At 54.7% G+C, this 216,299-nt stretch overlaps 1 protein-coding gene and 1 pseudogene across 3 annotated transcripts; one reads left to right on the top strand and one right to left on the bottom strand.

Annotated features, from left to right (window-relative positions):
* Positions 1–6,270: 6,270 nt before the first annotated feature.
* Positions 6,271–194,903, bottom strand: TSPAN9 (tetraspanin 9). Of its 3 annotated transcripts, XM_055568705.1 has the most exons (9): positions 194,813–194,903; positions 187,072–187,140; positions 79,992–80,071; positions 11,431–11,622; positions 11,036–11,110; positions 9,135–9,236; positions 8,352–8,483; positions 7,951–8,034; positions 6,271–6,565 (listed from the first exon to the last, which is right to left on the bottom strand). In XM_055568705.1, exons 3-9 carry the CDS (start codon positions 80,052–80,054, stop codon positions 6,494–6,496), a joined length of 720 nt encoding a protein of 239 aa, XP_055424680.1. In that variant the 5' UTR covers positions 80,055–80,071; positions 187,072–187,140; positions 194,813–194,903; the 3' UTR covers positions 6,271–6,493. The 3 variants fall into 3 exon arrangements, with proteins under 3 accessions (XP_055424680.1, XP_055424663.1, XP_055424673.1); XM_055568688.1 differs by lacking the exons at positions 187,072–187,140; positions 194,813–194,903 and having other exon boundaries at positions 79,992–80,914; XM_055568698.1 differs by lacking the exons at positions 187,072–187,140; positions 194,813–194,903 and having other exon boundaries at positions 6,271–6,529; positions 79,992–80,914.
* LOC129642432 (uncharacterized) lies at positions 52,835–52,990 on the top strand (annotated as a pseudogene).
* Positions 194,904–216,299: the final 21,396 nt, after the last annotated feature.

Raw genomic sequence — 216,299 nt, 5'->3', positions numbered from 1 at the left:
GCCGCTGGGCTGCCTTGGGCTGGACCCTATTCCCTCCCTCCCCTGGCTTGAGGATGGGTGGGCTGTGGGTGGTGGTACAGGGTGCTTCCCCTTTCCTCCTGCATCCAGCAGTGACTCAGCAGAAAGGTGAGGCTGCAGTGAAGGGGGTGGGGATGGGGTCCAGGGTTGCAGAGGATGGGCAGCAAAGCGTGAGCCCGGCCCTGCCCATCAGCAAGGTCCACACTGTCCACGTCTCTGCCCTCTGTCATCAGCCAGGCCAGCCAGAGCCAAGAGGGCTCCTGTTCCCACTGGCTGGGCACTGCTTCTAGAGAAGGGGACAGTTTCCAGCAGACTTGGTAAATGTTGCAGTAATTATCTCCAAACCCCTAATTGGGGGTTAGGGATTACGGGTCGGGGATCAGGTCTAATTTCACATGCTGCTCCTGAATTGCCAACCAGTGAGCAAGAAGGCTGAGTCTTCTGAGGATCCAGGGTCTCTGCAGAGAGTGGGCATCTACTGAGACACTAAGGCTGCAGGAGTCCAGTGGGGGGAGTGGGGTGGGGGGAGGGAGGCAAAAGGCAAGGAGCTTCTTGATGTCGCCGACCAGTGGGATGGCTCCACCTTTCCACGTGTCGGATCAGCCCTGCTCTGGACACTGGCCAAGTCTGGACCCTGAACTCACCAGCCACTGGAAGAAACCTCTCTGGCAGCAAAAGGCTCTACCAGTAGACCCGCAGAGCACGGTGTGGCTTGGCCACACTGTTCCCCCTCTGCTCAGCATCCAGGGGCACTCCCCTGGTGGCTCAGATGGTAAAGAACCTGGCTGCGATGCAGGAGACACAGGTTTGAACCCTGGGTTCGGAAGATCCCCTGGAGAAGGAAATGGCAACTCACTCCAGTATTCTTGCCTGGAGGCAGCCAGACAGCCTGGCCCAGGCACACCCATGGACTTATTCTTTTTGTTAGTTTGAGGAGATGCACTAGTCCACCACGGCTATCATTACATCAGCAGAAACAAGATGGCTAAATCAATAGCCTCCTAGTCTTTGCCGGACACTGCAAGACAGAACACTTGCAAAGCCGATACTCTGGTGTCCAAAATGACATCCCCTTAATCTGACTTTCGTGGATTATTGACTGCTGCTACTGGGCCAGCAGAGCAGAGCAGGCTCAGGGAGGGGGAGGAACCACTCATGTCCGTGTCCACAGGTCTCCTCCTGAGCTCTCTCCCTGCTCCACACCCCAGCTCCCCCTCCAGATCACACTCTTGCATCCCCTGTTTTCAGCCAGGGGATGCTCTTCCTTGGGGTTCCACCTCTTGTCTGAGGACTCTTGAGGTCCCAGACTTGGCCAGTTTCTTGCCCAAGTGCCTACTCTGGTCCGGGAACAAGCTAGATGTCTTTACATACACACTTTTATTTAATCCTCATGAATTAAATCCTGAGGATTTAATTCTGCAAAATAGTATTATCTTCATTTTGCAGATGACGAAACCAAGACATTTTCAGTGAGAACCCAGTGCTCACGTGGACACCAGCCACGTGCAGAGTGGGAGCCGAACCCAGGCTCCAGCCCTGCAACCGGAGCTCTTCCCACCCAGACCACCCAGACGTGGTGCCTCGCTAAGGCTGAAAGCTCAGGCTCAGTGACAGCCAATAAAACAGCTGTGGTCAGGAGGGATCTACAGAGCACACAAAGGCATTTCAGGAGCTGTGAATCAGCATCAACCAAACGAGATTTAGTTACAGCCCGCAGCCCTCTCCTCCCTGTACATGAGACCCATGAAGCCTCCGTCAGCTTCCAGGAGCCCTCTCCTGTTGAGAGAGGCACTCAGGATGGCCAGGAGGGAAGGCAGGAAGGTTCCTTCTCCCCCCAGACTCCAGTCCATCACCACGGCTTGTCAGTCCTCCCGTGGGTCCCTCTCACTTTGCCTGCACCCTGCTGGTATACCTCCCTTGGTTGTCACGCTGCAGCCAGCAGGCTGGCACTTATCACACCAGGCTTCAAACCTCTCAGGGGCTCCCTCTGCTCTTTAAGAGCAGAGTTCAAGCTCTCCCACCAGCTCACAGGCTGTGGTCCCTGCCCGGCCAGGGCACGGTGCACTCACGTTGCTTAGCTCAGTTGACAGATGCCCAGCACTCACACTGCAGCCAGGATGCTCCGGGGCCCAGGGAGCCAGCCAGCTGCACTCTGCTCCCAGGAGCAGATAGCACAGGGGCTGGGTGGGCATCCCCTTGGGGCATCCATGGGTTGGGGGCAGGAGTGAGAGCAGGACAGGAAGGGGGAGCAGCCCCACCACGCTCTTATGACTTGGCTGGTCCTCAGTGGATGACTAGGGGTCACTGGCCCTTCAGCCTTAAGGCCCTCTGGTAAACATCCTTGGGGAGGCTCTCAGGGGCTCCCACTCTGGCTGGACCTTTGAGGGGGTCACCTCAGACCCCCCAATCCTCAGCAAAGCCTCAGGGGCTTCGGAACATGGCAGCCACAGGAAGGGTCCCCAAGGTGGGTGCTCAGGACAAGTCCTGCCAGCCTGGCCTCCCCCCAAGGAGGGATTCGAGGAGACCCCAAGCTGCACCCACCTTTCCTTCCCTCCCAGCCCATCAACCCGCCTCTCTTCTGCGCCTTGTCACCATGACAGTGACGGCAGAGGAAAACCACAAACCAGAGCCCCAGCCGGGGAGCCGGCAAGCATCCCACTGCAGCCAGCAGATCAGGGCTCTCAAGGTTCCAGGGTCCCCCTCTCCCCACCACCGATGAGCATCTCACGCTGATGGGTGTGTCCCAGGGCCAGGTCACAGTGTGAGGTCCCCTCAGTCCCGGGCGAGACATCAGGCCCACAAGAACCCCAGGAACATCACAAGTGCTTAACCCTGACAGCCCTGCCCCATGGGGCCATGGATGACTTGCTCCGGGACTGCTCCCACACACAGGTATGAACCCAGCCCACAGGACAGGCCATCAGTGGTGGGTGACAGACACTGAGCTGGGAGCTGGTCTCTCATGCGGCTGCTCAGACCACTCAAGCTGGCCCCTGATGGAGCCTGCATCCACTGACCAGGCCGAGGCAGGCATGAGGACTGTTCGGTCCCCAGAGAGGCAAGCCACCACCTACAGATCTGTAGCCAGGGCCCGAGGAGGGGAGGAGAGCCCCCTGCCCTGGGCTCAGCGTGGACAAGGCAGGCTGGTCCCTCATACCAACCGCCTCGTGCAAGAGGCCACAGTCACGGCTCAGGGGACTCAGGAACACCACAAAGAGACAGCCTGAGTGTGCTTTTGACACGTTACCAGCTTTTATTTAAAAACATGCTAAAAACATGGCGTTCCACAGCCAGGACCAGGATGAAGGAAGCGTACAGATGCGGCATCGCAAGCAGAAAAGTGCGCTGAAACCAGCCCGTGGGACCCCGCTCGGCCATGTCGCCTCAGTGGACGGGGTGCAGGCAGGATCCCCGGCCTCGCCCTCAATGGGAGGCCCGGTCAGGAGGGAGGCGGGGACGTACCCTGGACCCGGCCGCACGGCGGCGGAGGGGAGGATGGGAGGACGGGCACACCAGAGGCCGGCCCTGCAGGGCACCTCCCTGCTCTATCTGTCCAGGTCCCTGCTGTTAGCACCTCCACCAGTGGTGGGCAGGGGCCGGAGAGGCGGGGACCTCCTTTCCATCCACCTGGACCACGCTTTGGCCACCAGAGCAAGGAGGGACAGCCAACGGGTGCAAGTCAAACCAGAACACCTGTTTGAGGGTCTCGGAGGGGTGGGGGGGGTGGTCAGCAGCCTTGTCAGAGTGAGAGGCTCACACTGGTGGCAGGCGGGGAGCTGGGGGGTGGGGGATCGCACCAGCTGCTGCCCCTAGGGGCGGTGCTCAGCCCTGCTCGCCCACCTGCCCTGCACCCACCTGCCTGCAGAGAAAGGCCGGGTGGAGGCAGGCATGCCCCTAAAGGCTGAAGAACCTTGGCCTTCAGAGTCCACTCTAACCTGCCTGCATCAGACCCCCTGGAACTGACTCTGACCCGGGCAGGGAGCTGCCAGGGAGGGGACTCACTCAGGTAGCTCTGGCGTGAGCCCAGAGTCGGGAGACACCGAGAAGATGCCGAGCCCCGTCACTGACAGCACGCAGCATGCCTTCTGTGCAGCAGGGGAACCGCTCTGCACAACGGGAAAAGGGTCACAGAAGGGCTCTCCCCCAGTACACAGAGCCTGCTGCCCTGAGTGGATGCGGCCAAGTGACCGATCAGCCAAGCACAGGGCCAGGCAAGAAGGCAGTTTGGGGAACTGTGGATAAGGCTCTGCAGACAGATGGACGAGGCGGGGTGGCTGGCAGGAGGAGGGAAACTGAGGCAAGGGCCCCAGGGCCAGAGAGCATCCCCGAAGCTCCAGAAACAGGAGATTCCAGGGAGACCCAATCACCCCCAAGGTGCTAGGCTTTTGCTGTTGATTTTAACACAACTTTAAAATTGCATTGATAGGCATAAACAACCCCCCCAAAACAAACTCATTATGCAACAGTCCCAATGTGCCACTCAAATGCTTGTTTGCTGAGGGTGCCTCGAGGGGGCAGGGTGTACGTCTATTCTGGGCTCCGCAGACCTGGGTTCCCAGGGGAGCCACTGAAGCTCCTTTCCAAGAAGTCAGGCCCAGAGGGTGGGGAGGGCCAGTCATGTGTGCACTGGCCTATCCTCCACCCAAACCCCGCCCACAAGCTTGCCCACAGGCACCCCCACTCCTATGCCAGGAGGTGGTCTCTGCTCCACCCAGCTCACCGGGACCACCCTTTTTCCGCTCCCCACCACCCAGAAGCACGACCCTTGAACACACAAAGTTCTGCACTGCTGGTCCCAACCATCTTATGCTTAAGGGGAGAAGGGGGTGCTGGCTGGGTGTCAGCTCTTGGATACACAGGCTAGGAGGAGACAAAGCGGGGGGCACCCCTTGGGAGATTGGGGCGCCCAGCCAAACGGTGCAGGACAAAGGCAGCACCCAGGTGAGGCCCGTCTGGGGAAGTGCTAGCTGGTGAGGAACCTTTCCAAGCTCAGCCCTACGGATTCTTATATTTCAACTGCACAACTTGCTTAGGCCAGCATGAGCCCTGGTGTGGGCACCTGGTTGTGGCCAGACGCCCCCCAGCTGTCCACCTCCAGTCCCTAACTCAGGTTGCTTTGTCCTGGGGCCACTGTAATAGGATCCCTCTGGGTTTCCTCAAGTTTTCTCTGCTTTCCCTTGGGGTCACAGAGGACATGACTGCAAGCCACCACCGCATCAGTGAACCCCGAGCAAGGAGCTGAGGGTCCTGGCAGCCGGGTGGACATCCCCCCCTCCCTCCCTCCCTCCCGGCAGTGACTCCGGCCGGACCATCACGGCTCCCCACTCCCTCCCCTCTGGAGGTCGCAGGTCCTCTGTCACGTCTGAGCAGCTCCACGGAAGGACTGCTTCCCCTTCCAGAAGCAATGTGAGAGAGTGAGCAGCATCTGAACTAGAGAGGTATTTGTCCGAGAGTTTCTAGCAGGAATGTCTGTGAAATAACGGGTTTGCAGAACCTGTCGCGGGAATCCCCCGCAAGGGGTGGAAGGGGAGCCTCCCAGCCTGCAGAGGGCAGGCAGGAGGAAGAAGGAAAAAGAACTGCTCATCAGAAACGTGTAAGGACCCATGCCTGCTCCGCCTCATTCCTGGCAAAGCACCCCCAGCTCCCAGAAGACCCCTGCCCTGCGTCTCGCTTCCATCCCGTGCCTCCCGCCCCGCTATCTCCCCTGCCGCCTTCCCCCAGGCTCCCCCCTCCCTCAGTGCATCCTGGCCGCAGCCTCCTGAGTGTGCCCAGCGGTCTGTCCTGATAGAAACCAGACGAACGGACGTGCCCTGTCCCTTCCCGTCCCCCACCCGCAGAAAGAAAACCAAACCGTTACAGAAATCAACGCAGTACAAAGTTATAAATCAGAAAGCTAACCCTAAACTTATCTGAGAGATAGTATTCCTGAATAATCATAATCAGAGTAAAATAAAATAAAAAAAAAAGTTACACTGTAAGGTATAAAATGCCTGGGTGAGACGCTCCCACAGCCCAGCCCGGCCTGGAGACGTTCAGCCGGCCCCCTGCCAGTGCGCCCCCTCTTCTGGGTGGCTGGGGGGCACCGGGGCCGCTACTGGGCAGTCTCTCCACCAGAAGGCAGCCCTGAGCGCCCCCACCCCAACCCCATGCCATGCAGGGGACAAAGTGTCAGCTGAGGAAAAAAGACAGGGCAGGAACACATCAGTGCTGGGGGCTCCTGGAGCACGCCCCCCACCCACCCACCCTGTCTTCTTTGGCAAATACACAGGAATCTGGGCGCCCCAGCACCCCAAGGTCTCTGCATTTCCTCCCCCGCCCCCGGCCTCCGCCCACTGACAAGGCTTCGGCAGGTGGCCAGGAAGGCAGGCCAGGGCGGGGATGCAGGGGTCAGCAGTCTGGAGGTGCAGGCGACACAGAGCTGAAGGCCTCTTCCCTCGCACAGTGTCTGCGGGGGCCGGGGCGCTCGGCCAGCCGCTCAGGCGTCGTACTTCTTCCCAGTCCGGTGGATGTGCTGGAAGAGGGTCATGGAGAAGGCCATGCCCAGAATCTGAAAGACATGGGGCCAAAGGGCCTGAGACGGGGGCCCAGGGGGAGCCCCTCCCATCATGCAGACGCCAGGGGGCGCGAGGGTGAAGCAGAGCTAAGGCGGGCCGCACGTGGGGAGCTTGGCCCCTCGGACTGTCCAGGCTGGATGTCACCTAGCTGTGAGGCCCAGAAATCTGCTGTTTCAGAGCACGGTGGGGACAGGGGCCTGACCCTAAACGGCAGGGAGCTGAGGAGCTGGGGAGCCAGTGGGGAGGCGGCAGTAACACTGAGCGGAGTCCCAGGGCCCACGGCACGGCGACTCACGGCTGCTGCCTCGGGAGGATGTTGATGGCCATCTGTGTCCCCGCACCCCCTGGGTCCTGACGCACTGGAGGAGCAGGGGAGCAGCCTGCCCACCCCTCGGGCAGCAGCACACAGCACGGACCCGCTGGCTAGGGACACTCACTGCCTCTGTGGCTCTCACACTCAAGGTCTGCGGTGGCCCTGGAGGCCGGGGGCTGGACCCAGCCCAGCCCCAGCGCCCTGCTCCAGGCCTTGCCGCGGGCCACCCTGACCTGAGCCCCACTCGGAACCACACAGCCTTCTTCCACAGGCCTGTCTCCCCTCAGAGCCCCAAGCGGGCACAGTGGCTCATCCTCCAAGCTCGAAGGCTCTTCGACGAGCAGACTCAGTCTAAACCACAGGCCCCAGGGTTTAGGGAAGAAAAGGGACTTCGAGCAGGACGTCTGTCTCTCTGTGGACCCACCGGTCAGGGGTCGGGGCTCATCAGGGGTAGCAGTTACACACAATTGGGCGAGGAGGGAGCCCCCAATCCCCAGAAAGATGGGGGGGGGGTCTCCTGTTCCCACCACGTCAGCCTCCTCGTCCAGGAGGGAGCTGAGGGTCTCCTTGGCATCCTTCTCCGTCACCCACGCTGGGCCGTGCAGCACAACCACCCACAAAACGCAGACCAAGGAGGGCAGCAGCCCTTCCTGAGCGCCCTCCCGGCCTGACGTTCCGGGTATCAGACTCATGTGGTGCTAAGAAGTGACCCGTGATCAAGCCCACTACACAGACATGGAGGCAAAGGCACAGAAACCAAGCTGCACGCCAGGCGACGGGACGCACTCTCACAGGCGCCGGGGCAGGACGGACCCCGAGGAGGCCGCCCCTGGGCCTTGCTCACACTGATGCCACGCGGTTGGTTCACAAAGTAAAAAAGGTCCCTGTGCCTGGGGGGGACAGCCCTGTCCCAGCCAGCCCTTCCTGCAAGGCCAGCACAGGCCCAGGGCTCAGGGGGACGTGAGGAGGTTCGGGCAGGCCCTGGCGGCGGGGGGCGCAGGCCCTGCAGGGAGGGGTCTCCCTCGGGCTGTCCCCTCCACCCCGCTGGCAGGACAGCCCCCTTACCTGCGTGATTAGAAGGCACATCCCCACCGTGCCGAGCACGTGCTTATTGTCAGCAAACCACTGTTTGACCTTCTCATAGCAGCCCTGGGGAGTGAGGACCACAGCTTCAGGTGCTGGGGTGAACCGTGGACCCTCCTGTCCAGCCCCCAGCTCACTTCCCTTTGGACCCCGCCCCCACCCCGGTTCGGTCCACAAGGCCCCATTGCACAGCCCCAGAGCCCATTCCTATCCGACTCTGACTCCCCGAGACGTGGGCCCAGACGCTCACTTGCCACTGCCTTTCGGCTTCAGGCCTGTGTGCCCTCCCCCACCCCACAGTAAGCCACCTCCTTGGTGTCCTGGGCCACCCCCGCCCCCACCCAGACTGTCCACCCAGGGGCCCCCGGGGTGCCCAGCCTCACCGTTCTCCACACGAGGGTGGTGTTGTTTTGTCCGCAGCCCTGGGAGTTCTCCATGCAGCAGCGGTCGGGGACCGTGTTCTCCCCCAGCACCAAGAACCAGTCTCTGTAGTCGGTGACACCGCAGCAGTGCATCTGCGGGGAGGGGCGGGGAGGGGCGGGGCGGGGAGGGGCGGTTAGACGGTCCAGCTCGGGCCTTTCCCTGCTGCCCAGCCCCACGGGTGCTGGCACCCAGAGTCCAGCTTGCTTGTCCCTTCTCTGGGCCCCAGCTAGGCCCAGGGGACGGAATGATATCTCCTTCCTGGAGGCCGGCTGCCTGCTCTCTGAGCGGGACGCTGGGCACTGGGCACTGGGCACTGGGCAGAGCACTCAGCCCTCTGCTGGTCTGCCCCAGCTCTTGGCTTCGCGATGGCAGCCCCTCCCCAGGCTCCACATGGAGCTACACGGACATGTTTCCTCTTAGAACACGGTTTCCTGAGTCACAACCAGGGAGGCAGACCTGTTGCTAAAACACTGTCATTCGTGCCGAAGCTTCAGAACGGATGGGACGGAGGAGGTGCCCTCCTGATTGCCCATCTTGATTCCCAGCTCCCAGCCCCTCGGATGGCTGCCGGCCACATCCAGGCCCCTGCGCAGCCCACCACCCACCCCGCCACCCCGCTGCAGCTGCCGCCCAGAGCACCATGTCTGACCCAGAAAGCTGGTGGCCCAGCCCAGGCTGGGATGTGGAGTGTGAGGCCCAGGCCCCGCCTTCCACCCACACCTGTCCCCGCCCCCAGCCCTCACCTCTGCCTGGATGATGTTCCAGGCGTTCTTCAGCCCCACGTTGTTCTCTGAGTTGTACAGCAGCAGGCCCTCCTTCAAGTCCTTCTTGGCATTCTCATTCACCTGTCGGGCGAGGGCAGACTCAGGTTGGGGTGGTGGGGGGACCAGGAGGCTGCCCCTCTCCCCAGGTCGCCCAGGTCAGCCGTGAGTGCCGGCCCCGCAGACTCATGGGGGAGGCCTGCTGGGGGCCGGAGGTGACCCCTGTGAGAGCCAAGCATTTCAGGAGGGAGCAGGGACCCTCAGAGGTGGAGACAGCACAAGGCCCCCCACAGCTCCCCTGTTCCCAGGACATGCCCCCCACAGGACATGTTGCTCCCTGGCCCATGACATCCCACCCTACACGCTGGTCCTGTGGGAACACACCCTGGGAACTGCAGGGCGCAGAGCTGCTGTCCAAAGTGTGGGGCCACCCCTCGCCAGCAAGTTGCTTACCCTCTCCCACCTCTGCCTTGTCTGTAACACTGGGACATAACATCCACCTCGGAGACAGTTGTGAGAATTAAAGGAATGATTCCCATGAAGACCAAGAACAGGGCTGGCCCGCAGGCATCTCTCAGTATTATTAGTGCCTCCTTTATACAGATGCAAAGGAATCACTGCTTCTAACCCTCATAGTGACTCTCCCTCTCGGTGTGGCCTGGGAGACTCCTTCAGGACCCAAGGGGCAGATGGTTACATGGTTCTGGTTACCATGAACCAGAAGAGCCCCTGAGCTCTAAGTCTGCACGCTTGGCCAGTCATTCTTGGTGGTCCCAGAGGAAGTTCCCCAACTGGGTGGAGAACTGTCCAGCCTGGTCAGGGGTTAGTCCTTCTTAACCTCCTGAACCCCCAGTGCAGCCTGAGATCAGCTGAAGTGAGTGAGTGAAAGTGGTTTTTGCTCAGTCATGTACAACTCTTTGTGACCCCATGGACTATACAGTCCATAGAGTTCTCTAGGCCAGAATACTGGAGTGGGTACCCTTTCCTTCTCCAGGGGATGTTCCCAACCCAGGGATCGAACTCAAGTCTCCCACTCTGCAGGCCGACTCTTTACCAGCTGAGCCACAAGGGAAGCCCATGAGATCAGCTGCCTATCCCCAAAGGCCTCTGGAAAAGGAAGCACAGCTCCCTTGATGCTGAGCCCTATGCATATCCCCTGGAAAATTTCACCATGTTACCTCTGAGTTACCCTCCCTAGCGCCCAGCCCAGCCACCCAGTGAGTTCTGTATAGGGTTTCCAGCCTGAAATATGAACTTTTCCATATTTCAGCCTGGGAACTTGGGGCGCAGGGTTTCTGGCCTAAAATGTGAACTTTTCAAGTTCTTGGAGAAAAACTTCAAGTTCGTGCAGAAGTTCTTCTTGGAGAAGAACTTCAATAAGTTGGACAACTTCAAGAATTTGGGGCTTCTCAAGTTCTTGGAGAACTTGACCCTTCTCCAAGTGGTCAGCACAGCTATGCTTGAATGCTCCCAGTGATGGGGAGCTCAGTGGTGCTCCCCAGTCAGGGCTAGGGTTAGGGCATCCCTGGGTGACTAGAGGGTCTACATCCTAAGACATGCAAGTTAATCCCTGAGTCAGGAAGATCCCCTGGAGTAGCAAATGGCAACCCACTCCAGTCGTCTTGCCTGGGAAATCCTATGGACAGAGGAGCCTGACACGTTACAGTCCATGGGGTCGCAAAGTGTCAGACACGACTGAGCAACACACACACACACACACACACTTCCTAAGACAACACAAGCAGATGAGCCCCCTGCTGCCCCCACCAAAAGCTCTCCTCTCCTCAGAGATACAACTTGTCAGTGCTTTTCCTCCAGATTCCCTGACCCAACCCCAAGGGCAATGATACTCCATACACTCCCTCCCCTCCTGGAAGACTTACCTTGTCCATGTAGACAAAGAAGAGGATAATTAAGATCAGCTCCGCCAGGAGGATGATCAACAGGACGATGAAGAACTGGAATGAGAAGGTTCAGGCATGGGCACGTGGTCATGGACTGGGACGGGGCGCAAACAGGATGGCAGGGGGCAGGCTTCCCAGGTAGGGAGGGGCCACCACTCCTGAGGATCCCATGTGGGCAGGGGAGGGAGATAAAGCCTGACAGTCAATCAAGGAGTGGGAGGGGCACCTAGGCCAGGGGTATCCAATCATGAGGAAGAGGGGCGTGGTCATTCTAGAAGCTCAGGCTATACACCCAGTGAGCTCAGCGGCCCCAGTGTTCAGAGGGCTGGGGTGCTGGGGGACTGGGGGCCTAGAGGGCTGGGGGTCCAACTTACACTGAGGAGGAGGCACCTGTTCTCCTTGATGGCCCCCAGGCAGCCAAGGAAGCCCGTCACCATGACGATGGTGCCTATGGCGATGACCAGGTTGGCTGCTGACAGCGAGGGGAAGCTGGGGGAGAAGGTGGCAAAGTTGCCTTGCGACACGGACAGCCAAATGCCCACTCCAAGCAGCCCACAGCCACAGAGCTGGAGAGAAAGGAAAGCCCGTTAGCCCGAATCCAACTCCATGGGACTCAGAAGACTGCTGGTCCCGCCCCCACCATCCCCACCCCCACCCCACCCCATCCTCGGCCCCAACCTTGAGACACCGAGCAGGTACCACATGGCCCGAACTACACTGGGGGTGTGACCTGCACAAAGCCCCCAGCCTCTCCGTGTCTCAGTCTCCTCATCTGGCAAATGGGATGACACCAGCCTCATGACCCCTGTAGGTCACTTCAATGAAGACAGATTAAACAGGGCACAGGGAAAGCACGTGACAAACGCGGGAGGTCCCAGCTGCACACGCAGGGCTGCCGGAGTCCCACTGGGCGGAGGAGGGCCTGGAGCTCAGGAAGGATAGGGGCCGGGGTGGGGCCACGGTGGCCATGGAAGCAAGTGAGGGCTTTGGGAGAGAACCTCAGAACCCCGTTCCTCTGAGCCAGACTCTGCGGCGACTGTATCCCGCCGCCCTGATGGGAAGGGGCACTTGCCCACAGTCCTCAGGAGCGGGAAGAAAAATTCCACAGAGCTGGAAGTAGGAAGGCGCTCCCTGGCCTGGCTGAGGGGCTGGCCGGTACCCGCTGTGCCGGTACCCGCTGTGCAGGAGCCCACCACTCCCCACACACCCCCAGGGAGCTGGCAGCTGCACCCAGCTCTGCTGCACAGCTCCCCTGGGGCTGCACTGCCTGCGAAGATGCAGTCTCCACAGCGGCCTGTCTTCCGCTCCATAAACTGACACTCCCTCCTCCACCCCCGCGGAGCCTCAGTCCATCAGTCACCAGGTATTTCCTGAGGACCTACAGCCACAGGCTTCCCTGGTGGCTCTGGCGTAAAGAATCCACCTGCCAAAGCAGGAGACATAGGAGATGCGGGTTCTGTCCCTGGGTTGGAAAGATCCCCTTGCAGGAGGGCATGGCAACCCACTCCAGTATTCTTGGCTGAAGAAACCCATGGACAGAGGAGCCTGGTGAGCTACAGAGGCTCCTACAGAGATTGCAGAGTCAGACACGACTGAGCGATTAAACAAGAGCACAGTTGTTAGCACAGTGGTGCTGGTGTTCGGGAACTGTCTTCCCGGGGCCTCTACTGGGGCCAGATGGGAGCCAGGGAAGCACAGCTTCCCAGACTGTACGCTCGGGGAACAGGTGAAGGGCTCAGAGCCCAGGTGCCAGGTGGAGGGGCAGCCCCGCAGACATGTGGACCGGGCAGGTGGAAAATGCGATGCTGCCTGCCTCTTCAGGACCACTGTGAGAATTTAAAAGAAAGAAGCCCTGTGGAGAGGGTGACAGGGCCAGGTGCTGGCCTCTGGGTGACATTTCATGAGCCAGGTGCCAGGCTGTGACATTCAGAACCCAAGCCTCCAGGGAGCAAACACGTGGCTGTGAAGGCCGGGCAGCCACGTGCAGGCGGAGAGCGGGAAGCCAGGCAGGGCCAGAGGCTCCTGGAGGAGACACACTTCCTCTCTAATCTGTTCCACAAACTGGAATGGCGCCACCACTCAGGAAAGCCAGGCCCTGCCCTGAGCTCAGGGAGACACCCTGGGGAAGGGGGGACGCAGACATCACACAAGCAAACAGAAGACAAAAGTCCAGGTGCCGTGAAGAAAAAGAAGTCAGGATGAGAAAGAGTCAGAAAGTAACGGGGGTCGGGGCGGGGCGGGGGGCGGTCAGGGAGGCCTCTCGAAAAGTGTCATTTGAGGAGGGACCCACAAAAGGAGGGACTTTCCAGTGATAAAGAACTCATCTGCCAATGTAGGAGATGCAGGAGATGGGAGTCCGATCCCTGGGTTGGGAAGATCCCCTGGAGGAGGGCATGGCAACCCATTCCAGTATTCTTGCCCGGAGAATCCCATGGACAGACGAGCCTGGCGGGCTGCAGTCCACTGGGTCGCAAAGGGGTTGGACACGACTGAGCGACTAGGCACCAGAAGAGGAGAAGTCAACCACATGAATAATGGGGAGGGAAGTTCCAGAGGAGACAGCAGGTGAAAAGTCCTGACTGGGGGTGAGCCTGGCCAGCTGGGGGCAGGGGAGGGGGGAGCGAGGTGACAGTGGTGGGGGCCAATGGGCGGGCCCTCACAGCATCTGTTCTCGGTGAGATGGCGAGCTGGGAGCAGGTCAGGGATGTGATCTGGGATTTCAGTAGGTCACTCTGGCTGTTGTGCGGAGAACAGGCCATCGGAGGGCAAAGGGGGCAGGCGAGCAGTCAGGCCATTGCAGTGACCAGGTGACGGGGCAGGGCGCTGTGCAGGAGTGCGGAGAGATGCTCCCACTCAAGATGCAGCTGGAAGGGCTTGCTGGGCTTTGACGAATGAGCAGGATTTTGATAAATGGGGAGACAGGAAGGTGGTCCAGACGGGGCACGACAAAGGAAGTGGGGCTTTTCCCACCGTCACTAAACCAGTGTGCTTCTGCTCAGTCGTGTCCGACTCATTGAGACCCCATGGACTGCAGCCCGCCAGGCTCCTCTGCCCATAGGATTCTCCAGGCAAGAATACTGGAGTGGGTTGCCCTGCCCTCCTCCAGGGGATTTTCCCGACCCAGGGATTGAACCTGCTTTTCCTGTGTCTCCTGCACTGCAGATGGATCTTTACCCACTGAGCCACTTGGGAAGCGCCCCTAAACCAGATGCCCCACCCAGAGCTGCAGCAATGGAGTCGGGTGACCAGAGCGGCTGCTGGGTCCCCGCGCCGTGGAGAGCCACCCTGGCCCCATGTCCCTCAGCAGCCCCAGAGGGACAGGGCCAAGGCTCCGAGGGGTGGGCACACCAGGCCCAGAGCCCCCACCTTTAACGGGGTGCGTCCACTCCGCTCAGCCGGGGACTGGGTGCCACCACCCTTGCAACCACCAGGTGGCGCCCCCAGCCGGGTCAGAGCTCTGGATTGGCAGGGAGGCAGGGAGACCATCCAACTTGTCACTGACTCTCTTCAACCCGGTCACTTTCTGTGCTGCCAGCTCAATTTTTCTTTCATTAATCACCCCATGGAAATTCATGCTCTCCACGCTCAAGATTTAAGGCTCTACAAGCCAGACCCTGGAATGAATAACAGGAGACCTCGCAGCTGCCAGCTCACTACTGGTAAGGAGGTAGGCTTTGGGACCCCCAGAGCCACCAGACACTCTGTGCTGGAGACGCCCCCCCCCACCAGCCTCAGGCCTGGGAAGGTCCTCAGGGTACTAGGCCGTGCACTTGATGCAAGAAACGCCAGCATCCGAGGTAGCAAGGGATGACACTGCAGCTCCCCCCACCCCACTGATGCTGAGAGTGGGCCCCGGGGCATCCTCATGCCCCTCCTGGGGGAAGGGCCCCCATGTGGGAAAGAAACCTCAGAAGCTCAAAAGCTCTAGGCACTGGTCATCATCTCTGGCTTCAGGTGTCCAGCCTCTGACGTGCCGTGCCAGCTCCCCAGATCCTGCCTGGGAGGGGGAGCTGCTCCCCGACTCCCACCCCCGCTTCCCTTTCACTTCCTTCCCTAGATCACCTTGCCCCAGGGAAGATGTGGGTAGGGCCTGCAGCCAACAGCAGGGCAGCCCCCACCCCAAGCTGCCAGTAGCTGGGACCCAAGCCCTGCATCTTCCCCTCAAACCCACATCCCCACCCCTGCCCCCCAAAGGCCACTGCTGACGGCATTTGGGGGCATTTCCTCCCCAAAGCAACATGTTGTCTCAGACCCCCACCAGCTAGAGGCAAGCCCACAGCTGGAAGAACCTCCAGAAGAAGGCCGGGTGACTCGGAAACCAGGACCCAGCCAAACTCCCAACCCAAAGACACCAGGCACCTCACTATACCAGCCAAGCCTGGCAGGCATCCAGGGGCCACCCTGACCACTGAGCATCCCTGCCTCCTGCCCCACCCCCAACCAAGGGCACTTCCAGATATTTTCCACTTGAGCTCCAAATGAACCCACTTCCAGCTGTGGGCAAACCCTTGCATTTGCTGGTGACTTCAGCGTAGAGCAGTGCCTCCCCTTGGCAGGGCCCACGGATCTCCCTCCAGGCTCACCCTTCAGAGACCCTTCAGAGCCAGCATCTTCCTCACCACCCTGGGCCCATCCAACAGATGCGTAACAGGCAGACTGAGACCAGCAGGCTATGGCCTCATTGATCAAGTCTACTGTAATTAGCCAATACCCCCATGGCATTTTCCCGTCTTCAGTTGAAACCACGTTGATTTGTAGTTTTAATATATGTTTCTGCCTCATGTCCTAATGTATTTTTCACGTAGCATCCCAGTTCTCTGGGGGTGAAGCCATAACCTCCCCTGAACCAACCTCCCTCTTGAGCTCCATGTCCCCAACTTGCTTAGAGCCCAGGGACAGCCACTGCCTGTGTCCCCCACAGCGGCCACCATTTCCCCCACATGCGGGACAGCCTTCCCTGGGGTGACCTTTTGCACCAGGGCTGAACATCCCTGCCCAGCCCTCTGTGTAGACGCGCTGCCCACCCCCATGAAAACACCAGCACCTCCAGGCCAGGCTCACAGCTCAGCCGTTTCACTCCCATCGTGAGGCCCAGAACATGCCTGGATACTACAGACACATTCCATGAATGAATGGATGGGTGGGTAGATGGTTGGAGGGAGTGAGGGATGGATAGATAGGTGGATGGATGGATGAATAGATGTATGGATGGATGGATAGATGGATGGATGAATGAATGGATGGATGGATGGATGCATGTATATATGTATAGATGGATGGATGAATGGATGCATGTGTGGATGGATAAATGGATGGATGGATAGATGGACGGATGGGTAGATGGGTGGGTGGATGGACGTATGAATAGATGTATGCATGTATATATATATAGATGGATGGATGAATGGATGCATGTGTGGGTGGATAGATGGATAGATGAATGAATAGATGGATGGATGGATGGATGCATGTGTGGATGGATAGATGGATGGATGGGTAGATGGGTGGGTGGATGGACGTATGAATAGATGTATGCATGTATATATGTATAGATGGATGGATGAATGGATGCATGTGTGGATGTATCTAAGTATGGATGGATGGATAGATGGATGGATGGATGGACAGATGGGTGTGTGGGTGGATGGATGGATGGAGGGTTGGGAGGGCTTGGGAACAGGGCCTGACACAAACACACAAACCCACGTGAAAAAGAAGCCCCCCATGTACCTGCTTCCCCATCTAGCACCAAGGCCCCCAGCTCACCGGAAGCCCACACTTCGCCTGTGTAAGTCGCCTGCTCTTCCTGCCCGACTCTCAGATCCACACACCCTCTGACTACCTTCATCCCTGTGGCCTCTGTGGCTCTGCAGGGGCCCCCACGCCCTCTTTGCTTTGAAGGAAGCCCTCAAACCCTCAGCCTCAGCATGTCCCCATGCTCTCTACAAGCCAGGGCCCAGTGGGATGTTTAACAACATTTAATAAATTAGTGGATGTGGAGAATAAGAGAGCAAACAGAAACGAGTTTAATTTCACAGCCAATGTGCCGGCTGGTAACAATCCCACCCTGCCCTGGGAGAAGCCGACTGCCAGGAACTTCACCGCAAGGAGAAGAGGCAGCATCAGGGCTGTGAAGGCGGGCTGCGTGGGCTTCAGCCCTCCTTGCCTCTGGGGGCTCTGCAGCTCACGCACTGTCACGGCGATAAAAGGAGGAGGGGCCAACGGATAGTGCTTCCAATTCCGTAAGGAAGGGACAAAGCCCCCAAGCCACCCAGGAGACAAGAGGATGAGGGCACGGATGGCATGGGCCCCTCCGCTGAGAGGGCTCCTCCATGCCTGTCCCCGGCCCTAGGGGTCAAGCTTCTGTCTGAGCCCCCCAGGGTCACCAGCCAATAACACACTCCGTTCTTTTTAGCACAACTCTAATTGGTCAAGAATTCACGCTTATTAACTCAGGAATCCGCTTCCCGGCGGCTAACATGTGTCAGTCCTAGTTTTGCCCAGGAAGCCCACCAAGCTCAAGTGTGGCAGGACTTGAAGTTGTCTAAGTCCCGTACCTAACAACATCCTTTCCCAGCCTTCTCCCGGCCCACGAAGAGGCTTTTAGGGCTCTCACCTCCGAGTCACCAGCAACTACAGAAAGTTAGGTTCCAGCGCTGGAGGGGCTGGCACAGAGAGCAAGACCCCACCCTCCCCTCCTGCACTCTGAGCTCTGTACCTCTAGTAATCCAGCCTGCGCCGGCCCTGGCCTGGCTGGCAGCCGCGACACAGGTGTGGTTCACACTGAGCTTGTGCGTGACTCAATCAGTGTGATTCCTCGGCCGTTCTTTTTTGGACCCCGCACTTTGTCTCAAAGCCCCCGATTTCTTCACAACTTCACAGCCCCCAGTGGCACCAGCTGGCAGAGGTGACAGGGAGATCACACCCATATTTCTGAGCCAAATTTTCCTCCAAATAAACAGGACATAAGGCATTTGCATATCTCAAACCCAGTTACATGCTGATTATTGGAAAATGAGGTTATTTTCTATCTAAGATGGTTCTAGGGGCATTTAGACGCAGCCAGACTTCGGGGTTGTTGTATTTGGGAGCTGTGTATCTCTGAGGTTAATAAAGCTCTTAAATTAAATGTTTCCTGAGCCCCTTTCTCTCCAGAGAACTTTGCAGGGATGTTGGGAATGTGGGAGCCCCCAACCCGATCCCCTGGCACACCCTGTCAGCCCTGCTACAATACCTCTTGCTGTGTAAGGCTCTGAAAAGCGCTGGGGGCAGGGGGGCTTCCCTGGTGGTCCAGTGGTTAAGAATCCACCTCCTAATGCAGGAGACACAGGTTCGATCCCTGGTCTGGGAAGATCGCACATGCCGTGGAGCAGCTAAGCCCGTGCTCCACGACCTCCAAGCCAGCACTGGAGCCCGTGCTCGGCAGTGAGAAGCTCGCACACTGCAGTGAAGGGCAGTCCTGCTCACTACAACTAGAGAAAGCCCGTGTGCCACAGTGAAGACCCGCCACGGCCCCCCCAAAATGTGCCGGGGATGAAAGAGCTGAGATGGGGAAGACGTGAAGACAGCCCTTCCTCCCGCCAGGGCGTGAGGGCTCCGGATGTGGGTAAACGCCCAGGCACCACAGCCTGGCCCCCAGCTGGTGTCCTCTGATCCTGACGGGGACAGGAGGGGCTGGTTTTGCTGAAGTGCTGCCCATCTGTTTGGGCTTCCTGGCCTGACCTCAGGGCATTGGGCTCACCTCAACCAGGCGTCTGTGGGACCCCAGGGTGATGACCAGTCCTGTGGCTGTCTCTGGGCTTCAAAGGCCAGGGTAGGGGTGCCAAGAGCAGGCCCAGATCCCAGGACAGCTGATGCCCAGGGAGCAAGAGGCAAGGACTAAACCCGGGAGGTGTGGGGGGTCTGCCACGCACTCTCCCAACACAGCCCCTTTACAACTCAGGTCCTCCAAACTGTCCCTCCATTTGGGAGAAAGGCCTGAAGGGCACCAGGGCTCCCCTCCCCCACCTTCACCTGCACCCCCATTCCCAGGCCATCTGGGCTCATCAAATCTGACAGCAGGGCCCAAATCAAACTTCTCAGGTGCCAGCATCTTTCCATCTTCTCAGAGTGACCACAGGCCTGCTCACTCGGTAGTGAGATGGAAAAGGAGGTAGGGACCAGCTCAGAACCCCCAAGGGGGCCCGAGGGAATGGAGCCCGAGGATTGGGCCCAGAAGGACCATAGAATGGTGTGTGCTTGAGATGCCAAAGAGCAGCGGGTGACACAAAGCCCCCACTGGCCTTGCAAACGGGGCGTGATCATCCACCGGTGCGTCCACACTGACCCAGGCCACCAGACTGGCAGATCCACACTATCTTCCCGCTCAAGCAGGGGTGGGGTGGGGTGGGATGAGTGCAGGGGAGAAGGGTCACACGGGGAGCACTACAATGCAGCGTTCCCCAGCCCACTCCCCAAGGATGGAGCCCCCAGACATGGGGTCCCCCTCCCCTTGGGAGAGCTCACAGTTATTCTCCATCCTGCTCGGAACATGCCAAGGAAGCGGGCTGAAATGGCAGGGAACAGGCTCAGGAGAAGACAGGCAGCCGTCCTGGCTCTGGGGGAGGTTTCTGCTCCCCGAGCCAGTGAGAGGGCTGCCCCCGCATCGCTGGGAGCATGGAGGGAGGGTGACCCCAACTCCAGGACTTGTCAGCACCCAACAGGACACAACTCGCAGCCTCAGGCCACCACGCCCAGGAGCACTCTCAGGAGAGTGTGAGTGCACACGGGTGCCTAGAGCTGGGGCAGGGTGGGTGTGCACAGTGCCCCAAGCACCATGGCTGCCTGAGTTCTGGACCTGGGAAGGAGCTATGCGGAGACAGCCTGGACCTGTCAGACAGGGAGGTGCTGTCTGAGCTCCCAAGGTCACTGGAAGTTGGAGGGGAAGAGCGCCAAGGACGCGGGATACTTGTCAGAGGAGTCTGGAGAGAGGATTTCTCATCACCAGCATATTCCTTCCCTCCTGCATCTGTTTTATTCGATGCATCTGGGGAGAAAGGCACCGCGGACAGCATCAAAGCATGGAATGGAAGGTGGAACCGGGGCTGCCGTGGGAGGCAGGGGTGGCTTTCAAGGTGCACGTTGAAGCCAGGGCCACACGGGCTTCCTGAGAAAGTACAACCATCCGCGGCCCGCATCTACAGATGTGAAGCCCCGGGGGAAGGCAATGGTCCAGCATTTCCAGCCGCTTGGCCTTTCTGGGATGTCACTCCACTAAAGACTGAGGGAGGAGGAAAAAAAAACACCTCCCCAGCACTCGGGGACACTGGAGAATGAACGGGATTACGCCCGCCACGCACTCTGTGTTCCTGGGAATATAAATGATACAAGGTACCCTGCTATTATTCAAGCTCCCTGGAAGATGCAGGGATACCTTGAATTCACATCATATCTTTTGGCAGAGAGCAAACGGTCTGGGAGACTCTAGTTCACCCTACAGAATGAGGAGGGGTGGGGGCCATTCTCCGTGTTTGAGGAAAGCTGCCCCCAGCTCCCCCCGCTCCCCCGGAGAGGAAGAAAAGCCACACCGTGAAAGTACCATCCATTTCTGGGTGCCTCTCATTCAGCAAGGCTGCCTCCTCCATTCAGTATCTCATGCAACGAAGGCCCTTTAATAATGTAATGAGGACGGTCTTCCCTGGCTCCAGTTCAGCAAATAACACTCTCTAATTACACGTATAGATATCGGGAAGGATCGGACTGACAACCAGGTCCATCTCTGGCCCCAGGACAGCCCGCCCACACCCACATCTGCTCTAAGCCCTGGACGTGGCCAACGCGATTGGTCCTCTCTCCAGGGATGCCCGCAGCCAGATTATTTATACTGCCAGCCGGGAGCTGTGTCCACCCACGCCAGGACTTGGCATTTCTGACACACTTTGTGGGGGGTGCATGGGCTGGTTAAGTTCAAGCCCCCCTGACAGTGATGGTCTCTGCACTGAGTTACATGACAGTCTGAGAGCCCTTCTCACCCACCCCTGAGCCGACTCTGTGATCTCTTCGTCCGCCTAGTAGAACTGGAGACCCTGGCCCACTCTATTCCTCAAGGTGCTCACTGCGATCAGGTCACTCGCTGAAAGCAGCCAGGCTAGGGTTTGGCAGGCTAGTGTGCCCAAGGTCACAGAGCTGGTTCAGGGAGGACCATGCCTCGCTCCACCCTATCCCCGACTTCACTCTCCCCCAAAGCTGTGCTGCCAGGGACACTGACCACGTGCCCCACACGCCTCACTTAATCCCCCGACCCAATGGCAGGGACCGGGGTGGTCACTTTTGTCCTTCCAGTTCCACAGCCTGGGAGGACAAAGACACTGGGAGGTTAGGTGGTGAAACAACGCAGGAAATCTGACTCCAGAAACCACGTTCTGACCCACCAGGGCCCACGGCTTAGATCTAGGGTGTCCCAAAGGCATCAGAAAAGGTTCCCTGGACATGTCCACGCTGGGAGAGAGGAAGGCCAGCCACAACATATAGGGCGCACCTGGGACCCACCTGCAGACGAGGAGGGCGGGGAGGGCAGGGAGGGCGACCATGATGGTGGTGACGATGGCAACAGAGACACTGAGAACGCTGATGAGGAAACTGGCAGCCACTGACACGAATCCACGCCAAGAACGGTGCCAACCCCACCTTGCCACAAAGACCAGACAAGGGGGTTCCTATGGTTTCCCGCGCCTCCACTTCGCAAAGGAGAAAACCAAGGATCAGGGGTTTACAATCTCGTCTGAGTTGGATTTTAATCCAGTTCGAAGTGACTCCAAATGCTATGACTGATGAATCTCTGGGCCTCCACTGCTATATTTGAAATAGATAACCAACGAGGACCTACAGTAGATAACCAGCACAGGTAACGCTGCTCAGTGCTGTGTGGCAGCCTGGATGGGAGGGGAGTTTGGCAGAGAATGGATTCATGTCTATGAACGGCTGAGTCCCTTTGCTGTCCACCCGAAAAAATCACAACATCGTTAATCAGCTATACTCCAATATAAAAGTTAAAAAAAAAAAAAAAGAATCTCTGTGCCTCAAACAGACAAAAAACAAGCAAATTAAAAAATCTTCATTTTATTAAACATTCTCGACAACTCTGCAGCCCAGTCTGAGTCAAAGGAGGCAGGGAGAAGTGTGGGGGAGAAGAGGGCCCAGACACAGTCCAGGGAGGGAGCACAGGGGCAGGAACAGCAGACAGTCGTCCTGGGCGCAGGCTGGGTGGGTGCAGGAGAGGACCCATCGCTAGGGGTGCCCCCATAGGGAGAGGGGTGCACAGGGGGCGGGGGGCGGGGAGCGGAAGTCGCGCCAACCAGGGCTGCCCACTTCGCTGATTTCACCAGAGTTGTGAAAACTGTTGGCTATCCCGCTGCACGAGAAAGCAAGAGGGAATGAAATACACAGGCCTGGAGCTCAGTAGACCTTCTTTCTGTGCCTCTAGTGCTACAACCAGAGCAGCTCGTGGAACCGATCCCCTCCCCGCCCCCCAGTTTTCTGGGGGAAGGGGGCTTCCACATGCTTCCCACAGTCTCCCGGGGTTTGCTGCTACCCGCATCAAGGACGAGGCCCCTGAAGCTCGCAAGAGCCACAGCCTCGTCTCCTAAAGGCCCATCACCACCCCCCGCACGGCCCACAGGCTCCTGGGGACACTGCTTCTGACCCACCAGGAGGCTGAGTTCAGAGGAACTCCCAGAAGGGGACACGAGACTTTCCTTTCTTTAGGAAGGGGCATCAGGGAGGCCTGACCACTGCCCCGACGCCCTTCAGCCCGGTCCCTCTGCAGGGGCCCCAGTACCTCCCCTGAGCCAGGCACAGAGCTGGCCGTGGCCACACAGGAGCAGGAGACCTGGCTGGACCGGCAAGACCTGGCCGGAAAGGCATCCATGAGGCGCAGAAGAGCACAGGACCAGGCTGAGGTCCAGGTCGGGGCGGGCACGGCTCTGGCCTCGGTTCAAGTTCATGGTGCTCTCAGGTACAGGCCAGGGAAGCTCAGAAAACCACTTTGCAGGGCTTGTTCTTTCAAATGGGGTAATTCACGGTTCCTACCACACAGAGTTGCAGTTGGAATTGAATGAGATTCACGAAAAAATAACTTCCCAGCGTGGCACCTTCACAGAGCTATCAACGAGGGTCGTTATGAGTATTTATGGCCCATGGCCTTCATTCAACCAAACTGCTGAGACCCGGCACAGTGGCTGTAAGCCAGGGGCCAGTAGTGGACAGGGGTCCTCAGCCCCCAGCCCCCAGGGGTGCCCACCGGGTCTCATCCAGGCCACACACCCGTCAGCCCACACGCGCCCTCCCTACTCTGCTGCCCGCCCAGTCCCCAGCCGCCCATCTCCGGGAGGCAGCTGGCTTTCCCGCTCTGCGAGCCTGCTTTCTTTTGGCAGGGAGCTGCTGCCGTCTGTGCTCTGGACCGTAAAACAAGTTTTCATCAATAAATTAAGATAAGCAGAAAGCCAGCGCCAGAGGGGGTGGGCTGAGGCGGGTGGGCTGAGGCGGACGGGCGGCGAGCGGGAAGTGGCTCTGTGACCCAGAAGGGGTCTGAGTGGATCCACAGCAGGACTGGGCTCCCCGCTTCCTCTCCCTGGATCCCAAGGGCCCCTGCCCCGGGGGGTTCTCAAGATGGGAGGCTCACTAGGGAAGTCCCTGGCCTCCCTCGGGTCCGTTCCATCCCCCCGGCGAGTGAGCAAGCGGCAGCGACAGGTAGAGAGTGAGGTTCCCAGCAACGCTCTGAGCCAAAATAACAATCGTGATCGCTGCATCAGACATGAGCTAAATCTAATCAGACACGTGCCCGCCCCACTGCTGACACCAAGAACTGCCTCTAAAAATAAGGCGTGTTGGGCCAGAGCCTCCCCACTCCTCAGCGTGAACTCTCAGGTCCCTTCCACATCCCTGCCTGGCTCACGGCACCCTGCTCACCCAAGAGCCTTCCCCCTCCCCTCTGCACCCTTCTCAGTCCCACCCAGGGCCCTCGAGTGCCCGCTGGCGCGCCCACCTGCTCCCCCAGGCTGGCCAGCCCCGCCCTGACCACCACCTAACACCTGCAGCAGCTCCGACCACTCGTCGGCCGTGGACCTTTCTCTGCCTCCCAGCGCTGACCTGGCCGGTGATGCCCCAGCCCAGTGGCCGCCCTGCTGCCCTCACCCCTCTCTGTGCGTGTCCCTGGCACCCAGCTGATCTCTGGGCCAGGTGTGGACAGAGCCACGGAGGGACAGAGGGGTGAGGGGATGGGGAAAGCCAGCCCAGTGTCCAGCTCGGCAACAGGAGCGGCTCCCTAGCCCTGGCAAGAGGGCACAGAGGCACCTTCCGGCCCTGATACTTAAACAGGCCAGAGCATATGGCAGGAGAAGGGCCATCTGTCCGTCCAGCGCCACACGCGGGGAGGCGCGGCCCCGCATATGTTCCAAGTTAATGGACAGGTGAGGCTTTAGGCAGAGTGGGGAGGTGGGGGCGTGAACCCTGAAAGGTACAGCCCACGGCCACAGGCTGCCAGCAGCCAGAACCCCAGGCAGCTCCCTCCTCCTTGAGCCCCGGCGCCCACCTTTCCAACAGAAGGTTGAACCTCACAATATCCCCACCTCCCACCCCAGCCCCAAGAGCCTAGGTTTTCTACTCAGCTCCCCGCCCACCCTGGCCGAGAGGCAAGGAAAATAGCTGTGTCCACTTTGGGGTGTGGAGGCGAGGTCTCTGAGGCTGAATGGTTTGTCCCCGAGCTGGGAGCCCACCTCTCTGCCTCCCCAGAGTGAGCTGGGGCATCACCAGCCAGGTCAGCACTGCGGCTGGGAGAAGGGTCCATGGCCGACACCCAACGACTGGTCTGATGGTCAGAGACCCCACTTCCCTTGGGGAAGGCAGTAGGAGGGGACAGTAGCAGAGCTGGGTCCCCCACCACCATGGCTCAAATCCCCCAGTTAAGGAAACAGGTGCCCCAAGATGAGACAGGGTCTCACGGTCAAGGGGGCAGGCAGAGACCAAGGCAGGAACCGACCACTGAAACACACATACAGAGCGGAAGGGGACGGCAGGGCTTCAGGCCATGATGACATGAAATCAAGACTGCTAATTATACCCCAACGAGGATATAAAGTCAGAATCGATCACGTCTGAGTTCAGGCACTTCCCCAAAGAGGAAGGAGCAGAGGGGTGTGAGTTCTTTGATCAAGTCCAGGGCTGGGGGAGGCTGACCTCCAAGCAGATCTGAAATGGCTCTCCCCCTCTCCTCTGGGCCCCCTCTTCTGCAGCGTGCACATGAGCACGCACACACACACACACACGGATAAGTGCTCCCCACACCGAGACCTGGCGGGGAAAGGAGGCCACTTCATAAAGGGCAAACGGAAAAATAACCTCGATGTGACGCGTGGGTTGGCAGGAGCTCGGCAGAGTTCAATGATCGGAACAGAAACATATTGACAATAGCAAAAAGAAACAATTACCACGCATTTTCATATGAGATCCCATCCCCAGGAATAAATTTGCTCTGGCTTTTGCTTATTCGACAGAAAAACACGAAGCAGGAGACGGAGAGGGATGAGGACCGGCAGAATGCAGACGCTGGCACTTTGTGGCTCCACGTTTCCCCAAAGCTCTCTAAAGAGTGTTTTTTGGAGATACAGGCTGACACGGCAGTCAGGAGGAAATAGAAAGAAGAACATTGTAAGTGGAGAGGTTTCAGGGTGCTGCCTCCAGGGCAGCCACAACATAGACACTCAAATTAACAAGGAGAGGAGCCACTCCCATCCACTCGGCAGAGTTTTGCATCTCGGGAAGTAGAAGTTATGGGGAAAAAAAAAAAAAAAAGATTTTAGGTCCATGGTACCAGCATGGTGGGCTTCCCTTGTGGCTCAGCTGGTAAAGAATGTGCCTGAAATGCGGGAGACCTGGGTTCGATCCCTGGGTTGGGAAGATCCCCTGGAGAAGGGAAAGGCTACCCACTCCAGGATTCTGGCCTGTCCATGGGGTCATAAAGAGTCGGATGCAACTTTCACTTTCATTGGGCTTCCCTTGTAGCTCAGTTGGTAAAGAATCTGCCTGCAGTGCAGGAAACCCGGGTTTGATCCCTGGGTTGGGAAGATCCCCTGGAGAAGGAAATGGCATCCCACTCCAGTATCCCTGCCTGGAAAATCTCATGGACAGAGAAGCCTGGTGGGTTGCAGTCCATGGGGTCGCGAAGAGTCGGGCACGACTGAGGAACTAACACTAACACCAGCATGGTACTCATGCTCCGGGGGAGCCAGAGTCTGGCTTCATCTCAGGAAAACTCTGACCTCTTTTGCACAAGTGAACCTCTAAGGGAGTCCTACAGATTCTGTCCCTTCTCTTCAAAGCGGGTCACCAAGGGCCAGAAAGGTGGGGACCAGTGCTGGGGCGGGGTGGGGGGAGCACGGCAGCGCTGCAGAGCAGTGTGTCCTGCGCCGGTGGAGCTGATGCCGTGGGTGCTTCGTCTTCTGTGGAGGGCCCTGCGCCTGCACCAGGATGGGGGTCATGCTGACCACACAGGCGCTGCCCTGCCTCTTGGGTCGCCAAAGGCCCAGGGTCCTTCGGTCGGACTGGCCATCAGTGCCTCCTCTCCATGGTGTCACATGCTCTCTGAGTGACATCCTCTGAATCAGGGTGTCTGTCTCAGCCTCCTGAAAACGTGCCTCTCCCTCCATGTCCCCTATTTGAGGACACGTCCCTCCAGCTAGTCCTCCATCCAGGAATCAAAACTTGGATCTGCAGCCAGCGGTTCAGCCTGGCTTCTGAACCCCAGCTCTGTACCCCCCGCAATGAGCCTCGTGCCAGCCGACCTCTGTGACTTTGACTGGTTTTGGTTGGTTTAGCCACTCAGTCCTGTCTGACTCTTTGCGACTCCCTGGACTGTAGCCCGCCAGGCCCCTCTGTCCATGGGATTCTCCAGGCAAGAACACTGGAGTGGGTTGCCATCCCCTTCTCCAGGTGATCTTCCCGACCCAGGGATCAAACCTGGGTCTCCTGCATTAGCAGGCAGATGATTTACCCACTGAGCCACCAGGGAAGCCCATGACTCTGATTCTTCATCTTGGAAAATGAAGGCTTTAGAAGTTTTCTCCTACTTAATAATAATGCTAACTCCCCCAAAACTGCATGTGGTATCTTCAAGGTTTGTTGTGAAGATTAAGTAGGAGAAAACTTCTAAAGCCTTCAGAACAACAGCATGGCCTAGCATCATACAAGACTGTCATCACATCATTAATTACCCTCCCGTATCTCACCATCTCAAATCTTCCAGCCGCCTCCCTGCAACTCCCCGCCATCCACTCTAATGGCCCATCCTTTTGGCCAGAACCCCGGGAAGCACCCCTGTTGGTCACCCCACCTCCCCGTCAACAGTGCCCTCTGCACACCCCACCTGGGGCACATCCACAGATACGGCTGGAACTCCTGAGCACAGCGTCCACCCCAGACCTCCTGCAGGCTCATCTTTTCATTATCACGGTGCTCTCTCCCCACAGTCCAGGGCACAGATCCCTCTGTGAGGTACCCCAAGTCCTTTCCTGTGCGCCTCTGCACCAGCTCTTCCCCAGCCACGCCCCTCTGCCACCCCCCACCTGGCAGTGCCCATCCTTCCTGCAAAGCGCTCATGAGCTCTGAGCTCTGTCACTAGAAACATCTCACACCACCTAACACGTGTCACCCCACAAGAGCCATTCCTTTTTGGTTTTGCCTAAGCTGACTCTTTTCTGCATCTCCGCCAGCACCTTGCATATAGTAGACTCCCAAGGGGTAATTTTTTGTTTTGTTTTCATGAAGGCAAACTCCCATGGCAGCATGGGACTAAGATGGTACAGCTTTTTCTATGAAGCCCCCAGCTGGTCCCCTGGGTGAAAGGGCAACTCCCCTTACACTGCCACGGCCTGTAAGGGTCACGCCTTTGCATGAATAAGTCGACGCCAACTCTTAAGCAGCACAGAATGCTGTCATATCAAATGCAGCTGTGTCCTCACTCTCATCCCACCCCACCCCACCCCACCCCACCCAAGGCTTGTGACCACGGGGATCACCAACTTGCATCCTCTGTGTGACTCAGTCATGCCATCATCTTTCTTCCCTTCCAAAGGCCATTATTAGGCAGAAACGATGCCAGGAACCACGTTCAGCAGAGCTGGCCACCTCACAGGCCCTCCGAGTGTCCCAAGGGAGCGCTCCATCTGACTGCCACCAGGTGGACGAGGGATGCCCCTCCCTGGGCTCAGAATCCTGCACCCACTTGCCCGCCATGACTTCCACACAGATGCCTTACAGACACCTCACTAATGGGGCCAGCTAGTGAGCCCGATACTCAAGGCAAGGGGAGCCCGAGTCACCCACGACTCTCTGCTCTCCCACCCATCACCCAGCAGCAGGTCCTCACGACTATACCTCCGAGTTGTGTCCCCAGCAGACAGAACCCTCCCGTCTCCTCTGCCACCCCCATGACTTCCTTGAGCCTCTGCAGTCCTTTCCTGGTTTCCCAGCTGCCCTTCCATTACCCTCTCCGCAGAGCAGTGTGATGGTCCTTGTTCAAATTTCCAGAGGCTCCCCTGGTGCGTGGAACAAATCCTAGACCACCTCCCGTGGCCTCCAAGACCCTCCACAATCCGGCCTCTGCCTTTCAGCCTCCTCCACGCCCTGGGCCTTCACCGGCCTCTGCCAGCTCCCACACTCTACGCTACCTGTATTCAGTGTATCCCTGATCCAGAATGTTCTTGGGGACAAGACCCTGGGAGTAGGTTCAGTGAGGGGGGAGGGACATGGTGCAACGTCGTTCAGTACCTCTTGGTTCATTCAATACCACCCCCAGCTCCTCACAGCCTTGACGGGAGCAGGACAAGGATAAGAACCAACTCGCCTGACATCTCGGTCTCAAATGCCAAGCAGCAGCTCCAAGCCCAGGGAGGGGTGGAGGCTCCCTCCGCTCTTAGCCACTTCCTGAAGGGGAAGAGCCTGACGGCCTAGGCCAGGGATGCTCAGAGTCCTCGCTCCTCAGGAGTCGGGGGCCTGCGTTCTCCTTCCCTGTCCCAGTGAACAGGACACCTGAGAGATTTCGAGATGTCCTTGGGTGGGAGGGCATGTCCCGGGCCCACTCGGACCCCCAGTGAATCTTGCCCAGGCTCTCCCTTCCTGAGCCCCCCAGCCCCTGAGGTGGTCCTGGGCTGGACCACTGGGGTGTAGATGCAGCCCTGGATGGAGGCAAGCTGTGCCCAAGGGGCTGGACCCTCAGGGGCCCAACACTACAGCAGCGCCCCCACCTCTCTGCCCCTCTCAATTCTTCTTCCTAAAACTGCTTCTGCCATGCCACTCCCATGCCCAGAGCTTCACGGGCTCTCCATGCCCTGTGAGGAGCCCATGCCCTCTGGCCCGACAGTTAAGGTCTTGGAGAGGCAAGCAGCCACGCTCCCTGCCCAGCTCACCCACTGGGAACCATCTCACTCCTGCCAAACGGAGAAGTCAGCTTCGTTATCACCAAACTGTCCCCCTTTTCATAGAAAGAGGACCTCCCTTCTCCTTGCTCACCCCCACAAAGCTGGCCAAATGTCCTCCTGCAGGGCCATCAGTCTGCGGCAAACAGCATGAAGAAACTGAAGGATAAAGTCCAATCCTTGGGATCTCCCTGGTGGGCCAAGGGCTAAGACTCCAAGCTATCAGTGCAGGGGTCCTGGGTTTGATTCGTGGTCAGGTAACTAGATCCCACAGGCCGCAACAAAGGTTCACATGCCACAGCTACAGATCTCGCATGCTGCAACTAAGACCCAGCACAGCCAAAATATATAAGTACTTAAATATTGAGAAAAAAAAAAAGGCCCAGTCCTGCCCATGTCTGGGCCTCCGCAGCATCAGTGCCCTGCCTGAAGCTCCTGACTCAGTGCAGAGCGACTGATTAAAGAGATGATGTCCCAGAAGGTGCAAGGGACACGTGGAGGGGAACAGAAGGCCAAGGGGGACGGATGGCAGGAGGCTCCAGAACCCTGGCTAAGATGCTGGCGAGAGGGGGGCCGGGGGCTCAGCAGAGGAGCCCAGAGAGCTTGTTGGAAATAAATTATTCCTGCAGCATCTCAGAGGGCTTCGGCTGGTTGAGTTGATAACCGAACAAGCAGCGCCACCAATCTTGGACGCCGCGGCCGTGACGGGAGTGAGCGTGGAGTGACAGCAGCCATAAAGCAGAGGACGGCCCCTTGGGGGGCGCGACACTTCACAGGGACTAGCTTCATGGGCCTGCAAAGAGGAGGTTCTGAGAAGCCCAAGAGTGCGGCCCGTTCACGGCAGCAGGAGATGGAGCGGGACCCCAGATCCAGAAGGAAAAGGTGAGGCTGGAGGAGAAAGCCAGGCCAGACCCCGCACTTGCCTGGGAAGCAGCAAGCACCTCCCATGAGGCTGGTGGCTGAAAATCGCCCACCCGCCGCCCCCAGGGGACCCCGAGGAGCAGGCAGGCTGCAAACCTACCCTTGCTCTGCAGAAGGCAGGGCGGTGCTCCAGTTTCAGTAGACAGGATGGGAGCAGGAAACCTGGACGCCTAGAACCATGGTGGGGGTTCTCCCTGCTCCTACTAATGGGGAGTCTCTGGGGAGTGGGTCTCAATGCATCAGACTGTGGGGGAAGGGACAGGACCCCGATCTTCAACAGTGCGACCCCAGCGCCCTGACCCTCGGCAAGGCAGACATGGACCTGAGCTACTGCCCAGGGAGAAGCACGTGGTCTCTGCCCCACACGATGACCACAGGGCTGCCCCAGAGTGTCCTTCCCCGGGACAGCCTTGTGGGAGAGGCGGTCACACAGCACAGTCTGCTCTGGACTGCAGGCCCCGGCTCTCCCCAGACGGACCCTCCTGAAGTCCAGCCCCCTGACAGCTCCTGCTCTGGCTTGGACAACATGGAGTCGTCACGACTTTGGGGGTCTTTTTGCAGTCCCCTCGAAAGAGTTAACCTGGCCTCAAAGTCAAGATCGGGGGCGCTGCTAGGGAGCTTGTCTGACCTCCTGAAGGGATTAGCACCCGGCTCAAGAAATGCCAACCAGTCATCGGGGCCAAATTTAACCCGGCCGTCCTCTCGGGCCTCGCCAGGGCACTCTCAAAATCAGCGATTACGCTAGAGGCAGCTCTCGGTGAAACCCATCATCCGCTATTTATAACACACTCGCCTTCTGGGAGGAACCAGACACCGCTCGGCACAGCGAGGCATCCAGCACCAGGCCTGTGGCCTTGGCCTAGGGGACTCAGCCACTGGGCCGCCCCTGCTCAGGACCCCGCCAGAGGCGCCTCCCCCGGGTTCAGAGCAACCCAGCCCTGTCTTCTCTGCAGCCCAGACCCTGAGCATCTCTGCCAGGGCCCAGGGTTTCCTTGTGCAGATTCTAGGCCAACCACCTGGAGGTCCCCAGGCCCCTCCGGCTGCTGGCTCCCCCACAGCCTCCTCCGTTTTCGTCATCCCTCCATCATTCTGCATCGTCCACACAGACAATGGAATGATATTCAACGCTGAACACAAATGAACCCCCACACCATGAAAAGACATGTACACGCATGCTCAGTTGCTAAGTGGTGGCCGGCTCTTGGCAACCCCATGGGTTGTAGCCCACCGGGCTCCTCTGTCCGTGGGATTCTCCAGGCAAGAATACTGAAACGGGTTGCCATTTCCTCCTCCAAGGGATCTCCCCGACCCAGGGATCAAAGCCGCGTCTCCTGCATTGGCAGATGGATTCTTTATCTCTACATGTGAAGTGAAAGTGGCTCAGTCGTGTCCGACTCTTTGCGACCCCTATATAGTCCATGGAATTCTCCAGGCCAGAATACCCGAGTGGGTAGCCGGTCCCTTCTCCAGGGGATCTTCCCAGACCAGGGATCAAACCCAGGTCGCCCGCATGGCAGGTGACTCTTTACTGACTGAGCCACCAGGGAAGCCCCATCTCTACGCGGGTGGACATTAAATGCATATGACCAAGTGAAAGAAATCCATCTGAAAAGGCTACACACTGTATGATTGCAAGTATACATTCCAAAAAAGGCAACACTATGGAGACAGAGAATTAATCAGTGGTTGCCAGGGTTTGGGGGTGGGGTGAGGGGGAAGAGGCGGAACACAGAGGACTTTAGAGAAAATACTCTGCCCGATCCTATACTGGTGGGTGCACGTCAAGTCCACAGCACATACAACACCAAGCATGAAACTTCGCGTAAACTACAGGCTTCGGTGACCACGACGTGTCCATGTACAGTCATCCTCCGTGACGAACGTTACATCTGGTGGGGGGTCTTGGTGATGGGGGAAGAGGCTGAGCTTGTAGGGGGCAGGGGGTGCAAGGGTTATCTCTGTACCATCCTCTCAATTTTGCAGTAAACCTCAAAGTGCTCTTAAAAAGAAAAAACTCTTCTAAAGAAAAAAAGAGAGGTGGGTGACAGCAACCAGCTCTATGAGGATATCACTAGCAAAAAAAAGACAGCTCTTGCACTCGAGGACACAAACAGAAGCAGGTACCCATCCCTCAGGGACACCAAGAGGGTCCAGCTTTGTTCCCACCAAAGGCAGGCCAGACCATCTCCTGAACCTCAGCTCATCTCCGGACCCGAGAGAGGCCAGCCCTTCTCAGCAATGCCCTGCCGCCAAGGGCCCATTCGCTTGCCCGCACAAGGACTTCACCTGAAAGACACTGCCTCATTCTAAGTGAAAAGTGTTAGTTGCTCACTCGTGTCCAACTCTTTGCGACTCCACGGACTGTAGCCCTCCAGGCTCCTCTGTCTATGGGATTTCCCAGGCAAGAATACTGGAGTGGGTTGCCATTCCTTTCATCAGGGGATCTTCCTGATGCAGGCAGATTCTTTACTATGTGAGTCACCAGGGAAGCCTCATTCTGAGGGTCCCCCAAAGAGAAAGGCTCGCTGGCTTCTGGGGTACGAGCAAGATGTCCCAAGAAGTTCTTTCTGAAAGCTGGCTGCTCCTCTGCCACCGAAGGAGGGGCATCCCACCAGCAACTAACACAGGCCCCCGCCCCTCCTCCCTGTATGGGCTCATGGCGGCACAGCCCCCTGGGGTGGCACAGAGGCAACCCCGTAAGCATGGTGGCGAAGGGCTGAGTGGGGAGAAAGTGCTAGAGAAAAGTTTAATAATAGCTGGGTCGGCACAGCCCGTTTCCTTTTTCAGCTCCCTGGCGGACTGCTCCCATTACGCGATGAGGCCATGGGCAGGGCCGGGCAGCTGCTACCGGGACTCAAACCCAGGTCAGCGCGGGGGCCACGTCTCCTCAGGCCACCCCAGGGTCCACATGCCGTGGTCAGATGAGGGCCATGCACAAACGCACCGGCTCACCCAATGCGGCTTCTCTATAAATAAAGCCCGGAGCTGGCGGGACAGGTGGGGCCAGGCCTCAGGGCTGACCGTCCTGCACCCACCAGGCCTGCGGCTCCGCCACCTCCCTTGCTCCTCACTGGTCCTCCTGACCATGGACCATTATCCCGGGCTCTGGGTGGGGGGAAGGGGAGCTGGTGAGCGCAGCAGGAGGCCCGCATGGGGGGCAGGCTGGTGTCAGAACTGCCCTCGCCGCGATGGGGCAGCTGCTACCCTCTGTCTGGCCTCTCCATCCCCTGGAAACCAACAAATAAATTCACCCAACAGTCAGCACACATGTGCAAAGAGCGTCCACCCTGCACGGCAGCAGAGGACCACAGAGGGAGGAGATCATGTCAAACTGTGCTGCATGCTTGTAACCGTTGATGGGCTGTAAACGGAAACTGACTCAGAATCAATACTAAAGGGCAGGACTGGGGAACAAACGGCATGCTTGAAAACACAGCCCTTAGCGACGCACAGCTCAACTGTGACTCATCTTCCAAACCTGTTAAATGGGTTTGAAGCTAAAATAAGTTTGAGTACGAAGAGCACATGAAACAGCTCCTGGTTTCAGAACCACCAGGCACTGCGTCATCTTCACCATCAAGATGGACAAGGCAGAATCCGGGGCCTTCACCAGAGTCCTCTCTCTGGTGGACAAATGAGCTGAGCACGGGTCTGGGGCCAGGAACTCAGGCCCAGGCTGGGTTAGGAGAAGCCTGCAAACCTGACCCAGGGGCAGCCCAAGCCGAGCACCGGTGTCCAGTTCTTCATGGACCTGTAGACGGTTCTCCCCTGCCTCTAAAACGAGAACTCCACATCACCACTGCATTTGGGCCTCCAATACGGGGGTGTGGGGAGGGGAGGGGAAGGGCGAGAGCAAGGAAGAGACCCTCACCTCCCGCCAAGCCCAGAAAAGGTCGGGAGAAGAAGTTTGAGCCCTGAAGGCAGCCAGTACCTGGCCTGACACAGGAGGGCCCACCCAGCTGGGGTTGCCAAGTTCACCGTCACAGCCACCATGCATGGAGCAGGGCTGCGTGCTAAGCTCTGGGCCGGCTGTTTCAGACCCACCGTCTCATCTCATTTCACACCCGTCCGAGGAGGTGGGCACTGCTGTTCGAGGCTAACCAGCGGGGCCAGGCTGAGTCCTGTCTGTCCACACAGTCTTATCCCCCTACCTGCTATGCATCAGTCTCCAGAGCTGTAACCAGCCACCTTCCCAGCCCAGAGTGGGCTCCCCTGGGCTGAGGCACAGCGGACAGAAACATCCCCAGGGGCACGCTGCCCCTTGAGATCTGCCATGCCACAGCCCCTTCCCTACTTCCCCTCGAGAATGAACACCTCTTCACCACTGCCCCGGGCATCCCGCCCCCTAAGACTGGGCTCCATCTAATCCCCACTGGGAGCTCCTGCATCTGGATGGGCAGGGACTAAGTTCCCACCGAAGCTGGTCCTAGGCCGATGGGTGCCCATCCTCTCCAGGTCAGCATCGGGGCAGGCACCCTCTGTGTATGACAAGGATCTGGGAAAGTCACGGCAGACACTAAAGCACTCAGCAGTGAGTGGCAGCAGGGACCCGCCTGCAGACCATCATCTCATCTCGTGCCCCCTGACACCTAGGAGGTCAGCAACCTTGTCATCCCCTTTTCCCGAGAAACCAAGGCTCAGAGAGGTTGGGGATCTTATCCAGCGAGAGGCTCGGCCAGCCAGACCCAGAACTCAAGCTCTGAAGTACAGGCCACGCTGGTTCTTCATGGGTGATGGTCATTCTTCCATTCACCGAGCCGGCAGCGGCCTTTTGAGTGATGGGACGGCCTCTGCTGCCTGTTTCCATCAGCTCATTATTGGGTTTTCTCAGGAACCTGGATCTACTTAGAGCAGGCTTTGCCTGGTGGGGATGGTGACTCTAGCCAATGAAGCAGGATGGCCGGGGTCGGTACATCTCAGATGAGCTCACAGGGGCGCTCTGAGAGCCAGGGCAGAGCTTCGCGGGCTCCCATTTCCCAGACGGTAAGGTAAACAGGGTGGCCAGGTCCCCTGCTCAAGCACGGCCACAGTACCACGGAGGCAACACAGATAAACCTACCTCCCGCCCCAGCCCGGCCAGCCACGTAATCCTGAAAACCCTCCTCCAGAAGGCCCTGCAAGAGCCCGGCCTTCTCCCTCTGCCCTCCCCCAAGACAGGGGTCCCACCATGGAGGGAGAAAGCAACCAGCCCCCAGCAACCAGCCCCTCCAGGGAGGGGTCCCGGCTTAGCCCGGGAGGTACCTCTCTCTGCTCCCTTCAGTTTAAAATAGGCCATGGGGACACCTGCCAAAGGCCCGGGGCTCCTGCCAAACAGGAGGGTTATATTTCTGGCCTGGCACCGTGAAACCCAGGGACAGCTTCCCGAACCAACAGCTGACTCCCGGCTGTGATGACAAGACTATCCTGAGAGTCGGCCCGGGGCCGAGCGAGTGGCAGGCTCCCTGCGTGTGTCCAGTGGGGTCGGGGGGAGCATCTCCACCCGGACTCCGGGAGCAAGGCGACAGCTATATAAGGGCACGTGCGCGGGGGGAGCCTGGGGGGCTGGGATTCCTCTGGTCCCGGCGGGAGCTCACCCTCACACGGGCCTGCGTGCACACCTGCCGCGGATGAACATTCCTGCACGCCATTCCCTGGCCCGGATCGGGCTTCCCCATCCCAGCGACATCACCGCACCCTCTCACCTGCTCCTGGAAGCCCAGCCAGAGGTTCCACCTCCCTCCTGCCACTCCAGTCCCACACACTGTGCAGCCAGGCTTTCCACGAGCAATGGGTGGGACCGCGAGAGGGCTCAGGGGAGTGGCAGGGACACAGCTGCAGGTTTTAAGGACAAGAAGCCCGGCCGTGGCTCGTGGTGTCCGGGCTTATCCCACGAGGCTCTGGAGGGCAGAGCTGAGAGACCAGAGTCAAACGATCCGTCAGCCTCACTCACCAGAGACCCGGAGCTGACCAACAGGGCAGCTGCCACTAGAAGTCTGGACACAGACCCACAGCCACCTGCCAGGAGCCTATCTATGCTTTGGGGCAGGGGCTGTCCCAGGAGCTAGTGGGGTCCCAGCCACTTGTCTCTGTGCTTCCATATCACAAAGGAACTCCCGGGAACAGAGTCTGCCTTCCAGTAGGTGCTCGAGCAGCCCACTGGGGCTGACAGTCCAAGTGGGAGGCTCCCCTGGCAGCCCAGGGTGGAGGCTGGGAACCCACTGTCCCCTGCGTCCTTCTATTCCTTTACACGTAAGTTGTCCTTGGCAACAAAACAATCTCCTCCTGCATCCACATCCACACCCAGAAACTATCAAAGGTGAGGGGAGATTAGTTCTGCAGGGCAGCGTGATGAGTCATCTTCACTTATGCTGTTTCTACCCCTCCGCTCTTCCCAGTGCTCTCCAATGACCACATATGAATTTTATTATCAGAAATAAAAGGACAAACTAACTTCCCTCTCACCTCTCAGACACCCCCATCAGTGGTGAAGATCGGCCACCTGGAGACCTCTACCCTCCCCTTGCCATCCCCTCCGACACATTCACACCCACCAGGGGAGAGTGTCACACGCAAGCGGATTCTATTTCTAGGGCCGCTCATTGCTGGGGAGGTAACAGGGCTGGACTTCACTGTTTTCAGGTGCTGGACGCCTGTGTGGCAGCAGGTGAGCCCAGCAGGTGCCCACGGAGTGCCATTTTCCTTCCTGTCATCCTTGAAGTGGTCTCTGCCATTGCCAAGGCTCCCTCACCACCTCCAGAGATGGCCTTGGATCTTTAACACGCCTGTAAATTTCTTTAAGAAACCCAGGCTGGTGGCAAGCCCCAGAGCAGAAGAGCTTCCGAACTCTATAATATCTGGCTGGGACGGTACCAGCCCACGGGCAGCCTCATGGGGACTCCCAAAACATAGGAGGGAAAGGAAAAAAAAAGAAAGCTGAGGAAGAAAGGGAGCCTGCAAGGAAGGAGAGGCTGAGGGGAGCTGAGAGGGACCCTGGACCAGAGCCTGGCACCACCGCGCCCACCTCGGTCCACCTACGACCCCTCCCAGCCCCAGCCCCTTCCACTTAGCAGGTCATGCCCATCGTAGCCATTAACCTGGCCGTCCCCGGGCCTGGCACCCGTGGTGGGCACAGGAGGCCAAGAGCCATGCTCCGCGTGCCTCCGGGGTTCCGTCACAACACCAGGAAAGGCTCTCATGTCATAGGCACGCAGCAGTGAGCCAGCAGGCCTGGGGCGGGCCGTTCCACAGCCACCGGGGAGCTGACCTCAGCATGGGCGGCTGGGCCCGGAGTGGGAGCAGAGACAGGGCTTCTCAGGGTGCATCCATGCAGCAGGAGGCGTCCCATGTGTGCGGCCGTGGGCAGATCAGGAGGGGCGCCCTGACTCTAAGGGGGAGACCGCTCTCACGTCAAACACACCAGATACACAGGCAGCGAGTGAGACGTGACGGGGGACCCCAGAAAAGCTGCAACCTCCCCATTCTGGAATTACAAGACGGGAAGGGTGGTGATTCATGAGACCAAAGTTTCCAGAATCGTGAAGGACGAGGACAGAGCCGCGCAGAAAACCTCACGGCGACAGAGCCACAGGGGGCCGCTCAGGAAGCAGGGACGCTGGGGGCGGTGGCCCTCCCCGACAGCCAGATCCCCGGCCAACACCGGTGGCCAGGCTGCCCTCCCAGCGCGGTGGCCCTGCCCACATGCAGTCACGTCTCTCTTTAACAGGTGTGGGCGAGCAGAAACCACGCTGGGTCTGCAGTCCCATGGCCGCCCCATCGCTCAATCGGAGGGAAGCGGCGAGTCAATAACACAGCGTGCTGGGCCGTTCCCTCGCTTGCCAAACACGGATTAGGACATCCATGCGGGATGTCACACACATGAACCCCAAGGACGGTGCTGGGTGTGAGGGAGGGGCACCAGGGGCCCCTTGCGAGGGTCCACATCCACCATGGGGGTGACTCAGACGTGGACCTGTCCACAGGAACGTCGGATGTACATCTGGGGAGAGAGAGGTATAGCCCAGCTGTGGCCCTCAGCCCCTCTGTGCCTGAGTCTTAGCATCGAGCACGTGGACCAACTCTCCCACTTGGCTGGCCGAGTGCTCGTAAGATGAACTGCAAACGACAAAGGCGCCAGATACACCTGGGATGCTCTGATCAGGGTTCGCAGCTGAAACCAAGAGGCAGGACAGGTTGGTCAAGGGAGAGAGAGAGATAATGACGGCCAGAGGCGGCACTTTCAGGGACATTAGGCCCATGGAGGAAGCACGGAAGCAGAAGGAAGAGCAGGAGAGCGTCCATCTCCAAAGGGAAAGCCAAAGAGCCGTGCCTCCAAAGAGGGGGCTGTGTAGGCTCCTCCTCTACCACCCACACTGGCCCCCTGCCTGCCAGCCCAGCCACCACTGCCTGGCGTCCCACCTCGGGGCCAACTCCGCTCCATCTCCCCAAAGAGGGGGATGGGGTCCAAGGGAAGGAAGGTTCTGGCAACAGGAACAGACCAGAGGGAAAGCAGAAGAGGGGGCTGGGCAGAGAGCAGCTCACACAGACGCAAGCCTTCTGGGCCAGCCCATCCTCTAAACCAGACGGCCAGCAGAGCAGGGCTAAGCGTGTGCCCCTCCTGGGGTATCTCTCTGTGGATTACTCTCAAGGGTTCTACCCCACCCTGCATGCCCTGGTTGGTGGAGGGTGCGGTCTGAGACCCAGGAAGGGTCATTCTGGCCTGACACCTCTCAGGCCTCCCTGCACCTTTCCCCCGCTCTGCAGGAAGGTTCCCCCACCCCCAGGGCATCTGTGCCATCCCTGGCCTCCATGCTAGCCACCCTCCAGCATCAGAGATGCCTGGCGGCCACCACTCTGTATTTTCCAAGCCAGCAAATTCCATCAGCCACGGCTAGAGTCAGTGAACTCCTCTCGGCTGTGCCTTTAGTACATTTCACAGGCCTCTATCAAGTCGCTTCTGCTGTGACCCTGATTGCTCCTGCCAGGCCTTGGACAGGCTCACAGGCACCCCCAAGACACTTTCCCAGCAGCCTCACAGCTTCAACACAGTATGTTTACGAGCACACAAGACACGCCTCCTCGCTGCCCTGGAGAAACCCACACCCCCTCCACCCAGTTCTTCCTTCCATCCACATCGGATGACACTCTATTCCTCAGCCCCATGATTCACAGACACACTGCAGAATGGGGGCTGCTCCCACTGCCCCCAGAGCGGGCACGCGGCCTCCTCCCTATTGTCATCAGAGCCACATTCACCACCAGCCCCCGGGGCTGAGTCTCCCCGAGGCCCGGCCAACTAGGATGGCCAGGCAACACATGGAGAAGGGGGCTGGAGGACACACCAGGGCTGCCCTGAACAGCCCCCAGCGGGGCTTTACCCTGCCCTGCCCAGAACGAGGCCATCATTAGGCCCAGAAATTGGAGGGTCACGGTCCAGAAGGGCGCAGGTGTCCTGACGATGGGTTTGGAACAACTGGGCTACCGTTGCCTTGGCGCCAAGAGGGACGCGGACTTGGAATCCCAAACTTTTCAAGTGGGAGAGGTTGCCAGCTGTCCATCTGTCTCCTTCCGTCTCCCCGCCAGGCCAGCCTCAGGGTGACCGGGGTTCATGCCCTTCTGTGAGAAGCAGCTGCAGTCCCCCTTGCCCCAAGGAACCTGGGAGGAGGGCACTGGAGCTGGGAGAAGGATGACGTGCTGTGGGGGTGCGGGTAGGCAGCCCCCATCCTCCCCTGGATTTTGAGGAGCCTGCCCAGGTCTGCCCACGGGGACCGCAGCCCGTGACTGACGACCTCCTCCACGACAGACAAGCCCAGACACAGAATCCACCGGTTCAGGCTGCGGCCCACAGCCCCACCCCCACACCTGGGCATCCCCACTCCTGCCCCCAAGGGATGACTGGGGGCTGGAGGAAGCAGGCTAGGCCTGCCTCCACGTCCCCTCTTGCCTATTTCATGAGCGCGGGCTCCACCGACACAGCAAAGAAGCCACGTGGAGAGAACGGGGGGCAGGCAGTCCTTCCTGGTTACAGGGGGTCCATGGTCACCGGGCCCCACCCCCGCACATGGCTGGGCTCCAACTCAATGGGCTTCCTCCTTAGGCTTCAAAAGGGGGTCAAGAGAAAGAAGGCTGAAAGGCGTGCCTGTCTCTTGGCAAGAGTCAACCTGCCCTTCCTATCTGCAGGAGGAACGGCTTCGAGGACATCGCCCTGTGCCTTCCCGCACCTCCAGGCCCTCCCTTTGGCCCGAGAACCAGGAACGGGCCTGGCACCTTCCGGGGCTGCCCCGCTGGCTGGCAGGTGCGAGAAACGTGCCTTGGTCCAGGCACCTGCTCGCTGGCTTGGCTGCCCCAGGACGGTCCGGTCACAACGGTGCCGAGTTCCAGAACCAGGCGCTGCCAGTGAGAGGCAGAGGAGCAGAGCCTTGCCAGGGGCCGGAAGGCGGGGGGGAGACTCAGATGGTGCCCTGGACTCGTGGAGGTCTGTTCCCCCTCCACGCCAGGACCACGGCACCCAGGTGAGCTGCCTGGCTCAGACTTGTCCTCCCCAGGAGCCAGGACACACCGGATGTCTGTGGCTGGGACACTAAGACCATGGCAGGACAGGGCAGAGATGGGAGGGTTGGCACAAGAGGGTCCGTGGAACTCCAAGAGCGCGGAACCAGATGCCGAGAGACCGGAGCTGGGTCGACTGACCTCAGGACGGGGAGAGAAGGAAGAGCCCAGCCATGCTCAGGGGGAGAAGGCTCCAGAGTCTGGCTGGGGTGGTGCGTCCCACTCCAGCACGATTTGACTGCCCTCCCCCCGCCCCCACGTTCCCCACCATTACCCGAGCTCTCACACCCGTGACTAAAGAGACCAGCAGCCAGATGGTCCCCTTCAGGGAGCGGCCAGGGGCTCACCATCTGGCAAGATCGATGCTGTGAGCCTGTCGCTCTAGAGGCCAGCAGCGCTGGGGGAGCCACAAAAGCTCAGTGGACACTGAGTGGACACTGCCAGGCTTTTACGACCGACCAGCCAGGCCTGGCCAGTAAGGTTCTCAGGAAAGCAGATCCAGAAGGCCACGTAGGAGAAGCGGGATCCCAGGACGGAGAAGGGCAAGAGTAACTCAATCACAGAGGGGTTCCTGGAGGCAGCAGCCATCAGAGGCCAGGGGGCCTGAGAGCCTGTATCAGAGGAGACAGGAAGTCAGTGGGGCCTCCGTGTCCCTCCTCAGCCAGGCCAGGGCAAGGCGGCCACGGGGAGGGAGTTGGCGGGGAGGGTGGCAGAGGCAGAGACTGAAGCCTGAGCTGCCCCCCTTCCCACCAACTCCTCCCAGGCTGGCTGTGACCCAGTGCTGCGCTAAGCGGCTTAGCCAAGGGCCCTATCTCCTCGGCTCAGGGCTGGCGTCAGGGGCTGCAGGGAGCCAGTGCGACCACTAGTAAAAGCCAAGCTGATCCCTCAGGTCCTCTGAGCCTCTTATGTGCAAAAGAAGGACAAGTGCAGCGCCCCTGCTCTGGGCCTGGTGGGGATTCGGTGGGGTCGTGGGAGTGAGCACAACTCTCAGCCTGGCACACAGGAGACCTCCACACAGGGGCCCGTGACAGTGGCGTGGAGGCACTGTGGGTCGGAGCAGCAGAAAACAAGGAACAGAGACCAGGCTCTGTGCGGTGACCTCGGCAGGAAAAAGGTGGACGAGCCTGTGGAAAGCTAGAGCATCTCCCAGACAGGCTCGAGGAATGACTCTGCACCAGGAAGGCCCATCCTTAGCCTTCATCCCCACCGCCCCCGACCCCAGCACATCAGTCCACCCACAGCCCAGCTACCCGCTGCCCTGAAGAAGAGAGAGCTTTCCTGGGTCCAGAATGGAGTGTCCCCCTGAGCACAGCCCACCGCCTGCTGCAGCCCCCGACTCTGAGCAGCTGCCTGGCGGCCACGGTGAAAACAGGGCAGGGAGCTCTGCCCTCCACGCTCCATCGGGACACAGCCTGGCCGGCAGCATTCCGTTCTATACTGAGCAAGTGACGCAGCAGAGCCGCAGGCCGGCCGTGCCGACCGCCTCCAGCCCCACTGAGCAGCGCGCTGGCCAGGCCAGCCTCTCCACCCAAGGTCAGGACCGGTCCAGGCCGGGGCCCACACCCACCACACAGAGCAGGACCAGGGTGAGAGCACCGGGGTGAAGCCAGGGCCCCTGCATCCAGCCTCTCACGTAGAGGGAAGAAACCCAGGCTCAGAAGGAAAATGCTTGTTCAAAACTCTCACAGCCTGTTTCTCTGGGACCACTTCTTTGGGTCACCTTTTCAGGAAGTCCTTCCTATCACATACAGTCATATACATACACTTTTTTTTTTTTTTTTTAGGCAATGGCAACCCACTCCAGTACTCTTGCCTGGAAAATCCCATGGACTGAGGAGCCTGGTAGGCTGCAGTCCATGGAGTCGCTAAGAGTCGGACACGACTGGGCGACTTCACTTTCACTTTTCACTTTCATGCATTGGAGAAGGAAATGGCAACCCACTCCAGTGTTCTTGCCCAGAGAATCCCAGGGACGGTGGGGCCTGGTGGACTGCTGTCTATGGGGTCGCACAGAGTCGGACACAACTGAAGTGACTTAGCAGTAGCAGCAGGTGGCTTAGATGGCAAAGAATCCACCTGTAATGCAGGAGACCAGGGTTTAGTCCCTGGGTCAGAAAGATCCCCTGGAGAAGGGAATGGCAACCCACCCCAGTATTCTTGCCTGGGAAATCCCATAGACAGAAGAGCCTGGTGGGCTACAGTCCATGGGGTCACAAGGAGTCAGACACGACAGACCTCCCCCCACCTTATATTCGGGTTCTTTCACCTTTGGTCCACCTCAAAATGTCCAAGCGTGCCCCACCCCTGTTTCCTCACCCCACTCAGCTCTCCCCCTCTTCTTCCCCAACCTCCTCCACCTCAGATGCCAGCAGCTCCTGATGACCCTCCATGAAGGCTAAGTCCAGGGCAGCAGGCTGGGAACTAGGACACCTGGGCTCCCATCCCTCCCATGAGAGGCGACCGACCTAGGCGACGGATCTCAGCAAGCAGAGGCAAGGAGGCTTGGAGCCAGGCCCGGAGTTGCAGAGACTCGACAGAGCCCACACCCCCTGCTGCTTCTAAAGGGGAACGAGAGCCCCTACCCCGTCTCTGACCTGAGCGCAGCCATCGGACTCCCTCGGGCAGCGGAGCTGGGATGAGGCAAGTCCCAGGACAGACACTCCTCACCCCTCCCATCTGGGGAAGTGAGAACACGAACCATCATGGTCCCCGTGTGAACAAGGCCACAAAACAAAAGGGGCGGGGGCTCTCCTCTGCCGAAGAGTCCGAGGCAGGGGGGCAACTTCCCAGGAAGGATGCCTGCCTCTCACTGCCCACCCCAGCTGCCCCGGGCTGGCCTTCTCCCTCTTCTCTGGCCCAGGAGGACTGGGGGGGAGGCTCAGGCCTGGATAACAAGAGGCTCCTAAGATCCAGGAATGAATCTTGAGCCCCGTCTGAACCTAGTCCTGCTCTGCCCTGTGGCAACTATGGACAGCCCCCTCTCAGGAGACAGCAGCCACCTGACCCTCCCTGGGGAGACCAGGCCTCTGGTCCCCAAGGAGAAAACCCATCAGGGACCTCCCTGGGGATGAAAGTGCCGCTGGTACAGGGCCGCCTGCAGCCCACACGCCCGCACCCCAAGTTCAAGCAGTTGAACACTAACTGGTCTGCATGCTGCCCCACCAGGGATGGGGGTCTGAAGTGGTAACAGCCTTTACCCCATCTTCTGAGTGGGCGCATGAGGGCATTCGACTTGGCTCAGAGCAGGGCGAAGGGGCAGCTGGCTGTGGGTCTAAACCCAGGTGTCCCCTCCCAGCCAGGGCTCTCCCGTGAGCCACGGCAGCATTGACACGGCTCTCTGGGGAAGAGGACTACGGCAAGTGGGCTTTGCTGCCAACTCAGGAGAGGAGCCAGCCCCGTCGTAACTCAATGACATTCACAAAGGGCACCGTGGGGACAAACAAAAGCCACAAACCACGTTCAGCACAAAGCAGGCTGGCCCCTGGCAGCTGCAGTCCCCTCTGGGGCCAGTGAGGACTCTGCACGGGGCCCCAGGGAAGGCGAGTGTCACGCCGCCAGACGAGGGAGCAAAGGACGCAGAGTCGGGACCCAGGTTCAAGGCTCAGCTCGGCAGCCTTGAACCTTCAGCCTCAGACCTGGGTCTCTCTGACCCTCACCTGTGAGGCGCGAAGAGCGCCTCTTCTCCAGAGGACAGATAGAAGGTGCTGTGTGCACTGCAAACAGCAGGGAGGGAATATTCTAGTCTTCCTCTGGAGGCTGGAGGGGGAGGGGAAGGGACGGGAGGTGGGAAGACACAGGAGGTCATAGGGAACATCCTCGGCAAGACCGAGACTCCGAAAAGCAACCTGCGGACTTGCCAGGCAAGCCCTCCATCATCACAGGAAGGCCGGCCTGCAGCCGGCGTCCGCCAAGTTCATAAACATGATGAAGAAGGCTGTTTGCAAAATTCATGCAGTGGAATGAGCTGCAGATGGTGGCGGTGCTGCCCTCCGCAGCGGGAACAGCTGGCCGCGTGGACGCAGGACCCACTCGGCCCACTTGCGGCTTTGCAAGGGGAGGGGGTGCTGACCTGCCCTCCCCGTGGTGGAGGTCGGGGAGACCCTGAGCCAGGAAACTGCCATTCATTCCAGAGAGATCAATCAATCAGGTTTTTAATTTCAGCCCCCCCAGGAGGGCAGGCCAGACCCAGACAGAGGAGCAGGCTGAGCCTGCCTGGCAGGACCCAGCCCTGGAGGGTCCTCCATGAGGGTGGAGGAAGGGGTCAGCAGACCTGAGGTCCTCCCTGGCATGAGGAGATGGGGTGGGAAACGCAGGGACCAGAGCCTTCTCTCCTGCACGGGGCCCCGCCACACGGCCTGAGGTCATGATTACCCCAGTGGCATCAGCCCTCCTGCCTTTGACAGCGAGCCCCCAGGAGGCAGGTCCAGGACTTGGTGACCCTAGCTCCCAGGAGGGCAGCCCACATACAATGCTCTTTAAAAAATGTGATGAAAGGGATGGTGCTGATCAGGACGAAATAAGGAGGCCTCGGCCGCAGTTCAAGATGCCCCCTCCCCTTCCTGGCCACACTCCACCCCCGCTTCAGCAGCAGCCCCCTGCTCCAGGAAGCCCCCCCGCTGCTGAGTCACCCCCAGCACATCACATCTGAGGGAGCCGCCCTTCCCATGGTGCCGCTCACATGGCTGGACTGCTGCTCCCCATCACCCATCTCCATTCCCATGTGTGTGTGCCTGGAGGCTGTGGGCCGGCCACATGCTCCCTCGGGGCAGGCCCACCTGAGGGGCAGGTGACCCCACAGTTCAGGGACCCAGACAGCGCTCCAAGACCAGGTCCACGACGAGCTCTCACAAACCCGCAGGACGAGCTGAGTGCTGAGCACCATTACCCACCCCTTTGCCTCCCGCTGATCTCAGAGGAGAGTCATCAGGCTGCCACCGAAAATACGTCCTGGCCTGCGTGACAGAGGTGGGGTGCACATACCTGGCTTGCCAGTCTCTTCTCTACCTCCACCCCCATTCCTTCTAGTCCCCAGAAAGCCCCGGCTAAGCTCTCAGTAATACGACAGAGACCGGGTCAGACTCAGATCCAGCCGCTGCACACCGGACACTCTTCACATGTCATCTCGTTTACGGAGAGGAGCAGTACAGCGCAGATGGACAGCACAGGTGCCCACTGGTGCCAACCCACCCTGAAACCACCAGCTGTACGACCTGGGCAAGTCACCTAACCTCTCTGAGCTGCAGCAGCAACATGGAACACTGCACCACCCCTCTCCTGGGGGTGCTGCTGAAATGAGGCCTGTAGAGTGTGTACCCTTTGGCAAGCACTCAATCAACCGTCATTAGTATCACACGATCGCATGACCCCCTCAGGGTATCACTGTCTCCTCTGCCACGGAGGAGGTGACGCTCGGAGACACCAGACAACTGGTCCAGAGACAGAGGAGACAGAAATGGGGGCTGGAGTCCAGCTCTTCGGGTCTCGGGGCCTCTATTTTTGCAACACCATGGGCGTGCAAAGGGCACAGAAGGACAGAAGCAGCAGATGTACCCTCAACCCTGGGAAAACTCAAGTCACAAGAACCAAGGAGCTGTGGGACCCTGGCTCACTAGACTGCCCCCTCCCTGACTGTGGCAGCTCCCTGGGGATTCTGGAAGATAAGGCATGTCCTCAGCAAGTCTCTGTTTGAGAGGACTGGCTAGTCTCCCCAGATTGAATGCTGCTGCAGCAGCGAGTCCAATGCCCCCCACCCCAAGCTAATCAGATTGACACCTGCTCCCCCCACGGCAAAGCAGGAAGGTGCTGCTGGCTGGGTCCGGCCGTCAGGTCTCACATGTTCCAGCGCGATGGGAAAGCAAGCGTTTGCAGTGCTCTGGCTACAGTACAAACCCAGCTTGCAGGGGGAACCAGATTCTCCACCAGCAAATAGCCAACCATCACCAGGGCTGGCGGAGAGGGTCAGGGGGCACCTCTCGAGTCATAAGCAACCCACTTGAGAGGGAAACATACCCATGCCCATCACAGCCAGTCTCCATCCGCCGAGATCCCAGTTGCGCAGACGTGACCTTGAGGGGAGCGGCCACTTTCACAAATGTGATCCCCAGTGGTCTCCTGGGCCACCCCGGGGAAGGACACACTTCTGCCCCGCTTCACATAAGAGGGAACTCAGAGGACATTAGGTGACTTTTCCAGCATCACACAAAATAATGAGGAAAATGCTCCCAGCCAGTGTTCTTGCCCGTGACATTCCTGGTTGTCTACCCTCTTCTTCAGTCACTCACTCATTCGCTCTCCACTCATCCCTTCATTCATTCACTAAATTTCTTCCCTAAACAGCTCTAGTTCACTGCCCTCTGGGTTGTATATCCCCAGATGCCCGAGAAAGCCTGGGAGACCAGGATGGCATCTTTGTTTCCTGCAGATCTGCCGGGACAGCATCTCTCCTGGCCCCTGCAGCAGAGCAACTGGGTCGGGAGGCTGAGACCAGCACAGCCCAGGCCCCGCCCCCACCCAGCATGCAGCCCTGGCCTAGAATTGCCCCTCCACTGCACAATGAAGCTAAGAGCCTCATAGAGAACACATCCGAACCACCCAGGAATACAGCTCCGGGGATGTTATTTTTGGAGGAGACATGCAGTAAGGAACAGGAGGGACCGAGCAGCCAGTCACCCAGCTCACAGGCAGGGGCGTGTGGCCAGTGAGGACCCGGCCATTTAGTCAATTAACAGCAGGATTGACTGAGTGCCCACTACAGGACCTGGGGCAGGGGAAGAGGGGTACTGTGAAGGATGAACAGAGGTCCTGCCCTCAAGGGGCTGATGGTCTGGTTGGAGGGGACATGTCTGGAAAGGGAACTGTCTGAGCAGGACACAGACCCTAAGCACCACCGAGAAATTCAGAAGGTGCAAGCACGGCTCTAGAACGCATAGTTGAGGGCCGTGTATGAGTGCCAACATCTCAAAACCAAGGAGAAAGAGGAACAAAGCACAGCCAGGATGGGGGTCCCCTCCAAAAGGAGAGGCCAGTGATGACCACAGATGTGCTAGTGAGGCTCTGGCCTTGGGGGTATGATGGGTTCGGGGTGGGGGGGTCCCTTCTATTAACCTTTATAACTTACATGTATCTTCTGTACCTTTAAAATACTACCAAATGAAATTATTTAATGTTCTTGCTAAGTTTATTATTAATAATCAATAGTGAGGCTGGGGCGGGGGGTGGCTGGAGAGCTCCATGAAGATGGCCTGCTAATAGTGACTGGGAGAGACAAAAAAGATGAGGCAAGGTGCAGTCAGGGGAAGGCCCAGCTAGCAAGCTTAGGGTTTGCCCACACCCCTCCCCTCTGTCGCCTGCTCCATGCTCCTGCAGCCAGGGGAAGGCAGCTGACAAGTCTGAGAAGGGACCGGGGTGCATAGACTGGGGAGGACCAGACTGGCTGGACAGGGCAACTGTCCTTACATGAGAAGACAACCCCATAGAAGAGGGCAGGCAATCCGTCCCTGCAGCTCTGGGGAACAGACCAGGACCAATGAGAAGGAACTTTCCAGAGTAAAACACCCCTAGACAGTAGATGGCCCCCCCGGGAAGTGGGAGTTCGGTGGCCTCAGCAGAGAAGGGAGAGGGCCAGCACTGCACTAGAGCACGTGGACCAAACACCACCCCCAGGACCAGGAAGCCAGAGGTAGACTTGTCAGGATCACCCGGGCGCTTATAAACCAAGTGTGTGTTAGTCGCTCAGTCACGTCCCACTCTTTGTGACCCCATGGACTGAAGTCCACCAGGCTCCTCTGTCCCTGGAATTCTCCAGGCAAGAATACTGGAGGGGGTTGCCATGCCCCTGGCTCTCCTGCATTGCAGGCAGATTCTTTACCAACTGAGCCGCCTTGTTAACCAAACCGAACCCCAATCCCCACTCCTGCCCAAGGGTGTGAGTTGCAAGCTTCCCAGTGACTCTTGACGCACAGCTAGGCTCAAACCACCAGACTGAATGTCCTCTGGGTGTTCTCTAGTTCAAGATTCCGGGGGGCAACAAGGGGATGGAGAGGAGGCAGGGGAGGGAACACACCAGATCTGGGTGATGGTGGCGGGGAGCAGAGAGTTTCCAGTTCCCATGGCCCTGAAGACCCAGTCCAAACAAACCACACTGCTGCTGAGTTCTCCCTCACTGTTGTTAAACAAACCTTAAACAGGTTTCATATCCGCTTCTTATCAGAAGGAATTTAAATGTAAATAAATAAGTAAAGCTCACAGTAAAAAGAGAAAGGAGCTTATCAAGGAAGCTGGAGCTCGGGACAGAAAATATCTGGGGAGGAGATTACACGGATGATCCAGGATTTGCGTGTGTGTGTGTGTGTGTGTGTGTGTGTGTGTGTGTGTGTTGGGAGCAGATACCTGGTGACACAGGACACTCTGGGAGCTGAGAGGCCTGTGCCTGCCCCACTCACCATCCTCTGGCTGTTAGAATCCTATTGAAAAGAAAGATCCAGGGGTGCACGCCAAGACCAGACAGCAAGGACCTCGGGAGAAGTAGGGGCTGAGTCCAGCAGGCTTTGGTCCCCTGCGGGGCTCGGGGGACTGCCCGTCTGCACCGGAGAGGCAGCACGATGCTTGCAGGGGGCAGGGAGACCCTAAGCTGGGCTGGCCCGGCCTTTGGAGAGCCAGCCCAGCCTCAGGGAGCTCGCAGCACGGGGCAGAGAGGAGCGACGGACTCTCTGCTGGCCGGACCCACATGCCACAGCGGGTGAAAAGGTGGAGGAAAGTGAAAGGCCCTGCCCGGAGCCAATGAGAAACCCGACCCAGGAGATCATCTGAAGGTGCCGCCCGCCCACAGCCTGGAGCGAACCCCATGCAGGCTCCGACGCCAACATCTGTTGCCCTGGCACCGAGGCGAGCCAATTCCACGTGAATTTCCACCCGCCCCGCCCTGCCAGCCCCACGCTTTGCTGACCTCTTCAGGGTGGGCCCAGCACGGGCACAGGGGGAGCCGGTAGTCATGCGTGGATCTGGAGAGCTCCCTCCAAGCCCTCTCCCCAGGGCACCTCTCGCTCGGGAAGCGGGGGCAAGGCCAGGGACCTGGTCCTGGCCAAGGCCAGAGCGAGGGCCTGACCTGGGAGCATCGTCCCCACTGACTCCCCACCCCAGAGCACGCTTGTGTCTGCCGTGGGGGCAGCAGAGCTAGATCTTCCTTCCTGACCTGGAGGGTCAGGGTACCACCAGCAGGAATCCAGAGGCACCAGACGAGGGGAGGCGCCCAGGCCTGATCAGGGAAGCCGGGGGCGGGGGGGGACCTGGGATGTCCCTGCCCTCTCCACCCCCACCCCCGCCTGCCTCTCTCATGTCTGCACCTGCTGCCTCCTGCAGGGATCACAGGCCCCATGGGGCAGAGAGAGAAAGAATGTGTGGCATTCTTGGCAAGAAGTTAAAATTACTTTTAAGAGCCCACAATCCTTACACACCCAGGCACACACTCCTGACTAAGCAGTGTCCCCAGTCTGAGGCGTCCTTCACCTCCCGGCCAGCAGGCTGATGGCAGGACATGCTGGGCCCTGATAAACAACCCCCCCACCCCAGCCCTGCCCCATCACTCCAGGCAGGGAGGGGCGCAAGAGATCCTACTGGCCGGGGGTCTCCGGATGGGGGTCAAGGAAGCCCCGTGGCGTCCTTGGGGGTCTCCTGGGTGACCTTGGGACAGGCAAGCTTCCAACAAATCAGTACTTCCTCAGGGAGCAGAGGACCAGAGCAGCAGCTGACTGGGGAGGAGAGTGGAGAGTGAGGGACACGGGTAGGGGGTGAGCTGGGAGCAGCCAGTAGGACAGGCTGGGAGGGACTCTCACCCCCTCTGGTCCCAGAGTAGCTGGGAACACCCCTAGGGCTGAGATGGTCTCCAGGAACTGAGAAACCACTGTTCTACCCTTATTTTGGGAGACTGTGGCCCCAAATGTTGAAGAGCATTCAGTAGGCATCGACTATTTGCAGAGGCAGGTGCAAAGGAAGCACTGTGTCCTCCGGAAACGTTTGGCCCCAGGGCGGGATGGGCTAGGCCCTGGTGGGCACTGTTTGCAACAGAGGAGACCATCTGGTCAGTGGAGGGACAAGGGCCGGGGGTGGGGGTGTGGGGAGATGGGGAGACAAGGTCAGGGAGAGAAAAGCTGGGACCCGGGACCAAGCACCGGGGAAGACATCTGCTTCCCCAGCTGAATCCCCGGAGGAACCGGAACTGAGCCTGCCTCCTGACCTCCATGGAGAAGGAATGACAACCCACTCCAGTATTCTTGCCTAGAGAATCCTGTGGACAGAGTATCCTGGAGGGCTGCTGTCCACAGGGTCGCACAGAGGTCAGACACGACTGAAGCGACTTAGCACGCATGCAGGCATTGGAGAAGGAAATGGCAACCCACTCCAGTATTCTTGCCTGGAGAATCCCAGGGACAGAGGAGCCTGGTGGTCTGCCATCTACAGGGTCACACAGAGTCGGACACAACTGAAGCGACTTAGCAGCAGTAGCAGCAGCCTGACGTCCAAGACCCTTCATCCCCTTGGGTGATCCAAAATGCCCCCCACTTCTGCCAGGATTCTTAGCCGCTCAGGCAGGCTCGGGCAATCTGGGGGCAGGAGGTGTGCAGGGGGGCGGCCAGGGCAGTGCTCGGACGAGCCGGAGCAGGGTGGAAGGCTGGGGAATGAGCCGAAAGGGCAGGAGGCCCTGGTCTGCTGCTCAGGGAACCACAAGAGCGCCCACACAGCAGCGGTTCCTGAAACATCTTTGCAATAGAGGCTGAGGCAGCAGCGCCTACCAGACCGAAGGCTGCCGGCTGGGCCTGTGAGGCGGCAAGGGGCTCCGTCTGCATTCAGCCCGAGTAGTACCTGGCAGGACAGCCGTGCAGCCACAAGCCCGTCCTCGCTCTCTCCAGTTCAGCAAAACGCAGAGGGGAAGCAGCCCACTGCTCCACCTCTGGGCAGTCCCACCAAGAGCCCACCCCTCATCAGGCCTCAGGGCTCTCAGCCTGGGCACAGGTTCATGGCATAGACAGGTCCTGGTGAGAGGCCCTTGCCAGCCAGCCCCAGGCAGGAACACTGCAGAGGGCAAGTGTGGTCAGAAGTCAGGAGAAAGTATTTGATCAACAGTGAGAAAGCAGAGGGCACCCGGGGATGAGTCCAGAGAAGGCAAGTCCGGAGGCCAAGAGAGGAGCCAGAAACTCGAGGGGCCTCTGGGTCCAGAGGCTGAGAGTTAGCAGACAGAGCGGGAGGGAAGTGTGAGGGCAGCTCAGCCACGGCCCTGATGCCCCCCCGCAACCATGAGGCCCCAAGTGGGGGTCACCGCCCTGGCTCTGCACACCAGCCCTTACAGGGAGGGCTCGTACACCCAGGGTCTGAACTGGGACCAGCTCCTGGCGCCTGGGTCCACAGCACCTGCGGATGCCCTCACATGTCCATCCACACCCTAATTCAGAACCCGTGGGTGACCTGATTTGGGCAAAAGGTCTTCATGTGTGTGACTGAGTTAAGGGTCTTGAGATGGGGAATCATCCTGGACCACCCCTAAGTACCATGACGAGCGTCCTTATAAGAGAGATGCAGAGGGAAAACAGGGGTTTCCCTGGGGACTCAGGCGGAAAAGAATCTGCCTGCAAGAGGGGAGACCTGGGTTCCATTCCTGGGTTGAGAACATCCCGTGGTGAAGGAAACGGCAGCCCACTGCAGTATTCTTGCCTGGGAAATCCCATGGACAGAGGAGCCTGGAGGGCTACAGTCCATGGGGTCACAAGAGTCGGACACGACTTAGAGATGAAACCACCCCTATTGTTGATTTACACTGTTGTGTTAGTTTCAGACATAGAGCCAAGAGATTTCATTACATACATACATGTATCTGTTCTTCAGAATCTTGTCCCATATCGCTTCTCGGCCTTTTGGCTAAGATCAAGTGTAGAATCTTGTCCCATAAAGGTCATTAGAGAATACTGAGTAGAGTCCCCTGTGCTATACAGTAGGTCCTTGCTGATTATCTATTTTTTATATAACAGCATGCATATGTTAATCCCAACCTCCTAATTTATCTCTGCCCTCCCCAACCTTTTCCCTCTGGTAAACAAAAGTTTGTTTTCTAAGTCTGTGAGTCTGCTCCTATTTCATAAATAGGTTCATTTGTGTCATATTTTAGATTCCACATATAAGTGTTAACCATATAAGTGTTATATGGTATTTGTCTTTCTCTGCCTGACTTACTTCACTTAGTAAGATCATCTCTAAGTCCATCCATGTTGTTGCAATGGTTTCATCTCATTCTTTTTTATGGCTGAGTAATATTCCATTGTGTATATATGTACCACATCTTTATCCACTCATCTGTCAATGATGGACATTCAGGCCGCTTCCATGCCTTGGCTATTGTAAATAGTACTGCTATTAACATTGAAGTGTGCGTGTACATTTTCAAAGTATAGTTTTCTCCACATATACGCCCAGGAGTGGGATTGCTGAATCGCCTGATAGCTCTATTTTTCGTTTTTTAAGGAACCTCCGTTCTATTCTCCAAAGTGGCTGTACCAATCTACATTCCCACCAACAATGTAGGAGGGTTCCCTTTAGGATAAAATTTTTTTCAAATGCATGTAAAACATTTAGTGCAGTGCCTGGCACTTAGTAATTGCTCAACAAATATTAGCTGTTGTTACATCCTTGAGAGGAGCCCTGAGGAGCAGATGAGAAGCGTGCATGAAGGTGTGTGTTGAACAGGTGAGCATCACACAGGTGTCAGTCATCCTTGGTCACTATCACTTTGGCGGAAGTCAAGCTTTGTCCCACCCCAGCCCACCTGGGTGGGACTCATCACCCGTGTTTATGAAGCATCCCACCTCCTGTTATCTACAGGGCCCTCCGGGATCCAGGCCCCCTGCCTAACACAGGCTCGGGCAGGGAGGACCCAGCCTGGTGGAGCAAAGGGGCAAGCAGGACAAGTCACACGAGTGGGCGAGGGGATAGAGGCAGGGGTGGTCCACCCACGAGGCAGCCTTGCACCATCTCTCATCCACACTCCTCCTCTGTGCCCACCAGAAATAGCTCTGTCCCTTCAGGCATCTGACCGTGGTGGCCCACAGAGCCCAGGGGTGTACCAGCCATGGGACCATACAGAAGATGGGCCTCCCTGAGGACAGTCCTCATCAGGAGGAGCTCTCTGAAGCCTCTGCCAGCAGCGCCAACAAGCCAGACTGCACAGTCTTGGGGGACACGTTCAGGCCCCAGAAAACCTGGCGCAAGCATGGCAGACAGTGCCTACTGCCGCCCTGGGGCTCTCAGTCTCCCTGTGTTGCTTGAAATGACTGTTGGCTTCAGCTCTTGCATTTAATTCTTCACCAGTAAGCACTCACAGGGCTTCCCAAGTGGCGCTAGTGGTAAAGAACCTGCCTGCCAGTACAGGAGACACAAGAGACGAGGGTTCGATCCCTGGTTCAGGCAGATCCCCCGGAGGAGGCATGGCAACCCACTCCAGTATTCTTAACTGGAGAATCCCATGGAGAGAGGAGCCCGGCTGGCTATAGTCCATGGGGTCGCAGAGTTGGACACAACTGAAGTGACTTAGCACGCACACACCGATTCAGATTTGCCCGCCGGGGTGCTTGTCGCTGATGCACAGACAAGATGCTACAGGGCTCGGCGTGTCCACAGACAGAGGCCTGGGAACGAGGGCTCCATCCCAGCCTCCACACCCCACCCAGACACGCCAGGTAAGCGCTAGGGTCTCCCACCTGAACCTAAGTGTCTCAGTAAGCAGTGGGCTCGGGCCCTCTCTGCTGTTAGGTCAGATGTAAGGAGACAGCCCTAAAATCTGAACCCCAGGGGAAGCCTGGACCCTCCATCCCCAGGGAGAGTCAGTGCTTCCCCTGGAGGGAGGGGAAGAGGCCAGGCGGCCCCCAAGGATATCCCAGCCAGAGGACTCGGGTTGGGCCCTCCCAAGGCTGCCAGATGTGATCCAATCTTTCTGGAGCTGAGCATCCCCCAGAAACATCCCAGCCAGTCTCCTTGAACTTGTGGGTAGAGTGGGAAAATGAGTCACCTTACCAAAGCCCCAAAACCAAGAAGGGAAGGTTCTCGCCTCTGGTCTTGAAAGAAGCACCTGCCGTTATGTGCAGTTCTGAGAATAAAAAACCACCTTCCTTTTTGGCTCTTCCTTTCTCCTCCCCCAAGGCAGACCCAGGGCAACCTCCAGGATCTCTGTCCTCCCCAGGCTCTCCTCTGCAACCCCCAAAACGGACCAGCAGGAGAGATGGCAGAACAGCAGCCCTGACCCCTCTCTTCTGCCTCACGTCAGGCCTGGGATGATGGTTTTTTGGTTTTGTTTCTTGGGTTGTTTTGTTTTGTTTTTCTGCCTGTGCTGGGGTTTCAGTGCATCATGCCAGCTCTCTAGTTGTGGCACCTGGGTTTGGTTGCCCCACAGCAGGTGGGATCTTAGTTCCCTGACCAGGGATCGAACCCACATCCCCTGCATTAGGAGGTGGTTTCTTAACCACTGGAACACCAGGGCAGTCCCAGGCCTGGGATGTCGATGGGCCCTGGGACCTTGACTGTGGTCAGAAGGAAGGAAGTGGCTCCAGCCTGGCCCAGCAGGTAGACTGAGCACAAAAGCATGGTCCCTCTGGGTCCTCCTGGCACAAGCCCCCTCTTCCAGCTGAGAAAGATCCCGCCCACCTTTCCTGGGGACCAGCCTGGAGGCTCTGGAGCTCTCGGGTGGCTGTGGTCACAGCCCTCTGATGAGCATGACCTATTTGGACAATAATCCCTTCTGTTCCCCCAGACAAGCCAATTCCTCTGCCCCCTCTTCCTGTTATTGCGGAGGGGAGGGGGCTGTTTCCCCGCTTCCAGGCTCCGGAACCGAGCTGAGTCAGGCAGCTTGCTAAGATGCATTGCTCATCTCCCCATGAGAACGCAGCAACCGGCCAGCAGCCCACAGGGAACTGCCCGCTTGCAGCTGCCTGCAGACTGCCCCTGAGCAGTGTGGGCACGCACGAGACTCCTACACTCAGACCTCCAGACCGCGGGCGTGACGGCCTCCCTACTACCCTGCCGTCTCCTGCAGAAGGTGCAGAAACCAAGCTGGTCCCGCTGCTGGACTCCTGGCAGGGTCGGGGGTGGTGGTGGGGGTGGCCTGCCGGGTGGGGCGCAGGGAGAGACACCAGGAGGCAAAGCCCGGTATGGCCTGAAGTGGTTCGCCTCCGCTCACTCCGAATGCAGACGAGAGCACGCCCCAGGCCCTGACTCAGGCCAGGTGCCCGTCCCGGCGTCCACACAGCTTCCTGTGTTTACCCACTCACAGCTCCTAGCACTCCAGGCTGACACGGAACCTGTCTCTACGCTGGAATGGAGCTCTCCAGGCTGGGGCTGAGCCCACTGAGAGCACCTCTGTACACCACATGCAGCCAGATCACAGGGGATGCTCACCCTGCAGTGACGAGTGACGGCCTGACCACCACATGGGGCCGCTTGTCCCCGACACCCTTGCTCTGCTCCCCCTCCCTAGGGCTTTGGCCCATCCAGGGCAGACCTGCATCCCCCTACCACTGCCATAGGAAGCACGTGGCTGCAGCAGTCGAGCTGGCAGAACTGGGGGATGTGTCAGGGGCCTGCACTGGCGTCAAACCAGACCCGACAGCTGTCATTCCCCCAGCCTGTCACGCGGTCCTCCTGGCACAGCACGTGTGTCTGGGAGCCGGCAGGCGCTCAGCCTCACTTGAGATGCGGGGATCCTACCCCGAGGCTCAGCCTCCCCAGAGACAGGGTCCAGGCCCACTTCTTCCCAGCAGGGTCTGCATGGGTGGGAAGTGGCTCTGATGGGATTCAGGCCTGGGGCTTCCAGGCCAGCCTGAACTGGAGGCTCACTGTGACCTGCTGGCCAAGTCCTCTCCCTCTCCGGGTCCCGTGTGAATAAGGGGTCGTTGGACTGCTTGCACCCCTCCCTCTGACACTGCAGGTCCCCGAGGGCTCCCAGCTCCACTCCAGCGGCCTGGAGCACACAGCATGGTCCTCAGGGAAGCCGCGCTGTTGTTGTTTAGTCGCTCAGTCGTGTCTGACTCTGCGACCCTGTGGACTTCAGCAAGCCACGCTTCCCTGTCCTTCACCATCTCCCTGAGTTTGCTCAAACTCATGTCCATCGAATCGGCAATATTATCTAACCATCTCATTCTCTGTCGTCCCCTTCTCCCGCCCTCAGTCTTTCCCAGCATCAGGGTCTTTTCCAATGAGTCAGCTCTTCGCATCAGGTGGCCAAAGTATTGAAGCTTCAGCTTCAGCATCAGTCCTTCTAATGAATATTCAGGACTGATTTCCTTTAGGATTCACTGGTTTGATCTCCTTGCAGTCCAAGGGACGTTCAAGAGTTTTCTCCAATACCACAGTTCGAAAGCATCAATTCTTCGGCACTCAGCCCTTTTATGGTCCAACTCTCACATCCATACATGACTACAGGAAAAACCGTAGCCTTGACTATTCAAAGCTCTGTCAGCAAAGAAACGTCTCTGCTTTTTATTATACCGTCTAGGTTTGTCACAGCTTCCCCAACAAAAGCCTCAGCGTCCAGTTTATGAGACAGCAGGGTCCCCACGCTCCCAGGGATGACCTGCCGCCTGACACCATCCATGCAGAGAGATGGAGCCAGGCACTCACATCCAGCGATGGGAGGATCCGAAGCAGCAGGAATTCTGGTTAGACGGAAGAAGGAACTTCCCGCCTATCAGTTCCCCATTTTCCTCTTTTTTTTTTTTTTTTTTTTTTTCCGGAGAGCTTTGACATTAGTTAGGATGGCTCCCTAACTGGTAGAGACCCATACTCTCCATAGGCGCCATATAGGTAGCTCAGATGGTGAAGAATCTGCCCGCAGTGCAGGAGACCTGTATCTGATCCCTGGGTTGGGAAGATCCCCTGGAGGAGGGCATGGCAACCCACTCCAGTATCCTTGCCTGGAGAATCCCCACGGACAGAGGAGCCTGGCGGGCTACAGTTATGGGGTCACAAAGAATCAGACACAAGACACAAGTGACCGACGAAGCACGGCTCAGCAGCACAGTACGGCTCCCATCTAGAGGAGCACAGACCCATCTGAAGTCAGGGAAACGGACTAGATGGCAGTTCTCAGCCTTGGTAACAGGGGCATGTGAATCCCCAGGGTGGGGGTCCCCAGGAGACGCCCCAAACCAACCAGGGCAGGATTTCTGAGGATGGAGCCCAGCATCAGGATTTTGTCTTAAATCTACTTGTGACTGCACGGGGTAGGGAAGAGTGACCACCGTCCTGCCGTCTGGCCGCCCGTCGGCCCCCGGGCGATGGCTCTGCTGCTGCTGCTGCCACCAGTTCAACGCTCCCCATCCGACGCCTGGCCGCCCCGCTCTCCCCCAGAGCCCAGCCCAGAGGGTGGGCAGTGAGGGCACGGAGGAGCTGATGATGGGAAGTGCTGGGGAGGCAGGATACCTGATGACGGCCTGGCCTCAGGGGTACTGTTTTTCACTCCAAGGCAAGACAGACACACACGCGTGCGTGTGCACACAGACTGGCACACGCAGGCACTCACACAGAGCACCACAGCAAAGCACACTGCAGAAGCTGGGGGTCTGGAGCAGGCAGTGAAACAAACTCGGCCTGGCCAGACGCCTCCACGGGACTTCAACACGGTGGTTAACCGGCCTGACTCCAGACAAATCTGTTTCGAGACACCGCTCCGTCAGGAGCTGGCCGTGCCGGGGGAGCCCTTGGGGTCGAGCTGTGTTCAAATTAGGTGGGGAAAGGGCTCGGAATCTCCCTGTAATGGGTCGTGCTTGTTCCAGGGATGACGACCACGGTGCATTTCTCATGTTAATATCGTCCGGCTACCATGTACTGCAATTATTCTGCATCGATTTTAAAGCCGACTTAGCACAATAGCAGCTTCTAATTTGTAAGCAAAACCGCGGCGGCATAAATCAAACTGTTAGAGGGAACGCCACAGAGCATGCTAATGGAGAGTTAATAGACAGCAGCGGGCAGCCTGGGCAGTGGGCCCCACAGGTCCACCCTGCCCGCGGCCCGGCTTCCCTGCCCACGCTCCACCCATCTGTCCACCCCGACCTCTTTGTGCGTTTCTGGCGGTGCCTCCCCAAATCTGGATGGATGAGCTGAGACTAAACCCAGTGTGGGACAAAACCCACAGCGAGGAGAGGAGGAGAGGTCCCAGCACGAGGCCTGGGGAGTGATTTAAGGAGAGAGCTATAAACCGTGGGAGAACAGGGGCCCGGAGGCCAGCAGTGGGGAGCCTGAGTCTCTGGTTCTCGCTGACAATTAGTATTTCCTGGGGACCCACCAGAGAAAGGCCCTGGACTTGGCATGCTCTCGGTAGGAACACGGGTGATGGAGCCAGAGCACAAAATGAGCCACCATCTCACGGGCCCCACACACGAGCATCAGGAGCATCTCTGCGTGGCACTGGGCTGGGGAGCGGCTGTCAGGAGCCAAGACCTCTGTGGCTCACCCAGACATGCCCTCACGGGTGCTGGGAGGCCTGCCAGCCTGGCAAGGGGAGGTCCAGCCGGGCAGTGCGTGCTGGACCTGCCTCCCTTCCCCCTCCCCCACTTCCTTCGGCCACCATCACCACAGGCCACGCCAGCAGGGCCTCCGCACCCACCAGCTGCAGCCGCCCCCGACTCTAGAAGTCTCCCAATTCAGCCCTAGGCCAAACAGGCCTCACTGGGGCCTCAGCCACTACCCCGAGTACAGGAAATGGGGATCCCGTTCACACCGCCTCTTCCTTGGGGCCGTGGTCCACCCCCTGCACCCCAGCAAGGCCAAGCCCAGCACTGTGTCGGGAGTAGCCGAGAAGTTCAATATGGTTCATCAGAAGAACTGCCAGGAGCAGACGGCAGAAGCCTGGGCAGATCTAAGGAAACAGAGCACCAAGCCGCTGCCCACTTCCTCTCCACACACCCTCATTGGGGTCCCTTAAATAACGCATTTTATGTCCACGTCCGACGGTAAGTTCAAATGCAGAGGGAGTATACAGAGAATTTCTCGGGCAGTGAAGTGAGTCTGTATCATACTTCCATGGCGGATACCTTTCATGATACACCTGCCGAACCCACAGAAGGTACAAGAAGGGTGAGCTCCAATGATAAGGGTGGACTTGGGTGCTAAGGGTGTGTCAATATCTGTTCACTGGTTATAACAAATGCCTGCTCTGTTGAGGGGTGCTGACTCCCAGGGGGAGACTGCCTGGGGTTGAGGGCAGAAGGTAGCTGAGAACTCTAACATTCTGCTCAGTTTTGCCATGAACCTGAAACTGCTCTGAACAAGGCATTGAATGGCCTGGTGATAGTGTTATGAAATGAAATTTTATTAAAACTAAAAAAAAAAAGCTTCGATCAGGTGCTCAGCCTGCTTCAATATTTCCTGTGGTTTTTATTTATTCTATTTTATGTGTATTTATTTATTATTTGGCAGAACCACGTCTCAGCTGCGGCAAGCAGGATTTTCAACCTTTGTTTCAGCGTGTGGGATCTTAAAAGGGCAGCATGTGGGATCTAGTTCCCTGACCAGGGATGGAACCCAGAAACCCTGCATAAGCAGCACGTAATCTTAGCCACTCGGAGAAGGCAATGGCACCCCACTCCAGTACTCTTGCCTGGAAAATCCCATGGATGGAGGAGCCTGGTAGGCTGCAGTCCATGGGGTCGCTAAGAGTCGGACATGACTGAGCGACTTCACTTTCACTTTTCACTTTCATGCATTGGAGAAGGAAATGGCAACCCACTCCAGTGTTCTTGCCTGGAGAGCTCCAGGGATGGGGGAGGCTGGTGGGCTGCCATCTCTGGGGTCGCACAGAGTCGGACACCACTGAAGTGACTTCGCACAATCTTAGCCACTGGACCACCAAAGAAGTCCCTACTATTTCCTTTTAATACAAAATAATGTCTCCATGTGTCAAGGTAGTCCAGTCGTGACAAGGCAAAGTCTGTGTCCCACCTCTGCAGAAGCAAGTGCCTCAGTGAATGAACAAATGAACGAACCAGGGGAGGAGCGAGTAATGGATGGGGTGAGAGACCCACGAGTGGTCCCGATGAGAGGCTGCCCCCTCCCCCTCGGCCTGCAGCCAGAGAGCCCAGAGAAGACCCGCCTGTGCTTGAGGTGACATAGCCCCATGACCCTGGCTGCTCTCCCCTCCCTCCTCCAACCAAAAAACCTGCAAAGAAAACCTGCAAAAGGTCAGCCCGATGCCCAGTCCAGGGCTCTCCTGTCCCAGAGCCATAGAAGGTGACTTGAACTATCTCTCTTCATCTTTGGAAGAGAGCAATGGGTGAAGGGTGGCTGCAGAGTTGGGAACTACGGGCCAAGGCTGGCGTGCTGCTTATCCAGGATCTACGGTGAGCAGGGCCTGCCCTCTGAAGGACAGAAGCTGTCCCACCTGGGCCCCTCCGCTGGCAGCCTGGCGTGCTGGTCCCCAGGGGATGGGACATGGGTCTCCCATCACAGGGAGGCAGCCACCAGAGCCAGGATGGCAGGGCTATGTCAGTCCCAGTGAAAACCTCTATCAGACTCCTCCACAGATCCCCCCCATACTCCCCACTCCCAGCAAACAGCCAGCTTTAGCCTGATCACCCTGCCCGCTCTACCCACCAGTGCCGAGCCGCTCTGTGCTGGGCATGGGCCACCAGGCCTGGCCCCTGAGTTCCCTCCATGAGGGTAACTGGCCATGGGGCTTAAGACCTGCCAGCCAGGTGCTGACTGCCCTCCCAGATGCCCCCTGCCCTCCCAGATCCCCCCAGAGGGCATCCGAGATGAGGCCCGGGGCCTGGCCAGCTCTGAGAGCTTCACACCTAGTCATGTTCCCCGGTCCGTCACCGGCCTGCAGGAGCAAAGGGAACATAGCAGTCAGGAGCAGGGATGGCTCCAGAATCAGCCAGAGGAGATTAACACAGGTGGGTGCTCAGACCAGGGTCCTGGGTGGTATGAGCTCCCAGAACGGGCAGCTGCTGTGGGTACCTTGAACTCATCCTCGACTTCTCCCCTCTAATCCTGGATCTCAGAGGAAGGAGTACAAACCAGCCTCGATCCCAGAGTGAGGAGTACAAACCAGCCTCTAGAGGCTTAAAAGGAGGCTTGGTTTAAGAGGACTGCCAACCTGGCCGCTCCTTCACTCCTGGCTAGGGAGGTCAGGATGTCTCCCCTCCAGAAGCTAGGTCCTACTCAGGGCCTGACCCTGGTCCCAGGACTGAGTAAACGGGCTGGTTTCCCAGGTGGCACTAGTGGTAAAGAACCCACCTACCAATGCAGGAGACTTAAGAGACGCTGGTTCGATCCCTGGGTTGGCAAGATCCCCTGGAGGAGGGCATGGCAACCCACTCCAGTATTCTTGCCTGGAGAATCCCATGGACAGAGGAGCCTGGCAGGCTACAGTCCATGGGGTCACAAAGAGTCAGACAGGACTGAGCGACTTAATACAACCAAGCAGCAGGTCCCTTCCTCCTGCGAGCGGGACACGCCCTGCAGACCCCCACAACAACACCCAGGTCAGCTGTGGTCACTGTCATCGTCCACAAAGGAAGACATCAGCCTGGAGAGGCCGGGCCGCCTCACTGGACCATGAAGTCTGACTCTGAGCCCATGCTCACAGCTGCCAATGGGAGAGAAAGCCCTCGTTTCTAGCATATGCCTCTTGGTTTGAGGCCTTCACTTCACAACCACACAATGCAAAGAGTCACCAGGGCGACTGCCTGGCTGGCTGAGTGGCCCTGACAGCTGGCAAGTCCACCCTGGCGCCCAGTGCCTCCAGCCCCTCCTAGGGTCCCAGCTGTAGTCCAGGGCACTACTGCCCGAGGTAAAGGAAAACGAGAAACACCAGGTTGATTTTTCTGATGACCCAGATCCAGTTAGATGCATTTATTACTGGCCGGGCAGCTGGTGATGCAGACGTGCGTTCATCACCACGGAGAGGAAGAGGCAGCGGGTATCCCTGCGATGCTACCTGGGCGCCCCTCTGCCCCACCCCGCCCCACCCCACTTCTTCCTGCCCTTCTTCCCTCTCCTCCTCCTCTTCCCTTCTCAGGCCCTGCTCTCCTCTTTCACTCGGTCTCTCCGAGACCCTCGGTGGGGCGCCCAGTCTCCGCCAGACAGGCCTCAGCCCCGCCAGCAAGGCCAGGTGGGCATGTCACAAGCCCATGCCGGCCCCTCCGCTTGCCTACCCATGTCCCGCTGGCCTGGCTGATGCAGGCCCGGGGGCCAACTCCAGGCCCTTCTCTCAAGAGCTCAGAGAAGGTTTCACTCCGGTTTAAGCACTGAGTCCCTGGAGAGCATTCTAAAAGCACAGAACCCCACCTTCCATTCCCTCAGCCTCTTAAAGCCCTGGGTGGCGGGACTCACCCCACTTCTGGCCGCCTCCTCCCGCCCTGAAGGAGCTAGGGGAGGGGCGGGAGGAGGAGGATGACTCGCCTGCCCGCCTCCTTCAGCTGGAGAAAAAGCCGACACACAGCCTAGAGGGCCGGCTGGGCGGGGCGGCCGAGAATGCAGACCAGGCCCTCCAGACTAGTTCTGAACACAGGCTCCCTATGGCTCCTGGCTGGGGAGCACGGCTACACCACTCCAGCCAGCATCACATACACACCTCACCTGGCCCCACACGCCCGTCGTGCACTGGATGATGGGCTAAACCCTCATCAGTGTTTCAGTTACTCCCTGAGCCAGAAACTGTCCCATTCTACAGAGGAGGAGGTCAGGTTTGTACAAACAGGAAGCAGTGATGCCAGGAATCAGACCCGCCTGTGTGTCTCCAAAGCCAGTGCCCTTCCTACCTTATTACCTTCACCTCCCACCAGGGCTGGGGAAGCCTGGAAGGAGGGAAGGAGGATGAGCGAATGTTGGGGAGGGGGAGAGGGGGAGGAGGAGGGGGAAGGGAGGGGGGAGGGCCACGGGGATGTGGGCAGGACACAGCGAGGCCAGAGCATCCCTGTCTCTGTGTGCTTTCTTCTCCCCATGCCCAGTTTCCTGGGAGAGAAACGTGTCTGCACCACCACAGGAGGTCTGGAGCAGCGTTCACCTCAACCCCCTCCCCGCGCCCCGAAAGGCCGGCCACCCCTCTGCCTGCTGCCTCGGTGATGCGGGAGACGCCAGAGCAGCGGGCGCTGGCCAGGGTTGGGCTGCTTCCTGCATCACCGAGAACGCAAGACCTAGGTCAGCCTCTAGCTCGACGGGGCTATCGCCATTAAGGGACCCAAGATGCCTTCCACAAGGGCCCCCGAATTCCAGGTCAGGGGGCAGCACAGGGGAGCATGGAGGCTCACCTCCCAATACCTCCTAAAATCTCCTAATATCCAGGTGGCGGGAACCCAGAGGGAGAGAAGCATGAAGAGAAGTTTGGAAACATCAAACAGGAAAAAAACAAACAAAAAACAAAACAGAAAAATAACTCTAGTAAATTCAGCAGCAGGGTGGCACTCTGCCCACCCCCTCCTCCCCAGCCTTTCTTCCAACCCTGGTTCAGAGGTCCATTCTGGCAGCCTAGTCTCCCCCAGGACAGTGGGCCCTTGGGGTAGTGGCCTGGCCTGGAATTCCACGAGGGCCCTGTGAAGCAAGGGGCCAGGCCTGTCTTGTCTAAAGGCTGGAGGTCAGGGCCTTAGCAAAGGAGGGCCACGTTCCCACGTTTCCCCAGGACGCCCGCGGCTGCCTGGAGACACGGGCCAACAGTGGGGAGCAGGCAAGGGGCTGCAGCAGACCCCTGGGGGAACCGCCCAGCCTGGAGGCCAGGCCACCTCCTGCCCCGTCTAACACACTTGGGCACCTGTGGTTCCACTGAAGCCAGGTGGGCTTGATCTAGTCCCCATGTGGCTGGACGCCCGACCACCCAGCCTCCATAAAAGCAAAATACGGTCTTGACGCTCTCCAGGGAAGACGTGCTTCAGGCTCCTCAGAGATGGTGCAGAATGGGGAGGACCAGGCTGGAGAAGCTGCCTGAAGGCTCTCGGAGGGCCCGGCCCTGCCCACAGATTCAGCTGCACTGGTCTAAGCAAGAGTGTTCGCACGTGTCTGGGGAAGGAAGGAGCCTCCTGGTCTCGAGTGGAGAGAGGAGTGGCCCACGGTGATGCAGGCGAGCATCCTCCCCCAGAAACCTACCTCCACCTGCATGGTTGAAGCACCAGCAGAGGACAGGCGCCTGATCTGGGCAGTCCCATGGGACAGTTACAGCCAAGAAGAACATGCTCCCCCAGCAGAGACCTAGGCAGGGAGCGAGGGCAGGGCGCCTCATCAGCCCCAGGTCACAGGACCTGTGCTGCGTGATCCCGAGACACCCAGGGCGTCCCATGGTCATCCCAGAACCCCGGAGCCCCAGAGCAGCCAGAAGCCTGAACCAGCCTGACAGAGCCGCTCTCTCCAGCCTCGGTAGATGCTCCCAGGCTGGCCCACTTCCCCCCAACCCAGCGCAGAGCCTCAGGTAGGCCCCCACTCAACACCCCACTTCCTGGCGGTCTTGAGCAGGCTCTGCCAAAGTGTCAGCCTCCGTGGGCACCTGGGCAGGCAGCCTGCAAGAACCAGACCCACACACAAGGCTGCCTGGAAGGAGAAATGCCTCAGGGAACAACCACTGCCAGCTTTGGGGCCACCCAGAAACAGAAACACGGACACAGAACCATAGGAAGTCACAGAAAGAACAAGACAGGCATCGTAATTTATACCAACCTCACCCTCTACAGGTTTCAAGGACTTCCCCAAACACCCCGATGTGTCCTCTGGACAATTCTCCCAGGCCAGCCAGCCGAGTGTTAAGATTTATTCCCATTCTGCAGATGAGAAGTTCAAGTCCCCACAGGGAGGCCACGGCAGGGCAGCAAGGGGAACCCGCACACCTGTTGAGGCTCTTTCCACGTGTGCCCACGGCCCTCGAGACAAAGTCGGAAGGACAGAGGGCCGAAAGGAAGAGGAGATGCAGCCAGCGGTGGTGGAGAGCCAGGAAGTAAAAATTGTGTGTCCTTTCCCGTGGGGGCGGGACAGTCCTGCATTCACAGTGGGACAGCATCACAGCCTGCAGCCGTGAGTTTGTGGTGGTGGGTGTGTGGGTGGGGGGGTGTTCGTTTGTTTTCTCCAAGGACAGGGGCTGCCAGTACAGCAGGATGGGGAGGCGCCCGGATGCAAGTGGGTGCTGGGAGAGACAGAGGTGGGAGGCGGAGGGAGGCAAGAGCAGGGGCTGGGGAAGCAGGAAGAGAAAGCTCTTCCTGGTGCTGCAGGGTGGAATTGGAACAATCGTAATTAAGGCTTCTTTCTAACAATAGGAAGGGAGCCAGGAGGCGCTGGGTGTCAAACACAGCACCGTGCTCCTCTCCTCTCCGTAGCTGGGGTGCCTAATGAAGCAGCCCGCCCCTCATTACCGCTTGGCTCGGTGGTGACAGCCCTCCCAGGAAGGGAAGGCGGTGAGGGGAGGGTTGCTGCTGCTACTGGATCCCCGGCCAGATTCCCCTCTCCTCCTGGCCTCAGTTGGGTCATGTGGCCCAGAGACCATGCACCTGGGCCCAGCCCCACAGCACAGCAGCTGCAGGTTCCCAGCCGGGAGCTCCAAGATGAAGCAGAATGCGGGGCAGTTTGGTAAGGCCTGGAGAGTGAGTTCCAGCACGTGGAGGACACACCAGGTCCTGGCCAGTGGCTCCACCCTCGCTCTGGCCTCAGTTCCCCCACTTGTGAGACGTAAATAACTCCATCCATAGTCCCCAGCTCCAACTCTGGTCCCCAGCACTATCTCTGGTCCCTAGTTCCATCTCTGGTCCCCAGCTCCATCTCTGGTCCCCAGCACTATCTCTGGTCCCCAGCTCCATCTCTGGTCCCCAGCACTACCTCCGGTCCCCAGCTCCCTCTCTGGTCCCTCATTCCACCCAGGCTACTAAGAGGAAGAGAAAGATAAAGCATCTTGAGAAAATACAAAGGGGAGCATAAGAAATGCATAAGATCACAGGATGTCAGACCCCAGAGGGATCTTAGAGACAAGCTGGTCCAAGTCCACCACTGAGCAGAGGTGATAACTTCCGCCCAGAGAGGGGAAGTAACTTGCTCAGGGTCACACAGTCAGCCAGCAACAGCCGGGCTGGAACCCGGGGCTCCGTGCCCCTCTGCCACTCTTTCCCACCCTCCCACCTGGATCCCAGGAGCGACTGAAGAGTTAACTGGTGCACATCTCCAGTGAAAAGCGGGACTCCTGCACTTCTAGAAGCGGGGAGGGAGGCAGTCTACATAGCTGGGCTCGCTGTGGGGTGTGGGGCTGCCCAGCCCGCCCCGCCCACCCCACCCTGATGAGACGCGAGGCACCTCCATCCATGCCTCCATCCAGGAGGGAGGAGAGGAAAGAAAACAGCGATGCTGAGAATCCTGTCACTCCTCCCCCCACCGCTCCTGACTCACACCCACACAGGCGCCCCATCCCCGGCAGGCGGTGGAGCTCGGGGCAGGCGGAGGGGGCTCCAGGCAGAGGGGAGATGGGAGGGGATCGCTCGCTTTGGCTGCCATAAATGGTAAGGAATCAAGCACCTTCTGCCTGCATACACGTTTCTTTCCCCCACCTCCACCAGGGTCCCCATCCCCTCCCCAGCGCACCCTCCCCCCCAGGCCTCAGGGCCCAGTCAGGACCGTGTCCTAAATGGCTCAGACATCCCAGGGCTCGTGCCCAGGGCCCAGGCTCATCGGCCTGACAGGCTGTCACTCTGATTTGGGTCCAGCGACTTCTCGCCCGCAGGTGGGAGGCCTCCCTTCAGCAGGTGGGGGGCACAGTGACTTGGAACACACCTGACCACCCCCCGCCCCCGCCTGGCCACAGAGAACCCTAGGGCTGCTGCTGCTCACCGCAGGAGCATGGAAGGCTCAGGAAGGTCCTGCCAGCAGCCACACCTTCCTTAGTTGTTCAGTCTCTCAGTCGTGTCCCACTCTTTGCGACCCCATGGACTGCAGCACGCCAGGCTTCCCTGTCCTTCACTATCTCCCGGAGTTTGCTCAGACTCGTGTCCGTTGAATCAGTGATGCCATCCAACCACCTAATCCTCTGTCTTTCCTTAGAGCCCATGGCAAAGGGCGATGGGGGTCTGCGGGCCAGGCCACCTTCACCTGTTCTCCAAACCCACCACCTGCAGGCTCCACCGACCGTGGGGGAGAAAGTCCCTGCCCACCACACTGGACGCATCAGACCTTTTCCAGGCTTCCAGTATCACCTTATTTTTCCTGCCCCCATGTCCTCCACGCTGCCCTGCCCCCTCTCACGCAGAACCTTCCACGACTGTCCCACTGCCCTGCCTTCTCCCTGGCTGTCCATGTCCCATCCTCCGGGCCCTGGAGCCCCATTCTCCAGGTCCTGGAGCCCCATCCTTGCTGGCCGTCAGATACTCCCTGAGACCTGCCTCCTCCATCAAGACTGCTCTGCTCAGAAGTCAGATGGCAAGCACTGGACACAGAGATGCAGACATCGCCTGCCAGGGTCAGGAGAGCCCCCAGCACCACCTCCGGACACGGCAGCCACTCCATGCGCGGTGTTCCCTCCACTTCCGAGCGGCAGCCACAGGCCCCCCACCCCCTCTCTCCTCCTCCAAGCTCACCTCCTTCCCGGGATCCATCCCCAGGTTCACACCCTGCTGGGCTCAGATTCCCCTTCTCACGTGCCTGCCCCTTGTCCAGGCCAGTCTGGGGATTAGTGAACCAGGGCTCATCACTGAGGACACATTTGGGGAATCAAGGGACTCAGCACTGAGGAAGGTCAGGACACCCCAAGGCAGGGCTGAAAAGAGCAACATGCCCACACCCACACCCCAGGGCATTGGCTGGCCCGGGCTCTGGCCCAGCATGGTCACAGGGGAAGCGTGTGGAAAGGGGCTGACAGGCTAGGATCCATGGGGGACACCCCAAAGGGTGTCCTGCCCCTGGGGAAGCCAGAATACCTACCCCCGAGAGACTCAGACACACCCGGATGGCACAGCCAGACGCTGGGCATGCAGAGGAGCACCCAGGCTGCCCTCCTCACCTGCGGGAGTCAGGGCAGCCACGCAAACAGAAGCAGAGCTGCTGGCTGGGCCCCTGGGTCTCATGTCCCCACCTGCTCCTGCCCTCTCTCTCCAGGAGGTGTGGAAGGTACATCTCAGTGGACGAGCAGACCCCAGGAGTGGCATCTGGCCCTGGGGGGCTGGCAGGGGGGCAAGCACTTCATCTACATTCTACCCTCCCCTTCTTTTGGCGTCAGTACCCGTTTTTTTTCTCCAGGGAATTCTCCTCCTCCCCAGTGCTGATGGCCTTGTCCTGTCAATCAGGGACAGGACACCTCTGCCCACCCCTGCCCAAGGGTGGGCTGGTGACCAGCCAGCCTCTCTCTCCCACGGACCCCAACTCCTGAGCAGTGAGCTCCAAGGGTCACAAACAGCAGGAGCTGTGGCATCCTGCAGAACCAAAGGGGCCAGGCTTGCTGTCATCTGTCACCCTCGGCTTCTACTCTATGTGTGGTGACAGGACTGAAGCAACTTAGCACGCACGCACATATAAATGCACACACACACACTTACACTATGAAAGCGTTAGTCACTCAGTCATCTACAACTCTTTGCGACCCCATGGACTGTAGCCCGCCAGGCTCCTCTGTCCATAGGATTCTCCAGGCAAGAATACTGGAGTAGGTTGCCATTCTCTTCTCCAAGGGATCTTCCTGACCCAGGGATTGAACCCAGGTCTCCTGCATCGCAACCAGATTTTTTACCTCTGAGCCACCAGGGAAGCTATTCACACATGCATACATGTTTGTGTACATACATACAACATCAGTCATATACACATGTGCACACGCATACACATACATATCTGTGTGTCCAGTGGGGAGGAAGCTCTGAGAATACACAATTTGTGTACCTCAGGGAAGATGCAAGTGCAGAACCAGACCGGTGGAAGCTGAGGATATTTTAAAAACCCTCAGCCAGGGGGGCTTCCCGGAGGTCCAGTGGTTAAGACTCCATGCTTCCACCGCAGGGGGCATGAGTTCGATCCCTGGTCGGAGAACCACATGTGGCCAAAAATAATTGTAAAGACTCTCAGGAATTTGTCCTTCCCTCTGTGCTATCACAGCAACTCCACACAAAGACAGACTCACGCTGGCTGTCCCGCACCCTTCCTTCTGCTTGTACTCTCTGTACTGTCACTGAGACATACCAAGAAAGGTTAAAAGAAAAAAACTCATCACTGAGGACTTCCCAGGTGGTCCAGAGCTAAGACTCTGCACTCTCAACACAGGGGGCCCAGGTTTGATCCCTGGCCAGGGAATTAGATCCCACATGCCATATTTAAAGATCCCACATGCCTCAAAGTAGATCTAAGATCTCGTGTGCTACAACTAAGACCCAGCACAGCCAAAGAAGTAAATAAAAATAAATATTAAATAAAAGGAGCAGCAGAAACATTCTTGAAAAGCAGAAGATGAGCAGACTTGCCCTACCACTTATGGAGACTTGTCATAAAGTGTTGGGAATTGAGACGGTGTAACACAGGGAAAGATGTACGGTACCCATCGGTGGGGAAGGGAGGCCTGGCGTGTGGGCAGGGGGGCGCTCAGACAGCTGATGTTACAAGAGGAGAGGAACAAGAGCCCTGCTCACATCACACACAAATACATTCCAGATCTACAAAGCACTCAAGTATGAAAAGTAAAGCTTTCAGAAATAAACACAGGGACTCGCCTTTGATCATTCATTCAAAAATTTATGAGTGCCTATTATCTTGTGACAAGCACTGTCCTATTACCAGGGACATAAAGATGTCCCCGAGATGTTATATATTTCCTAAATAATACATAAAACGTACAATCTCACAAAGAAAAGAGACTGAAAAGTTTGACTGCATTAATGTAAAAAATTTGTTTATCAAAAGACCTGTGAAGAAAGTGAAAAGATAAGCTGTAAATTATGTTTGTTCTACACTCAGAAGACAACAGATGATTACCCAGAACATAAATAAAAATACCTAAATATTAGTAGGAAGTAACAAACAATTCAGTAGGAAAATAAACAAAAACATCAGCAGGCATTCGCAGCACAGTGACTGATAAACCTAGGAAGAGAGGTTCACTAGTAATCAGAGAAATGCAAATTTAAAACACAACACAGCATTTTACACCCACTGTACAGGAGAATGCCGCAAATTTTCCATCTTCAGTTGCCACTCCACTGGGGGAAATGTCAACCGATGCTTCCACTTTGGAAAACAATCTGGCATTCTCTGATACAGTGGAGATGCAAGTATCCTAAATTTGAGCAATGCCAATCCTTGCTGTGTTCCCTGAAGCAGTTCTCCAAGTGGGGTCCTTGGACCTGCTCGACACTGAGGAACTTTATAGCCATTTGACATAGCCCGAACATTCCTACACACAATCAATGAGCTCAGGAATGCAGGGGGTCACCTGTGACTGCAGCTGGCTACCAGTCACACAGGACACAGCCATCCAAGCACTGGAAGGAAAAGAGCTGCTCCTTCAGAGATATTTTTGGAAGCACTGCCCTAGAGACACTCTTGCATATGTGCACCACGAGGCTTGTTTAAGAACACTCCCAGAAGCATGTTTGCAAAGAAGGAAATAACCCAATGTCATCACCAGAAGAACACACCGCCGCACACTCACACAACAGAGCCCTCCGGAGCAGCGAAAACACAGACGCTCTTATAACGCACATCAACATGGATGGATCGATAAGTGTAACACTGAACTTCTTCAAAGTTCAGAAGGCTTCCATCTCTCACAAGTTTAAAAACAAGCCAGCCAAACGACACGGCGGTGTTTAAGGATGCCTACACGTGCAGACAAACTATAAAGAGATACACTTAACACAAACTGTCAGGAGAATGGTTCTCTCCAGGGAGGGTGCTGGGTCTATGGTCCAGGGAGGACCACAGAGACTTCACGGGTGTAGATGATGATCCCTGAACTACACGGTGGGCACATGTTCGTCATATACATTTTCAAACTATATGAATTTAGATATGCTATATTACACGTTTTGAAAGTTTTAAGTGACCATTTTTTTTGGTTAGTAAACACCACCCTTATGGCAGAAAGTGAAGAGGAACTAAAAAGCCTCTTGATGAAAGTGAAAGAGGAGAGTGAAAAAGTTGGCTTAAAGCTCAACATTCAGAAAACGAAGATCATGGCATCCGGTCCCATCACTTCATAGGAAATAGATGGGGAAACAGTGGAAACAGTGTCAGACTTTATTTTTTGGGCTCCAAAATCACTGCAGATGGTGACTGCAGCCATGAAATTAAAAGACGCTTGCTCCTTGGAAGGAAAGTTATGACCAACCTAGATAGCATATTCAAAAGCAGAGACATTACTTTGTCAAGAAAGGTCTGTCTAGTCAAGGCTATGGTTTTTCCTGTGGTCATGTTTGGATGTGAGAGTTGGACTGTGAAGAAGGCTGAGCACCGAAGAATTGATGCTTTTGAACTGTGGTGTTGGAGAAGACTCTTGAGAGTCCCTTGGACTGCAAGGAGATCCAACCAGTCCATTCTGAAGGAGATCAGCCCTGAGATTTCTTTGGAAGGAATGATGCTGAAGCTGAAACTCCAGTACTTTGGCCACCTCATGCGAAGAGCTGACTCATTGGAAAAGACTCTGATGCTGGGAGGGATTGGGGGCAGGAGGAGAAGGTGACGGCAGAGGATGAGATGGCTGGATGGCATCACTGATTCGATGGACTTGAGTCTGAGTGAACTCCGGGAGTTTGTGATGGACAGGGAGGCCTGGCGTGCTGCGATTCATGGGGTCGCAAAGAGTCGGACACGGCTGAGCTACTGAACTGAACTGAACTGAACTGAAAGTGACCTGGAGGAAGCCCAAACGCCTGGCATCTCTTGTCAGCTCAGATCCCGGCCAAGCTGCCCAGCACAGTCCAACCCTGAGTACACCAGCGGCCATGACCTGCCCTTGGAGCACCCAGGGCAGAGGGCCATGAGACCCCGCTATGTGACTGCAGGCCCAGTCGACCCAATTCACAGCACCAGGGACAAAAGGAGGCAGGGAAAGGTATGGTCTGACTGGAGTCAGAGGGAAGGGTGCAGTGAGGCACGGCAGCCGCAGGCCTGAGCTCTGACATCCCTGCCCTCTACCGCTGCCTTCCACCCTATCCTCCATTCCCATTTCTACCCCATATGCCTGAGAGCAGAGGACATCCAGAACTCCGCCCAGCCTAATGAGACATCTGGGGCTGTGTCCAGGCCCCACAGCCCTGCCCAGCACTGTCACGCCAGCCCTGGACACCTGACTCACTGTGGGGCCCCTGGGGGGCCACGCTCTCACTGCAGGAGGACAGTGGCACCACCAGCACCCACCGGGCACCGAGGCCAACGTTCCCGCATCTCTCTACGAAGCGGACCTGGACAAGGCACACACTGCCGCACCTGGGCCCCGGGACAGCCCCACAGGACAGGTGATGCTGCACATGTGGGGAAACCCAGGCAGCAGGAGGGGCAGGAGACCCCAGCCACACAGGCCTTGTTCCTGGGGACTCTGAGTCAGTAGGTCACAGGTCGAAGGGCAGGGTATCTGTCTGTACAAAGCTGCCTGGGTGACTTGAACCTATAACCCTAGGGAAGAGCCCTGGAGTGGACAGGAAGGCCCCCTGAAGGCAATCACCCTAGCACGCCTCCTGCATGGTACTGAGCTGCCTGAGGATTTGAACCCCACAGCCTGCCTTTCCAGTGGCTTCCCTAATGGCTCAGACGGTAAAGAATCTGCCTACAGTGCAGGAGACCCAGGGTTGATCCTTGGGTCAGGTTTTATCCCTCAGTCAGGAAGATTCCCTGGAGAAGGGAATGGCTACCCACTCCAGTATTCTTGCCTAGAGAATCCCATGGGCAGAGGAGCCTGGTGGGCTACAGTCCATGGAGTCATTTCCAAGGCCTCCTCCAGGCTCTCAGGAGGCCTGCCAGGACCCAAAGGAGAAGACGGCAGAGCCCTCCCAAATGGAAGCACGGACTGACGCTGTTAAAGGAGATTTCAGGTCCCCTGAGGTCCCAGGGCTGGAGGAGGACAAGCTGGGGGTGACAGCCCTCACCCTCCCCACCACGTGCCATTTTTAACGTCCCAGTCCCAACCCCCCGCCGCTCCTGCCGGCAGATTAGCTTTCAAATGTGAACAGGGACAATGGCTCAGAAGACTTAACTCTGCCTGACGGGTTTACCTCCGCCTCAAAGCTTCCTAACTGGGAGCAAGTGAGCAGGCACATCGCAGCCGGAGGGGAGCGGCAGGCGGCTCCTAAGCTGGATTACCCACGGCAACAGCTTGCAGCCTGAGTGGCACAGCAAGACCTGTCATGGTGGCCACTGCCCAGAAAGCAAAACACCACTCTCCACAGAGCCCTGGCACCAAACCAAAGAACCCCAGCCACTCACCAGCCCAGGAAGCTACGCTCTGCTGGCCTCGTCCAGGCTGTTATTACCCATTGTCTCCTGTGTTAAGCCCATTTCACATGTGCTGGAGACTCTGTCTGGATCACCCTTCTCCCTGGCCTCATACTCATCTATCCAGCAAACTCCTATTCATCCTTCAAAACCCAGCTGTCACTGTCCTCTCTGTATCTTGTTGCTATTAAGCAGTATTAATTCCTGGGTCATTGTAGCTCAGATGGTAAAGAATCTGCCTACAGTGCAGGAGGCCCCAGTTCAATCCATGGGTCAGGAAGATCCCCTGGAGAAGGAAATGGCAACGCACTCCAGTATTCTTGCCTGGAGAATTCCATGGACAGAGGGAGTGTGGCAGGCTAGTCCACGGGGTCACAAAGAGTCAGACACAACTGAACGACTTTCACTTTTTTCTTTTTTAAGAAGCGCTATGGAGACTTACTGCCCAGAACTGCAACTGCCTGACTCTTCTGTCAGGCTTACAGAAGGTGCTCAATAAACGCACGCAGGGCACACTAGCCACAGAGCAAACGATCAACCCTTTCCACAGAAGAAACAGAGAAGACATAATTCACTAATGCTTTTTTCTAAACTTGGGCACTCTTTAAAAGAAACAAGAGGTTTTTCTCTCGCCTTTATCTCTGATGGACACAGACATTTTGGAGAGGGGGTCAGACAGCCACCACCCCACATGGGAGAAGGGAGACACAGGTTAAGTCAGGCTCCCAGGATGGATGCAGGGTCAGGGCCACCGCTGCCCCAGCCCAGAATGCCAGGGAGGGTGAGGGGCGCTCAGTGTCCAAGTGCCCCGGGGGAGAAGATAGGCCAGGTGACCTCTCCAGCCGCGACTTCCTGGCCGGGAAAGCTGATCCGCCCTGTACGAGCCCAGTCAGCCGGTCCCCAGTGCTGGAGGCCCCTGCGCACGCAGCGGGCATTCAGGAAATAGTTGTGGCATGAGTGCATGGGCTCGATTGAGACCCCACAGCCCAGTGAGCCTGCCGTCAAGTTCAGCCAAGGGCAGCCGGGCGCACGGAGGCAGGGCAGGGCGAGGCCCCGTCCTCCGGGGAGGGCTGTGGAGGCGCCTTTTCTGTGCTCCTTGGGGGCAGCAGCGGACAGTGGGGGACAGGCCTGGGGCCGTTCCCCACCACGGTGATGGCATTTTCCCCGTTTCAGCGGGACTCTCTCTTTCTCCACCCTCCTCCTCCCCGCCCCCTCTTGACTGACACCAATGCTGGCTCTGACATGATTTAAAAATAGATATCAAGACAAGGAAGTTTAATTTTTAATGCTTTGGAAAGGAAGCGAACACAGCCGGCATCCCCTCGTGGCCACGTGCCCGGGGCTCCGGGTGTCTGCCCCCTCCCCCGCCCGACCCACCCCGAGGATCCACGTGGAGCTGCCCTGCGGGGAGCAGGCTGGGAGCCCCAGGGTACGGGGCGGGGAGCCTTTCCATGCCTGTTGCTGCCCAGCTTGGCCTGTATGTCCTGCTCGGATTCTGTGCTGACCCCTCAGAGCCCACCCCCGCCTTCCGCGAGAGAAGGCAGCCCACAAACTCAGGACACCCAGGCCACCCCACGCGCACTGTGCACAGACCTTGTCCCGGGCGTCATGGACCACGGGGCAGCCAGGGCATCCGCTGGCAACCAAGCCAGTACCGAATACGTGCCCCCGAGGTGACTGGAGAGTTGAGATCAAGCTGCCCGCACCCAGAGGGCAAGTGGACAGCCTGAGGGGAGGCCAAGCTAGAGCCCTGCCCTCACATAGGAGAGGTTAATCAGGGCACCACCCCCACCCGACCCAGCCCTGCACCAGCCTTCCTCCTGCTCCGGCAGGCACCCTTGGGTAATTGGCCTTTATTAAGGAAGCAATCCACAAGGAACGGGCTTTCCAAAGGGGCCAGAATGTCACCACTCTGCCAGGCATGATTTAAAGCGATGGGACAGCTCTCCAGCCACATGAAAACTGACCATGATCCTGAGAAGCAATTATGATAGCACCCCCAGCTCTACCACCAGCAGCCCCTCTTCCATACAAGATAGGAACTCAGTGCGGGTTGGGGGGAACTGGGCTGGGGTCACAACGTGCCGTCCCAAGAAGGGGACAGAGGCCCCCAGCACTCGGAGCTCCCCCTGTACTCAGAGTTAAAAGCCCTGAGCCTTTTGTGCCCTCCTGGAGGGGCTTAGATACACCTGATCTCTGCCTGGAGAACTCCACCAGATGGTCCCGGGAGGCCAGTGAGATGGGGCTGACTGCCGTGGCCGGAGGACTGGTGGAAGGGCCCCTCAGGTCGGGGAAACGTCTGCCCAGCTCACTTCCTGTCCACCTTGAAGCCAGCCTTCTCTTTGGCCCCGAGGATCTGGGCAGGGTGTATGCAGGCCCAGAGGAGATGAGCTTCATTCAGGCAGGCTGACCTCTACCCCCAACATCTATATCAGGACCTCAGAAATGCAGCCCCGGGCGCCAAACTGGCTAGCACCAGCTGGCTCTAGTCCGCGGTGCCAGGGGCAGACCTGAACACTACCCCCTCCTCCGCCCAGGCAGGCGCCCAGCAGCCTGCAAGGCACCTGCCCTTTCCTGGGGAAGAGAAGGAGGCGGTGCCAGCCCCAGGGCTCCGCCTCCATCCTGCCCCCGGTGATGTCACCCCTGCCCTCACCAATACCAGCACCCCAGAAGCTCCACCCAGTGGCCAGGAACTGAGCCCACTCAGGCCTGCCAGGCGGGCTGCAGTGCAAGAAGGTTGCACCCCTCCCGGCAGTGGGACTCTTCGCCGGGGGGCTCCCCCCAGGCAGGGGGTGTAGAGACAAGAGGCAGGTCTGGAGAAGGACCAGGTAAGCTTCAGGATCTATGGGAAGATCTCTATGTATGGACCGCAGGCCTCAGGTTCAACTGTAACGCCTCCTTAGAAAGAAAAGCCTCCTTTGGGGATGTGAGCCGGGAGACTAGAGAGCGGATGCTACACAATTCCTGACAATCGCTCTGGGTCCCCGAGGGCTCGGCTCTGACCGCTTGCCTCGTGGCCCCCACCCTCTCACTCCCGGCTATGTTCTCCAGGAGGGCTCTCCAGGGGTCCTGCCTCGTCAACAACCCCACCCGCCTCGGATCTTTCTCTCCGGATTTGGCTCTTCCCTCCGTGGCTCCCCCCATCTCGGACCCCCAAGCACCTCCCGCAGGAAGCCCCTGCCACACTGGAGCACAGAGACCACCAGCCCAAATCCTGGCCGCACCTGCTCTTCCCCCTCCCAAGAAACGCAGTGCCCACAACGGTCACACACACACAAGCCTCTTTTCTCGTGTGCTGATTTTCCGTCGCTCCTAAGGTCCGGGCCTTATGTCATCGTCTCATACGCTAGCAGCATGAAAGAACTGGGTCTCTGAGACTTCAAATTTTTCCCAGCCCATAGCATGTCTTGAGAAATCTGAAAATACTAAGTAGCCAGAAAAGACTAGGAGAGAGTGACTTCTTGCCTGGTAAAAGACAGGTGGGAGGTGGTTTCTTAACAGGAGAAGTTTCCTCACTGTAACCAAAAGGGAAGGCCATTCCACCGACCGGCTTGTTCTTGGGATTGAAAGTCGCTTGTCAGCCTACAGCGAAGCAACTAGGAGAGCCTGCACCACTGACAAGTTTGAGAACTGACTTCTCCTCCCCATCAAGTGGGACGTGGGAACCCCTACCCCACGTTTGAATTTTGTGCGCTGATCCTTCGTCCATTCACCCACAAACACATAACTATTAATAGTGCCTTCTACGTGCAGGGCCAAGGTCCCTAAATTGTTGGAGAAATGAAGAGGCAGTCATACCTACTCTGGCCAGAAGGTGGCAGGGTGGGGGTGGGGAGGAGCGCAGCTGAGTGGGAGGTACTGGCCAGGGCAGGGAGCATCCCATGAGGGTCTTTCTAGCAAGAGAGGGGCATAGGCAGAAAGGCAGAAAGGGAGGTCGAGACCATGAACAAGGGCAGAGAGGGAAGCCATGCACAGTGAACGGGCCACATTCATGCAAATCCGCAGGCACCAGAGAAATACACACGGGTGCTTGACTGACACTGATGCTGGCAGATGAGCCAGAGGACCAGCAGCAGCTGCCCAAAGGCAGCCCCAGAATCATTCCTGACATTCCCATGGATCCGCCCCAGTCTCCCCTCACCACGGGGCAGGTAACATCTTACAGCCGTGGCCAGAGGACCCCAGGCCATGGAGGTGTCTGGGGAAATCCTACACAGACCGTCTCAGACCAGGTTCCTGAGAAGAGACGGGGGCTCCCTCCCCAGAGTGAAGGCAAGCAGGCGGGACGTCCCGTAACTAAGGAGGTGAGGCTGTGAGGGAGACCATCACGACTGCTCACCCCCACTGGACTGCAAAGGAAACCAGTCCTTGGGGATGAAATGACTTGCCCAAGGTCACACGAAGAGCTAATGCAGAACCAAGGCCGGAGGCCAGGCTTCTTCCTGCCCTAGCCTGAGTGCACCCTGTCTGAGAAAACTCACCCTGCCCAATCCTACACACCCACAAAAGTTTTTCAGTTCAAGTGGGTCAGTTCACACAAACTCTTGAACACCAAAGCACACTGCGCCCAGCCCACTGCACTGAATGACTCCCCTTTCCCCCCACCCCCCCCACCCCCGCCCCAGGGACTCCTCCTGGACCGTGGGCCGCTGACAGCCTCCAGGAGGCAGAAGGACAGCCCTGGGGCAGAGCCAAACATCTGTGCTGATTACATACATCTGGGCTCTGGAGGAAAAAGGCAAAGGCAGAAGTTGGGCTGAAGGAAGAACCAGATATGAATGTAAGAAGTTTTCAGATTCGCCAAACTAGTATAGATATTTCTCATGCACACAGGGAAGGAAGGAGAACAGCAGATGGAGAACAATTCCGAGCCGCCCCACCCACTGACACCTCCCCTGGAACAGCATCTCTCACCAAGGATGGGGCACGCCCTTTGTCCCTTCCAGCCTCCGGGTTCCATGGTCAGAGCACATGGTTGGCCTGCTTGCTGCCCAGTCCACTGCAATCCCTCAAAAGCAGCTGCCGCCACCCGATGGCAGCACCCCTCCCACATCCTCCTTCTCCCCGCAAGCCCCAACTCCCTGGGGGGTGGGGCGTGTTGGGCAGAGCTGCAGGCCACTCAGAGGCCCCCTTGACCTGGGACAGGGGCCCCACAGCTTTTCCTGGGATTCACTGGAAGGAGGGGGGAGGGGCATGACCTCCTCCGCTAGCCGACCTCATGCCCATAAAATGCTGCAGACTGTGTTCTACTACATGCAGGAGGAATATAAGAAGAAACTCGGAAAACCATCTGCACTTCTGCCTGAATTCAACTCAAGGTCACAGCTGTTAAAAATTCCGACCCCCACACCTATTTCTGCACAGGACCCAGTTGGAGGCACGGGTTTCTTGGGGACGGGGGTGGGGTGGAGGAGGTGGCGGCAAACTTCAGCAGCCTCCTAGGAGTAGAACAAGTCTCTCCTGGAAGAGTTGCAGTCTCCATTCAGCCACCAAGGAGAGAGAAAGATGTATGAGAGAGGGAGGGGAACTGTGTTTTAAGACCCACTTACCACTGTGCAGAGAGCAGGGCCATGCTGCTCCGAGCGGGTAGAGGATATGTGCTTAAGCAAAGAGGAGAGGCCAAGGCAGGCGAGACACTCGGAAGGACTTACCCAGAATATCAAATTGAAGAGGAACATCATGTACTTGAGGCAGCACAGGCAGCCCCTGGCCATGTTGCACTTCTTAAATTCTAGGAGGAAAACAAAGGACAGGTCCAGGTAAAACACCACGTACTTGCTGCCTTTGGGCGCATTGTACTTGTCGGTCTTCACGCCGGCCTCGGCGTGGCTCTGGCCGCGGGAGCCCGCGGTGCCGTAGAAGGCGCCGGCCGTGAAGCCGCGGCCGAACGGGCGGCCCGAGGTGGACGGCTTGGCAAAGTCCGAGTCTTTGCTGTCCAAAGATGGACTCCGGTGGATCGAAGAATCCTCGCTACTCGACTTCTCCATGCTCGCGTCGCTCCCGGCGGGCGCGGGGGGCGGGGGGCATCGCTCCCGGAGTGGCACGGAAGGGGCGCCCGAGAAGGGCGCGGGGCTGCGAGCGGGTCGGAGGAGCCTAGCACGCCCCGGCTCAGTCCCCGGGAGCGCCGCCGGCCGGACTCCGCGCTGGGGCCGGGGTGGGGGTTGTTGGGGGTGAGGGGGGGTCGGGGCCCCGCTCCCCACCGGCCGGCCCGGGAGGGCTCTGCGGCGCGGCTTGGCTGCACGCGCGCTCCCCGGGTGCCGGCTGGCCGGCGTAACTTAGCGCCTCTGAAGAGGCTGCGATTGTATTTCTCGATCCCAAACGTCAGCTCGCCTCCCAGGCGCTGCACCGCCGCTCCGCGAGAGGCACCGGGGCGCCGGGCTCGGGCACCGGGGCACACCTCTCTCAGTCTCAGCCCGGCCCGGCCACTTTGCGAGAGCCCGCCTCCTCTCGCCCCGCGACTTTGCGGAGCTACCCCGGGGCCCTGGGCTGCCGGGAGCGCGCGCGGCGGCTAGTGACGAGGGATCCGCCGCAGCTGCAACCGCCGCTGGGCTCCCCCTGTGAAATCCCGGCCCGACTCCCGACTCCCGACTCTGAAATCGCCGGAGCCCCCTCCCCGGCCCTCGGCCCCGCCCCCTGGTTTGCATTCGGCCAATGAGCGCCAGGCCTGCAGGGGGGCAGCCCCCCTCCCCGATGACACCACGGCTTTAATGGGATTAGCGTTCTGCCGGGTGCCTACACCAGTGCGCCGCGAGCCCAGCTAAATGTCAAGGGCTCCGGAGCCGGGGTGAACCAGAACCTTCATTGCAAGGCGCTGGCCTCTTCCAGGGGAGAAAAGGGGGCGGGAGGGGAGGGCAACGGCTGGAGGAACCACGATCCAAGGGAACCAGAGGAAAGGGCTGGGGAGGACTGAAGGGGACAGAAGCGCGGCCACAGTCGAGCTGTCCGCCGCCCCCTGTGTCCACGGGGCCTTTCCGAGCTGGGCACACGGTCTGCGGGCTGCACACACACACAGAGGCTGGCGCGTCTGCACACGTGGGTCTGGCTGGGGCGCGCGGGGAGAGGGGGACCGCAGGGGAGGCGCGAGGTGTGGGAAAGGCGCCGGCGACCCGCGCGGCCCGCCCCGCCCCCCTCCGCGCACGCGCGCGCGCACCCGCTGCTCCGGAGGCTCCTGCAGCTGCGCGAGCTCCCCGCACCCACCCACCCTCCCCTGCCCCGCGCTCCGGGCAAGACTTCCATCCGGCTGAGAAGAGTAGACGGCCCAGGTAGGGTCCTGCCTTGCCCCTCCGAATCCTTCCTCGCCCAGGGTGACACCGGGGTGCGCGGGGGCTACCGGATGCCCAGGGCGCAGCACCAAGAATGCTCTGGCCGAGGACTTGGGAGCATCCAGGAGCCCTGCATCCTACCACGAAACACCAGCTGCGCCCCGGGCTCGCGCGGAGGTCTGCACTGCCCAGTTGGCAAATAGAACCAGAAGACGGGGAGGAAGGGCATCTCTCTTTTCGCCACCAGCCAGAGGGTGAGAGAGCCCCAGAACACCCCAGCCCTGTATCCCACGCCCAACACCGCGCCTGGCCGCCGGGAGGCGCTGCGTAGGGTAGCTGGCTGCGGTGTGAATGTGCCATGTCCTCCCCGGATCGCATCAGACATTTACTCCACACCTGCTCTGTGCTGAGCGCCCAGGGGGAAATGCATGAGGTGTGCGGCTCCTGCCCTTCAGGTACACAAGATCCAGCCAGGAAGGCAGAAGGACCTCAATCACCAAGACGGCGGGCAGGAACAGAGCTACCATGAGGCTATGGCCGAGGGGGACATTCATTCCTACCAGACCCTCATCACAGATGTTCCGCAGGGCCCTAGGCTGCTGAGTCTGCATCTCGGGACTGGAGGCAGGCCGGCATTCCAGGGTGCAACCACTTATTCTGAAGGCACCTAAGCTTCTTTAAAGGGACCAGCAGGGGTGCTACTACTCCAAGCCCCTTCCCTACTCACATGGCAACGCAGAAACGGAACCCAGTGTGCGTCACAGCCATGGCAACTTGCCATCCCCTGGTTGGGCACTGCGGTCCCATGGGTGCTGTGCACACGTTGGGGGCAGACGTCCGGTTAACTCTGATGGACGCCACGGCCACCCGACTGGACAGCTAACGCCTCTTGTCCGCTTCAGCCTGGACTAGCTCCGGAGGGCTCTCAGCTGCACTTCATTCTCACCACATCACTTCTTTGATGCAGGAGAGATCATACCAGCTGGAGAAACCTATTTTTCACTCTGAGCTGAGACTTTAGTGTGTGATCAGGGTGAGGTAGTTCACTTCTCTGAGGTGCCATCTCCTCCTCTTTAAACTGGGGTTCGCAGAGCCCACGTCCTAGAGGAGTGGGCCAGTGTGAGAACCATCTGACGACGCTGAGTGCTGTCCAGGGGCTGTCATCGCTAGTCTTGGGATGGGCACTTGGAGTAAGTCAGGGCCCCCAGGCTGGCCCTCTCTGCCTTCTAATTTCCTTTCAACTTGCTCTTCTCCCCAACTTACACTGTCCTGGACTATTCCACACTCATTTCCGATTATACATGGATTCCTGCCAGTAACTATTTCCTCAGCAACTGACACCCTGCGGGGGAGCAGGGGGGCCAGGGGTGCAGGACCACAGGCAGGTAGGAGAGGAGGAGGGGCTGTCCAGTGTAACCAGAGCTCTGCTCTGCTCCCTCCTGGCCTTGCTCGTCAAAAGGGCACTGAAGTCCCAGTCGTCGGCTGACCCACAAAGCCTCAGTGAGGTTCCACGAGGGCACGCAACTTAGTCATGATCAGAAGAATAACTGCAACTCCGATATACAAGTCCCCAGTGTATCCCAGGCACCAAGCATCATCCCCAATCACCCACGGAATCCTCAGACAAGCCCGCAGGATCGAGATGGTTATCACTTCACTTTACAGTTAAGGAAACGGTGCTTTCAAAGCCCATGCTCTTTACTCCCTTGAGCTCTAAACCCAGCTCCTACCCTTAGGCATCTGCCAGTCTAACAGACAGAACCTAAAAGCATAACAGGGATGGGACTTCCCTGGTGGTCCCGTGGCTATGAGTCCAAGTTCCCAATGCAGAGGACCCAGGTTTGATCCTTGGTCTGGGAATTAGATCCAACTATTAATAAGAGCTGCAACTATTAATAAGAGTTCCATGCCACAACTAAGACCCGGTGTAGCCAAATAAATTTCTAAAAAAATAATAAAAGCATAACATGGAGCCTGGTGAAAGGTCATTAGCAGAAGGAGCTCAGTAAGGGGCAAAGGGGAGGGGGCTGGCAGGGCAGTGCTGCTGGACTGACGGTCAGCAAAGGAGAGCCACTGGCTGCCGTCCCCTGGTTGGGCACACCAGTCCTGTGGGTGCTGTGCACACGTAGGGGGCAGATGTCCAGTTAACTCTGATGGACCCCACGGCCACCCGACTGGACTGGCTAACACCTCTTGTCCATTTCAGCCTGGACCAGCTCCAGAAGGCTCTCAGCTGCACTTCTTTCTCACCACATCACTTCTTTGATGCAAGAGAGATCATACAGATGGAGAAACCTGTTAGATCAGCCCTGCATGATCTTATGGAGGGCTAGAAGAGAAAGGGGTGCAGGGAGAAAGCAGTCTGCAAGACAGGAAGCGAGTCCCTGAAAGGAAGCAGCTCTGGAAAAGCCGGAGAGGAGCCATGGGAAGGCAGTTTCAGCTAGCGGCTTTGTCCTCCGTCTACCACGAAAAGACCATGCATCCATAATAAACAGCTCGTCGCGGCCAGGATGCCCAGGGACACTGGGAGAGACAAAGGTGAGGGAGACGTGGCCATAGGCCCCAAGGAGTTCAAGATGCAGTGAACAGACCAGCCTTCCGCCCCGCTCCAGAGCATCCCTGGAGAAGCCCAGGCACAGCAGAGTGACTGAGTGTGCAGGAGCCACAGCGTGAAGAGTGAGCGCGGCACAGAGCTGGAGCGCAGCCCCCCTTAGAGAAGGGCCGGCCGGGACAGGCGAGGCAGGGACCAGGGAGGGCATGGTTAGGGGCCCTTCGGGGGCAGCGAGGAGACGGAGCCTGGAGGTGCATCACAGTGAGCTACCTGTGAGGCCTCACACGGCACACGGGGAGTCTGGGCTTCATCTCGGGGCTTCCCAAGCAGTGGGGCATGGCACAGACTCGGGGTCCTAGGAACCGGGCCTGGCAGCAGAGTGGGAAGGCAAGGCCAGGTGCTGTGCTGACTCGGTTTCTTGGACTTCAGGCACAGAGGGAACACCAGAGAGAGAAGGTGATGGGAGACAGCATCCCCCCCTTCCAGGTCCTCATCGACTTGCCGGGCTCAGGAGAGCCGGAAGGTACAGACTGCCCTTGAGGATCTCGGAGCGTGTGAACAAGGCAGAGCTGCCTTTTTTTTTTTTTATTAAACAACAACGACAAAAAGTAAAGCAGGTACAGGATCCCCAGAGGGAGGAAGAGACGTGAATATGTGAAATCTCTGCTACGTGAAATCCCCAGCAGCTGGGGAGGTGAGGGCTTCAGAGTGAACACCAAGTTCTTGGCCTCTCCCTGCATTTCTCGGGCCTCTGGGCTCTTCCCCCCTGCACACATCAGAGCTGACGGGCTACATAGACTCCCTCTGGGCCTGCACTGAGGTCTCTGTATCTGACAATGTGTGTGGCTTGTGAGGTATCCTGGACCTCTGAGGCTCAGATAAGGCGGCCACACCAGAATTTAGGTGAGGCAGGGAGCACTTGCCATCCAGAGGGGCTGCCCTCAGAGGAGAAGGGGGACTTATTCCCCTCACCTCAATTTTTTAAACTCCAGAATTGAGATCGTCTTCAGCGATACATTGCTAAGCAAATTGTTTATGGATAGATGGTGTCAGAAGGAAAGAAGGATGGATAGATGAACAGATAAAAAAGATGTGGGGTACATAGAATCTAAAAAGTCACGATACAAATGAACTTACAAAACAGAAAAAGATTCACAGACTTGAAGAACAAACTTCTGGTTGCCGGGCGAAGGATGAGGGGAAGAGATGATTAGGGAGTTTGGGGTGGACATGTACACACGGCTAAATTTAAAATGGATAACCAACAAGGACTTACTGTATAACACAGGGAACTCCGTTCAATGCTATGTGGCAGCCTGGATGGGAGGGGGGTTTGAGGGAGAATGGATACATATATTTGTATGGCTGAGTCCCTTTGCTGTTCACCTGAAACTATCACAACATTGTCAATCGGCTATACCTCAATTTAAAATAAAAAGTTAAAAAAAAAAAAAAGATGTGTATACAATGGGACACAACTCAGCCCTGAAACAGGCCCTGCCATTAATGACAACACAGAAGGACCTCACGGGAGACCTCAAAGGGAGAAAGACGAATACCATGTGATCTCACTCATACGTGGGATATCAAACAAATAAACAGAACAAAACAAGCCACAGACACAGAGAACAGAACAAGGCTATGGGGGTGTGGGAGGGGGTCAGCTGCGTGGTGACGCATGGAAACCACACTCTTGGTGGCGAGCAGCCGCAGAGCACACAGAAGTCAAAATACCATGTGGTACAGGTGAAACTTTCATGTTATAAACCAACCTTACCTCCACGAATGTTCAAAAGAAAGACAGAGGTCGAAGGAAGGATGGAGAGGCCCCTAGCAGGGGCTACATCCCAGGATGTTCACAGGAAGGTTCATCCAGTAGGGAGAGGGGAGGAGGGTCCAGGGTGGGGCAGAGGCAGAGAGGGAGGGGGAAGAGGCCTCCTATTTGCTGTAGAAATTAAATAGCTCCAGGGTCAAGAGTCACCAGACTTGGCTAGGATTCACGAAGGACCCTGGTGATGGTAAAGGGTTGGGGTAGAAAGGAACTAAAGGTCAATGCTGCTGCTGCTGCTAAGCCACTTCAGTCGTGTCCGACTCTGTGCGACCCCATAGACGGCAGCCCACCAGGCTCCCCCGTCCCTGGGATTCTCCAGGCAAGAACACTGAAGTGGGTTGCCATTTCCTTCTCAATGCATGAAAGTGAAAAGTGAAAGGGAAGTCGCTCCGTCGTGTCCAACTCTTTGCGACCCCATGGACTGCAGCCCACCAGGCTCCTCGTCCATGGGATTCTCCAGGCAAGAGTACTGGAGTGGTGCCATTGCCTTCTCCAAAGGTCAATGAGGCACTGTAGCTACTATAAGAATTATGCTCGTTGATCCAAATGAAAGGTCAATGAGGCACTCTCATTTGGATCAACGACCATAATTCTTACAGTAGCTATGGTCCCAGTCCCCAGTTGATCAAGAGGTGACTGAACAGAGAAAGATACAAGACAACACATAATCAATATAAAGTGTTCTTTGGCTCAGATTCTAAGGGCAGGTGCTGGTGGGTTCTCCTAAGGGTTTACCTGGCCCTCACCTGTCTTCTGAGCCCCGAGCATGCGTATCCAACCCCTGTGCTTGGCATCCCCCAGAGGCTGTCACGAGGGCAGCTCCAATCTCTCAGACTCCATGGGACTCACCTCGCCTCTGCCTGGCGCCCCTGGCAGGACTTCTCAATAAACGGCCTAAACACCCATCCCAGCGCTCACGACGGAGCCCAGGATCCATCCCAACTCCCCGCTGTCGGCGCCCCACCTCCAATCAAACACGAGTCCATCCAATGAGCCACCTTCTTCTAACTGGTTCCACTGGCACCGCCCTGGGCCAGCCCCCTCACAGCTCACGGAGGATTCTCCTTCCCACCCTTTATCCAGGGAGCAGTCACCCATCTTCTCATTCACCCTGCCCTCTTATGGCCCTTTAGTGTCTTCTGTTTTGCTGATATTGCGGTCGTGTGTGTGTGTGTGTGTGTGCGTGCGCACACACGTGCGCGCATGTATTTGTTATTCTACTTTTCTACCACAATCCACAATCCTAAAGCGACCTCAGAGGTCTGGCAAGCCTGGCCCCACCCCTCGCTCCAGCCCACTGTGCTCCAGCCAGCGAACCCTTGGAGCCCACCCTCCTCAAGAGACTTTGGCGTTGGTGGTCCCTTTGCCTGGAATGCTCTTCCTCAACCCACCGCCTGAGGACACGCCTTGCTTCTCGTCCCTGAGCTCTTGTGAGTTCTTCACAACAGTCCCTTCCGGTTTTCTGCCTCCTCCCCGCCCCTGCTGTCTGAATTAAAGCCTGAATCCTCAGAGCCCCCCTTCCCTCCCTTGCAGCACTTTGTTGGCTTGGAAGCACATGTTTACTTGGATGAGTCTGCTGTCCAGGTCTCCGACCTGACCAGAAGCCCCAGGGCAGCAGGGGCTGTATCCAGGACAATGCCTGACCAGCAGCAGGACCACTGAGCGATGATGAACAAGGAGGTGCTCAAAGCAGGGGTGCACGGGGCTGGGTGACCAGCACCACCGGGAAGGGCTTCCTGGGTCCCCACCTGAGGAGCACGGCTGCAGGATGCCGGTTACTTGCGTGACCTCTGGTTCCTCAACTGCAGGGCAGGAAGTCTGCACTGGTTGCTTCTCTAAGGCTCTTGCCGGCCCTGAAACCTCCCCACCCAGTGACATGGGACCCAACCTGCTTCTCATTCAGGACAGGTCAGGGCAGGAGGAAAAGCATCTTGGTGGGCAAAGGCTGGCGAAGCCAGAGGGAGAAGACCATCAGGACGTCCCAGCAGAAATGAGGCTTCATGGGATGTGAACTACGAAGAGCAGCGGGGGTGGAGCAGAAACAACTCCAGATGCCAGTGCTCCCCACCCCTGCCCATTCCCACTCCATCCCCCGAATCCACTTAGCTAAACTCCCACCAGGACAAACCTCCCCGGTCTTCCCCGCCCCCAGTCTTGGCACCTCCCTCCCCCGCCCACCTGCCCACGTCCACAGCCGGGCTGGGGCCCATGATCAGAGCACCAAGGTACCTAGGTCCAACCCCCCCCCCAACACTGAGCTGCCCGCTCAGTGCCATCTGGCCCCAGACCTGGAGCCCTGGAGGGCGGGGCTCGTCCATCGTCTTTGTACCCCAGAGCCAGGGCCCAGCACTCAGGAGCTGTGAAATCACCGCTGAACACACGCAGGGAGAGGGTGGGCCTCCTGGGGGCCTGGAGCAAGATGGCAGAAGGATGGGCCCTGCCTTAGCGCGGGTGGGGGATGCTGCCATGCCTCCTCTCTGAGCAGGCTTACAGGGTGGGGGCGCAGGCTGGGGGCCCACCAGGGAGCTGCCCACCCTGGGCTCTCAGGCCCTTTTCTCCAGATGAGTCCCAAACGAGTGCCCCAAGTCCAACCAAGCATCCCAGGCAGGTACCCCCGAGGAGGGCCTGCTGCGCGCGGTGGGCACTCACCATGCCAGCCCCTCCCGGACGCCCAGAGCCAGGAGCACCAGTAATGAGCACTTATCATGGAGGGCAGGCAGCTCCCGGAGATGAGATAAGACTGGGCTGCAGGCACCGGGCAGTGTGGTGAAGCCCCGAGGCTACCGCCATGCACCAGTGGAATTTCCTGACCCAGCAAATCCAATATTCCTAAACCACTCCATGGAGGGCATTGACTGGCCGGCCAGCCGGGATGATGGGCTCTCTGACCTGGGGGCAGCCTTGGCAGCGGGGGCTCACATGGCTGGGACCCTCCCCCAATTCAGGAGCTGCCGCCCCCCGCCCCCTGCACTGAACACAAAACCACTGCAGGAGGAGCAGACAGCACAGAGATGCTCTCAAGAAGATGGAGAAGGGACAGAGGCCAGGCCCCTGCCTGCTCTGAAGCCACAGGGGAGCGGAGCCTGCGCACACACACACACACACACACACATCCCCCACTCCCGGCCGAAGGGAACAAGAGGCACAGGGTCGGGGTGGATAGTGGTGGGGAAGCCCCACTAGGGCATTCCTGTCGGGGAGAACTGGGCTGTCCGAAGACTCAGAGGTCTCAGGGCCTGAAGCCACATGGTCTCTGGACCACCGGCCACTCTGTACGGTGAGGCTCCCTCCCCTATGGCTTCCCTGAGTCCAGGCAGCCGCCGTTCAGGGTGCCGCCCGCCCAGGGGGCCTCAGAGAAGCATCTGGTCCACCCCAGACCTGGAGGCATCTCTCTCATCTCAGAGTGCGTGAGGTGAAGACGGTCACAGACCACACGCTCTAGTCTGCTGTTCGGGCTACTGAAACCCTCAGGAGAGTCCTTTCGGCAATGTCTAGGGTTGCTCCGGCAGATGGTAATTCCAGTCGTAACCTAGCTGCACGCAATGCAGACCCAGACTCGTTCAACCCTCACACAATGCACGCAGCCCCCCAGCCCACCTCCCCCACTTCCCGACGTCTACTCACCTCAACCCGTGCATCAGACACCCCCCACCTCTGCCCTCAGCCTCTCCCGTGGGTGCTCATCTTGCTATCTCACCACCATGTCTCTCCCCAGAGGCCCTCTCTGGGGTCACCAGCCAGCTTTGGTCACCTCCTGAACCCTGGAGAGCTCAGATGTCCAGGCTGGAGCTCAGAGAATGTGGCTGGGCTCCGCGAGGCCTGAAGCGTCTGGGTGACTGCGTGTCACTCACCCCCAAGCTCCGGCCCCGAGGGGCGCTTCCATGTCCCTGTCGGGCCAGGCGCCAGGGCACACCTGCTTGTCCCCTCCCCCACCTGCTGCCGGAGGAAATGCCAGCCCGCGGCCCCAAGCAGAGGGCTCCTCACTCCTAACAGAGATCTCTCCTTACGCCAAGTGGTTTGCCCGGGCCCAGGGCTGGACCCTGCTCCTATGTATGGAGGCAGACATGGAGCCATCCCTCATGCACAGGGGGAGGAAAGAAATTGGGTGGGGGGGGGCCCTCAGGCTCTAGGACCACCCAGCCAGAACAAGAGCCAGCCCCCCTCCCCACCCCCAGTCGACATGGGACACATTCTGGAAATCCCGGGGAACACGCCAACACCCCCAGCTCCACTCTGTGTCAACCCCAGTCAACGTGTCCCCATGCTCTGACCTCACAGAGCAGGAACCAGGGGCAGGTGCCAATGACAGAGGCACAGGCCCCGACCCCCAGGACCCCGGCCATGGTAGAGTAGGGATGATGACCAGGGTGGGCTGTCCACGTCTAACAGCCAGCTCTCTGGGGCAAAGCCCAGATCTGTGGTGCTCACCACCTTCCCTGGTGTAAATATTCCCCCGTGGCCAGTTTCAAGCTACTCATGGTGTGACAAATAAGTGGCAATGTTCCTGCTTATTTACTACCAGGCTCTTGACCACTGGGACAGCAGGCTTTGGCCAAGCCCTGCAACAGCCCATCTCCCTCCATCCAGGGGAAACTCCAAGGCAAGAAGAAGCCAGCACCCTGCTCATCCTCCCAGGAGAAGTCACATGTCAGGGTGGGGACAGGAGTGGACACGTCATGAGGAGGGTCCTGGGATCCCCCACAGGTGGCCTAATGACCCAGAAAGACCATAGACATTGGCTCCTGGACTACGGTGACCCTCTCAGGTAAGGCAGGCTTGTGGATTCCCTAGGGGCTCAGATGGTAAAGAATCCGCCTGCAGTGCAGGAGACCCAGGTTCAATCCCTGGGTTGGGAAGATCCCTGGAGAAGGGAATGGCTACCCACCCCAGTATTCTTGCCTGGAGAATCCCACAGACAGAGGAGCCTCGCAGGCTATGGTCCATGGGGTCCTGCAGAGTCGTACGCAACTGAGCTACTTTCACTATTACTGCTAAGGTAAGTCAGGCCAGGTCCCCGCTCTGTTCCAAACCCTCTAAAGGCACCCATCTCTCCCAGAGTAAAAGACAAAGATCTCACAGTATTTTCTCAGTCGACACACACACGTCCATCTCCCTCCTCCCTCCACTCCGTCCACCATGTCCTTCCTGCTGCTTCTCATGGGAGAGCCTTTACACTGGCTGTTCTCTCCTCTGGACACTCCTCGCCCAGGTGTCTCCTGACCAGCTCCCACCTCCTTCACAGCTGCCACCTGCCCAAGGGCTGCCTGCTGAGCTCCATACCTCCCCAGAGTGCCCAGCATCACCGGGCCCTGCTCTTTCCACAGCACTCAAACCCATCATTCAGCGCAGTTTGCTTTATTAACTGATGGTTTATGATCTCTCTTCCCCACCAGAACTAAGCTTCACGAGGGCAGGGGTTTGCTGTGTTTCATGAATTGCTATTTTCCCACGGCCAAGAGCAGCTTTACACATGACAGATGCAAGTGCACACATGCTCCGTCATCCGACTCTTTGCAACCCCGTGGACTGTAGCCCACAAGGCTCCTCTGTCCATGGGATTCTCCAGGCAAGGATACTGGAGTGGGTTGCCATTTCCTCTTCCAGGGGATCTTCTGAACCTACATCTCCTGTGTCTCCTGCATTTGCAGGCAGATTCTTTTACCACTGAGCCACAAGGGAAGTCCCTTACACATGGCAGGTATCCAGTACACATTTGGAGAGTAAAGGTAAGGCCAGAGGAGGCGTCTGCCAAACCCAAGAGGAGGCAGGTGGGGAGAGAGGGGCCCAGTGGTCAGTGTCCACCTGGCTGGGACTCAAGGTGCCCTTGACCTGGCACCCCACCCCTGCATCTCCTTTTCTCATTTAGGCTGCATGGGACCCCCACGTGGCTAACTCTGAGCAGTACCGAGGGTCAGGGCCAAAGAGGACACCGAGTCTGACACCCTCTCACCCTGCAGTGGGAGGCCCTGCGGTCTGGTCCGAGGCCTTCCCTAAAACATCTCAGGAAAGACAAACTCCCTGCTTCCCTCTCTGTACCTGCCACACCTGAACCCCCAGCCTTGCGATGGATCAGGAGACGCTCCCAAAGAGCACTGTCCACCTACGGGTTAGAGCCACTGATGCCCCAAATCCAGGCAGCTGCCCCATCCTGCCTCGGCGGGTGCCCCACACGCACAGCGGCCAGCTCACCGGCTATTTTAAGCTCCACGGCCCAGCTGCAGCGCACTGCTCGGGCAGGCTGGCGGCCTGGGGAGGAGGCAGGGCTGCTAACTCACGGAGGAGCGCTGACCCGGGGAGCTCCGAGAGGGCTGGGCATCTTCTGCGACCACAATCGCTCCAGGAGGGACTGGAAACTCCTGTCCACACCCTCGAAAGCACCAGCCGTGAGAAAGTGAGTCCAGGGCTGCCCGGGCACGCCCAGATTCCACTGCTGAATGTGACCCCTGAGTCTCCACATCAGAATGAGTGCTAGCCCCACCCTGCCTGCCCCCAGAAATGCCAACACGCTGGAGCTCCCGCTGCACCCGCTCTCTGGGGCCCGGCGACGCGAGACAGACCACACTGTAGACGGAAGACCTGGGGACCATTCACCCCCGAGCCCCCAGCCCCTTCTCCACCTTGGTCTCCCCAGCGGCCGCTCAGTGTTGGCTCACAACCACGCTCAACAAACCCTTGTTGACCAAATGGTTGCTTCTAAATGTATTCTCAACCACATGGGATGGAAGCGTGAGAGACACAACCCAGTCTTGACAGCTGGTATCAGTATCAATGCTACTAAGTACATTTCTGCCAGCCCCATGGGGCACCAAGCCTGACGATAAAGACCACGGGACTGGGCTTCAACTGGTGGCTCAGTGGTAAAGAATCCGCCTGCCAATGCAGGAGACACGGGTTCGAGCCCTGATCCCCGAAGATCCCACATGCCAAGAGGCAACTAAGCCCGTGCCCCACAACTACTGAGCCTGTGCTCTAGAGTCCAGGTCCAGCAACTACGGAAGCCCAAGCGCCCTAGAGTCTGTGCTTTGCAGCAAGAGAAGCCATCACAGTGAGAAGCCCAAGCACCGCAAAGGAGAGCAGCCCCCGCTCACCACATCTAGAAAAAAGCCCATGCAGCAACAAAGACACAGTACAGCAAAGAAAATTTAAAAATAAATTAAAAAAAACAAAAAAAAAACACGGAACCAAGGAATCAAAAGAGTTCAGTGACGAGACCGGGGCGCCCCAAGCTGCAGCCCTTCCAAGGAGGGTGGTCACCACCCAACTAACTCCACGGGGACGTTCACACCTGTGTTCTCTGGGAAAAGGGTCCCCTGAAGTTGTGCAACATGGAGGCCCTGCTCTAACCCACCCTTCTCCATAGGACGTCCAGCAACCAGGAGCTGCCTTACTTGAGAAGCAGCGTACAGAACAGAAACCCCAGGGCGAGCTCTTCCCACCCCCAGCCTCCGCCGCAAGACATCGGCAAGCCCAGGGCAGGAGAGGTCACACGTCTGGGGCTCTGGCCACATCCTCCGGCTCTAATTGCTCCGTTGAAGCAACATCAGAGCCAGAGAGGAGGGAAGGAGACCCAGAAGGTGCTGTAATTAGGGAGCCCTGTGACCTAGCTCCTTGCTCCCGTCCACCTCAAGATGGATCCAGCCACCCACACCTTAAAGAAACAGACTCACCACCTGCATTGGGGGAGGAAGAGGGAAATTCCTTGAATTTCCTTGTTGGAGGAAGATTTCCAGAAGCTCTGGGTCTTCAGAGACCATTGGGTCCACTCCTCCTCCCCTCCCCTGGCAGCCCCTTCCCCTGGCCTCTGTCCTTCCAGACTCTTCCTGAATATATTTCTATTATAACTAAAAAAGCAATGGCAGCAGCCTGCATCGACAGAAGATTAAAACATTCCTTGCTGAAAGGGACTTCATACAAGTGACTCTCCCCAAAGTCAGGTCAGAGACAGCGTCATATGGAAGGCAAAGTGACCCGCACTAAGGGCCTCATACCACCCATCCAGCCCCACGTTCCCTCAGCGAGCTGTCCAGTCCCCCACTCAGAGTCCTCGGAAGTCTGGTACCAAAATCGGAATTTCTGGAGGCACTTAACGATGATAACCTCCTCTGTGACCAGCCCCTCCCCTTGAGAAGGTGGTTAACTGGACTCACTACCCAGGCAACCACTGGGGTCCCCCCCACCTCCAGGAAATCTTCCAGAACTGGAGGCTCTGGGGGGTAACGAGGCCCCCCACAGCCCGGTTCGGTGCGTCCCCTGAAGAGACATCTGCACATGATCACCAAAGTGACTGAGACATTTCAGTCCGTAATCTGAAGTCACCCCAGCTGGGGGAGGCACGCGGGCCAAACTCTCCCCTTCCGGCAGGACAGAGCTGCCAAAACCACTCTGTCAGCGGAGCCCATCCTCACAGACGCGCCTGAAGAAGGGGGATGGGGGATGCAGAATGACAGAATGAAGTCACTGCCGGCAGCCCCTCCCCCTCACGCCGTATCATCAGCCCTCGGGCAGGCCCTTGGCGACCCAGCCACACAGTACAGAGGCCTGGGGCTCCCTGCACCACCCCCCCAGAGACGGCTTTCAATCTGTCCTCCATGAGCCCTGACCCTGAATCCACTGTGATCCCCGCCTCGAGGTGGGCGGGGGGCGAGGGGGTGGGGGTGGTGCTGCGCGCCTGGCTCGGCTCTCACCAGCCTGCCCCAGTTCTAGGAGCCTAGGGGCTCCTCAAGCCGGTGGCCCAGTTACCATCCCCCTCCTCATGGTCCCCCCGTCACGTGGCCTCGCTGACTCAGCCCGGCCAGCCGCGTGGGCAGGTCGTGCCTCGGCCAGTGGACTGTCAGCCTCAGGAGAGCAGGGCACACAGATTCTCGCCGCGCCCCTCGGCTTCCTCCGTGTCCAGTCCTGAGCCAGGGACCCCCCCCACGAGTGCTTGTTGAATGAATGAACAGAGTCTGGAAATTTGGCCCAGCTGGCTCTCCTGGGGGCATCTCATGCCAACAGAAAAAAAGGGTAGGGGGGAGAAAGGAGAGGGAAGAAAAGCCCAGGGAGAGAAAAAAGGGAATAGAGGAGAGCTTGCCCACAAGGCAAGACCAAAGCCACGGGCCCGGGAAGCCTGAGCACCTGGGTGCTCCCAACCCCCTGCCCCTATCAGGAACCAGAAGTGGTCAACTAGCCGTTTCCTCCTTCCATCGATAGGGCACACCCGCCCCGCTCCAGCTGAAAGCCTGTCTGAGCTGAGTGAATTAACTGAGTAATTAATTTCTCTAAACTGCTGCCCTGGCCCACCTCTCAGAAAGGATGGGAGACCTAGAGGGAGGGGGCTAGGGTGGGGGGCGGAGTGAGGAACAAGGCAGACACCTGCCCTTCATGGTCTCACCGCCTTCTCCACCAGCCCCACAGTGCCGGCAACTCCAGCCTGCGCACCCCACATCACACACAGCCCTGAAGCCTTCACACCACCCTCAGGGCCTCCACAACACACACGCGCACAAGCACACGTGCACACAAGCACACGCACGTGCACACAAGCACACGCTCACACACGTGCACACTGGCTGTGGTGGCATGTCCCCAGCAGCCAGGACGCCAGCCCCCGGCTGGAGCTCTGGAGCCTGTCCGGTCCAGAAAGGAGCAGGGCAGAGCAGGTGGAAGGAAGCACAGACAGCCTGCTGGGGGGGCGGGAGGGAGGGGGGGATAGCAGGAAGGGCACATGGGGAAGGGGGGCGCTCAGAAGACCCAGACTGCCTGACTCCTGTCTCTCAGTGACTCTGTGACTCTGAGCAAGATATGTAGTCCCTAGAGCTGCAAGCAGTCTTCCTGTATGCAAAAAGGGGATAGAGTCCACCTTCCCCGAGGATTTTCAGAAGATCCAGAGAGCCCACGGAAGAGTTACTTGCTTATGTCCACTCTCCTGCCCTCCAAAGAAATCCCCTGAGGAGACACCCCCCAACACACACACACAAACAGCCTTCACCCTCTGCTCGAACACAGTCGCCAGGCAGCTGTCCCCTAACCTGAGCCCCACCTGCCCACCTCTCCCTGGAATCAGCCAAGCTCTGCCCCTTCCCACGTCACCCGCTGCTCCATGCCTGAGCTTCCCCACGTGAATCATAAACACAATCAGGGCTGGAGCCCAGGATCTACTGCGCAGCGCCTTGATCGGTGCCTGGCACGTGCTACACTTGATGAAGAGTAGGTAATATTTCTCTTTGTAAGTGTTATCGTCACTGTTCTGTTTAGCTGCTAAGTCGCTTCAGTCTGACTCTTTGTGACCCCATGGACTGTAGCCTGGCTACAGGCTCCTCTGTCCATGGCATTTCCCAGGCAAGAACACTGGAGTGGGTTGCCATTTCCATCATCACTACTCTGGCTAAAAGAATGAGCTCTTCCCTCTGGAGCGGTAAAGTGGAGGCCCAATTCCTCTCCCTGGTTCCAGGCTGTCACACATAGGGAGACAGTGTCACGTGGCCCAAGCTTCTCTCTCCGATCCTCACACTCCCTTCTTAGCAGATCCCTGACACCCCGCTCCCAGCTCTCCTTCCTGCCCTCCCTAAAATGCAGTGCCCTAAACTGCTACATCCACGCACCTGGCACACAGTAGGTGCACAGAAACGTTCAGTGACACGTATTTGATGAATGAGCAGGAGGCTCAGTGGAATCTGAACTTTGCAAGTGACAACAGACTGGTGGCCTGGGGATGCTCCCTCCCCACCATTGCAACCTGCTGACACCTCCATGCTGTAACATTACAGACAGACTTGAACAGTGCCAGGCCAGCCCCATCTCCCCTCCAGCACTTTAAGCCGGAGCTCCTCACTCAAAACTCCTGTCCTGCCACTGCTACATCTAAGTACAGGATTTGGGTTACAGGGGCGAGTGTGAACACCTGCTTACTGTCTTCATCTTGTTAGATTTGCTCCATCGTTACAGACAATGGGGATTTAAAGCCCCAGTTCTAATGTCCAATATATTGGTAAATCACTTCTCTCAGTGTTCAGAAGACCACAGAATTTTCAGCACTTCCCTGGTAGTCCAGTGGCTAAGACTCTGTGCTTCCAGAGCCGGGGCCCGAGTTCGATCCCTGGTAGGGGAACTAGATGCCACATGCCTCAACAAAGAGCCGTACAAATAATTAAATAATTTTAAAATTTAAAACAAAGGAGTTTTGCCCCAGCATGCATGTTAGAGATGGTCAAATTCAAGGCCTTCCATATTCAAATGACCAAACCAAGGCCCAGAGCAGTGATGTAACTTGCCCAAGGACACCTGTAATTTTGTGGCAAAACTGAGATTTGAGCCCTGGACAGCTCCTCTCAGCCCAGATAATGAACAGTAATGCTGTAAAACTTTAGAGAACTTGTCCTGTGCCAGGATGTTCACATGTATTTTCTCCAGTCCTCATACAACCTTGTAAGACAAATAACTGCTTCTCCATTTGACGGATGAATAGAGCTTAGGGTAGGTAACTGGTCCTGGACCATGTAGACCAGGAGCCGCGGCCAGAGCAGGCGGGCAGTCTGCTCCGTCTTAGCCCAGACTCCTCCCTGCCGCGCCACTTGAGGCCACTGGGCACCAGAACATCTCCAACCAGATGTCCGACATAAACGTAACCCGACAGGTAAAAAAATCTAAATTCGTTCTCTTTTCTCTCCAACACCTAGCCGTTCCTCCCGTGCTATTTTCTACTGTTAACAGCATCACCACCAACATGGTCACTTAAACTAGACACCGAGAGAGTCCTCAGACTCTGTGACTGTACCTCTTTACCCTGCAGATTCAAGCCAGCCCCCAGGACCTGCAGCTCACCCCTCTTCCTCTCCTTCATTCTCCCTGGCGAGACTCCTCATCCTACCCCCTTCCTCCAAAACCAACACGAAACTGTTACCCACACCTCTGCCTGGTTACTCTCCCAGCTCCAGCTCCTGGGCACCTTTCTAAAATAAGTCGACCTTACGTTGCTCCAACTTGAAAACTTGGTTAGTTCTACAGTAAGTCCTCTACATATGAACCCCTACATATGAACTTTCAAGTTGTAAACTTTCAAAGATGCAAACGTGCGTTCCATCAGTGTCAAGAGTGAGTGAACCGGCAGCTTGCCCTCCATCTCCTGTTGTTGACCATCCTTCAGCTCTACCACCTCCCCCCTTCTCTCCCTCCTCTAGTCAGTAACTCTTCTCGCCTGGTCACTCGATGCCAGCCCCTGTGTGCCAGCTGTTGTGCTGTCTTGTACTTTTCGAGGCACTGTACCGTAAGGTTAAAGATGTTTTCTTTATTTTTTGTGTTTGCATTTTAGGTATTATTTGTGCAAAAGTATTATAAACCTATTATAGCACAGCGCTATAGAGCTGATTGTGTTAGTTGGGTACCTAGGCTCACTTTGTTGAACTTACGAACAGATTGGACTTATAAACACACTCTTGAAATGGAACTCATTCGTATGTAGAGGACTTCCTGGATCTCAGATTTCTCTGAAGAGAAGAAAACCAGCACCTTCATCACAACCTGGCAGGCCTTTTTCTCGAACTCCTATGCATCCTGCAAGACCCACCTCAAAACCCCTCTGCTCCTGCCCTCCGGACCCCCCGAAGTCGGTGGTTCTGACTCAGCCTCTGGGAGGCCTCTGCTCCACCCCGCGTTTCGTGGGCAGGTCTCTCCCCTCTCTTTTTGAGGTGAGCTCCTTGATGGCAGGTAAGTGACACTGCTGAATCCCCAGCTCCAACTCATGGATCTGCTCATTTATTCATTTGCTAATTTACTCCACCTTGAAAATGCTCAACAGAGTGAATAAATTAGCAAATTCATAAATCAAGGCTCAGCTACCCACTCCAGTATTCCTGGGCTCCCCTGGTGGCTCAGCTGGTAAAAAATCGCCTGTAATGCAGGAGATCTGGGTTCCATCGTTGGGTTGGGAAGATCCTCTGGAGAAGGGAACGGCTACCCACTCTAGTATTCTGGTCTGGAGAATTCCATGGGGTCACAAAGAGTCGGACACGACTGAGCAACTTTCACTAAAGCAGGGCTCTGTTTCTAATTGCATTATAAAAAAATAATTTCCTGTTAACTTAAGCAAAGACCTGCGTCATGAGTTAAGATCAAATTTATTTTAGAAACACGATGTTAAAACACTGACTAAGGTCCTTGTTAAAAAAAAAAAAAAAAGGCATGAAACTCAAGCTTCCTGGTTGTCAGGCACTCACTTTGGAGGCATCAATGACAATAAAGAGGAGAAAAATTCAATTTCAAGAAATGAAGACTCTGAGCTATCATGGATATAATAGATGTGTGACTGTGACCCAGATGAATTAATTTGCTAATCATTTCCATTTGCTCTCATCTGGAGCAACTCCCAGATTAGTATTTTTTCAGACAGACGGTCATTTCTCATTAGTGGGTCATAAAATCAGTTTAGTGGGTCAGGAAGAGGATTTTTTAAAAATTAAAACAAAACACAAATTCCCAGAATGTATCTCACACTGCAGTTTCATGGAACACTTTTTCAGGGGTAGCACGCATGTACACAGCTTCCCTGGTGGCTCAGTGGTAAAGAATCTGATTGCTAATGCAGGAGACGCAGGAGATGTGGGTTCAAACTCTGGGTCGGGAAGATGCCCTAGAGAAGAGCATGGCAACCCACTCGAGTATTCCTGCCTGGAGAATCCCATGGACAGAGGAGCCTGACAGACTACAGTCCATGGGGTCACAAAGACTCGGACATGGCTGATCAAATGAGCACGCCTGAGCAAACACACACACACAAGCACATACTGAGTCATGAAGTTTGAGAAACACAGCCCTGGGCCTCTCACGGTGACATGTGTGGCCCACGACAGTCTCAGAATATGGGCTGGCCGCTCATGAGAATGTGTGCTTTCCAGACACAAGCTCATAACGAGTTGTTTTCTGCAGGCAGGCCACACCTGGACGCGATGGTTCAGCCAACTGCAGGAAATACACTTGGATTCACCCTCCACGATGGAAATGTGGCTACAAGATGCCAACGAGTTACATGTCCCATGAAGAGACAGGGCAGGAAAATGTGTCTGAGTCCCCAGATCCAGCAACAGCATCTGCCAGGCAGAACTCTGGCTGGGAAAGTGGACGCAGGGTGCTGAGCTACGAGACAGGAGATCAGTGCCCACCTCACAGTGAAGCAAAACCTCAAATGGACCGTGAATAACATGGGCTCTTTATTCATGTATTCCCCTCTTGATTGCTGAAACAAATCAAAGTTGGTTTAAAAAATGCATGAAGTTCCCTCAGCACAGAACTCTACCTTCCTAACCCATTAAACCAGAGAAAACCAATTCTGAATTGAGCCAATATTTTATCCGTTACAAATTCCACTCAGCTGTCCACCTCATGCAGCTGAAGGAGACACCACCTCCCTCTGGTCCCCCCCCAAACAAAAAGAAGACATCAACCCTCGTGTGTCCGAAGGCCCTGGGCCCAGGACGGTGGGCTGGGGTCTTGTTTCGCTTTAAGGTTGGGTGAGAGGAAGGGTCTTGAACCACAGGGGGAAGCGTCCAGAAAAGAGTGGTTAAGGACAGGGACAGGTGAGCAGAGCACGTGCTCGGCACCACCCCAGTCTGGCCGAACCCCGCCCCACCTGGAGCCCGGCGGGGCCGCACCGTGTCTTCTGTGTAATACAATGACCTTGCATGGCAGCAGCCTGGTCCTTTCCTTCCTAGATGACTTTGGGAGGTGCCTTCCTGTCTGAGGCATCTCTGGTTCCAGGATGAGGAGTGATGGTGACCATGGCGTTGCCATCAACAATGGGCCCTCCCCTCCGGGGCCCCCCGGCCTATTTCCAGCCCCCGAGAGTTCCTGTCTAAGGCCAACGTCGCCTGAGGAATTCAGGGCATCCCGGGCCCAGCATTGTTCACATCACACATTCCTCTTCTTGAAAAGCTCCTGGATAGTTCTCATTCCTCTACCTCCCGGGAGAAACCATAGTCGAGGACGGGCCACCAGATCCCCCATGTGATGGGAACAAAGCGGGGACAGCCACAGGGTACCTCTGCCCACCAGCTCCCTGGCAGGGGGTGCTCAGACCTGCCCAGAGGGCTCGTCCACCCCTGACCCGGAAACCCCTGCCCACAGGAGCCCCTGTCCTAGGAGGCCCTGCCCATGGAACCCCTGCCCACCAGTTCCCTGGAAGCAGGTACTCAGACCTGCCCAGAGGGCTCACCCCTGTCCACAGAGCCCCTGCCCACGGGTCTAGCTCATCCCCAGCCACAGCCCTTGGAGCCCCTGCCCATGGTGCCTCTGCCCACCCCCAGCCACAGCAGCCAAGAACACCTATAAGCAGCCCCACCTGCGCCCTTGGCCCTAGCACGCTGCCCTTGAAGTGTCCGTGTTTCTACACCATCTGTCCCCCTGGTTCTTTGTGAAAACTGCGGTGAAAGCCTTGGGGAAGGGAAACAGATCACTGATTGTCACCAAGAGCCTCACTCTCAGGCTTAGCAGGCGGGGTGAGAACCCTCTTGCCCCCTGTAGGTCACCAGCCAGGGTGGGAGACTGACCTGCAATTGGGGGGGGGGGGAGACCACAAGTCTTGAACACAGCAGGAGGGGAACAGGCGGAAACAGAGGATGGATGGAGGCTGCCGTGGGGAGAGGCTGGCACTGCCCCCAATCTGTCCACGAAGTGAAGACACCACCCTCTCTGTCTTGCTCGCAGAGGTCGGGCACGACGTGCCCACGAGGAGCCCACTCTCCATCAAGAGGTCAATCAGAGGGCCAGACCCGCCGCGGGGCAGAGCTCACAGGACCCCACACTCCGGGTGCCAGTCACCCCATCCTTCCCACCAACCACATCACCAGTTGGTGACTGGGGGTCTCTGTGGATACCTTCTGCCACAAGGAATTTCCCTCCTTTGTTTCTTGGCTGTAAGAAACCTGGAGACATGACAAGTCATGGAAATATTACAAATTAAAACAGCGAACCATCACTGATCATCTATGGGGCTGGTACAACACCTGCATACGGTGAAGCCAGGCTGCCCAGTGCTGGCAGGAGTGGGGTGCACCTCCTCGGTCCCCCCACCCCACACCTGCCCCCCAGTCTCATCTGCCCTCCTTCTCAGGGCCTCCCCAGGAGACAGCAGGCACCCTCCTGACACTCAGACCTGCTCATCTCACTTATCTGCTGAAACACGTCAGCGGCCACAATTTTAAGGAGGGTCTAAAGAAGAGGTACACTGGGGGGTTGCCTGGGGGCAGACTGAGCAGGACCCAGTAGGGCCAAAAACATGCACGATTCATAGCCAGGTTGGGGAGGCGGGCCAGACAGGGTACAATGTAAAGATGGCACCCGGGGTATCTTTTCCTTGGGATTTCCCTAGCACTGACCTGACACCCTCTCCCCTGTGACCAGGCCCCAGAAAGGGCTCCAGGTCACCTGATGATAAGGAAGGAAGCCCCAGGGATGGCGAAGTTATTTAGTCAACGGCTCAGCCTCCTTTTAGCTAACTTTTCCATTATGACCAGGCCAAGGGACAGAATACTCAGTGAATCAGCAGACATTGATGGAGCATCCTCTGACCCCAGGGAGGTTAGCAGGGGACGGAGGGGAATGTTACGTGGATGGTGCCATCCACTGGCCATGCTTACACGCACCCCCTCCCCGGCCACACTGCCTTCCTCCCCCAGCCCAGGCCAAGCAGGACCTTCTCTTCTGCACTTGGAGCCAGGACCAAGACTCATCCTGTATGCCGCTCTGCAAGTCTCGACACCCACACAGGGAGACAGTGGGGGAGGGGGGATTCCTGTCCATCCTGGAGTCCCAGAACCTAGCACAGGTCCGGCCTTTAACAGGGGAAATCAATGAATGACTGAATGAACGAATGACCCAGGGGATAGACGCACGGCCGCAGAGAACATCCAGAGGGCTGGGGAGACAGACCCAAACCCCTGGAAGACCTGGGCTGGCCTGGGCTGGGCAGCAGGCATTCTGAGCGGGGAAGGAGAAGGCTTGGGGCGAGTGGAGCCCTGGGAGCCAGCAGGGTCTGGTTAAGATGCAGCATGCAGAGTTCCAGAAATCAATGCTCATTTTTAAAACACTGCTGTCCGGAGCCACCTCCCTGTCTGATTCCAGGCTCCGCGTCGGTATTAAGTATCTTTCTATTTATAAAGTGACCCTCCCAGCAGCGGTGCAACTCCGGTCCCACACCAGCCACGCGGCGGGGCAATAGGGGCCAGAGGAGAAACTGAGGCCTGGAAACCAGACGCCAGGAACGCCAGGGGGTTGCTGCCGGGGAGAGGATCCCCAGCTCCGGGCCTCTCGCCAGCTAGAAGATGCTGCCTTTCCCCTCGGTCCCAGGACCACCGCTGGGTAGGCCAGGCCTTCCAGAGTGAGTCCACAGAGCACCCGGGACAGAACACTGGGGGTGGGGAGACATGAGCATGGGAGCTTGGCCTCCCACACCCCCACCTCAAACCTTCCCCCAGCACGGCCTCTGCTTGGCAGGCCCCTTGCCTGGGGGCTGACCTCCCAATGTCTTGTCTGTGGCTCCCTTGAGGCCTCCAGGAGCCTGGATAACTTCTGCTCAAGGCCCAGGAGGAGGCTGACTCCCCCCACGCTGCCCTCGGGGCGTCTCCTACTCACTCAGGCTTCAGGCTGAGGACTGTCCTGCTCCCTAGTCCCAGCCCCCGGCTCCTAGGTCCCTCGGGACCAGCACATCACAGGTGACACCCCCACTTAGCAGGGTGACCCACAGAGCCCTCGAAACGTCAGAGGCCAGCCCCATAGCGCACATCACACTGGGCACAAAGCCACTGAGGAGGGCCTGCCAGCGGCTCCTGGCCACCTGCTCAGAAAATAGGGAAGGAAAGGGAGGGGCCAGAGAGGGGGACACTCAGGACCTTGCAGCTTGTACGCCCCCAAATCGGGGGCTCCTGAGGTCCCGCCCAGGTTAACCATGCGGCCGAGAAGCACTGCACAGGCGCCTGGGAAGGCCCTGGGCCAGGCACGAGGGGACATAGGCTCTGTACCTCTCACACTGAACCAGGAGGTCAGACCTGGACAGCGACCTAGAAATCACTCAGGTGGGTGCTTGCTTCACAATGGAGCACAACAGGCTTCCGGGGTGAAGAATGGGCAAATCTGGGGTCATCCAACAAGGCAGTAGGACAGGCAACAGGAGCCCAAGGCTCCCGGCTGCACACTCAGGCTTCTCCCCTGCACTTAGCCCGTTCGACACTCACTCACTGGACAGAGGTCTGCAGGCACAGCGCCTGGCACCTGGGTTCAGGACATACTTGGTTCCTGCCTCCAAGAACCTGAAAATTTAATGAAGGAAGACAGCAATGGCTGGACTGTCCTAGCCCTTCATGTCAGCTCCTCCTGGAGGCTACGGTGTCATCTCTAGACACACTCAAAGATTTCCTTGGAGAGGGGTCACGTGTAACAGCTGATTCACATTGTGGTACAGCAGAGACTAACCCATCATTATAAAGCAACTCTGCTCCAATTTAAAAAATTAAATAATACTAATAAATAAAAAATTAAAAAACAAAGCAAAAAAACTTCAAACAAAAAACACAAAAAAATCTGAAATGCAAAAAAATAAAATTTAAAACAATACAAATTTTAAAGCTTAAAAAAGATTTTTTAAAAGATAATGATAAAAGATCTCAAAGTTTTTAAAAAAAGAAGAAGCTTAAAATTTAAGAAGAAAGAGAGAAAAAAAAAAAACGGGGAGAGATGTATCAAACAGAAACTTCAGAACAGAGCAAATACTTCCAACAGCAGATGTGCCCAGGGGTACAAAACCAGGCAGTGTGTGGGTGATGCTTCCTCCAGGAGCACACGTGCCCCGGCCCTGACCCCTCGACCCCACGGCTGAGATGGACCTGCCTGCATGGCAGAGGGGAGGAAGGGCACCCGGGTCCCAGGGGGAGCTGACGGCATGGGTTGAGACCCAGAGACTGGACGGCATGGTGGGGCACGGCAGGACCAGAGGAGGAGGAGGGCCAGCCCTGCAGCCAGTGAGAGCCTTGGCAGCAGGGCTGCAGAGCCCAGAAGGCCACACAGAGCCTGGGCCTGCTCCCGGACAGCCGGTGACCAGTGCAGTCAATCCATCCAGACCCGATGCGCAACCCCATCCCGGGCCCAGCAGCAGCACAGGTTACCAGGTCCCAGGGCACGGCCACTCCAGAGAGCGGGGAAGACAGCTTGGAGGGGGCTGGGGAGGAAGCTGTTCCGAGGTTCAGGTGGGAGTCTGGGAGCACCTGCACTGGGACCGGGGGATGGAGAGACAGAGCCAGGGAGGAGACCACAAAGGCTGGAGGCAGGTGTCAGGAGAAAAATGGAGGAAGACTCCCTACATCTGGGGGAGGACAAGGGGTGGGGAGGGCCGCCCCGCAGGAGACCACCCACTGCCTGGAAGCGACGTCTCTGCCTCCGGTTAGTCACCTCCGGTGCCTACATGCGTACAGCAGCTCTGTGCCCACCAGGAGCTCAATCAACACCTGCAGGCAGACACTGATTACAAGGCAAGCATGACTCCGAAGCCAAAGAAAGCCAGGCTAGGCGACAGCGCTGATGGATCTGGAGCCAGAGCGGGTCACACGAATGGCCCATCCCACCACCTAACCCGCCACCCAACTCACTCTTCATCAGTACCGTCCGTGGCTCCTGGCCAGGAGCTGGTACTGGAGCGACCAGGCAGGGGCCAAGGAAGCTAAGTGGAAACACCCTAGAAGAGCCCCCCGAGATACCAACTCTGTGCTCTGGGGTGGGGCTCACAAGCCGCTCTTAAATTCCCAGGTGACTCAGATGCTTGATACGGACTAAGAACCACCAGTCATTAACCCCCTCGTTTTAAACATAAGCGGGCCTGCAAAGGGCTTCCCAGGTGGCCCTAGTGGTAAAGAACCCTCCTGCCAGTGCAGGAGACATAAGAGACATGGGTTCAATCCCTGGGTCAGGAAGATCCCCTGGAGAAGGGAATGACTACCCATTCCAATACTCTTGACTGGAAATCCCATGGACAGAGAAGCCTGGTGGGTTCATAGGGCTGCAAAGAGTCGGACATGACTGAAGTGACCTAGCAGGAATACACAGCTGATACACAGTGGTGTATGGCTTTGAACAGAGAACAGCCACAGTCCAGTCCATGCCTTCTCCCCAGGGCCACGGGCAGAGCTGGGCAGGAAGGTAGAATAGCACCTGCCTGCCGGGACCATCGTGCGTCCCTCCCTCCAAGGCAGTTCGTGGAGAGCAGATGGGGGTGGTGCGGCCATGATGGATGGGTCCTGCTCCTCTGGCTACTGCCAGAGGGCCAGGGAGGAAGAGGAGAAATGAAAAGCAGCCTGGAGATATTTTCCCTGTGATTTGTGCCGGCCGAGATGCCCTGGAGCAATATTTATCCTGTGGCTCTGTCCCACTTTCGTTTATTATCCAGCTTAGCCTGAGTTATCACAACCAGGACGGGACCCATAAACTAGCTACCTGCGTATTTTAACATCTCAAGGAGCAGTTTCTACCCTCTAAGGAAATTTAAAGGAATAGGTGCACTCTTCACCCTCTGGGGACAGTGGCCATTCTGGAAGGAGATGCAAGAGCCCAGTCACTTGGTCGCCACTCCTGGAGCTGCAGCCGGGAGCTGGCACTGTCCACACCCCTCCACGCCCCTCCAACCAGAATCCCCCCAACCATCCTCTGCCACGGCCTCTTGTCCAGTCCCTAAGGCACACCTTCCAAAGGGGCCAGGTCATTTTCAGTGTTGGATATACGTCAGTCAGTTCAGTCAGTCAGTCGTGTCCGATTCTGCAACCCCATGAACCGCAGCACAGCAGGCCTCCCTGTCCATCACCAACTCCCGGAGTCCACTCAAACCCATGTCCACTGAGTTGAATATATGTATGTATATGTGTGTATATATATATATATGGTTGCACCAGGTCATTTTCAGAGTTGAATATATGCATGTATATATACATACGGCTTCACTGGGTCTTCGTTGCAGGGTGCAAGCATTTTTTCTCCAAGCAGCAGCAAACTGGCTTAGTTGTCACTCAGCATTTGGGATCTTAGTTCCCCAACCAGGGATCGAACTGGCACTCCCTGTAGATTCTTAGCCACTGGACCACCAGGGAAGTCCCCCAGGGTTGAATTTTACTCATTTGTCAACAGCAACTGATTAAAACATTTGCCAGTAGAGGAATGGATAACAAAATTATTGAGCATCTTCTATTACGGACTAGATCCATGCTGGGCAAAGGGGTTGGGGGTATACGACCAGGTCCCCAGTCATTACACCTACCAGATCAACCCAAACAAAGCGCAGGGCTGGATCGCTAACCACTCAGGAAGGACAGGCATCCACTGCGGGAGGGGACGGGACAGCAGGGCGGCCAGATCGTCCAGGACAAGGGATCCTCAGGGTTGGCATTGGCATCAAGGAAAACTTGATGAGGGGGTGGACGGTAATTCCGAGACTGACGACAGTTTCTAAAGATCACAGATTAGTCATGGGATCTAAGTTACTGGGCTTAGAGCATTGCACAAAACCGGAAGGGAAAAAAAAAAAGATCAAAAACTCCCTGCCCTCAGACGGCTTACATTCTGACTTGAGGACAAGGAGATGACCATGAAGAAACAGAAATCTGTCACGCACAGTGAAGTCAGAAAAAGAAAAACAGATGTCACATATTAACGCAAATGTATGAAATCTAGAAAGATGGTACTGATGAACCCATGTGCAGGGCAGCAAGAGAGACACGGACAGAGAGAATGGACTTGTGAACACAGCGGAGGAGGGGGAGGGTGGCATGAACTGAGACAGTTGCACTGACATGGATGCACTCCCATGTGTAAAACAGATAGCCAGAGGGAAGCGACTGTACAACCCAGGGAGCTCAGCTCCTGGGGACCTAGAGCGCTGGGTTGGGGAGCGGATGGGAGACTCAAGAGGGAGGCACTATATGTATACATATAGCTGATTCACTTCATCGTACCGCAGAAACCAACAGTACATCGTAAAGCAATTGTGCTCTAAAAAAAAAAGAACTGAAAAATATAGTCTGATGTGCTAAGCAGAAAATAAAAAGGATGGAGGAGACCAAGAATATATGAGGGGTGGGGTTGGCAGGCAGCTCTTTTAATCTGTAGTCAGGAAAGGGCCGCCTGGTACCTTTGAGCAAGGGCAGCGGCAGGGGGACACCTTGGGAAGTTTTTATCATATTCCTGGCAAGAGATGATGGATGCTGCAGACGTGGAAGCACCAAGGAGGGCTGGATCCCAGCGCAGTAGGAGGAAGCAGGGTGGGAAAGCCCAGGGGGCTGTCAACACACGAAGGCGTCTGTCAGTCTTCCAGTGGAGGCGAGAACCCGTGACTGTGAGCCGAAGAGCTTTAGAAACAGGAGAGACTGTACGGAGGACCATCTGAGAGTCCCCACCCAATGGGGATGTGCTGGTGGCCCTTGAGGCCACCCTTGCCTCCCACCCGGCAGGGCCTGCTCTACTCGGGGTCCATGTCAGCATTCCCCCGCACCCTGCTTGGCTCACTGGAGAGGCCTGCTCTCTGAACCTGTCTCATCTACAGGTGAGCTCCTCTGAGGCCGGCCATGTGATGGGGCCAACACCACCCCCCTGGGGGCAGAGGTCAGCTGGGTGAGCCCCTTCCTATGCCGCCCAGATCCACATATTAGATTCCGTTTCCAAGAATGGGATTTTGACGCCTGTGAAAAGATCTCTGCTTCTAGAAGTCTCCCCATAAAGTTGCTTTCGAACTCTGAGTTCCTTCCTAAGAACCTACGTTCCATACAAAACCCACGCTACCTGATATCCAAAGGCAAACTGGACACAGACAGGCAGGTCTGGGCCAAGAATATAGGTTTTTGATATGAAACAGGCATGGTTGCAAAGTCTGTCTCCACAGAAAGGAAGGGGAATACTGAGCCCCGGCGTGGACCCACATGGATGTGTCAAGAGGCTCTGGAATATTCCCCGGCAAACGCCATAAATGAGATGGATGGGAGAGAAATTCAGATTTAAGTGACATTTATTGAGCACCTTCTATTTCCAGGCTGTTCTATGACTTCACTCAATCTTCACGGCGACCCTGTGAGACAGGTACTGTGATCCCCAGATGAAGGAAGTAGAACGTAGGGGAGGCAGGACATGCTCAAGGTCACAGCAGCTGGAAAATGACAAGACACGGGGGATTCGGGACACCTCGCCCAAGACATTCTCCTAAATCACAGCCCTCCCACTGCCACTCGGCCTCCTAAACAGAGGGCAGAAGGGCCCCACCCGCAGGCCCCAGGCGATGGCTCATCCTGAGCCCAGGGAACCGCCACCTCCAGGCTCCCCTCCCCTCCCCCCAGGACCAGCACCCTCCAGGATGTGATGTTGACATAGTCTTCTTCCCTTCTCTAAATACGTTCAAAGCTGCCCCCTTTATCCAGGGCTCCACGCTCACCACTGTGCTCCACACCCTCCAATGAGCTGGGGGGCCTGGGAGAACCTCACAGATGCCGGGCTTTGCCCCACCTGACCTCAGCCCTCAGATTCACAGCTTTTCCAGCTGCGACTGCTCACAACCCCATCGGTACCCAGATACCTATGGCCTGAGCGTAAGGACAACCGTACGTTATAAACAGCGATGTCGCGTGACTCCTGGGCTGCACTTGCCCTGGGCTGTCACGTGGTAAAGCCACGCGGCCCTTCTCACCACTCTGGGTGGCTGGAAGGCAGGCACACAGCACTTGACACGTGCAGGAACTAAGGCGTGGGGGCCGAGGGACCCTCCCAATGACACTAAACTCATGAATCTCTGAACCAGAACTAGAAATCAGAGCTGCTCTCTTCGAGGCCAGAGACCTTTCTGCCAAACCATAGGCACTCCCTGTCTCTGCCCCAACGCCCTGAGTTCTCCCCTCCACGTCCTCAGAGACAGCCAGAGCCAATCAGCCTTCCCCACAGCCCATCCTGAAGCCCCAGAACACAGGGAGTGCCTTCTGCTCCCGGTGGGGAGGGCAGACTGCTTTACAGAGAGAAGGCAGCACGCATGGAAGGCCGGCACCCTCTCTGAAGCTCCCACAGGCGCTGAGACCTCTGAGAAGGTGACAGGGCAGCCAGGGTCCTCTGCCTGATCACCCTCCGTGGAGAGTCCTGTGGCGGTGGGGTTTCTGGGACGAGGAAAGAAAGATGGTAGGACGCGGGTACCCACCCCTCGTGTACCCGCCACACGAGATCACCCCCTTGAGTTTCTCCTTCCTTCCTCCTGAGTCAGGTCCAAACCTGAGCTCATCCATCCGCACGCCAGCTCCGTGCCAGCCACAGCGGAGGCGGGTGGGCGGCCACGCGCCACTTCTCATTCAGTCATGTGCTCCTCAGGTGCTTGGCTAATAGAGGAGGGGGGCCGCCTTGGCTTCCCGAAGGGCCGGGGAGGGCTGGGATGGGAGCTGACTGTCACCAAATCCTCCCCACCCACATCCTGTTCCTCCCTAGGCCCGACAACCTCCCTAGAGACATCCATCAGAGGACAGCCGGGATGCCCACGGCCTGAGTGAGTGATGATGCTTCCCAGATGGGCGGGGAGGCAGGGGGATGACAGGAGTGGGGAAGAGACCACCCCCGCTCCCGCTGCTCTCAGCTCCCGTTGCTCTCACGCTCGCCCTGTCCCGCACGTTCCTAGAGTCTGCGAATCCTGTCCTTGGTGCCACCCACTGGGCAGCTTCGGGCAGGGCCGGTGGCCTGCCCACCCAGCACCCCCAGGAACCCTGGTACATACATGCTGTGGACACACTCGTACAACCCCGCTCTTTTGGTTCTGAGGTGAAGGCGGGCCTGAAAAGCTATTTCACAAAGACCTTATCAGCTGGGAGGTTTGAAGCATGTGGAAGGAGCTGGGATGCCAGAGAGAGATGCGGGATTTTTTTGATGATAAAGAAGTGAGGGAGTAGTCTTCACTGTGGACTGTGCAGGGCCCCTCACAGCGAGCTGAGCTGAAAGGTGTGTGGAGTCTTTGAGCTCCTGCGGCGAGTTTAGTGCATTATTTGTGACAGACGGCCCCCCAGGGCCCCGCAGCGGAGTCACCCGGAGGCCGCCTTCATCCACAGAGGCCACAGCTGCTGCGGACTTTACTCCCTCCTGGGGCATCTGCCCACACGCTGACCCTGCAGAGTCATGCCCAGAGCTCCCACAGGAGCCAGAGGAGGTGACCAGCAGCACGCTGCCCCAGACGGGGATTCTGCAGGTCCAGCATAAGGCTCTCCAGCCCCACCCGGGTCATGCCAGCCAAGGACGTTGGGAGACCCCAGCCTTGGCCCCTGCATTCCAGGTCAGGGGTCACCTCTGTGCCCCGTAGGCTTCTAGTTCCTGCCTTCCCAAGCCTGCAGAGTGTCCACGGGAGGCATGCTCACAGCGCTGAGCCAGCGGCTAACAAAGCTGGCCACATTGGAAAGGCCTATGCACCCCAAACCCAGCCCACCCTGGGCTCCATGCCCCACGCCCACTCCAGACCCCACATCACGCCCCTCCAGCTGGACGTTGGGTCCATACCATCCCCCATCTTCACTGGGCACTGGGGTGCCCGAGCATTACCCTCACCACCAAAGGGGAGGATGGTACAAAGGCACAAGCCACAGTCCCAGCCCCAGGGTGCTTGCAGCCGTCTCTAGTCTAACCGCGAAGGTAGATATTGGTCATGGCAACCCACTCCAGTGTTCTTGCCTGGGGAATCCCATGGACAGGGGAGCCTGGTAGGCTACGGTCCATAGTGTTGAAAAGAGTCAGACACGACTGAAGCAACTTAGCATGCACGCACCGTCCCAGAAATATGTCTTCATCTCTCTGCTTCTTCCATGGCTGATAGAGAGTAACTTCCTCAATAGAAGAACTAGAAACCCAGTCTCCCCTTAGAGCCCTGATTCTAGGGTTCAGTGTCACTGGTCATCAGCGAGATCAAATCAAAGCCACAATGAGATACCACTGCACACCTACCAGAAGGTGAGAACAGAAACAGAAAACACCACGTGCTTGTACAAACACGAGCATCCAGATCCCTCACACACCACCGTTACTGGGAGCAGAGACTGAAACAACCACTTTAAGAAACGGGTCACGTCTACACAAGTGCAATCTACCCATGTTCCACATCCCGGCAATTCCACTCTTGGCTGTAAACCAATAGACATGGGTTTTGATGAAAAGAATATGCCGAGATATACTACTTAAAAATAGCCCAAACCTGGAAACTACCAAAATGCCTATCAGTGGTACAAATCAATCAGATCGGTTAGGCAGAGTCCCACGTGTGGCTAGACCACACAATGATAAAAAATAATGAACTACACCACTTGTAGTTGGGGCGGGCAGGGAATGTGGAGGAAGAGTCAGGCACAGCAGAGCTCATACTGTACGATCCTCTCAACATCAAGTTCAAAACTCGTCTGTGTAGTCAGACACCTGGGGAGTGGCTCTGCTGACCAGGATAGTGGCTGGAGGGAAAGGCAGGGGAGTCAGGAGCGCTAGCGACACTCGCTTTCTTGATCTGGGCTCCAGCCACTGTATAAAGGTCCACTGAGTGCTGCATCTTTGTGTGTGCAACTTATACAACAGCAAACGGTTTGGAAAACTCCCATTTCTCTCCATTCACAAGAGAGGGCCTCAGGACTGCCCTGGTGTTCCGGGGTCTAAGCCTCCACACTCTCAATGCAGGGACCCTGGCTTCAATCCCTGGTCACGGAACTAGATCCCACATGCTGCAACTAAGATCCAACGCAGTCAAATAAATTTAAAAGAATAAAAAGAAGAGAAGGCTCCACCCCCTGCAACTCTTTCATATTAAGGGACAAAGCTGTTCGTGTAAAAGAAATCACTGATCGTCTGCGAGTGCATGTAATAATGTAGTATTTTTTCATCTCCAAAATGAAGACAGTGAGATGATCTCTAAGGAACCTTCCAGCTCTAGACAGTCTGATGCTTTGATCCTGTTCTTAGTAAAACCTCATTAATCGGTAATCAGAAATCCTCCTCAAATTAGTGAAAAGTAAAAAAAAACAAAAAAACAAAAAAACAGAACATTTGTTTAAACACGACAGGGTGACTGCTTTCAAGAATAAGCATATCACAAATTAAAATGTAAATGTCCACTAAATCGAAGTTAATGAAAAAAATGGCAATATACATTAGGCTTACACTACTTAACAATGCTCAAATGTTATTAAAATTCTGTGTGTCACTCATCTGAGATCTTTATTTCAACCATTTTAATCAAGAGGAGTCAAGAATGCCAAATGACTACATCTGCCGTGTGACTCAGTGACATGGGCACAGACAGCCCTCACTTCCGAGCCTGGCCCTTCCCTTCTCACACCAGGGGCAAGGCGAGCCCAGGCTGAGCCCCGAGCTGACCCCTCCTAGAGGACCATCTCTGCACCAGGCTGCCTTGGAACACGGATTACTTAGGAGACTTAAGACACCCCCGGGAGTTGGTTAGCACCACCGTCAGCCTCCGAGTCGTGCAGGCAGCAGGGCGGGATTCGAGGCGACATCATAAATAAAACCTCTGCTCGGTGGCTAATCTCCCGGGCGCCTCACAAGCACACAAACAGATCCACGACGAAGGCCGCAGTCTGTGAGCTTCTGCTTGAGGCGCCTCCCCCCCTCCTGCCTCCTGCACAACAGCAGCGCTGCCGGCCCCTCCCCCAGGCCTCAGTGTCTCCCTCCATACGATGGGCACACCCGCTCCACAACCCCCCTCGCCTTGCCTTGCAGCCACAGGGACTGATGAAATTGGACTATTTCTGGGCTCCCTTGGCACGCAGGGGAGCAAGGGAGCACGGCTCAAAGGAAGTCACTTCCTGGGGCCACTTGAAAGGGCAGACCTGATCAGAGCATCGGCTCCTCCAGGACGTTCCCTGACAAGAGAGCCAGCAGACCTGGACCCCTCAGTCAGCTCTGCTTTCCCACTGGCCAGGGATGGGGGTGCCAAGTACTTGGCTCATAGGGTCCAGCTCCTCTGCTGAGATCTAGACGCACTGAGGACCTGCCAGCTGGGCTGGGCCTCGCATGTGAACTCCCCCCTCCTCCAGGCTCCACCACCTGTCTCTGGACCAAATTCGGATCACAGAGAGGCATTTCCTGAGCTCTGCCAGCCTGCTGACCCCGGAGGTTAATCCGACCCCTCCACAGCCAGGCCTCACAGTGATGAGGGTCCCCCCGCCAAAGCAAGGAAAACAGGAAATCCTAGCATTTCAGGGGCCTGAGACAGAGTTGAGCGCCAAATCCAGAAAACTCTGCTCATGTGTCTAATTGACTACTCATTACTGAGTGCCTGCCGTTCATTTATGGAACAGACGCGCATGAGACACCCACTATGTGCAAGGAACGGGGTGCCTTCCTACCCACCCTACATCCCAGGAGCGGGACCCTGCCTGTCCCTGCTGCCACTCTTCAGGAGCCAGCTGCCTGCCACTCCACTCTGCAGACCTGGACCTGAAAACAGAGGTGAAAACAGTTCCCAGGATTGTTGTGAGATGCAAACTGGAAATCTACATGAAAGGAGGTTCATTGCTGTTGTTCAGTCGCTAAGTTGTGTCCAACTCTTTGCGACCCCATGGACTGTAATCCGCCAGGGTTCCCTATCCTTCACCATCTCCTGGAGTTTGCTCAGGTTCATATCCATTGAATCAGTGATGCCATCCAACCATCTCAACCTCTTTGGAAACAGAAGGCTGTATTAGCACTGGGGGTCAGACTGTCCCTCCCCTCCCTTTTCTTTCCTAGGGACAAGATGCCAGCCCAGCTCAGGTGTCCGCAAAGCCCTCTGCAGCTCAGCACCCCAAGAGGCTCTCCCTCCCTCCCGGCATCCTCTCGCCCCAGTCACCCCACCTTCCAGGTCAGGACTGTGGGTGGTAGGCGGAGGTCCCACAGAGATGAAAGAACTGAGAAGGTCATCCCATCAATGGGAGGGAGGTGCCCAGCAGCAGCAAGTGAGTCCCTAGCATCCGGGGGGTGGCAGCTCACTCAGGAGATTGTCTGTATCCTCCAGGACAGAGCAAGGATTACACTGCTGTGTCATCTGCTCCAACTCTTCCTGCCAGGAGTCGGGTATGATACCTCAGTAATACGGCCGGCTGACGCTCCCCGCAGAGATATGCAACTTACACACGCTGGATCAGGCACCGCATGCTGACATCTATCTCCCACAGAGAGTTCCCACTCCAGGATGTAAGGCCAGGGACATCCTCCTCAGGGCAGCATGAAGTTGCAGGCAGGACGCGAGCCTGGGGTCAGGGGGCACAGGGGGCCAGCCCCAGTGACCTGAGGCCCAGGCACCATGACTGATCAGATCGTTGAGTTGCAGAGTCTACAAGATCCGGTGCCAGGTGTGGCAGAGAGGGAGCAAGTGGACACAGAGGGGGAAAATGCAAAAGGAGAAAGCACAGTCCCTGCATCACGTCCTGGGCTCCAATTCTGGGGTTAAGACGTGCACACAAATATTTTACCACAGGGCAGAGCGTGTGTGCTAAGTCGCTTCAGTCATGTCCGACTCTTTGTGACCTTATGAACCATAGCCCGCCAGGCTCCTCTGTCCATGAGATTCTTCAGATGATAACACTGGTGTGGGTTGCCATTTCTTTCTCCAGGAAATCTTACCGACCCCAGGGATCAAACCCGAGTCTCCTACGTCTTCTGCATTGGCAAGTGGGTTGTTTACCACTAGCGCCACCTGGGAAGCCCGAGCAGAGTGTGGCAAGTGACAAGACAGAGGTAGAAACATAAAGAGAAGACTCAAAAGAGAAGAGATCAGGACTTCCCTGGTGGTCCAGTGGTTAAGACTCCACGCTTCCACTGCAGGGAACATGGGTTTGATCCTTTGTCAGGGAACTAAGATCCCACATGAGCCCAAAAAATAAAACTAAATAAATATTATTTTTTTTAAAAAGGGGTGGGGGTGAGATCATCATATTCAACTAGGGGACAGGTAGGGGTGATAGGGCTTTAGGGCTTTAGGGCTTTAAGGGCAAGATCTTTACACCAGACCCTGAATAGGCTTCCCTGGTGGCTCAGATGGCAAAGAAGTCGCCTGCAATGCAGGAGACCTGGGTTCAGTTCCTGGGTTGGGAGGATCCCCTGGAATAGGAAATGGCAACCCACTCCAGTATTTTTGCCTGGAGAATCCCATGGACAGAGGAGCCTGGGGGGCTACAGTCCATGGGGTTGCAAAGAGTCGGACATGACTGAGTGACTAAGCACACACATACATACTAAACAGAGACGCCACAGGATGACGGAGAAGGAGAGAGAGGATAGATTGTGATCCAGGTGGGGAAAGCCCAGGTTCACCCACCAGCTCACCCAATCACTGCCTGTAGTGCCAGGCAGCTCGCCTGTGGCAGGCGCAGAGGTGGGCAGGACAAACTCGCCTGGGAGGGTCTGCATGACCACAGCAGGGACCATGGAAGAGGACGCAAAGAAGCCTGGAAGAGAGCGTTGGGGGCCTGCTGGAGAGACTCGCTCCTCTTGCCAGTCTGTCAGTGGCAGGAGGAAGGAGGAGGCCCGTGTCCTCCGAGAGCCCCACGGCCCTCCGCCCAGCAGGCAGCCCGGGGCCCGGCCGTCGGGCCCGGCTCTCAGGATGGGCGAGATGAAGCTTTGAGCTGTGGCCCAGGACGCCTGGGAAGCAAAGGGGGACACAAAGCCCAGGGTCTGCTGTAACCACACGTTGTCTCACTAACTCCCCTTAAATCCACCCAGGAGACCTATTAGCGCAGCTGAAAAAGTGCTGAGGGGAAGGAAAATGGTCCTTGCTTGGCCCAAAATCAGAGTTGGATTAAAGAAACCAAAGAGCTGAAAATGCCCTCTTTCTCTTTCTCTCCAAACACCCATCACCTGCGGTTCCCGTTGTCACTGTCATCTCCTCCCCAACTGGAGGACGGGCCTGCCAGGGCCATCACCGGGACTCTGATGGAACGAAGCTCATGCCTTCTCTGCTGTTGGTTCTGGAGGTCTTGTGAGCCAGGGACAACCTTGTTACGATGGAAGCCCCCAGCCTCCACCATCACAGGATCACTGATTTAGCACCCAGCTGCACACAACACCATTCCGGAAGTGGTGGAGAGCAAGTTAAACAAACACAGGATGATAAAATCTCAACACAAAAGACTGTCGAGCAGGGGCTGGAGGCTATGTGTGGACGCTGGTGCCCTGAGCACTTTCCCTGGGCCAGGCTCTGCTCTCACCATACCCATACTTCCTCCTCAGACGGTGAGCTGCTCTAAGGGACCCTTGAGGTCCCATCCATCTAGACAAATGGTGCTGGACCTCCACTTACCCATCCACAAAAAAACGAAGCTGGACCCCTACCTCACACCATAGATAAAACCTAACTCAAAAGGGATCAGGGATATATTTGTAAGAACTAAAACCACAAAAGTCTTAGAGGAAAACACAGGAGTCAATCTTTGTGACCTTGCACTAGGCAATGGTTTCTTAGGTACACCAGGAGCAAAAACAAGAAAAATTAGGTAACTTGGGCTTCATCAAAATTAAAAACTTCTGTGCTGCAATGATAGCACCAGGAAAACGAAAATGAAAAGACGACGCACAGAATGTGAGAAACGATACACAGATCTGACAAGGGGAGATATATAAAGGACTCTTACAGCTCAATAATTAAAAGACAACTCAATTAAAAATAGACAGTGTATATTAATAGATATTCCTATACAAATGGCAAATAAGTATGTGAACGAAGCTCAACATTATTCATCATCAGAGAAATGCAAATCAAAACCACAGTGAGATACCATTTCACACCCACTAGGATGGCCACAAAAAAGACAGACAATAACAAGTGTTGACAGTGGTGTGGAGAAACCAGAGTCCTATACACACTGCTGGTGGGAATACGTAATGGTGCAGCTGCTTTAGAAAACAGCTGGGTGGTTCCTCAAAAAAGTGAGACCCAGAGTTACCATGAAAAGTGAAAGTGAAAGTCACTCAGTCATGTCCGACTCTTTGTGACCCCATGGACTATATAGTCCATGGAATTCTCCAGGCCAGAAGACTGGAGTAGGTAGCCTTTCCCTTTTCAAGGGGATCTTGCCAACCCAGGGATTGAACCCAGGTCTCCCACACTGCCGGCAGATTCCTTACCAGCTGGGCCACAAGGGAAGCCTAAGAATACTGGAGTGGGTAGCCTATCCCTTCTCCAGCAGATCTTCCCAACCCAGGAATTGAATCAGGGTCTCCTGCATTGCCATATGACCCAGCAATTCCTCTCCAAGGTACATAACCACGAGAGGTGATGACATGTCCACACGTGAGCTTGTACACAAATGTTCACTACAGCATTGCTCATAATAGCCAAAAAATTGGAATAACCCAAATGTCCACCAAGTGATGAATGGATACACAAAAGGTGGCATACCTATCCAATGAATCACCATCGAGCAATAAAAAGGAATGGAGTATGGTACTTGCTACAACATGGACGACGTCATGCTAAGTAAAAGAAGCCAGTCACAAAAGACTCCACTTACAAGAAATGCCCAGAATAGACAAGTCTGTAGAGACATCGATCAGTGGTCGCCCAGGGCTGGAGGTGGAGTAGGGGTTGGGAGAAATGAAGGGTGACTACTAATGCAGGGTGGGGGGTTTAGGGGATGATAAAACACTCAAAAATAGACAGTGGTGATAGTCAGACAACCTTGGAAACATATAAACCATTGAGTCGTACGTGAAATGGCTGGATTGTTCACTCATGCAGCAACAACAGAGGACCACAGGCTGGGTGGCTTAAACATCATGAATCTATTTTCTCCTGATCCTGGAGCCTAGAAATCCAAGACCACGGTGGTGGCAGTTTTGATTTCATTCTGAGACCCCTCTCCTTGGCTTGCAGACGGCCATCTTCTTCCCATGTCTTCATATGGTGCCCCCTCTGAGCGTGTCTGTGTCCTGATTATCTCTCAGAGGACAGTAACCATATTGGATTAGGATGCACCCTTGTGACCTCATTAACATTAATCACCTCTTTGGTGGTGGTTTAGTTGCTAAGTCGTGTCCGACTCTTGCGATCCCTGGACTGTGCCTGCCAGTCTCCTCTGTCCATGGGACTCTCCAGGCAAGAGTACTGGAGTGGGTTGCCATTTCCTTCTCCATGGATCTTCCCAACCCAGGAATCAAACCCAGGTCTCCTGCACTGCAGGCAGATGATTTACCAACTGAGCTATAAGGGAAACCCTAATCACCTCTTAAACACCCTATTTCCAAATGCGGTCACATTTGGAGGTCCAAGGGGTTACAACTTTGACATATGAACTTAAAAGGGCCACAGTGCAGTCTGTAACGATGGGAGAATTTTGTGGTATGTGAATTATATCCAATACAACTATATTTGGGCTCCCCAGGTGGCGCTAGTGGTAAATAACCTGAATGCCAATGCAGGAGATATAGGGGATGCGGGTTTGATCTCTGGGTCAGGAAGATCCCCTGGAGGAGGGCATGGCAACTCTCTTCAGTATTCTTGCCTGGAGAAACCCATGGACAGAGGAGCCTGGCGTGTTAGAGAACACAGTGTTGCAAAGAGTCAGACACAACTGAAAGGACTTAGCAAGCACACACGTATAACTATATTTAGAAATCCACCACAAGGTCTCAGTTCAGTTCAGATGCTCAGTCATGTCCGACTCTTTGCGACCCCATAGATTGTAGCACGCCAGGCTTCCCTGTCCATCACCAACTCCTGGAGCCTACCCAAACTCATGTCCATTGCATCTGCGATGCCATCCAACCATAAAACCGGGAGCCAGGTAATTCAACCATACACATTACAACTGGGGAACCGGAGCCCACAGAAGGGGAGCTGCTTGCCCTGAACCCCAGCAGGTCAGAGGCCAAGCAAGAGGCTCCTACTCCAAGTGTGGGGCTCCACGTACTACACCCTCCTTCCATCTTCACCTCCTAACCCCAAACTGAACCATGGGGAAAGTACGAGAACATTACAGTTAAGAAGAAAAATGCCTAAGAAGCTAGATCATGTGCAATTAAGAAGCAAACACACTCCACGACTTGTGGGGACAGGGGGGCAGACAGCACAGCTCCAAGGAGGCCCTGGAAGAATCCCGCCGTGACACGCACAGCAAGGGAGAGAGTCCGACACTCACTTCATGTCTGTCGTCTGCCAGGTGGAACAGGAGCATGTTCCTGGGAAAGATGTGGTTTCCAGAAGAGTTGGCACTTCAGCTAATCCTTGAAGCATGGGCCTGAGTCCACTGGTCTGGGGGCTTTCCAAGCCAAAGGAAATGCGTGACCCCAGGCAGGTCATTTCCAGACCTGTTCAGCAAACAGCAAGCTGGCCAGAGCAGCAGAAGCAGAAGCTTTGTTCCAAGAGCAGCAGGGGATACCCAGCAAAGGGACACCGAGGTCAGGTTCCCGATAGCCTGCCCGCTATGCTCAGAAGCACAGACCTGAGTTCGTGACTGAGCTGCCAAAGGTTCTGGGCAGGTGTGGGATGTCACCTGAGCCAGGCTAGGGGAAGGGGATTCGAGCATGGCCAGCAGACGGCTGGTGGCCACTTCACTGGCTCTTGCACGAGGCATTCACAGGATAGGGGAGGATGGGGACAAAGAAAGCAGAAGAAAAGACTCAATGGGAGCCGGACCCCGGAAACGCTCTGCTTCCAAGAGGGGCACTCTCGAATTCATCGTAATTAAATTTAGGAAGCAAGACATTGAGGGGACTCTCTGCAGGCCCTGAAAAGCTGCCAACTCCTGGAGCCCGTGTTGTGATCCAGTGCTGACAGCCCTTCATCTTTTCCATTTCTTGTATTTTTTTAGGCGGTAGAGGGAGGGAGGGGGAGGGGAGAGAGACACAATGGAGTTGCTCGGTGAACAAAAGCCCCGGTACATTTCTGTTCGTCATTTTCATCAGGGCGTGCTGCTCCATCGGCACCCTATAATCAGAGGTAAGCAGGGGCACAGCCCATAACGTGCAATTCAAGCATCGAGGCACCTGGACGGCGCTGGGCCTGCCTGCCCACGTCCCGCCAAGCCTCTGTCTCTTCGGGGGCGGGGAAAGAAGGGCCAGGGACTCAGAGGAGGAGAAATGAAGTGAAGAGAAAGTCGCTCAGTCGTGTCCGACTCTTTGCAACCCCACAGACTCTAAGGAATTCTATAGAGTCCATGGATTAGAGTCCATAGGGTCCATGGAATTCTCCAGGCCAGGATACTAGAGTGGGTAGCCTTTCCCTTCTCCAAGGGATCTTCCCAAACCAGGGATCGAACCCAGGTCTCTCACATTGCAGGCAGATTCTTTACCCGGTGAGCCACAAGGGAAGCCCAAGAATACCGGCATGGGTAGTCTATTGCTTCTCCAGGGGATCTTCCCAACCCAGGAATCGAACCGGGGTCTCCTGCATTGCAGGCGGATTCTTCACCAACACGGAGGAGGGGAGGACTCGGCATAAGAGGTCGAGAGGCCTCGGTTCGAGCCCTTGCTGTTCCCCCACCAGGTCTGTGACCTTGTGCAAAACACGGCCTGTCCCAGCTTCCGCTGCTCGGTCTTCAGTGACGGCGACTAGTAGTTATTCCACGTCTGCTCTGTGCCAGCGACTATTTTAGTTGCTTTGCCCTCACAAAACCTCCTGTGAGAGGAGCATGAGTCTCCCCCGTTCCACAGATGGAGAAACCGGGGTGCAGAAGTTAAACAGGTTAATCAAGGTCAGAAAACTCTGTCTAGTTTCGAAACCCTCATTCTTTTTTTTTTAAATTATTTTATTTTTTAATTGAAGTATGGTTGATGTACAGTGTTTGCTGTACAACAATGTGGTTCAGTTACACACACACACACACACACGTATATAACACACATTCTTTTTCATTTTCTTTTCCACTGTGGTTTATCATGGGATATTGAATACAGCTCCCTGTGCTATACTGTAGGGCCTCGTTGTTTATCCATCCTATGCATAATCGTTTGCATCTGCTAATCCCAAACTCTCATTTCTTCTCTCCCCAACTCCCCCCCTCGTGGCAACCGCAAGTCTGCTCTCTGTGTCTGAGTCTGTTTCTGTCTCATAGACAAGTTCATTCGTGTCATACTTTAGACCTCACATGAATGATATCGCATGAAAACTCCCATTCTCAAACTATACACACCAGTGTGAAATAGGTGGAAATAACCCTGCTCTCCACTCTCACCCACTTGCCTGAGGCTCAATGGGGAGAACCCGTGCCCGATACTGCAAGGGTATCACCTGTATCGATACCATTGGCCTTCAGAAGCTGCAGGATTCAAGCAACCATGGATTGAAAAAAAAAATTTTTTTTTTAAATTCCAGAAAGTTCCAAAAACTCAAAAGTTGAATTTGTTGCACACTGGCAACTACTGATGTAGCATTTCATTGTGTGTGGGCTTCCCAGGTGGCACAGGTGCTAAAGAACCCGCTTGTCAAAGCGGGAGACATAAGAGACACAGGTTCAATCCCTGGGTGGGGAAGATCCCCTGGAGAAGGAAATGGCAACCCACTGCAGTATTCTTGCCTGGAGAATCCCCATGGACAGAGGAGCCCGGTGGGCTACAGTCCATGGGGTCGCAGAGTCAGAAATGACCGAAGCGACTGAGCACGCCTGTATGCAGAGATGATTTATAGTATATGGCAGAATGTGCACAGGTTATTTGCAAATTCTATGCCATTTTATCAAAGGGACTCAAGCATCTGCAGATTTTGGCATTTGGGAGATTCCTGGAACCCCATCCCTGGATACCCAAGGGCAGCTATACTGTACTTACTCCAGGTCAAAATGTGGCAGTTCCCAATCAGCTAGACCTCCCCTCACCTAGGGCCTTCTCGTCCAGAAGGTGCTCCCAGCGGGTCCAGCCCTGCTCCACTGCTCACCCACGGTCACATCCTCACGATGCTCTCGGTCCCTGAACTCTACTCGACTCTTAGAAGCAAAGTCCATCTCGTCCTGATTCCAGATTCTGGGAGACTGTCCTCTCCAGAGATGGTGGGTGGGATTGGCACCCCCTCCTAACGACTGCCCCCCCTATCCTGGAGGGGGTCACGTGAAAGGGTACAGAGTGCCCAGCGCAGGGCCTCACAATAGGCTCTGGACTCAGGCACCCCCACACCCTGGACACCTGTCCCCTCAACAGTCACTCCTTCCAGAGGAGCATCCAGACGCATCTGGAGCTCCTGATGCCGCGGGAGGGACACCAACCTGTTATTAACAGAGGAAAATGGGACCCGACACTGTTAGTGATCTGAAACCTCCCAGCTGATGGAAGCTTTGTTTTTTCAATACATAATAAATAACACAGGGTGTTTATTTCTCCAGCAAGTCGTATTTCTTAAGGATCACTAGGCTCGTACGTCAGGGCTGTCATCCGGGGAAGGAGAGAACGATACGGTGGCTTCAAGTCCTCTTTCGCGAGGAGTTCAGAGCACCTCAGGCAGACCCGCTCCATCATCCCTCCGGCTCTTAGCGGGCGGGCGGGGGACCGGCAACCCACCTGCGGCGAACGCCCGCTGACAGCCCCAGGGGCCAAGTCCTCCCTCCCCGGCTCAGCCAGCACCCACCTGGCCCCATCTCCAGTGCCCATTCTGCATCGGGCAGGGGGCCTGCAAATGGACAAGTGGTCTCTTGCTCCAGACTGACAGACAGACGTCCCCGTCTCAGCACACACCCGACGGTGCACAGAGAACACGTCCTCCAGGACGGCTCGGTTAGTTCTAACCCCTGAGCAGCCTCCTCGGGAGGACCTACAAAGGACCGTCTACCCTCTCAGGACAGGATAAACACCAGGCACTTTCAGAACGGGGCGTCTCTGTCTCAGGAGTGTCAACAATCACAGGACGCCTCCTACATCATGCTCCTTGTGCGGGTCATTCCTCTCCGCGTGATTCGTGGTCATCCCAGGTGGCACGAATGGTAAAGAACCCACCCGCCAATGCAGGAGACATAAGAGACGCAGGTTCGATCCCTGGGCCGGGAAGATGCCCTGGAGAAGGAAATGGCAATCCCACTCCAGTACTCTTGCCTGGGGAATTCCATGGACGGAGGAGCCTGGCGGGCTACAGTCCATGGGGTCGAAAAAGAGCTGGACACGACTGAGCCACTAAGCACAGCACACAGCACAAGGGCCCAACGTAACACGTGACCCAGACACAACACGGAAAGCAGGGGCCACAGACCGGCATCCTAACGGCAGGGGGATTTCATTCCGGATGCATCGTGTTTTAACTTTTTTTAGTTAGTTGCCAACAGTTAAAAATCAGACTTTACCCCTCAAGTCAGGGGTGCAGGCTTCCCTTGAGAAACGGAGGCTCGGGCAGTACTAGGCTGTTTCTGACGCGGCAGCAGGCCCTGGACAGCAGGTGCATCCGCACACGGGGGGCGAGGCCTATTTCACGCACCTGAGTCTGCAGCGCTGCGTCCAGTTTGGCTGATGGAACCGAAGGTGCGCGGAGTTCACTTCCGACCACGAGCCCCCGAGGGTAAGCACTCGATCTACTTCTCTTGCTGTGGAAGGGGAGCCTCTTAGGAATCACTCCCAGAGTGAAACATACACAGTGCAAATCCACGCCCCTGGACAGCGGCTTCAACAAGCCTCTAAAACAGGGACTGCACCTTCTAACTCACTGCCTTGGGTGGTTTCAAGGTCAGACTTAAACGAAGATCTGAGTCCTATGTCTGCCCTCAGGCACCTGACTGCAGGCTGGCATTTCACAGCCCAGAACAAGATCTCCCATTACGCTGGGAAAGAGTGCCCGCTGTTTGACACATACAAGACGGGGAGAAATGGGGAGGGAGGTTTAAAAGGGAGGGGATGTGTGTATACCTATGGCTGATTCATGTGGATGTATGGCAGAAACCTACACAATATTATAAAGCAAGTATCCTCCAATTAAAAAAATTTTAAAGGGAGGAGAGGTGAAGAAAAGGAGAGAAAGAGAAGAAGAGACCAGACACAAACACATATAATATTAATATATCAATGCATATTAATGCAGTTTTATTTGGAAGTACTATTAATGCATGATTATTTAGGTATATTAAAACCTGAACAAACTTGATGTCCAACAATGGGGAAACTGATAAAAACTCAAACTCAGCCACTTAAAAGTCTAATTGTGATGATTATGGGAGAATATTAAATAAAGCAAACAGAGTGCAAAAATCTACCCACATTATGACTATAACCATGTAAAAATTATGTTTGCAACTAAGTACAGACTAAAGGCATGGTGGAAAATGGAAAGTTGATTTGTCGAGGTGGCAGGTGGCAGGTCTTTTTTCTCTTTTTCTTCCTTTGATTTGTATTTTTTGCACAGCATTATTTATACAAGAAGTACTTTTTTTAATACCCATCCCTCTCCTGATCCCAAATTGAGTGAGTACAGCCCAACCAGAGAGTGATGAGATCAGGCATGGCTCCTTTCCCAAGGGGTCCCTGGGGGTCACACACAGGTCCAGGAGCGAAAAGCTGGGGGCTTCAAAGGAAGCCCCCCAGTACCCGCCGCCCCCACTCTACAGGATACAGGGGAGCTCAGCTCCTCTGGCCCAGCGGGCACCTTGGGGCCACTCTCTGCTGCTCTGCCATTGGTCGTGGGTTCAGAACCTGTCTTCTGATTCCATGTCAGGAAAGAGAGGTTCTGGGGCCTCCAGACAGGCCTGTCCCTCACTCGCTCTTTTCTTTCCAATACACATTTCACCATGCCCATCACTGTAGACTCAGGAGCCAGGTCTATGGAGGGGGCTGGTAATTCAGAGCACAGGAAGCACCCAAGCACCTTCTAGAAGGCGGGCTCAGCATAGCATCAACCCAGACCCCACGGAGAGCCTCCAGGTGAGGGCAGGCCTGAGGTTCTGGTCCTGTGGACACCAGAAGACCTGACCCCGCAGTGGCCAGGGGAGGGGGGACAAGGTGGGGTGTCCCCCCCGCTGAGGGCGGTGGGGTGGCAGCCGCCTCATGTTTGGTTAACCATGATGGAGAGCTGGGGCCTCGGAAGACAGAGAAACTCCCTTACCCGCACTGTCCAAAGGCTCAGACTCCCCGGGGAGCGATTTCCTGCTCTGAATTCCCGTGGGACCAAGAGCTGGAGGAGGAAAAGACTCCTCAAGGCAGCCCACATCCACAGGGCATCCCATTTGCAGGGGGAGGCGCTGAAACTCAATTGTCGGGCTTTCATTTCTCAGTTCCTGAGATGGCTTTTTTATTTAAAAAAAAAAAAAAAAAAGAAAGGAAGGGAGGGAGGGAGGGAGGAGGGAGATTTCAGTCACTGCTGCCCCATTGGGTCCAGCCCCTGGGGTTGGCAGAGCAAGTGCCCAGGGATGGGGCCACGCTTCCTTACCAGCAAGGGTAGGAAGAGGGCAGCCACAAGGTCCGGCCATCAAGCCTACGGAGGGGCACTGGCAGCCCCTGGAGCTTGCCCAGCTGGTGGCATCTGCCAGGAGGGGAGGTGGGGACAGGCTGGAGAGGCGGGTGGCAGGCGGCCCCTCCTGTAAGCAATCCCCATGGGGTTATTTCCAGGCACTTTTTCCTGTGAGAAAAGAATGGGAGGAATGCAGCCCAGCCGTTACCCAAATCCCCCCTCCCTAGTCCTCCGTGCCGTGATGTCAGTTGTGGGGGGTGGGGGGGAGCCAGCGCCGGGAATCGGCAAATCTGTTTCAGAAACTCCAACTGGCAGCGGACCCCAGGGACACAGGTAACGCCAGCCCCGGGCCTCCCGGAGGAAAGAGGGGCCAGGAACACTCCTGAACGTTTATAGCTCCTCAGGGATCTAAGCTCCAGGAAGCGCTAGCAACTGCGATCCAACTGTGTCCCTGGCCAGAGAAGCCGGCTGGAGACTGGAGCCGTGCTCGGGGAGGAAGGACTTCATTGGGAAAAAATGTTGACAGAGTTTCATATGAGCGGAAGGACAAAGGCTTGGATGAGGAGGGGGGGGCCTTCCTGAGAAACAAGGCATGGAGCACTCCAGCAATTTCCCTGGGGCTGTGCGGGGAGGATTGGGTTCAAAGGCCTGGACGAGGGGCCGGACTCCCCCAGGCAGGGCCAGGCCCAGGGTGAGGAAGGGGCGGCAGGCGCCCCCCTGCAGTGCCTGAACTTGGCACCCCAACCCAGCCCTGCGGTGGGAATTCGCTCCAGACCATCCCCCACCACACCACCCCACCCCACCCCACTCCCTCCCCGCCGCCCACCCCGACCCCCACCACTGGAAGCAGGGTTCAGAAAACTGAGGCCAAAAAACAATGCTGTCCTTGCTCCAGAGACCAAATAAAATGGTGGAGAAGAAATTCGAGCATCTCCCAAGCCCCTGGCGTGGATCACGCACACGATCCCCTCTAAGAGCCTGTGGTAAGCGGGCACGTCATTCTCGCACTGCAGGCAAGAACCTGGAGTCCTGGACATGGACCCACAGCACGTGGCTGGAACCAGGCCCAATGCATCACCTGCACACACCTTGGGGGTGCAGAGAGACCACACCCCACCACAGGCTACAAGGTGCAGCTTTTCCTAAAGGAAGCCCAGCCCCCTCCAGACCCCACTCTCAACAACCACCACATAAGCCAGCTCGCCCAGATGGCCTCAGTCAAGCCCCTTGGTCTCTGTGGGCCTCAGAGCAGGGGCGACTGAGGTTCCTTCTTATTCAATAGGTGTAGGAAGAGTGTGTAAGCTCCTAATTCTGGCCAAGAACCCGATCAGACCAAGGGGGCTCCATTCTACCTGCACCCCTCCACCCGGAGCCGCCTCCAGCATGCTGCAGACACTGGGTCAATGTCAGCGGGCCAAGTGGACGAATCCGTGAACCGACAAGTGAAGAAGTGTCCTGGGAGTCGGGCCCACCCGCTCAGAAAGAAGCACTGGGAATATCTATTTACCAGACATCCCCCACAAAGGCGGAAGACCTGGACCGTCCCAAACCTCACTTTGCATTGAAATCATCTGGGAAGTTTGTCAAAATACAGATTCCTGCCCCACTGACGCAGTGTGAGACACGAACGCTCTGGGTGGGGTGGGGGGGCCCAGGAGTCTGAATTATTCAAGGGCTCCCAGATGTCTCCAACTCAATGCCAGGTCTGGAATCACGGACGTACGTTACTTGGCTGACGCCCATTTGGTCCTGGAGCTGGGACCGGATGAGGCTAAGAAATCAAAACAAAAATAAGCAACTCTCTCCTAGAGCTATTTTCCAAAGAGTTCAAGTCAACTTTCTATGCCAAGATGCTGTTTGCTACCTGTCTGAATGAAACGGGGTAGCAGTGCCTCTCCCCATTTTGTAGGTTGGCAAACTGAGGTCTGCCCAAGAAAGAGGGTTCACTCTGCTTTTCACCCCCTGCCTTTAGCTCCTGAAGAATGCAGGGTACTAGAGCCCGTATTAAGGTATTGGAGACTCAGCTAAACTTCATGAGAAAGAAAGAAGGAAGCCAGGCACACATCTGACTGCAGGAGAGGCTGATGCCAGGAATGATACCTGTCCGCCTCCTGCCCAGACTGGAGGACGAAGCCCACCTGTTTCTTGACAGCTCACATCCCCCCAGAGTCCCACCACATCAAACCATGAAGCCAGGAGGAAGGAGACCTGTCCCCTTCATCTCCAGCCTGAGCCCACCTCCCCATCCTGAAGGTGGTGGGGTCATTCCCTGATTTGTTCACGAAAATGACAGTAAAGTAACAAGTACCACATGCAGCAGGAGAGTCCCGGTGGGGGTGAAGGAAGAATTCATCCCTATTCTTTTCAGTAAAAAAGTGGCCCTGCTGGGGGGATGGAAGCTGAGCCATCCACAGCCCACAATTTACCCAGGAGCCTGGGGGTGGGGGTGGGGGGCACACACCACCCCAGCCCCCTCCCTTGGCAGCTGGAGACTCCTCTCAGAGGCAGCAGCCAGAGTAGCCTCGGCCGGACACACCCAAGAGGCCCCCTCTTCCCCCGGCCCCCTCCTTCCTCCCAGCCCTGGGTGAGATTGATGGAGCTGAGACAGCTGCAGCAGTTGGGGGGGCGGGGGGGGGACAACAGCTGGACAGAGGGAAGCCCCTCCCCCTGCCTGGGCAGAGTCCAGCCAGAGCTGGAGAGAAAGAGAGAAGGGGCCTCCTCCAGGAGCCCCCTCCCACCTTCCCCTGCCCTCCTGGTCATCCAGGCGGCCGAGTGTTCCCAGATCCCCCCAGAGCAGGGCTGCTCAGCAGCAGTCACACATCTGGGCCCTGGAGCAGGCAGCCCCACACTGCCCGGCCGTGTTCCCTGCGGACCACACCCTCCACCCACCTGGGACTGGACTGGTTACACCCGGTACTGTAGGTAAATGCCCGGGTCCTGACACCACCCAGCATGGGGAAGGGCCACACAATGACCTGTGGTGTGGAGGGCTGGCCTGGCGGTCAGTGGACAGTGGTTCTGTCATAAATTAAGCTTGCGACTCTTGACAAACTTGGGGTCACTCTTGGTTCCACTAAAAACCTTTGTGACTTTGATTTATCGTCGCCTTGTCTGCAAAATGAGGATGACACTCCCTACTTTTTAGGGTGGCCCTTACTTAGATGGCTTCCCTGGTGGCTCAGACGGTAAAGAACCTGCCTGCAATGCAGTAGACCTCGGTTCAACTCCTGGGGCGGGACGATCCCCTAGAGAAGGGGATGGCAACCCACTCCAGTATTCTTGCCTGGAGAATCCCCATGGACAGAGGAGCCTGGCGGGCTACAGTCCATGGGCTCACAAAGGGAGGGACACGACAGAGCAACTAACACTTCCACTTTGGATGGAGAGGAACCACACTGGGGTCTGTAACAGGCCTCAGCTTCCTCATCAGTAAGAGGAGTGAGCTAGACTCGATGGTCTGTGGGCCTCCTCCAGCTCCTATGAAACCCACTCAGCCCTTTGGCCAATAACCCTGGGATGTAGTCCCTTCGTCCCTTTCCTCTAAGAGATCCGCTCAGAACACTGCCCCTAGTTCTGCTGCGTCTCCCAGATAAACGCAGCCTTGGGATTTCTCCCTTCCCAACCCCTCTGCAGACCCTAACTCAATCTCCAAATGTACCCAGATCAGACCCCCAAGGGCCACCCTGTCCCTGCCAAGCTATGCTCCCCACACCTATGTAAGCCCTCCACACAGCTCAGCAACATCTCAACAAGAGCACATCACCCACTCAGCACATCTCACACCAAAGGGGAACCCCCCTAGGGGTGGTAACACTGCAAGAGGAAACTGTTGATATAGAACCGTCCCGTCCAGTGCGGCGGCCACGAGGAACATGCGGCCACGAGCAACACGCGACCAGCCACGAGCAACATGCAGCCACGAGCAACATGCGGCCACGAGCAACACGTGGCCACTGTTAAAGTAAGGCTAATTAAGGCTGATTAAAAAGGAAAATTCAGTTCCTTGGGTGCACCAGCCACACCTCAAATGCTCAGAGGCCATGTGGAACTGGTGACTGTGCCCTGGGCAGGACGAGTGAAAACATCTCCAACTCTAAAGCTCTGGTCGAGTAGATGCTCTTCTCCTCCCGGGCAGGACGGAACCAGGCTGCTCAGACAGAATCCAGAGGAAGCGGGTTGGGGGTGAGCGGGAGGGCAAACCTAGAGGGGGAGGGGCCGCTTCCCACTGCTTCGGGGGAGACACCGCCAGGATGCGGGGCTGCAGCAGACCCACCAGCTCGGCAAGGGTCTCCTTGGCCCCAGCACCTGGCAGCGGGCAGCTGTCACACACACACTTCATTTTTAGGATGCCTAGGGCGCTTGTCATTCTCTCCAGCCCCTGGTGGACTCCTGGCCTGCCTCACGCGAGGTCTGCACTTTGCCCCAGAACAGAGGCACCCTCCTGCCATCCTCCTGCTGCCCAACTTCTGCTGAAGGATGTCCTGCAAAGAGCCGGGATCCTCTGCTTCCATCCCAGACTCAAAAATACCTGGCTGCAAACCCAGATAGAGGGGAAGGAAGGGGCAAAAGCTAGTTGCAATCAAGCTCCTACTATATTTGGGGGAGGGCCCTCTAAAATCATTGCAGACATTAACTGCAGCCATGAAATTAAAAGACACTTGCTCCTGGGAAGAAAAGCTATGACAAATCTAGACAGCATATTAAAAAGCAGAGACATCAATTTCCTGACAAAGGTCCATCTACTCAAAGCTATGGTTTTTCCAGTAGTCATAAATGGATGTGAGAGTTGGACCATAAAGAAGGCTGAGCGCCAATGAACTGATGCTTTTGAACTGTGGTGAAGACTCTTGAGAGTCTCCTGGACTGTGAGGAGATCAAACCAGTGAATCCTAAAGGAATCAGTCCTGAATATTCATTGGAAGGACTGATGCTGAAGCTGAAGTCTCAATACTTTGGCCACCGGATGCGAAGAGCCAACTCATTAGAAAAGACCCTGATTCTGGGAAAGATTGAGGGCAGGAGGAGAAGGAGACGACAGAGGGTGAGATAGTTGGATGGCATCACTGACTCAATAGACGTAAGTTTGAGCAAACTCCGGGAGGTGGTGGAGGACAGGAAAGCCTGGTGTGCTGTAGTCCATGGGGTTGCAAAGAGCCGGGCATGACTTAGCAACTGAACAAGGACAATATTCAAGGTACCACCAAGGTAGTTACTTTCACTTGCATTTTCCCACTTGATCCCCCAAAACTGCTGCAAGGTAAGCGCAGGTAAACCCATCTTCCAGATTAGGATGCTCAGGCTCAGAGAAGGTAAGTAACTCATTCGGGTTTGTTAAGGGTCACAGTCTGAACACAAACCCAGAACGTCTGATTCCAAAGCTTAGGGCCTGCTACCCCTCAGAGGCTACGGGGTCTAGACAACAGTCTAGGAAGAGGGGCCCTGCCACTCTCCTCTCCCAGGAAGGCCGCAAACACACAAGTAGGAAGGTCAAGACGCAGGGCTTCTTGAGTTTCTGGCCCAAGAGAGCCCAGAACCTCGGGAAGGCCCTGGTTTTGAAGAGATGAAGAGAGCTGCACAGCAGGATAAGGAAGGGGCAAGGAGGCAATGCAGGGGGCAGAGAAATAAAGTCATGAAGAGAGCCAGGCGCCCGAGATTATTCAGATCAGATCAGATCAGTCGCTCAGTCGTGTCTGACTCTTTGCGACCCCACGAATCACAGCACGCCAGGCCTCCCTGTCCATCACCAACTCCCGGAGTTCACTGTGCACAGAGCCTGGTGCACAGCAGGGGTGTGTGTGTGTGTGCGCGCACGCGCGCGCACATGCGTGCTTAGTTGCTTAGCTGCGTCTGACTCTTTACAACCCTATGGACTGTAGCCCGCCAGGCTCTCTGTCCATTGCATTTTCCAGGCAATACTGGAGTGGGTTGCCATTGCCTCCTCCAGGGGATCTTCCTGACCCAGGGATCAAACCTGCGTCTCTTTTACTGCCTGGGTGGATACTTTACCACTGTGCCACCTGGGAAGCAAGTTCTCAAAAAATACCTGTAGGAAAGACAGAGAGGTGGACACCATGACAAACAGAATGTCCAGAGAGTATATATACAGGAAAGTCCTCTTTCCTGCCTTTTCAGAGGCCACCTCCTCCAAAAAGTCTTCCTGACTGCAGGGCCAGCTCAGCTCAGAGACCTCAGGTGGGGAGAGCCAGACTCTGCCATGCCAGGCCACTTCTGCCCCTTTGCCATCAGCCACAACCCAGTCACCACTCTCCCAGTGACCACAGATCATAAATCTAGGCGATGTCAGGGCCCAGAGACCACAAAGGTCATCTGGTCCACTGTTCCCAAGTTATGGACGAGGAGACTGAGGCCAGCAAGGGAACTGTCCTGCCCGGGCACACAGCTTCTAAATGGAGAGAGTCCCGCGTGGCCACACCAGCAGGAGCTTGATCACAGAAGCTCACGCCAAGCCCCGAGGGCCTGCAGCTCGCCCAGGGGTCCAGGCCCACTGCCCACAGCCCATCTGTCTCCCCAGCCTGCCAAGAGGCCTCCCCTCCCGTGTACCCATGTGGATGAAGCCCACCGCGGGTGACTTCAGAACACTGCACCAGGGGGAGGTGATGCTGGCCCCGGCTCCAGGCCTTTAATTTCCGATCTCCCAGCCTGACACCCCTAATGTCCGAGCCCTCGCTGCTCTGAGCCCCATGTGGTCATACATCACCTTGGCCGGTGCCAGCCATGCCTCCCCCACAGCCATCTGGACACGAACACGAGGAGAGAGCAGGACAGGATGATCCTGGCTGAGAGGATGGCTGGGATGCCAAGGACACCTGGTCCCTGCCTCGCCTGACCTCGCTATGCACATGCCATCGGCAAACGGGGTTTGGCATGCTTCTCTTTTCCCAGGACTCAGTTTCCCCATAAGCAGTGGGATTCTCCAGCCCCCAACTAAGTGAGATGCGTTGAGATGGGGGTGCCCTCACCCCTAGATATAAAGAAGGCCACCCCATGGCCCCTTGGACTGCAAGGGATCAAACCAGTCAATCCTAAAGGAAATCAACCCTGAATATTCATTGGAAAGACTGAGGCTGAAGCTCCAATACTTTGGCTACCTGATGCGAAGAACTGACTCATTGGAAAAGACCCTGATGCTGGGAGGGATTGGGGGCAGGAGGAGAAGGGGGCAACAGAGGATGAGATGGTTGGATGGCATCACCGACTTGATGGACATGGGTTTGAGCAAACTCTAAGAGATCGTGAAGAACAGGGAAGCCTGGAGTGCTGCAGTCCACAGGGTCACAGAGTTGGACACGACTGAGCAACTGAACAACAGCAATCTGTAGGACAGAATACACATCCGTGATCCTTGCTACACAACATATAGCCACGCATTTGTTATAGATTGTGTAATTTAAAAAATACTGTGATTCTAATGACAAAAGACCACTTAATAAGTTAGCAAATAAATAAAGGAAGGAAGTAAGGAAAGAGAAGGGCCAGCTCTTTCCAAGAGAATTCCAATTAACCAGTGTAGTGGAAATGAGGGAAAGAGGAAATGAACATTAGGCAGACACCACAATAATGACTACTGCAGGAAAGAACCACTGATGGACGCTAAAATTAGTGAGTAAAAGTTGGAGGATAAACAGGATATTTGTATAGTCTCAACGCACCTCCCCACAAGACGCCTATTCATTACCAAGAGAAAAAGAGTAACTTCACAGAAGAGCTGCCTGGCCAGCATCACCTTCTCTAAGCACCGAGGTTAACATCAGCAGCAATAAGACATACTGGGACTTCCCTGGCAGTCCAGTGGTTAAGAATTTGCCTTTCAATGCAGGGGACTCAGGTTCGATCCCTGGTCAGGGAACTAGCATCCCACATGCCAAGGGGCAACTGAGCCCATGCACCGCTACAAAGACCCAGTGCAGCAAAAAGAACATACCGATGTGTGCGCCCCACGACTCAATGCGCTGGGGACCCAGCACCCCACCTGCAGCATCCTTGCCAAAAACGCACAACCTCACCCCAGTCACAAGGAAACGCCAGCCTCCTACACAGTGACCATCAAGGCCACAAAAGGCAAAGACACACCAGGGCACGGCCACAGGTTGGAGGAGCCTCAAAAGAGACACAACAATTAAATGCAAGGCGGGGTCTGGGAACAGAAAAAGGATGCTGGTGGAAAAATTCAAAGAAACTCTGTAGTTGAGTTAACGACAGCACAGCAGTCTGGGTCCCTACTGTGGTTACGTAAGATGTTTACAATGACCCGAAAAACAAAAGAAAGAGGGTGTCGGTGTGTGTGCAGGCCGCACGCGTGCACGCTCCGGGGAACACGGGTGCAGGAGTGCCCACAATCGTGCAGGAGAGCAAGGTGGGGAGGGGCGGGGGTGGGGGGCAGGGCCTCTGGCTGCTGGAGGCGGCGTGCTGAGCCTCCAATCCGATTCACACAAAAGGATTACTAGATTACATTCTCTGCTGCCGGCAGCTGTCCCTGTCAAATAAATAATCATCGCCTTACATGTATAGATCACCTTTCATGCTGCAGCCCCTTCCTACGGTGGCGAGGACCAGCCTGGGAACCCACCCAGCCCTGCCCAGGGAAGGCGGAGGCGGGAGCCACCCCGAACCCCACGTGGCTCCCAAGGAAGGAGGGTTGGGACTCCCACCAAAGAAGGGAAACTCAGCTACTAAGAGGGGAGAATGGTGTGGGTATGTGGTTGTGTGTGCGTTGGCGGGGGGAGGGGGATGCTCCAGAAAAGGCCAGGCAAGGGACAGAGTGGCAGGCGGCAGGCCCCCCAGAAGGGCACGCACTGAGTAGTGTCAACCCAAGAGCAGCGGTCAGCAGCTCTCAGCCTCCAGAAAGTGTGGGTCAGCCCCTTCCCCATCTGTGAAGCGCACCTCTCACAGGATCCTGGGAGCATCGACCCCCATTTCAGCTTTAGCGTGTCGTCTGAAACCACAACTTTTTTAATATATATATTTATTTATTTATTCAGCTACTCCAGATCTTAGTTGTGGCATGTAGAATCTTTAGTTGCAGCATGCGAGATATAGTTCCCTGATCAGGGATTGAACCCGGGGCCCCTGCATTGGGAGAACAGAGTCTTAGCCACTGGACTCCCAGGGAAGTCCCCTGACACCACATCTTGCTATTCACCTGCCGGCCATGTGAGACAGGCCAGACGAGGGCCAGATGGAGAAAGTGGGCGTCAGGTGTGGTGGGAAATACAGGGAAATGGCTGTTCCTGAGGAGACAGGCCATTAGCCCCCAACGTGGATGAGTGCTACCAGCCCCTGCTGAGCAGCGTGGGGAGGCCCCCTGTGCCCCAGTCACCCACCCAAGGCAGTGACTTGTTCGTGTGCAGGGCTGTTCTTCCGACAGCTGCCCTGTAAGGTCTGCAGAGTGGGCCTGGGCTGGGCCAGCGGGCAGGGAGGGCATATGAAGGGTGGGCCCCCAACTCAGAGAGACGCCTTCAGACGCCCAAGCACCTAAGACAGGGTGTTGGAGCTGCCCAGGCCCTGCTGGGCAGGCATGTGTGCATGGGAAGGTCAGGTCAGAACCGTGCCAGGCAGGCTAGGGGCAGGTGAGTGAGCAGGGGAAACGCCATGATCACCTGAGGAGGACAAGGTCACACAAAGTTTCCTTGAGCAAGCAGGGCTCCAGCTGAACCCCGAAAGACGTGTGGGACCCTGAGGAGTAGAGTCAGGACAAAGGGGAGGGGAGGGGAGCTGGCAGAGACTCCAGCACGCTCTCCGGGCAGGCTGGGCATCCATCACTGCTGTGGTGGGGGCCGGGTGGGCTGGAAAAGCCATCTGGAGTGAGGCTGACAAGAGCTGGGGCAGGGGCTCTGAGCTCAGACCCCCCGCAAGCCCCTCAGAGCGGGCACGCTGCCTTGGCACGGAGAGAGCCAGAGAAGTTGAGCCAGGGAAGGTCTTGGCACCAAGGAGCAAGCCTTCAGGGGACAGGTTGAGAGATTTTTGCAAACGTTCTCCTTCCCCTTTACATTCCACATATAGGAGATGTCATATGATATTTCTCCTTCTGTCTGACTTACTTCACTCCGTATGACACTCCCTAGGTCCATCCATGTGGTGGTGTGCGTGCTCAGTCGCTTCAGCTGTGTCTCACTCTTTGTGACTCCATGGACTGTATAGCCCGCCAGGCTCCTCTATCCATGGGATTTCCCAGGCAAGAATACTGGAGTGGGTGGCCATTTCCTTCTCCTCCTCAGCCTCTTGTACAGCATCCCAAACCCCCTCCTGTGAACCCGACACCCCCTCTCCCCAGGGCTTCCCTGTGACCTCCTCCAGCAAACCCTGAAACTCTCTGAGTCCTTACCCGACACCCATCCAAATGTCCTTCTCATCTTCCAAATAAAACCTCAAATTTCTTCTCAGCCCTGCACTGTGCACCTCCAAACCCCCACTAGCTCACACGAGCAAGCCCACTCTCCCCTCTGTCCTTCCCAGGAACCTAGTATTTCCTTGTGTCATCACCCAGGGGACCTCAAGGAGCCATCTGCTCCCCCAGCCTAACCCCCAACCATCCCTACCTACATCCTCCCAGCGCAGACCCCAAGCTCCCCACTAACTTCCCATGCCTACAAACCTTCCTCATTCCAAGTCCCCTCAGAATTCTTGAACTTTCCTTGAGCCTGCATCCTCAAAGTTGAGCCTGTTCTCAACTTCCCACAGCAAGTCTGAGCCTGCAACTTTCTCAAGAAACCCCTAAAGTTTCTTCCCGGGATACGGGCAGGTTGGGATGCTGAGGGCAGCACTTCCCAACCAATCGGTGGCAAGTGCCAGGCCTTTCATTTCCGGTCCATCCTGGGCCCTTAGGTGGTCATGCTCGGGAGGGACAATCCCAGCTTTCACCCCTGGAGAACCGCCTGAAGATTCCAGCAACATCCAAACTGGCCGATGCCCTGTTCCACAAGACCAGTCCTTCAGCGGCAAGGAAAAGTCCCAAAGAACCTATTTAGTCCAGCCACCAGGATCCATGACCCCCCTCACGCTTTCCCCAGGAAACGCCACACGTCAGCCACGGCAAATAGATCCCTCTATTTTTACATTTTCTTATTTTTATTTATTTATTTGGTCATGCCACATGGCTTGTGGGATCTTAATTCCAGGACCAGGGATGGAACCCAGACCCTTGGCAGTGAGAGCGCAGAGCCCCAACCACTGGTAGCGTGTTAGGCGCTCAGTCATGTTCGACTTCTCGCAACCCCATGGACTGTAGCCCACCAGGCTCTTCTGGCCACGGGGATCTCCCAGGCAAGAATACTAGAGTGGGTTGCCAGTTTCTTCTTCAGAGGATCTTCCTGACCCAAGGATCAGGCCTGGGTCTCCTGCATTACAGGCATATTTTTTACCATCTGAGGAGCCCCAGGGAAGCCCCACTGCAAACATCTCTGAATATGTACTTTCTACTCTGGACTTAGTCACCATCATCAGCGCTGGCCCACAGGCCCCACTTTAAGCAGCACTAGTCTAGACGATCATTCCCTCTTAGACTGTCCTGGTGGAGGCCCCAAGAGGCCCTTCCACAGCCCAAACAAGTCACTTCCCCAGGTGTGGCTAGCCAAGAAGCGGGTGGTCCAGGGCAGATGTCCACGGGACCAGCTAGAATCCACTGTACCCTTGCTTCTGGGGAGATGCGGGTACAACAGTCTGAGCCTGGTGGGTCAGCCTGGGGATTGGAGGGTCACCCCCCGCAGAGGGAGAATTAAATCCACCCAGGGCTGTGGCAGGCCCTGAGGCTGCAGACCCTGTCCAGGGATGTCAAGAGAGGCAGGCTAGAGAGAGTTCACTGCCCACAGGTTGTCCTGTGACACAAGCTGGGGCCCCCAGGAGGAAGCCCCTCCCACTGCAGGGTCGGGGACACTGGGGGGCAGGCTGGCCTCAACTGCCGAGCAGAGGAGGGAAGGTGCGAACAGAGAAGGAAAATCTAATTACAGCCAGTTCCTGCCCCACCACCTGCTAGAAACCACAGCTCACCCAGGACTTGGACGGAAGGATCTCTAACGACACGGCCCAAGCGCCTCTCCCCGCAGCCGCCGGATAAAGGGAGGGGCCAGCTGAGCCTCCTCCACCCTGAGCAACCCCCCCACAAGAAAGAGACTCCTGGAGCTGAAACCCGAGCAGATGCCAAGGGGCAGTGGGAGGCGATTTACAGCCGGGAAACTGAGCACTCCGGCCAGATGTGGGCCTCGGGGAGGGCGGGAGGGGCTCAAACGCACGTGTGCACGGATCGGGGTGCAGAGGCCCGGGGCGCCGGACTCTGGTGGGGCGGGGGTCCGGCTCTGCCTGCCCAGAGAGTGGGAGAGGGGGCTGAGGGCCTGCAGGGCTGGAGGATTGGATCAGGGTCAACACTGGAGGGAGCGGGCAGGCGGGCATGATGAGAGGCATGGAGGGGTGAGAAGCAAAGGGAAGAAGGTAGATGGAGCAAAGTAGAAGAAGCAGCCAGGAGTGGTGAGCCCAGGGCAGGGGCCCCCAGGAGCGCACGGCAGGCTGGACGCTGAGGCCTCTGCCCTCTGGCCCATCGGCCCCTGGACAGCCCCTAAATCCCAAGACTACAGGAGGCGCTGTGGGGGAACCAACCAGAGTCAAGGCTGCCTTTGCTTCTCCAACCCCAGACAAAGCCGGGTCTTTCTCCACCCTGGTCTGGCCGATGCTCCAGGCCCCCCAGGACCCTGCCACACCCACCAACCCCCTCAACAGGTGGAGGGGCTGCCCCAGGGTGGGAGCAGGATGGAAATTCACTCCATCAAGTGCGAGCTGGACAGAGTCCACTCTCCAGAGTGGGACGTGCTGGGAACTGCCCACTGCCCACCTGCAGATGGCAGGTGGACTCCAGGACACGAGCAGGAAGCCAAGGCCCAGAGAGGGCAAGGGCCCAACCCAGATCACACAGCAGCTGGCAGGGAAGCAGACCCTAGACCCCTGACTCCCAGCTCCATGCTCTCTCCACTCCCTGCCTTCCTCTGGGCCCCAGTTCAAGGAAACAAATCTGTCCCCTTTTTCAGAGCATCAGGGGTCGGCGGGGGGTGGGGGGGGTGGTGAAGGGGAAGGAGCGGGTGGGAGGAGGAGGGAGGAAGCCAGGCCTCTAAAGAGCTGAATGCAGAAATCCATGTGACAAGGGTGGAATTATTTCCCCTGGAAAAAAATTAATAAAAGGCCCTCCCTTAGCAGACCCCAGGGGTCCTGGGCTGGAAGCTGACGTAATGTGGAGAGGAGAGGCCCCCCCCCCCCCGCCCGCAACCACCAGCAAGCCCCCGCCAAGAGACAAGGGGACGCTGCAGCTGGAGCTGCGGGAGAGGCCACACCCACCGAGCAGGGTGCTGGGGTCCTGATCCCCGGCAGCAGAAGCCTCTGGACTGGCAGCCCAGGGGCTGGCAATCACGTCAGACCAAACCTGGGCATGTCAGGGCATCAAGGGGGCGGTGTCTCCTGGCAGAACCCGCAGAGTGGGAGCCCAGACAGGAGGTGGGAGGCAGGAGGCGGTGCTCTGGAGAGCTGGGGTTAAGACAGCGACTGGGTCCTCCCTCGAGGAGTAGTGGGGACCCAGGGGGCCTTGTGTGGGCCCCATCTCCGCATCAGCGCCCGTCACTCAGTTGCTATAGTTCTGATAAAGCTGACTGGGACATAACAGCCCCACACCTGCACCCAGAGATATCAGGGGAGGTGGGGGAGGAGGACCAGGATCGGGAGAAGATCCAACCTGGAGCGGAGAAAAGACAAGAAGGAGCCAGAGGCGCCCCCACTGCTGCCCTGAGGTTGGCAAGGGCTGCGCTGAGCAAAGCCCAACCGGAAAGGGGTCCCAGCAAGGCCCCCTGGCTTCAGATGAGCCCAGAGCAAGGCTGAGAGCGCAAAAAACCAACAGGAAGTTGATTCCAGCACAAGAACACTCCTCCTGGCCCAGGCCCTCAGGGCAGGATGCCAGAGGAAAGTTCTGGCAGCTCCACAGTCCAAAGTGTGAGTCAGGACTGCGTCCCAATGAACCTGCCCTCCACCCCATACGATGGGTGGGATGCCTGGAGGAGGCGGCAGGGCGCAGTGGCCAGGCAGCCCCCCCACACACACACACACCTCATCTGCACCCCCTCCTCCAGTCCCTGTTCCCAACAGGCCGGGCTCCCTCTAAGAGAGGCGCTGGCTGGGGCTGCAAGGTAACAGGACAGGTGTCCTGACGGTCATCCCGATCGAGTGAATCTTCCCAATCCCACATCCTCCCTGCCGCCCAGCACACAAGGTGCTTCACTACAAAAAGAAACAACAGTTTGTGCAACACGGTGTGTTCAAACCAAAAGGCCCCTGGGCTTGGAATCTGGAGCATGGGGCCAGCATCCTGCCTTTTTTTTTTTGCAGCTTTTGGGATCTTAGTTCTGCAACCAGGAATCAAACCCAGGTCCATAGCAGTGAAATCGTGGAGTCCTAAGCACTGGACCGCCAAGGAAATCCCTGGCAGTCTGTATCTGAAGGGCATGCCCTTCCCTTCTCTGGACCTCTCAACTGAAAAAGGAGACAGCCCCGTACCCGACACGAGGCCACCGGGAAGACGAGGGAGTGGATGCCGTCCAGTGAAGGGCTAGGTGCACAACCACCATCGGCAGCCTGTGACTCACCCTGGAACCAGCCTCAGAGCTGTGGCCTGACCCAAAGCCAGCTGCAGGTGAAGGGAGCACGTGAGCCAGGAGGAGTGCAGCAGAGCCCCTTCATCCCCCCACCGGAGTGCTACATGGACCAGTGTTCATATGGCACATGTCCTGGCCTGTGCTGTGTCTGCCACACACACCACCACAGCATCCGGCCACAGGAGCACAGATTCCACTTGGGGGACTCCGCCAGGAGCAGCTAGACTTCCTCAGTGACCCTGGATCTCAGCTTCCAGTCCCTCTGAGGCACTAACCCCCAGCCTGGGACTTAGGGCAAAATGAAAGTGATGGTCGCTCAGCTGTGTCCAACTCTTTGTGACCCCATGGACCGTAGCCTGCCAGGCTCCTCTGTCCAGGGGATTCTCCAGGCAAGAATACTGGAGTGGGTTGTCATTCCCTTCTCTGGGGGATCTTCCCAACCCAGGGATCGAACCCAGGTCTCCTGCATTGCAGGCAGATTTTTTACCATCCGAGGCACTAGGGAAGCCCTAGGGACATAGGACAATTCTTTCCCAGGTGGGAGCACTGAGAAGCCACCTCCTGTCACTGGGCTGTCTGAGCTGAAATGGTCACTTCTCAGGAACGTGTGCGGGAGAGCCAGCTGCCTCGGCTTCACCCTGGAACCGGTGAGACGGGGAATCAGAGAGTCCCTGTGCCAGCCCAGAAGCGCTGCCAATCCATCCCAGAGCAAAGGGCTTGACCTAAAAGCCACGTGGAAGACAAATTGACAGGTTTCCTGCTGCCATCTAGTGGCCAAAATACACAAGAGCGGGCAACAAGCCAGAAGGCCACCAGCAGGTCTCGGTGACCAATGGTCAGCCCTGAACGCCTGGACGAGAGGGAAGGACCAGCTCTGGGAGGCAGACCCAGCAGAAAGGGCTGGGGAAGGAGTATGGTTCATTCTCCACATAAGAAATAAAAATGGTGTGCCAATTCCGGCCAAGGCACTGCCCAGGCTCTGAGAACGAACAGGCAAAAAAGGTGCTGGACCTGAGCCCAGGACCTCCCCGTGTGCCTGTCCTCCCTCCCCCTGGGTCCGAGCAGCCTGCACTCTGGTCACACTCATCTCTGCAGCCCCAGCTCTGCCAGGCTCCTCGTCACGAGGCTCCCTCCCCTCTCTGCTACAGCCGGACAGTCTGCCGTGCAAAGTTTCTCCCACTGCACACATCACCCCCGGTTCATGCTTCCACGCTGGATAGTGGCCACTGGACTCTATGTCCACCTCTCCCACGGGATACAGCCCCGCCCGCTCCCCGCCCCCCAGCTTTCAGCAGTCACATCTACAGGGCGGCAGAGCCAAACTGCACCTCAGCCCCAAACACTTTTCTCCCTCCCTCTTGCAGGACGCGGGGCCAGCCCCAAACCTGCCAGGCCAAGTCCAGGGCCCTGTCCCCAAATCTCCCTCCGTTCCTCTAAAAGGCCCATCTGTCTGCTACCCTGTGAGCCTCCTGCCTCAGGGACCCCACACCTGGAAGCTGCAGCCCCAAGCAGAAGCGGGCACCCAGATACCAGGCTGGGCGTCAGATGAACAGAGCGCCAGCCGCAATCAGGAGACTGGGCTCCAGTCTCGACTGGCCCTTAACTGACTGCGTGACACGCCTGGAGAGTTGCTTCTTACAGCCTTACGATGTCCTTATTTGTAGCATGAAGGATCATTTCTTGGGTCTCTTTTGGGTCAAAAAACTCCATGACACTAATTCATCCTCATGTGTCAAGGACCAATAATTTAACTGTATGACTGTTCTCAAGAGCCCATGAGACCCTCAGCCTGAGCGTAGGGGGGAGCCTCAGCCCACCACCCATTCATTCTTACAATACAAACACACTGAGCACCCGGGCGCTGGCGCGGGGATCACTATTTTTAGCGCTGTGACCTGCTTAGCTCTGCTCTGGCCACAGGGAGAAAGGCCAACGAGGAAGGTCAAGGACCGATGCTGAGCTGACGCAGGCAAAGAGGGGGAAGGAACGCGGTCCCCGGGCCTGGCGCTCAGCAGGGACCGTGAGCCAAGCTTCACACCGCACCTTCGAGGCCATGTTTCAGTGCTAACCCCTCACGACAAGCTAGGCTTTGACTGTGTTATAATTGAGGAGACTGGGGCCAGGGAGTCACCTACATTTGCCCAAAGGGACACAGGCAGTGAGTGCGGAGCGGGGACTGACCCAGGGCAGTTGCGGCTCTGACTCTGACGGAGACCAACATAAATGGCAGGGCCTTGTCTGGCCCTCGGTCCATCCATTTTCCTGGTGTCTGCCTCCTAAGAGCCTTCACCCTCCTCACTCAAGGTTTTCCCTCCCGGCCCCCCTCATTCAAGCCCCACCTGGGGAGGAAAATTCCAACTGCTGTCTGGCTTTTAAGAAGCATCACTCCGGTGCACACCTGAACCCTTTCTCTTTGATACACTCAGCCTAATGGTGTTATTTATCCTGCATGTGTGCTGAGTGTTCAGTCAGTTGGGTCCAACTCTTCTGCAACCCCATGGATTGTAGCCCACCAGGCTCCTCTGTGCATGGGATTCTCCAGGCAAGAATCCTGGAGTGGGTTGCCATGCCCTTCTCCAGGGGATCTTTCCAACCCAGGGGTCGAACCTGAGTCTCTTACATTTCCTGCACTTGCAGGCAGGTTCTTTAACCACTAGCACCACCTCAGAAGCCCTATTTATTCTGGAGCTGCCCTTAGATGTGAAAAAATGAATGCACCAGAAGGAAAGGCCTTGGAGGATCCACAGCCCACACCAGGTTTTACCTGCAGTTCCCCCTGGGAAGGGAACTGGGGTGGGGGGTGGGCTTGGAGATGGGGCCTCTCACATTTTACTCGATTACTCTGTTGTTATTTTATTTTTGCAGCAAACCAAATTTTCATATACTAACCAAGTCATCATTTAAAGGAAACGCTCTGTGCACACAGATCAATGGCAGACGACCACACCCTGCACTTTCGAGAAAAGGGCCCGAGGCAGAGGCAGTCAGGCCAGGTCTCATCAGACAGGCCCTAGAGCAGGAAGTGATCCTAGTCTTTCCAGGATGGGCCGGGTCTCTAATTCAGAGGCAGATGCGGGAGTGGTTTCTGGAGCACAGGCACAAACTCTCTGCCCCCCAAAATACCTCCTCCATCTGCTCAGCCATGCCTGAAATTCCATCACCAAGGGGCAGTCTTTGATTCCTCGGTCAGAAATAGGCCTGAAACTGTAAACCCACCCCGGAGATGCAAAACGGCGCCTTCAAGTCACACTTGGAGGGAACGAGGTTCCTGGACTTGAGGAAGCCAGGCTCTTAGGAGGCTCTCAGAATAATCCCACGGACAAGAGGGGTATGCCTGCGCTGGGAGGTGTCATGGCTGGACGGATTAGTCATTGCCCACAGACGAGGGGGCGGGGGAGTTGTATGCCAGGCTGTCCTGACCCCGACCAGGCTGGAAGAGAGAGCCAGGGGCCCAAAAGTGAGAAGGATGAGGCAGAAACAGCTGGGACCAGCTGGGAGGAAAGAGTCAGAACCTGAGGGGCCTCAGGAGCTGGAGCAAAGGATGGCGCCATTCAGAGGGGACCAGGGAGAGATAGCAGCACTTCTGGAAAGAGTGAAGTGGAACCTCCATCCCCATAGAGGTCCGCCCTGGGATCTGAGGGTCGTGAACAGGGACGAGACTAATGAGGCCACACTTGGAAAACCATGAACAGAACGGTCTCAGGAAGACCTAGGAACTGGGTCAAGAGAAAGTGGGAATGTTAAAACTGAAGGAGAATGCTCAATGTTGTTGGCCATCAGGGAAACGCAAATTGAAACCACCGCCAGCTACCACTTCACACCCATGGGGACGGTCATAATTTTTTTTTTTGGTTGGAAAATAACAAGTGTTGGCAAGGATGTAGAGAAACTGGAGCCCTCTTACAGTGCTGGTGGGAATATAAAATGGTGTGGCCACTGTGGAATATAGCTTGGCAGAGCCTCAAAATGTGAAACATAGAATTACCACATGATCCAGCAATTCCACTCCGAGGCATATACCCAAAGGAATTGAAAACAGGTGTCCAAACAAAATCTGTGCATGTATGTTCACAGCAGCTCTATTCACAATAGTCAAAAGATGGAAACGACCCAGACGTCCATCAACAGACGAACAGATAAACAAAATATGGTATATACATGCCACGGAATATTATTCAAGCCATAAAAAGGAATGAAATACTGATACATGCTACCACATCAGTGAATCTTGAGAACATTATGCTAATGGTTGAAATAAGCCAGACACAGAAGGCTGTATATTGTATGGTTTTATTTATAGAAAACGCCCAGATAGGCAAATCCATAGACAGGAATCAGATGAGTGGTTGCCAGGGGCTGGGTTTCAGGGGCACTAGGGGTGATGGCTAAAGGGTGCAAGGTTTCTTCTATTTGGGGGCGATGAAAAAATCGAGGAACTAGGTATGGGTGACGGCTGCAAGATGACGGGAATGCCCTTAATGCCAATGACCTGGACGCTTCAAAATGGTTAAAATGGTAAATTTTATGTCATGTGTATTACACTGCAGTCTTTTAAAAAGGTTTAAGAAATGGAGAGGACTTTGGGAAGGACATGACACCTGACGTCAAATCCCCGAGGGTGTGTCCAGAAGAGGTCAGAAAGCTTGTTCTGTGGGTTCCCAGAGTCAGGACCCTCAGGACATCAACCCCAGGAGGGGGCTCACATTCCCCACACGAGGCTCATGGCGTCACCAGCACCTGATGTTGCTGACACTCCCATTTCCAGGTGGACAAACTGAGGACCCCAGCCACGCAGTGATGGGGGGCAGGGCAACCGTGTGGTCAGCCGTCAACGCAGAGAGCACGCTGTAGCTTCACAGCATCCAGGCTTAATCGAGGCCCACTGTCCCCTTCTTTTTTCCTTTAATATTTACTTGTCTGAGCCAGGTCTTCTTTAGTTGCAGCATGTGGGCTCTAGTCCCCTGATCAGGGAGTCCCTGACCCAAGACCCTGGCAGTGGGCGTGCGTGGTCTTAGCCACTGGGCCACCAGAGGAGTCCCCTCCAGTGTCCCCCTGAGCTCTGGCCACCTCCTCAGCCTCCCTTTGCCTCAGTTTCCTGCCCTGTGAACACAGGCATGACATCATCACTAGGCTCTGAGACTGCTGGGACGAGCTGGCGAGCCTGGGAACACGCCCGCAGCTCCAGGCACAGAGGGGCTCCATACAATTCGGCTCCTTTTTTTACCCCAAAGTGGAGAAGATGACAAAGATAGAACAAACTATCTCAGCAGGGAGAGAGCTCCAGGTCAGAGGAAGTAAGGAAAAGCAAAGGCATCACTCGGCCATAACTCGTATCAGGTGGGGACGGGCCAGACTTGAGCTTCCACCCTTGAACCTGGCAGGGCCACAGTTCGAGACCCTCCCCAGAGTGGGCTCCACCAAAGGAATGCAGAAGTGTGCTCAGTCATGTCTGACTCTTTGTGACCCCAAGGACTTGTAGCCACCCAGGCTCCTCTATCCATGGGATTTCCCAGGCAAGAATACTGGAGTGGGTTGCCATTCCTTCTTCAGGGGATCTTCCCAACCCAGGGATTGAACCCATGCCTCCTGCATCTCCTGCACTGCAGGCAGATTCTTTACCACTGAGCCACCTGGGACGCCCCCACCAGAGGAGAGAGGGGGCAATGAAAGGATGCAGGGACCCAGCGGGGGCGGAGGAGGGGGTGTGCATCAGCGCTGCCACAAAAAGAAAAGGTGGAGAGAAACGAATGGCTGGAAACAACAAAAATAAAGTTTGCCAATAAAAATAGCAGTAGCTTACGTTTTTAGAGCATCCCATGTGTGCCAGACGCCACGCTAGGCATTTCACACAGATTATCTCACGGAGGCCTCACATCTCTGTAGGCACATGCTATTATTATCTCATCTCACTGGTGAGGAAGCTGAAGCTGAGGTCAAGAAGCATGCTCAAGGTCACACAGGTGCCACCGAGCCACGGGCCAGTCCTGAGAGCTGGCCCGGAGAAGCCCATCGCCAAAGGGTGACCCCCTTCAGATACCGAGTGCCAGTTCCTGCCCTCTGCTTTTAGGCAGAAGCCTCCCCACCCCAAGCAGAAAATCAGCACAGAGCCCAGAACCTTCTCCCCACCTCCCCACACGAGAAAGCTGAAGCCAGAAGCCAGCATAAGAAGAAATTGTGAGAAGATCCAGTAAATATTTAGGAAAAATTTAAGAAGAGAAAAAAAGAGAGAACTGTTTTCACCAGCTCCATCAGCTTCAGGAGAACACAGGCGGCTTTTAGAGGTTGTAAACGCTGGTGTGCGGGCTCCGCCGGGCCAGGGGGGCTCAGGTTTCCTGAGCTGGTGGGCAGGCCGGCCTCAGGGACACAGCTGACATGCTGCGGTGGCCTGGGGTGGTGACCATCCCAGCCATCCCAGCAGGATGCCCTTCAGGAGCCCAGGAGTCCGTGTGATGTCCAAGTGCACCCGGAGGACTAGCGACCCCACAGGCAAGAGGATGCCAAAGAGGTATCCAAGACGACCAGGGACCACCTGAGTGGGAATGGAGGGCATGCGGGGGACAGGTAGGGACCAGCGGAAAGTGGGCTCTCACTCTTTCTGGTTCTGCATAGCTCCCCCCTCTGACCCTTGGGATTCCAGTACATATCAGGACTGGAGGGGAAGTTAGTATTTAAGGGAATACAGAGATCCAGCTTCTTTTTTTTATTTTTATTTTTTGCATAGTATATTTTTTTATTTTTAATTGGAGGATAATTGCTTTACAACGTTGTGCTAGTTTCTGCTGTACAACAACATGAATCAGCTGTAAGTATTTATCTATCCCCTCCCTCCTGAGCCTCCCACCCCCGCTCTCCCATCCCACCCCTCTGGGTCAACACAGAGCACTGAGCTGAGCTCCCCTTGCTGTTCAGCAGCTTCCCAGGAGCTGCCTGGTTTACACACGGTAGTGTATTTATGTCCACGCTACAGAGTTCTAGTTCTGAATGATGAATAAGTTCTAGAAATGGACAGTGGTGATGGCTGCACCAGAATGTGGAGGCGCTTAATGCCACTTGTGAAGGTGAATTTTATGGGTCAACTTGACCGGCTCGGGGTGCCTAGATTAAACTCTATTTCTGGATGAGGGAGTTTCGGGTGAGGTCAGCACCTGCACCAGTGGACCAGGTAAAGTAGGGGGCCCTCCCCAACATGCATGGACATCATCCCACCCACTGAGGGCCCAAATAGGACAAAAGGAGGAGGAAGGAGGGACTCGCCCCTCTTCCCTTGCCTCAGTATTTGAGCTGGGCCATCCCAGTTCATTTCCTGTCCTTGGATGAAGAACTATACCATTGGCTGCCCTGGTTCTCAGGCCTTTGGACTCAGAATTTGACCACCTGGGTCTCTGGCTAGCAGATGGCAGATGGTAGGCCCTCTCAGCTGCCATAATCCTGTGGACCAATCCCTCAAAATAAATATATAGCGTAAGCTGCTCAGTCGTGTCAGACTTTTTGCGACCCCCATGGACTGTATTCTAGGGAATTCTCCAGGCCAGAATACTGGAGTAGGTTGCCATTCCCTTCTCCAGGGGATCTTCCCAACCCAGGGATTAAACCTGGGTCTCCTGCATTACAGGAGGATTCTTAACCACCTGAGCTACCAGGGAAGCCCATAAATATATGTCACATATAAATCTGCTTCCCTGGTGGCTCAGATGGTAAAGAATCACCTGCAATCCAGGAGACCCAGGTTCGATCCCTGGGCCAGGAAGATCCCCTGGAGAAAGGAATGGCAACCCACTCCAGTATTCTTGCCTGGAAAATTCCATGGACAGAGGAGCCTGGTGGGATGCAGTCCATGGGGATGCAAACAGTTGAATACAACTGAGTGACTAACACACTCACTTTCACATGTAAAATCACCACGCTAGTGGGCCGGGATCTAAATCTCTCTGATCCAAAATCTGTCTTCTTAACTGCAACAGGAGACCGCTCTCTTTGTCCACCTGAACACAAGCTCACAGGGCGTCTCGCTGCTGGGAACGAAGGTTGCCGCAAAGGCCAGTATTTATCCAAACAACACATGCAGGGTCTTCAATGCCACGTGATACACCACATTCTGATCAATATCCACAAAACACAAGCACAAAGGCTGTTCTGAGCCAGGACCGTAGGTGTTCTCTGGGCTCATGTGGGGGTCAAGTTCAATCGTATCATCGGCCACAGAAATGCCGGCAGAACTGCAAGCTTCCCGTCTTCACGCCTGAGTGAAACCTGGCCCGACCGGTATTACCTAACAGGCCGTGGCAGTGCTGCTTCATTTTAAATTGGGCTTTCAGAGCCCATTTGGAAGGCCGGAGCAGAAAATTCTTCTATCTGACAAAGACCATCTGAACTGCAGAGAAGAAAAATCAACCGGGATCACATGAAAGGAACTTCAATTAAGCTTTTCTTTCAGAGGGAGACGCAGAAAATGCCTCCTTGTCAGAACACGCAGGAAACACGACAGAGAAAAAGAATGCATATTTTTAAAATCATCCTTCAGTTGTAAATTTACAGCCAATTCAGGGAGAATACTGGAGGTGCAGACTGTGTTGGAGAAGGAAAGAAGGAATGGAGACCCAGGGCAGAGGTTCCGCTCCCCCGGAGCTCACCCCACGCTCTGCTCAGGGAAAGCGCTGGAGACCTGGGGTCACAGGCAGGAGGGTCTTACCTGTTTCATAAGCACCCCGAAGTCCCCAGACACCCAAGACCTTTTTATTGTTACTATAGGTTACTAAAGAAAAAAATTTTAAGTCTCTATTGACTTTGTTACAATATTGCTTCTGTTTTTTTTGGCCCCAGGCATGTGGGATCCTAGCTCCCCAACCAGGGATCGAACCTGCACCCCCTGCACTGGAAGGCGAAGTGTTAACCCCTGGACCACCAGGGAAATCCCTGAAGAAATTTTAGAAATCACAGAAGAACATAAAACAGGAAATAAAAATCACTAACAATCACTACCATCATTAACATTTTGGGTGTATTTCCTCTACTCTTTTTTTCTTCATCTTGCAAAAGGATTGGAATTTATAGAATATGCAGTTTTACATCTTATAGTATTTGCTTGATAGTTTACCATAAGTATTATCTAGAATCACTACATATAATTTTTGAAGACAAGATGTTTCTTTTTCTTTTTTTTGGCTGCACCATGCAGCAAACAGGATCTTAGTTCTCTGGTGATGGTTTAGTCGCTAAGTCATGCCCAACTATTGAGATCCCATGGGCTACAGCCCACCAGGCTCCTCTGTCCATGGCATTTTCCAGGTAAGGATACTGGAGTGGGTTGCCATTTCCTCCTCCAGGGGATCTTCCTGATCCGGGGATCGAACCTGGGTCTCCTGTGCTGCAGGTGGTCTCCAGGATTGCAGGCAGATTCTTTACTGACTGAGACACCAGGGAAGCCATTAGTTCTCTGACCAGGAGTCAAACACGCACCCCCCTCCTGCATTGCAAACACAAAGTCTTAACCACTAGACTACAAGGGAAGTCCCAAAGGTATGTTTGTTTGTTTGTTTGTTTTTAAAAAGGCTGTACTGTATCAAAATTTACAAACTAAACATCTATTGCTGATAATTTGGTATGATTCCAATTTTTTACCATTGTAAGTAACATTACAAAGATATATATATGTATATACACATATGTATCTATGTCTATACATATACACCTATATATGATTAGTTCCTTAGTATAAATTCTAAGGAAGAGAATTACTGAGTCAGAGAGAAAGAATACATCTCAGGCTACTGATATCAATTTCCATCAAACTACTAAAAACAATTCTAAGTGACGTTGCATTTTTGCAACTCTAGACATAAACAGCATTTATGGGATTTCCCTGGTGATCCAGGAGATAAAACTCCACCTGCCAATGCAGGGGACATGGGTTCAATCCCTGGTCTGGGAAGACCCCACATGTGGCGGAGTAATTAAGCCCATGCGCCACAAATAGTGAGCCTGTGCTCTAGAGCCCTAGACTCACAACTACCGAAGCCCAACAGCCCTAAAGTCTGTGCTCCGCAACAAGAGAAGCCACTGCAAAGCAACAAAGATCCAGAGCAGCCAAAAGAAATATGTAAATAATTTTTTAAAAAAGGAATTAAAACAAATACTCTTAAAGAGAGAGAGAAAAAGTCACTGGAAGAATTAATTTGGATAAGTCATGAAAAGTACCACTTAGCAACATGACAGGAACCTAGAAAACACTCAAAAGACAATAGCCTTTGTTTAAAAAAAAATCATAATACACAATAACAAACCCACCAAAAAATTGCTTAATCCTCAACCCACTGGAGGAGATTAAAGAGTCCCACAGCTGTCTCTCTTGTCGGAAGCTCATCCAGGTCTTGGATACTTGGGTAGAGACCCGGGGCCCCAGGGACTGCGCCAAACCCACAGAACCTCAAACCGGGGGTGAAGGAGGTCTGCCAAAGTTGGACTTGGAAAGGCAGGCGGGCAGCTGGTCAGCATGGAGCCTCGGCGGCTCTGAATCAGCTGTGCACAGAGAAGGAGGAAGACAAGCTACTGGGAAACCAAAGGGCAACCGCCACCCCAGCCAGGACGGGCCCTGGGACACCAAGAGTCAGCAGCACCATGGTTCCCGGTGCCACCGGCTCCTCCCGACCATGAGCCTGGAAGCAGGTGACCGGCACAGCACGTCTCCCAAACTGACCCTGACATATGTGCCATTGTCCACCAACAGCACTGGGAGGTGAGTCAACAAGGCATTGTCTGACCGCTCTATCGAGAGGAAGCAGCTGGACAGACCGACACCAAGGGCAGGAAACCTCCACCTCCACCAAGGCTCCCCTTGGACCCCGCCCAGTGTGGGAGGCCCAGCATTAGCATCCTGCCTGCCTGTCCCCCCAGGGGAACCCTGGCCAATCCCGCCGCACCGTCCGCCTGAGTTGACATCCTTACACTCTGCTCCCCTTTGCTTGGGAGCCAAAATACTGATACAAGCTCCTTACGTGGCATTTTCGTAACACTCATCGGGGTGGGAAGGTGGGTCTCCCAGGTTCAACCTACCAGTAAACAGAAACCAAGGGGCAGAGAAACAGGCAGGGAAAAAACAATCACCTTAATTTGAAAAGGACACGCAGACACCAGCTCATCGCCAGAGCCCAGCCTGGGGCTGGACACCAACCTCCCGGAGAAGCAGAATTCTTGACAATTTCCTCATCTAGAGGCTAGACCGGGGGCTCTGAGGCGCCAACAGAGGAGCCCAGAGTCCCTGCCAGGTTTGGGAACAACTGGGAAGAGCAGCTGAGTGGTTCACCATTTGACAAAGAGCCAGGCCTGCCTCCTGCCCTCGTGCTGTGTAGCTGTTGGCCTAAGGCGTGAGGTACTGCTGCTGCTGCTGCTGCTAAGCCTCTTCAGTCATGTCCGACTCTGTGTGACCCCATAGACGGCAGCCCACCAGGCTCCCCCGTCCCTGGGATTCTCCAGGCAAGAACACTGGAGTGGGTTGCCATTTCCTTCTCCAATGCATAAAAGTGAAAACGGAAAGTGAAGTTGCTCTGTCGTGTCTGACTCTTCACGACCCCATGGACTGCAGCCCACCAGGCTCCTCTGTCCATGGGATTTTCCAGGCAAGAGTACTAGAGTGGGGTGCCATCGCCTTCTCCGGAGTGAGGTACAGCACACCTTAAATCAGGGTCTGCAACTCAAACCTGCAGACACAGGCAGAACATGGGAATGAGCAAGTCCAGCCAGACACCCAGGCATGTCCCCGGCTGCATCAAGACCTGGGTGGGTGGGGGGAGGGGGGTGTCAGGAAAGCACAGGCCCCACCCCACTGTGATACCTGAGGCTCAGATGGAGCCAGTAGTCGTCTCTGGGCCATTTGGGCTCCAGGCAATGGACCTCCTTTCATCTCTTTCAAGCCAGAACTCTCAAGTTTGTGACATCTCTTCAGGGCTTCAATGTTGGCTCTGAAAAATAGTAACATCTCTGGGCCCGGATCTGACTTAGGGGCCAGATAATAACCTGGGCTCCCAAGGTTGGCTTTCTCATCTATAGTGAAAGTGAAAATGAAAGTTGCTCAGTTATGTCTGACTCTCTGCCATCCCATGGACTTATACAGTCCATGGAATTCTCCAGGCCAGAATACTGGAAAGGGTAGCCTTTCCCTTCCCCAGGGGATCTTCCTGACCCAGGAATTGAACCAAGGTCTCCTGCATTGCAGGTGGATTCTTTACCAACTGAGCTATCACGGATCTATATCTGTATCCTCATAAGTGGGGGCAAATCTGAAAGCCTGGCATGGCAGGGGGGGTGGAGGATGAGATGGGGTCAGCCCTGACCCCTGACCCACAGAAATCACCTGAAGAATGGTGGGTATAAAGCAGGTGGAGTTGGAAGGGCCTTCGGGAGGAGCAGCCCCAACCCGCTCAGTCTCTAAAGAGGAAACTTCCAGAGGCCCTGGTGCCAAGCCAAGACCCACAAACGAGCCAGTGGACAGAGAGGGGCTGGCCCCAGACCCTTGGGCTCCCACCATGTCCACAGAGGCCCCAGGAGCCTCTGCTGTCTCATCTGGCTTGTCTCTGCTGGCTCTGTGACCGTCCCGCACGAGTTCAGCCGCAAGACTTCAGCCGCACGAGTTCAGCCTCGGGACTGTGACAGGCGGCTGACCCCAGGCAAGGGCCCTGTGCTTGGCTCTGTTTCGCCCTAGGAGCACAGCCTCATCAAGGTGACCCGACCAGGTGACCGGAGGTTGCTCCCCGCCCCCTGCAACCCCGCTCCCAGTGAGTAGACGTGTGGGCTGGCCCTGTGCCAAGCTCAGCCCCCGACTTCCCCCAGCCCTAGCTGTCGGCTAAGGGAAGAGGGAAGAGAGCGCGAAAGGGAGGGGGTGCCCTCAAAGGCACAGAGGCTGGGGCTCAGGGAAGGTAGGCAGAGGTCAGGGAGCAGGGCTGGGCCGGAGCGGGGCCTGGGGCAGCGGAAGAGAGAGGATGAGCGGATGGGATGGGGGCAAGAGGGGGCCTGGAAGGAAGGCCAGGGTCCCCAGGCCAGGGGGGCTCTGGACCAGATGGCCTGCTGGGCTTCTCCCACATCAGGGCACTAACCAGGCAGTGTGCAACCAGCCACGTGTCACCAGCCGGGTGTAACCAGCTGGATCCCAAAGGGCTCACTGTGTTCCCTGAGGTGGACCAGGGTTGCAGCCTGTTCCCAGGCCCTGGGGGTATCCTGTCTGAACTTGAAAACTTTTCACCCCCATGTCTGGAGCAGTCAGGCCCTGGATGTCTCCGGGCCAATCCCACAGCACACGTGGAAGCTTCCAACTACCAGCAACAGAGAAGCAAACGCTAGCCTTACAGAGGCAACGGGGAGGGAGACAGGAGGAGACCAGCGGCTCTGACGTGGGGAACCTGGAGGGCTGAGGGAGCTGCGGGACCACTGGGTACACACCTCCCACCCTCACGATACAGCCAGGCCATCAGCAGGCACCAGGCGGCCCTTGGGAGGGCCTTCCATCTCCTTCCATCTCTCCCCCGGGAAGCCACCAGAGCCACAGGACATCTCACCTCCCCTGGTGGCCCAGAGAATCCTAAGGAAGCCCAAGGTCACCCACACTTCCAGCTCAGTCTCTGTCACCTGCTGCTCTCCCTCCCCCTGCAAGTCTCAGCGGGCAGGGAGGATGGGACAACAGGCAGGGGAGGTGAGGGGCGGGAGGGGAGGCAGAAGAGAGAACACTTAAGCATCACATGTTGAGAGATTTCACAACAACGACGCTCCAGAAAGTCAGAGAGACTTGGGAAGTCTGCCCTAGAGCCGGCCTTCCCCGTGTGAAAAGAACACAGGCTCTGGAATGCCCCAGATGTGCGTTTACATTCCTTCTCTGGCATATTGCACCGTGTGACCTCGGGGAGGGGAGGACGCTCATGAGCCCCTCTGAGCCTTGCTTTCTTCATTCCACAAAGCAGCGGCGCAGCACAGTGCCTGGTGCAGCAAGGGAAAGCAATGACCCCAGGTTATTCAGGGCTCTAAGACCCCCCCTCCTGATATTAAACTATCCTCTGCCCCTTTGTAAGCATCCTGAGAGCAAAAAGCATAGTCCAGGGACCTCCCTGGTGGTCCAGTGGTTATGACTCTCTGCTCCCAATGCAGGGGGCCCCAGGTTCTATCCCTGGTTGGGGAACTAGATCCTAACTGCCGCAACTAAGACTCAGCACAGCCAAATAAATAAATATTTTTTTAAAACAAAACAAAACATTGTCCAGTCTGGGGTCAGAGAATGAGTGCATCTGAGCTCACTGAGAACACTGGTTTGTGATCAACTTTCTCATCTACATCCCACCTGCTCCAATGTGAGCAGAGCCACCCAAGGGACATGTGTCTGCTCACAGCACCGCACCAGGGGTACTCAGCTCCACTTCCAGCCCACGAGGACCCCCGAGACTCAACCCTGAGCCCCCAGCCCTCCCACACCATCCACCAAAGTTCTGTCCTCCTACCCGTTGGCCTCGGTGAATAGAGGCCTTCGGACAGCATTCACAGCCCTGGAGGCGCTGGTATGGAAAAGGGAGGGGTGAGCGTTTTTCCTGAAGGTCACAGATGAGGGCAGCAGACCACCTGCTGCCCCTGCCATCGGCCCACGGCGCTCTCACCGTGGTGTGGGAGGGAGAGAGAGTGGGCGCTAAGGAGCCTAAGGGCAATCGCAGTGGGCTTGAGCTGAGGCCAGAGGTTTTCCATACTTGGAAAAATGCTTCTGTCCTGTCTTACTGGTGAAAGAAGTAGGGGGACTTCCCTGATGGTACAGTGGATAAGAACCCGCCTGCCAGCGCAGAGGAGATGGGTTCGATCCCTGGTCCGAGAATATCCCCCGTGCCCCCAAGCAACTAAGCCCGCGCGCCACCACTACCGAGCCTGTGCTCCAGAGCCCACGTTCCACAAGAGAAGCCACTGCAACGAGAAGGCCGTGACTGCAACGAAGGGTAGCCCCCACTCACTGCCACAAGAGAAAGCCTGCACGCAGCAACGAAGACCCAGCGCAGCCAAAAACAAACAACTTTTTTTTAAAAAAGAAGTAAGGATCGGGGAAGCCCATAGGCTAGGTAAGCATCCTGACTGTCACCACTAACGGCCGCAGTGCCTCCTATATGCCAGGCAGGTTCTAGACGCTTGCCTGTGTTAACTCGCATCGTGTTCATAACCACGTGTGAAGCAGGTCCTTTATTATCCCATTTCACAGAAGAGAAAAGGTCTCCAAGACCTTGTCCAAGGCCACATGACTGGCGAGTGGCGGCCAGGGCATGAATCAGGATGCACGTGGCCTTATCCGCCGAGTGTACCCCTCTCGCCACCCCTTTGCCGCCCAAGTGGTGCCCTGGGGCCCCTGCACCTGCAGCAGCAGCCCCCAGGGTGCTCTCCCCAGCCGTGGAGTTACAGATGGGCTCCCCCTCCTGCAGGGACGAGACCCAGGAGGAGACAAGGGCCGGAATTCTACCCTGATGCTCTGTTCCCATGGACTCAGAACCAGGGGAAAACAGAGAGACGGGGGGATTTCTGAATGAGTTAACACAGAAGAACACAGTTATGTAAGTCGGCCGGGAACCCAGAGAGAGATGGGCTTTCAAACAAGCAGGCCTGGGAGCGGGGAACGCCCCATGAGTGCGGCTCCCTCGAACGCTGCCGCCTACGGGCAGAGCAGGGCTGGCTGTGGGCTTCCAGATGCTCCCGATTACAGAACCACAAAGTCGACAGAGCCCAAGGGCAGCAGCAGAGGGAATTCTAAACACACATGGGTCCCTCCCACCAAGAGAAGACAAGACGCCTCGGGACAGAAAAATCAGACCAACAAATGGTGCCGCCTCTGAGGCCTCCCCTTCCCCATGTTGTTTCTGCTAAATTGCTTTTATCAATGGGCTTTTATCACCAGCTCCCTCCAGCAGCTTATACAGCGGAGCCCAAGAAACATATCAACAGCTCTGCCCTTTCGGGGCAGGACGTGGGTGACAGCAGGGGAGAAATTCTCCAATCGCCACCCCTGTGGGCAGACCTTGTTGTGACCATCAGCGAGCCAGATGCTGCGGGTGGCCTGGGCTGCCTGCCTGCGCTGAATGTGGGAAGCGGGAGGGGGAGACCGGGCAGGCTTAGGCTGGAAGTTTATTTTTTCCATAATTTAGAATGAAGTTATCTTTCCTGCTCGAGCACTTTCTCCCATAAAACCGTCCTGCTGGGAAAGGTGAAGATTTGTCATCTTCCAGGCTTACAACTCATTCTGGCACTGAGAGTGCGGACCTCCAACAAGAAGAGGCTCGGCCAGCCCAGGAAACCAGCAAACGAGTTGGAAGGTGTCCAGAGGCGGCCACCGGGCTGTGGGTCTGGGGATGGAGGTAGTGGCAAGACAGCAGGTGGGACTGGAGGGGAGACGGGGGTAGCTATTGACAAAGGGTCCTGCATGGTCGCGAGAACGAGGCGGCCGGCTCAACCTCGGAGGTGCCCGCAGAGTCATGGCCAAAGGACGGCTCCAAAAAGGCAGGAGTGGTAGGGAATCTAGAAAGATGCTACTGATGAACTTATCTGCAGGGCAGCAATGAAGATGCAGACAGAGAGAACAGACTTGTGGGCACCCAGTGCGGGAGGGAGAAGGTGGGAGGAACTGAGAGAGTAGCGTGGAAACACACACGTTACCACATGTAAAACAGACAGCCGGTGGGAATTTGCTGTGTGACGTGGGGAACTCCACCCAGTGCTCTGTGACAACACAGAGGGGTGGGATGGGGTGGGAGGTGGGAGGGAGACTCAAGAGGGAGGGAATTTATGTCTACCTGTGGCTGGTTCACGCTGGTGTATGGCAGAAACCAACACAGGAGTGTAAAGCAAATATCTTGCAATAACAAATTAAATAAATAAATACCAGCAGAAAAAAAAAAAGGTAGGGTGAAGACCAGACCATCCAGCCAGTAGGGGAGGGGGCGTTCATCCCTGAACTGTCCGAGCAGAGGCTAGAATCTACCAGACTGGAGCCCAGGGCCAGGCGTGAGAGGGGAGGATGAGCTGTGAGCATTTTCCATCCTCTGAGGGTCCCTGTGGTTACCTGACCACAACCTCGAGCCCTGAGGAGCTGCATGGCCTCAGACAGGGCAGGTCCCGTTTTCTGGATTTTCATTCTTACCATTTATAAAGGGCCTACAAGGGCTTCCCTGGTGGCTGAGACAGTAAAGAATCCACCTGCAATGCAGGAGACCTGGGTTCGATCCCTAGGTCAGGAAGATCCCCTGGAGGAGGGCCTGGCAACCCACTCCCGTATTCTTGCCTGGAGAATCCCATGGACAGAGCCTGGCGGGTTACAGACCATGGGGTCACAAAGCGTCAGACACAACTGAGCGACTGACACGTTCACTTTTCATAAAGCGCCCAAGACTATGCTCTGTTCCGCCCGCGTACCACCTTGTTGCATCTCCACTGTAAGCCAGAAGACAGGTGCTATGCCGCCACAGAGTAGGTGCCCAGTGCCCATCTACTGAATGAATGGTAGATGAGTGAATCCTTTCCACCAACGAGAAAACGGGGGCCTAGAAAGGATGAGCGTCTTGTTAAGGTCTGGCAGCTGCGGCAGCAGGGCTGTCAGTAAAGCTGGCTGAGCCCCCAGGGCCTGCATCCTAAGCCACCGCACTGCTCCTTGTGGCCACCTCCTCGATCTTCAGAGACCCTTCAAGAGCTGGTGGCTGTGAACAAACATGACTAGTGCATCGCAAAGAGGTATCAGGTTTTGTTTTCCAAATCCGCTCTAATAAGCCTGCATTTACAGGTGGTCATACTGAGTAAAGTAAGTCAGAGAAGGAGAAATATCGTTATGATGTCCTTTATATGCAGAATCTAGAAAGAAATGATATAAATGAATTTATTTACAAAACAGACAGACTTTGAGAATAAGGAGTGCCAGTGGGGAAGGATGAGGGGAGGGACAGTTAGGGAGTTTGGGATGGACATGTACACACTGCTCTATTTAAAATGGGTAACCAACGAGGACCTACTGTAGAGCACAGGAACTCTGCTCAAAGTTATGGGTGGGGAAAATGGACACATGTGTCTGTGTGGCTGAGTTCCTCTGCAGTCCACCTGAAACTATCACAACACTGTTAATTGGCTATACTCCAATACAAAATAGTTTTATTTTTAAAAAAATAAGCATGCATTGCTCTTACAAATGAAAATAACAAAACTTCTCAAAGTATTCCTGTTCAGCCCACGATCTCACAACCAAGGGTGGTGTGTCCATTTAAGAACTAGTCAGCCAACCAAAAAGACAGAAAATAAACGAATCGTCCAAAAAATTCGAGTTGTCTGCAAGGATGTGGGGAAACTGGAACGCTGCTACATGGCTGGTGGAAACGTAAAATGGTGCACCTGCTTTGGAAAAGAGTCTGGCAGTTCCTGAAGGCGTTGAGCACTCAGTCACCATATGATGCAGCAACTCTACTCCTAGATATCTTCCCAAGAGACACGAAAGCACATGTCCACACACACCCACACAAACGGATATGCATGTTTACAGCCTCATTATTCATAACTATTAAAAGTGGCAACAACCCAAATGTCTGTCAACTGATGAATGGATGAGGACAAAATGTGGAGCGTCCCCGCAGTGGAGTATGACTGAGCCTCAGAAAGGAATGAGGTTCTGATACGTGCCACCACATGGATGAACCTTGAAATACCACACGAAGTGGAAGAAGTCAGTTACAAAGACCACATAGTGTCCGGTTCCAGTCACACGAAACATCCAGAACAGGTAACACTATAGGGACGCAAAGTACATTAATGATTGTCTGGGGCTGGGGAGGGGCTGGAAACTGGGGGAAGAGGAGAGAGGCTGATGGGAACAGCATTTATTCTGGGGGGAGAGGTGACAAAATGCTCTAGAACTGATAGTGATGAGGGTCACACAATGGAGAATGTGCTGAAAACTACTGAACTGTATACTTTAAATGGGTGAATTTTAAATAGATGGTAGCGAATTATACGGAGAAGGCAATGGCACCCCATTCCAGTACTCTTGCCTGGAAAATCCCATGGGCGAAGGAGCCTGGTGGGCTGCAGTCCATGGGGTCGCTAAGAGTCAGACACGACTAAGCGACTTCACTTTCACTTTTCACTTTCATGCATTGGAGAAGGAAATGGCAACCCACTCCAGTGTTCTTGCCTGGAGAATCCGAGGGACAGGCGAGCCTGGTGGGCTGCCGTCTATGGGGTCGCACAGAGTCGGACACGACTGAAGTGACTTAGCAGCAGCAGTGAATTATATCATAGTAAAGCTACTTTTTTAAAAAAAGAACCAGTTGCCTATCTTCCTTAATTTTAAGGGATTACAAGGAAGCTGCTAAGGGGTCAAGATCATGATGTTAATAGAGGGAAAGCAGCAGCTCACAAGCTCACACTCTACTGCCCATGGCCAGGATGTCATTCAGGCTTTCAACAAACATCTGTCACTCAGTCACTCAACAAACATCTATTAAGATCCTACGCTACACCATACATTGGGCTACATCTGAGGTCAATAAACCGCAGCCCACAGGCTGAATCCAGCCATCACCTGTTTTTGTACAGCTTGCAAACAAAGAATGGTTTTTGCATTTTTATGAGGTTGCAAAAAAAATCCAAAGCAGGATAATATTTCCTGACGTAGTAATCATATGAAATTCAGATTTCAACATCCATACATAAATTTTACTGGAATGCAGCCACACTCAATTGGTGTATGTTTTGTCTTTGAGCCACAGGGCAAAGGTGAGTAGCTGTAGTAAAGACTGGATAGTCTGCAGAGCCTAAAATGTTTACAATCAGGTCCTTTACAGATAAAATATACCAGCCCCTGCGCTAGATGCTGGAGATGTAGGGGAGAGAAGAGATGAGCATCACAGTCAGGGCTGCTGTCTTTGTCTGTCCACGGCCCCGACAGCCAGACAGCTGGGCACTGAGGACCACAAGCTGAGTGTGTGCAGCAAGCTCAGAGCAAGGGGGTGACCTGGCCAGACTGTGGACAGACTTCCCTGGGAAGAGCTGGCCGTGAAACCAGGAGGAGCAGGAGGTGCAAGGCCCTGGGAAGGTCCTGAGGGTCCAGAAGAAGACCACTGAGGAGGAGTGTCCAGTGGAGGGCGGGGAAGGCAGGGCGGCACCAGAGTCTGGACTCCACAAAGTCATTTTCTTCCCTTCCCTCCCCCTCTCCCCTCCTCCTTCCCTTCTATTCCCCTCTTCCCTCCCCCATCCCCTTGTCCCCTTCCTCATCCCTCTACCACCCAGACATCCCTGAAGCCCTTACCTTACTCAGTTTTCTCCCCATCAATTAACTCTACCCGTTATACAAGCATTTGCTTGCTCACCCATCAACTCTTGCACTAGAAGTGAGGACAAGAACTTTGTTTTTTCACTGCGTATTCCCAGTCACGACCTGAAGTAGAGTTGCCAACTCATAAAAAAACCTGTGGAATAAATACAAACACCAAACCCCTAAAAGAAAACTTAAGAGTTAAATGTCCTTGATTTGCAAACTTGAGCAAGCTATTTCTTTGCGGTTTGGTCTCCTGCTTTGTAAAACAAAAATAACAAAAGTAACTCCTTCATGGCAAATAAAGAAATGCATATACACGTTGGTGATTATTGTTTTTTTTTTATTATTATTGTTATTTTTATCCTCTTGAGTCACAGATCTATTTCAAGTCACAAGTTAAAGGGGGAATTTTTAAATCTATCTCATTTAATTCTCATATAAGCCCCATGAGATAGTGATAACATTTATTACAAATTCCACCTGGACAGATGAGGAAACAGAAGCTCAGAGAGGCTAGGTAAGCAGTCCAAGGTCACACAGTAAGCCACAGAATTAAAATTCAAACCAGCATCGTCGGACTCCCAAGGCTCTGCCCCTTCCTCTACACTCTGCTCTAGAGCGAAAACGCCTGAGTAGGCTGGGGGAAGGGAGCCAGAGTGTCCCGGAGCGGCTGGGGAGCTCTCGTGATGGGAGCGTGCAGATCTGAAGGACTGAAAGGATGCAGAAGAGAGGGTGAAAGGCATTCTAGGTCAAAAAACAGAAGAGGAGGCGGGGGCAGGTCTTTCCCACAAGTAGTTACACTGTCGTAATACAAACAAGAGAGGACAAAGGTAGACTCGCAGGGCCAGCACTTGGATGAAACCTTAGCTACACCCGATCCAACTACTTGTTTTAAAGAGTGAGAAACAGAGGTGAGGTGAGCTGGGGACACTGTGCCCACGTTGGCGGTTCATGCTTATTCCTACTCGTCTCATTCACCTTCCAAAATCACAGGGGTACACAGTCTCACCGCAGCCAGAGAAACACTCCAAAGGAGGAAAGCGATCACTGCGTACCCCTCACCAGCCACAACGAGTCAGTTCCACGGTCAACAGGCCTGGAGCCACAGTGAGCGGCTGGCATCTCAGAGCAGACTGGAGCCTGCCGGAACTGTGCTCCGGTTTCCTTGTTTGTTTGGCTGGTTTTTGTTTGGGGGCAGGGGGTGGTTTACACGAGTTTTATTGTTGGTTTTTGGCCTTACCACGTGACATGCAGGATCTCAGTGCCCCAGCCAGGGCTGGAACCCGTGCCCCCTGCAGTGGAAGTGCAGAGTCCCAACCGCTCGACTGCCGGAAAGTCCCCAGTTCCCACTTCTGTCACCAAGTCTGTCTGCAATTCCCGCATTTGCTCACTCGCTCACTCAGCCAGTGATTATGAGAATCTCAAATAAACCCGGCCCGGTTCCAGGTAGTGGGGTCTCGCAACGGACACGCATGATGAAATGATCTTTCGTTCCTTCCTCACAAGGGCTGAGCACGCTGGTTTGTAAAAAACGACAAATGGGAACAATGAAACCCAGCCTCTCTGCTCTGGCTAAGCTCTCAGAGAACAGCGCGTCCCCTCCGAGGCCCTGATGCCCCGTGAAAACAAGAATAAAAAGACTTGTTAAGGAATAAACAGGCTTCCCAGGTGGCTCAGATGGTAAAGAATCTGCCTGCCAATGCAGGAGACCCAAGTTCGATCCCTGGGTTGAGAAGATCCCCTGGAGGAGGAAATGGCAATGCATTCTAGTATTCTTACCTGGAGAATCCCATGAACAGAGGAGCCTGGCGGGCTACAGTCCCTGCGGTGGCAAAGAACTGGACACGAGTCAGTGACTAAACGACAAGGTATAAATGTCTGCAAGGGCAGACACATATATAACCGATTCACTTTGCTGTATACCTGAAACTAACACAGCATTGTAAATCAATTATACTCCAGTAAAACACTTCTGAATAAAAATAAAATTAAAAAAAATGATAAGGAAGAATCCTCTGTCCCACAATAAAACTATCATTAACAGCTTCAGAGTAAAAGAGGAAAGGCTGCATCCATGAAAACAAGACAAGATGCTATAAAAACAGGAAACGTCTATTTAGAAAACAGGAGACCTTCTAGATATTAAAAATATGCTAACGAACATGAAACCCTCAACAGAAGTCTACAAGATAAAGCTGAAGAAATCTCCCGGGGCAGGGGGCCGATAAAAAGAAAGACAGTAAAATTATAGGACTAAATCCAGGAAATTCAATATCCAACTTCTAGGAGCTCCGGAGGAAAGAAGAGAGAAAATGACAGGAGGAAATCAATGAAATTATTCAAGAAAATTTCTCAGGACTAAAATAACGAGTGTTTCAAGATCGAAAGGTTCCTGGGTGCCTGGATGGACACCCAACCACACTGAGGCGAGTCATTTGTGAAAGTTCAAAACAGCAGCCAGATAGGAGACGTTAACACACACAGCACTAAAGATTTCAGGAAGAAAAACTGTGTTACCTACCATGGATTAAAACTGGAGTGACATTAGCCTTCTAGACATAGATCCTAGAGCTTAGGCAAAAGAAAGTACATGCGTGCTTAGCCATGTCAGACTCTTTGCGACCCCATGGACTGTAGCCTGCCAGGCTCCTCTGTCTATGGGGTTTCCCAGGCAAGAACACTGGAGTGGGTTGCCATTCCCTTCTCCAGGGGGTCTTCCCCAACCAGGGATCGAACCTGAGATTCCTGCATTACAGGCAGATTCTTTACCACTATCACCACCTGGGAAGCCCAAAATTCAGCAGTGCTTTGCACAAAAAAAGCCTAAAGCAAGCCACAGCATCAGTAACACGTGAGCGTGGAAGGAATGCTTTTTTCAGCTCCGTACGGCCAGCGAAGGTTCCGAGCACCTCCTATGCAGCCTGTGCTTTGACTGCAGCGTGTTTTCTGCACGACGCTGTCGGTGCCAGATTACCACGCCCGCACCCGAGACCCCAGCGCAGAGGCTGCGTCTCCGCACGAGGTGCTCCCAAGAAGGGGGAGGCAAGGGTCGCTTAGTGAAGAAAAGGAAGCCCAGATGGACTCCTCGGGGATACAGAGTCACAGCATTGCACCATCCAGACAGCAAAGACTAGGGGCTAGGGCCCCTCCACAACTCATCAACCTGCTGAGCACAGATAAGAAAGCGTTCTAGCCGGTGGTGAAACCCAAGCAGGAATGAATGAACTGATGCCCAAGTAGGACTGATGATGTTGACCAGGTATGTGAGGTTTTTAAATCATCATTTCTGGGACAAGGTGATACATGTCGATGAGCTACAACCAATCTGAGCAGGAAGAACAGGAACACTGAGGCAGTAGACTGGCTCTGGGTGTGACCCAAGGGTCCCCACAGCAGTCTGGCAGCCCCACGGGCCACAGGCCACCAGGACGCCACAAAGGGGCAGCCGGACCTTACAACCAGCACACAGAGGCCCTGGAGGCAGGGTACCTGGGCCTGGGGCTGGGCTGGGCCAGGAAGGCCCTCTCTCCTCACCCCCACCTGTGAGAGCCAGAGCTTCAAGACTCGGAAAGATCCAAGCCCCGAGACCAGTCACCTGGCTGGTTAGCCAAGCCAGCCAGGTATCCAAGCCCGTCTCCAGGCCTCTGGCCGCACATTCTCGTGAGGATATTCGCCTGCTGGATTTCCAGGTGGGAAGAACCAGCCCGGGAGGAGCACAGCCTGGGCCCCCCAGCACAGGGAGAGGGCCTCCCCGCCCTACACCCGCCCCAAGGAGGCGCCGAGTCTAATTGGATTGCCATGGCCCATGACGATGCTGCGCTTGGCAGTGGTGTCGGTTCTGAAATAGAAACTAGTAAGGGGCCTGCCTGCTTGGCTTCCGAGGCTGGGAATACACTGGAATCTGAGCAGCCAACAAGGAGCCTTTCCTTCCCCCAAAAGGTCCCGAAACAGCACTGAGCAGCGTGCCCTCCTCCCCGGCCCGCCAAGGCCTGGCTCTGCCGTTGGTGTACGTTCAAGGTTGGGGGGGTGGGGGGAGGTGGTTGGCACACACAGGGGAGCCCAGCAGAGGGGCCACCTCCTCCCCTTTCAGAGTCTTCCCGCTTTCCACGGCCAGTCCCCGCCCCCCACAGCTGATTCTACAGGACATGTTACTCGTCACAGGCACAGCCCTCCCAGCTGAGAGGTCCCCTCATCTCCGCCAGGTAAACTGAGGCATGAGTGGGGAGGCCAAGGGCCCGGTGCTGTGGGGTGCCCCCCGCTGCTGTCACAAGCCTGGCCGCCAGGCCACCTGCAGCCGGGGTCCTGCCTCTGATGGGTGCTGTGGGCGGTGCGTGCATGGGAAGCTAAGTGTGCATGCGAAGAAAAACATGGGCATGTGCAGAGCGTGAGTGTGAACCAGCACAGAGGAAAGCACATGTGCAAGCATCTGTGTGCATGCTACATGTTAGTGTGCAAGGGGGGAGAGTGGAGGGAATGTGTGAGAACAGGAGATGTGTGTGCAAGGAGTCTTGTGCAGAGACCAGAAGCTGAGTTCCCAAGACGCCGCTAGGGAAGCGTGGGGCCCTCCTCAGGTGCAGACACCAAAGAGCACAGTAAATGCAAAAGGAGCAGCCCCCGCCATTTCCCACCCAGCTCACCTCTGCCCTCCATGCCCACCTCAAGGTCAGCTGCACCCAGCCTGGGCCTCTGGGTTCCCTCCCCCACCCTCCTCCCCCACCCACCCCCCAGCCTCATTCTCTGACCCTGATTTTCCACCCCCCAGCATTCTCTTTAAAGACAAGGAAAAATTCCCCTCACTTCCTTTGGGAGCAATAAATAGGAGGATTACGAAGTGACATTCTGAAAGCGATCTGAACTACTCAGAAGACAAGGATGGATAAAATAGAGGGCACTTTGGCCCAGACTCACTCAGAAAGAGAAGGAGGTTCTGCCTCCAGGGAGGGGGCAGCATCTGCAGAGGCCTCGGACTGAGCCCTGGTCGGTAGCAGAAAGCCCAGGCCTCTAAGTCACCAGGCTTGTCTAACACGCCAAACACAAGACACAAGGCCCTCAAGGGCCGGAGAGGCTGCTGTCTGGAGTCGGGGCACAGACTCCACTCTCTTGTCCCTCACCTGGAAGCAATTTGCCGGCCACAGCAAACAGTCTCTCACCCGCTCCTGCGTGGCCAGCTCAACACCTGAGAGAGGCCAGAGATAGGACACAGGGCAGCCTGACACGCACATCAGATGTTTGCACCTGCCATCCTAAACAGTCTCTCCCTTCGCCCCTGAAAAGTGGACCACAGTCAACAGCATGAGCTTTGGACTCAAACTGACCAGAGCAGGCCGCCGCTCCAGCAGCTGAGCCTCGGTGTCCTCTTCAGGAAGATGTGGGTAACTGTCGGCAAGAGGATCAAACAAGACATGCGTGCAAGGGGTCTGCCCAGGCCAGGAACACAACACACGCTTGGTAGACGGCAGTCACTACTGTGCCTGCCGCCGCCCACTGCCCTGACCACACAGCAGCCACGCGGTCCTTCTAGAATGAAAGGCAAGTCTGTCTGCTTGGTCTAACTCCTCCAATGGCACCTGCTTCACCCATCAAAAAAGCTACGGCCCTCAGAATGGACTTCAAGACCCTGTGAGGGGACTCCCCTGGTTGGTCCAGTGGCTAAGACTCCACACTCTGAATGCAGGGGGCCGGGGTTCGATCCCTGGTCCGGCAACTAGATCCCACATGCCTCAACTAAGACCTGGCACAGGCAAATAAATAGATGAGAAAAATAAGCACTGCTCAGAAGATGGGGTACCAACACAACACTGTAAAGCGAGTATACGCCAATAAGAATTAAAAGGCCTGTGGGCTCTGAGTCCCCTGAACCTTCCCTCGCTCGCTTCACTCCAGCCCTACTGGGCTGCAACACACCTCTCACATTCCTACCTCAGGGCCTCTGCACAGCCTGCTCCCTGGGCCCCACATCTCCCCAGGACTCGCCCATCTCTTCTCCCCTCTCTGCTAGACCGTCACCTTCTCAGTAAGACCTTCCCTAAGCACCCTGTTTAACCCATAAGACCTGCCGCCACCCCATTTTCTCACGCCCTTCCCTGTCTTGCTCTTCCCCATAACACTTGTCACTACAGGTTTTTTTCATTGTCTGCCCCCACCCCCCACCCCCAAAATTATAAGCTCTTCGATTTTTCTTCATTCCTGCATTCACAGAGCCTGAGCAGGTTGGCCTGGAGATGCCCTCTAACATGTACAGGATGAATGAGTCTCAGGACACTTAGGACAGCCCCATTGGGGGTCACCAGCCCTCTGAGGCTTAGTGGCCTCCTCTAGAAAAAACCAGTCTAGGGCTTCCCTGGTGGCTCAGGGTAAAGAATCCACCTGCCAATGCAGGACACACGGGTTCAATCCCCGGTCCAGGAAGGCCCCACCTGCCACGTAGCAACTAAGCCTGTGTACTATAACTGCTGAGCCTGTGCTCTAGAGCCCAGGAGCTCAATTACTGAAGCCCAAGCAACCTTAGAGCCTGTGCTCCACAATAAGCAAGGCCACTGCAATGAGAAGCCCATGCAGCACAATTAGAGAGTAGCCCCCACTCACCGCAACTGAAGAAAGCCCAGCACAGTCAAATATATATATATATATATATAAAAATTATTTTTTAAAAAAAAAAACAGTCTAGCCACTTCTCAAGGTCACTGTCAGGAGGGAACGACAGTGAGATGACTTCTGGGAATATGCTTGGGTGCTTTCACAGTGGGGTGCCATAGAGAAATGGAAGACCTCAAAATTATTTCTCTGGCAGCACCTGTCAGGCAGCTTTCAGTCCCGGGGTGGAGGCTCTGAGTGCTAACAGGACACTGCAGAGAGGGACTTAGAGAGACGGTTCCTGCCTCCAGGGACTGCCTGAGGCCCTGGGACAGGCAGGCACAGACTGTGCTGTTCTTCACGGAATCACCAGCACACAGCAGGTGCCCAGTAAATGTCTGGCAGAAGCACACGTGAGCAAGTCCTATACGGACAACCACACAGAGACCAGAAAGATCACCCACAAAACCCTCAGTAAAATACCAGTTGACCTATAGCAGCATGCAGACAACGGTTACCGCAGATGAGACCAACAGAAAGAGTGAATATATTTTTATTATCTTCACAACAGGAGAAAACGTGTTCCTACACAGATGCCAGGAATCGGTGCAGAAAGCCCCGGGGGATGGAGAACAAGCCCAGGAAACTGCTTCCCAGTGAGTGCATTTCAAGAATTAGGCCAAAATCCTGCAGATCATGACAGAATGCGCTCCGTCGATATTAGCTGTGATTATATCATTGTTTTTATTATGGTCTTGGCGCCCCTCCAGTGGAACAAGCAGGAAACGAGGAGACAGAACACTCAGGTTTCCATCGAGCAGTGAGCAGCCCGGGCGCACTGCTTCCTGCTGAAATACCATTGGACTGGGGCGCAACCCTAACCACCGGATGCTAGGCCACCTTCACTGGTTCATCAAGGGCTCCAGAGTGCCTGCATTGTGCCAGACATCGTGTGGACGCTGGAGGGACAGAGCAAGCCCAGAGCAATGGGCCTCCTCTCCCCACGGCTCCCTTTGGGGGTGCTGGCTTTGTGAGCCCAACTGCAGGCAGGAGCCAGCCCTCCAGATGCACCAGTCTCCAGAGGACATTCCCTCTCCGCCTCCAGGAGAAAGGACTCTCATTCCCAAGGGTTCTGATCACCTGCTGGGGAAGAAGCCAGGTCTACACCGCTCCAGACAGAGAAAGCTACTCTGGGCAGTCGGCAGCCTTAGACACCAAAGTTCTGTAGCTGGATTTTCAGTTCCCATCCTCCAGCCCCTCACAGTCTCCCCTTTTTATAGATATAATTTTATTTATCTATTTTTGGTTCTTCTGGATCTGCATCGCTGTGCCTTTCTAGTTGCAGTGGGCATGGGCCACACTAGTTACAGTGCGTGGGCTTCTCCTTGCGGCGGCTTCTTTCGTTGCGGAGCACAGGCTCTAGGGGTCTAACCCACGTCTCCTGCACTGGCAGGTGGATTCTTTCCCACTGACCCACCAGGGAAGGCGCTGTACCTCTCATTTTGCAGAGGGAGAAACTGGGGCTTCTGCAGATCACACTGGTCTGGCGGCCAAGGCTAAGAGAGCCAGAGAATTCCCGGTTCAAGAGCGAGTCTCACACCCACCTGTGATGGTGCCTGGCTGGTGAGCTAGGGGAAGGGAGCCCCACACTGGGAGAGAGGTTCCCGAAGCTCAGGACCCTTGCTCAGGGTACAGATGGGCACTTGGCTGTCAGGAAGATCTCTCTTGTCCAGCACTTTCTACAGAGCCCTTACCCCAGAGCCCGCCTAGCTGTGACTTCCCCCGGCGCCCCTGACGACTGCAGAGGCTACTCGGGGGGCCAGGGAGGCAGCATAGACTTCCCCAGTAGCCCACTTACAAGTGACCTGACCAGGCTCCTTCCACACAGAGGTGGGGCAACAAAGCTTCGGGAGATGGGACCCTTGGCTTGCTCCTTGAGACACTGACCCCTTCCCCTCCCCGCACCCACCGAGCTGTAGCCCTGCCCATCCTTCCCAGTTTGGAGCCTTATTTGGAGCTCCCTGGAGGCCACTTAGAAAAGGGGAAAGGCAGGTGCTTGAGGCAGGTTCCTTGAGAATCTGCCAGGACCACCCTGGTGGCTCAGAAGACAAAGAATCTGCCTGCAATGCAGGAGACCCAGGTTTGACCCCTGGGTTGGGAAGATCCCCTAGAGAAGGGAATGGCTACCTACTCCAGTATTTTTGCCTGGAGAATCCCATGGACAGAGGAGCCTGGTGGGCTACAGTCCACGGGGTCGCAAAGAGTCAGACAGGACTGAACAATTAACACTTTCTCTTTCACTTTCCCTAGCACCCATGAACCAGAAGTGACATCTCCTGGGCGCAAGCAGTCCAGGGAGGACAGGGTTCCCCCAGAGGCAGAGACCCGAGACCTAGAGAAACAAGCCAAAGACCAGGTCTAGGGCAGCGGTGCCCCGGCAGAGAGATGTTCACCAGTATGGGAAAGGCTGCCAGGGTTTGCTGTGCAGGAGGCAGGAGGCTCAGAGTCATTGTGTCTCAAAGGCTCTGTGTGTCCAGACATAGAAGACAATGCGACGAGGCGCTGACACAGGACCAGCCGGATCCACGGGGTGCCAGGCAGGCAGAAGGGGAATGACAGGGCCCAGCATGGGCAGCAGGGGCCAGTCATCAGGGCCCCAGAAGAGGCCCAATAATGGAGGCTGGGAGGAGAGTTACAAGAGTAGTAGGGAGCATGTTGCAAGTATGTTTCCTGAACTTGGTTATGCACATGTGTGCATGTGTGTATGTGTGTGCACTGTAGAGTTGGGAGGGGGGATGAATCATGGGCTCAAAGGCAGGAGTAAGATGGGGAGGTGGGAGGGAGGTTCAAGAGGGAGGGGACGTATGCTTAAGGCTGACAGGTTGTTGTATGGCAGAAGCCAACACGATATTGCAAAGCAGTTATCCTTCAATTAAAAATAAATTAAAAAAAAATTTAACATCATTGAGTAGAAACGTATCTTGGAGAGTATCTTGTGTAACACTATATCTACTCTTACAATCCCAAACAAAACTCCAGATCAGTATCAGTCTTTGCTTAAACCCCAGCAGTGGTGGGGAGCTCAGGACCTCCCAAGGTAGCCCACCCCTCCTCTGCTGGACAGCCGATGGCTCCAGCTGTTAGAGAGTTCTTTCTGGAACCGGGTCCACCCCTGGAACAGGTCCTAGGCATTTGGGGATCTCGGCTTTGAAGCCACAGGACATGTTTAAACCCTCTTATTCCACATCAATCCCACACATGAGGGGGGACCACTATGTATGCCCTCCTCCCCATCAGTTCAGTTCAGTCGCTCAGTCGTGTCCGACTCTTTGTGACCCCATGAATCGCAGCACACCAGGCCTCCCGGTCACACTCCATAAAAATAATCCCCAGACAAACAAGCATTCTCAAATCCTCATCCAATTCCCATGGGGTGTAGTTCCCACCATTTTAGTCATCCTCCTCTGGACGCATTCAGACTTGTCAGTATCCCAACCAGAATTAACAAAACCCAGATACAGACGTGGTGTAAATGCCACAGAGCAAGGAGAGAATCTAAAACTTCATACCCAGGGCAACATCATTCTTCTTAGCAACCTGTAACAGCACAATTAGCTGATAGTTCCTTCCATTCATCTCTTTTATTCATTGGATCAACAAACATGAGGGACTTCCCTGGTGGTCCAGCAGCTAAGATTCTGTACTCCCAATTCAGGGGGCCTGGGGATCCATCTCTGGGCAGGGAATAGATCCCAATACACACCGAAACTAAGACCCAGAGCAGCCAAATAAATAAATAAAAATAAATATTAGAAAAAGCCAAAAAATCTAAAAACATGAGCTGCCTCCTATATGCCCAGCACTGGACTAGGTAAAAGGGATACTAAGAAAAATACCATATCATCTTTTGCTCAGGGAGACGGCCTATGTAGAGCGATAAGAAATAAAACCACATACAAAATGGGGGAAAAAACATGGTACTTATGGGGTCTTTCCTGTAGGAGAGATGACTAGCCCGAGGGGAGTTTCCCATGATGCCAGATTCGGGTTGTAGCCACAGTGAAGGCTGGCTTCACCCTTGCCCCTTGAACAACTAGAAAGTTGGCAGAAGGCATGAAACATGGGCTTCAGACGCTGGACAACAGGTAACTCTGGACTGTGATCTCTGAAAGAAGGAAACAAAAGAAAGAGTTCTGTGATGCCCAGCTTACTGCCTGGAGGCAGCATCCACGTAACAGCTCAGGGTGAGGGATCCACATGGAGTCCAGTGGTCCCTTCAAGTTGAGGAGGCGGAAATTGGTGTTCATGGAGACAGAATTCTTAGGGCAGAACATTGGAGAGAAGAGCTTCCCCGGTAGCTCAGACGGTAAGGACTCTGCCTGCAATGCAAGAGACCCAGGTTTGAACCCCAGGTTGGGAAGATCCCCTGGAGAAGGAAATGGCTATCCACTCCAGTATTTTCGCCTGGAGAATTCCATGAACAGAGGAGCCTGGCAGGCTACAGTTCATAGCATAGAGTCAGACACGACTGAGTGACTGACACGTTCGCTTTCATTGGAGAGAAGGGCACTGCACAGATAGGGTGCTCTAGAGAAGAGTCCCCTGGATTCCCCGCCTGACCCACACAAGTGTAGGGTAAAACAGCACAAGCCAGGGGACAGAACAGACAGAAAGCGGGGGGCCAGCCACCCTGCAGAGCTCACTCGGGGCCGCACTCCCACCAGCGAGAGCAGAGAGCTCACGACACACCAGGTGCTGGTGTGTCCTCAGAGGGCAATGCCTCAGTAGTGAAGCTGAGAGAGCCCTAGGCTGAAGGTGGGTCCACCCTAACAAAATTTACAAGCAAGATTCACTGGAGGAGGAAATGACAACCCGCTCCAGTATTCTCGCCTGGGAAATCCCATGGACAGAGGAGCCTGGAGGGATATAGTCCACGGGTGGCAAAGAGTCGGACACCACTGAGCAACTCAACAACAAGCACAGAGCCGTTTAAAGGCGTGCCAGAACAAACTCCAATAGTATTTGAAGAGATAGAACAAAATCCAGCAAGATTCAATTCACAACGTCTAACATTCAATCAAAAGCTACCAGGCACTCAAAGCAGCAGGAGAAAAAGCAGTCAAGAGTACAGACCCAAAAATGACAGAGATGATGAAACCAGTAGACAAGGATGGAAAAACAGCTACTGTATGTTCCGTGAGCACAAGAAACTAGAGGAAAACACAAGGATAATGAGAAGAGAAATGAAAGATATAAAGAAGACTCAGATGGAACTTCTAGAGATGAAAAACCCAGTATCTGAAATGAAAGATACATGGAAGGGGAGTTTTTAACATCAGATTAGACATTGCCCAAGGAAAAGTCTTGAAGACATAACGACAAGATGAAGCACAGAAAGAAAAAATGACAGAAAAAAAAAAAATCAACGGCGCATCAACAACCTACAGGACAACATCAGTCTAAATATACATGCAATTAAAGTTCCAGAAACAGAGAAGAGAGAAGAGACAAATACATGAAGAGGGAATTCCCCCGGCCGGCTGCCGGACCATGGTGCCGCCGGCGAGGGGCGTGGGGCGTGGGGCCTGTGGTGCGCCTGCACCTGGCTATGGGCGCCTTCTTCGCGCTGGCGGTCTTTGTGCAGGTGAACGATCCAGATGCAGAACTGTGGGTGGTTGTGTATACGGTTCCTGCCACTCTGACCCTGCGTGTTGGACTTAACCCTCTTGTCACAGGTAACTTTATTTGGAAGAGTGTGTCTGCAATACACATATTCCTTTGTGTCCTGTGGGCTATCAGCTTGGCATACAACCTCTTGCTTCATAAGAAACAGAACCTCTTGCATGAGGAGGAAGGCAGGGAGCTGTCTGGTCTCGTGATCATCGCAGCATGGCTGGTCTGTGCCACGGCTCTTCAAAGGCTCCAGGTGGTGGAAGAGTTCAGCTGGCCATTTGCTACCACAGTTGCTCTTCTCCCGTTTATCTCCTGGGTCTACATATATATACACAAGGAGATGTGCTCCTCCTGGCCAACTCATTGCAAGATGGTGATTTAAATGAAGAATCTTGTTCCTAAAATGAGAGTTCTTGATTTTTTATAAACATGGTTTTAACAAGCTGACTTCCTAGGAATTTCAGTTGAGTTACTACTAGAGATGAATTTTTTTTTTTAATCCTAAGAACTTTGTATACTTGCCTACAGCACAGGACTGGATGGGCCTAGTAAGAAAAGGGTCTGACATTCTGTTTTATCATAATATAGTAGGAAAGTTAAGAAAGATGAATTCCAACTCTGCTTCATCACTATCCATGTGACTTGGACAAATATATAAATCTACTTTAATTCTTTGGAATTAAAGAATTCCAAAGATAATTGAAATTATCTTTTGGATAATTCTTTATCTGTAAATACCAGCCCGCCTACTTATTTATATAATTGTGAAGATTAAAGTAGATAATATGAGAGCATTCCAAACATAAAGTCCTCTGCACAGGGGAACAGAGGGAAGCAGGGTTTGGATAATGATAGATAGGAGTTTAGGAGAGGGCTCTGCCCTTGAACTAACATCGTTAGACTGGACTGGCACCATGAATTAAATGAGGTGCCGTGAATTAAATGAGGACTTTGGGTGAACAAAGTGAACAACCATGTCTTGGAAAGAAAGGAAAGTTAGTTAGAATAAAGGAATCTGGGACCAAAAAGAAGCAGACCGGGAATATTAATTACCATGTAATTGAAAAGTAAGACCAAAATCTATACACCTATCCTTAACGAATGCCAAAAGTAGCTCTGGAGAGATCATTTCAGAGCTGCACCATCTGGCGACCACAACCCACATGGTGTATTGAGCACTTGAAATGTACTTACTGAAGAAGTTTTAATTTTTTGTTTTAATTTACAAACATCAATTATGAGGAAACTGATACATGTATTTGAAACACTTGGTTTAAGCTTGTTTGGAACAACTGAAATATGTGAATCCACTTCTTCAACTGTAAATTTTGTACCTAAATACAGACCAAGTTTTTCCAATGAAAAGTTATTGTCCAAATGGATGGATTATAAGCATAAAACACACACTACATTTGAAACTTAGTATAAAAAGAATGTAAAATATTTTTATATTGATTACATGTTGAAATAACATTAGATGTATTGAAATAAACAGAATTATATTATGAAAATTAAAAACAGAGGGAATTCCCTGGCAGTCCAGCAGTTAGGACTCCACGCTTTCACCTGGGTGCCTGGGCGCCGTCCCTGGTCAGGGAATTAATATCCCACAAGCCACGTGGTATGGTGAAAAAAAGAGAAAAATACTTGAAGATATAATGGCTGACCAAGCTTTCAAATGTGCTAAAACAATGCTCATAAGAGAAAAAACAATGCAGGATGGGAGGGGCGCTCTGAACCAGGCAGACCACGCCAAGGACACCAAGAAGTGAGAGCCTGCGTGGAGGGCATCCAAGACAAACCGGACAGAGTGGCCTCAGGTGGGCAGCAGGGAGGCTGGACACTGCTCCAGGTCCCTGCAGACTCTAAGCCTCACTCAGAGGCTCAGACCTCATCTTGTAGCCCAAGGGGTGACCACCTCCTCCTGCACGAGGACAACCAAGCTCTTGAATCTAAAGTCAGACTTCCCAGATTCCCGTGCAGGAGGACAGGAGAGAGGCTAGAGACCCAGCCGTGACATCCGAGCCCATGCGGATGACCCAGCTGAAAGGTCCACCCTGGGAGCCCGTTTGGAACACAGAGGGGAGGCAACAAAAATATCCCACCCATCTAAAAAGGGTCTTCCTCCCCGAGACCCCTGGAATCAGGGAAACTCTCAAGCCCAGAAAGGGCTTGGGGATCACAGACTCCTCACTTTACACTGAAGAACAGGAAGGTCCAGAGAAGTGACGTGGCTGACCCAGGACCAGGGAGGGGTCCTCTGGGGCTGCTCTTTCCCCTGACCCACTCGCCTGCTACGATCCTCACTGCTCCTCCAGGGCTGCGGATGGTGCTGAGTCTGTGCCGGTCTACACAGTCTCTGCACACCCAGCCCAGCTCCTCCGGGGCAAAGGCAGGTGCCTGGCACCCCTGAGCTCCTGACCTGCCACAGGGTGGGTGCTTGGTACATGCCCCCTTCACGTGCACTGAACAAAAGGGTCCCTGAGCCTGACTCTGGGGGAGGGAGAGAGAGACGAGGCTCCCCAAGACCCAAGGCCAGAGCTGCCCCGAGCCTGCCGAGGCCCAAGAGATCCAGAAACAGAAAGAGCAGAGATCTGGAGAGAGAGAGGTACCGACCCAGCCGCTGGGAGTTTACCAGGCAACCCCCTCAAGAAGCAGGGATGGGCCAGCATGGGGAGGGACACTCCTCTGGCCTCTAAATGCTGCTCCTTATCAGATTGGCCTCGAGTCAGCCCTGGGCTGCCTCCCGCTCCTCCCCGAATGAAAAAGAGGAAACAGCCTGAGCTCTACCTCCTCCCCACTCCCCATTCCAGCACTCTGTGGGCTCCGGGCAGGGCGGCACCTCGTTAAGGGGTTAAGAATGAGCAAATTCCTGCGCTATTCCTGGAGCCTCAATTTCTACCATCCTTCCATTCTGGTCAATTCTGAGAGAGACCAGCGGCCGGGAATGCCAGAGAGATCCGAGCCCGGCCCACCAAACCCAAAATAACCTCACACGTGCCTCTCCCAAGTCCTCCGGGATTTGGCCATTTTGGGTGCATGTTTTCCTACAACGCTGCAGGGTCACCGCACACAGGTGCTGGGAACTCTGAGACGCTCCCAGGGGAGCTGAGGAAGGTGGGAGCAGGTGAGGAGGGTGGTAAGAGAGACAGAGTCCAGGGTCGGGGTCTGGCCAGGCTGGCTCCAGCCCTCTCCACTCTGCTAGCGAGGAGCTCCTGGGGGAGTCAGCCTCGGGCTCCTCCTCAGGAAACTTCTGTGCAGTGTACTCCTCTTTCCCACAATTTCCTGTCCGCCTCCTCGGGAAAGGTCACCATCAGTCTCCCTCCCAGATGTGGACACATTAATAAGAAGCTCCTGGGTTGAGTCCTTCGCCCTCCCCAGAGACAGCTCCCAGCCTTGAGACTGTGAAGATGTGTTAACTGCTCAGTCGTGTCTGATCCTTTGAGACCCCACGGACTGTAGCTCTCCAGGCTCCTCTGTCCACAGGATTCTCCAGGCAAGAATACTGGAGTGGGTTGCCATCTCCTTCTCCAGGGGATCTTCCCAACCCAGGGATCGAACCCGGGGTCTCCTGCATTGCAGGCAGACTCTTTACTGTCTGAGCCACCAGGGAAGCCCACCATGAAGATGGATGGTTTTAAATCAAGCGAGTGCTCCAAGTGTCTGGGGAAATGGACTGGATGAAGGACATGTTTCTTTTCATATCTCGAAGTAAGTATTCATTCACTCAAAAGAGATTTGAGTGTGTACCGAGTGCTGAGTGACGAGAAAACAGGCAGAGCATCAGTGGAGGGGAAAATCCAGGCCTCTGCCTTTCAGCAGAAATAAAGAGACAGGGGTTGAGGTGAGTTGACAGAAATGCCCCAGCCGGGCAGAGACTGGAGGCTGCACAAGTCTTCAGTTTGAGTCCTCTGGCCACACGAATGCTGCTCAGAGTCCAGAAGTGGGGAAGGGGACGCAGGGTCTCAGAAACACCAGCGTGGGTGGAGACTGCACCACGGGGTTTAAGATGTGGCATCCCCGAATGGTTTAGCTCCTAACACAAGTCAGAAATGTCAAAGATACTTGACTTAACCACTGTCCTAAGACAGATACTCTCTCTTAGGTGTTTGTTTAAAGCTGCACCATCCCTCCAGTGAATACCTGTGAGGATTTTTTGGCAATGAAAATTTATTTTGAGGCAAGGAAAATTTAATTTTTGGAAAATTGAAAATGTAGCCATTTTTGGTGGGGGTCCAAAGGAGAAAAGCCCCACAGTCTAAGGAATTGCGGTCTACCCCTACCTGTGCCCCACAGTCAGGGTGGGGCTCACCGCGCCCCCAGCCCAGCGCCTTCCCTCACCCTGCCCCACAAAGAGAGGGTCAGGTCCCCCCACCTCGATCAAAGGCACAGCACCATCAACCGAGCGTCATTTGGATGAGCAGGGATGAAAGCACATGATGAAACAGACGTAGCATCAGTTTTATTCCAAACTAGGTCCAACTACCACGCCTGAGGCTTCAGCCGGTCAGGCGGGCTTCTCCTCCGAGCCCTACAGAAAGAGCTCTGGCCCCCTCTACAAGCGATCCCATCCCTTCTCACTCGGCCTTCAGAGCCCAGACCTGGTGCCATAGATGCTGCGGGGCCAAGCCTCAGGGGGAAATGGGAGAACTTGATGAAACAGAGAAGGCCTCTGGTAGCCCAGAACAGGTCAGAGACTCACCTAACCTCACATGGCCTGACATCCTCGGATCACACAGAGCACCAGGGCCAAGAGATGACTGGGACCCTCACAGACTCAAAGTTGGCCAGGGCTCACCTGCCGATGACTCCTGACGCTGCTGACATGTAAATCCATCCTCCCAGCCACAGAGAACCAGAACTCTGGGTGGAGGCATGGGCAGAGAAGTTAGGGATCAGAGACGGGCCTCCTGGGTCTCCCCGGAGGGAGAGTTTACCTACCGTCTACCTGGAAGTGGCAGACTCTCAGCTGGCGCAGGCCGAGAACCTCCATTTAGTTTTTCCAGCTCCTCGGCCAAAAGGAGCGGCTAAGGTTCCTTGTCTCGCTTGTGAGGCCAGATTTCTCCAAGGTCTGCAGTGTCAGCTCTGCACGTTCTTAACTCTAAGCACCGGGACACATTAAACCCGAGCGCTGATCAGATATCATGAAGCCGGCAACAGGAGCAGGACGCCGGCGGCCCGGCACCCGGGAAAGCATCAGGGCAGCTGCAGTGGCCTGCTCCGTCCTGCCCCCAGTCCCCACCGAGCCCTGTCCTGTCTCTGAGCTGGGTCCCTTTCCCCCCGGGACAGCCTAGGAGGGGGAGAGAAGGGCCACAAGGCCAAGCTGTGCAGCCTGGACAGCTTCACAAACAGCGAACCTTTCAGCCACAACACGGTTCTTTTCCGAGAGATGCTGGGAGGGAGCAGGGAGAAAATAAAACACCAAGGGGTTTTCAAACGTGAAAGCCCTCTCAGCCTTTGTTCTCGGTTGATGAATGCACAAAGCACCAGGCAGACGACAGAAGAAAAGAACACGGTGTGCAGGAAAGTGCACTTCATCAAGGCCAGGCGGGGCCCCAGGGAGAGGGAAGCGGGATGAATGAGAGCCCTGGGAGGACTTCTCCTCCAGCGGCTCCACGGCAGCACCCTCAAACCTGGGAGTGGCATTCCTCAACGACCTCAGCTGGCTCTCCCCCGCCCACCCCGATTCCTCCTGCCTCCCAGCCATTTCAGACATTTCACACGAAGGAAGAGATACCACACGTGGCAGGTGATAAGACAGCTATACAAACAGAAACATCAGGGGAAGTCAGAATGTGAGATCCACTGTGAGTTGTCTGGGAAGCAAAGTAGGATCGAGTGGGAGGGTCTCCTCGCTCCACCTCTGAATGTGGGAGGGAACGGGGAGAGAAAGTCTGGAGCACCGGGGGGTGTCCCATTTGCTGGGCGAATGAATGAATGAGTAGCCGGCAGAGGCCTGATTCTGGAGTGACCGGCTGGCTTTCATTAGGACCCCTGCTTCACTCACTGACACACATTCTCCGGAGATGCCATGAGAATCAGCAGCTGGTACCAAGTAGCCAAGGGGCCAGCAGCTTCCGGAGGACAGGCAGGCTCCCGCCCTACTTCTCAGCCAGAGAGCTGTCCGTTACAAAGCCCTCACTCTAGCTCACTCTCACCTCCTGACAGATAAGCACGCCCCCCTCCCCGCCGACACACACACACACAGAATGTACCACCACTAAGCCAGCAGGAGGGTCACGCCTCCTGCCTTGCCAGTCTCCCTGGGTGACCCACGTGGGCGGAGGGGGATGAGAAGGGGCAGAGCCTGGACTGTCCTCCAGACGTCTGTGAGGTTGAGCTCCCAGCATCCCAGTCTTTCCTCCTGGGCCCGTGCAGGGACTGCACATCCCCGCCCTCCCACTGCTCAACACACCTGCTCTTGACGTGACTCTGCCAGCCCTCCCATCAAGAGGGGTGTCTCTGCCCCAGCCCTAAGGTTCCAGAGGGTCTAGTGACTTGCTCTGACCAAGCGGAGGGTGGATATTACATCGTGAGACCTCAGAACTTCCATCTCAAGAGCTCGTCAAGATTCCGTTTTCACTTAAAAGGCCAGGTCCCTTGAGAATGAGAAATCATGTGGGGGAAGAGAGGCCAAGCCGCGAGCCAGTACCAGCCTGACATGTGCCAAAGGGGCTCCTGGACCACCCAGGCCACCCTCCAGAGCTCCCAGCTGACTGCCACCGGACCACCCAGGCCCTGCAGAGCCCCCGGCTGACCGCATCCGCATCCACAAGCTCAGGTGCCAAGCCCAGCTGAGCCGTGCCTGGTGCTTGAGGATCAGTTCAGAAAGACAGCTAAAGAAGTTTCCATTTAGTATATCGTGCTTGTCACTCAGTCATGTCTGACCTTTTGGGGCCCCATGGACTGTAGCCCGCCAGACTCCTCTGTCCATGGACTACTCCAGGCAAGAATACTAGCATGGGTTGCCATTCCCTTCTCCAGCGGATCTCCCCGATCCAGGGATCGAACCTGGTATCCCACATTGCAGGCAGATTCTTCACCATCTGAGCCATCAGGGAAGCCCTTCCAGTTAGTATAATGCGATGCTATTTATGGAAATTAAGATAGTAGGTAGACAGCTGGATGCTAGTCTATCATTAAAATACCTGGAAAGAACATAAGCCAAAGTATTAATAGTGATTGCCTCAGAAGGGTAGGATTATAGAGATTTTCCCTTTCTACAACATCTGTATCATTTGAAGGTTATAAGGAGTTTGTATTATTTTTGTGCAACAACAATAACAAAAAGGTACTTTTAAAAAATTCACCTTGAATTCTGCAACAAGCCTATTTTCCTAAAAATCCATTTTCGTTCTCCACACTCCGCTGTTCGGGGGCCAACACCAGCTGTCCACTGCTAGTCTGCCAAGATCAGCCTTCTCTGGGGGGCACTCCAGGTGCCCCTGAGTGAATGCTCGCCCCCCCCCATGGCCAGCTTGTTCCTCCCGCTTCCAGCCCAATCACTGGGCCATGCCCGTCTTGACCCAACCTCCCAGCTTGCCATCCTGGTCTCTTAAGGCCAAGCCACATCTTCCCTGGGCTTCTCTGGGGGTCCTCAGAGAACAGCCCACCCAACCCTGCCCTCAATAAGACAGTGTCCTGTATTATTCTCCCTACACTGCAGGGACTGACTGCCCCTGGTAGGAGACATCCATGGACCCAGGCCAGCTGGCCACCACCATTCCCAGCTTCTAGGTCTACAGCAGGGGCAGGCAGAGCCCAGACCAGAATCCACCCCGCTTCCCTCTCCGCTACCCCAGCCTGGATGGTGGGTGGTGACCCCGCGCTGGTGCCCCAGCCCAGCAGCAAGCCAGCAGGAGTCCCTCTGTAACAGCTGCTAGTGTGGAGTGACTCACACCCCGGGGGTGCTCCGAGAGCTCCCCCAACCCTCGGGTCCCACGTGCTACATCCAGAGCCCAACTCTGGCTTCAAACCTGATCGCCTTCCTGGGGGACCCAAGGGCTCTTCCTGATTCAGGACTCTGCAGTCAGCATGTCCAGTGTTTAAACAAAGTTGTTTAGAATCTCCCAGGATGAGACAAGTGGAAATGGCAAGCTTCGAGTTCCACCTCACTTTCCCCGAAACAAAACATATCATTCTACATGTTCACAGCTCCTACTCCGACCCGCCTGGCACCCCGCTCCTCTGAGCCCTTCCAACCGTGGCAGAGGGGGGTGGGGGAACTTGCCAGAGCAGGACCCACGCCCCCGGGGCTTGTTGGAGAGCACTGACCCAAAACCTCAGCCTCCACACTGGGGCCGGGAGCCAGGGACAGTGTTTGCTTCACACTCTAAAGGGAGGGGGGCATTCGCATCACAGGTATATGCTGACCTGGTGAAAGGGCTCAGGTGGGCCTCTCAGCTAAGAGAACAATGCAGGAGAATGCCCTTCTAGACAAACCCACGCGTGCAAACATGCTGAGACAAGCACACACATACTTGCACACACACACATACTCACACACACTCACACACACACAGGTATACTCACAGACACACATATACACACACAGATATACTCATATACATACACATACTCACACATGCACACATGCATACTCACAGACACACACACATACACACACACACACTTGCACACACACATACTCACACACACACATATACACACATGCATACTCACAGACACATACACAGACACACACATACTTGTGCACACACATATTCACACACACTTACACACACACATACTCACATACACACACACATACTCACACACATGTATACACACTCACACACGCATACTCACATATACACATATACTCACAGACACACACATATACACACATGCATACTCACAGACACACACACGTACACACACAGGCATACACACACACACACTTGCACACACACATACTCACACACACACACACATATACTCACAGACACACACATATACACACATGCATACTCACAGACACACACACTTGTGCACACACATATTCACACACACTTACACACACATACTCACATACACACACATACTCACACACACGTATACACACTCACACACGCATACTCACATATACACACATGCATACTCACAGACACACACACATACACACACACACTTGTGCACAAACATTTTCATACATAGACACACACACATATACACACTCACATACACATACATATACACACGTATACACACTCACACACACACATATACACGCACATACACACACGTATACACACTCACACACGCATACTCACAGACACACACACATATACACACAGACATAAACACACACTCATGCGCACATACTCGTGCACACACACACATATACTCACACATAAACATATACTCACACATACACATACACAAACACATACTCAGACAAGCACAAACACATACTCACACATACACACACACACACTCACTGACACACACGCACAGCCACACCCAGTTCTACCCTTGCTCTGAGCACCCCCTGAGATCACACCCCTCCCCTGTCCACTGCTCTCAGAGGCCCGTTCCCACCCCAGGCCCTCTCCCCAGCTCTGAACCCAACCCCCTCTCCTCCCGGGGTTGCAGGGAGCACAAGCTATGCTGGGACGGACGCACAAGCACAGGGCCACTGCCCACCAGGGCTCCAGAAGGCTGGCCCGGGTGGAGTGGGACGTTGTTCAGGTTTAAAACAATTTACTCACTCTAATTTATTTTCTTTCTCACCTGTTGTTTTCCAGTCACTAAGTCATGTCTGACTCTTTGCGACCCCATGGTCTGCAGCACACCAGCCTTCCCTGTCCTTCACTGTCTTCTGGAGTCTGCTCAAATTCATATCCATTGAGTCAGTGCATTTTCTGAATCTGCACAAAGATGCTATGACGGTTAGCAGTGGCCCTGCGCTGCCAAGGCCAAGGCCAGAAGCACATCAAGATCCTACATGGGGGGCTGAGGGACCCTCAGTCTTCCTGCAGTGACAGCCAGGCCTCCCCAACAAGTGGGGGGTTCCAGGGACAGGCTAAGGTGCCTGACTCTTCAGACCCCCTGGGCGGCTCTCCACCCCTATCCTTTCCTGCTTGCAGCACAGGTCAGATATTTTTACAAATGCTGCCACTGGGTGTAGAGATGATTACAAGACTCTCAGAAAGCAAGCAAGTATTCAAAGTGCAATAAATGTCCATGTCCTGGAAGGGGAGTGGGGAGGGGGTGGGAAACTCAAACACACAGATAGTATTAAGCCAGACACTCAAAACTCATCTCTAGGACTTGCCTAGTGACTAAGCAGTAAAGAATCCTCCTGCCAACGCAGGAGACACTGGTTCAATCCCTGGTCTGGGAAGATCCCACGTGCCTCGGAGCAACTAAGTTGACGCGTGAGTGCTAAATTGCTTCGGTCGTGTCTGACTCTGCGACCCCATGAACTGGGGCCCACCAGGCTCCTCTGTCCAGGCACTCTCCAGGCAAGAATACTAGAGTGGGCTGGTATGCCCTCCTCCAGGGGACCTTCCCGACCCAGGGATGGAACCTGAGTCTCCCACGTCTCCTGCATTGGCAGGCAGGTTCTTTACCACTGGGAAGCCCAACTAAGTCCATGCACCACAACGACTGCGCCTGTGCTCTAGAAACCCGGGATCTGCAACTGCTGAAGCCCACGTGCCTAGAGCCCATGCTCTGCAACAAGAAAAACCACCGCAATGAAAAGCCTGTGCGTCGCAACTAGAGAGTAGCCCCCTCTTTCCGCAATTAGAGAAAAGCCCTCACACAGCAACGAAGACCCAGCACAGCCAATAAGTAAAAATTATTTTTTGAAAAAAAACAAAAAACCCTCATCTACACGTGGCTGCTGATTGGGGAGCGAAGCGCACGTGGTGATAGGTGAGCCCGCAGACTCGCAGCTCCTGGCTGCCTCTTCGAGAGCCCCGCCAGCGCCGCTGAGTTTGGGCTGCGGATCTGGTTTGAGAGGAGGGCAGGGGGAAGCCGGCCTTCACCTGGCAGATGTTCTCATTCCACCAGACTGGGGTTCTAAGAAGATGTTAGTCGCTCAGTCATGTCCTACTCTTTTCAACCCCATAGACTGTAGCCCACCAGGCTCCTCTGTCCATGGGATTCTCCAGGAAAGAATGCTTTAGCAGGTTGCCATTTCCTCCTCCAGGGGATCTTCCCGACCCAGGGATCAAACGCACGTCTCTTTTGTCGCAGGCAGATTCTTTACATATGAGCCACCTGGGAAGCCAGGGGCTCTAATTGACGCTCAGACTATTCATGTGTTGGGCTGGAGCCCAGAGATGGGGCCTCTCACTCCTGAACTCATCAGGTTGGGGCAGGAAGCAGGTGAAAATGAGAGTGGCCGCAGAGGCGTCAGCGCAGGACAGAAGTCAGGCCGCTAGCTAACCAGCTGGGCAGCCGTCTCTGTGGACATCCTCGGCCCCCAGACCGGTCGGCTTCCATCTGGACTCAGAGCTCTGGTTCACTCATTAACCTCGTCCTTCCGTCCTCCATCCACCTCAAGGCCAGAGACAGAAGGCATCTGAGCGATGGAGGGGAGGAGACGGGCCTGCCCCAGGTCACCTAACCAGGCAGAAGTAAACGACCATCCACCCAGAGCTGGTCACCACTCCAGAGGCTTTCAACCGCAGGAGAAGACCTAGCTAAATCAAAGCCTGAGAAAGCCTCAGGAGGGGATAAACTTCCTGTCCTTTTACTCAAACCACCCCCACTCTGCCTTCAGCACAGACCCACAGAAGGACAGCCATCTGGCTAGACGGCAAGTGATGCTCAGCTGTCCGGCTTCTCCCTTGAGGCTCCTCCCAGCATGCTGGGCCTGGCAGGGCCCCTCTGGGCAGGCCCCGTGGGATCTCTGTGATGGGGCAGGACAAGGCAGGACCGGCGATGACCCTCACCCACTTGTCCACAAGTCCCTCCATCCCCGCCACCGGATTTTCAGCAGACTGGCTTCCATCGGCCTGGCCTCGTGCCGGCTGCCGACCAGTCGTCCTGTAGGTGGTGCCCCAAATCCCAGGGCGGCAGACTGGAAGCACACCCCCTGTCCCCTGCCAGGCCCCAAGGGAGACTTAGAATGAGAGCCTACATCCTGGCTGCAGCAGACTGCAGGCTCAAGGAGGGACGAGAGCAGATTCCCTGGCCTGATAGGAGGGGCCGAAGGTCAGCTGGGAAGGCAGGGGTGGCAGGCGTGTTGAGCCGCTGACCCCACCCCCAGCACTAAAGATGTGGTCTTAGGCAAGTCTCTGGCCTGCGCTCCACTTCAATGGCTGCCATTGCGAAACGGGAAATGCTAGCTACCCCACAGGACCCTCGTGAAAACTAAATGAGAGTAAAATTAAGATTCAATACTGCAGTCATATTAAGTTAGGTGTGTCTGTGTGTGTGTTAGTCACTCAGCCGTGTCGGACTCTTTGCGACCCCATGGACTGTAGCCAGGCTCCTCTGTCCATGGGATTTTCCAGGCAAGAATACTGGAGTGGGTTGCCATTTCCTTCTCCAGGGGATCTTTCTGACCCTGGTATCGAACCCAGATCTTCTACATCAGATGCAGATTCTCTACCGTCTAAGGCACCAAGGAAACCTAAATTAGTTGCGGACATACTGACACTGTGGCAGATGACGATGATGACAAATATGAATACTGGCACCTGAGTATCATGTGAAAAGCACAACAGGCCAGTAAGAGGCTCGAGGCTGCTCCTGGGGCTCCAAATAGCTGTGCTGGGATTCACAAAGAAGGGACTCTTGACAAAATTTCCCAGCCACCACCCTTATCACCACACCACCCCCTCCACCTCGCAGCCAGGTTCTGAAAGGTAAGACATTCACAAACCACCCAGCAGGAGGAAGCCACAGGATAAAACACACATCAGGTAAAACATTAAAAGACCCAGGTCTGTAGGCAGCAGCACTGGAACCTGAATCAGCACCATCCACAGCGGAAGCCTGGGTAGGCTGCTGCCCGCCTCCAGCTCCGCAGGGGCCTCAACACACGGGTGCTGAGAAGAAAGAAGCTACCAGCAATAACCCCCCGGAGCCTGCAGGAGCAGAGATGAGGACCCCCAGCGAGCATCCTGGCAGAGGGTGCCCACCCAGAGGGCTAGAGGCTTTCCTGCAGGGCCCAGTATAGAGGAACAGACACAGGTGGGACTGGCCAGATTCCCAGAGATTCCTTTCTGGCCGGCTGGCAGGAGGTCCTCCACCCTGGCTCCCAAGCCCACTGCCGGGAGGAGACAGGAAGCAGGAAGTTACAGGCCTCTCCTGTATCCCCCCGGGCTTCCTCCCTACCATCAGGGTGGTCAAGAAAGAAATTAAGAATACTGCCGGCCACCATTCAGAAACAGCGAGGAGGAGGGACTATGTCCCCTTGGCCCCGAAAGCCCAATTAAAGGGGCTTATCAATTCAAAGTCAAGAGCTGGGGGGCAGAGAGACAGCTAGAAAATGTCAACATCCCAGGCCATCCTCAGTCCCCAACCCACAGTGAAAGGGCAAGAGAGACTCTGGCTTTAAACAGTTTATAACACTCAGACGTTCAGAGGCCCCACCACACGGTGAACCCAGACCGGCACTGACCTGTTTTTTCCTTGAATTTTCTGCGAACACCTTGACGGCTGACAGATCAGAGACGATCCCAGGATATTTCTGCAGGAAAACACACAAAACACTAGGTCATTATCTGCTGTGAAGGCACTCCAGGGCGAAATCTGTCCAGCAACGGCCATTTTTTGGTCTGCAGTCTCCCCCATCAAGAACCCATTCATTAGCACTTCCCTGGTGGTCCAGTGGCTAAGACTCTGCGTTCCCAATGCAGGGGACGCAGGTTCAATCCCTGGTCAGGGAACTAGATCCCACAAGCCACAACTAAGACCCTCCCAGGCGCAGCCAAATAAAATATTTAAAGAAAAAAAAAACAAAACCTCATTCATTCAACAGCTGGAGAAGGCCAGAAGGGCAAATGGGTTTTGGCTGCTGTGTCAGTCCACTCAGCTGGTGTGTGCTAAGCCGCTTCAGTCATGTCCGGCTCTCTGCGACCCCTTGGATTGTAGCCTGCCAGGCTCCTCTGTCCATGGAATTTTCCAGGCAGGAATACTGGAGTGGATTACCATGCCCTCCTCCAGGGGATCTTCCCGACCCAGGGATCAAACCTGCGTCTCTTCCGTCTACCTGAACTGGCAGGCAGATTTTTTACCACTAGCGCCACCTGGAAAGCACTCAGTGGGGGGTGGGTGCTAAAGACTCAGGGGGAAAGACATCCAAGATGGCTTAGTGATGTCTGCTAGGGGCCCTTCTAACAGTAAGAGTATCTGTGCCAGGCATTTGCCATCCCTGGGGTAGACCCTTGGCATCCAAGGATTTAATGTTTGGAATTCTGACCACTCACGGTGAGACAAAGTTTCGAATATCTGAAAGTGTGTAACTTGACTGAGACAGGAGAGAGACCCTCTGAGGCCACTTTGTTGCATCCATCTCTGCCACATCCAAAGCTACTTTTTTCATGTAATTTTATGTATTTATTCATTTATTTCTGGCTGTGCTGGGTCTTTGTTGCTGTGCGGGCTCTTCTCTAGTTGCAGGGAGCAGGGGCTACTCTCACTGCGGTGAATGGGCTTCTCATTGCTGTGGCTTCTCTTGTGGAGCACGGGCTCTAGGGCACACGGGTTTCAGTCGTTGTGGTTCTCAGGCACTAAAGTCCTAGAATACAAAGTCGTGGTGCACGGGCTTACTTGCTCCGAGGCATGTGGGATCTTTCCAGACCAGGGATTGAACCCACGTCTCTGGCACGGGCAGGTAACTTCTACACCACTGAGCCACCAGTGAAAGCCCCAAAGTTACTTTCGAGGAGCGATAAAAACTTGGTGGAAAAAGGCCATCAGGTGAGAGATTAAACCGCTGCAGAAGTTGAAAGTGTGGTTAATTTGGGATGCGAAGATATATACAGGAAACATTTGGCCCTTCACGGAAACATGACTCCGGAGAAAGCCAGGCTCATGCACAAATGGTGCTGCAGATGCAAACTTGGGATTCTAGAAGGTATACACGGTTCCCCCAACACAATCTATTCATTGGCCCAACTGAGCTGTTCAAAGCCCCAGCACTTTCTCAGCACTGTTCCTCAGGCTCACCCTTTCTTCTTTCTGTCGAAACGAAAGCGGTCCTTCAGTGCTCATGTCAAACACCGCCTGGTACAAGATTCCTCTAGAATCAGGGTGATCAACTCCACCCCATTTCAATCCATATTCTACTCTCATAGGCTGCTCACCTCATATTTTGAACTGTCATTTTTCAGAAGATCTTTCTTAACCCTTTAATGCATGAAGACAAGGACCTTTACCATTTTCATTTTTGTATCAGTTCAGTCCATTCGCTCAGTCATATCAGACTCTTTGCAACCCCATGAACTGCAGCACACCAGGCTTCCCTGTCCACCACCAATTCACAGAGCTTGCTCAAACTCACGTCCATCAAGTCAGTGATGCCATCCAACCATTTCATCCTCTGTCATCCCCCTCTCCTGCCTTCAGTCTTTCCCAGCATCAGGATCTTTTCTAATGAGCCAGTTCTTCGCATCAGGTGGCCAAAGTATTGGAGCTTCAGCTTCAGCATCAGTCCTTTCAATGAATATTCAGGACTGATTTCCTTTAGGATTGACTAGTTGGATCTCTTCGCCGTCTAGGGGACTCTCAAGAATCTTTTCCAACACCACAGTTTGAAAGCATCAATTCTTTGGCGCTCAGCCTTCTTTATGGTTCAACTGATGCTAAAGCTGAAGCTCAATATTTTGGCCACGTGATATGAAGAGCCAAATCATTGGAAAAGACCTTGATGTTGGAAAAGACTGAGGGAAAAAGGAGAGGATGGTGACAGAGGATTAGATGATTAGATAGCATCTAATCATGTTCAACTCTCACATCCATGCATGACTACTGGAAAAACCATAGCTTTGACTATCGGGACCTTTGTTGGCAAAGTAATGTCTCTGCTTTTTAATATGCTGTCTAGGTTTGTCCTAGCTGTTCTTCCAAGGAGTGTGCATCTTTTAATTTCATGGCTGCAGTCACCATTACAAGTGATTTTGGAGCCCAAGAAAATAAAGTCTGTCACTGTTTCTGTTGTTTCCCTATCTATTTGCCATGAAGTGATGGGACCAGATGCCATGATCTTCATTTTTTGAATGTTGAGTGTTAAGCCAGCTTTTTCACTCTCTTCTTTCACTTTCATCAAAAGACTCTTTAGTTCCTCTTCGCTTTCTGCCATAAGGGTGGTGTCATCTGCATATCTGAGGTTACTGATATTTCTCCCAGCAATCTTGATTATAGCTTGTGCTTCATCCAGCTCGGCATTTAATGTGATGTATTCTGCATATAAATTATATGTAAGCAGGGTGACAATATACAGCCTTAACATACTCCTTTCTCAATTTGGAAACAGTCTGTTGTTCCATGCCCAGTTCTAACTGTTGCTTCCTGACCTTCATACAGATTTCTCAGAAGGCAGGTAAAGGTGGTCTGGTATTCCCATCTAAGAATTTTCCACAGTTTGTTGTGAGTCACACAGTCAAAGGCTTTAGCATAGTCAATGAAGAAGTAGATGTTTTTCTGGAATTCCCTTGCTTTTTTTATGACCCAAGGGATGTTGGCAATTTGATCTCTGGTTCCTCTGCCTTTTCTAAATCCAGCTTAAACATCTGGAAGTTCTCGGTTCACGTACTATTGAAGCCTAGCTTGGAGAATTTTGAGCATTACTTTGCTAGCATGTGACATGAGTGCAACTGTGTGGTAGTTTGAGCATTCTTTGGCATTGCCTTTCTAAGGGATTGGAATGAAAACTGACCTTTTCCAGTCCTGTGGCCACTGCTGAGTTTTCCAAATTTGCTGGCATATTGGGTGCAGCACTCTCACAGCATCATCTTTTAGGATTTGAAATAGCTCAGCTGGAATTCCATCACCTCCACTAGCTTTATTCATAGTGATGCTTCCTAAGGCCCACTTGACTTCACACTCCAGGATGTCTGGCTCTAGGTGAGTGATCACAACATCACAGTTATCTGGGTCATTAAGATCTTTTTTGTATAGTTCTTCTGTGTATTCTCACCATCTCGTCTTAATCTCTTCTGCTTCTGTTAGGTCCATACCATTTCTGCCCTTTTTTTTTCTGTCCTTATATACAGTGCCCATCTTTGCATGAAATATTCCCTTGGTATCTCTAATTTTTTGAAGAGATCTCTAGTCTTTCCCATTCTATTGTTTTGTATCATCAGATGTAGATCAGCACAAACTCTTTTTTAACATTAAGAAAGCTTTATTTATTATTTATTTTGGCTGCACAGGGTCTCTGTTGCAGTGCAGGTTCTCCAGTTGCGGTGCGTGGACTTAGTTGCTGTATACGAACTCTTACTTGCAGTATGTGGGATCTTGGTTCCATGACCAGGGATCAAACCCAGGCCCCTGCATTGGGAGTGCAGAGTCTTATCCACTGGACCACCAAGGAAGTCCCAGCACAGACTCTTGTACTAAGACACACATTAAAGAATCACCCCCAAGCAGTGTGGCAAAGCCAGGAGAGATGAAGGCATAAAATGCCAAAAGGTTCTTTGGGGATGGCTCTGTGAAGGAGCTCAGACATGAGTAGGATCCTAAAGAGTGGAAGGAAGGAAAGGGGAGGCACAGTTCAGGAAGGTGGAACAGTCTGACTAAGAGACAAAGAAGGAATGAGCCAGGCATGCTGGGAGATGAGTCTGGCTGTCACCAGGGATCCCTGGGGGAAGACAGTGGAAGATGAAGCTGGACAGGCAGGGCAGGTTGGGTAGCAAGGATGTGTGTGTGCGTGCTCTGTCGTTTCAGCCATGTCCAAGTCTTTGCAACTGTATGGACTGTAACCCACCAATCTCCTCTGTCCATGGGATTTTCCAGGCAAAGATACTGGAGCCATGCCCTCCTCCAGGATCTTCCCGACCCAGGGATCGAACCCATGTCTCCTGTGTCTCTTGCATTAGCGAGCGGGTTCTTTACCCACGGAGCCATCTGGGAAGCCCAGGAAGGATATGCAGTGCCAGCTAAGGCACCTGGATTAGATCCACACCCTCTTAGTCCGTGGGGTGCCCACCACAGCAGGCCTGGGCCTTGACTGTACGAAGAAGTCCTCTCCTCCTCTGTGAGTCTAGCTCCTCAGCTAGGTTATAAATAACAGGCACCACTTAACTGCACACCTGCTGTGTCCGAGGCCCTAAGCTGCATGCTTCACACACACGCTCTCACTGCTCCTTCCAACAGCCCTGAGAGTTGGTATTGTTGTCCTCCTTTTGTAAGCAGCAAGGGAAAGCTCAAAGAGGTGAAGGCACTTGCCCAGGCCTCACCTGCTCACTCATTTACTGAACAGATGGGCTGGTGCTGGGGCTTCCCAGGTGGCTCAACGGTAAAGAATCTGCCTGCCAATGCAGGAGACTCAGGAGACACAGGTTCAATACCTGGGTGGGGAAGATCCCGTGGAGGAGGACATTACAACCCACTCCAGCATTCTTGCCTGGAAAATCCCATGGACAGAGGAGCCTGGCAGGCTATGGTCCATGGGGTCACAAAGAGTCGAACACAACTGAGCGACTGGCCGGTGCTGAAGTTATATTCACAGGGACGAGGACTGGCACTCCAGCTAGCTACCTACTTGCCTTATTCATTCCTCAAGGGCAACATTTATTAAGGACATAGTAGGAGCCTAATAAACCACACTGAGTAGAGTGGAGGTAGTCGGGGGGTTAAGGGGATGGGCTACAGTTTAATGGGTATACAGTTTCAGTTTTGCAGCAAAAAAATTCTGGGTATCTGTTGCAGGACCATGTGAATATACTTCCTGCAACTGAACTGTACATTTTAAAATGGTTATGATGGTCGTTTTTATGCATTTCTTTTACCACAATTAAAAATAGAAAATAAACAAAGAACACATTAACTCACTGACTGGCTGCTGATAGCATCTTACACTGTTAGATATCCAAGGATGGAAGAGACCCTAAACACATTTTAACCCATAATCATCCAAAACAGAGGACTGGGGACTTCCTTGGAGATCCACTGGTTAGAACTTTGAGCATCCAATGCAAGGGGCACAGGTTCGATTCCTGGTCAGGGAACTGCCAGAAGCCCTGGGGCATGACCAAATTCCAAACACAAAGAGAGGCCTGGAGAGGGGCGGTAATTTGCCCAGGGTTGCACAGTTAGGCAATGTTGGGACGAAGGTCGGAGCCGAGGTCTTCTAGTTTCAACAGTGAAGAGTGACAGAGGCAGCTGACAGAGCAGAAAACACAGCCTAAGGGGTCAGAAGCCACGGGTTCAAGTTCTGCTTCTCCCACTTATGAGTTCGGTGACCTCAGGGAAGTCATTTATTCTCTCTGAGCCTCATTTTCCTAAACTATAAGGGGGCAATTTAAAACGACATATGCTTGGGGACTTCTCTGGTGCTCCAATAGCTAGGACTCCATACTCCAGGAGGCCTAGGTTCGATCCCTGCTCAGGGAACTAGATTCCCATGATGCAGCTAAAGAGCCTGCATGCCACAACGAAGATGGAATACTCTGAGTGCTGCAGCGAAGATCCAAAGCAATCAAAGAAATAAAAAATTTTATTTCAAAAAATTTTTAAATTATGTAAAAAAATAAAAATGTGTTCATCAATTTAAAGATTAAAATATGACTTGCTGCTGTTGTCTAGTCACTAAGTCATGTCCTACACTTTGCAACCCCATGGACCCCTCTGTCCATGGGATTTTCCAGGCAGGAATACTGGAGTGGGTTGCCATTTCCTTCGCCAGGAGATGCTCCCAACCCAGAGATCGAACCCACGTCTCCTGCATTGCAGGCAGATTCTTTACCGCTGAGCCACCAGGGAAGCCCATAAAATATGATTTAATCAGATCAAAAAAAATCCCCTCTCCATTCTGGTTCATTCTCAGCTGTTCCTGGCCTTGCACACAGCAGGTCTTCAACAAGCGATTGTAGAACTGAATCACCATTCAAGTTTATCCACCCCAACCCTCCTCTCTCGCTCACCCCTTCAACCCACAGCTCAGTTGCATGGGCCCTGCCAGGATCCGGCAGAGGGTAGGAAGCCAGTGTGAACGGTCTGCCTCCCTGGCTGCATTCCTTAGCTAAATATAAATGATTTGTCCAGGCCATTGTTTGAAATTGTCCATAATATGTCTCCTCCCCTTCCCATTACTTACAATGACAAATTGACTGCACATCTTTATAGCAGAACATACATACAAAACATTCTCTGTGGTTATTTTTAGTAAAGAGAGGGAAGCTGGCTGATATGCAGGGATCAGAGCCTGAGTCCTCAGTATTCTCCACTAGTCCAGGAAAGCTTCCTGGAGGAGGAAATACCTGAGTCACCCCAAGGAAGGGGACAGCTGCCTGTCAGAAGGGCACCATCACATAAAGAGTTTGGTTCTCTGCAGTCTTATCCATGTTTGGGGTATGGGGAGGAAAGGTCTACCCAGCCCAGGGGACCCCATACTAACCCAATGCTTCAAACCTCCCCAGACACTAGCAGCATTGGGGAAAGAGAGAAGGGACAGTATCTTTTCCAAAGACAGGAGATCCAAGACTCCAGCTCTGAAACACACGGCTACAAACACTGCTCTTGGAAAGGAGCCAGATTCTTGTTTGGACTTTTTAATTTCTTTATAACCACAGAAAGTTTTTTAAAGTCCCAAACTTGGATGCACAGATGGGCTACATCCCAGACCTCGGGGCCTGCCAAAGCCCTGTCACTGAGTGCCGACCTACCAACGGTGGCCCAAGGGGTGGTCGGGGAGTTCCGGGGCTGCAGGCGGTACCCAGCCCTGACCGAGCTCCCGGCCCTCCCTGGGGGCGCTGAAGGGACCTCCCCGCGCCGGCCCGCTGGGTCCCACAGTCAGAACCCCTTGACAGCTCCGGAGCTCCGCCTTCCTGCTGCATCCTACAGACCCCCATCCCTCCGCCTAGGGTTCCGCCGGCCACTCCCGCACCCCGTTCCCGGAAGGTCCTCTTCCAAGCCTTTCCCCGTGAAGACCCCTCCTCGCCCCGTTACCGGGCCTCGCACACGTCGTTCCCTTCAGGCGGCTTGCCGCCCCCTCACAGGGAGCAGATCCCACCCCGCCCTCAGCTGGCCCACTGCCGCCCCCGACACCCCTTCCAGGGGCGCCCTGGGCCGCTCGCCCCTCCGCGGACCGGGTCGGGGGCTTGCCGACCCGCCCCCCGCCAACCCGGACCTGTAACCCTGCTCGTTCCTGAGCCCCCGGCCCGCGGCCCGCCGCCCTGCCTGCCACGGGCCGCACTCACCGAGCTCCCAGGAATGTGGGGTCCTGCTCGATCGGGATCGCGCGCCGCAGCCACTGCCGCCGCCAGCGGAAACAGGGGGCGGGGCCTGCCCTGGACTGCGAGGCCTCGGGGCGGGGCCTGCCGAGGGGGTGGGGCGGGGCCTGCCCTGGTATGGCGAGGGTGCGGGGCGGGGCGCGGGCGCGGGGCGGGGCCTTCCCTGGAACGGCGAGGGCGCGGGGCGAGGCGAAGCCGGGAGTGGGGCTGGGCCTGCCCGGGAATGGCGAAGTCGCAGGGAGGGGCAGGGCCGGCCTAGGGGCGGGGCTGGAAAGGGGGCGGGGCGAGGCGGGGCCGGCCGGAGAACTACAAGGCCGAGGGGGCCCGATCCCCGCGCGAGGGGTGGGGGAAGGGACGGAAGCGGGGACCTGGAGCGGACACTGCGGGTGGGGCGGCGGCTGGGGAAGGGGTGCGCGAGGCTGAGGGCAGGGTCTGGGGCCGGGGACCTCCAGCAACCCCGGCCAGATCCCCAGCGTTGGAGCTGGAGGGACCCAGCCGGACAGTGCCGGGCTCGGACTCCCCGGGCCAGGCATCCCGGGCCTGGCCCAGGCTTGGCTGCCCTCCGGGAGACTTCCTCCCTCCCCGCCGCCTGAATTCTTGGATCGGCCGCTCCTCCGGGGCAGTGGTACGACCCCTGCCCCTGCCCCATGCTTGGGCCAGGGTGTAGGGGGAGATGAGGGCCTGAAGGTTCACGCCCCTATGCCCGGTCTGGTCCCAACTGGGGTCGCAGCCTTGCGTCTGGGGCCGGGCCCTGTGACCCCGCCGCCACACCTAGGCAGGAGACCACATGCTGGAGGAGCTGCTTTCTCCCCAAGAGTCATGGCCTCTAAGTGTTGGTAAAGGGCACCATGCGCCCTGAGGACCTGACCAGCAGCTGGACAAACTCAGGTTACACATCTCCGCCCCAGGGCTTCCTATAGGCCTTCCTTCCTGGGCCTGGACTCTCTTTCTGAGTGACCCCTAAACAGCCCCATTGCTGTCATAGAAATGCATTCTGTGCTTTTCACATGCACCATCCCCTGCTAAGTATGATTTGAGACAAAGTTTTTTTAACTAACTCATCATCCTTGGCCCTTCCTAGTTGGACTGGCAGATAGGAAATCATACACACAATCTTATTTTTGTCTGTTAGATTGAACCCAATAACCCATTGCCTCTGACTCCCCTCTTCCTTCAAACCCTTGTTCAATGCCCCCATAAAATCTTCCCGGGCTGACCCCCCCGCCCCACCCCACAATCTCTCCAGTCACTAGGACAGCCTTTAGCACATGTAACCACTCCTCCCAGCTTCCAGAAGAGGAAGGTGAGACCAGAAGGAAAGGGACTTGCTGTGATGTCTGCTAGGTGAGTAATCTTACCGTAAAGACACTGGGAGCAGCCTCGGGTGGTAAGACAGGGCTTTGGAGCCAGACAGCCCTGGGATTGAACCCCAGCCCTGCCTTTCATGGGCTGTGACTGCCCTAGGCCTCAGTTTCCTCACCTGTGAAATAGGGTTTAATAATAACAATCCAGTAATACCAATCCCCAACCAGCAGTGCTAAAGAAGCTGAAGTTGAACGGTTCTATGAAGACCTACAAGACCTTCTAGAACTAACACCCCAAAAAGATGTCCTTTTCATTATAGGGGACTGGAATGCAAAAGTAGGAAGTCAAGAAACACCTGGAGTAACAGGCAAATTTGGCCTTGGAGTACGGAATAAAGCAGGGCAAAGGAGAATAGAGTTTTGCCAAGAGAACACACTGGTCATAGCAAACACCCTCTTCCAACAACACAAGAGAAGACTCTACACATGGACATCACCATATGGTCAACACCGAAATCAGATTGATTATATTCTTTGCAGCCAAAGATGGAGAAGCTCTATACAGTCAGCAAAAACAAGACCGGGAGCTAACTGTGGCTCCAATCATGAACTCCTTACTGCAAAATTCTGACTTAAATTGAAGAAAGTAGGGAAAACCACTAGACCATTCAGATATGACCTAAATCAAATCCCTAAAATTATAGAGTGGAAGTGAGAAATAGATTTAAGGGACTAGTTCTGATAGACAGAGTGCCTCATGAACTATGGACGGGGGTTTCTGACACTGTACAGGAGACAGGGAGCAAGACCATCCCCAAGAAAAAGAAATGCAAAAAAGCAAAATGGCTGTCTGAGGAGGCCTTACAAATAGCTATGAAAAGAAGAGAAGCAAAAAAGCAACGGAAAAAAGGAAACATATACCCATTTGAATGCAGAGTTCCAAAGAATAGCAAGGAGAGATAAGAAAGCCTTCCTTAGTGATCAGTGCAAAGAAATAGAAGAAAACAATAGAATGGGAAAGACTAGAGATCTCTTCAAAAACTTAGAAACACCAAGGGAACATTTCATGCAAAGATGGGCTCAATAAAGGACAGAAATGGTATGGACCTAACAGAAGCAGAAGATATTAAGAAGAGGTGGCAAGAATACACAAAAGAACTATACAAAAAAGATTTTCATGACCCAGATAATCACCATGGTGTGATCACTCACCTAGAGCCAGACATCCTGAAATGTGAAGTCAAGTGGGCCTTAGGAAGCATCACTACAAACAAAGCTAGTGGAGGTGATGGAATTCCAGTTGAGCTATTTCAAATCCTAAAAGATGATGCTGTGAAAGTGCTGCACTCAATATGCCAGCAAATCTGGAAAACTCAGCAGTGGCTACAGGACTGGAAAAGGTCAGTTTTCATTCTAATCCTAAAAAGGCAATGCTAAAGAATGCTCAAACTACCACACAATTGCACTCATCTCACACACTAGTAAAGTAATGCTCAAAATTCTCCAATCCAGGCTTCGGCAATACATGAACTGTGAACTTCCAGATGTTCAAGCTGGATTTAGAAAAGGCAGAGGAACCAGAGATCAAATTGCCAACATCTGCTAGATCATTGAAAAAGCAAGAGAGTTCCAGAAAAACATCTATTTCTGCTTTATTGACTATGCCAAAATCTTTGACTGTGTGGATCACAACAAACTGTGGAAAATTCTGAAAGAGATGGGAATACCAGACCACCTGACCTGCCTCTTGAGAAACCTGTATGCAGGTCAATAAGCAGCAGTTAGAACTGGACATGGAACAACAGACTGGTTCCAAATAGGAAAAGGAGTACGTCAAGGCTGTATACTTAACTTCTATGCGGAGTACATCATGAGAAACGCTGGGCTGGATGAAGCACAAGCTGGAATCAAGATTGCTTGGAGAAATATCAATAACCTCAGATATGCAGATGACACCACCCTTATGGCAGAAAGTGAAAAAGAACTAAAGAGCCTCTTGATGAAAGTGAAAGAGGAGAGTGGAAAAGTTGGCTTAAAGCTCAACATTCAGAAAATGAAGATCATGGCATCCGGTCCCATCACTTCGTGGCAAATAGATGGGGAAACAGTGGAAACAATGGCTGACTTTTTTTTTTTTTTTACTCCAAAATCACTGCAAATGGTGACTACAGCCATAAAACTAAAAGACACTTGTTCCTTGGAAGAAAAGCTATGACCAACCTAGACAGCATTTTAAAAAGCAAAGACTTCTGCTGACAAAGGGCTGTCTAGTCAAAGCTATTGTTTTTCCAGTAGTCATGTATGGATGTTAGAGTTGGACTATAAAGAAAGCTGAGCGCTGAAGAATTGATGCTTTTGAACTGTGGTGTTGGAGAAGATTCTTGAGAGTCCCTTGGACTGCAAGGAGATCCAACTAGTCCACCCTAAAGGAAATCAGTCCCGAGTATTCATTGGAAGGACTTATGTTGAAGCTGAAACTCCAATACTTTGGCCACCTGATGTGAAGAGCTGACTCATTTGAAAAGACCCTGATGCTGAGAAAGATTGAAGGCAGGAGGAGAAGGGGACGACAGAGGATGAGGTGGTTGGATGGTATCACTGACTCAATGGGCGTGAGTTTGAGTAAATTCTAGGAGTTGGTGATGAACAGGGAGGCGTGGCCTGCTGCAATCCATGAGGTCTCAAAGAGTCGGACATGACTGAGCGACTGAACTGAAATACCAATCCCATGGGGTTGATGGGATGACCAAGATGGATGAAGAAAAAGTACAACATTTGAGCATGGTGAGTGGGAACATTAGCTTCCCCCTGCCCTTTAATGGAAGATAAGCAAACCTGAAATAGAATGATGGAGACTAGGAATCAGAAGAAACCTTAGAAGAATCCCCTCAATAGAGTCACAGATGCAGAAATCAAATTTATGGTTACCAAAGGAAAAACAGAGGGGATAAATTGGGAGACTGGGATTGACATACTACTATATACAAAATAGATAAGGACCTACTGTATAGCACAGGGGGCTTCCCCGGTAGCTTAGCTGGTAAAGAATCTACCTGCAATGCAGGAGACCCTGGTTCGATTCCTGAGTGGGGAATCTCTCCCCTGGAGAAGGGATAAGCTACCCACTCCAGTATACTTGGGCTTCCTTGGTGGCTCAGATGATAAACAATTCCCCTGCAATGCAGGAGACCTGGGTTCAATCCCTGGGTTGGGAAGATCCCCTCGAGGAGGTCATGGCAACCCAGTCTAGTATTCTTGCCTGGAAAATCCCCATGGACAGAGATGCCTGGCAGGCTACAGTCCATGGGATCGCATAAGACTGGGATGTGACAGAGCGGCTAAGCACAGCACAGCACGACATAGCACAGGGAACTCGACTCAGTACTCTATAGTGACCTATATGGGAATAGATCTAAAAAAGAGTGGATATATGTATATGTATAACTGAGTCACTTTGCTATACACCTGAAATCAAGGCAACATTGCAAATCAACTATAATTCAATTACAAATTTTAAAATAACATAGAAAGTGGCCACATACTCCCTCTCTTTCAACACATCCAGAGATGGAGGACTCATGCCTCTGAAGGGGTTTCCAGCTGGAAGAGAAGCCGTAGAGGATACAGCAGAGAGGAGGCCTTGATGCCTGGAGGTCTGTGGGGCAGACACATGCCCACCACGTCCACCGGGGACAGAACTCAAGCAGATGACCTGACGAGCAGGCAAGACACTCTTAAGGCAAGAAGACAACACCTGCCGGAGTTAAGACACCCCCTAAAGCACAAGGTCACAGTTTCTTGTTCTGGGATCTTAAGGTATGTCAGGGAATTTCTGTCCTGGGGATTCTGAAAATACTGAGGAAAAATCTCCATGGATGGGGTGCTCATGTTTAGATTCTTGGGAAACATCCAGAGTACTTCTCTTGTCCTGGCATCATTACTAATGGTCCCCTTCTCACTCTTAAAATATCTTCATTTGGACAATAAAGTACTTGTCACATTAACTCTGGACAAAGGCAGGAGTCCAGAAAGCCTCTTTCAGGCCTGGACACCAGCAATTCTGCTGGAATTTCTGGATCCCCAGAGACTTCAGGAGATAGTGTGCTAGTTTATCCCCTTGAAATCACCAAATCAAATTGAAAATGATAATAAGCAAAAAGTCAAGCTAAGGGACGGGCAGGGCCTGCTGAATTGCGACACCTAGTGGGGAGAGTTCACAGTGCTGGAGGCTAGGTTAAAGGGACACCCCAGGACTGGCCATTGGTTATTTCAAGTCAGCTAGTAAAGCAAAGAACAACAGCTAACATTTACCAAGCACTATATTTTCCAGTAGTCATGTACGGATGTGAGAGCTGGACCATAAAGAAAGCTCAGAAAAGTTAGGTACCATCCTCCAGGTCATTTAGCTAATGAACGGGCACATCACTGCCTCCTGGTCCAGTCTCCTTCAGCTAGAGGACAAAGCTCCTTCAGAGCTATCTCCCATCTAAGATGACTTCAACTAACCCTCTGACGTGGAGATGATGTGAAGGAACGGTGAGAGGCAGAGTGTGTACCAGGAGGTCTGTTTCCACATCTAATAGAAAAGAGTAGTTGTTTCTGTACCAATCAAGGATTAAATTTGGGGCATTAAACCAGACAATGAGGAAATCTATAAACCATCTATTCAAGGCACAGTGGAGCTGCTCATTTAAATAAACACTTTCCAGCAGGAAAAAGGAAACAGCTCCTCCCCTCCCCATCCCCTTAAACAACATTTGCTTGTGGAATTTGAAGAGTGGTCTGCAGCTTGCCAACTGCCCCCGGAGGACCCAGACCCAGATGTCCCACCATTCTCACTGCAAGGAAGGCCAAAGTGACCGAAGACTTTCTCCTGCTTCCTTTACACACTCTCCCTTCTAAAGAAGGCAGATCATCCCCAGGAACTCTCTCTCCTTCAACTTCTTTCTCTTCCAAAGCTAAAAAGTGAGGCAGGTGAAGCAGGGCCAAGGGACCATAGACCATGGACAGTCTTGTTAGAAGTCTTTGTAAGGTTGCCAGGCGATATTTGGGACATGCTTATTTTCAGTTCAGTTCAGTTCAGTCACTCAGTTGTCTCCAACTCTTTGCAATCCCATGAACCGCAGCACGCCAGGCTTCCCTGTCCATCACCAACTCCCAGAGTTCACCCAAACCCATGTGCATTGAGCCGGTGATGCCATCCAGCCATCTCATCCTCTGTCGTCCCCTTCTCCTCCCGCCCTCAATCTTTCCCAGCATCAAGGTCTTTTCCAATGAGTCAGCTCTTCACATCAGGTAGCCAAAGTATTGGAGTTTCAACTTCAACATCAGTCCTTCCAATGAACACCCTTTAGGGTGGACTGGTTGGATCTCCTTGCAGTCCAAGGGACTCTCAAGAGTCTTCTCCAACACCACAGTTCAAAAGCATCAATTCTTTGGCACTCAGCTTTCTTTATAGTCCAACTCTCACATCCATACATGACCACTGGAAAAACCATAGCCTTGACTAGACGGACCTTTGTTGACAAAGTAATGTCTCTGCTTTTTAAAATGCTGTCTGCTTCTGCTAAGTTGCTTCAGTCATGTCTGACTCTGTGTGACCCCAGAGACGGCAGCCCACCAGGCTCCCCCGTTCCTGGGATTCTCCAGGCAAGAATGCTGGAGTGGGTTGCCATTTCCTTCTCCAATGCATGAAAATGAAAAGTGAAAGTGAAGTCGATCAGTCGTGTCCGACTCTCAGCAACCCCATGGACTGCAGCCTACCAGGCTCCTCCATCCGTGGGATTTTCCAGGCAAGAATACTGGAGTAGGGTGCCATTGCCTTCTCCAAAATGCTGTCTAGGTTGGTCATAACTTTCCTTCTAAGGAGTAAGCGTCTTGTAATTTCATGGCTGCAATCACCATCTGCAGTGATTTAGAAATCATTAATTGCTTATCTGACATTTGCTGTTTATATAAGTGTCCTGTATTTTTAACTGCTAAATCTGGCAACTTTACTTTGTAATTGTCACTGAAACGGCTGGAAAACATAAGACAGTCAGAGTTCTGCAAACTTCTTCTGTAAAGGGCCAGATGCTAAGAATTTTAGGCTTCGAACACTTTACAGTCTCCATCACGGTTACTCAGCTCTGCCACTGTAGTACGTAACTCAGCCACAAACCACACAGCGTGAGTGAGCATGACTGTGTCCCAGTAAAGCTTTATCTACAAAAATAGACATCAGGCCATAGTTTGCAAATTCTTGGACCGTTAGATCCTTCAGACATGGGGCTATCTTTACAGGTGTGGTAGGGGCAAGAGTGGCTTGGATCTGAGTTCTCAAGTGTGGAAAAAGTGAAAGAGAGTGATCAAAAGTCACTGAGCATAATGCATACGCATAATTCGGGGTGGGTGTGCACACAGGCACATGTGGCCCTTCGGAAAGCAGGCACTTCTAGAACAGGGGTGGTCTGGAGCTGCTGAGGTTTTACAAAATCTCTGCCAGCCCCCGTGTGAAGAAGTGCAGGTTCTCTGCTGGAATTCCTGACAGTCGGCATGTGCTCTGTTAAGACAGAAGTGCACAGGCAACATCATGAGATCAGACAGAAGGCACAGACAGCAAGTAAAGCAGGTCAACCCCGGAGAAGGCCTTCAGGTGAGCTAAAGCTGTTGGCACTTGTCTACCTGAGCCTGCGTGCCGCAATGAAAATCAAAGATCCTGCATGCCACAACTGAAACCGGCACAGCCAAATAAATAAATATTAAATGAAAAAGAGTCAGGTATGGCTGAGTCCCTTTGCTGTTCGCCTGAAACTATCACATTGTTAATCGGTTATACCCCAATACAAAATAAAAAGCTTTAAGTTTAGGGAAAAAATAAACCACAGCCCTGGGACACCCTAAGCGGTCCAGTGGTTAAGACTTTACCTTCCAATACAGGGGGTGTGGGTTCGAGCCCTGGTCAGGGAACTAAGATCCCGCATGCCTCTTCACCAAAAAACCAAAACATAATAACAGAAGCAATATTGTAACAAGTTCAATAAAAGACACACAAAAACTTTTTTTAAAGGAATCAGGTCTTAATTGACCAACTCTCCCACAGATAAGAGACTTCCCTGGTTGCTCAGACAGTAAGGAATCTGCCTGCAATGCAGGAGACCCAGGTTGGGAATCCCTGAGTTGGGAAAATCCCCTGGACAAGGGAATGGCAACCCACTCCACTATTGTTGCCTGGAGAATTCCATGGACAGAGGAGCCTGGTGGGCTACAGTCCATGGGGTCACAAAAGAGTCAGACATAACTGATAGACCCACAGATAATATCTATACATGCTGGACAACATACAAAAATACAAAACCAGAAAAAACAAGCAGACAAAAAACAACAAAACCAAAACAAACAAAAAGGCTCCCAAAATCCAACCACCTACAGGCTCTTAAAAACTGAACCCAAGCACAGAGACTTTGGAGAGGATTCAAAATGTGTGCAAAGCAACTGGCATTGGAAGATTTCCCGTTTTTTAGAAAAAGTTCCCCACATTGGCCACAGCCACAGTGCAGCATGAGATGGGTGAAAGGCAATAGAAAACCCACTGTCTTTCTGGCAGGAGGAAGCAGAGACTGGAGCCCAGAGCAATTAAGCTTGCTGAAGAGGTGGGGGGCGTGAATCTTGGAAAGGAGAGAGCCAGAGAAGAGAACCCTGAATTCCCTGTACAGCAAACTCTGCCCAAGTCTCCAGTTGAGATGCCTGAACCACATCGGAGCAGGGGAAACAGCAGCTCTCCCTGCAAAGATAAAAGAACCAAATTGAGCCTTGAGCAGTTGCCAGCTGCAAGGAAGACTGTGTGTAGTTTGACGTTAACCAAGTTAATTACCTACTCAAGGAAAATATCAGCAATTTCCTGAGGGATAAAGTAGAATTCAGGGTCTCTTCAATACAACCTTCAAAATATTCAGGGTATAACCTAAAATTCTCAGTGTACAAAGAAGCAGGAAAACATGACCCATTCTCAAGAGGAAAACAAAACGGAGGCCAATCTCAAAATGACTGAGATGCTGGAATTATCAGACAAGGACATTTAAAGCAACTCTTATAACTGTATTCAAGGATATAAAGAGAAAGTACATTTATAATAAAAGAACAGATAGGAAACCACAGCAGAAAAAAAAATAGAAAATATAAAAGAGAACCAAATGGAAATTTAGAACTAAATATCTGGAATAAAAATAATTCAGGGTGTGGGCTTAATGGTCAAGTGGAGATCCAGGGGAAGAGAACATGAACTTGAAGACATATCAATAGAAAGCAATGAATGGGAAAGAAAGAAAACAGATCAGAAAGGAAAAAGATGACAAAGTGTCAGGGACCTGTGGAATAATATCAAAATGTCTAATATATGGGTAATTAGAGTCCCAGAAGGAGAAGAAATGGAAAATGGGACAGAAAATATGTATACATATATATTAAAACGGAGAAGGCGATGGCACCCCACTCCAGTACTCTTGTCTGGAAAATCCCATGGACGGAAGAGCCTGGTAGGCTGCAGTCCATGGGGTCGCTAGGAGTCGGACACGACTGAAGTGACTTCACTTTCACTTTCATGCATTGGAGAAGGAAATGGCAACCCACTCCAGTGTTCTTGCCTGGAGAATCCCAGGGATGGGGGAGCCTGGTGGGCTGCCGTCTCAGGGGTCGCACAGAGTCGGACACGACTGAAGCGACTTAGCAGTAGCAGCAGCATATATTTAAAAGCTTGTGGGAAGAGATTTCCCTGGTGGGTCAGTGGTTAAGAACCCACCTTCCAGACTTCCCTGGTGGTGCAATGGATAAGAATCCACCTGCCAATGCAGGAGACACGGGTTTGATTCCTGGTCCAAGAAGATTCCACATGCCTCGGGGCAACAAAGTTTGTGTGCGACAACTACTGAGCCCACCCACCTGGAGCCTGTGCCCACCGCAAGAGAAGCCACCACAACGGAAGCCCACGCACTGCAGTGAAGAGTAGCCCTAGCTTGCTGTAACTAGAGAAAGCCCGCGCTCAGCAGTGAAGACCCAGCACAACCGAAAAAACAAAATAAAATCTGCCTTCCAACAGACGTTGGTAAAGAATCCGCCTGCAACGCAGGAGATCCCGGTTTGATTCCTGGGTAGGGAAGATCCGCTAGAAGAAGGGCTAGGCTACCCACTCCAGTATTCTTGGGCTTCTCTTGTGGTTCAGCTGGTAAAGAATTCGCCTGAATGCAAGAGACCTGGGTTCAATCCCTGGGCTGGGAAGATCCCCTGGAGAAGGGAAAGGCCACCCACTCCAGTACTCTGGCCTGGAGTATATAGTGTGTATATATATATATATATAGTATATAGTATAGTCCATGGGGTCACAAAGAGTTGGACACGACTGAGCGAATTTCATTTTCCAACAGAGGAGACGTGGCTTTGATCCCTTTGCTGGGGAACTAAGGCCCCACGTGCAACTAAGCCTGTGTGCTGCAACAAAGATCTAAGACCTGACGCAACCAAATAACTAAAAAACGAAAGAAAAACAAAAGCTCCTGGGAGGATCCTGTTGAGAGAAAAAAGTTGAGTACATGGGAAAGATAAGCAACCACAAACTGTAGAAGTTTTCATACAAGGAGGAAAGGGATTACAGAACCAAAGTGTAGAGAGTTGGCTAACGCGGGAAAGATGACAGTCTTTGTACTGGGAGCAGGACGGGGAGAGGAGGGACAGGGGCAAGGAGAGGTGGATTTCTGTTCTTCGTGGGGATGCCACAGTTGTGAGGTCACCGGATGGCAAAATGACGGAGGGTCGAGGTCAGGCTGTCCCAAGGACTGTTAGAAACATGCATCTGCAGCCTGATAAAGACAGCAGACAGGAAGCGAGAGGACCAGAGGGCTGGTAGTGTGAGGGTGAGAGCTGGGGCGCCGATGAGGGCGGACGGTCCAGTGGGAGTAACCGAGCAGAAAGCAGGAAAGACAGGAGGGAGGCTGACTTCGGGGTTCGGAGCAGAAGTCTCCTGTGATGCCAGACCCAGCAGGGCTCAGCAGGGCTCCCTGCTCAGGATGTCACAGGCGGCAACCAGGGTGCTGGCCAGGTTGTGTTCACTCGGGCCGTGGTCAGAATTCACTCGCTCACGGGCCCTGGCTGATGGCTGGCTCCCGCTGGAGGCTGCCCCAGCGCCTGGCCAGGTGGCCTGGCCCAGCACAGCCACCTGCTTCATGGCACCAGCAGTCTCTGACTACATCTGGTAGTAACATGGAGTCTGTATAACATAATCACAGTTCGACATCCCATCGCCTTTGCCATGGTCTCTTCGTTAGAAACACGTCACAGGTGCACATGCTCGAGAGGACAGCATTTCAGAGAGGTGTGAATACCAGGAGTCAGGGACCTGGGGTTGGGGGTGCGCCTTGGCGTCTGTCCTCCACAGAAAGGAAGGGGATATGGGGATTTGCTGGTCACTGCAGGGCAGCGTACTGGGAAGAGGCGGGAACTGGGTCAGGGCAAGGGCCTGGCAAGAGATGGGTGGGCTTGGGAAGAGGGTCTTAGATGTTGATAGAGACTGAGTTCTCTGCCTTTCATGTGTCACACAGACTATGAAAAACCAATCTGCTTACCTATGATAATATGCTGTGTCAAATTGGTTAACTTTGTTAAGTATATACTGATTTTATTTCCTCCCAAAAGATGGCCTCTTTAAAGAGCAGATGGTTGAGCACAGACACCAAGACAGCCTGAGAGGAGTCCAGGAGAGGACAGGGAGAAAGAAAATGACAGCCTGTTCCCAGCAGAAGAGGCAGAGGAGAAGGAGAGCATCTAAGCCGATGCTTTGAAATTAGAACTCAGCCTAGTGAGCTCCATAAGGTTGACAGATGAAATTGTGTGACTGTCCATAAAATGATCAGAGGACGATGGCTGGTAAGACCCGAGGATTGTAAAAGGGACGAGGGCACACTTGAAGCCCGGGCCGGGACAGCCACGATCCAAGTTGATATACATCCACGTGTGACATTAAAAAAATTCATTATAATTAAAATATGCATTGAAAGAAAGTGTTAGTCTCAGTCATGTCTGACTCTTTGCAACCGGGCTCCTCTGTTCATGGAATTCTTGAGGCAAGAGTGCTGGAGTAGGTAACTGCTGCTGCTTGTGCTTCCCTGGTGGCTCAGATGGTAAAGAATCCACCTGCAATGAGGGAGACATGGGTTCGAACCTTGGGTTGGAGAGATCCCCTGGAGGAGGGCATGGCAACCCACTTCAGTATGTCCATGGAATTCTCCAGGCAAGAGTACTGAAGTAGGTAGCTACTCCATTCTCCAGGGATCTTCCTGACCTAGGGATAAACCTAGGTCTCCTGCATTGCAGGCAGATTGTTTACTGCCTGAGCCACAAGGGAAGCTCAAAATATGTACAGCATGACAATAAAAAGAAGCAGCAGCTGGTAGCTAAAAGCTAGTCATTTAGAGGGGCAATCAAATGAGAAGCTCTTATATATTTTTTTTTAATTTATTTTTATTTATTTGGCTGAGCTGGGTCTTAGTTACTGCATGTGGGATCTAGTTCCCTGACCAGGGATTGAACCTTGGTTCCTTGCATTGGGAGCACAGAGTCTTAGACACTGGACCACCAGGGATGTCCCAAGTAGAGTATGTTTTCTAAAGGAAGGAGCAGGATTGGAGTTAACAGGACACTTCCATGTTCCAGCTCATGTTCCAGCTCTCTCACTGGAGTGGGCAGGAGTGGACATTCCTTCCCACCTTCCGTGCCCATGGAGACGATGTGATTTGCACCATGAGGGCCCAGGTATTTGTCACTAATAACATTCACCATTTAAAAAAGCAGGGCTCCCTGGAGAATGGCTGAGTCCACATCTCAGTGCAGAGAAGTGCCATCAGACCTAAGTCTGCTAGCTGAGGCCAGAGCTTGGTAATCCAGAGGACTCAAAAGGTGGTATTGAAAGGAGAAGGCACACAGCAAAATAAACCAAAGCTGGCGATCTGAGTTATCAGAAAGGACTCAAACCTTGTAAAAAGCCTGAGTCCCTAATAACACTGAATACTGGTTAGACTTTAAAAAGGTGCATGGGAGCTCTCAAAAATGTCAGCTATTCCAGCAATGTGCATGCCATAGCCAAGTGCGGGATAATAATTAAGCTGTGAATTTCTGCTGCTTTTATCCAGGCAGTGAGATACCTAGGGATGAAAGAGGCCCCGAGGTGTCTTTTTTTTTTTTTTTTTTTTTTTTGGTGAGGGTTTTAGCAATTTTGTTATTGTGGTAGGTAAAATTTGACCCCAAGAAGTCACTCCCACAGATAATTGCCAGACTGAGTGACATCTAGACTCTACCCCTAACCTCCTGAAATCTCTGAATCTGTAACAGTATGGTAGCTTCAAATACAAAGCTTATAACCCCAAAGTGTAAGGATGCTCAAGTCCTAAATCTTCACTGTAGTCATCTCAGCCCACCCGTGAGGCTGATTCTGCTTGCTTTGTTTGGACAGAGGCTTGAAAATAAATGTAAATATGATGAATGGCACAAACATGTATCGATATTGGAAATTTTGTGATAGGTTTAAGGATATGTGTGGCAGTAAATGTTATAACCGGAGAAGGAAATGGCAACCCACTCCAGTACTCTTGCCTGCAAAATCCCATGGGTGGAGGAGCACGGTGGGCTACAGTCCATGTGATCTCAAAGAGTCAGACATGACTGAGCGACTTCACTTCTTCACTTTAAATGTTATAATCATTAGGGTAATTTATATTTTCTCTTGGTTTGGGGATAATTTTAAAAACACAATCTTTGTTGTTGGTGGTGGTCAAGCCAAGTGGCTTACAGGATCTTATTTCCCCAACCAGGGATTGAACCCGTGCCCTCAGCAGTGAAAGCTCAGAATCTTAACTACTGGACCACCGGGGAATTCCCTAAAAATATAACTTAAATTTTAAGTAACTTAAATTTTAACTTAGATTAATAAATAACTTAAATTTTACATCCTCTTTAAAAAGTCACATAACATTAAATTAACCATTTTTAAATGAACAATTTTTATCTGCTTTTTTAAGTTGTTGGAAAAGTATAAAAGTATGTGATATATTAGACTTATGATGTTAATTTAATACTAAGGTGCCTTAACTGTGAAGGTAAAATGTTTAAATAAGTCTGCTTAGGTCTGTAAGTTGAAACTTACTATGTTTCATGAATAGTGTGTGTTCCTACTATTACATTCTAATTGTCTAAGATTTTGTTAGATTTGTAAGTGTGCCTTGTTAGATATTTGAAGTGCTTAATTATAGTTTTGCTAAGCTAATTTAACCAAGTTTGTAAGTGATAGCAAATGTTTAGAGAATTTGTAAGAAAAGTAAACATTAATCAAAAAGAAAAAGAGATTTAACATAAAATACTAGCTTTCTGAACAAAATAGCAGGATTTGCAAGTTGAACTTGATAAAATCAGGCTTTAAAATTTACAACTTTAATCAACTGAAAAAAAAATTAAAATACACAAATAACTTGAAGTATTCTTTCCCATGTATGAAAGTTTCCCCTCAGGCATTAAAAACTCAATTAATAGTGACTTAGTAGTTTATAAATTAATACAATGGTGTAGAATGATATTGTTGAAATTTTTGACCACTGAAAATATTACAAGTCAAATGAAAAGGAAGCATCCTTTTTTGAATCTGTTAGCTTTTTAAGTTCTATTTTTATTGATACTATTTTATTTATAGTAACTAAACCAAACAATGATGAGGGGGACTTCCCTGGTAGTGCAGCGATTAAAACGCTGTGCTTCCAATGCAGGGGCCTGGGTTCCATCTGGTGGGGAACGAAGACCCCATGTGCCATGTGGTACGGCCAAAAAATTAAAAATAAATAAATAATGGCAATGCCCTAACTGATTTGATTAAAAATCCAGACCCTTCTCTGCTGCATATTAAAGATGGCCACTAATTCTTCAAAAGCAAAACAAACAAACAGAAAAACCAGTGATGAGCATGTTGATCCAACGCACACCTTTCCCAGGGGAGGAAGTCCATCGCCTGCTCTACCTCCAAGAAGGAGGAGTGATCACTGAAGAGTCACGGGTGGTGGGCAGGGCTTTTCTCTGCACCTGGTTAGAAAGCCTAGCCTGTTGCTTCTCAGATTGCACTGTGCGTAGGAATCACCTGCAGATTTTGATCCCGGGAGGGCGGGTGAGAGTATATGGGTTCTGAGCCCTAAGTGCGTGCTCTGCCCACGTGAGCACACACGGATGTGGCTCTTCTCGGGGGTCCCATTTACCAAGGGAAGAGCTGCCCCCTCAGCCAGATCGGCCACGTCTGTGTCTCTGTGGCTGGAACAAGCCGTCTTGCTATCACCCTACAGGGGGGCCAGGGGGTCACTGTCTCCTCTAAGGAGGCATTGAAGCAAATGCTCTCTGTTGCCCTTGACTCACTTCCTCCATCACAGAGACCAGATCCAAGGTTCTCTGGGTACGGCCATGGGAAGGATAAACAGAACAGGAAGGCGGCCCAGTTTTGCTTATTTGTTGTGTGATTCCCTGCTAGCATATAAGCTCTCCCAGGACCTGGACTTTGATTCTATTCACTGCTGCATCCCAGGAGCAGACACGGGAATGGTGCCAGACACATCCCAGGTGCTCAGCAATTGTTTAATGGGATAAACTTGGCCTATTTGGGCTGTAGGCTTTCAGGCCAACCCTTCTAAAATTTGACATTGGGGTCCAAGTCTCAGCTGATAAAGACAGTGGTCAGTGCCTTGCTGAGCCTCAATTGTGCATCTCTCTCTCTCTCTCGAGGGAGAAGAACTATGATCAAGAGTAGATCTGGGTCTTCTTAGGCCCCTGGCTAGAATGAGAGTTGAAGACCATTTCCATCTCAGAGCCCAGGCCAGAGGAGGGTGGTCCTCACTCAAGGCCGAGGGAGGACACAGACCAGAGATAGAAATAGAGCAGACGGCAATCGAGAGAACTGAGGCCCCAAAAGCTGCAAGGGGAATGTGATGAGTTGCCAAACCCAAGGGAGCAGAAGCAAATATCAAAGCCAGGGACCACGGCCAGGAATCCAAGACCCAGGGAGATGAAGGGGAAGAGCAAGTGGGCCTGCAGTAAGTGGGGAGGAGCCGGGCCGTTCCCCGGAGCAGGCATGTGAGGCTTGCTTTAATGTGCCTCCAGGAGCAGGGCCAGGGCAGTCTGTCAAGATTAAAGGGGGCCTGGGTGGGTTAGACAGAACGGCATTCCCTGGGGGCTCCTGGTTTTCTAGAGCTAAAGCTGGGAGTTGGGGGAGTGGGCGGTGTGTGGTTTCTCGAGTCCCAAGGCTGCTTTGAATTCCAGCTTGCACTTCCCGACTTCGTAACCTCTAGCAGTCACCGAAAAGTCATCTCACCTTCACTTGCTGTTTGTTTTTGTTGAGGGGCCAAGCTCTGTCTGACTCTCCATGACACGTATGGACTGCAGCATGCCAGGCTTCCCTGGCCTTCACTATCTCCCAGAGTTTGCTCAAACTCATGTCCGCTGAATCAGTGATGCCATCCAACCATCTCATCCTCTGCCGCCCCTTGCTGTTAGGAAGGTGCAAACTCATAATCAGTTTAAAGTCTGTTTCTCCCCCACAATCTCCAAGTGATATAGGCATATACAGCCTCCACAAAGTGTCTACATCAGGATCTGTGGGGGATTCAGAGAAAGAAACTGGAAAGAAGTCGGTCAAGTAGTGACTGGAGAGGAAAAGCAGAAGCAGAGAATCGTGCCAAGCTTCAGAAGTGCTGGGCTCGCCTTTGGGAGGGAATCTGCAGAGAGAAGCAGATCCCCTTTGATATCAAGAAAACATCCCCCCGTCCCCGCCCCCATCACAGGATGCTCGGCAGGCTCTTGCTCTGAACATCTCATTGCTACCCAATTACTTCCAAAATGGGACTGCTCGCCCGCCAGCTGGCATGCACATTTCCCTCCAGTGTTTGTGGTTGTCTGATCTTTCCTTCTCTAATTATCCTCCACAGTCTCCACCCCTGTGCAAATAGCATTTTCCAGAGAGATGAGAAAGCTTCCATTGTCAATGACTGCCAGTGACTCTCAGGGTCTCCGGGGCCAGCTCCCAGCTCTCCGCCCAGCACCAGCATCTGGAACAAAACCTCCTACACGTTCCTAACCTGCTCCCCGCTACAGTCACCAGGCGAGGAGCCAGAGGATCCAGGTGGAAGCACAAGATCTGCGACGTAGTGACCGGGTGACGTGCGTGAGCGATTCTTCTGAGCCTCGGTTCCTTCATCTATGAAGAAAGTGTCTACAGCATCACAGAGCAGCTGCAAAACCAAGCAAGACAGTGTGTTTAAAAGTGCTGTGTAGGCACTTCCCCAGTGGTCTGGTGGTTAAGAATCCGCCTGCCAATGCAGGGGACTCAGGTTCGATCCCGGAAGATTTCCCATGCCGAGGAGCAACTCGCCGCAACAACTGAGCCCACGTGCCTACTGCCTGTGTTCCACAGCAAGGGAAGCCCACGTGTATAGCAGAGAGCAGCCCCCACTCGCCACTGCTAGAGAGAGCCCTCAAGCAGTAACAAAGACCCATCACAGCCGAAAATAAATAAACAAACCTTAAGAAAAAAGTGCTCTGTAAACTGAAATGTGCTAGAGTCAGGAGTGGGATTATTACTGGCATTGTTATAGCCATTCATGCTTCAAACATTACACCATGATGCATGAGTTAGAAATATGTTTGGCTGCAAATTACAAAAAAAAAACACAAAAGAAAAGTGACTTAAAGAAGATAGTTTATTTCTCTCTCATATAAAATCAGTCCAGAGGTGTAATGGTGCTTCATGGAACCAAAGATCCAAGACCCTTTTACCTTATTGGTTTGCCACTGGTAACTTCTATTCCTAAGGTTATTTCCTAGTACAAAATGGCTGCAGGAAATCCAGCCATTACATCACAATCCAGTCAACTGAAAAGAAGGAGAGGTGAAGAAGAGCATGCCCTCTTTCTTTTTATTTATTTATTTGACTTCCCCGTTTCTTAGTTGCAGCATGTGGGATCTAGTTCTCTGACCAGGAATCTAACTCCAGCCCCCTGCATTGGGAGCATGGATTGTTGGCCACTGGATCATCAGGGAAGTCTCCCTTTTTCTATTAGGACACTTCTGGAGACTGCAGCTCTATTTGCCGCCATTGGTCAAACTTAGCCTCATTTAGTGGCACAGGAGACTAGGAAATATGGTTCTTATTCTGAGGGCCATGTGCCCAGCTAAAAATGGGGGGTCCTATTATTCAGGAAGAAGGGAAACCAGGGCATCTCTGCCCCAAATGATCGTTTCTCTCTCCTCACTTTAATCTACATGCCAGTGCACAGCTCCCCTAGAAATGCTTTTCTCTTTACAACTGAGAAGAAAACCACTATTTCCTGCTTTCCTCCCCCCTCTCCTCTGCCCTTCAATGTTGGAAAGACTCAGGGCAGTCCTGGCGACACCCCCTCTTCTCCAGCCATCTTCTCCTCTTAAGTAATCTCATCCAGTCTCAAGGGCTTAAATACCAACCCAGGCGCCAGTGAAACCTAGACCGAGCCCTGACCGCTCCCCTTCATTCCAGAATCGCAAGGGCAGCTGCTATGGACGCCTCCACTGGGAGGTCTAACAGGGATCTCAGCTCAGCTCCGATCTCCACCCGCATATTTGCTCCTCCTCGAGTCTCTCCCATCACTGTAAGTATGTGACTTGAGCCAGGAATCTTGGAGTTAACCTTGCTTCCTCACTTTCCTGCCCGCCCTGGACCCAGGCCTCAGGAAATCAAAGTGACGGTCTTCAAACACATCTCAAGGTCATTGGCTTTCTTTCCTCTCCTCCACTAACCTGCATCCAGAGCACTGTCACTCCCCTCAACTCTGCAGCCACCTCCTAATGGGGGTCTCCCTGCTGCCCCCCACCCCTGCCCTCCACTTATCTATCCTCACCTGACAGCCAGACTGACATTTCAAATAAGTGACTCAGCACAAAGGTGGCAGATTCCACAAATCCATCTTTGTTTTCTCTTGAAATCCTTCTAAGATGACTGCATAGGGATTTTTTTTTTTTAAGATATAAATCCTTGAGGATATAAATCTTTTTTTTTTTTTTTTTAAGATATAAATCTCAACAAGATCAGGAAGATGGGGAAGAAGTTCAGGAGCTGGAAAACAGAATGGGTGGTGGCTGACTTAGCAGACCAAGAGAGCAGAACCCTAACCCAGAGGAAGCCAGAAAGAAGCATGGTTTCTACCACTGACCCAACTTGCCAAGAGTCAAGAGCCAACAGCTTTGGGGGTCTCTGTAAGCGGAGGTGGAGGTGGCGGCTGGGGGTGGGAGGCTGCTCCAAGTCAGTTCAGGAAGAGATCAATGCCCCAGAGCCACTCCTGACTCCTTGCAGCTCCCCCTCCCAGCTCCGGCAGAAGTCTGAGCTCTTTCCCCATGGGCTGGGGGACACCAGGTCCAAGTGAGCACGAGAGGCTTGTGCAGAACAGGGGATCCGTGGGCAACACTGGGGCACTTTTCTCCCACTTGGTTCACAAGAAGCTGGCGGCTTGACGGTTCTCCATGTTAGGAAATTGGGGGAGCCCTTTCCACGGAACCAGACAAGGCCAGGAAGCAATGCCCTAAAGCAGTCTGCACCGTAACACAAGAACCCCACCGGATGGTCACAGACGAGCCAATCCCCCGCTCATAGCTGCCCACCTGCTCAGAGTCTCCCACGGGCATCCGGGACCCTCTTAAGCAGAGGTGGACGGCCAACAGATGACTGGGTGGATAATCAAGGATGACTGGGAGTCTGAGCTAAAGCTCCAGTGCAAACAGCAAAGTCTAAAACAGATCCGGAGGAAACAGGTCAGGTTGGGATGGGACCCACACCCCTGAAACGATTGCTACCCTCACTCAGGTCAACCAGTGATGATGTGGCCCCCTGAAACAGGGGCAGGATGTCACCCCAGCTGCACCCATGCCACTTGCCCGTCTTCCCACCTCAGCGCCCTCCCAGTGGGTCTCACTTCCCAGGTCGTCATGTGGCCGCTCTTGCTGTCACCGTGGACAGGCCGTCGTTGGCCCCTGCTCTGAGGGAGGCCCTTGGTCACTCTCTGACTCAGGAGTTGGGAGCAGTTCCTGGAAAAGGCCACTGTGAGCCAAGCCACCAGAGCCCAGTCCAATGACGCCCAATTTACCAACCCTGGGACTTGAAGTGCAGACCATTGTTACAGGTCATGTGCTAGTGTCCTTTGGATTCCTTTTTAGCCATTTAAAAACATAAAAACTTTACTTAGTGTCACCAAACTGTACAGTTAAATATGGTTAAGACAGTGTGTTTTATATTGTGTGACTTTTACTACAATAAAAAAAAGGTTTAATAATAAAAAATAAAAACCTTTCTTAGCTGCCAGGCTCTACAAAGGCAGGCGGTGGACAGGAAATGGCCAAACTGTGTTCTGAGACACCCCCCTGACACACCCGCCACCAGTGACCTGGCTCCCCAGGGAGGAAGGGCCCCTGGGAGGGGTGGGGGTGACACCTGGGTCCCGGGTCCCAGGGAAGGTGCAGCTCAGGGTGAACCGAAGTGTGTCTGGGCCCCTCAGTCCACTATAACCTGCAGTTCTGATTTTGGAGAGCCAGCCCCGTGGGCCTGCTCACTCCCGGGTCAAGGCTAACGTCACGTTCCCAGAAGGCCAACTTAGGGACGGCATCCATAAGGATGCCCGGCCTGAACCTCCGGCTTTGACCACTCTTTGAATGCAGGGGGTGTTAAGTCCATTTGCTGTTTACTGAGTACCTAACGCTCTGTGTCTAGAACCACGGTGCACACAGAGCCCAGGGTCTCGAAGGAGGAGGGGAGGTTGACTGGCCCAGGTGGCGGCCAAGGCTCGTCCTCCCTGACGGCCGGCCAGCTGGACCTGCTGCCTTGTGTTCAGTCCACAGGGACTCCTTCGTTTCCATACAAAGAAAGCACCGCGCAGACGCCTTTGTGTGTGGAGCAGACTTTACTGAGGTTTGGAGACAAAGGGGGTTCACAGAGCAGAATACAAACACTTGACATTGAATATCAGACACCCATGAACCCAGCACCATTTCCTCCCACCGGCCTCCCGCCCTCCTCGGAGGCACAGGCCCACTGGCCCGTCCTGTCGCGGGAAGTGAAGCAAAACCCACTTCCGGACAGCTTC

This window comes from Bubalus kerabau, chromosome 1 (genome assembly GCF_029407905.1).
Source record: "Bubalus kerabau isolate K-KA32 ecotype Philippines breed swamp buffalo chromosome 1, PCC_UOA_SB_1v2, whole genome shotgun sequence".
Taxonomy (NCBI): domain Eukaryota; kingdom Metazoa; phylum Chordata; class Mammalia; order Artiodactyla; family Bovidae; genus Bubalus; species Bubalus kerabau.
The sequence above is the reverse complement of the archived record's forward strand: the minus strand, read 5'-3'. Positions and strand labels throughout refer to the sequence as shown.

Excerpts from the sequence above, each read along its gene's own strand:
- TSPAN9 (XM_055568688.1), bottom strand. The coding sequence starts at position 80,327 with ATGGAGAAGTCGAGTAGCGAGGATTCTTCGATCCACCGGAGTCCATCT. Across the intron at positions 11,111-11,430 it reads ACAGGTGCCTCCTCCTCAGT|TTCTTCATCGTCCTGTTGAT; the intron begins GTAAGTTGGACC and ends TTCTCATTCCAG. Across the intron at positions 8,035-8,351 it reads CCACCCTCGTGTGGAGAACG|GGCTGCTATGAGAAGGTCAA; the intron begins GTGAGGCTGGGC and ends CTCACTCCCCAG.